General features: G+C 43.3%; 8 protein-coding genes, 1 non-coding gene and 1 pseudogene across 16 annotated transcripts; 3 read left to right on the plus strand and 7 right to left on the minus strand.

Moving 5' to 3' along the window:
- Nucleotides 1-20,324: 20,324 nt before the first annotated feature.
- LOC127224741 (zinc finger protein 334-like) lies at nt 20,325-32,356 on the minus strand (annotated as a pseudogene).
- A 44,601-nt stretch (nt 32,357-76,957) lies between these two features.
- On the plus strand, nt 76,958-88,645 carry Slc31a2 (solute carrier family 31 member 2). 2 transcript variants are annotated; one of them, XM_051187905.1, is made up of 4 exons: nt 76,958-77,112; nt 82,998-83,064; nt 86,232-86,421; nt 87,232-88,645. In XM_051187905.1, the coding sequence occupies exons 1-4, from the start codon at nt 77,107-77,109 to the stop codon at nt 87,398-87,400; spliced, it is 432 nt and encodes a 143-aa protein (XP_051043862.1). In that variant the 5' UTR covers nt 76,958-77,106; the 3' UTR covers nt 87,401-88,645. The 2 variants fall into 2 exon arrangements, with proteins under 2 accessions (XP_051043862.1, XP_051043861.1); XM_051187904.1 differs by lacking the exon at nt 76,958-77,112 and adding an exon at nt 77,257-77,346.
- A 2,150-nt stretch (nt 88,646-90,795) lies between these two features.
- Nucleotides 90,796-149,860, minus strand: Fkbp15 (FKBP prolyl isomerase family member 15). 4 transcript variants are annotated; one of them, XM_051187907.1, is made up of 28 exons: nt 149,724-149,860; nt 143,481-143,596; nt 137,572-137,656; nt 136,994-137,063; nt 132,032-132,106; nt 131,648-131,746; nt 130,008-130,157; nt 128,778-128,846; nt 127,758-127,904; nt 125,419-125,561; nt 124,930-124,987; nt 123,322-123,429; nt 120,567-120,669; nt 119,044-119,150; nt 117,579-117,693; nt 115,651-115,760; nt 114,691-114,798; nt 113,755-113,849; nt 112,316-112,418; nt 105,970-106,141; nt 104,338-104,474; nt 98,579-98,734; nt 97,430-97,582; nt 96,434-96,553; nt 95,783-95,890; nt 94,415-95,124; nt 93,467-93,563; nt 90,796-91,398 (listed from the first exon to the last, which is right to left on the minus strand). In XM_051187907.1, exons 1-28 carry the CDS (start codon nt 149,774-149,776, stop codon nt 91,321-91,323), a joined length of 3,645 nt encoding a protein of 1,214 aa, XP_051043864.1. In that variant the 5' UTR covers nt 149,777-149,860; the 3' UTR covers nt 90,796-91,320. The 4 variants fall into 4 exon arrangements, with proteins under 4 accessions (XP_051043864.1, XP_051043863.1, XP_051043866.1 ...); XM_051187906.1 differs by lacking the exon at nt 90,796-91,398 and having other exon boundaries at nt 91,611-93,563; XM_051187909.1 differs by lacking the exons at nt 90,796-91,398; nt 149,724-149,860 and adding an exon at nt 149,340-149,368 and having other exon boundaries at nt 91,611-93,563; nt 132,032-132,101.
- Nucleotides 149,832-179,759, plus strand: Slc31a1 (solute carrier family 31 member 1). Of its 2 annotated transcripts, none has more exons than XM_051187911.1 (5): nt 149,832-149,952; nt 173,797-173,992; nt 174,427-174,499; nt 175,616-175,784; nt 176,355-179,759. In XM_051187911.1, the coding sequence occupies exons 2-5, from the start codon at nt 173,849-173,851 to the stop codon at nt 176,554-176,556; spliced, it is 588 nt and encodes a 195-aa protein (XP_051043868.1). In that variant the 5' UTR covers nt 149,832-149,952; nt 173,797-173,848; the 3' UTR covers nt 176,557-179,759. The 2 variants fall into 2 exon arrangements, with proteins under 2 accessions (XP_051043868.1, XP_051043867.1); XM_051187910.1 differs by lacking the exon at nt 149,832-149,952 and adding an exon at nt 150,059-150,193.
- Nucleotides 179,760-182,550: 2,791 nt separating this feature from the next.
- Cdc26 (cell division cycle 26) lies at nt 182,551-190,169 on the minus strand. The gene is made up of 2 exons (XM_051187912.1): nt 190,051-190,169; nt 182,551-182,981 (listed from the first exon to the last, which is right to left on the minus strand). The coding sequence occupies exons 1-2, from the start codon at nt 190,129-190,131 to the stop codon at nt 182,805-182,807; spliced, it is 258 nt and encodes an 85-aa protein (XP_051043869.1). The 5' UTR covers nt 190,132-190,169; the 3' UTR covers nt 182,551-182,804.
- Nucleotides 190,170-193,541: 3,372 nt separating this feature from the next.
- Nucleotides 193,542-209,758, plus strand: Prpf4 (pre-mRNA processing factor 4). Its single transcript, XM_051187913.1, has 14 exons — nt 193,542-193,706; nt 194,381-194,558; nt 197,788-197,974; nt 199,996-200,083; nt 200,619-200,698; nt 200,833-200,926; nt 201,603-201,697; nt 202,727-202,785; nt 203,771-203,894; nt 205,217-205,306; nt 207,364-207,486; nt 207,599-207,706; nt 207,785-207,903; nt 208,364-209,758. The coding sequence occupies exons 1-14, from the start codon at nt 193,680-193,682 to the stop codon at nt 208,555-208,557; spliced, it is 1,566 nt and encodes a 521-aa protein (XP_051043870.1). The 5' UTR covers nt 193,542-193,679; the 3' UTR covers nt 208,558-209,758.
- Nucleotides 196,743-197,176, minus strand: LOC127224762 (60S ribosomal protein L27-like). The gene has a single exon (XM_051187915.1). It carries the CDS (start codon nt 197,159-197,161, stop codon nt 196,778-196,780), a length of 384 nt encoding a protein of 127 aa, XP_051043872.1. The 5' UTR covers nt 197,162-197,176; the 3' UTR covers nt 196,743-196,777.
- Nucleotides 209,759-213,357: 3,599 nt separating the features above from the next.
- Rnf183 (ring finger protein 183) lies at nt 213,358-214,219 on the minus strand. The gene has a single exon (XM_051187861.1). The coding sequence runs from the start codon at nt 213,983-213,985 to the stop codon at nt 213,413-213,415; it is 573 nt and encodes a 190-aa protein (XP_051043818.1). The 5' UTR covers nt 213,986-214,219; the 3' UTR covers nt 213,358-213,412.
- A 14,520-nt stretch (nt 214,220-228,739) lies between these two features.
- On the minus strand, nt 228,740-245,624 carry Wdr31 (WD repeat domain 31). Of its 3 annotated transcripts, none has more exons than XM_051187916.1 (11): nt 245,501-245,624; nt 243,250-243,342; nt 239,637-239,780; nt 239,123-239,255; nt 237,750-237,824; nt 236,398-236,542; nt 236,195-236,295; nt 234,912-234,979; nt 233,282-233,423; nt 231,808-231,970; nt 228,740-230,211 (listed from the first exon to the last, which is right to left on the minus strand). In XM_051187916.1, the coding sequence occupies exons 3-11, from the start codon at nt 239,750-239,752 to the stop codon at nt 230,051-230,053; spliced, it is 1,104 nt and encodes a 367-aa protein (XP_051043873.1). In that variant the 5' UTR covers nt 239,753-239,780; nt 243,250-243,342; nt 245,501-245,624; the 3' UTR covers nt 228,740-230,050. The 3 variants fall into 3 exon arrangements, with proteins under 3 accessions (XP_051043873.1, XP_051043875.1, XP_051043874.1); XM_051187918.1 differs by having other exon boundaries at nt 245,483-245,609; XM_051187917.1 differs by lacking the exon at nt 245,501-245,624 and adding an exon at nt 244,548-244,605.
- A 531-nt stretch (nt 245,625-246,155) lies between these two features.
- On the minus strand, nt 246,156-246,257 carry LOC127224778 (U6 spliceosomal RNA). The gene has a single exon (XR_007834738.1). It is a non-coding gene; the product is annotated as a U6 spliceosomal RNA (small nuclear RNA).
- Nucleotides 246,258-251,701: the final 5,444 nt, after the last annotated feature.

Genomic DNA, 251,701 nt, shown 5'->3' on the forward strand with positions numbered 1-251,701 from the left:
TAACATGTTTCTTCAAGGTCCACCTTCCTTTCTGAAGCAGGTGGTGTTGCCAGGAGCAATGGTACCTCACTGTTAAGAAAAACCCTAAACCATTTTAAATGCCATATTTTGTAGGTCTTTGAAAGGTTTGAAGAATGCCTATCCATCTCAAATACATCTTGAAAACCTAGCTAACTTAACTCTAAGTTTTGACTATCATAGGTAACTATCTATAATCTGTACTAATTTATATATTACATTTCTAAATGAGCTATATAAACACAATACCTAAACAAGAGGAGAAATATACACATCACAAAATTGACCTTAAAGTGTATCAATAAATGAAAATCCATTCCAAAACAAAGTATTCATATCTATACCATAATTCCCTTTTTTACCTTTAAAAAGATTGGTTGTGGTCATTAACCATTTATAACCAAGCCCACTTAAATGAAAACAAACATTTATAAACAATATTTGGGAATTTGGGTGTCATTCTTTCCAAACTGCTTCTTGCTGGTAGGGGACGCTGTCATGGGGATCCTAAAAAGATGGAAGAAATCCTGGCTGTAGTGGTCTGAAAAACTGGCTTGTCCCAACTGTTTTGAATGTTGGATCACCTGGGATGCTGTTTCAGGGGGTCTTGCTTGATCTAACCACGTTAGTCTGGAAGGAATCCACAGCTTTTCATTTTCTGTGGAAACAAAACTAGAAATCCTTTCCCCCAGTAACCTATTAATTTTGGAGTCAAAGCATTTTTAAAATATGTAAATTGGATTAATCCAGCAGCATTTGTTTTAACAGTTGTTGCTATTTCCTCAGCAGTCAAATAATTTAAAGATAACAAAACCACATATAGTATCCATACTCTTTTTGTGCTTCCCATCTTTAAATGGCTTTTTTTAATTATTACTCTATTTCTTTTATTTTTATTTTTTGAGACAGAGTTTCTCTGTGTAACTTTTATCTGTCCTGGATTAATTCTGTATACCAGTTTTACTTTGAAATCAGAGAGATCCGCTTGCCTCTGTCTCCTGAGTGCTGGAATTAAAGGCGTGTGCCACCACACTCAGCTACTCTCTGTCTTTTTAAAACCATCTTATTTTTTTTTCTCCCAAGCCTACATATATTTTAACAACACATTGTAAACCTTTAGCGGATTTTCTTAATCCGACTCTGTTTTTACTGTAAATCTTTATCTTTTTCTGGCCACGAGTCTTTTATCTGGTAAACAACAACATTGCTAAAATGAAAGCCACAGCTGTATTAGCTGCAGTCTATCCAAGATAGCAGCATGTACTTTTATCGACAGAACTGAGAGCAGTGTGCACTGCCTTGGTCTAAGCTGCCATCCAGCAGCATGCTGCCGGCTTGGAGACGTGGTCACTGCCATTGCTAGCTCTTGTACCCACCATTCAGTTGTTAGCAGAGCTCTTTAAAAGCAACGTGTTTTTTTGCCGCTTATGCTGAGTCAGGAAACCTCCCTTAAAGTAGCCGTGCAAATCTCTGCTTGTCTCTAGCAAAACAGAGACCAACTGAGAAAAAATGCTGTTCCCAAGGAAGTCTTGTTTGTCTTTGTTCTTTAGTTTCTAAAACCCTTTCTTAAGCTTTTCTTAAGTTTTAAGTGAAAGTTCTTATTAGCCATGTTGAAGGAGCCATGATGTTCTATCCTGTAGGTCCTCCATCTAGAATCTCCCCTTACTACTTCCTCTCTCCTCCTAGTCTCCTAGTCCCACCTATCTTACTTTCCTATTGGCCAACATGCTTTATTCATTAACCAATAAGAGAAACATATTTACAGAATGACATCCCCCCCATCACCACAAAATTCAAAAATTTAAAGGAAATGGACAAATTTTTTGATAGATATCACTTACCAAAATTCAATCAAGAACACATAAGCGCCGGTTGTGGTGGCACACGCCGGTAGGATTTCCTGAAGGAGGCAGAGGCAGGAGGATCACGAGTTCGAGGCCAGCCTGGGCTACACATTTTGAGGGGGGAGGGAGGGAGGGAGAGGGAACTGGAATCGACATGTAAAACAATAAATTAAATTTAAAAAAATGCTTTAACTCCAAAATTTAAGTTGAAGGACAAGTTACTGGGGAAAAGGATTTCTATTTTTATTTCCACAGAAAATGAAAAGATGTGGATTCCTTCCAGACTAATGTGGTTTGATCACGCCAGACCGCCTGAAACAGAGTCAAGCTAATCCTACATTCAAAACAGCTGGACAAAACAGCCCTACAAACTACAGCCAGGATATCTGAATCTTCTTCGAATCCCCCCAAGACAGCGCCCCTTACCAGCAGGAAGTAGCTTGGAAAGAACGATGCCCAAATTCCCAAATATTATGTATAAATGTTTGTTTTCATTTAATTGGACTTTGTTATATAAAATTAAATAAAATAAAAAAAGAACACATAAGCAATTTTAATAGACCTATAACCCCTAATGAAATAGAATCAGTCATCAAAAGTCTCCCAACCAAAAGAAGCCAGATAGTTTCAGTGCAAAATTCTACCAGAAATTCAAAGAAAAGCTAATACCAATACCAATTACAGGGTGCAATTACCTTGGTACTCAAGTCACACAAAGACACAACTAAGAAAGAGAACTACAGACCAATATCCCTCATGAATATTGATGCAAAAATACTCAATAAAATACTAGCAAATTAAATCCAAGAATACATCAGATAAATCATCCATCATAACCAATTATGTTTCATCCCAGGGATGCAGGGATGGTTCAACATAAGAAAATCTATCAATGTAATGAACCATATAAACAAACTGAAAAAGAAAAACCATATGATCATCTCACTAGATGCTGAAAAAGTCTTTGACAAAATCCAACACCCCTTCATGATAAAAGTCTTGGAGAGATTAGAGATAACAGGAACATACCTAAACATAATAAAAGAAGTATAGAGTAAACCAACAGCCAACATCAAACTAAATGTAGAGAAACTCAAGGCCATTCTTCTAAAATCAGGAACAAGACAAGGGTTGTTCACTCTCTCCATATCTCTTCAATATTGTACTTGAGCAATAAGACAATAAAAGGAGACCAAGGGGATACAAATTGGAAAGGAGGAAGTCAAACTTTCACTATTTGCAGATGAGATTATAGTTTACATAAGTGACCCAAAAAACTCTACTAGGGAACTCCTACAGCTGATAAACACCTTCAGCAAAGTGGCAGGATACAAGATTAACTCAAAAAAATCAGTAGCCCTACTATATACAGACGATAAAGGGGCCAAGATGGAAGTCAGAGAAATATCACCCTTTACAATAGCTAACCAATGCTAACCAAACAAGTGAAAGGCCTGTACAGAAAGAACTCTGAGTCTTTAAAGAAAAAAATAAAGAAGATACCAAAAATGGAAAGATCTCCAATGCTCTTGGATAGGTAGGATCAACATAGTAAAAATGGCTACCTTGCCAAAAGCAATCTACAGATTCAATGCAATCCCCATAAAAATCCCAGCACAATTCTTCACAGATTTGAAAGAACAATTCTCAACTTTATATGGAAAAATAAAAGACCAAGGATAGCCAAAACAACCCTGTACGATAAAGGATCCGCTAGAGGCATCACCGTCTCTTACTTCAAGCTCTACTATAGAGCTATTGTCCTGAAATCAGCTTGGTATTGGTGCAAAAATAGACAGGTAGATCAGTGGAATCGAATTGAAAACCCTGATATTAACCCACACACCTATGAACACCTGATTTTGACAAATAAGCTAAAATTATACAATGGAAAAAAGAAAGCATCTTCAACAAATGGTGCTGGCATAACTGCATGCTGGCATGTAGAAGACTGCAGATACATCACCATGCACAAAACTTAAGTTCAAAAAGATCAAAGACCTCAATATAAATCCGGCCACACTGAACCTCTTAGAAGAGAAAGTGGGAGATACCTCTGATTGAATTGGTACAAGAAGTTGCTTCCTAAACATAACACCAGTAGCACAGACACTGAGATTGACAATGAGAAGCTTCTGTAAGGCAAAGGACACAGTCAACAAGGCCAAACTGCAGCCCACAGACTTGGAAAAGATCTCTACCAACCCCACATCTGACAGGGTGCTGATCTCCAAAATATTCAAAGAACTCAGGAAGCTACTCACTAAAACACCAAATAATCCAATTAAAAAGTGGGGTACAGAACTAAATAGAGAATTCTCAATAGAGGAATCTACACTGGCTGAAGACACTTAAGAAAGTGCTCAACACTCTTAGCCATCATGGAAATGCAAATCAAAACAGCTCTGAGATACCATCTTACTCTTGTCAGAATGGCTAAAATCAAAAACACCAATGACAGTTTATGCTGCAGAGGATGTGGAGAAAGGGGCACACTCCTCCACTGTTGGTGAGAGTGCAAACTTGTACAGCCACTTTGGAAATCAGTATGGTGGTTCCTCAGGCAAATGGGAATCAGTCTACCACAAGATTCAACAATTCTACTCTTAGGCATATACCCAAATATACACATTTGTGCAACAAGGCATCTGTTCAACTAGGTTGATAGCAGTATTATTCATAATAGCCAGAACCTGGAAACAACCTAGATGCCCCTCAACTGAAGAATGGATGGAGAAAATGTGGTACATTTACACAATGAGTACTACTCGATGGAAAAAACAATGGAATCTTGAAATTCGAAGGCAAGTGGATCTAACTAGAAGAAACCATCCTGAGTGAGGTAGCCCAGTCACAAAAAGGCAAACATGGCGTGTACTCACTCATATATGGATTTTAGACATAGAGCAAATGATCACCAGCCTACAATCCATACCACCAGAGAAGCTAGGAAACAAGGAGGGCCCTAAGTGAGACACATATGGTCCTCTGGAAAAGGGGAAAGGGACAAGATCTCTAGAGAAAATTGGGAGGTGAGAGGGTGTCAGAAGAAAGAGTAGGGGAGAGGAGGACATGAGGGAGCAGGAAGATTGAGTCAGAGGAAGAATAGAGGAGAACAAGAAGAGAGACACCATAATAGAGGGAGCCATTATAGCTTTAAAGAGAAATCTAGCACTAGGGAAATGTGTAGAGACCTACAAGAATGACCCCAACCAACAATATAAGCATTAGTAAAGAGGCTACCTTAAATGTCCTTCCCTGATAATGAGATTGATATGCCATCCTAGAGCCTTTATCCAGTAGTTAATGGAAGCAGAAGCAGACACTCACAGCTAAACACTAAGTCAAACTCCTGGAATCCAGTTGCAGAGAGGGAGGAGTGATGAGCAAAGGGATCCAGATCAGGCTGGAGAAACCCACAGAAACTGCTGAACTGAACAAGGGGAAGCTCATGGACACCAGACTGATAGCTGGGATACTAGCATAGGACTGACCCAGAACCCCTGAACATGAGTGTCAGTTAGGAGGCCTGAGCAATTTATGAGGCCTCTAGTAGTGAAACAGTATTTACCCCTAGTATATGAATGGACTTTGGGAGCCCATTCCCCATGAAGGGATACTCTCCCAACGTAGACACATGGGGGGGAGGGCCTAGCCCTGCTCCAAATGATAGGACCGATTTTGAAGATTTCCCCCATGGAAGGCCTCACCCTCCCTAGGGATCAGAAAGGGGATGGGATAGATGGGGGGCAGGGAAGGAAGGGAGGGAGAGGAAACTGGGATTGGCATGTAAAACAAAGCTTGTTTCTAATTTAAATTTAAAAAAAGAAAAAGAAAATTCAAAGTTAATATGCAATCTAACTCTGGGGGTCTTGGTTCTCCCTACCTGTTTTAACTTGTACATGCAGGTATATCCATGATGGCCATGACTTCCAATAGGTGTGTAATTACAGAATCAGCCTTCTCAAAACTCAAAGCAGTTTCCCATTGTATGGTGGTACATATTTTAATTTTCAAAATTCTGCAAAATGAAACACATCCATTTCCAAAATTTCATCTCTTAGCATACCTTTAGGGTTACTTCCTACAGGTAAAGGAGTTTGATTATAGAAGGTACACGTAGGACTTTTCTTATGATTTCCATGGCTTGTTACCAAGTGATAGAAAAATCCTTTTATAAACCTTTGCTATTGTCCTGGTGTTCTTTATGAAATTCTGAGACCTCCAGCATGATTCTTATTAATGACTGATCAGTTTCATCATTAACTCATACTAGAGGACCTGGCAGACCCATATGGGAATAAATTCATCAGTCTCAATGTATAAAATAACTCTGTGTATTGAGAGTCGTTAACTATTGAGAGGCTTTATAAAATCCATTAGTACCATGAAAATGGCATACAATTCTGACTTTTACATGAAACTATAAGGGTTTTGAAGCACTTTACATAAATTTCCTGATTTATATTCCAACTTTCCTGATTTATTTGCATCAGTGTAGAATGTAGGGACCCCCCCCCCCCAGAGATCAGTGTTTTCCTAACAATGCTTGGAAGGATCCAAATGGTTTTTTTAATGAATTGAATTCTCTCACTTTTGGGATAATTGTCACTAATCTATCCAAAAAGTTACTGCATGCTCTTTGACAATATTCATATCTTTCAATATAGAATAAATATCCTCATTATCTAACGGTACTATAATTTCTTCTGTGGCCATTCCTGTCAGTTGATTTCTAAAGTCAAATCAGAAATCTTTTCCACATACGTCTTCTATTTCTTACTCTATTTATGTTGTAGAAGTAGCCATTCCAATATAATATCATCCCTCTTTATCAAAATTCCTGAAGGGGATTCCTTAGAGGGTAATATAACCAGAATGCAGTTAGAGCCACATGTGCATCTCATATTTTCCTTTCCACCAAAACCAATTGCCTTTCAGTTTCAGCTGATAATATTCTTGGACTATTGAAGTCCTTGTCCCCTTCTAACATCTTGGCCAAATTATTCAGTTCATGTCTTAGATGGGCCTTAGATGGGAAATGTCTTCTAGCAATCTTTGAAAATCATTAAGAGTCTGCAATCAATCCCTCCTGATCTGTACCTTCTGTGATCTTATTCTTTGCAGACCTATTTTATATTCCAAGTAATAATAGAATCTCTTCCCTGTATTTTTTCAAGAACAATTTGTAATCCCCAGTGAGGCAAAACTTTCTTTGCTTCTTTAGACACTTTTTTTTCTAAAATGTCTACCTTTGGATCAGCCAATAAAATATCATTCATATAATGATAAATTACATATTGCAAAAATTGGACACAAATTATTTCCAATGGTCTTTGCACCATTGCAAATGCACAAATTGTCATAGGGTGGGGCTATTTAACATTCCCTGTGGGAGGACCTTTCATTGATATCTCTTGACCAGCTAAGAGTTGTCATAAGTAGACACCATGATGGCAAATTTTCCGTATCATTTTCTTGTAAAGGTGTAGTGAAAAAACAATCTTTTAAGTCAGTAACTATAATAGGCCATTCTTTAGGTAACAGAGAAGTTAAAGGCATCCCAGACTGTAGAGAGCCCATTAGCTGAATTACTTTATTGATGGCTCTCAGGTCTGTCAGCATTCTCCATTTTACAGGTTTCTTTTTAATACCAAATACAGGAGAATTCCAAGGGCTGGTAGATTCATCAATATGTCTAGCATTTAACTGCTCCAGAACAAGCCATTCTAAAGTCTGTAGCTTCTCTGATGGCACAGGTCATTGCCCAAACAAGACAGGTTTGTCAATTAACCATTTTAAGAGTAGGATCATTAGTACCTTTGAGAGTTTAATAGCTATTGTCCCGTTTTTTTATAGCCTGAATGGTTGGTGACTATTTTTTATAGTGTCTTATAATATCCTTCCCAGAAACATGAGTTGGCTTATGGTCTGTTTCTGAGACTGGAAGAATGTTAATATGGGTATCCCATTACTGCAACAGATCATGACCACATAGATTCACTGCTATATTAGCCACATATGGCTTCAGCCTTCCTCTCTGTCCTTCTGGCCCTATGCATTCAGCCCATCTCATGCTTTGTTTTTCTTGAGATAGGGTTCCAATCCCTAGAAATTGAACATCTACCTCCTGAAGAGGCCATTTGGGATGACAAGATTCTAGAGCAATAATAGTTTCAACCATTCTGTGACCAGTAATAACTAAATTATAATGTTATTTATTCATACTCTTAGCTTTGGCCTTTGGTCATTTATGGAAATCTGCCAAAATATATGTTTTCTGGTTCCTTCTAGAATTCTTTATTCATCCTCTAAAGCTAATCTAGCATTCAGAGCAGTGTGGTTTTTTATAATAGGTACTGCATTTTCTAATTGTTCTGGGGAGGAGTATCCTCTGCAGTGACTGGGAATGACTAGACCATGTCCAGCATGGTGTCCTGCGAGAGATCCCTCAAGGAGTTTCTCAATGGTAAAGTGTTGCCTTGTTTGGTTCTTGTGTATCTACATTCATGGGTCTAATGTCAGCCTTTGCCACATCTTCTGCAAATTCCAAAAGGTTGGAGCCTTCTATTTGGGTCATTCCCAGAAGAAACTTTATTTCTAGGAGTGTCCTGTTTGCAATTTCTTAACAAATGGCCTATTCTGCCACAACTGAAACATTTGTTATTTTGATGTCTCTTCAGGCCTTTGGAAATTGCCTCTCCAACCCAAGCCTCATCACTATCGTTAAGAGACTCAACATTGGCTGTGTACAGGATCTATTCATCTATAGCTTCTCGGGCCCAAGTATCCTTTTGCTTTCTAAATTGACACTTTCAAAGGACAGAGAGATTCAATGAGTATTCATCTAGGTTCTTAATCTGATACCCCTATGTGTACAGCTTTAGTCAATGTTTGCAAAAAAGTCAATAAAGGGTTCTTTTGAGCCTTGTATAACTTTAGTATATGACTCAATTCTTTTCCCTGATTCTTGAATATTGTCCCAAGCATTCAAGGCTGCTGTATAACATAGGGACAAGGTTTGTTTGCTCATCGTATGTAGCCTGACTATTTACATCAGCATAATGGTCCTCACCAAGAATTTGATCTTGGGAAGCCTCAAAACCTCTAATTCTACCTTGATATTTAAAAGCCTTCGCTTCCTCTTTCCAATAGCTCTTCCATTGTAGCTGAAGATCATGTTCTAACACTGCTGAGACTAACTAAAGACAGTCATTTGGAGTAATTCCATTTCCTGAAAACTATACATTTAACAACTGCCTCACATATGGTGAATGAACACCATAAGATGTGGTGATATTTTGGTTATGATCTAATAAAGCTTGCCTGAAGATCAAAATGCAAAGCTAGCCACAGCCATAGGGGCCAGGCAATGATGGTACACATCTTTAATCCCAACAATCACACTAGTTAGCCATACAGGCTGGATGGTGGTGGTGCACACCTTTAATCCCAGCACTAGAGAGGAATAGAAGACAGGAGCTCAGGGTTTCAGTCAGTATTTGGTTGCAGTCACACTAAGAACAGAACTGCCCCCTTCTTGGTAGAGGTAAGAAATCTCTAGTGGTTGGCTGCTTTGCTTTTCTAATCTCCATCTTGAACCCCAGTATCTGTCTCTGGATTTTTATTATTTGTGCTTATTATTTGTGCTACAATAAGAAACTATTGCTTTCTTAATATCTTTTAAATATTTTGTATGTGCAGGTTCCCACCTACAATCTGTACATCCTTCTGGGAATTAATATTTGCTGACTTTTCAGGAACAGTAACAGGATAGATCATAGCAGGTGAAGTTACAACTCTTAGTAAATCATTTCTGACTCTTTAAGTTAAGTGCCCTTTAATCTCTTTTGTCTGTGCCTTAACACTCTTTTTATCAGTTTCGACAAGTCCTTCTAAGATTTGGAATTATTTTTCACTGTTTTCTGTAGACTTTGAACTTTCTAAACTGTGAATGATTCAAATTATTTCTTTAGATCAATCAGCTTCTTGTTTTCATCATTCATGTATGATTTCAAGGATTTTATTTTATCCTTCAATGATACCTTTTCATTCCTAGAGATTATCTGGATGGCATACAATCTGTCTTCTAAAATCAATGCTATCTGCTACGTTATCATAACCCTTTGATGTGGAAATGATTTTTCCTGTTAAGTTTTCATTTCCATGTTCCATGGAGTAAATTTTACCTGTCAAATTATTATCATTTTCAATGGAATGAATCCTTTGAGCTAATCTCACATTTCCACTCTGTAAAGTCTGAATCATTTCCATAAGTTTCTCATTCTTGGCTCTGTTATCAAACCATTTTTTTAAGGATATGATATGAATTACCAAACTAATAGCAAGTATGGCACAGAGCGTATATGCCCCAGGTAGGTCATTTATCTCTTCTAATATTCCATCCATAGTAGAAACAAGAGGGTTTTTAAATTCCTACCATTGGCATGGAAAATTTTATTTGTCTGTTTGTTTATTTATTTATAATTCTAATATTTAGCTATCAAATATTTTACCTCTGTTAAAATCCTCAGAAAATTTTAAGAATAATAATCTTGATTAAAAGGCCGTTGGAGCCTTTTAATTAAGATTATTTAGGTGGCTGCTGAGATTTTGTTATAATAATGATGTTGGCCAGCAGGTGTCGCAGTTGTGGCTCTAAGGCATGTCCTGGAGCAGGACCTGTGAGACCTAGCAGAACTGAAAAGAATTACATCCCACACATTTGGTTAGATTTGGTTAAAACCTGTGGGCGGGGCATGGCAAGCCAAGATGATGGGCGTGCCAAGTAACAGGGGAGTTCCCTCACAAGCAGGCACGCGCTGCTCAAACGCTGGCAGGAAGCACCTGGTCCTCAGAGCCACCTGAGCTGGGGAAGGATTGATTGATTGCACACAGGCAACCGAGAGTAGGTAATTTAAAACCCAGTGCTATACATTGCAGAGCAGGCACGCTTGGCTGAGGGATAGGCTAGCTGCAGGTGCTGCTCATTCCTCGTGGGAAGGTCTGAGGCTGTGGAATACCCTGTGTCGGGAAGTGGGGGGGGGGGGGAGCTAGGTGAAGGGCAGGCAGGACAGCCCGCTGTGACTACTCCCAGGTTGGACCTAGTGCCCTTTAAATGGGGCTAGTGGCGCCTCAGCATGCATAGCAGCCTGACCAAGGCATGGGCTTGGTCAGGCAAAAAGCACAAGGCAGTCCAGAATCAATGAGCTGTACAGCTGAGCTGAGCAGCATTGGGGTGGAGGGGGGAAGTGCTGGGAATAGCTAATGTGCTGGATGTGGCATGCCTTTGGCTCTGTGTGGGGTGGGATCAGCCTTGCCTCTGATTCCAAGCCTTCTCTTGCTCTCCCTAGTCTCCCTCCGTGACAAGCACAAGCCAGGGCAAGAGAATGAGTAGGCTTCCCTCTCACACTTATCAGTCCTTCCTGTAGCACCCCAGGCCATGCCCTACCCAGAGCTACTGGTGGAATGAACTCCCACAACAACATGGGCCATTTGAATTATACTTGCTTCTATAATTTATCCTTTTCAGACAGCAAGGCTAACTGTAGCTTTGTCAGCATGGCAACAGCAGACAACCAGCTCCTTCCCCCGAGGCTGCAACCACTGTGTTAGCTCATCTAGAACTACATAGGTCTCTGGTTGAGAAAAAGCAGACAGCGTTGCCTTGCTAACAGGCCTCATATTAAAGGATAAACAGGTTTCAGGTGTTTCTTTTCACTAAAGGAGCATGCCTGGCAATGGCTGTTTTCAGTAACAACTACTCATCTTTCTAGTAAATGATTAGACGGTCTAAGAATATGTTCTAAGGTATATAAAGGTCTGAGGATGTAAGAGCTTAAATAAGTTCTGAGGGTCTCAGAAAACACAAATACAAGTTGTGAAAATACATAAAAAATTTTAATATATAAATAATGACAGGTATTTTAGATTTCTTTCTTCTTCTATACTATTGTTACACTGAAATTTCAAAGGTTCAGAGTTTTAACATTGATCGTTAGAGTTCTGATAAGTTGACTACTTACTAATCAAAAGCTCGAGATTTTAAATTTTCTTTGGTTGCATTGTAAGTATAAACTTAAAGTGCTTTTATTAATACTCAACTGAATCACCACGGGGTCAAGAAAGAAATAAAGAAATTAAAGACTTCCTAGAATTCAATGAAAATGTATGTACAACATACCCAAACTTATGGGACACTATGAAAGCATTACTAAGAGGAAAGTTCATAGCAATAAATGCCTACATAAAGAATTTGGAGAAATCTCACACTAATGACTTAGTAGCACACCTGAAAGCTTTAGAACAAAAAGAAGCAAACTCACCCAGGAGGAGCAGACACCAGCAAGTAATTAAATTAAGGGCTAAAAACAAAATAAAACCAAAGAAAACAATAAAAAGAGTCAATTAAACAAAGAGTTGGTTCTTTGAGAAAAATCCACAAGATAGACAAATTCTTATCCAAACTAATCAAAAGTCAGAGAGAGAATAAACAAATTAACAAAATCAAAAATGAAAAGGGGATATAACAACAGACACTAAGGAAATCCAGAGAATCATCAGGTCATACTTTGAAAACATGTACTCCACAAAATTGGAAAATTTAAAAGAAATGAACAATTTTCTGGATAGGTACCACATATCAAAATTAATTCAAGACCAGATAAACAAATTAAATAGACTTATAAACCCTAAGGAAATAAAAAACAGTCATCAAAAGTCTCACAACCAAAAGAAAAAGAAAACCAAAACAACAAGAACAAAAATAAATAAATAAATAAATAAATAAATAAATAAATAAATAAATGCCCAGGTGGTTTCAGCACAGAATTCTACCAGAGATCCAAAGAAGATACCAATACTCCTCAAATTGTTTGACACAACAGAAACAGAAGGAACATTGCCAAACTCCTTTTATGGGACTACAGTTACCCTGATAGCCAAACCACACACAGATGCAACAAAGAAAGAGAATTATAGACTAATCTCCCTCATGAACATTGATGCAAAAATAATAAAATACTGACAAGTACTGGCATAAAAACAGACAGATAGAGCAATGGAATCAAAATAAAGACCTTGACATTAATCCACATACCTATGAGCGCCTGATTTTTTTTTTTTTTTAACAAAGAAGCTAAAAATATACAATGAAAAAAGGAAAGCATCGTCACCAAACAGTACTGGCATAACTGGATGTCCACATGTAGAAGAATGCAAATAGATCCATGTCTATAATCATGCACAAAACTCATGTCCAAATTGATAAAAGACCACAACATAAATCCAATCATACTACACCTCTTAGAAGAGAAAGTGGGAACCCACTGAATATTCCTCTTAGATGTGGAACAAAACATTGCATCCTTTGGATCAGTGAGATAACCTACCAGTTAAAGCCACTTGTTGCCATGCCTGATGACCTGAGTTCTATCCCTGGAACCCACATGATAGAAGGAAAGAATGAGCTGACTCCATGTGTGGCATAGCTTGCAATGCACACATGTACAAATTCACGCACAAGTAAAGGTAATAAAACAAACAAAAAGTTGTTGCATCTCTTGCATTTTATTGGAGCTGCATGGTTGAATTCTTACTAGTATGACAAGACAGAAGTCAAGAATCCTGTATTTTAGCTTGATGGCTGTAATGATTTCAATCTGGCAAGTCTCCCAGAGGTTTACATGTTGAATGATCGACTGGTCCCCAGGGGGCTAGACCATAAGAGCTCTTAACTCTTCTAAGTTCATTGCCTGGGGCTAAAAAGGAATGTGACTCAGTTGATAACGTTGTCTAACATGCACACAGTCCTATGCTAGATACCAGAACTTCAAAGAATCAGGCATGGTGATGCACACCTGTATTCCAAACATTCAGAGAATAGAGGCAGAAGGATCAGAAATTCTAGGCTGTCTTACGCTACATGGCTTGTAAGCAGATTTTGCTGTCCTGACAGCAAGCTCCCAAATAACCACACAAAGAATTCTTATTAGTTATAAAAACTCAGCTGATAGCTTTGGTTTGTTGTCGCAGACTGCTAGTGGGCAACAGGTCTGCATGGAGACCAAAACTCGGATGACCAGGTCAGAAGTGGCTTCCAGTGTGACAGACAGACACAAACACACTTGAGGAGGTTTGCAACTGCTGTGATTTTTACTTTAGAGTATTGGGTTTTTATGCAGAAAGTTCAAGGAACAGATCTTTGGCCACAGTTTAAAAATTTACAGACATTCTATAGAAATGTCAGCAATTCCCTTGAAGCATGAGATGATAAAAACATCTAAGTAAGTGTATAACCGGAAACCTCTTTCTATTTTGGCCTGCCTGTGGTCAGCGTACCAGAGATTTGGTTTACTGAGTTCAGAGAAAAGTCATTGTCTCTGATCACTAAACTTTTAACAGCATTGATAAGAACTCTTGTACCGTTTTACTGATTTTAGAGGATAGTCATTGTCTCTGATTAGTAAACTTTTAACAGCATTGTTTTAAGGGCCCTAAGATCCCAAGTTAGAGTTTTGTAGTAAATCCCACAGCAGCTTTGCTGCAGGTGGGCTATTTTCAGGCAGGGTCACATTGCCGGCAAGTTCCTACAGCTTTAACTCTATTAATTTATCAGGCCTTGGGCTGACACCTGGAGTCTCAACTGGCGCCATGGGTTTTGTAATTGAGGGCACAAAGGACAGCATCCATCTGCTGATCGCTAGTCTGTATCTCTTTCAGTTCTTGAAACTATATCTAAGTGTCCTCCAGGCTTCTCTGAACTAACAGTGGAGCTACAGGCCAAAACACCCATGATCAAAAGCATTATTGTTATCATAGCACAAAATACACCCACGCTCGTTCCAATCAGCCAGCCAAGCAAGCACCTGCAGGGACCTGGCCACTTCTTCCCAGGAGACGTAAGCATGTGTGGTGCGAACCTCTGGACAGGTAGCCATTCGAAATTCTTCTCAGCCATTGCTACACTGTCCCCACTGGGGCTGGTGTGGCAGTTTGTCCTATTGGCTCTCATAACGTAACCCATTTATATTTCATTTACATGTTGCCACATGACTCATGGGACTTACCTTTCCTCCTGCTTGCCTTGTTCCCTCTCCAGCTGGCTGGTGACTCTTCTCTACCCTTCTTCCTCCCTGTGTTCTCTCTACCCTGAAAATCCTGGCTAGCTATTAGCCATGGAGTTTCATGCCAAACAAATCAAAGTAAGAGATATTCACGGTGTACAAAAAGATTGTTCCACAACATTGACTTGCATGAAACATTATCTCAAAAAGCCAAAGCCTCCAAATCAATGAGATATTCAGTGATAGAGTGTACTTAGAGAAAGTCTGGGGGAGTAGCTTTGAAAAGTATATTTTGGCCTTGATGCCCTGTCCCCTCTCCTTTCTGGACACCACTGAGACCACTTGAAGTATTTTGCTAGCTGATCTTGGACTGAAACTGTGGCAAAAGTCAACTGTGTTCTCCCTCCATGTGACCCATCTTGGGCATTTTGTCACAGTAACAGAAACCATGAGTCCTGTCCTCATGTTACTTTTATACATCAGTGGCAAAGCTGGAGACCTCATGCTGAACAAGCAGTGCTGGCAAATTTTACTTGTTGAGGAGGACTCAGATGATCTTAAAATTACTACCCAAGTGTATGGCTCAGGAAAAAGACAAGGGCTTGGAACCCTGGGTTGCAGCCTCTGTCTATCAAACCAGAAGTAAACAGAGGTCTCATGTTACTGGCTTTTCTTTCCAGGTCCAGCCTATCTTTAGCCCCAAATAAGCACACAAATGCTTATATTAATTATTAAACTGTTGGCCAATACCTAGGGCTTCTTATTGGCTAGCTCTCTCTTAATTATTAACACATTTCTATTAATCTATATATTTCCACATGATCTTGGCTTACTGGAGAATGCTCGGACCTGTTACTCCTTTGTGATCTACATGGCGTCTCTCATGGCACCCTCTCTGCCTACCTTTCCCAGAATTTTCCTAGTCTCCTAGTCCCACCTATAGTTCTGCCTCCATTTGCCAAACAGTGTTTGCTTCATCAATCAATAAGAGAAACACAGATACAGAAGGACATCCCCCATCAATCTCACGAATGAATTTGGCTCCAGGGATCCAGAAGCCCAGCTAGCAGCCATTGAGAATGTATGTTAAAATAAAGATCTTATGTATTTCTTACCAATGCTAAAGCTTGATTGGCATTTTTTTTTTTTTTTAGTTTAAGTGAGCGAGCTTATTTAAAGACCTTGCAAAGTCTGATGTCAGTCTAGAATGATAGGTGTGCATACTGGCTGCAGAGAACAGTTTTTTTTTTTTTTTTAATCAGCATTTCTTCCTCCATTTCTTCATTGGCTGGTATCTTAATTAGGGTTTCTATTGCTGTAATGAAACACTGTGATCAAATCAACTGGGGAGGAAAGGGTTTATTTGGCTTACACTACCAAAGGGAGATAGGAACTCAAGCAGGGCAGGAATCTGGAGGCAGGAGCTAATGCAGAGGCCATGAAGGGGTGATGCTTACTACTTTGCCTTCCATGGCTTGCTCATCCCGCTTTCTTATAGAACACAGGACCACCAGCCCAGGGATGGCACCACTCACAATAGTCTTGGTCCTCCCCAATCAATCACTAATTAAGAAAATGCCCCACAGCCAGATCTTATAAAGGCATTTTCTCAATTGGGGTTCCCTCCTTTTAAGTTGACATAAGACTAGCCAGCATGACTGGTCCATCAGGGAGTGTCCTAGTTTGGTTTCCTACTACTGTGATAAACAACAATGACCCAAAGCAACTTGGGAGGAAGAGGTTTTGTCATATACATTCTTACCACATTCCTTCATGAGGGAAGCCAAGGAAGGAACTCAAGCAGGAGAGGAACGTGGAAGCATGACCCGAAGCAGAGACCATACAGGAGTGCTTCTAACTGAGCCTCCCCCTCATTAGTGGCTCAACTACTTTTGTTACCCACTCCAGAACCACCTGCCCAGGACAGCATTGTCCATAGTGGGATTGGAGCACATCAATTATCCATCAAGAAAAGGCCCAGAACTGACTTGCCCCCAGGCTGATCTGATTGAGGCAAGTCCTCAACCGAGGCTCCCACTTCCAAGATTTATGAAGTTTACAAAACAAAACCATCTAACTTAGGAGGGTACAATCCTTTTTGTTGATTGGTATTTACTTTTTAATTCTAATAATAGTTATAAAATAATTATCATAACCTAATCATGAGATAGTTTCTTGTTTTTTCCTAAAATTTGTGAAAGTTAATCTGATGTGAATGAATGTGTAGAATGTCCCTCATCATTCATTGGTACAAAGCTATGGTTGCCTTTATTTCAACCTCATTCTTTGAAAGTAAACCCTTTTATTTAAAGCACAACTCCAGGGAAAAGCAGGAAAATCCAGTGTGGTTTCTAGTATGAATTCACATTAGTGAATTTGAATTCTTTACTTTTTTCCCACAACACAAACTTCATATCCCCTTAAACTTTCCCTTTAAGGATACACCACTGAAGACCCAAGACATCACACAAGAAAACCTTAAGTGAATGGTGAGGGCTGGGCTTGCTCTGAGAAGATGCTCTCCTGCAGATGTTCTGCCCTCCTGCAGTTGTACCATGACCACCTGCAAACACAACCTCTTCCCGTAGAGGAATCCAGAGTGTTTCAGGGCTGCCAGGATAGGGTGGCAGTCTGGACCCCAGGGACAACCAGAAACACCACCCAGTGCACCCACTATGACCCAAATTGTCATACCCTGAAAACTAGATCAGTGTGACATCACTCACTCTGATACCACAGGTCTAAGGAATGGTGTGTGCTCTCTCAGTTGCTATGATAGTACTGATCGGACTCAGCCACATGTGTGAAGCACTTGATGCCCCACCAGACAATAAATGGTCTATTTTTCTCTAAGGGCCTTCGCATTTTGTCTTAAAATATGTAAGAAGGTATCATTTTGCCTTTTGTTTTGTCTTAGATAAATAGACTATTCTTTTGAGTTTTTAAGCCATTTTAAATGTATTTATTTCTCTGTGTGTGCATGCCAATCACACTTGTAGAAGCCAGGATAACTTGCAAGATAAGCAGTTCTCTCCTATCATGTGGGGCCTAAAGATTGAACTTTGGTTGTAAGGCCTGCCAGCAAACACCTTTGCTTGCTAGTCAGTAATTTTTAAAACAGATGATAAAAAAGAAACCATCCTGAATGAGGTAACCCAGTCACAAAAAGAGGAACATGGTATGTACTCACTCATATATGGATTTTAGACCGAGAGCAAAGGATCACCAGCCTATAATTCACACCACCAGAGGAACTAGGATACAAGGAGGATTCTAAGAGATTCATATAAAGTCCCTCACAGAAGGGGAAAGGAACAAGATCTCCAGAGCACAGGGGAGTGGGGGGGGGCAGTGAATGGAGAAGGAACTAGGAGATAGAGAAGGGGAAGAGAGGAAAGCATGTGGGACCAGGAAGATTGAGTCAGGGGAGGAATAGAGGAGAGAGAGAGAGAGAGAGAGAGAGAGAGAGAGAGAGAGAGAGAGAGAGAGAGAGAGAACATAAAAGGGGGAGCCATTATAGGACTGAAGAGAAAACTGAACCTAAAGACATGTCCAGAGACCTACAAGACTGACTCCAACTAACAATTTGAGCATCAGTGGAAAGGCTCCCATAAATGCCCTTCCCTGATAATGAGATCAACGACTAACTTATCCACCATCATGGAGCCCTCATCTAGTACCTGTTGGAAACAGAAGCAAACACCCACAACTAAACACTGAGTTGAACTAGAATCCAGATGCAGAGAGGGAGGACAAGATCAGGGTGCAGAAACACATAGAGACAGCTGACCTGAACAAGGAGGAGCTAAGGGGCCCCCAGACTGATAGCTGGGAATCCAGCATGGGACTGACTCAGACCCTCTGAACATGTGTCTCAGCTAGAAGGCCTAGAGTCTAAGGGACCTCATACAGTGGAACCAGGATGTATTCCTGGTGCACAAAAGGACTTTGGGGGCACATCCCTCATAGAGGGATACACTCCCTTAACCTAGAGACAGGAGAGAAGTCCTAGTCCCTACTCCTTGACAGATTTAGATGACCCCTCCTGGAGGGCATCACCCTACATGTGGAGTGGGGGGTGGGGTAGGAAGGGAGGGTGGTTGGGGGTGTATGTGAGGGTTGGAGAGAGGGAAAGAGGGAGGGAGGGAGAGAGAAAGGGAAGAAGGGAGAGGAAACTGCGATCTAAATGTAAAATAAAAATTAAAAAAATATGAAAAAACACAGATGATAAAAATTCCATTTTCAACAACAACCAAATCTTTTAAGTAAAGAAAAAAATTCAGGAAAATATTATTATTGGTATGCCACATATATTCATGTTTCAGTATATATTATATGCATCAAATACATGTACATTCACAAATATGGGTTTACCTTACTGGAGGGTATAAATATAAACTGAATAAGCAGACCACTCTTGTTCACATTGCAATTTCTGAAGGGTCTCAAATAAAAGGCAGCTGTCCCCTATTCGTTTTCCCAGATTCTTATGTATCCATGATAAACAACATTCTGGCTAGATGCATAAATCCACACTATGTGATTGTATTTGGCACCAGAGAGACCTTTTCTCAGAAGCTAATAAGTTGATTGTAAATAGCACCCCTGTGGACATGTTCATTAGAAATTTGAGATTGTTTTAATAACACTGACATAAACCACTAAGGGGACAGAAGCATTTAAATACTAAAGCAGAGATGGCGTTTTGATTCCAACATTCCCCAAATCTCTTCACTATTCAAATGTGCTTACATTTTTGTTATTGTTGTTGTTATGTTACCTGCTGTTTTTCTTAACTTACCTGAAAGCTCCAGGGGGCATTTTCGGGCTACCTCTCATTAGAAAAGCTCAACAACCCTTTAGCAAATGCTCACTCCTGTGAGAGTCACTGCAGGTGGTCAAGGGACCATGGTTAGCCCATCTCCTCACTTCTGCAGATAAGGGGATTGGGACCTGTCACTAGGCAACAGGGGGCACAGAAGGTGAGCAGGTTGTATAGTCTGAGCTGTGAATATTGTAAACTCACAAATAGAAACTATTCAATTATCACAGGAAAACTGGTAGTGACCTGGAATCAAGGCTGGACCCTCATATCTGGCAACACACTCTATGTAAACTGACCTGGAGGGTAACCAAGTAGGGATTAATGTTAGTTTCAGGATTTGAAAGGGAGACAGGCACACCTGGTGTAATGTTTGATGCTGAATGTTTTCACAGTAACACTAAAAGTCTGAAGTTCATAAAATAAACTGTATGTTGCCTATGTGAGCTCTCTGATGTTACAGGGCTGATGTCAGCAGAAAATCTTCCAATAGTCCAGATGCTGACACCGTCTCGCTCCTTTATGCATAATTCAGGATTTGATCATTATGTAAGTTACCTGTTGCCTTATTGGAATTTACTTCTTGTGAGTTTTCTGATGTAAAAGGAAGTTTGATTTCTTACACATGTCACATTCATAGGGTTTCTTCCCTATGTGTATTTTCTGGTGCTCAGTCAGAGTCCAGAGCCAATGGTAGCCTTTGCCACATTCATTATATGAACACAGTTTCCCTCCTGTGTAAATTCTCTTATGCACTGTGAATGCTGACTGATGGTGGAAAGATTTCCCACATTCTTTGCATGTATGCCCCCCCACAACATGAGTCCACTGGTGCTCGGTAAAGGAAACTTTTGGCAGAAGGTTTTCCCACACTCCTTACACTCATCAGACCTCTCTCCTGTGTCTTCTGATGGTATCAGAGAGCTGACTTCGGCAGTAGGTCCTCCCACACTCGGGACATTCATAAGGTCTCCTATATGGTTCTCTCATGTGCAAAGCAGCATGAGCTTTGTAGACTGTGCACTTGTGTGTATCACACTCATAATGACTCTGTCATGTTCACTTTTTTCTGCTCACTGCAGTTGGACTTTGCAGTGGGTGTTCGACTCCTTTTACTAAGCACACCATGCTTCTCTCTGGGGCGAGTTCTCTGATAAGTGTTGTCTTAAAAAGCTTCCTGCATTCATTACCTTTTGGATCTGTAGATTACCTGATGTGCAACAAGGGCAGGTGTAGTACAAAAACTTTGCCACACTGGTGGCATTTATAGGGTTTCTCCCCGATATGACTTCTCAGATGCACACTGAGGACCGACTGGCAAAAGAATGTTTTTTCACACTCACTGCACTCATACAGCTTTTCCCCTGTGTGAATTCTCTGGTGTGCTGTCAGGACTGACGGACAGAAGAAGGTTTTCCCATATTCCTTGCATTTGTTTGGCTTATCGCCTCTGTGAGTTCTTCGGTGTACAATGAGGTAAGGTTTCTTGCCAAAGGCATTCCCATGCTCCTTGCATTTATAAGGCTTCTCCCCTGTGTGCAATCTGAAATGCTCAGCCAGGGCTGGCTTCCAAAAGAAGGTCTTCCCACATTCGTTATACTCATAGGATTTCCCCACTCCATGAATTCTCTGCTGCACTGAGAGGGCAGATTTGTCAATGAAGGCTTTCCCACACTGCATTTATATGGCCTCTCCCCAGAGTGTCAAGTGAAGCTTGTCATTATATGAAAAGTTTTCCTACTATAACTACAAGCATAGGGCCTCTCTCCTGTGTGGATTCTCTAATGTACAATGAGGGTGGACCTCTTAGAAAAGGTTTTCCTGCACTCAGCACCTTCATTTCACTTTCTTTCAGCATGTCCCTCCACTCCTGCAAAAGGGGCTGACTTTTGTAGGATGGGTTTCCCTCCCTTATTATATTCAGAAAGTTGACTGAAAGACTGGATGGTCTAGTCTTGAATAAGATCTTCACCAACCTCATCATCACATTTGCTCTGTTTTGTCCTAGAATGGCTTTTGTCAGGCTTCATGTGGAGCAGTGGCTCCTCACACCCAATAGGATCAGCAATTACCATTGCATTTGCTTTGCTTTGCAACAGTTCCTTCTGAATTTGTTCTCAAGCCATTCCCACTAGATCATATTTATGGAGCATTTTTTCTGAAGAAATAGTATTCATGTCAAGAGCAACTGTTTTTCAAACAGGGTGGCTCTGTCTGGCATTGTTTTGTTACTGAAGGCTACAAATTGCTTCAAAAGTGCGTCTTGTGCCCCTTGTTCTTCTCTAAGATATCATCTTCTGCTCAGTGTTCACACTTCCCTGTGGGGTTTTGACTTGGAAATTCTTCCACTATCCAAGGCTCTTCTCCTTGTTCCAATTTTAAGATCACTTCTGGTTTGCTAACATGAAACCCCACTGAGATGAGGTTCCTGTAGTTTTCCAGCATCATCTCTCTATTTGAGGTACTGTTCAGGGTCTAGGTACTGCCTGCCATTCCTCTCAGGTGAAGACCACAGTCAAATCCTTGAAGGAAACTATCACCAAGAACTGTCCATTTTCGGGTGACTCAAGAAAGGGCCAGGAATGGTGACTGAAGGGTGTGATCCGATTTTTGCATGCACACACCTCTCCTTCCCAAGATGTCCACCCAGAGGCCTGCAGCCCCATTGATGCTGGGCTGCCTCACCCAGCTGCTGAACACCCGAGAGCCTTCACAGGCCCTAGGCCAGTTCCTGTCCTCCGATCCTGCCCTAAGCTCGATATCCAGTCTTCTTTAGACTCTATTTATGATGGGATTATTTGGTATTTTGATGTCTAGTTTCTTGAGTTCTTTTTATATTTTGGAGATCAGGCCTTTGTCAGATATGGGGTTGATGAGGATCTTTTCCCATTCTGTAGGCTACTAGTTTGTTTTATTGACAGTGACCTTTGCTTTTCAGTTTCAGGAGGTCCCAGAATTGTCAACAGAAGAATCTCAAATGGCCAAGATACACTTAAAGAAGTTTTTGACGTCCTTAGTTATCAGGGAAATGCAAATCAAAATGACTCTGAGATACCATCTTACATCTTTCAGAATGGCCAAGACCAAAAATGATAATGACAGCCTGTGTTGGAGAGGATATGGAGTAGGGGGAACACTCCTCCACTACTGGTAGGAGTGCAAACTTGTACAGCCACTTTGGAAATCAGTACAGCAATTTCTCAGAAAATTGGGAATCAACCTACCTCAAGACCCAGCATTACCATCCTTGGGCATATACCCAAAGGATTCACACTCATACTACAAGGACATTTGATCAGCTATGTTCATAGCATCATAATTTACAAAAGCTAGAACCCAGAAACAACCTAGATGCCCTTTCAACAGGAGAATGGATAAAAAAAAATGTAGTATATCTACACAATGGAGTGTTACACAGTAGGAAAAAAAAAAGCAGTGACATCATGAAATTTGCAGGCAAATGGATGGAACCAGAAAAAAAAAATCTCCTGAGTGAGATAACCCAGACTCAGAAAGGCAAACATGGTATGTACTCACTCATGAGTGTATATTAGATGCAAAGCACAGGATAACCAGGCTCCAATCCTCAGACACAGAGAAACCAGGTAACAAGGAGGACCCTAAGAGGGATACATGGGTCTCCCTGGGGAGAAGAAATAGATGAGCTGTACTGAGTAAACTGGGGGTGGGCAAAGTAGAGGGGAGGGAATGGGGGGATGGAAACATCAGGGATCAGAATAGCCGAGTTGGGGGCAAGATGGAGGGGGAGAGTAATGAAAGAGATAGAGGGAGCCATTATGGAGAAACCCAGGGAAATTCCCAGGAATCCACAAGGATGATTCCAGCCAAGACTCCTATCAGTAGTGGAGAAGATGCCTAATCTGGCCTTCCCCTGTAATCAGATTGGTGACCACCCTAATTATCATCACAGAGCTTTCATCCAGTACCTAATGGAAGCAGATGCAAAGCTCCATAGCCAAGCACTGATATGAGCTCTGGGAATCCAGCTAAAGAGAGGGTGGAGGGGTTATATGAGGGGGAGGGGGTCAAGATCATGACACCCACAGAGACAGTTGACCTGAGCTTGTGGAAGCTCACGGACTCTGGAAGGACAGCTAGAGAGCCAGCATGGAACCAACCTAAGCCCTCTGCACCTCTGCAACAGTTGTGTAGCTTGGGCTGCTTGTGGGACTCCTAGCAGTGGGACCAGGACCTGGCCCTGATGCATGAGCTGGATCTTTGGGACCTATTTCATATGGTGGGATGCCTTGTGCAGCCTTGATGTAAGTGGGAGGAGCTTGGTCCTGCCTCAACTTGATATGTCATGCTTTGTTGATTTCCATGGGAGGCCTTACCCCATCTGAAAGGAGAAAGAGGAGGAGTGGATGGGGGGGATAGAACAAAAGGAGAGGGGGAAGGGGAAACTGTGGTTGGTATGTAAAATAATTTTTTATTTTTATGATAATATTTTTATTTAAATTTGAAACAAGCTTGTTTTACATGTCAATCCCAGTTCCTTCACCCTCTTCCCCTGTCCCCCCAAGCCCCTACCCCATCCCCTTTCTGCTCCTTAGGGAGTGTGAGGCCTTTCATGGGGGATCTTCAAAGTCTGTCATATCATTTGGAGCAGGGCCTAGCCCCCCCCCCCATGTGTCTAGGCTGAGAGAGTATCCCTCTATGAGGAATGGGCTCCTGAAATCCTTTTGTATCCTAGGGATAAATACTCCTCCACTACCAGAGGCCCCATAGACTGCCAGTCCTCCTAACTAACACCACATTCAGGGGGTCTCAGTCAGTCCTATACTGGTGTCCCAGCTATCAGACAGGGGTCCATAAGCTCCCCCTTGTTCAAGTCAGCTGTTTCTGTGGGTTTCTCCAACCTGGCCTTGACCCCTTTGCTTATCACTCCTCCCTCTCTGCACCTGGATTCCAGGAGTTTGTCTCAGTGTTTAGCTATGGGTGTCTGCTTCTGCTTCCATCAGCTACTGGATGAGGGCTCTAGGATGGCATATAAGGTAGTCATCAATCTCATTATTGGCAAAGGGCATGTAAAATAAATTTTTAAATGATGAATAATAAAAAAGACTACATATAATAGATTCTAGCAGAAAAATAACTTATCTGTGCCACTGTGTATGGAGGAATTGCCGGAAAACATCACCTGTCCAGATGACTCCTTTCTTTCCAGGTCCTACAGGCACATTGGAGATGAAGATCTGCAGGGAGTCCAAAGCATTAGCTTCAATTCTACCAACATGAGGTGTGGTACAAGATAGAAAGATGACTTGAAAAGGGCTGGGAGAAGAAGGGGGCTCTGCTCCTTGGACCTGGTCTGCTTAAACTGCTCAGAAGGCAGGGGACTTCAGAGACAAGACACATTTGCTGAGGACTAAATGGTTCGATGAGACACACATTCTCTGAGAGGCATCTCACCAAAGACAATAATAAATTACTCTTACTTAGGGTCAGATGAGCATCCCAGTAATGCCACAATCAGTGATGTTCAGGATAGTAATTAGACTGTACATACTTAAGGCTAAAATTATGTATAACCTTTAATTCCCATCACTCCATGTTCCTAGACCTTAATAATTCCCTTCATGGTTTTGTTAGTAGAGAAAATTTGTTTAAGCTTTGGTACATACGGTACACACTTTAAGCAGCCTTGGGAAGAAGGGGTGGTTGTTTCGCAACCTGTACAGATTGACAAGAGCCATCAAGATCTCTTGGTTACCCTTTGTAAAGATGCCTGACTCTCTCCACACTTGTCCTAAGTGGTCCACTTTACTTTTACTGGAGTACTTTTTACAGTTGAAATAAATCCAACTTCATTTCACATTTGATTCCCCTGAAACATTTCTCCATCACAGCCATGAATCTTGTTTTGTCTGAGTGGGAAATCTCCAAAAAGAACTTCTCAGGTGGCTACCAGTGCGGTGTACATGAAATGTCTCTGTTGCCAGTGACACAAAGAAAGAGTGGATTGGGGAAATGGGCTGATGTAAGGAGTAAGGTTTTTCCTGCCGGCCTGGTCTCACCAGGGGCACCAGCCCCAAATAACACACAGAGACACTGTATTAGGTATAATGTTGTTGGCCAGTTACTAGTTTCTTATTGGCTAGCTCTGTCTTAATTATTAACCCATTTCTATTAATCTAAGTATTTCCACATGGTCTCATCTTACCAGAGAGTAGACCCAGACCTCTGTTCTCCAGTCTCTACATGCTGACCCCTCCCTACTACTTTCTCTTTCCTCCTTGTCTCCTAGTCCCTCCTATCTTCCTTTCCTGTTGATCAACAGTGCTTTATTCATTAACCAGTATGAGAAACATATTTACAGAGTGATATCTCCCATCATCTCCTCTTTTCTGTCTAAATAAAAAGAAGGGTTTTAAACTTAACAAAGCAAAACACAACACTTATCAAATAAGAATCACAGTTAACAATATTTAGTCCATTAACATTTAGTAGGACTTAAAGAAAATATTCTATCTATCCTATCTTTGTGAGTCTAAAGTCTTATATGTAATTTATCTGTAATCCTATCTAAGGAAAACTATAACCATAACTATTTGTCTTCAACTCCCTCAAAGACCACAGAAGGATAATATATAAACTCTAGAAATGACAGAGACAATTTGCCTGGTCAGTCACCGGAAGTTCTTCTGTAATCTTCCATCTTCAGCTCATAGGCCATAGTGTGTCTGGCAGACTCCTCAGCAAAGCAGGAAACTTTAAACCATCCATCTGTATTGGCAGTTTGTCAGTCACTTTTCTCTGTGTGCTGCAGAATGTCTGCCAGACTCTTCCATGAAGCAGGAACTCTGTAGCAATGTCCATCTTGAATCAGCAGTCACTTTTCTGTGGGTCCTGCATGTCCAGTTTATACAGCATGGAGTCAAACAGTCCAGACAAGAGCAGTATCTTGTCCAAATGGCTAGTCTTGCAATATTGGAAGTAAACTTCATAACGCGTTTCTTCGATGTCCATCTTCCTTTCTGATGCAGGTGGTGTTGCCAGGAGCAGTTGTGCCTCACTGTTAATAAAGACCCTAAACCATTTTAAATGCCATATTCTGTAGGTCTTTGAAAGGTTTGAAGAATTCCTATCCATCTCAAATACATCTTGAAAACCTAACTTAACTCTAAGTTTTGACTTTTATAGGTAATTATCTATAATCTATACTACATTATTTTTAAATGAGCTATATAAACCCAATACCTAAACAAAAGGAGAAATATACATATCACAAAATTGACTTTAAATTTGTATCAATAAATGAAAATCCATTCCAAAACAAAGTATTCATATCTATACCATAATTCCCTTTTTACCTTTAAAAAGAGATTAGTTGCTGTCATTAACCATTTATAACCAACCCCATTTAAATGAAAACAAACAAATAATATTTGGGAATTTGGGCGTCATTCTTTACAAATTGCTTCCTGCTTGTAGGGGCGCTGTCATGGGGAAGCCTAAGACGACATAGAAATCCTGGCTGTATTCTGCAAGGCTGCCTTGTCCCAACTGTTTTGAATGTTGGATCACCTGCCTGGGACAATATTTCAGGGGGTCTGGCTTGATCAAACCATGTAGTCTGGAAGGAATCCACAGCTTTTGATTTTCTGTGGAAACAGAAATAGAAATCCTTTCCCCCAGTAACCTGTTCTTGGACTTAAATTTTGAAGTCAAAGCATTTTTTAAAATATATAAATTGAATTAATCCAACAGCATTTCCTTTAATAGTTGTTTCCTCAGCAGTCAAACAATACAAAGACAATATAATACTACGCAGTATCCAGATTCTCTCCATCTTTACTGTGGCTTTTTTATTACTCTGTTTCTTTTACTTTTATTTTTATTTTTATTTTATTTTATTTTTTTTTTTTTTTGAGACAGGGTTTCTCTGTGTAACTTTTATCTGTCCTGGAATTCACTCTGCATACCAGGTTTACTTTGCTTGCCTCTATCTCCCGAGTGCTGGGATTAAAGGCGTGTGCCACCACACTCAGCTCCTCACTGTCTTTTTAAAACCATTTTATTCCTTTTCTCTCCCAAGCCTACATATATTTTAGAACACAATGTAAACTTTTAGTGCTTTTTCTTAATGTGAATCTGTCTTTACTGTAAATCTTTATCTTTTTCTGGCCACGAGTCTGTATCTGGTAAACAACAACCTTCCTAAAATGAAAGCCACAACTGTATTAGTCACGGTCTATCCAAGATGGCAGCAGGTACTTTTACCGCCAGAACTGAGAGCTATGCTCACTGCCTTGGTCTACGCTGCACCCAGCAGCATGTTGCCCGCTTGAAGATGTGGTCATTGCCATTGCCGCTCTGGTACACACCATTCAGTTGCTAGTAGAGCTCTTTAAAAGCCTTCCAGTTTTTTGCCACTTATGCTGAGTCAGGAAACCTCCCTTGAAGGAGCTGCGCAAGTCTCTGCTTGTCTCTAGCAAAACAGAGTTCAACTGAGAAACATGCTGCTGTTAAGAAACCTTGCTTGTCTTTGTTCTTTTGTTTCTACAACCATTTCTTTAGCTTTTCTTAGTTTTAAGTGGAAGTTCTTATTAGCCACGTTGTGGCACCATATATTAGGAGTAGGTTTTCCCTGCCGGCCTGGACCCCCACCGCAGTGCCAGCCCCAAATAAAACACAGAGAAGCTGTATTTGATATAATGCTTTTGGCTAGGTACTAGTTTCTTATTGGCTAGCTCTGTCTTAATTATTAACCCATTTCTATTAATCTAAGTATTTCCATGTGGTCTCATCTTAACGGAGAGTGGGCTGGTGTTCTCTCTTCAGTCTCTCCATGTTGACCCCTCCCTACCACTTCCTCTTTCCTCCTTGTCTCCTAGTCCCCCCTCCCTTGCTTTCCTATTGGCCAACAGTGCTTTATTCATTAACCAGTATGAGAAACATATACAGAATGACATCTCCCATCATGCTGGAGAGATGGTTCAGCAGTTAAGAGCACTTGCTTCTCTTGCAGAAGACTTCAGTTTGGTTTCCAACTGTAGGGTAAAAGGGCCAGCCAAAGAAACCCACTCTGACCCTGAAGCTAGAGGCAGTAAAAGAAATACACTTTGGCCTTGAAACCAGAGCTGAAGAAACACTCCAGCCCCTGACCAACAGAGCATGAAACCAGCCAATCCCTCAGCATGAAATCCAGCCAGTTTCTGAGCTTGTCAAGCTCAGGGGATTGAAATCTGACCAATTCCCACCCTGAAAATCTTCTCCCTGGAAAAACTCCAGCCCTAAGAAGCCCTATATAAGCCCTGTGCATGTTCATTTGGTAGCTGCCCTTTCCCACCCTAGAAGAGGCAGCCACTCTCCTGGAATCCTCCTTCCAATAAATCTCTTGAGTTTTGGGTGATGACCTTCTTTAGCGAAGGGGAACAGAATCTCTGCTGGGAAACTCCCTACTGGGGCAGAGCAGAGAAACTACTGACACCTCTGCTGAGAAACATCCCTAGAGGAGCGGAGCAGAAGTAACATTTTACTGGAGCCAGAGTAGACTGCTCCATTTCTGCAGGGGTTTCACCCTTAGCAGAGTGAAGCAGAAAAGTAATAACTTGGGCTGGGGCCGAGAAGGAATGGACACCTCTGCTGGGTGTCCTCCCAATGGGGAGTGCAGCAGAGCTCAGTTGTAAGGGCTCTCTCTTGAGAGGAATAGGATTGCCACATCCTGTGGGGAGATCATCGACCACTGGAACCCAGCTTCAGGTACAGCCTGACTCTAACAGTCAGAATACCCTTTCTCTTCAGAGTTGTAGGTATCCAAGACACCGCTCCTTCACAGCTGTACATATTGCCTGACTTCTGACAGTCAGGGTCGCTTTCCCTCCAGAGCTGTAACACTTGCACCAACACCACCCACATTGACTGACAACTATCTATAAATCCAGTCCCAGGAGACCTGACAAACACTTTTGACCTTGACTAACACCTGCACATACCTATACACACACACACACACACACACACACACACACACACACACACAATTTAAAAATAGATATTCTAAAAAGAAAGTAGCATCAAAGTTTCCCTCTTGACATTCCCTCAGCCTAGACACATGGGGGAGGGTCTGAGCACTGCTCCAAATGATGTGACAGACTTTGAAGATTCTCCCATTGAAGGCCTCATCCTCCCTGGGGAACAGAAAGGGGAATGGGACAGGGGTTGGTAGGGGGAACTGGGTTTGACATGTAAAACAAGTTTGTTTTGAATTTAAATTAAAAAAAATATTTTAAAAAGTTTCCATCTTATTAAAGATTAATCTGTGACACTGTCGCAAAAACCTTCTTATACATTAAGGCCTTTTCTTCTATAAATTGTAATTTTAAAAGGTTTATATTTTGTGTGTATCAGTGTTTCACCTACATGTATCATGTACACCAAATGCCCACAGTAGACAGTTTACCCTCCCCCAGATAGAATTCTCAGGGAGATGTCAAACACAATGTTGATGCCTGTCAACATAGTCTTTGAAACCCGGGGCCATCTGTCCAGCCCCTAATTGTATTTGGTGTATTCTCAGAATGTCTTCTTAGCCAGGCCTGGAAACAGAAAGGAAACTCTTAGTACATTTTCAGAATATGCAGTATTTCTTGTTGATGAAACATGTCCATCTTCATGTGAGACTTTCAATAATCATGTTGGACAATACAAATGTTTATGTTCCTTGATGATGAAGGTAATTTTAATTGTTCAATGACAACTCCTTTGGTAATAATCATTCTCATAGAACACACACAGAGGACACAGAGGAACACACATGCAAACACACACACTGTGTATACACACACATATGTACATACATATATACATATGTATACATATTTGTTAAAAGGACTTGCACATTAAAAAGAAACTCTAGAAGTCCATATTGGTATCAAATTTTATGAATCTACACATCACCATGACAAGTATAAACCCCAAAATCTAGCGGTAACTGTATATTTTTAAAGTATGTTGAATTTTTAAAAGGAGACATGAGTGTGGGACAAATAGAAAACACGTTACAGAAGTATGGATACATAAATCTTAAATTGAAAATGGTGACAAAACACCAGTTTCTAGAACATCTTAAGAAACAAAGAAATGAGGGTTCAAGGGTATCAGATTCAGGCCAAACTCCAAACATACACAACACCCTCACCTGAGAGTATGGAGGAAAGAGAAAATGCCTGGTTTCAGCTCCATTCTGTCCTCTAAAAAAATGGGCCAAAACAAAATTCGCCTGACTACATCCTGGGTTGAGACTGACTGGGCCACTTAGGATCTGTGGGCACTGGCCAAGGCCCAGTCCTACCATGAGCATCCTCTGAACTGAGAGAGAGAAGGCAGAGGGCCAAGGACAGGTAAAGAGCCTGCATACACTGCTGTGTGGAGCTGGGAGGCTATGGTCGACACATCCACACTCACTCACTCATCTGTCCTGTTTCCCAGGCTGCCATGGTAACTGTCCCAGCCCAGGGCCCAAATGCAGAAATGACAGCTCTTGCTGCTCCTCCTGGTTGGACCCAGGCTCAGAATTGGGCTCAGAGTATTGTTGACCTGGCAAGGACACATCCACCACATCCTCTAGTTCCCTCCTCTGTGACACAGGAATGGCACTCACAGTCACCCATAGAGTGACAATGAGTACCAAATGGGCCACAGGAGAGGACAGTGGGATTAGCAACACAATCTTGCTAAAGAGGCTGGGAGCCACAGAAGCAGTCACAATGACTACACAAGGCTCCAAGTCTTTGGAGGACTGGGTTGTGACAAGACCATGACATAGCCCACATTTCTATTGTGACACTCCTGTCCACCAGTTCAAAGACATTCATGATGTATGCCAGTGCATTAGCTATGGAAACATGTATATTCAAACTGGTACTTTAGGACACAAAACAGGTCTGGATGGATGTTGATGCACCTGTGAGATCAGGTGGAATTCAGGGAGAACTATCCTAGAGAGAAGGAGGAGGACCAGTGATGACTGAGCTTAAAGGGACCATAGAGGAATTAAACTGCGAAGGGGGGTGTGTGTGTGTGTGTGTGTGTGTGTGTGTGTGTGTGCGTGCATGCGTGCGTGCGTGCGTGCATGTGCGTGTAAATGTGCGTGACTGCGACATGGGCAGGAGGAGACCTTTGCATCTCAAAACTGGTGTGAGGAGGTTGTGGCCCAGTTGTGGAAACGATGTATTATTGTGGGCTGAGGGCCATGGAATGACTTTCAGTTCACAGGGCATTCTTGTCCCTTCAGGAGTTCTCACCTGTGACTGAACCTCAGGGAGAACACCACGATTTTTGCCATTTCAAGAAGACAAAGACATATGAGACAGGTGGCCGAGGTTGGGGGCTCCAGATGGGGAGGGGGGCCCAAACCGGGGGCTGTGGTCCCACCCCTTACCAGACTGTGTGTGCACTGGCTCACCTGTCCCCGCACAAGTCCCAAAGAGGGCAGCAAAGTCCTCTTGCATCACCCTGCACACTCCATCTGAACCCAGGGTGCACATCTCCACTGGGCTGGAAGCAGGCAAAGCCCAGCCTCTTGCCTCCTGTCCCCTGCAGTTGGGCTTCACAAGTTCACAACAGTGCTTTGCATAGTACATGGGTATGGGGCTCTGAGATGCCGACCTGAGGATAATGGAGCAAGCAGCTTCAACCTCTGAACCAAGTCTCCAGCCCTTCCCCTTGTTTTGCGTTTGCGGGAGGGAGAGGCATCAACTTTCTGCCATGTGACAGGATTCAGTAGCTTCCAAGTGGCCAAGCAGGTTGACAACAAGAACCAGACAGTAAGGGAAGGCAGACACAGGCCAAAGAAGCCAGGGCCACAGTCTCACCGCTTCCTCTCCTCCTCAGAAGGTCTGAAGGACTGCTTGCTGGGACTCAGAGAGGCCAAGCAAATGTCCTCAGAGACACCGATAGTGAAGCAGAGACCACACAAGCAAGCAGGCAAGACAGAGCCCAGGCTCTGCTGTCCAGAGACCTCGGGACTCGGGATCTGGTGGGGAGGGCTCTGCTGCTCCCTGTCCCTGGAACATGGCCTCACCCCTAAGCAGAGCTGCCCAGGAAGGCTTCAGGAGGAACACTGGCAACACTGTCTGAAGAACTCAACAGGCTGGCCCTGAGCTTGAGGGCTCCCTCTCCCTGGCTGCCCCAGAATACCTCTTGCTCCCAGAGATGCCTGGCACCAGGCAAGAACCCACAAGAAAAGACAATGACAGGCGCCTGGGAGGAAGAAGGGAGCATGGGGAGATCTCTGGGCCTGTGGCACGCGGCCCAGCGCACTTAGGAGACTGCCTCTGCCCTGCTCCCATCTACGGGGAGTGACACAGCTTCTTTGGAAAGTGACTTCAGGAGCAGGAATAGATAGACCTAAGAGCTCAGAGGAGTGGCACACCTAGATGCTCTGTCCTGCAGGAGGCAGAGAAGGAGTCTGCCCCTCATGCACTCAGTCAGGGCGCTGGCTTTCAAAGCTAGCCTGCCTGCTCCAGGGCAGGAGCTGAGGCCGCTTGTCACCCCTTCCACATACCTCTGGGTCCTGCCTATCAGTCAGGGACCACCCCTCTTCCCACACATGCCTTCCCCGTGTCCCAAGGCCACAGACAAAATCTGGAGCCTCTTCCTCAGGAACATGCCACTTTCTTTAGGGCATACCATGAGCCGAGAGTTGGTGTCCCTCCAGACTCATAGGTTACAACCTATCTCTGCAGTGAGAAAGGGTCCAGGGTTGGTTAGCGTGTAGCACACACAACAAATCCCTTCATGAAGGTCACTAGTCTCCTCAGGGACGTGGCTGGGGGAGCTCTCTCGACCCTCCGCCTGTGGAACTCAGCTCTGAGGTGCTGTTCAGGAGTTCTGGGCTCACATCAAGCACTCTGTGAGGACCAGGGCCCTGGCCTCCCCAGGCTCAGAGCTATTGTCAGTCAATGTCTGCTCTTTATTGGGGATTAACATATTGTGACAAACCAGTCCTGAGGGTCCACCACCGCCCCACCCAGCAGCACCCACTCTCAGGATCCAACAAGGCACAAATCCTTGCCCACCCCAGGCAACAGAGAGCTAAGAGACAGCTGGACATGTGAGGAGGGCCTTCCTCTCCCGTGGTGCTCAGATGTGCTCACAAGTCCCTCAAGGTGGGAGAAGAGTGACAAAAAAGAAGAATCGATCAGCAAGCCCAGAGAGGACCACCGGAGACGTCACAGAGCCCAAGGGGGGATGAGGCACCCTAACAGGAAAGCGCAAAGTATCCAGGGGGTGAACCCACCGCGACCTTTGCCTCAGCAGCTTCACCGCTGATGAGGAGGAAGGGAAACAGGAGAGCCCGGCCACCAGGCCATTCCAGGACAGAGCTCTGTCTATGGAGGAGTGATGTGACTCAGGAGCGCGGGCCAGTCGCCGAGCACATCACAACTTCTGAGAAGCACAGACAGGGCTTTGCTATGGATAGTAAAAGGAACACAGCTAGTCAATGAGAACTGCAAGACCCAGCCGGGGACCACGGGACCAAGTTCCCATGAGCACAGGGTTATCTGCCCCACAGGAAGGGGGTGAAGTCACATTCTGAAACTCAAGGAGTCCCCAAGAACCAGTGCTGTCACCAGCAAGATGAAGGTCATACCAAGGTCATGAGTTCCAAGATACCAAGGCAATCAGGGCAAAAGGCAAAGTGTGGGAGGCATCGCCGGCCCTGCCACCCACCCTCTCCTCTCCTCTGCTCTGCTCTCCTCTCCTCTCCTCTGCTCTCCTCTCCTCTGCTCTGCCCTCCTCTCCTCTCCTCTGCTCTCCTTTCCTCTCCTCTGCTCTCCTCTCCTCTCCTCTGCTCTCCTCTGCTCTGCTCTCCTCTCCTCTGCTCTCCTCTCCTCTGCTCTCCTCTCCTCTGCTCTCCTCTCCTCTCCTCTGCTCTCTTCACCTCTGCTCTGCTCTGCTCTCCTCTCCTCTCCTCTGCTCTCCTCTCCTCTGTCCCTGGTTTAAGTCTCTTGCCTGAGTTAGCACACAGCAGACTAGGAAAAGAGGCCAGGGTTTGCCTGTGACTCCATCCCAGGAAACAGGAAGAGGCATTGGATTTGAAACCAAAGGGACAATAGTGCTTCAGGCTCTTCACACTGATGGGGAGTGGGGGGGGTGTGTGTCAAAATCAGCCCAACCAGTACTGGCAGCTGGGTGTGGCCCTGCCAGTGTGGTCAAGGGAGCCAGCGCCTGAGGGTCAGCCTCTGGAGTCCCTGGTTGCTTGCAGGGCTGCTCTCCATCAGCATCCCCAAGACTTCTCTCTCCATGACCACCCAGAAGGCAGCTTGTGCAACAGGAGCATGCCACGTCACAGTGCCCCTCCACCTGACTCGGCTTTCCAGGATCCTCAGTAGATCCGGAGCAAGGACAGTGCTCCATGCCATTTGTCATCCCTGTGCTGGCAGAGGTCCCCAGGACTCTCTGGCCTCCAGCACAGCAGCTCCCTGTGCACAGGACCTGGCCTGGCAACTGCCACCTAACAGTGTTGGGGACCGAGGGAGGCTTCCTCACATACCACATTTAATCTACTTCTAGGCTCCTTTGGTGCAGCCCCCAGAGGACCAGTTATTAAAACACGTCCTTCCCCTTTGCTTTCTGGCTCCCAGGAGAACAAAAGAATTACTAAGCAGCACTTAGAAGTTCTATCCTAGGACAATGAACCAAAGACCAGAGACTACGACCTAGACAAAGCAGAAGACGCCTGCTTCCTCAGCACCTCGGGCCCCAGAAGGCAGTGACAGGTGAGCCAGGCCCAGGAGCAGTGAGGGCTGATCTCTTAGGAATTTCCCAGTACCTTCCAGGTGGGGGAAGAGACATGTTCTCTTACCTCCTACATGGGAGGGGCATTTGGGTTTGAGGACCATGCATTCACAGTGACAGGACAAGATGGGCCATTGGTGGCAGACCCTGGAATCCTGGCTGCGGTGACCTTTGGCCATCCTGCCTGGGGCACAACCAACTCCATAGTGTCCCCCCCAGGGCTCAGTTTCCTCTGTGCCTGGTGTCCACCAGGACAGGAGAGAGGAGTTGGCTCTGTGGCGTATGGTGGCCACACGGTAGGCTCCATGGTCCCTTCAATATGCAAGCTCACCCTCTCCAGACCCAAGAGAAGAGAGGGCCTGCCAGGGTGAAGTGAGGGAGAGACACTGGCATGTCTCCCATATGAAGTCTGCCTTCCGTGTGAGGTCAGCCAGCCAAATGCTGTCAAGACAAACAGGAGGAGAGGGGGCGGCCATGGGGCCTTTGTCCTTCTTGCCTTTCCAAAAGGTAGGCCAAGCCAAGGGAGGGCAGCAAGGATGCCAACCACAAACCAGGAGCAGGAGGAGGAGTGATGACATCATAGCTATGAGCAAGGAATCTCAACACAGTCACACGTGGTATGCAGGGACCCTTCTAACCACTGCTGTGGAGACTGCCTTCCTGGCAGGCACACGACACCAGTCCTCTGAGTGGGACTTATGTCCCCGCCAACCCACACCAGGAGAGGGCCTAAGAAGTGCACACATTTCCAGCCTCATGTGGACAAGTGGCCAGCAAGCACAGGGTCCTGGGACGGCAGGGCCCAGGGCGCAGGGCGCAGGTCCAGGAGCACATCGGGCACTAAGGATCTGTCAAGCCTGCAGCGTAGCACCTTATGTGGTGGTGAGGCTTCCTGCTGAGGTTGCCTGCCGACCAAGGGAAGCCAGTTCTCTAGGACCTCCATCGTGGCTGCAATATCGCATTCTAGCCGACCTAAGGCATCAGCCTGTCCTTGCTGTGTACACAACTTGAGGCAGGAAAGGCACCTTGGGTGAGCATGGCTGTAAGGAATGGTCACCTGAAGGGCCCCTCAAGGATCTCTTGGGTCCACAGGGCATGGTTCTTCTCTTCAGGCAGGAAGATGATGATTGAACCAGGGAACCTTTCTTTTGGTCTGCGGCTCAAGTCTTCCTCACCTCCAGTACTCACGAGTCACAGAAACGCTTGTCTTCTGTGCTGATGGCTTTCTTTAAGGTTCCAGGAACCCCTGGACCCTTCTGCTTGGCAGAGTCATGGCAGAGACTCTCCAGGGACAGAGCTCACCAAACACAGGCAGGCCCTGTGTGGACAGAGACACACCACAGACAGACAGACAGACAGACAGACAGACAGACAGACAGACAGACAGAGGACAGGTCAGTATGACCACTTAGATGGTTCTCTCTTACTGGGATTATCCTTCTGCATCACTATCTTTTCTCATGGTCCCGTTTCTCCAAGGGGACATCTTTCTCTAGGGGTTTTGTATGCCCAGCACAAGTTCCCAGCATGTGTGTGTATGATCTGTCTCTACACTACCTCCCAGCTTTCCATTGCACCTGCCCTGCCATGGCCTATCATCTGTCATTCCTCCCTGGAACCTGATTCCCCACCATGGTACGTGGTATTTGACACCAGAATTTCCACAATAATTGCAGTCATTTCTCTGAGAAAATTATCCCTGTTGGGGGGGGGATAAAAAAAAAGAAACAATTCCTCCTCATCTTTGTTTGCTTCAGGTTTGCTTTTGCTTTTGTCTTTTGGTAGGGTCTCATTTGGCCCAGGCTGGCCTTGAACCCTCTGGGGAGCCAAGGGTGACAAGACCCTCCTGGCTCTCACGCCTCCATCTCCTGAATGCTCAGGTTACAGGTGTGTCCCCCACCTCTGCTTCAAAGTGGCTCTGGGATGGAACCCAGGGTTCATGTATGCTAGACAAGCTACAGCTCCTCCCTTCTACCTCAGGACTGCAGGCACTTGACCACAGGCAGTGGCTCTGCAATGCAGAGCTGGCTTGTCTCTACCTCACAGCAGGCACCCTGGATCATGGTCCTGAGAGGTGAGCTAATGGGGCTGAGCCACACTGGAGGACGCAGCCTCCCTGACTTAGACCTCTTTTCACCAGGGAGCCCAGGCTGTCTGTCCTACAGTCCCCAATGCTCTCCTGCCTCAGCCTTTGAGTAGCTGGCAGTACAGTCCTGGGACCCTGGGGCCCTGGGACCCGCCTTTTAAGGCACTGAGGAACAAGTGCCCTAAAACCCAAGACAATTAAGGTAAGCTTGGGTCATAGCTGTTTCACCATTTTAAGACCTGAACCCATGAGTCAGCTGAACCCAAGCTACCTTCTCAAAACTGTTTCCAGGGCAGGATTCAAACACAAGAGTTCTTAGGGGCTTGCCTTAAAAATCATGTGACATTGCCCTTTCCCTACCACAATGTGGACATTCATTACTGAAAAAGGAAGTTAACAGTAACTATGTCAGTGTGAGCAAAACACGCACATTTTCAGGGAAGCCAAAGCCTTACCCAGTCATCACCATACTCTGAAGGGGCAGGGGTCAGCTCGTGGTGGAAGGCAGATTCTGGGAAGTTCCTTCCCTCTGTAAACCTACTATGTAGCAACAGTTAGAATTCCTGCTTGCTAAGTCCCAGACACTTTTTTCTTTTTCTTTTTTCTTTTTTTAGTTTATCGTTTGTTTTTAAATTTTAAAACAATCTTTTCTCATTTTACAAACCAGTCCCTGTTCCCTTCTCCTGCTTTCCCCTCCTCCTCCTACCCCCCTCCTTCTGCACCCCACACTCTTCAAAGAGGGTAAGATTCCCCACATGGCACATCTCTTTGAGGCAGGACTAAGGCCCTCCTCCCTGTATCTAGGCTGAGCAAGGTACCCCCTCCAAAGAGAATGGGTCCCAAAACGCCAGTTCAAGCACGATGGATAAATCTAGCCCCGCTGCCAGGGGCCCCACAGACTGCCCAAGCCACACAACTGTCACCCACATTCAGAGGGCCTACTTTGTCTTATGCAGGTCCCCCTGCTACCCAGATACCTCTTGCACCTTGCCCAGAAGGGGTGGGTCTTTCTCCCTCCTGCCGGTGCTGAGTTTGTACCTCTGCTGCTGCCTTGACACTCAACACTAAGGAGTAGTTTGGGAAGCTTTGTTTGGCCAATGGCAGAGTCGGGGGAAATGGCCTCTTAACAACCGAGTTTGGCGCTGGAGAACAGAGATGGTCTAAAATACCCACTTAGTTTTAAGGCGATTCCTCCAAAGCGATGACGACTGTTGAAGGTCCACAGGAGTCTGGAAGAGGAAGGAGCAGCATCTGCGTTGGTGCTGTCTGTATGTTCTGTGGGACGGAAAGAAAAGTCAGACAGCCACAAACTGAAAACTGTTTTCCCAAGAAGCTCTCAGAATTTTCACTCACTTTTGACAATACCAGAGTCTAGTCTCTGATTGAGACCCTCAGTAAAATCGCTGTATATCCCTGCTTTTCCACAGGAATTGCATTGTTATGACCCAATCCAAAGACATTTTTAGCCTGAATGGGTGCCAAGGTACGTTGAGGCTGGGGAAACGCCCTTTTCTGGCGGTTACGAGTAATTACGTTAGCGTTGTGCTCGCACATGATTGGTTGTCCGCTCTCCATGTCTTAGGGTTACTATTGCTGTGATGAAACACCATGACCAAACTTGCCCTTAGCTTAGACATCTAAGGAACTCAGGACATGATCCTGGCGGCTGGAGCTGATGCCAAGAAGGAGAGCTACTTACTGGCTTGCTCCTCAGGGCTCGCTCAACCTGCTTCCTTACAGAACCTGGGAGCTCAACCCAGAGATGGCAACGCCTATAGTGGGCTGGCCTTCCCATCTTTTTCACTAATGATAAAAATGCTCTACAGGCTTGCTTACATCCTAGTCTTATGGAGGCTTTTTTTTCAATTGAGGTTTCCTTCTCTTTGATGACTCTAATCTGTGTCAGTTGACATAAAGTTAGCCAGGACAGTCGTTACCTTCAGAATTATGGCGACTTTCTCCACACCTGGTTTTTAATGATGGCCAAGTTACAGATGCTCTGCCGCATGCATGCCTGGGACCAGTGGGGTGGTGAAGACGACAGTCTCTTTGGTTTTACCACATCGTGTGTGTCTGGCAAGATATGCTCCAATTTCTCATAGGATACAAGGCATCAAAATGCAGATACCTTGTGATTCTGGTTTTTATTTTTTAAATCCTTGAACAGTTGCACCTGAAGGTCTTAGGATCTTTTGAATATATATATTCTATCGCTTGCCTCTGCTTAGGAGTCATTGCTTAGAGGTTTTTAGAACTGCCCCTTCACATCTAGAGGCAAAGGAATAGAGGCATTGTACCCCAGAGAGGGCCAGAAGTGAGGCTGAAGTATGTTTTGCCCATTTGACATGCTCTTCAGAAAACCATAGGGGACATTTTAAATAGCTGGTTCACTATCAAGACTGCAGCTTGCCTGGCTTTGAAAGTCATCTGGAGGGGCGGTAGGACTCCTCAGTGGTTAGGAGTGGTTAGGAGTGGTTAGGTTACTGTTCTTGCCAAGAACCAGAGTTCAGTTATCATCATCCATATCAGGTGTCTCACGACCATCTGTAATTGTAGTTCCATGGAACCTAATGCACTCACCTGCACCCATGTGGCGGTTATTAACCCATGCATACATACATATATCTTCATATTTTTTTTAAAAAAATCATCTTGACTATTATGGTTCAGAAAGGAAATGTGGGCACACAAATCATCGTTATGTTTTAACAACATCATTTTTTAAAAAAAAGTTTATTTTTATTTTATTTTGAATGCATATATGTATATGTCTGTGTGACGGGTGCATGCATCAGCTGAGGAGGCCAGAAGAGGGCGCCAGATCCCCTGAAACTGGAGTTAACAGATAGTTGTGAGCTCACAAATGAGTATTAGGAAACCACTTGAAAGCAGCAAGCACCCTTACCTGCTGAGTAATCTCTTCAGACCATAACACATTAAATCATATCATATATACATATATGTATTCATTTATACAATATATGCTATAAACGAAACCTAACAACTACTTCTTTGAGCTTAGATATCATTTACTTTTGTCTGAATTTGGCTTTTTGGAACATCTTTTTAAATGGCATTTGTTTAGAGAGAGGTAGCTATTGAAAACAGAAACAGCAATCAACGGCTTCATCATAACAATTTTCTGTTTTTATCCTTTACTAGGTTAGGTTTATCCTTTACTAGGTTAGGACAGGGATTGTTACTAGGTCGAATGTGGGTGTGCCGCCCTTTGGTCTAGAAGGGTGATGATTTGATCTTATTTTGAGGCTTTGGCGAATTTACCATAATAATGTATTTGTGCTATTAGGGACAATTCTGGAACTTTAGAAGGGAGGACAGTTTAGGTAAACAGGTATAAACACGTGTAGGGAACAGTCCTGTTCCAGACTAGCAGGTCAGGAAGTACAAAAGCCTCCAAAAATGTCTTCATTAATGATACATGGGAAGTGAGTATGAGTTAAGACAGAACTAAAATATATGAAAGGGAGGGGGACCAGCCAACTCTTTGGTTTACATAAATTTTATGAACTTGCTTCCCCTTTCGTTGACTTTTGATCACTCCTCCCAAATTAATGTGAACTGAGAAATCTAGGCAAATGGAAGGAATTACAAGAGACCAATCAGGAGAGGTACCTTGTTAATGCTCGCTCACCTGTGTCGTTGCAGCCAAACGGCCAGCAGGAGGCGCGCGTGGCTTTTCACTAACGGTCGCTTCCTAGCCTAGGGACACAAACCAATTAATCTGGGCAGGTCATTTACATTCCTAGCCCAATTCATAGAGAAAACAACAGACCAAGCTACATGGGATGAAGGTCTCAGGTTTGTGCTTATCTCAACCTCAGTTGTGAGTGAAAATTCAGAGAGCTTCACTGGGAAAACAGTTTTCAGTTTGTGGCTGTCTGACTTTTCTTTCCGTCCCACAGAACATACAGACAGCACCAACGCAGATGCTGCTCCTTCCTCTTCCAGACTCCTGTGGACCTTCAACAGTCGTCATCGCTTTGGAGGAATCGCCTTAAAACTAAGTGGGTATTTTAGACCATCTCTGTTCTCCAGCGCCAAACTCGGTTGTTAAGAGGCCATTTCCCCCGACTCTGCCATTGGCCAAACAAAGCTTCCCAAACTACTCCTTAGTGTTGAGTGTCAAGGCAGCAGCAGAGGTACAAACTCAGCACCGGCAGGAGGGAGAAAGACCCACCCCTTCTGGGCAAGGTGCAAGAGGTATCTGGGTAGCAGGGGGACCTGCATAAGACAAAGTAGGCCCTCTGAATGTGGGTGACAGTTGTGTGGCTTGGGCAGTCTGTGGGGCCCCTGGCAGCGGGGCTAGATTTATCCATCGTGCTTGAACTGGCGTTTTGGGACCCATTCTCTTTGGAGGGGTACCTTGCTCAGCCTAGATACAGGGAGGAGGGCCTTAGTCCTGCCTCAAAGAGATGTGCCATGTGGGGAATCTTACCCTCTTTGAAGAGTGTGGGGTGCAGAAGGAGGGGGGTAGGAGGAGGAGGGGAAAGCAGGAGAAGGGAACAGGGACTGGTTTGTAAAATGAGAAAAGATTGTTTTAAAATTTAAAAACAAACGATAAACTAAAAAAAGAAAAAAGTGTCTGGGACTTAGCAAGCAGGAATTCTAACTGTTGCTACATAGTAGGTTTACAGAGGGAAGGAACTTCCCAGAATCTGCCTTCCACCACGAGCTGACCCCTGCCCCTTCAGAGTATGGTGATGACTGGGTAAGGCTTTGGCTTCCCTGAAAATGTGCGTGTTTTGCTCACACTGACATAGTTACTGTTAACTTCCTTTTCAGTAATGAATGTCCACATTGTGGTAGGGAAAGGGCAATGTCACATGATTTTTAAGGCAAGCCCCTAAGAACTCTTGTGTTTGAATCCTGCCCTGGAAACAGTTTTGAGAAGGTAGCTTGGGTTCAGCTGACTCATGGGTTCAGGTCTTAAAATGGTGAAACAGCTATGACCCAAGCTTACCTTAATTGTCTTGGGTTTTAGGGCACTTGTTCCTCAGTGCCTTAAAAGGCGGGTCCCAGGGCCCCAGGGTCCCAGGACTGTACTGCCAGCTACTCAAAGGCTGAGGCAGGAGAGCATTGGGGACTGTAGGACAGACAGCCTGGGCTCCCTGGTGAAAAGAGGTCTAAGTCAGGGAGGCTGCGTCCTCCAGTGTGGCTCAGCCCCATTAGCTCACCTCTCAGGACCATGATCCAGGGTGCCTGCTGTGAGGTAGAGACAAGCCAGCTCTGCATTGCAGAGCCACTGCCTGTGGTCAAGTGCCTGCAGTCCTGAGGTAGAAGGGAGGAGCTGTAGCTTGTCTAGCATACATGAACCCTGGGTTCCATCCCAGAGCCACTTTGAAGCAGAGGTGGGGGACACACCTGTAACCTGAGCATTCAGGAGATGGAGGCGTGAGAGCCAGGAGGGTCTTGTCACCCTTGGCTCCCCAGAGGGTTCAAGGCCAGCCTGGGCCAAATGAGACCCTACCAAAAGACAAAAGCAAAAGCAAACCTGAAGCAAACAAAGATGAGGAGGAATTGTTTCTTTTTTTTTTATCCCCCCCCCCAACAGGGATAATTTTCTCAGAGAAATGACTGCAATTATTGTGGAAATTCTGGTGTCAAATACCACGTACCATGGTGGGGAATCAGGTTCCAGGGAGGAATGACAGATGATAGGCCATGGCAGGGCAGGTGCAATGGAAAGCTGGGAGGTAGTGTAGAGACAGATCATACACACACATGCTGGGAACTAGTGCTGGGCATACAAAACCCCTAGAGAAAGATGTCCCCTTGGAGAAACGGGACCATGAGAAAAGATAGTGATGCAGAAGGATAATCCCAGTAAGAGAGAACCATCTAAGTGGTCATACTGACCTGTCCTCTGTCTGTCTGTCTGTCTGTCTGTCTGTCTGTCTGTCTGTCTGTGGTGTGTCTCTGTCCACACAGGGCCTGCCTGTGTTTGGTGAGCTCTGTCCCTGGAGAGTCTCTGCCATGACTCTGCCAAGCAGAAGGGTCCAGGGGTTCCTGGAACCTTAAAGAAAGCCATCAGCACAGAAGACAAGCGTTTCTGTGACTCGTGAGTACTGGAGGTGAGGAAGACTTGAGCCGCAGACCAAAAGAAAGGTTCCCTGGTTCAATCATCATCTTCCTGCCTGAAGAGAAGAACCATGCCCTGTGGACCCAAGAGATCCTTGAGGGGCCCTTCAGGTGACCATTCCTTACAGCCATGCTCACCCAAGGTGCCTTTCCTGCCTCAAGTTGTGTACACAGCAAGGACAGGCTGATGCCTTAGGTCGGCTAGAATGCGATATTGCAGCCACGATGGAGGTCCTAGAGAACTGGCTTCCCTTGGTCGGCAGGCAACCTCAGCAGGAAGCCTCACCACCACATAAGGTGCTACGCTGCAGGCTTGACAGATCCTTAGTGCCCGATGTGCTCCTGGACCTGCGCCCTGCGCCCTGGGCCCTGCCGTCCCAGGACCCTGTGCTTGCTGGCCACTTGTCCACATGAGGCTGGAAATGTGTGCACTTCTTAGGCCCTCTCCTGGTGTGGGTTGGCGGGGACATAAGTCCCACTCAGAGGACTGGTGTCGTGTGCCTGCCAGGAAGGCAGTCTCCACAGCAGTGGTTAGAAGGGTCCCTGCATACCACGTGTGACTGTGTTGAGATTCCTTGCTCATAGCTATGATGTCATCACTCCTCCTCCTGCTCCTGGTTTGTGGTTGGCATCCTTGCTGCCCTCCCTTGGCTTGGCCTACCTTTTGGAAAGGCAAGAAGGACAAAGGCCCCATGGCCGCCCCCTCTCCTCCTGTTTGTCTTGACAGCATTTGGCTGGCTGACCTCACACGGAAGGCAGACTTCATATGGGAGACATGCCAGTGTCTCTCCCTCACTTCACCCTGGCAGGCCCTCTCTTCTCTTGGGTCTGGAGAGGGTGAGCTTGCATATTGAAGGGACCATGGAGCCTACCGTGTGGCCACCATACGCCACAGAGCCAACTCCTCTCTCCTGTCCTGGTGGACACCAGGCACAGAGGAAACTGAGCCCTGGGGGGGGACACTATGGAGTTGGTTGTGCCCCAGGCAGGATGGCCAAAGGTCACCGCAGCCAGGATTCCAGGGTCTGCCACCAATGGCCCATCTTGTCCTGTCACTGTGAATGCATGGTCCTCAAACCCAAATGCCCCTCCCATGTAGGAGGTAAGAGAACATGTCTCTTCCCCCACCTGGAAGGTACTGGGAAATTCCTAAGAGATCAGCCCTCACTGCTCCTGGGCCTGGCTCACCTGTCACTGCCTTCTGGGGCCCGAGGTGCTGAGGAAGCAGGCGTCTTCTGCTTTGTCTAGGTCGTAGTCTCTGGTCTTTGGTTCATTGTCCTAGGATAGAACTTCTAAGTGCTGCTTAGTAATTCTTTTGTTCTCCTGGGAGCCAGCAAGCAAAGGGGAAGGACGTGTTTTAATAACTGGTCCTCTGGGGGCTGCACCAAAGGAGCCTAGAAGTAGATTAAATGTGGTATGTGAGGAAGCCTCCCTCGGTCCCCAACACTGTCAGGTGGCAGTTGCCAGGCCAGGTCCTGTGCACAGGGAGCTGCTGTGCTGGAGGCCAGAGAGTCCTGGGGACCTCTGCCAGCACAGGGATGACAAATGGCATGGAGCACTGTCCTTGCTCTGGATCTACTGAGGATCCTGGAAAGCCGAGTCAGGTGGAGGGGCACTGTGACGTGGCATGCTCCTGTTGCACAAGCTGCCTTCTGGGTGGTCATGGAGAGAGAAGTCTTGGGGATGCTGATGGAGAGCAGCCCTGCAAGCAACCAGGGACTCCAGAGGCTGACCCTCAGGCGCTGGCTCCCTTGACCACACTGGCAGGGCCACACCCAGCTGCCAGTACTGGTTGGGCTGATTTTGACACACACCCCCCACTCCCCATCAGTGTGAAGAGCCTGAAGCACTATTGTCCCTTTGGTTTCAAATCCAATGCCTCTTCCTGTTTCCTGGGATGGAGTCACAGGCAAACCCTGGCCTCTTTTCCTAGTCTGCTGTGTGCTAACTCAGGCAAGAGACTTAAACCAGGGACAGAGGAGAGGAGAGCAGAGCAGAGCAGAGCAGAGCAGAGCAGAGCAGAGCAGAGCAGAGGGCAGAGAGCAGAGAGAGGAAAGCAGAGGAGAAGAGAGCAGAGGAGAGGAGAGCAGAGGAGAGGAGGAGCAGAGCAGAGGAGAGGAGAGAGAGGAGGGCAGAGGAGAGGAGAGGAGGAGAGGAGAGCAGAGGGAGCAGAGGAGAGGAAAGGAGAGCAGAGGAGAGGAGAGGAGGGCAGAGGAGAGGAAAGGAGAGCAGAGGAGAGGAGAGGAGGGTAGAGGAGAGGAAAGGAGAGCAGAGGAGAGGAGGGCAGAGGAGAGGAAAGGAGAGCAGAGGAGAGGAGAGGAGAGCAGAGCAGAGGAGAGGAGAGGGTGGGTGGCAGGGCCGGCGATGCCTCCCACACTTTGCCTTTTGCCCTGATTGCCTTGGTATCTTGGAACTCATGACCTTGGTATGACCTTCATCTTGCTGGTGACAGCACTGGTTCTTGGGGACTCCTTGAGTTTCAGAATGTGACTTCACCCCCTTCCTGTGGGGCAGATAACCCTGTGCTCATGGGAACTTGGTCCCGTGGTCCCCGGCTGGGTCTTGCAGTTCTCATTGACTAGCTGTGTTCCTTTTACTATCCATAGCAAAGCCCTGTCTGTGCTTCTCAGAAGTTGTGATGTGCTCGGCGACTGGCCCGCGCTCCTGAGTCACATCACTCCTCCATAGACAGAGCTCTGTCCTGGAATGGCCTGGTGGCCGGGCTCTCCTGTTTCCCTTCCTCCTCATCAGCGGTGAAGCTGCTGAGGCAAAGGTCGCGGTGGGTTCACCCCCTGGATACTTTGCGCTTTCCTGTTAGGGTGCCTCATCCCCCCTTGGGCTCTGTGACGTCTCCGGTGGTCCTCTCTGGGCTTGCTGATCGATTCTTCTTTTTTGTCACTCTTCTCCCACCTTGAGGGACTTGTGAGCACATCTGAGCACCACGGGAGAGGAAGGCCCTCCTCACATGTCCAGCTGTCTCTTAGCTCTCTGTTGCCTGGGGTGGGCAAGGATTTGTGCCTTGTTGGATCCTGAGAGTGGGTGCTGCTGGGTGGGGCGGTGGTGGACCCTCAGGACTGGTTTGTCACAATATGTTAATCCCCAATAAAGAGCAGACATTGACTGACAATAGCTCTGAGCCTGGGGAGGCCAGGGCCCTGGTCCTCACAGAGTGCTTGTGGTGAGCCCAGAACTCCTGAACAGCACCTCAGAGCTGAGTTCCACAGGCGGAGGGTCGAGAGAGCTCCCCCAGCCACGTCCCTGAGGAGACTAGTGACCTTCATGAAGGGATTTGTTGTGTGTGCTACACGCTAAACCAACCCTGGTCCCTTTCTCACTGCAGAGATAGGTTGTAACCTATGAGTCTGGAGGGACACCAACTCTCGGCTCATGGTATGCCCTAAAGAAAGTGGCATGTTCCTGAGGAAGAGGCTCCAGATTTTGTCTGTGGCCTTGGGACACGGGGAAGGCATGTGTGGGAAGAGGGGTGGTCCCTGACTGATACGCAGGACCCAGAGGTATGTGGAAGGGGTGACAAGCGGCCTCAGCTCCTGCCCTGGAGCAGGCAGGCTAGCTTTGAAAGCCAGCGCCCTGACTGAGTGCATGAGGGGCAGACTCCTTCTCTGCCTCCTGCAGGACAGAGCATCTAGGTGTGCCACTCCTCTGAGCTCTTAGGTCTATCTATTCCTGCTCCTGAAGTCACTTTCCAAAGAAGCTGTGTCACTCCCCGTAGATGGGAGCAGGGCAGAGGCAGTCTCCTAAGTGCGCTGGGCCGCGTGCCACAGGCCCAGAGATCTCCCCATGCTCCCTTCTTCCTCCCAGGCGCCTGTCATTGTCTTTTCTTGTGGGTTCTTGCCTGGTGCCAGGCTTCTCTGGGAGCAAGAGGTATTCTGGGGCAGCCAGGGAGAGGGAGCCCTCAAGCTCAGGGCCAGCCTGTTGAGTTCTTCAGACAGTGTTGCCAGTGTTCCTCCTGAAGCCTTCCTGGGCAGCTCTGCTCAGGGGTGAGGCCATGTTCCAGGGACAGGGAGCAGCAGAACCCTCCCCACCAGATCCTGAGTCCCGAGGCCTCTGGACAGGAGAGCCCGGGCTCTGTCTTGCCTGCTTGCTTGTGTGGTCTCTGCTTCACTATCGGTGTCTCTGAGGACATTTGCTTGGCCTCTCTGAGTCCCAGCAAGCTGTCCTTCAGACCTTCTGAGGAGGAGAGGAAGCGGTGAGACTGTGGCCCTGGCTTCTTTGGCCTGTGTCTGCCTTCCCTTACTGTCTGGTTCTTGTTGTCAACCTGCTTGGCCACTTGGAAGCTACTGAATCCTGTCACATGGCAGAAAGTTGATGCCTCTCCCTCCCGCAAACGCAAAACAAGGGGAAGGGCTGGAGACTTGGTTCAGAGGTTGAAGCTGCTTGCTCCATTATCCTCAGGTCGGCATCTCAGAGCCCCATACCCATGTACTATGCAAAGCACTGTTGTGAACTTGTGAAGCCCAACTGCAGGGGACAGGAGGCAAGAGGCTGGGCCTTGCCTGCTTCCAGCCCAGTGGAGATGTGCACCCTGGGTTCAGATGGAGTGTGCAGGGTGATGCAAGAGGACTTTGCTGCCCTCTTTGGGACTTGTGCGGGGACAGGTGAGCCCAGTGCACACACAGTCTGGTAAGGGGTGGGACCACAGCCCCCGGTTTGGGCCCCCCTCCCCATCTGGAGCCCCCAACCTCGGCCACCTGTCTCATATGTCTTTGTCTTCTTGAAATGGCAAAAATCGTGGTGTTCTCCCTGAGGTTCAGTCACAGGTGAGAACTCCTGAAGGGACAAGAATGCCCTGTGAACTGAAAGTCATTCCATGGCCCTCAGCCCACAATAATACATCGTTTCCACAACTGGGCCACAACCTCCTCACACCAGTTTTGAGATGCAAAGGTCTCCTCCTGCCCATGTCGCAGTCACGCACATTTACACGCACATGCACGCACGCACGCACGCACGCACGCACACACACACACACACACACACACACACACACACACCCCTTCGCAGTTTAATTCCTCTATGGTCCCTTTAAGCTCAGTCATCACTGGTCCTCCTCCTTCTCTCTAGGATAGTTCTCCCTGAATTCCACCTGATCTCACAGGTGCATCAACATCCATCCAGACCTGTTTTGTGTCCTAAAGTACCAGTTTGAATATACATGTTTCCATAGCTAATGCACTGGCATACATCATGAATGTCTTTGAACTGGTGGACAGGAGTGTCACAATAGAAATGTGGGCTATGTCATGGTCTTGTCACAACCCAGTCCTCCAAAGACTTGGAGCCTTGTGTAGTCATTGTGACTGCTTCTGTGGCTCCCAGCCTCTTTAGCAAGATTGTGTTGCTAATCCCACTGTCCTCTCCTGTGGCCCATTTGGTACTCATTGTCACTCTATGGGTGACTGTGAGTGCCATTCCTGTGTCACAGAGGAGGGAACTAGAGGATGTGGTGGATGTGTCCTTGCCAGGTCAACAATACTCTGAGCCAAATTCTGAGCCTGGATCTAACCAGGAGGAGCAGCAAGAGCTGTCATTTCTGCATTTGGGCCCTGGGCTGGGACAGTTACCATGGCAGCCTGGGAAACAGGACAGATGAGTGAGTGAGTGTGGATGTGTCGACCATAGCCTCCCAGCTCCACACAGCAGTGTATGTAGGCTCTTTACCTGTCCTTGGCCCTCTGCCTTCCCTCTCTCAGTTCAGAGGATGCTCATAGTAGGACTGGGCCTTGGCCAGTGCCCACAGATCCTAAGTGGCCCAGTCAGTCTCAACCCAGGATGTAGTCAGGCGAATTTTTTTTTTTTTTTTTTTTTTATGCATTTGATAGAGGACAGGAGGAAGCTGAAGCCAGGTAAGATTTCATGACTTATAATTTCTCCCCTCCATTAGATGAGGGTTTGGGTTGTTGGGTTAAACACTAATACCATTGAATGTCCCATGTGTATGCTGACTATTGAGATGTGCCTATGGCCCTTGTGCTCTGAGCCCCCCTCCCCCATATCTATAATCAGTCACTGTGACTGGACTCGTGTTTCCCTGGCATCTTCAGCAAGGTTGTGTTGCCAGTGCCACTGCGCCCTCTTGTGGTTACATGTGGTATTTATTGGCACTCTGTGGATGCCCCTGTTGTTCATTTCAGATCCTTGTGACCAATTCTGTCATGTGTTTGTTTTGTTTATCCTCGTCCACATATAGCATATTTACAAAATGGCATGTATGGTAAGAAGGTTCACTGCTAGTCAGTGCTGAAGAGCTACCTGTAACCCTGTCACCTGGGAAGCTGAGGTGCAAGGCTACCTTGTGATACCAGCCTGTGGTATCATTCAATGGTTTTGAGACTCAAAAAACAAAAAGGAAATATTCAATAAACCATGAAAAAAATTAAAGACTAATTTATGTAGCCAATGTCAGAATCTAAAAGTAAGATTTAAAGTATCTAAAGCACAAAACTGAATATTTCTTTAGCAATTAAAATGCTTCAAATGGCTTCCAAAGCTCACCCCCACATCTCACCTAACTAAAACCATAGCCCTTGGATTATTTAATTTGGAAAAAGTCTTAAACACTTATTTTAGGGTCCCTTAAGATGTTTTCTGCTCCTGTGTGTATGAACTTAACCTATGTTCCTTGCTGCATGGTAAGAATCCCCTGGAGTCCTTGTGGAAATAATCAGGTTCATACAGCACTGCACATTTCACCCCAAGGCCTTCGGTGCCCTGAAAGTTACTGTATGGTGTAGCTGCTGCTCTTGAGGCCACACCTCATGGGCTGCTCCCCATCTTAGAATTGAAAATCTAAAGCTCCAGACTCCTGTGTGTCTCAGAAACCTTGCAAGAAGGGAGTCTTCTAGCCATAAGCCAGAGTTTAAATAAGATCAATTGATCTAAAGAGTGGAGTTACCCTGTGTGTCTAATCCAATGAGTCCACAGAAGAACACTGGCTGGCAGAATAAAGGACACCAGACAGAGTCTGTGAGAAACCATATATGTTTGTGCTGCTCTGCAGAGAAGAAAAAACAAGGAAAGAAAGAAAACCATGCTTGGAGGAGTGCAGTTACCAGAGGAGCAAGTATCCCAGCTGGCACCCAGTAGAAGTATAGGTCATTCCCATAGATTATAGGATATATCTGCCTACTGTAGCAAAGGAACAGGGAGCACAATCCAGGTCATGAGGGGTGAGGAGTATTCTCTATACACTGAAGTTTTCTTTTAAAATTACTCCCACATGTATGCATGTGTAGTTATTCATTTAATTCTCACAATAATCCTGTAAGAGAGAAGCTGTCATTGCCATATTGTAGGTGAGGAATAGCTGTGGGATAGATTCTAAGAGACACACACACACACACACACTATTAAATAGCAGGGCTAGGATGCGTCCTCCAGAGTTGGGGCTTGAAGCACAATGCTGTGCGTGAAATACTCTGGCTGTCAGGACCCACAATTTGAGGCAATGCAGTCAGGATTGCTGAAGAACAGCCTCCTGCTCCATGTATGGAGGAGGCCATCTTTTTTTATAGATTTGCACAGATTTCCATTCAGGTCCCCTCCTATCACAGAACACTGTGAAGGCATGAGAGGCTTCAGACAGGCATGGAAGGAGTAGGACCATATTTGAATTCAGGATAGTGTCCACCACATTCTTCATTTTCACAGAGACCACAAGACTACTGAGGCCAGGGTGTGAGCAATAGTAGAGAGAATCTTGTTTCCTTTGGTTTGAGCTGGGTACTCTGCATGTGGTCCGTTTAAAGATTAGCCTGCTGGTTATTCATTCCTTGGCAGTTCTGGCATGTCATGACTTTGAAGCAACCTTTCCCAGATACCTCAAAGGCATGAGGATTCTCTTTTCTCCAAGTCATTGCTCCCAGAAAAGAAATAGGTTCAGGTTCCCTATTAAGGCACAATTGGGGGAAATAAGGAGTCCATGGCTCTTGCACTGCACGTTAATGCCCTGCAGAGGGCGCATCTCACACACTGTTCAAACAGCATCTCACTGGCTAAAAGCCCAGGCATGGTTTGGTTTTGTAAGTCCCGGTCCCAGTGGCTACCGTAGAGACAAGTTCCTTACACATTAAACAAGAAACTACTATTTACTGGATTTTTCCATGAGTTCTTCGGTTCCTTTTTCCTCGTATACTATTTTCACAAACCCAGGTTTAAACAAACATCCATCTATCATTAGGTGTCTGAAGGCTCAAACACACACTATGTTCAGGACAAGTTCTGGGAAGAAAACACCCACTCAAAGTTTCAGCCTTCCTGCTGAAGGGGCCCAGCGGGAAGGCAAAAGAGGTGGGTGGGTATTCGATTGTTATAATGAAATTTGTTGTTTTGTACAAAGAATATATGATTAAGAAGAATGCCATACACAACTAGGCAGTGCTGAATGGGACCCACCTTCTGGTTCGAGGTGAGTAATATGAAGCCAGCTGCAGTAGATCTGCCCAGAAAGGCATGGGCATGGGAGTGCAGACCCAAAAGCACCTATACAGGTCTGGAGTTGGAGTAAGACCAGCAGGATCCAGGCAGGAGCATGATGATCTGAAAAGAAAGAATCCCAGGGTTTCTGAAAGGGTTTGAGTAAGAGATGTTGACTGAGAACTCTGTGTGCTGGAATCAGGGCTGAAGGCCAGGAATACACCACATTCCCTTGAAGGAAACTGAACATTACCATAAAATGTATAAGGTACCTGGAGACCTCGGGAGGGAGGAATAGTGTGCAGAGTGATTGGAGGCAGAGAAGTGAGTGCTGAGATCCAAGGATGCTTCGGCTAAGTCCTACATCATCTGCCCAGTAACCCAAAGAAGTTTGTTAACTTTCAGAGATCCATGGTGCTTGTGGGGCTGTGCTGTGCCCCACAGCAGTTTTCACAGGGACAGTCCTTTGTTGATCACAGTGCTGATGTTTGCACAGAAACTCTCAAGGCCTTCCTATTTCCAGAGGGCCTCAGTCTGACTGTGAGACCATTCCTGCCAGGCCTTCTAGCCAGTCCTGTTTTACATCTGTCCAGGGTGTGGCAGTCAGATTCCCCTGGACAGGGAGCATGGTTGATGGACTTAGTAGGTGCTTCTCAATGTTTGGCAGAATTATGCAAAGTGAAAGAAATCAAGCACAAGAGGTCTTACAGGCATTTACATAAGGTTTAATTGTGAACATTCCCAGAAGTAAGACACGTGTACTCAACTATTGACAAGGGGTTGGAATGTGGCATGTCCAGACCTAATTACAATTAAGTGGGCTCTCTTTATTCCCTTAGTAGCCATTCCTTGCCCACCTCAATGTTGGATCTAGCATCCTTGAGACAGCTTCCCGGATGTGATGTAACTTTATGACACTGTTGCTGCATAAAAGATGAAATTTAGAGACACATGAATCTGTCTTCCCCAGACTATGGCCACTCATATGTGACTCCAGAATAAGCTCTATTTTAGCCATATGAGGAGGGAGCTGTGTTTTTGTATTGACACCACAAAGACAAAAGGCAGAGTAATAGTTGACAAGGGCTCAGGGAAGGAGGAAGTGACTGTTTAATGGGCATCAATTTTCTTTTCAACTGATGAAAAAATGTCTTGGAAATAGAGTGATAGTTGAATATTATGAATATTCCAAATGCCACAGAATAGTCTCCTCGAAAATGGTTAATGGTTAATTTTATGTCATTATCTCTCTAAAAAAGTCAATCATCCACCACCATGCACGGGGAACATGATTTGTGGATATATACATACATTTCACATGCACTTAAATATCTGTTAGCCATGTGAGATCCAGATAGAATAAACTCTGTGGGTCTAAAAGAAAGTTTGGCAAGTATATTCAATCAGTCACTTTTTGTTGCTGTGACAAAATGCCAGAGATGAACCACTGAAGGGGGGATGCTTGTTTTAGCTTGCAGCTTGAGGTTTACTCCACAGTTAACAAATTCCATTGCTTGGGACCCAGGGAAAGGAAGAAGGCCATGCCAGGCAGTTCACAGTGCAGCCAAGCTACTCATTTCCAGGAAGCCAGGAAGTAAAGAATAAGGATGGGGCTTGGCACAGTACATTTCAAAGGCCTCTAACTGCTTCCTCCAACACCCTAAGCGCTACCACCTTCCAATGACACCTTCACATTGCAGCCCATCAGTGGACTGACCTGTTGGTTAGCTGGGAATCTTCATGCTCCTCCCCAGTGGGTCTAAGCCATCAAGGCATGAGCCTCGGGCTGTAGGGGGCTTCAGATGCAAGTCAGAATGCCAGTAGACAGTTAAGGAACCCAAGCAAACCTGCAGCAACAACAAGCTTTGACCTGTGATTCTTGGGTTCTGGGCTTAATGAAAACAGGAGCTACAGAGAGGGACACTCAGACACAGGAACTCTTGATGGAGACGCCTCTCAAATAACCTGTGATCTTTCACTGGAACAGAGGAGGAGGCTATCAGGCATTTCACCTGAAAGTCCTCCCAGGGGGCGGGGGAAGGCAGGAGGAAGAGTGAGCAAGAAAGAGGAAGCCAGATGGCACAGCTATGTAAATGTTCACTTTTAACAAGTTTGAACTTAGCCAGATTCAGCTGGGCTTGGTCCCATAACTCCAGCTTGGCTCTCTTTGGTGTCTGTACTTTCCTCCAAAGAGAAGAAACTAGAGGAGAGTCCGGCTTCCTTTTCTCTAAAAATGTCATCCTTATCCATGACAGCCCCTACACACACAGTTCAGAGCAATCACTGTTGAAGTGGCTGGAGATAGCTCAGTGCTTAAGAACATTGATTCCTTGTCCAGAGGATCCAGGTTTAATTCCCAGCACCGCTATGGCACCTTACTACTATCTGTTTGCAGGAGATCTGACACATCTTCTGTTGTCCAAAGTAACTGGGCATGCACAAGGTGCACAGACATGCAGGTAGGTAAAATGCCCTTACATATAAAATGTAAAAGATAGTAACAAAATAAAAAGATGTGTTTTAATATATGTATATATATATATATATATATATATATATATATATATATATGTCCATCTTGTTTGTTTGGTTTTGTTAGAGACAGAGTCTCACTCTGTAGCCCAGGATGCCCTGGAAGTCACTGTGTTGCCTGGTCACAAACTCACAGCAACCTTCATGCCTCTTCCTCAAAAGTGCATCAGCTACCACCCTTGGCTTAACTATATTTAAAGGGCCTCTTTGAAGGGCATGCTTAGAGAACAGGCCCTGTGTGCCATGTTTTCTCTACTCTTGACAGTTTTAGTCTTTTTAGCATCTGCAGGAGTATGACTGTAGTGATTCGTTATGATGAAAATATCTCATGTTCCAAGAGACTGGAACTTTTGCTGGACCTTACAGCCAGAGTTAATGATGCACCTCGAGGTCACTTAATCACTCCTGCCAACATGGTGAACATTCCTAAGACCTGCTGGATATTCTACAAGAAATGTGGCAAGCAAGCACCAGCCCCATAAAGTGACGCAGTACAAGAAGGACAAAGACTCTTTGTATGCCCAGGGAAAGCGGCGTTATGAGAGGAAACAGAGTGGATGTGGTGGGCAGACTAAGCCTATTTTCCGCAAAAAGGCTAAAACTACAAAGAAGATTGTGCTGAGGCTTGAGTGTGTTGAGCCTAACTGCAGTTCTAAGCAGATGCTGGCTATTAAGAGATGCAAGCATTTTGAACTGGGAGGCAGTAAGAAGAGAAAGGGCCAAGTGATCCAGTTCTAAGCTGATCTTGTTATGAAGACAATAAAATCACAATGAAATAAACTCACCTCATTTGATTGTGGTTGATCTTTTGGGAGGGAATAAAATAAAGCTGTCAAGAAATTCCTTGGCAGTTCCTGCTTGATGGCTGAATACAACTTTAAGATTAAACTTTGTTGAGCCGGTGTGGGGGGAAAAAAAAAGACTTAAGACTGTTACCTTACTGTACTCAGCCTATTTGTTTAACCTTCCTTAAGAGAACCATGAAACAACCAACTTTTATAACCTAAGGTAATAACATAGCTGTAATCTTAAATTATGTACTCTTCTGTGCCCCTAACCCAGAACAATGCATGTGCATCTCAACAGTCACTTGCTGAAGACATCAAATACAGAGGCTAAAAGCAATCTTATAAAATGAATAGACACCATAAACACTGAATACAACGTATGGGTACTGCTTGGTAAACAGTGTTTGTTATCTGGGTCAGTTGGAGTCAATAACGTGAAACTCTGTTAAAGATGTCTGTGAAGTTTCTTTCCCATGTGATGCTTTCTATGCTGTCCTTTGGTTAGGGACAGACATACAGAGACAAACATAGAAGTAGGTACAGATACACAAAACAGGCTTCAGGAAGGCACGGATACATATTCATACAAGAGACAAGCATGGACAATGGAAGACAGGGAGAATGAAGTAGAGGATTCAAATCTAGACTTCTTCTTGGTTAAATGTCACCAAGGGGAAAGGCTTTGATGTCTTTCCTTAATGCAATATTGGCACATTGCAGTGACTGAGTTTACTATTAGTGCATTCAAAATGATGCATGTGGCCAGGAAATTTAAGCCACTCCTAAGCTTGCCATTGCCAACCCTCAACCCTCGGTAGGATAAAACAGAGATGTATTTCTTTCTTTTCTTCTCTTTTTTCTTTTTTGTATGTATACATATGTGTACAGTATATTGCGATGTGCATGTGTGTGTGTGTGTGTGTGCACATGCTCCTGTACTGGCATGCATGTGGAGGCCAGAAGAGGACTTTGGGTGTCTGGCTCTATTACTCTCTGCCTTATTCCTTTGGCACAGGTTTCCCACCGAATCTGGAGCTGGGCTGGTGGTCATTGAGCCACAGCAACCATCTTGAGAAGCCCCTCCCTCCTCATCCCCAATAGCACTGGGCTTCCAGATGCATGTTACTTTTTACCTGGGTTCTGAGGATTTGAATTCAGGTCTTCATGTGTGAGCCACTGTGCTCTCACTCACTAAGCCATCTCCCCAGGCCCTGCAGAACAATGAGTATCCCAACCCAGCTCAAGCAGCAGCTTCATGGCACTTGGTCTAGATAAGCAAAGTACAGATAGGATCTGGACAGGATTTACCTGGGCACTGCCAAGATAATGAAAGGAAAATGAAGTAAACCATTTTGGTGGTGACCGTGCTTAGCACGTATGTCTTGTGAGTCACTGCGTTCCAATCTGAATGATGTTTTTGGTTTTTTGGTGTGTGTGTGTGTGTGTGTGTGTGTGTGTGTGTGTGTGTGTGTGTGTGTTTACTCACACACATAGCATGTATGTGGAGGTCAGAGGACAACTTGTCAAAGTCAGTTCTCTCTTTTTACCATGTGGGACCCAGAGAGTGAACTCAGATCATCAAGCACCTTTACCCACTGAGCCATCTCCAGCCCCTCTTTGTTTGTTTTTTATATCCAAGATGTCCTTTGCTTCTTGTCTTGGTTCCTGTATCTTGAACCCTCCACCCTCCACTGCCATCATTTATTTCCTCTGTTTGTTCAAGTGCATCCTTAAGAGCTTCCAGGGTCTCAGTGCATGGGAAATATCTTGAGGTTTTGTGTTTTATTCTAGCCTTACATTTGATTTTTCTCAAATTTACCTAAACAGAGAAATCTGAGTTACATTCATTTCCCCCTTGGAATCTGAAAGGCACCTCCACAGTCTTTTAGTCCCCATGTTGCTGTAGAGGATTCCAAAGCTGTCCTGATCACAAGGCCTTTTGCTAGCAGGGAACACTGGGGAATTTTTACCTAACACATGACATCTTCCACTGTGCTCTGTGGTCTGTTTCTGCCATTGCGCAGCTCTCTTGATGGCTTCTTTCAGTAACTTGTGCACTTCATTCAACCCTGGAATTCACTTTGTAGACCAGGCTGGGCTCAAATTCACATACAAATAAATAATTTTAAAAAGGATTGCTGTGTCCTTGGGATGGACTCTGCTTTGTGCTGATGGTATACTTAAACTCAGCCTTCCATGGGGGCCAAAGGTTAGTATGAACAAAGACAACTCTCCTGTCAACCAAGAGACGGTTTCCTTCTAGTGCAGGGGTTAGACGTGCCTTAGAGAGCATGTTCCAGCTCCCAGGGCTAGCCAGGCTCTCTTCACAGCACACGTTATGCCTCACAAAGATGCTCAGAGTCACATCTACCCTTTATATTTTTTATTACTTATTTAGTTTTTTATTTGTTTGATTCGCTTCGAGGCCCAGTCTGTCCTGAAGCTCATGGAAATCTCCTTGCTTCTATCTCCCAAGTGCTGGGATCATAGGCATGAGACATCACACAGCTTTATACCCATTGTTTTATTATTCTGGAGGACTTTCATCTTTAGTCTTGGAAACACTGAACATTCCACAGCCTGAATTCACTGCACTGTCCAGTAGCTTCCATGGTATCATTTCAATGTTCTTCTAATAGCCAGTAAGCAACATGGAAAAAAACACTCACAATCAGTAATCATTTTCCCTATCTACTAAGTCATTACTTTAGTTATATTCTTCAAGAATACAAGAAAATGGTTTATAGACGGGAATTATGGAGCTTTTCCTGCTGATCTTCCTAGCCAGGGTTTAGTCACAGAAAGCTTGTCCCCAGTACTGATTCGTGTAGCTTCCCTGAATCTATTCAAACACAATTCTTTGAGCATCTAATGTGTCAGGTGACATCTTACTCAAGGCGGACAGGTGAGCCACTCTGAATGAAGTCTGCAGTATCACAGAAGACAGTGTGGAGAACAAACAGTAAGTTGTAGAAGCTGTAGAGGAATGTGTGTGAGGCATCATGGCAGGGAGCGAGGGCAGAGGACAGTGTCAAGTCCATTGGAGACTGCTTCCAGAACGTTTCCCTGGAAGACATAATGGTTTAAGCTTTGTCTGGAGGAGATCAATATCCCTGATCCACAGTATTTTTCATTGTGTGACACCTAGCAAAAAAACCTCTGATCTGCTACCATATAGCAGAGTGGTAAAGGCCACTTTGGGAACAAATTTACAGTATTGCCAGAACAACAAAGCTGCACCATCCAGAAAAGCCATGCTGCTTCCTAGTGAGCTGCTGAAACCTGCCATGGCTTTTGGAGTTTGTTCCTTTGCCAGAATGAAATGCCTGGCTGGGGATCCGACCATTCTTGTGGAAGTCAGAGACTCCATCCATTATTGGTCCCAGCCTGGCCCTAACACCCAAGTCCACTGCTCACTGGCATTATCTGCCAAGTGTGGTTACATTTCCCTTCCATGATCCTCCAATTTCCACGTGATACATCTGCAGGGGGTGCCCTTCTTCAGCACTACATTTGTGGCCTTGGGCTAGGCATTTGTCCTCTGGCTGGGAAACCATAGAAATAAGGACCATAAATACTTGCTCACTGAGTTGTATTTACTTAGCACCGAACTTGGTATATGAACATACTCCGTAGAGGCGGCATTTGTGTGAAGGATAGTATTGACTGTCATCCTAGGATGGCCTTGTAGACAAACCTCTGGGTGGGTCTGTGAAGGAGTTTCTAGGTAGTGAGACTGTAAGCTTTGCAGCTGGGATGGAAAGGTATCCTGGCAGTCAGGAGCCCAGGAGCACCACAAAGTCATTGTAAGCATAGCAGCTTACATCCCTGCTTCAGAAAAAAGGTTTCCCCAGGGCAAGTGTAACAACTCTTCTCCTGCCTGGAGGGTTTTCCCAGCAAAGTTATAGCTCTGCCCTGCCCTGCTCTGGAGAAGAGTTAGAGCTCTGCTCAGGTCCCTCAGAGTGTAACAACTCTGTTACAGATCTGCTTTGCCCAGCTCCTGCAAGTTTTTACATTTGGGGTCTGCTCAGGTGAAAGTGTCACTCCCAACAACAAACCTCACTCCAGATTTATCCGGAAGGAAAACCCAGGAGGGCTGCTGACTCCGGTGAGAAATAGCAGCGAACTGAGCAGGGTGCAGAGCTTATTTAGGGTTTTTTGTTTGTTTGTTTTGTTTTGTTTTGTTTTGGAGGTGGAGCTTTCCAAGGAAGTTTGGGATTGGTGGATTTTTGTGCTCAGGGAGATCGGGGATTGGTGGGATTCTGTGCTCCGTGATTAGTGGAATTCTGCAGCCTGCTCTGGGGCAAACTCAGGGAGTGGTGAGATTTAAGCCCTGGTCCTGCGGTCAATCAAGTCAGGGCCAGGATGTTTTTTCTTGCCCCAGGTCTCAGGTCTAGTCAGAGGCAGGGTGTTTCTTCCTTGGCCCTTTTCACCCTATGAGACCCACTCTAACAATACATAGCACTGTTCTATGGGCTGCGGTTCCAGGCTGAATAGAAAGGAGAAAGTATGCAGAGTTTCAACATCCATCTTTCTCCGTTTCCCTGACTGTGGTTATGATGTGGACAGCTGCCTCACACCTGACACCACATCTTCCCTGCTGTGATGCCCTGTGCCATCAGAATGTGAACCAGAATAAGCCCTCCCTTCTTTAAGTTGCCTTTGTCAGGTATATTATAACAATAAGAAAAGTAACATACAGTTTGGCAGTTTGGATATGAATTGGGTACTCAGGTGGGGCCTCCTTAGAGGATGCCGGCAGCCAGGAACACGTTCTTGTCAGCTTCATCCTGCTTGCATTACCCCCATCCCTCTCATCTGCATCCCTCCACCTCCATCCTCCACCACATAGCCCCAACACCACTAGATTCTGCCTGAGCCTGTGTTGCCAAGCAACCATGGATTGTCTGAACCCTCTGAGAAGCTGAGCAAATAAATTATTTCTCTCTTTAAGTCATGTCAGGCATTCTGTCACAGTGACACAATGTCTAACTAACACACATTCTTCAAGAATGTGAATATAGTTTGTCTTCTCTAAAATGCTGTTTTGGACATGAAAGACGTATAAAATGGAGTTGACTCAGCATGAATACAATATTGCTCAGTCTTTTTCCCTATTAGGGGCACTCTTGTATATCAAAGGCTATCCAGATGTCTCTTAAATTCTGCAAAGGCTTGCTCAGGTGAGTACTGGGTGTCTTGGTCTGTGTTCTGTTGCTGTGAAGAGACACCATGACTGCAGTAACTATCATAAGAGAAAGCATTTTTAGCTGGGGGCTTGCTTACAGCATCAGAGGTTTAGTCCATTATCATCATGGCAGGGAGCATGGTAGCATGCAGGTGTGTTGCTGGAGAAATAGCTGAAAGTCCTACATTTTGCAAGCAATGGAAGTCAGCTGAGACACTGGGCGGTATCCTGAGCATAGGAAACCTCAAAGCCTGCCTCCACAGAGACACACTTCCTTCAACAAGGTCATACCTGCTCCAACAAAGCCACACCTCCTAATAGTGTCACTCCCTATGGAATTATGGGGAGTGGATTACATTCAAACTACCAGAGTCCATAAGGCCATAATTTTACAAAGAGTGCTTCCTTATTAAAGAACTGCTTTTGGGGTCCACCTGAAGAGTGGCTCAGCCTTATGGAAAGGAACTTTCATGGCCATTAGGCACACATATGGTGCACACATATAAGCAAAACACATAATACATATAAAAATAAGTAAATCTTTAAAAATTATAGTCCGAACCAGATGTGGTGCTCTTGCCATAAGTCCCAGTATTCAGGAGGCAGAGGTAGGGGATCTCTTGAGCCAGAGGCCAGCCAGGTCTATACAGCTTCAGGACCCATGAAAAGGAGTTCATCCCATCTTGCCTCAAGTTCAGAGAGCTCAAATCTGTCTTATTATCTATAAGGCATTAGTTTGGCAGCTACAGGATATCTTGGCCTTGGCAGTGGGTGTCTCTTCTTTAAACAGCAATAGGCTTGGGCCCAGGTGCGGTTATTCTTGACCCTGAAGGCCAAGTGGCAGGTCTGATTAGCAAATACCTGGAGAATTAAGGGAAGTAAGTCTCTTGGCCCCTTACTCGTGATAATAGGAATCATCTGTCATTTTGTCCCCACTATTAGTTGAATACATAAGAACGTGAGAGAATAAACTAAGGGTGCATTCAGTATGGATTGAGTGGCCCTTCTGACAGCTAGCCTGTGTCTCTGTCTTGGATTCTTAACCCCTTTAGCTAGTCTTTCTTTCATCCACTCTCTCCCCTCAGGTATGAATCCCAGGCTGCTTGGCTGGCCCCGACTGCAGTCCTGCAAAGACAGCTTCCCACAGCACAGCAAAGCCCAAGCAATCTAGGGATACATGTTAAGATCCTGTGTTTAAAAATTTTAGATCCTAAATATTTCCTTCTCACCTTCTTGTGAAGCTCATTTTTCCAAAAGGATACTGGTAGAGTGTCACTCTTCTGTGCCGGTGTTTACTAAAGCCATTAATCTAAAACACCAAGATTATTTGTCTCATTTTCACAGAGACTTTGGATGCAGAGATAATTTCCTTCCATCAATTATAGAAACTATAGGTTTATTCTGTAAAGAAACATTCCTGTACACACATATATAACATTTCCTTTATAATATCTGTGGTTATTTGATATCCAGAAATCCATGGACCTGAGGTTTTAACAGCTAGAAAAGAAAAGCAGTGTTTGAACTTTGAGCATCTCAGAGGCCAGTTGATGCTTCTCTCCTATAAGCAGGGATGTTCCGTTCGGCCCTTCTTATCAGAGCTAACTGTTAGACAGAATTCGTGCCTCCCGGCACCTCCCCTACACCCTCATTGCACCTCAACCATTGCAGCTTGTGTTGACCCTGGGCAATGGCCACTGTAAGTGGTAAAATGTGCAACAGAGAGCAGCTGGGGACAGGTGGCCATTTCCTGGTGATACATTGGGGCTGACTTGCAGCTAGCCTCTGCTAACAGGTGCTGCTGGGTCCTTGACAATCTAAGCCTGGTCCCCAGATTGCAGAACAATGCTCCTCCCTCCCTTCTGCTGTGACACAGCAATGGGGGCCACCTGCAGAGCAGACTTCTGCTGGGTTACACTTGAGGAGACAAGCTGGCTCCTGGAGGCTGCCAGCCACTTCAAAGTATCAGGGAAGGCAAGTTGTAGGGACTTACTTGGTGATTTCATTCACATATTGGTGCAGACTTTCTGTTCAGTCCCCATATTGGAAGTGATCCCCATCCTCTTCTGAAAATTGGGACCCAGAATACTAACCCCTAACACTCTGATGTCCCAATAGAGATATGGATCATATACTGGGTCAGAGCCCAGACACTTTAAGGAAGTGCTTCTCAACCTATGGGTCTCAACCCCTTAGTGGCGAACAGCCTTTTCACTGGGGTCGCATATCAGATAGCCTGCATATTAGATATTTACATATTTATGCTTTCTAATATTAGCAAAATTATAGTTATGAAGTAACTACAAAAATAATTTTATGGTTGGGTTGTCACAGCATTAAAAAGGTTGAGAACCACTGCTTTAAGGAGAACAGTTTCAACAGACTGAAATGTAAGTAGCGTCTGGTCTATGTCTTCTAACTATTCCATTCAATTCACCTTTTGTTCTGCTTATGGACTGCTCTGCCATGGGGCAAAACTGAGCATGCCACATTTGGGAACCAAAGATTCTTACATATGCAGTACATTTCATAAGAAAGCAATAAAAAAAAAATTCGATCTAGCTTGCAAGGCTTGCTTGGGCAAGAATGACTGGCAGCTGAAATACCATCTTTTTTTTTTTTTTTTTTTTTTTTTTTTTAAACAAGGAAACGAGTAGGCTTCGTGCTTCCTTTTAAAACCCCCTCCTAAGAAGTGGGTCACGGGTGTACATGCTGTCTTCAAATAAAACCCGACAGTATCGACTGGGCTAGCTAAAGTCCTAAGGACGATTGCACAGAACTTTCCCTCCTGAGAAAGCGCTCTCCGTGACAGTTCAAAGGCAGCTGGTTGGTTCCCGGGGGCATCCCATTCCCTTGTCTGGCTCACAGTGCCCTATTGCCCCAGGTACCCATGTGGATCTGAGAGACCACATATTGTGTCCTAGGAAATTTGTGCAGGAACACACTGAAGTTCTTTGCAACGTGTCCTCTTGGGGAACAGCGGGGTGAGGCAAAAATATCCTGATAAATTACCTTGCTTTGGCCTTCTCCCAGCTGTTTCTCAAGTGCCACTCAGAATGAGCACTGGCTCCACCTAGTGGCCAATTCCCATTTTAAAAAGCAAACAATGGCTTTTCACCAGAAGGGCAAGTGACTACCTACTAAGGTAGTCATTAGCTGCATGTGACTCTCTGTTACCTTAAATGTGGCTAGCCAAAATTGAGTTATGCCATAAAGGTGAAACGTGTTGTATTTTAAAGGCCTATTATTAAGAATAACTATAACTGTCTTTTCTATAACTTTATGTCAATTAAATGACTAATGGTATTTTGGCTACATTAGTTACACAATACATTAATTTCACCTGTCTCCCCTCACGTTGCGCGTGTTTGTGTGTGTGTGTGTGTGTGTACACGCGCGCGCACGCGCGCACTATGCCTATTATATACTAGTGTCCTCACCCTTGTGGGCATGTGTGGGGGTCAGAGGCTGGCATGGAGCTGCCTCCCTCGATCATTTCTCCATCTTATCTTTTGAGATGGGCTTTTTCGTGGAACCCGGAAGCTCCTGGCTGGCTGCTGAGCCCCCAAGGTTCCCCATCTCTGACCCCAGCACTGAGGTCATAGGCACATGATGACACATGCAACTTTTTTGTTTTTTACATGGGTGTTAGAGAGCTGAAGTGAGGTCACCGTGTTTGTATTTTAACCACTGGTCAATTTCTCCAGGTCCCCTCATCTTATTTTTTAAATGTGACTCCTAGAAGACTTAAAATATGTGTGACTCAAATGTGTGGTTCATGCAACTGTTTCTATTGGACAGCACATCTCAGAACAAATGTGATTTTGTGTATTTCTAAATATACACAGTTGGAATCCTCTCTACATCAGGATTGGGGTGAGGAGGTTCAGATTTTGCTTATGCTAGTCCTTCGGGCCCCAGGAATTCTTAGCAAGCCCCACTTCACTCTTAAGCCCTGTAGCTTTACAGCCCTCCCTACACGTGGATGGGCCCTGAAATCTTGCAGTTCAGAGTCTTTAGCCAGGGCTGCACACTGGAGTCCCCTGTAGCATATGCAAAGTCCCCATCCCCCTGTAGCATACCTTTAAATTGCTAGCTGTTACTATGTATTTTAAACATGGTGAGTTATAATTGAAATGCGATACACTGCCAGCATTGGGATACACTGCCAGCATTTAAAGCCTCTAACTTCCTGCATTTGACACACATACACTTCTGTGATTATACATTGCTATACTCAAGAATTGCACCAGAACACCCTATTTTATGGGTCTAGGACTTTAAGATAGAAATCAACGGAGACTTCATGCTTTTTGTTTCCTCTTAATCGCAACTGACACTTAACACAGAGGGTTTTGGTTTTGGTTTTTTTTTTTTTTTTTTTATGCCCACCACTGTTTTATGTGCTTCTTCATATCAAAATTTGCCACACCAGCCCCAGTGGAGACAGTGTAGCAATGGCTGAGAGAAATCTCAATGGCTACCTGTCCAGAGGTTTGCACCACACGTGGTTACGCCTCCTGGGGAAAAGTGGTTCAGGACAGTCTGGAATGGGTGCTAGGTGTATGTTGTGCTATGATAGCTATAATGCTTTTGATCATGGGTGCTTTGGCCTGTAGCTCCACTGTTAATTCAGAGAAGCCCAGAAAACACTTAGATATAATTTCAGGAACTAAAAGAGATACAGACCAGCAATCAACTACAAACCCCGTGACGAAGGTTGAGACTTCAGGTGTCAGCCCAAGGCCTGATAAATTAACATAGCTAAAGCTGTAGGAATTTGCCTGCAAGATGACCCTGCCTAATTAGCCAGCCCTTGGCAAAGCTGTTGTAGGATTTACTACAAAACTCTGAGTTCTTAGGGCCCCTAAATCAATAAAACAGTACAAGAGTTCTTATCAATGCTGTTAAAAGTTTACTGACCAGAGACAATGATTAGTCTCTAAACACAGTAAATCAAATCTCTGGTACGCTGACCACAGGCAGGCCAAAATAAACAGAGGTTCCCGGCTACTCACTTGCTTAGAAGTATTTACGATCTCATGCTCCAAAGTAATTGCTGACATTTCTATAGTATGTCTGTAAATTTTAAACTGTGGCCAAGATCTGTTCCTTGAACTTTCGGCATAAAAACCTGATACTCTGAAGTAAAAATCACAGCAGTTGCAAACCTCCTCGAGTGTGTTTGTGTCTGTCTGTCAAGCCGAAGCCACTCCTGACCTGTTCATCCAAGTCTTGGTCTCCCTGCAGACCCTTTGCCCACTGAGAGGTCTGCGGAAAAAAATTCTACAACATTCCCAGGGAATGTGTGTTCTGTCATCAAACCCATTTTATAGTTGAAATAGAGTTTCAGTGGCTCGTCATAGTTCACATAACCATCAGGTAGATTCAAACCCCAGAAGGGAGTGGTGCCCTCAGAATTATATAGTATTCCCTTCTACACATGGAACCCCTTGATGTCTAGCTTACCATGAGTGAGCCATCTCATAGTGCATCAGGGCCTCAGTCCTTAGCACAATTGACTCCATGATGGAAGTGCCATTCAGGCTGTAAAACACAGCACATAGACAGAACCACCAGCCAAAATGAAAACAAAGACCTGATCCATCAAAGTCTGTGTGGTTATGGGAAAGTCTCTAAATGCACTAAACTTGCTTTTTGACTTCTGTAGTTCCTCTTCTGACTAACTGTCCTTGTTAACTGGAGTATGACAACCCAGAACATGCTTTTGTGCTTAAGCTCACATCAACACAGACCTTGGCTGCATCAGGGCCAAGAACCTAGGCATGAGCCCTAGTAGCAGCCCAGGCAGGCCCAGACATTACCAAGTTGCTGAGTAGCACTCAAGCCACCCACTTCAGCCCACTCCTCACCACTTCTCTTCATATATACCTCTGTCCACATGAACCATTCTGTCTCTCTTCCTCCCACAACACACCATACATTTGCCAATCATAGCAGTGCTCATCTGCCCGGCGCCTTCTGGATGGGTCCATGTTTTCTCCCCGAAGCCTGGGGAGGGCTTGAGTGTGGTCTCTTTGCCCCACTCCATTCATGCACACTGTTTAGAACAAATTACCTTAGATGGACTTACCTTTTGTTTTTTAAATATAAATATTCTCTAAATAACATTTCTGAAAATGATCTTATAGTTTCTTAATTGCTTTAACAGTATACTCATCAGTGGTAGCATGTGCCTATCATCCCAACACTCAGGAAATGAAGGCAGGAGAATCAAAAGTTGAAGGATATCCTTGGCTACTTGGCAATTTCAAGGCTAGCCCAGGCTACACACACATGTATATGTATGTAAACCCTCTTTCATGTACTAAGAACATGAATAAACTATAAATTAGATCAGCTTTAAAAAAATGGTGTTCAGCTCATAGCTTTTTGCACTTAGCATTTAAAGATAAACTCTTGGACTGGAGCGACGATTCAGTGGTTAAGGGCATGTACTGCTCTTCCAGAAGACCCAAGTCTGGTTCCCATTACCAGCATCAGACTGCTCACAATAAATCTAGAAAATAAAAGCTCTCAATAAAGATCAGCCATTGTATGGGTGCTGTCTGCACCCTCCTTTTCTGCCTGTATCAGAAGTAGTCCTGACAGTTTTTGGTAGAACTGTCCCAGATAGCTCGTTCATAAAATATTTCACTGCAGTTATTGGTCAAGAATGGGTTGGCTGCAGGGCATGGTGATATATACCCTTAATCCCAGCACTTGAGAGGCAGAGGCTAGTAGATCTCTGCCTTCAAGGCCACCCTGCAGGGCTAGTTCCAGGACAGCTGGGGCTACACAAAGAAACCCTGTCTTGAAAAAAGAAAACAACAACAACAATTAAAACAAAACAAAAAAACAGAAAGTGGGTTGGCTGGGGATTTGAGAACTGGGTGTGATGCTGTTGTCCTGCAAACCTAACTCTTGGCAAGTGGAGATGGGATTAGGAGTTGAAGACAAGCCAGCTACCTAGTACGTTTGAGGTCAGCTTTTGCTACTTGAAACTCACTCTCAAAACAATGACAGCAGCAACAAAATTATAATGATGGTTAGTGAAAGCTGAAAGTGGTGGCACCCTTTGGCAGGTCAGAGGTAGTTGCTGCACTGAGAATAATTCTTCTAGACGTAGACCAGGGATCCTGACAGTCTCCCCTTGCACTTCTGACTGTAATGGAAAAGGACATCCAGACCCAGCTGGCAGCTCACAAAGAACTATTGTCACCGTGTGTCTGACTCTGCCCTAAGTCCATGAAAAAAAGGAGGCCAAGACACATGGCGATTTTGTCACCGAGCAGAGCACAGAATGAGGCTGTGTCTCCCCCCACCTCTGTGTGCCTCATGATGCACAACACTTGATGCTTTATCAAAGGTGAGATTTACACAGGTTTCTTTGACTTCATCGTCACAGTATCCCCACGCAGGACCAGAGAATGGCTGTCACCATCCCATAAGATTTGCATCTTCATAAGAATTTGAGGACAGTTAACAATACTTGCCATATTCCTCTGATATAGCAACATTTCAAATAAAAATGTTAAAATAGCAGTGTGCCATGCTTGAGGCCCATGTGTGTATGGCCTTCTTCCTTTCCCAGGTGTAAACTTGCCATTTTCTTGGAATTTCAAAAGCAAAAATTTACACTTCATTTATAAGTAAAAACATGTCTCCATTTTCTTATGCAATCCTCATGACTTATGAATTTACCTTACTTTACTGTAATCCTGTCCAGAACAGATGGGTCCCTTAGAGGTCCTTCCAGCACTGTGACTTCAAAACAATTAAAATCATCTTTTTTGTTATTGTTAGCGCCCTTATGCACAACTTTCTTTCGAAGCCCACACTTGGGTGTACACTATCCTTTCCCTAGGTGCTTCTCATGCCAATGGCACCCACATTTAAACTGACTTTAGAATTCCTTCTTAAGGGTCTGGAGAGATGGCTGAGTGGTCAAGAGCAGCGGTTGCTCTTCCAGAAGACCTGGGTTTGATTCCCAGCACCCACTTGGCAGCTTACAACTGTCTATAACTCCTGTTCCAAAGGACCCAATGCTCTCTTCTGGTCCCACAAGCATTGCACGAAAGTGATGCATAGACATGCATGTAAGCAAAACACCCATATATACACAATTGAAATTAATAACTCTTTTTATTTTTATTTATTTATATTTTTATTTATTTATTTATAAACTTCATCTCTGCTTCACACTGGCCCATCCTGAAACGCTTTTCCGAACCAAGGTCCGGAATTCTGACTTTATCTGCACAAAAGCCTTGGAAAAGAACTCTGGCTGTAGCTCCCTCTATAGATGCCACTGAAATGATGGGATACTTGACTGGCCACCTACTCTATTACGTCTGGTAATGCCAAGAGGCAGTATATCTAGGATACATAAATAAATACTACAAAGAATGCAGGGATCAGTGGGCAGTGGTGACCCATGCCTTTGATCCCAGCACTCAGGAGGCAGAGTCAGTCTCTAAGTCCAAGGCCCTGATCTACAGAGTGAGTTGTAGAATATTTATTTTAAGATGTGTCACATTTGCTTATGCTGTGGAACATTTGTTTAATGATGCAAAGATGTGTTGCATTCTTTTATGTTGCATTTGTTTTTAATTCTGTGAAGTTGCGTTGCTTTGCCTGTCTAAAAAACGGATTGGTCTAATAAAGAGCCAATTGCCAGGCAGGAGAAAGGATAGGTGGGGCTGGCAAGCAAAGAGAGTAAATAGAAGGAGAACAAGAGGAAGAGGGAGATCAAAGAGGAGCAAAAGAACAAGGAGGAGGATGTCAGGGGCCAGCCACCCAGTTACACAGCCAGTCACAGAGTAAGAGGGAAAGTAATATATACATACGGAAGAAAAGGAAAAAAGCCCAGAGGCAAAAGGTAGATGGGATAATGTATGTTAAGAAAAGCTGGCTAGCAACAAGCCAAGCTAAGGAAGAAAGAAGAAAAGAGGAGAGATAAGGAAAGAGAAAAGGTATACAATGCACTGTTTACCTTGTGCCCCAGGTTCTGAACAGTTTCTGCAGAGTTGGTGAGCACGCTGACATTTAGGAGTTTGCTGAAAACAGTCATTACATATGACTTCCTATTGGGCCATCATTTAGCAACTGCAGTCCATCTTCTGTATCCAGCAAGAGAACTGTGTACTGTGACTGGAAAGTGGGCTCCTACTTAGCATAATGCTAACCATGGCAGCCTTGACTGAGACTCACTCAAATGCCCACCTGACATCCCAGAGTTGAGGCTCATTCAAGGGCCCACCTGGTGTCCCTCTGAAGAACTCTTGCAGTCAGAGCTGGACCAGTACTGCACCCTGCCCCCACCAGCCTCACCGGGATGATTGCATCAGAGCCAGAGCTTTGTTTTTCATCATCTCCCTTCTTCTCAGACAGGGAAAAGAGGGTCTGTTTTCAATGCAGGAGAGGGAAGGTCTCTCCCTTACAGGTACCTCAACTCATGCTTGAGCTATACGAAACTGTTGTCTTTGAGAGTTAAAGGAATGACCGTCTGTTGGCCATTTCATCTGGCTCAAATGGATACTCCCCACACCGCCAGAGAACAGGTTTGCCCAGTTGCCTTTGTCCTCTAGCATCAAACAATCACTTGCTTCATAACACATTAGGAACCTAATAGAAGCAGCAGATCAACCAAGGGGTGCTAGCAAAACACTTCTATTTGGACTTTTCCAGGGCTCTAGGGGGTGAACATCCATTTTTCTTACCAAGCAGAGAAAAACCTGCTATGGAGCACAATTTCCATTCTCCAGCTGAATCCCGCCTTGACTCATCTTTCCCTGGAGTTGAGAAAGAAAGTCCAGTTGGGCTCAGGTGGAAATAAATACTCAAGGACATTCCCCGGAGGCTGTATGCCTTGGGGACTCTACATAAGGATAGAGTAGGAACTGGCAGTTTCAGGGAAAAAAAAATCAGAATATTTTTCCATAAGAACTGGCAGTGCAGAGTATATTCTTGATAAAGACTTGCCTTTAGGACACTTTAGTTTTACCCACTTACATGCATAGCAACATCATTCACATTAGCCAGAAGGTGGGAGCAACCCAAGTGTGAACGGATGTAGGTAAATGAGTACAGCAATTGTCGTACATACAGTGGAATATTATTCAGCCTCAAAGGGTAAGGAAACTCAGACACCTGCTCCAACCTGGAAAAATCCTGAAGACATTACACTAAGTGAAATAGGTCACAAGTGCTGTGCGGTTCCCTTTATTTGAGTTATAAAAGTTGTGAGATTGCAAAGATGGAACAGAACCACACAGTGTAGTTGCCAGGGACTGGGGAAAGGAAGGAATTATGAGTATAGAACTTCATCTTCACAAGAAAAAGAGTTCTGGGTATTGACTGCACAGCACTATAATTGTATTTAATGCTGCTGAATTCCATACTGTGAAATGGTTAACATGATTAAGTGTGTGTATGTGTGTGTGTGCTTGTGTGATGTTTATGTGTTGTGAATGCATAACTGTGCACACATTTGGATACCACAGGAAGACATCAGATGTCCTGCTCTATCATTCATCACCTTATTCTCTTGAGACAAAGTCTCTTGCTGAATCTGCAACTACCCAGATGGCCAGAGAATTCCAGTTATCCTTCTGTTTCTGCTACTCATTACCCGGTGCTTGGATACAGGCATGTATGACTATGTCCAGTTTTTTTTTTTACATGGTTTCTAGGGATTCTAGGGGTTTTAACTCAGGTCCTCATGCTTGCATAGCAAGCCTCATTATGTGTATTTCGCTATCATTTAACATTTAGTATATTTTTAAAGATTTTAGTTTCATTTTAAATTATGCAAGCATGTGTGGTGATGTGTGGTGGTGTAGGTAGGTATCTGGAAGCTACGAGAGGGTTTTGGCCTATGGATATGGGCCACTTTGAGCATCTGGCCTCAGAGCTTGGTGTGGCTTTGATAAGAATGCATGGAGTCTCCTCCTACAGGAGACGGGCATATGAGTACTTGGTAGCTGCATTGGACAACTTCAGGGTGGGGGTGAAAGGAGTCTGCAAGAACAGGGCAGGCAGGGATGGTGCCCACGAGTGCTATCCTTCCTAACCGTGGCCTCAGCAATGAATGGATCCACAGAACTTACTTTTCCCAGTCACACAAAAGCAAAACATTCTGTCTCTCTGCTGTCTGTAGGCATGATGTTTGCTCTGACTGAACTGAAGATAGTTCAGGCAGGAAATAAGTTACAGATACTGATGTCCTCTATGGTAGGCTGAACAATGGCCCTACAAAAACACCCATGACCTAGTTCCTGGAACCACTACATGCGTGTTAGCTCTCAAGTCAAACGAGGATTTGCACGTGTGCTCCAGTGAAGAATCCTGGGATGGGAAGATGGACTTCGGTTGCCTGGATAGGTCTAGAAATATTCACAAGGGTTGGAAGGAGGCAGAAGGTGGCTCAGGAGAGGTGTTGTGAATTGCCGCCCTCCAAGGCAGTCTAACAGAGCAGCCGAGACTGCTTTCAAGAGAGCTTCAGGACTGGGTCTGTTGAATGTTGATGTTCCCTCAAAAAGGGGGTGGGGTGGAGAGGGTCCCTGAACCTTCATCTGAGATTCTGACCACAATCCCCCCTATACCTCCCAGGCTGCTATATACTGCATGTGACTTTATAGCCCTGGCAGGTGCTAAATAGACTGTGGAAGGTTATATGAATGGGGTGCTTTACATCAAGCTGGAGTGAGACTTCACAGTGATGTTGCTGCTTTGGGGTCCACCACACACACTCCTGTAAGTAACTCCTCACCCACACACCGAAGGAAAGCCCAGTAAGGACATTGGCTCCCTAAGTCGGTAGACTGTTATTGATGTGCTGAAACGTGGGGGGGGGGAGTTCTTTTCTAGCCCTCTGGGGAAAGAGTTCCTGCATCACAAGGCTGTGGCAAAGGTGAAGATGCTGCATTACTGTTAACGTTGAAGACAGAGGAAAGCCCTTGATCCCCAAGCCAAAAATGTAAGGAATGTAGCTTAGCTCCCCTGAGAGCCTCTGGGGGCAGTGCGGTCCCGCTGATGGCTTTATTTCACCCCCAGTGAATCTGCTTTCAGTCTTCAAATCAACAGAACCCTAAGAGGATAAATACATGTTACTGTAAGTCATCAGGAAATTTGTTACAGCATTCAAAGGAAACTAATGCACTCCAGAAGAGAAGATGGCTGGCCCCTGACCTCCCTCGTCCCAGCAGACTTCAGAAACTCCAGTGGAAGATGAGTGGACAGTGCAGACTCCCAGGAACACAGGCACTTAGATGCAATCCAATTCTTTGGGACTCTCTTGAGGCTAGGAGAACAGAGGCCTAGAAGAAGAAACGTGGTGTTTCTCCAACAAGGAAAGGAACATCGGTCTCTGGCTTCTTGTTAACTGGAACATGTGCAATAGGAATCCTGAAGAGCTGCCCTTGGGATGCAACCATTAGGGTGAGCAGGGTCATGTTCAGGAGCAAGAAAACACATCAGGGTCCTGATGGTGGCAAGGCACACAGATTAACCTGGAGCTTAGATCCAGTCAACATTCCAGGCCTCTAGAAAGCAAAGTCTCTAGTTGACTGACTCCAGGTGACTCCGTGTACACTCCCTGATGCTAGAGAGCCTGCACTCTGACAGTCCTCCAACCTAGCTTAGTGCCCACCCCAGCCTGGTCCCCAGCCTAACCCTCTCCCTCCCCTAGCCCATGATAGCTGCCAATTCCTGAGCACCCACCATGTGCACCATGCCCCTCCCATGGGCTCTTCTGAGTAATCCCACTACTTACTTTCCTCCTTTGATCACTGAGACTCATTGCCTTATATATGTTATCATTTTTCTCCTTCCTTGACTCTCTCTGGGCTGCCTGAAAGGCTTTATATGGAGTACCACACTTTTTTTTTTCTCTTTTCTTTTTCAGGATGTTGGAGAATTAGTAATAGATTGACAAGATCCAGGCACAACTGGGAAACCTGGCCCGAAAAAGGGTGCGAATGGAGTTGTGGGAGGTGATGGGGTCTGAGGGGGAACCATGGTGTTTTGGAGTAGGAGGGTCAGCTGTAAACCTCAGTCTGTACTCCCAGGAGTGTCCGGCCAGACCCTAAAGACTGGAGCTTGCAGGACACAGATGCCTTTGTGCTGGTCTAGGACATCTGCAGCCTCCGACAGTTTCGATTATGTGATAGCCCTGAGGCAGCACATAGCAGCAAACAGGTGAGGGAGGGCTTGGCTGGAGATGGTCTGCCTAGGGGAGCAGGTAGTTCTGGTTTGGGCACTTCTGAATTATACTCTGTGTTCACGAGAAGGTCTCAGGGTGTATGAGGTCTTTGGCACACTTGGGGATCTCTGGCAGGAGGGGACCCACCGCATTTGTACACATGGGGAGGGCTCTTCTGGCCATGGAGTCTCCAGCACTGCTGGCCTCTAGGCCAGTGGGCGCGCCAGAGACACCCATCCTTGTAGTAGGCAGCAAGTGGCATCATCAGCATCAGGGTGCGCTTCGGACTGAGGGAGCATGACACTTTTATTAGACAAGACCCCAGACATGCTGGCTAATGCCTGCAATTTCAGTTCTCAGGAAGGTGGGCAGAGGATTGTTGTAAATGCAAGGTCAGCCTGAGCTACACAGCAAGAGCCTATCAACAAAAGGAAGGCTGCTGGAGAGATGACCCAGTGAGTAAAGTGTCAATGCTTGACGGCAATCCTAGTGCAGCTCACAAGAGGAGAAGGGAGACAAAGTTCAAAGGCAATATAGCTTGGAGTATGAGGCAGTGAATGGCAGAGACCCTACCTCAAACAAAATGGAAACAAAGCAGTTGTCCTCTTATCTCTTCTACATGAACACTGTGACACATCTCTCTCTCTCTCTCTCTCTCTCTCTCTCTCTCTCTCTCTCTCTCTCACACACACACACACACACACACACACACACACACACAGAGTTAGCAAGAAGGGCGATCGAAATGAACAAACTTTTCTGCAGGTGGTGTCAGTGGTGCTTGCCTCTAATCCTAGCACTCACAGGAGGATTTCAAGTACATATAAAAGTACACTGAGCTCCATGCCATTGTGGACTTCTGTGCTCTGGGAATGGCATGGCCATTATTATCTTGACATCAGAGGAGCTGTATGGTAAGTCACGAGAGATCGTTACTCTATTGGAACCCCATACCAAGCCCTCCTGAGGGGGAAGGAGGGATCACTCCCTCTTGGGGAGTAAGTCATGAGATAGCACACAGAATTCCACCCCTCACTAAGTATAAATGTGGCGAACTATTGGAGGGGTGCAGAGACTGTTCCTCAGTGATGTAGTTGCCCCTAACACACTTCTGTAAGCCCGGTTAAACTCACTGGACTTTCTTCAAGTTGGACTTGGTTATAGTCATGTTTTTGGCCTGTCATTGGGGCTCTATCAGGGGAACACGTTAGTTCATGGCTCTCCGGGAAAGTCAATACCCAAATGCAGTAGCGTGTGCACATGTGGTCCTTCTGTGAGTCCTCTATTAAACCCCAGACAGAGGAACGGCTAGTCAGAGTTCCCCACTGCCAGCTGACGCTGGACAAGCTCAGTGCCCAGTTGAAGGGCCCTTTGCCACTCTTTGGGTGCTGTCATGTTTCTTGCCGAGGGTTTTGTCTCAGGCTTCTAGTGTGTGCTGTGGAGATAGGGAGAAGAGAGTCCACAGACTGTCCAAAAAGAATCTGGAAAGAACCCTGACATAGATGAAGGTGGGGGCATCTATGCTGTAATCTTAAAGTCCAGGACTCGGTGTCTGAGTCAAGTTCCTTTCCCAGGAGCCAGAGAAGGGGCAGCCTCTGGTGGCTCAAAACAAACCAGCAGCGGTAGGACATAGGGTTAAATGCTGTAGCCATAACACCCTTAGAGGAGCTAGGACTAAGCTAGGACTAAGCATGAAGGTCATCAGATTGTGACAAAGCCAATGAAAACTTTCAAATGAATGAGGCTATGTTGCTAATCTTTCCATGGGCAATGAGGGGGAAGGGGCATGTGTTGGCACAAGAACCTACTTTGCCTGCTTCTGTGTACAGAGGTGTAAAAAAAAAAAAAGACCCAGACTCCCTCCCCTGCTCAGACCTCCCTCATGTGTCCTGCAGGTATGCTTTTCTTGAGGCTCTACAACCCTCCTTAGCTTTGGCCAGAAGCTGTGTGACCCTAAGCAATGGTTTAACCTTTTGCAGATAGCTTTCTCTTACAGGTGGAAATATTTGTTGTTAATAATGATAATGGCTTCCGTTTATCAAGCAAGTTTCCATTGCCAGGTTTAATGCTGAGAATTCAACACATGTTATCATTCAAGCCTTTCAACACCTCTGTGACATAGATTCTATTATTGTTGTTGTTTTTTAATCTTATCAGGAAGCTGAGCCTCATACGTCAAGCTGTTTGAGCTCTCGTGGCTAATACTCTAGAATTCAGGATTTGAGCTGAGAGGGCAGACTGAAGTCTCATGGTCTCAGCTAACCCTTGGTCAGAATTCTTGAAGGAGAATGTATGGGCATATTGGTTGGCAAAGGATTACCAAGTGTATTTAAGAACTTATATAAAAGATTGTTGATGTTTGGAAAAGAAAGTTTTAAATAGTATTAAAAGTTTGATATACATCCCTGATAAAACTAGGTCAATGAGATGAAAAGGCAGCACACTAAAATGGAAATACTAATAAGAGAAAAAAGTTTATTAACCTAGTAATAAAACAAATACAAATTAGGGTTCTGAAGGGAGAATGAGAAGAGAGTGATCTGTACGCATAAAGCAGCCTTGGGGAGACATAGAATCTGTACCCTGATCTTGGACCAGTAACTGTGGGAAATAAACGTCTATGGTTTATAAGCCCTCGGTCCATGATAGTCTGTTAATGATGAAGCCCAAATGAACTAAGATTTTGTATTACCTACAAGGAAGATGAAAAAAAAATGAGCAATATAGAAACATAATCATAGTGTGTACACAAGAAAGAAAATTACAACTGTGCGCTGCTATCTGCTTATCAGATTGGAGAAGATAAAATGGCAGTAGGAAAGTTGGGGGCGTAATTGACTTAATGTACTAATTTGTTGCTATTGTGTTCCTAGGATGAACATCTTAATTTTCCACTCAACATATGTTAAGCTTCGCTAGGTGTCTGATCAAAAGGAAAAAAGCAATAAACATTTTTTTATGGTAATTGCCAAGGCAAAGTCAATAGCAGGCGGCCGGCCTTGCTGGAGATTGGAGAGACCCTGCGCCAGGGTAGCCAGGACCCGGGTGGGCGCGTGGGTCCTCGGCAGGGGGCGTGGCCTTGGTCGTGGGGTGGGGAGCAAATGAGAACCACAACTCCCAGGCGCCCGCGCGCCGCCTCGCCTCTCCCATGGCACGTGATCCGCGCGACCTGGGCGCGGTAGAGCAGCAATCCTACCGAGTCCCGTCCCGAACCGCGAGTGGACTGACGCGACCCGGGCGGCCGCCCAGTGCGCAGCACCATGGCGGTGAGTTCTGGGTTGCGGAGGGGACGGAGGCGGGCGACTGTGCGGACATCCTCGCAGCCTCTGGACCCGGGCTGAAGGGGGGGGGGGGGAGCATACGTCAGCGACGCTGTCACAGCAGGAGTAGGGCTGGGGGGCTCCGCTAGTGAAGCTGGCTGTAGCTCTGGGAGTTTGTTCGCCCCTTCCTGCCGGGAGTCAGTCTCTACAGTCAGGCCAGCCCCAGCTGGGATGCTGCAGGTGGGTGCGGAGAGCGAGGACAGCTGTCCGCGGTCCCTTCCCGGGATCTATCCGGATTTGGGGCTTTACAGAAAGGTTTTCCTCCGAGAGGAGGCCCGGCGGGGTTCAGCGCAGTCCACGCGCGTGCACCCCCGGCTCGGCCTGTCCCGGGCAGGTTACTGGGTCTGTTTCTTTAAAACTAACCCAGTAACTTCCCCATCCTTCTTAACCCCCGAATCTGGAAGTAATGTTTCAACAGATGTCTTTTCCTGGCTAGGTTCCCCCTTGGGTAGAGAATGACAGCTTGCAAGCCTGCCCTTTGAGGAAACCCTATCAGTTATTTCATCTCTCAAAGGGTGTCTCGGGATCTAAGACAGGAAGCCTACACAGGCTGTTGAGTGGAGAGGCACTCCGCCTCCTGCGGATCCTACAATACGGGAAATAGATGGGAACCCCTTGATAAAGGTCCCCAGGCAGTCAACGACAGCCCTTTCTGAAGTGTCTGGTTAAAACAACGAAGGCACTTTCTTTAACACCTATTTGAGGGAAAAGAAAGAAAGAAAGAAAGAAAGAAAGAGAGAGAGAGAGAGAGAGAGAGAGAGAGAGAGAGAGAAAGAAAGAAAGAAAGAAAAGAAAAAGAAAAACAAGTCCTGTGAATGTCTGTCTTTGGCCACAGTCCCCTCCGTGAGTTGCCACTCCTCATAAAGCACAGATAAACTGCCAGAGACACAGATTTATCCCCAGTGGGAACTACTGGGGCCCTGCCCTTAGATATCTCAACACAAAACCTGCCAATTAAAAGTTGCTGTCCCTTCCGTAAGTCTGGGTGTGCTGATTTTGGATCTTTTTTTTTTTTTTTTTTTTTTTTTTTTAATCCAAACTATAGAAAGAGTGAGGAATGCAGGGGCACCAGGGGTTTTGAACTTGGTTGGGAAGTGGCATCGTTCCCTATGGGCACTGCTAGTTGAGGACCTCAGTCTGGCCTCCCAGCTGCCTCATGTGCTCCAACTGTCCTAGCCACTTGTTTGTCCTCCCATAGGTGGCTTTGTCCCCTGCCCAGGTCACCCTGCCTCTCTGCTTTAGTCTGCGGTCTCTGTTTGAGTCTCCCATTCCCCTGCTAAACAGTTCGAATGCTACCAGCCTTCTCTCATTCATCTGCATCCTCGAGGTCTGCACATTCCTAGCACAAGAACAGGAGATATTGTTGAGGACGTTTACTGTCTGTAGGGCTTTCCGTGGGCGGCAAAAGGTGTTGGCTGTTTTTTGCTCCTGAGGTAGCTGGCCTGGACCCAAGGATGATAGAATAAAATGAGTTGTGGAAACTCCCGGGGTGACTAAATTATACTGGAGACATTCCATTCGTGCCTACTGCTTAACTAGTCAGACTGGGTGAAGGAGTGATGGGTACAACCTCCACCTGGCAGGGACGTTCCAGAGGCCCCTCCAGGGGTCCAATGGAAGCAACCTCAGGCTACATGGAATTTTGCCCTATTGTTTGCTTCATCATATTCTTTGTGAGCATTTTTCCTGGTCATCAGCTGTTCATTTTGAAATTCTAACAAGATGTCTCAGGATGGTGGACCTCAAAATGAGTTTCCTCTTTGGTACTGTTTTAGCTTTTTGTTTGCCAACTACCACTTTCATATTAGGAAGATAAAGTGCTCATTATTCAACATGACTTTGAAGTGACTACTTATTTTCCATACTGAAGCCATTATGTAATTTACCTGACCGGCTTGATAGTAGGCAGAGAACATGGCAGTTCAGACTATTTCTCCAGCCATACCCTACAGATACTTGCCCTAGAAATACCCAGTGTTTATCAAACAGGCTGTGATTTGAAGAGTAGCTCATGCTTTCTAGAAAGCTCTATGATTCTGAACGAGTGGGCCTTTGAACAAAGGCTCTGTTAACAGTAGCTGGCAATAGCAGAGATGTTGGGTTGGGGGAAGATACAGGTAGGTAGTGGACACAGTGCAAGCCTGTGCAGGCCCTCAGAAGACAAAGGACTGTAGGGCAGTGTTATTCAGTCAGATGAGAACCGAAAAGTATGTGTGCCCAGTAGGTCTGGTCTACAGGGTGCAAGTCTGAACACGGGGGATAGAACACCCATGGGTGAGGCATTCCTCTTCATGCACAAATAGAGGCATACTCATTTTTTTGTTTCCTCGTGTCCTTTATTTCGTTTCAGTGTAGGAGTGAAGCTCACAATGGGAGCCTGTCTGCACCAAGTTCACTGGGAACTGAGAAAGTGAAGCCAAACCAGGGAAAAAGCTTTCTGGGGTTCAGTCCACGTTTTATAGCTGGGGAGACTAAGCTCCAGCAGGAGCTTGATGCGTGACTTGCTCAAGGTCCTTGCAGCAGCAGGAGGCAGATACAGGATATCCAGCTTCAGAATCTGTGTTCTATCTGCTAGGCTTCCCTGTCTGCCCAAAGTGTACCACATCAAGTGAGCATCAGAACCCTGTTCTCAAATGGGTCTCACTAAGATCATCTGGCTTTGCCCCTGGGTTCTGATTGACAGGAGACCAGGCACCTGCATTTTTAGTAAAGCTCTGGGGTCTTAAGGACATGATGTCCTTCACTAATCTACTTGGGCAGTGTGGGACTTGTTGACAGTCTCTGCACTCAGTGGTTCACCTGTAATTCCCTGTGTATGTGGAACCAGGATTATGCACACCTGTGGTCCGCTCCAGCATCCTTCCTCCTAGCCTCTTCCCATTTGCTTTCTACCCTGTTTTTCAGCTGTAGTGCATTAAACACTGGCTTTTCTTCCCTCCCAATGTGACCTTGTCTCTGCGCTTTTTACATCTTTTTTTTTTTTTTTTTTTTTTTGAACTGTAAGGGAGCATTGTCTTTGTTTTGTTTGTTTAGTTTTTTAAAACAGGGTTTCTCTGTATTGCTTTGGAGCCTGTTCTGGAACTTGCTCTGTAGATCAGGTTGACTTAGAAACTCACAGAGATCTGCCAGCCTCTGCCTCCCAAGTGCTGGGATTAAAGGCAAGTGCCACCACTGCCCGGCTTCTATTTTGAGAATTGTTAAAACTAACATTCAGGGACTCAGTTGGTCGAGTGCTTGTCTAGGACATACAAAGTCACAGATTGGATCCTCAATGCCACAGAAACTAAGTGTGGTGGTGCATTCTTCTGTACCCAGCATTCAGAAGGTAGAATTAAGGGGCTAAGAAGCTCAGAATCATTCTCAAATTCAAGGCCACCCTTGGCTACACAACACCCTGAAGAAATGAATTGGATAAATGGTTCAGCAGTTAAGACCTTGTTCTGCTTTTGCAGAGAATCCAATTTGGTTCCCAGAATATATGTCATCACATAACCGCCTGTTTACTCTCTGGCCTCTGTGGGTACTGCACTTACATGTAAAATCCCATACACAGACACACACCTATACACATAATTAAAAATAAAAATATTTTTTTTTTTTTTTTGCCAGATAAGGAGTTGGATGCCCTTAATCAAAGCAGTTGGGAGGCAGAGGCAGGTGAATCTGATATACATAGAAAACAAAAGGCATGCCCATGGGTTTTTCTCCACAAATTAGTGTTTGTTTACTTCAAATGAGGGTCAGGTACAAAGACATGGGTTCTATTCCAGATGCTGCTACCATCTCACAATATAACCCTAGGCATGCCTTAACTTCCTCTTGGGCTTCCTTAAAGGTTGTGTTGAGAGCACAGATTCTGAAACCAGTTTGCCTGGGCAAAAACCTGCTGGCCAACATGCCAACAGATATGAGAAAAGATTAACAATCTCCCAAGTTATGTTCTGTCCAACAAAAAAAGGAATGGGAAGCAGGCTGTGGACAGGGTTCTAGGGTCCGCCTTTTGGCAGGAAAGAGAGCTGTTAAGCTTTGTTTTGCCCAATCCCAGCTTCTCCAAAATTTGGTTACACAGTCACCTTTCAGAGTATGTCTTAACAGCCTGTGGGTCTCATGGAACACTCTGAGAAATGTTCCTTTAGATTTGACAGATTTAGGAAAGAGGGTCCATTGCCTGTCATCTCATGGGATATCTCATTGACTGTCATCTTCACACTGTCTTCTCCCAGCTTCCTGGGATGATGCTGAGGCTCCAGAAAGCCCTTGTTTTGACTGATCTAGTTTGCTCCCAATCTATTAATTTTTAGGGGTCTTATTTATTTTTGTTTTTATTTATTTTTTTGTTTTTGTTTTGTTTTGAGTTGATGACTCACCTTACACCAGGTTGGCCTGTGTCTTAGTCACTGTTCTACTACTGTGAAGAGACACCATGATCAGGGCAACTCTTATAAAAGAAAGCATTTAACTTGAGGCTTGCTTACAGTTTCAGAGAATTAGTTCATCATCATCATCATCATCATCATGATGGCAGGGTGCATGACACAGAGCAGTAGCTGAGAGCTACATCCTGATTGGTCAGCAGAGAGACAAAGAGACTCTGGGCCTGATATGGGCTTTGAAACACGCATCCTCCAACAAGGTTACACCCACTCAAGCAAGGCCATGCTTCCCAATCTTTCTCAAGTAGCGCCACTCTCAGAAGACAAACATTCAGATATATGAGCCTTTGTGAGCCATTCTTATTTAAGCCACCACATTCTGGAACTTATTGTATAATCAAATAGTCTGGAATTCACAACAGTGTGCCTGCTTCAGCCTTCCAACTGCCGGGATTATAGCTGTGAACTGCCATGACTACTTTCATCCTACTGTTCTGTATTATCTCCTTTGATGATCAATGTTGAGAAGTGGGGAGAAGGAAAAGGTAGATGCGTATGATCTGTGACTTAGGGCTGTTACCTACAAACAAGTTTGTGGCTCTGGTGTCCAAGTGGCCAGAGAATGCCCAATGGCATAGCTGCAGATGAAGTGACAGCTAACCTAATTTTCCTATTCCTTCACTTACCCACTGAATCATGTCTCAGTCCAAACTCCCACAGCTGTTCTGAGAACCCACCCTCTCTCCAGGTCCTCTTCCCTGGAACACTCATTGCGAGCTACCGGGCTTCTCACAAAGCCCACCCAGGGCAAATGCCTTTCCATCTCAGGGCTCCCCTTTCCCACTCTCAGATGAGATGGGGTGGAGGGGGCTGGAGTTGGAATGAATCAGTGTGTTTCTTTTTTATGTTTTTAATGGTACTAAGGGGGTTGAACCTGGGGCCTCACATATTTGAGGCAACTGCTCTATCCTCCCCCTTACCTTCTCAATGCTGGTCACAGACGGGTCAGCAAAGAGGCTGGTGAATGAGTGGATGTGTATGGTATGCAGATGGGAGACATTTGTCCTTAGCCTTGCATGGCAAACTCTGTTGCATCTGTCCAGGTTCACTAGGACAAAGAGGACTATCTGCTGGCTCTGGGAATGTGTTCCAGAACTGAGCAAAGAGGCTGGGCCTAGGGCTCCCTACTGGGAGGGCACAGAGAGGCCATTGTCATGTGACCCAAGGTTACTGTGTTATCCCAAGTCTGGTTGGCCTTGTGAGGGTAGGCACTCCTCATCTTCGTTTCCACACGGAGTCAGTAGCACCTATATCTGAGCAAGCCCCTCCTCTTCCATATGGCTTCTAGCATGTAAGTTCTATAGCCCCAGGAGTTCTCCCAAAGCAGCTGCTGGAGAGCATTAGGAAGCAGGACCTCTGTGTCCACACCTCCTGTGATGCAGATCTCTTCTCTTTCAGATGCATTTCATCTTCTCAGATAAGGCTGTGCTTCTGTTTGATTTCTGGAGAGTCCACAGTCCTACAGGTAAGAACCGGGAAGGTCACCTGTAGTTTGGCAAACCCCATAGTACCAGGCAGTGGAGGACCTGGGTCCTCTATTTTCTGTGGGCAGTTAAGGCACATTGAGCTAGAATTGTGCATTTCTCATTCTAAAGCAGGCTAGAAATAGGTCAGATGCCTGTCATGGCAAATGTGCCCTTCCCTACAACGGATGGCCATTGTCCAGCTACCCATTGCAGACTAAGCAGTGAAGTAGAACACCATTTTGTTAATATCTCACTAAGATTCTGTGGGTTGACTGTGCTAAGTGGTCTGCACTCAAGACCTCTCATGCAGTGGAGGCAACAGTGGCTGGACAGTCTTTCTGAGAAGTGTTTAGTGTCTGGTACTGGTTGTGAACTGCAGCCTCAGCTGGGTCACATTGTCTCCTCCTGTAGCCTGGGCTTCCTCATTAGCAGAGGCTAGGTTTTAAGAGCAGGTGTCCTGAAAGAAAATGGATGAAATGCATGAGGGTTACCTGCCCTGTGAGCTAGTGATAAGCTCAGTTGCTAAAGCCCTAGTTGCTTAGATAGCATGAAGAACTTAATTTGATTCCCAGCACCCATGTAAAAGACAGGCATGGCAGCGTGCACCTGTAATCCCTACACTGGAGAACAGAGAACAGGAGGATTCCTAGGACTTGCTAGCCAGCCAGCCTATCTCTAGCTTCAGCAAAAGATGCAGCCTCAAAAAGAATAAGGTAGAGAGCAATAGAATAAGATACCTAATGTTGACCCCTGGCCTCTATACACATGTGCACCCACACACCCTTGCATGAACATGTACACATGTATACACATATTCATATACGCATACAAAAGTAAAACCTACACTTGGAAGTTGCATAGCATTGTCTTATTGATGGATCCTAAAAGGGAGGAAACACGGCTCTCATCTCCTGTGGGTAGGATGTATGGGAGTGAACATCTTTGAAAGGTACACGCTATCACAGATAGTAGAGGGTGACCTGGAGAACTAAGGTAGATGTGTATGAAAAGAAGGGAGCTCGTGTCCTGCAGGAGTTGGATGATGAAACTGGATGCAGGGATGTATGCAGACAGAATGTGGTCATTTAGACAGAGAAGGCTGGTACAGACATGGAGCAGCAGAGGCTGCTGTGGAGAGGGAGCCGGGTTCTGAGAGTCTGGGAAGACTTGCTGTTATATGTATACACTTCACCATCATTAAACTTTTACCATAGGCATGTAATTGCCTGTGGTTGCCTATTAAAAACAAAAACAAAACACCTGTGGCTTTTGCCTTTGTGAAGGCTAACACAGGCTGTGGGTTTTCCTTTTCTTGCACTCAACACTTCCATGGTCAGATGTGTAGTTCTTCCTCAACTGAGTATCCAACAGTTGAGTTTAATTCTGACACCAGAGTTAGTGCACATGTCACAGACGAAGAGCACAGTCTTCGTCTGTGCCTGTACTTCTAACCAATGAGCTGTAAAATCAAGGCCATGACCCCCTCCTCACTCCCTACCCCTGCCCAAGTGGCAGCACTCTTGCTGGAACAACTTATACAACTCTACATAGGCATAATTAAGCTACTAACCACTGGTGATCAACTCGGCCTGCAGCCCCTGTCTGTTCCCCGGAGCCTGGGGTAAGGCTGAACGTTCCAATCTTCTTATCAAATGTTGGTTTCCCTCCATCCAGAGGCCAGCTACTTAGGGACTCCAGCCACAAGTCAATGTCACATAACCATACTAACAAGTATTTATTGGATATAGGGTTTCTTAGTATATAGTCAAAGCTGGCTGTAAAGTCAGTCCACCTACCTCAGCTTCCTCAGGGTTGAGATCACAAGCACGCACTACCATTCCCAGTTCCAAATATATTCTTATGTCATAAAGCTCATAAAATACTTTGGGTGAACCATTTATTATCTGCTATAAAACATCAGAGTTCATTTTTCCCAGAGGCACTAGCATATACTTACAATATTTAGGAAAATTAGGCAAGAAGAAAATAAACACCCATTGTATTCTAACTTGCTGTTGCTCTCCTGCTGTACCCCGTCCCAGGGTTTTTGGTATGCCTACATGTGAAGAATGTATGCTTCCAGGGTGTACACCACTCTATTTGCAAGAGAGAGATGTGTGCAGAATGTGGGGAGCTAATGGGGACGGTGTTGTGTGGCTTCTTCACCCTCACCCCTAGCTCTGCCAGAATGAGAAGCTACACTCCAGTATGTCAGAACTACTAAGAAATGTCTAGAGAGGCAAAGAGATAACGAAGGTCTGAGCTCAATAATGGTAAGGAGGAAGAGGCTGGTGGCTGGAGTGATGAGTGGAGCCCCCTGGGGAGTGTCTGGGGGAGCAGTGCTTTTCTACCACTTGGTTTTCTTGTTCTGGGGCACTGGGGATCAATCCTTGGGCCTCACTTGTGCTAGGCAAGTATTCTGTCTCTGGGCCTTTTTACTTTTTGAGATATGGTCTCACTAAGTTGTTTAGGTTGGCCTGGAATCCACTCTAGTCCACGCCAGCACTGAGCTGTATTCCACCTCCCTCAGCCATCAGAGTACCTGCAATTACATAGAGGCCTGTGTCCACATCTATCTTGCTTTTTTATTTATATGCATGTATGCTTATGTGTAGACGTGGATGTGGTTGTGTGTGCATGTTCATGGCAGAGGACCTTGGCTGTCATTCATCAGATGACATTCTCCCTTGTTTTCGAGACAGGATTTCTCACTGGCTTGGAACCTGCCTAGTAAACTAGATTGGGCTAGCCAGCAAGCCCAGGGATCTGGCTGTGTTTGCTTTCCCAGTGCTGGGAATACAACAGAGGTGGTGGCTGCTGCTGGTGCCGCCACCTCCTCCTCCCTTTTTCCCTCCTCCTCCCCATCAATCTATCTGCCTTTGCCTTTTTGCATGTCACCACATCTGACCACCTTATTTATTTTTAATTGGCAAAAATTGTCCATCTTATATGGCACTTTGAGATGTTTCAGTACATGTGTAGATTGTATAGCATTTAAGTCAGGGCTAGCCCATCTGTCTCTTCAAGCGTTTATCATTTGTTCATGTTGGAAATATGTAAAACCCTCTCCTATATTTTTTGTAATGTGATACACCATCATTATCTCCCATTACTGTATAGGACATGGCATACTAAAAACCTATTTTTCAACTTGGCCTCTTCACAGGCATGGCCCTCTCAGTGCTAGTAGTCTTGCTCCTGGCTATATTATATGAGGGCATCAAGGTTGGCAAAGTCAAGTTGTTCCACAAGACTCTGGAGAATCTGCCTAATACCAGCAGCCAGCAGCTCATCCTGGGATCAGACCAGGATTCTACAGGCTCTGGATCAACTTCAGCCAATGGTACCCGCCTCAGGTACAAACCATGGGTGGAAGGGTGGCCAGAGCATTTACTCTTACCCTGACAGGTGGTTGGGCCCAAAGAACTTTAGCCCTGTGAACAGAAAAATAATTTGGATCCCAGTAAGTATTTAGTAAGAAGAATTATAGCCTGGGTCTGTGGTGTGTGTGCCAAAGCTACCTATCCAGCATCCTCTTGGACAGATCCCAAGGATTCTCAGGGAACTTCAAACCTGTGCTGCAGGCCTGTCAAGCAGCAGACATGGGCAACTGGCCTTTCTCACCAAGCTCCCAAACACAGGAGATCTGCAGGTGTACCAAAGCAAGAACCGCCATCAGCCTAGTGTCCCACTTGATGGGAGAGGAGCATCCTTTCTTTGATCAGGCTTTATAGGCCCCGGTCTGCCTTTTCTGCAACCTCACCTATGCCTAATGAGCCTGCCTGCTACATCACCAGCCACCACCTTACCTTGGCGTCTCACACCCTCATAACCACCCAGTGTTTTACTGATAAGAAAATCAGCACTCAAAAAGGTTCAGAGATTTAATAGGCACCCAGGTCCACCTCCCATATTCAATTCAGGTGAGAGTCTGGCTTCCTAATTTCTTCTCATCCCTATTAGACAAAATTGACTACATAAACCATAATGGTTTCCCCATTTGCCTAGGATGGCAGGAAGCTCAGAGCTAAATGTGGTGGGAATGTCTCTTTGAAGAGAAATCTCTGTTAGGTAAAATGTCATGCTGAACTCAGAGGCTTTCTGTCCTTAGTAAAACACATCTGCTCATCACTGTTTTAACTAACTTGTTTCTCTTTTATGCCTAGGTGGTTTTTGTGGTACTTGGGCCAGTCCCTAGTCCATGTCATTCAGGTGGTCATTGGCTACTTCGTGATGCTGGCTGTAATGTCCTACAACACCTGGATTTTCCTGGGCGTGGTCTTGGGCTCAGCTGTGGGCTACTACCTAGCCTACCCACTTCTCAACATGACTTAGTGGGCCACAGCTGGAAAGAGCTGGGGCCTATGCTCTGGGCATTGCACTTCCAGCTGCTGTTTCTTACAATGGTCGTTGCTCACCTCTTTCCCAGTTCCTGGCAACTTTGATGAGCTGAAGCCAGGAAATTGTCCTTGGAGCTTAGAGGACATTGGAGCTACCTCCCTTCCCAGCCTGGCCTACATAGGGCCCAGGCCTCCTGTGGTGCCTTAAGCAAATGGCTGTGACTAAAGGGAACATGGAGAGACTGAAACCTGGAGTCAGGGTAGCTAGGCCTGTGACCATACACCTCAGACTGCAAATTAAAAATTTCCAAAGAGCTTCAGTGAGGAAGGCCATGGAACCTGGATACCCTCTTCTGCTTTGTGCCTTAATACCAGGAGCATCTCCAGTCTTGGGGGATGGACCATGCCAGCTCCTTCTCACCTTTTGCCTTAGAACACATAAAGACTGTCATTGACAAACAGGTTTTTCACCTTGAACTCCTGGTTGGCAATTTTGCACATTTATACAAAACAAAGTTTCTAATGAGCTCACTGTGTCTGTTGAGACCCATCTCCCTTATTTAGGGAAGACTGATGCTGCTGACTAAAGGCAGAGAGCCAAGCCTGTTAGCAAGGCTACAGACATGTCCGCTGTGCAGATAAGCCCTTTTCATTTGATAGCACGGCATGAAGCAGCTTAGTCTCATGACCGGGGCCTTACCCTAACCTCTTGTGTGCATCACAGAGAGCAGCATTTCTAACAGAGCTGCCTGCCCCTTGTTTCTTACTTGCTGCTAACTCCTAATGACCTGGTAGGGAGCCGTGAGTCAGTCACTGAAGTACTGATTCAGCGAGGTGTGTGTGTGGGGTATGTCAGAAGGGAAGTGACTGAGGGTGCAATATGCAATCAGACCAAAGCCAGGTCATGTTAAGAGTTAACTGGACTCCTGGTATTTGAGCCCTTTTGATTTTACAGATAAAAGTTAAGAGACTGGAATGGGGACACATACCTGTAATCCCCAGTACTCAGGAGAGTGAACCTGGAGATTATGGGTTCGAGGGCAGCCTGGACTACATACAGAGTTCCAGGCTAGCCTGGGATGCACAGTGAAACACACACACACACACACACACACACAGAGCAGTGATTGCTACACACTAGTGTCTATGTTCAAGTACTGCCTGGACTCAATGAAAAGATGGTTTTAAGCTTTGGGAATTAAAAACATACACTTTAATAAATTTCTATTTTTGAACAGTCTGTGGTTGTTGGCCTATTTCTTTCCTCTTTCCAACAGTACACAACTCTTACATGTTACCACTGCAGGAGCTGGAGGGACACATGAGACCAAGAACTAAGATTGCATTTGTTAAAGACCACTCTGTGTGCAGAGAAACTCCATCTGGAAATGTGCCTGTTGGTAGACACCACAGTGTCAAATGAGTCATGGTAGGTTCATGTAACAAATACCTGCTGTAAGAAGAGTAACTGTCTCACAGACTATAAACACCCATGTTAGCAGGACAGTTAGCACCTTCCTTCCTGGAGACAGATGCAACACCATGGCCGTCTTGCCATTTGAAGTAAGAAGCAACAGTCACGGGAAGTATAGTATAGGGCACCTGTGGGATTGCTTGTTGCATTCCCTCTGTTCACAGTGCAGTCTCCAGTCTCAATGCCAAGCCCTGACCAGTTTCAGCTCCCAGGGCACTGCTGAGACAGACATTTTCATGAGTGACTGGCAGGTTCCTCAACTTGACACTGTTTTACTACAGTCATAATATTTGAGGCTTTTATGGGGTAATGGTCTGTATAAAATTTTTTGCCTATGGTCCATAGAATAAATATATGGTTAGACTTTGATTTTAGCATTCTTCAGAGCCAAGTCACAGAAGGTACTTTCCCTACTTGATTTTCTTAGAAAACAAATACCTGCATAAGTGTTGACTAAGTGCTGGGCAGTTCTAGCCTTTATGTAATTATTAACTCATTCAATCCTCACTACCACACAGGAACTCTCTGCCTTCATCTCAGAGATGAGGAAGCTGAGGTAGGAGACAGACATCTATTGATGAGCAGCAGAGATGGGACTCAACCGTTTCCTCACCAGCTCAGATGAGGGGCACAGGTCACATAATGCCTGTGGTATACAGAAGTGAACAGAAACTGGAGACGATGAGCCTGTGTTGTTTCCACAATGGCTGAAAATTCTCAGATTTGGATGGGGAGCCTGAATTTTTTTTTTTTTCTTTAGTACTAGAGTCAAATCTAGAGCTTGTACATGCTAGGCAAGTGCTCCATCACTGAGCTACACAGCCCTGGGACCCATATTCCTAGCAAGTAGCATTAGCTCCTTTTCTCTACCCAAGGACGGTAGACAAGAGTCCAGCTCTTGATCAGCTAGACAGGACCAGAACTCTGTCCTGCTTGCTAGCTATGTAACTGTGGACAGCTTACTCTGCTCCTCTAAGCCTGGGGATAACAGGACCAGTGACTCAGCAGTTAATAACACTGCTCTTGTAGAGGACCTGGGTTTGGCTTTCAGCACCACAAGTAGCTCATAACTGTCTGGAATACCCAGTTTCAGAGACTCTGCTGCTTTCTTCTGCCCTCTGCATGCACATGGTACAGAGACACATGCAAGCCAAACATCCATACACCCCAAATAAGAGCGAATCTCGTTAACAATGGTGATAACCACGTCTTCTTCAATGACTGGCACTGCACAGACTGTCTCATTGCTATCAGTCACTTTAGAAGACAATGTTATCCACATTTACAGAGAAAAGTGAGACTTAGAGGTTGAAGTAACTTGTTTAAGTAACTGTTTTAATAGTCTTTCTAGATGCTTCCTAGATGCAAATGTGGGAGACAGGCACAAAGCCTGAAAGGGTAATGGCCGATGCAGTGGAAGTCAGGATAGTCTTGCAAACATTTAAAATCATGGAATGTTTTTGTTATAATTATTCTGTTTGAAGACTAGCTGCATGATTTTTGGAAGATACTAGAATAAGTAAAAGTCCACATGTATTTCCTCACTGCTCTTCTCTGCAGCAGTGTTGGCCCCTGGGGCTCATAGGCAATGGAAGGACCCCCCACCCCCACCCCAGATATCACAAACAGTGGATATTACAGACCCCTGCTTCCCTTCCCTGCATGGCTCCTTGGCCTGCAGTGTAGACCACAGAAATCAGTACACGGTGGGACTGGTCCTTCGATAACTGTGATGTCCTGGGCCCTATGCAGCTGTGGTGAGCTACAACTTCAAGTTCAAGGTCAGGTGCCAACAGGAATACATCACAGTGCTTTTGCACACATTAACTGACAAGTTACAACTCCCACCCTTAGAATTCCAAGAAGAAGCAGGACAGCCCTGGAAACCAAACTCAGTTTCTCCTCAAGGGCCCAAGTCAAGTTTTCTTGTAGTCATTTATTTTAGTCTTGTTAATTCCAAATACTTATTGACCTCTTTTATAAAATTTAAGGCAGAGATAGAAGATACATGTCCCAGAGCCACAGGCTAGGACAGCATGATCTCTCAGTTCTCCATGAAGACCCTTCCCCAGGATACAGGGCCTGTTGCTACAGCTCTGGTGAGCCCTGGGAGAGCAGGAGGGCTCATAGGTCAACTTGAGAATTAATGAAAAGAAAAGGCTTGGGAGAAATGGCAGGATGCTTGTGGCTGGCTACAGGTGACCCTTCCAGCCCTTCCTCCATGGTAGGGCCACTCACTGAGGGCTCTTATACCACCAGTTCTGCAGAGAGACTCATGATCCTCTTCACCAGGTCAGGCAGCGCTCAGATGTCTGAACCACTGTCCTCAGAATGTCCACCAGGACCTCACCCTGTGGTTCACCTAGACCTGAGGCCGGCTGTGCAAAATCATGCTTAGGGAAGGGCTGGAAGAGAAACCTGTGTGCCTGTTTCCTAGGTCTTCACCCCAGCCAATCAATGTCATCGTCATCATCATCATCTCCAAAAAGGGGTGTTGGGGGCGGGCGTCCCTTCATGCTCTGACAAAACAGGAAAGAGAGGTCAGTCCTCACATATCCCAGCCCAGGTGATTTCCTGCCTATGAGGGGAAGTGACCAATGGCTGCCCTGCCTTTTGTTGAAAAGAACATGAACTGGAAGGGCAGGTTTTGTGGCCAGAGAATTGATCCAGATGAAGCTGGGACAAGCAGGCATGGAGGGAAGCCATCTTTCAACAGAGACAAAAGACCAACTTTGCTTGACTGATTTTGTAATTTATTTGTGAAGCAAGTATTGATTGGGCAGATATGCCAACTTACATGCTTTGTATGGAAAAAGTAGGTTCATTAAGGAGACACTGGAAAAGAGAAAGAAACAGAAGCAAAGCAGCTTGGGACAGGAGAATAAGAGAAGATGACAGAAGCTCAGAAAAGTACAATCACATTCGAAAGCCAGCTGTGGCCTGGGGTGGCAGGACAAACTCAGAAAGATGTGCATGTAGAGGTATGTACAAACTCTAACGTGGAGAATCCCAAGAGATAAAGAAAGCCCACAAAGGCAGGACCCATGCTGTCTTTAATGGGAGCGTGGAATAAAGGGGCTAAAGAGTTCTAGGACCCCTCAGAGGGTCCCAACCAAAGGACACTGCTACAGATTCAAGTCCTGGGCTTGTTACTGTCAGAGGAGGTGGAAACCTTTTTTGATGGGCCCAGTAAGAGGCCTCAGGGGACTAGAGGTCGCCCTCAAAGGTGACAGTAGGACTGTGGCCCCTCCTTCATCACTCTTTCCCTTCCCGACCTTCAAGAGAATGCTTTTTCTCTACTCACGTCTTTGCCACAGGACTCAAAGCAGTGGAGTGTACTTGTGGACTAAAACCTCTGAAATGTTGAGCCAAAATATACAGTTTCTCTTTATACACTTCCTACATCCATCATTTTGTGCCAGTATTAATGTGGGCTAACACAAGGAGCCACGTAGGAGGTCCTACTCTTCTCAGGATTTAAGTTCTGGCCTTCATCGACTTTAGTTGGGTGACAGCAGGGCTTGAGACTACAGACACGCATAATACATAACTACAGGACATATCAGTAGAAGGCTAAATGAGAATGTGTATTTATTTTTCTGAATACCTAAGAAACAGATAATTAACTTAATGGAACTGGCAGTAATACCATCAACATATTGCTCATCATTTGGGATACTAATCTTATTTCCTCCTTCATTTTCTATGCAGAACTTGTAGTCGGTATTCTTAAATGCAAACTGAATTTCTCAGGAAGGTAGGCTAATGGGAAGAATAGGTACACCTTTTCTGAAGGCAGGCAGGCAAGGGGGAAGGGCTCTGGTTTACCTGAGCTGGATTCCTGATGTTACTGCCTTCTGGCCAAAAGCAAAATTCACTGCAGGTGGATGGTAGAGAGGGGCAATAGGCTTTGCCCTTGTTCAGCCTCATGGTTCTTTCCTGGACTGACCCCAACACTCCTGTCTCTTCCACACACATTTCATGACAGTGAAATTCCCATCACAGTCAAAATGGCCAAATGTCAGATCACAAGCCAGGGCTCGAAACCCGGCTCTGTCTGCAGCTTCCTTTGTGGTCCCTGACTCTCCTGTCCCCTAACTTGAAGCTACACTGTCAACACTGAACCCATCTGCTGCTCAGGGTGTTAAGAGGACAAAACAAGCAGCAGCTTGGAAGCGGGCTGGGTGAGCAAAAGTTCTAAGAAACAAGTGACCCCAAAGAAGCCTGGGCTCGGTCCTATCTACCATCAGCCCCCTGCAAGTGACTTTCTAACCTTTCTTTGTCTAGGGAGGAGGAGAGCCAACAAGCTCATCTTCAGAGTCCTTCCCACCTTCCCTCACTCCAAACAGGACTCATTCCCCAGGGGACAGAGGCGATGGTGCTCTTTTAAGAGTACAGTGGCAGCTGCCCATCCCTACTCTGCTTACAGAGCTGCCCACTCTGGGTCCCAAGCTCACTCCCACAGGGTCCTGTACACAGAGTCCAGGAAGTAGGCCACCAACAGACTCCTTTCCTCTTCTCTGAGCCTGCAGGGAAGAGCCCCCACGTGGTGGTATGAGGACTCAGCAGAGCCTGAGATTTCCTTACCACCTCGTCTTCATCCTCTTCCTCTGGCTGTACTTTGGGCTTTGGACCTTTCAGAGTTGCCCCTTTAAACAGTTCGTCCTCTTCATCTCCAGAGAGACTAAAGGAAAATCAAGCCACAGATATGTTGCTGTTTCTACCCAGGTCACAGTGCCAACCAGCTACAAGGGTTATGGGCCCTTAAGTGAGACCCACTCATCCAATTCAAATATCTCTTCCTATACTGTGCATCCGTCCCTCCAAAGACCACACCCTGTGTAATCCCCTCCACAGCCTATACCCTGTATTAGCCCCTCCAGTCTACACCCTGTACCAGCCTCCATCCAGTCTACAGCTAGCACAATCCCTAAAGTTAACAAACCAGACTCCACTACTCTTCTGCTTAAATTCTTTTACTGGCTTCTCACTGTACTTACATAAAATTCAAGCTTTAACAGTGACATGAAATAATCACATATCTTGGCCCCTTCTTTCTTTTCCAACTTTCAGCTTTACCCTACTTGTCCCCTTTTAGTTCCTTATGGTGTGTCCATCCCACCCGAGCACTTTGTGAGTGCTCCTCTCTCTGCAATCTCTTCCTACTGTGAGTCTGGATGATTCAGTACTTTTTGAATCACAGTTTAAATGCTACCTTCCAGATGCAATCCCCTAACCACCTATTTTAACAGACAGAATTCTCACTCCTTATTCTCAATACTAGCACAGTTTCTTTTTGTTAGCATGTACTTCACTGTTATAATATGTAAGTATGTATTTGTCTCCACCACTAGACTATAAATTCCTCAGACTCATAAGCCACACCTGCCTTGCCCGCTACACTATCATGGGTCCTGCCCCAGAGCCCTGTATGTAGAGCTGTTGATAAGGAAATGAATGAGTACAATAGCCAGTATCATCTGTCAATGCTGAAAAGGAGACTCCTCCCACAGACAGCCTGCTCAGAGTACACACCTGTTGTGCTGGGAGTCCTGGTTGTGTCTGAGGGTTGTTCCTGCAGCAGCGGAAGCAAGCTCTGTGTCCAGCAATGCCTCAGGGGGACCAGAGCTACTGACATCCTCAATTTCTTTGAGCTCAGAAGGCTGAGGCTCTCCTGGGCTTGCAGGGTCTAAGGCTGGTGGCTCCCCCTTCTCAGGGTCTGGTGTCAGTGACAATCTCCTGGAGCTTCCTTGTAGCAGATCATCTGGGGCTACTTCCCTGGCACATTCCCCCAATACGTTGTCGGGCTGCACTGCTCTCTGACCACCAGCAAGTGGTTCCTCGCTCTCAGAGTCTATAGTTACAGGTCCTGGAGGTTTAGGTGGGATTGAAGTTGGGGGACCCAGGACTCTGGGGGATGGGATGCCGGCTGGCTCAGGTGGGAGGGAACTGTCCTTCATTTCTGAGGGTATCTCCACTTCTGAGGACTCCTCTTTCCTTGTCTGTGTACCGTTCTGTGGCATGGGGAGAGCCTGTGGAGGCAGTGGGGTGGTCTCCCCTACTTCCTGTTCAGACAGCACCTTGGGAGCCTCTTGCGTCTCCTCACTTGGGGGTGCTGGAGATAGCCCAGGCGCGGTGCGCCCTGGCTGCTCCATGGAAGGTCTCAAAGGCTTGTCTTCTTCCTCCTCACTGCTGCCCTTTCCTTGCTCTTCCTCCTCCTGGTCCAACAGCTGCAGAGTCACCATCTATTCAAAAGCCAAGGAGGAGATGTGGACGGAAGTTTCTGTCCCACCCAGTCCCACAGCTGTTTAGTCCCAAATAAACACACAGAGGCTTATATTAATTATAAACTGTTTGGCCTATTGGTCAGGCTTCATATTAACTAGTTACCTCTTATTTATTAACCCATTTCTATTCATCTGATTATATTTACATGGTCTTGGCTTACTGGTGATGCCTGCATCTCTTGCTTCCTCGGCAGCTACATGGCATTTCCCTTGCGATGCACCCTCTGTGTTCTTCCCACAATTCTCCTAGTCTGGTAGTCCTGCCTATACTTCCTGCCTGACTACATCCTGCCTGCCCATTGGCCCGAAACAGCTTTACTCATCATTTAATAAGAGACACATATATTCACAGCCTACAGAAGGACCTCCCCCATCATGGAGATGAGCACTGAAAAGACGACCGTGTGCACTGACAGGTGGCACAACTAACCCCTAATTCAAATAACTATGTTGCTCACTGTCAGAAGAGGCTGGCCACATCCATCCAAGGATATGTCATCTCAGAGATTCCCATCACTGATGGATGGTCTTGAGTAACTTTTAAAGTATGAGTGCTTAGATGGCAATTAAACAAAATGCCCATTCCAGTGAACCAACTGAAGCTTTCTGACTGTACCTTGATTGTATGCATGATGGTCCTGAGAATGGTCCTGCCATCATAAGATTCCTCCAGCTCAAACTCTCCCCTCAATGACTGGAACACTTGGTTCATGATCTTCTTAACCTGTGCCAATATCAAAAAGACATGCTACCAAAATCAAGTCACTAAGTGATGCATTAAAATTACAGAGTTGGAACTCTACAGAGGGACCCAGATGGTCAAGAATAGCTGGTGACACTAAGAACTGCCACGGTGAAAAGAACAGTTTCAAAGAAGAATTTCCTGCCAAGGGCACAAAGTGAAGATAAGAGTACAAGACTGTCCAAAGATCATTTGTCAATATGATGTACTCCAACTGTAAGTACAACACCCAGCTTGACCACAGGGACTAGGGGATGCTGGATGCAGCACCATCCTCCAGCTCTTCTCTATGATTTAAGGGTATTTCCCATATCTGTCAAAGCTTCAGAGGAATAGAGTCTCTGGATTTGCTATCAGAGTGGTAGATTTTTATCTAAAGAGTTAGTTTCTATGTCAGACAAATGACGATGAATAAAGCCAGAAAAACACTGTCAGTATCGCAAACAGGCCATGTTTTCTGAATATTTGATATGCATACACACTGCCTTGATATGATAGGTTTTGCCACTTTGAATGTCAGCTCACCTTCTCTGATGGGTCAGCAGCAGCTCTAACTGCAGGTGCCTGGGACTTACTCTTCTCCAGTTGCTGGATGTGCTCATTCTCCGCAGTGAAGGCTGCAACCTGTGCCTGGAGAGCTAAGCACTGCAAATGAACAGACTACGCTGTGGCCCTGGGAACCTGGGTGACTGTCATAGTCAAGAAACACACAAGAACCATTCTGGGCACAAGTCCTGACTTCACCTAGGTCTGCTGGGCCTAGCCTCAGTCCTCAACCCAGACCAGCTGAAGAAGTCACTCTACTTCCTCAACAATCAGTTCACACTTCCTTCCTATCAAGGATACTTGACTTGTTCTCAATGAGGTGAAGAATATAATGAAAACAAGGGGTATGAGTAAGGGTAGTCAAAACATACAAATACTCAGCAACTTATCACCTCCAAGTCAAAGGGGTTTAACTGGATAATGCAAAGAACTGCCCTTTGGACAAGGGACATCATAACATGTCCCTAAGTCACCTTCTAGCTCTCTTTCACATATAAGTATGCCACCATATCCCACACTCTACCCTTCTACCTTACCATGGTTACCTGTCCTTGGCTCTGCTCAAAGATCACCTCCTTTGGACCTCCTTCCCAACAACTTTAGGCACTTCCTCTTCTAGGCCTCTCCAGACCACTTATCTGTTTCTTTTCTGTGATTATCTGATTCTTGAAAGCAGAGTTCTTTGCATGCCCTTTCTCTAACACAGTGACTGGAGCCAAATTAATAGTTGGTAAATATTTGCTTAATAAATAAAGGATCAAATAGGAAACAAGTCCTAGAAGACTTGTTTTGTCTTTTTACAGGTCCCTGACCTGCCATACTACATAAACATGTGAAAGATAACTAACTGAAAATTACACAAGCCTGGCTGTGTTTTCTAACAGTTAATATTGTCTGAGCTCAAGAGGTTGGCTGGACAAGTCTCCCACAGCCTGGAGGCCTTATGTTGCTAAGCTGACTCAGGGAAAGAACTACCTCATCCTGAAGGCGGGATAGCTTCTGCTGGTAGGCATCCCTCTGCGCACAAACTTCCTGGTATTGCTGCAGGTGCTCCTCCTTTGCAGAGGCCAAGAGATGCTCACACTTTGCTTCCCATTGGCTCTGCAGCTCAGCCTGTGCGAGAGATAGCTGCCAAGGGAAACAAGAGCTGTGTGTAGAGATAGGTGTTGGGGGTTACAACAAAAGAAGCCCAACCTCCATAGAATTTAAAGATCCTTGCCCATGTAGGTGGAAAACAACTGTTGAAAAGATCTTAATTACTTTGAAAGTATCCTTTTATTCCTTCTTGGTCTCTATGTGAGTCCTGAATGCACATGTATGTGTATGTATGTTCACACTCATGTCCACACAGAGAGATTAGAGGATATCAGTTGTCTTTCACTCTCTGTGTTATTCCCTTGAGACAGGGTCTCTCACTGAACCTGGAGCTTGGCTGGCAGCCAGCAAGCCCCAAGGATCCTGTCTCCACTGTGCACATGCAGCATACCCAACATTTTACTTGGGTACAGGAGATTCAAACTCAGGTCCTCATGCTTACCCAGTATCAGGTCCAAAGTAGCTCCCCAAAATGGCAGTGCTGGTGTCAAAGGCCTAAACAGGGCTCTGGCTGAGTAAACAGACCCCCTCTTTAGGCTTTCTTTTTAGGGTTTCTGTTTATTAGGAACCTCCCTTAATCCAAACCAAAAGTCAACCACCCCAAAGGTAATCTAGTTCCCACCAATCCGAACAGCCTGTATTGGCTCAAGGTCCCCCAACCTGCTGACTGTCAAATAAAATTTGCTTGCTTTTCCACCATCTTGCTTCTCCCTCTCCATGTCCCAGAGATAGGTGTGATGATCTGAGCCCAAATAAACCTTTCTTTCTAGTCATGGAGTGGTCCAGATTGGTGGTTTCACTGAATCCTCACTTACATACAGCAAGCACTCCTATCTGCTCAGTCATATCTCAGTGCCAAAGTAAATATAGCTGTTCAACATTGGGAGGGAGATGGCACTGGTTGCCAGGCTGTCCATTATTCTCCCAGGTGTATGTAAGCCTTAAGAAACCTCTTCCTAAAGGTAACTGGAAGCTACATGTTCTCTCTGTGTCCTTCACAGCTTCCTTTTATCTCCAAGTGCCCATTACCTGATCTGCAGCCACTTGGTCTGTGGACACTCGAGCCTTTTTCAAGAGCTGTCGAAGTCTGTCCAGTTCCTCCTGGTGTGACTTGCGAATCTCATCCATCTCCTCCTCTGCCTGGCAGCGTTCTTGAGCCGATTTCTTTTTCCTCTCTGAAAGGTTCTTAGGAACAAGAGAACCACCCTCAGCATCAGCTGAACAGTGTGGATGGGGTGATGGTCAATGACCTCAGTGGGTCATTTCTAAGAATGGTTCCTTGTTGTGGGATACTTTTACACTGTGTGAAGATGTATTGCTATGATTGGTACAGTAAAAAGATGGATGGCCAAAAATTAGGTAGAAGAGTATGGGTGGGACTTCCTGGCTGAGAGAACCCTGGGAAGAAGAAAGGCAGGGTTGCCAGCCAGATGCAGAAGTAACAGGATAGGCAATACAGAGATGAAGTAATGAACCTCATGGAAGAATGCAGCTTTTAAAACATGGGCTAATTATAAGAGCTATTTAGGAAAAAGCCTAAGCTAAGATTAAGCTTTTATAATTAATAATAAGTCTTGGTGTCATTATTTGCAGGCTGGCAGTCCCAATGAGAAAGTACAACTTCAAATGTCACTTAATATGAGGCATGTGAATCCACATAGGGCCTGAAAAAGCTGGAGGGGGGGGGGGAGTTCCAAGTAGGCTCAATGCTTTTGGCATGCAGAGCCCAGCTCTTTTAAGAGACCCTGCTGTGCAACTGAGCAGCCAGCACTAGGTACAAACACCTGCCACATCTAGACACAACAAATTCCCAGAGCTGGGGCAGGTAAATGTGGCTCTGGGCTGGCATCTGCCAACATGAGGCCAGGCTCTCACAGAACTGAGGAGGATGAAGCCAGCCACCAGTACCAGTCCAAGCTTTGGTTCACTCAATCAAAAAATACTGCAGATGCACAGAAAGCCAGGTGCACACACACACATACTCTCTCCCTCTCCCTCTTTCTCTCTTGGTATAGTATGGTTAAAAAGGTGCTCGGGTACTGAAGGCAAAAAAGAAAATGGGTATATAAGCAATTTAAAAATAATAAAGTCTTTAAAAAGAGAGTAAAGCAATACAAAAAACTAACCCAAGTAAGGATGAAAGATATTATAACACAGAGAGTTTGGACCTTATTAAGTGCTTTGTTAATTTTAAATTTTGAATGCTAATGAAAAGACAACACCTGCTGAGAGACATTGGATTATGGAAGGGACTGCTGAATTAGACCAGCCTATATACTTTAAGGATGTCTTGGCTTCTGAATGGAAGTTGGGAAATATATTGCATTAGGGGAGAGGAAACGAAAAGCTATGGATTCCTTAAAAATTAGTAAAGATCAAATTTGGTGGGGAAGACCGCCTGAAAATCATGGTTACAGACATGAAGAAAGAAAAAAAAAAAAAACAGGAAAAACTATAAGACAGATGATATATATGCTGATCACTCTACAAAGGATAGCTCCCAGAATATTACATGCTATCCTTTCATATGCCATGAATAGAGGTTTGGTTATACAGTCCAAACAGAATTATATGGTTAACAGATACCCTTTACCTGCTCAAACATAGCCCCCCCGCCAAATCATCTCTAGCTGATTTGTGCACAGTGCACATTCCATACTTGTGTTTCTGCAGGTGTGTGTGTGTGTGTCCTTTAAAAGTTTGTGTTTCTTAGAAAAATTGGACCAGAAACCAATAAAGACAAGTAGCCCAGGTGATCCAGCCTCTCAAATTGCCTCGGTTGCCATTTCCTAAAGATTCTGCATCTAGAACAACTTCAAAGCTGCTAGTTGAGATAGTCCAGCCTCAACTCTAGCCAAGAATTTTCAGATAAGCTCTACACTTTCCCACTGCACAGAGACTGGACAACAAACGATAGAGCTCACACTCCCAGGACTTGACCATTATTTCAATTTTTTCAGGGTGTCCTAAAGATGTCACTGCCCCCAGACATCAGGAAGTAATTTTAAGAACATGACGCCCACTCCCAAGAGGTAGGGTGGGTGGTTTTTAATTGTTCAGTGGGTTATGGATGTTCATCATCATTTGGGGGGTTGGTTGCAAATTATTAACAGTTATGGTCATGGAGGAAACTAAACAAAGGATCTCATTCTGAAAACAAATGGGAGATATAGCAATGATAGGAGAAAAGGATAGATTATTAAATCTACTTTTCAACTAATCTTAAAAAAAAAGCAACCACTAATCTTAAAGAATTTATGTTGATAAGGATTTTTGTATATTGATACATATTTAAGGTTGAGAGACATAAAAGCTTAAGTTGGTTATCTAAAAATAAGTTTTGAGGTCTAAAAATTTATTTTGAGGATGGTAATACAAGTTTGAAAATGGTTTAGGTATAAAACTTTAAATTCATCAAGATAGGATAGATAATAGAGTATTTTCTAAATATGCCAAATACAAATGGATTAGATATTGTGAATATAATTCTTACTTGATAATTGTTCTTATTGTAATGGATTAGATATTGTGAATATAATTCTTACTTGATAATTGTTCTTATTGTATATAGTTTTACTATGCTAGAGTTAAATCCTTTTCTTTTTATTTAGACAAAAGTGAGAAATGTAGGATATTTGTACACTACGAGAAGATGTATTGCTGTGATTGGTGTAATAAAAAACTGAATGGCAAACAGCTGGGCAGGAGAGTATAGGTGGGACTTCTGGGCAGAGAGAACTCTGTGAAGAAGAAAGGCAGGGTCACCAGCCAGATGCAAAAGAAGCAGGATGAGCAGTATGGAGATGAGGTAGTGAGCCTTGTGGAAGAATGTAAATTAAAAATTATGGGTAATTTAAGTTATACAAGATCTACTTAAGTAAACTCCTAAGCTAAAGCCAAGCTTTTATCATTGATAATAAGTCTCCATGTCATTATTTGCAAGCTGGCTGTTTCAACAAGAAAGTACTATTATAGTTCCTTTTTAAGCATCCCCCATTTTATATTTTGTATCCCTGCTATTGGGTAAGATAAACTGTAACGAGGAAAAAGCAGGCAACAGATTTACTTCTGTTCTCTTAAAAGATGGGGACAGCATAACTTTAGTGTAGATACAAAAGGGCAGACATTTATATCTGCCTGGCTGATGAGAAAAATCAATGGACATAGTCTCTTTGGATGTTAATACCTTAAAATGCCTCTTAAAATGCATACATCCAGAAATGCTACAAATTATAAATTTGTAAATTCTAGTCAAAGGAAGGACAGTCAATGTGATAGTATCTGCCCAAGATCAGAAGGAATTGCTTTAAAAAGCACAACAAAATGAAAAGGGCCTGGGAAGATGACTAAGTGGGAAACCACTTGCCACCTAAGTGTGAGGTCCTTAGTTCAGGGCCTCAGACCCATATAACAGCAGACTTCATCTCATCACTCCTATGGCAAGAGGGGAAGTAGAAACAGGAGCATCTTTGGAAGCCCACAGGCCAGCTAGGGAACAAGAGACTCTCAAACAAGATGGAAGGCAAAGGCTGACACTAAGCTTGTCCTTTGACTTCCAATCATGTGTGTGCATGCTTCTGCTCTCATGATCTCTCCCTGCCTACTTTCACATCACACACACACACGTTTTAAAGTGATAAAAACAAAGAAGAGAAAAAACATTTTATATGTTTACACATAAAATCCATGTAAACACAGATCCAGATTGACCCCAAAAAAGGTAGTAGTCAAGAATAAATTTAGAGGTTCACTAAAATCTCTGTAAGTTTCTTTTCATATTAAATACTCTAAAAGTAAGAAAAAGATAGCAATGTTCCTGCTTTGTCCAATGGGGTGATTACCCTGATATAAAAACTTTAATCATTAAAATTTAAAATACCATGTAATGCAAAAATAGTAGGCAGGGTAAGTGGGTTGAAGAGACAGCTCAGCAGTTAAGAAAGCTTCCGAAGGACCTGTTTTTGGGCCCAGGCCCCACACTGGGTGGCTTATGACAACTTGTAACCATAGCTCCACAGGATCTGACACTCTCTTTTGGTTTTCTAGTGTACCCACACATCCACACATCCACACAAAAAATAATAATAACAAAGAGGGTTTGTTACTGGTGGTCGATTTGGGGGGAAACAGGGTTTTACTATATATCCTTAGCTGATCATTATGTAGACCAGTCTAGCTTTGAACTCACACAGATCCACCAGTGTCTGCCTCCTGAGTGGTGTGATTAAAAGCACATACTATTACATCCAGCTGTTTTTTGGGGGGTTGGCAAGGTCTCATTATGTAGCCTTGGTTGGTCTAGAATTCATTATGTAAGACCACCTTAAATTCACAGAGATCCACTTGCCTCTGCCTGGTTCCAGAGTCCTGGGATTAAAGGATCATGCCTGGTATGTCTTCAAAAAATAAGAATAAATTTTAAAAAGTATCAAGAAGGAAAAATATTAGTAATGTTTATGGCTAACAAAGGATTAATACTCTTAATAGTCTAATAGGAAAGAAGATATAGGACTCCAAAAGAGAATTCACAGGAAAAATATAAATAGGTATGAAATACGTGAAAACTTTATTACTAATAAAAATTCATAGCTGCTAGGCATGGTAGCACACACCTTTAATCCCAGGACTCAAGAGGCAGGGACAGCAGTTGGAGGCTAGCCTGGTCTACATAACTTCAGGACTAAATAGAAAGACCCTGTCTAAAAAAAAAAAAACAAATGAACAAAAACCTATTCAGTCTGTGGAGGTCCACAGCAGTTTGAAATGAGAAACTAGAAACATAAATATCCATTGATCCAGCACAGGACAGCTGCACAGTGGGCTAACAGTAGGCTGCTGTGCAGTAGTGAGTATGGTGCCCTCAGCACTCTTAAAAACATTAAAAACAACCCCAGTATTGTTTAGAAATGTTATCAGAACATGTTTGTATAAGGGGATATGCAATATTTTATGCATACAGAGAGTAACCTGGAAAATGCATGTAATGTTTACGGTTCTTATTTATAACCTTTACAATGAGAGAAGGAATTAAAAACTACATTTTAATTTCATACTTTTCTGTATTGTTTGCACTTTCCCTAATACATTCATACTATAAAAAATTTAAGGGGTGCAGGTCAAGGTTAGGAGATGCAGGCATGCTGCATCCCAAGGCTTTGGTGCTGGTGCTAAGCCAAGCCAACACCCGAGGAGTCCAAAGCACCCTCTGAGTACACAACTGGGTGGTGAGCACTGGAGTGGGGTGGTGAGAGCAGCTGCCTGCAGTAGGGGCTGCTGAATAAAGAGGAATTGTGTTGGCCTACTCGGGCTATGGGGGCCCAGATGCCTGGGTCATCCCGACTATCACCAGTAGCCTCTAGGCTGAGTATAATCAGAACAGGAACCGGCGTTTAATCAAGATCTCTCAAATTTATCCTCATGGACTTACATGGAGGGCCATGTAGTCGTTACCTGTGTGGCCAGTCTTTTGATTTGTATGTATGCCAAAGAGACTATAGGCTTTGGAGTGCTCAAGACCCAGGCCCAGACAATTGGTACAGTGCCTGGAGGACCCCCTCATCCAAGTGGAAGCTTCATAATAGAGTGATGGAAGCTGATGTCAGGAAAGGGATGGTGGGTGGGAGGGACAGGGCCCTGGAAATACCTTACTAAGCTGAGTATAGGACGGTGAGACTTTTGCTTTTCTCTGAATAAATTTCAACTCTTAAAAATAATGAAAAAGAAATCTGTGTATTAATCAGCTATGCCTGGCCACTGGCTCCAAGAGGAACTTGGCTTTTGGAACTTACCTTTTCCAGGGACTCCTTCTCAGCTCGGAGGTCAGTCAACTCTTCCTCCAGGGATGTCACCTTGAGCTCCAGCTGTCTCCGGCTTTGCTTTTCATTTTTGAATTTGGACTGTGATTGCTCAGAGGCTTCTCGGAGCTCTAGGACAGAGGAGCAGGGAGACATGACTGTAGAACCAGAGATGCAGTGGACACCACAGCATTCCAGAAGCTCTTTCAAAGTTGCATGCTGTGATCTCTCAAGTGTACCATTTGAGCCCTCAAGACCTGAAATAAGGGTTAGCAAGCCTTACCCTGACTCTACCACCAATCCATGCTTACCCTGAAAAGGGTAACTTGTGTATGTATATACCTCCTTGCATACATGCAAAGTGTGAGAGAATGTTCTCTGGATAGTCAGAGACCAGCTTTAACACTGGTCACTCATGCAGTTCTATTTCCACTACCCTATGACTACATGGGGTGCCTTTGTTGAGCAGAGCTCAGGTCCCTTCTCACTGCCTGGATAAGAGCCTCAACTTTCTTGGTAACTAAGACATTTGGATGAGAATTTGCTTTTAGAATATCCCTTCTCAAATAAGGTTGGAGGTGGGAGTTATCTTCTAATTTAGTATACTAAAACTTGTTTGAAAACTGGCTCTTGAAGTAACTGTCACAAAGAACTATTAGAGGGAACCACAAAATCCTAAGTGAGATAGCTACATGACATTCAAATAAAAAACTATCCAGTATGTTTGTTTGAGGTGGGTCATCTACTGCTCTGTAAGAAAAAGAAAAATTGTATATTCAAGGAATCCCCTTCCCGATGCTATCAATAATTCTGAGCTTTCTCTTAGACAGGGAACTGTGCCTCCATCCACTTAGCTGCTACTGCCTCTGTCCCTGCCCACTGGTCCCAGCTGCCTCCCACACAGGTTTCTCTACACCAAGACAACATGAGCCAACATGTTGGCATTCACAAGCTTCTACCTAATCAGCATGCCTTAGCCACTCCCCTCATGCCAAGTACTGAAGTAACCCTCATTCGGAAGAAGGGATTTTACAAAGACTTGTACTCTAGAGGGAAGAAGAAACTTATAATGATGCATGGAAGGCTAATGGTCAGAATAATGCATGAAGAGAAGAGATAAAGGGCTTTAAAGGAGAAATCAGATGGTCTAGAAAAGCTGTGCAAGAGGCAGACTTTTAGAGAGGACTGGAGACTCCTGATGGTGAGTACACAAAAGGATGGCTACACCAATCTAAACACAGTGATTCCAAGAAAAAGAGCACAATGAAAAGTAAAACAGGAAGAAGCCAGCAGGACTGCTCTTACGGCAGAGTTCTGGGCAATAGAGCAGGAGATGAGCAGAGGACAGGGGCCTTGAGTCCAAGCTGGACTAAGTAACAAAGATATTGAAGCAACATTTCCCCAAACAGAAACGGTGTGACTTGTCAACTACAACTGAACTGGGGGAGAGGGTGTCTTCCTGTTCTTTATGTAAAACAATCAATAGTTTTTCTACCAGTCCTCCTTGGTGCTCAGTCCTTCAAGAGAATCATGAACATTAAGCCGAAGGAACTGACAGGAAGGAAGCCATTTAACTCCTTAAGCTTAAATGGCAGTCATGCCGAACATTCTCCTCTGAGAACTTACCTGAGAGGTCGGCCTGGAGTCTGGTGACCTGGCCCCTGAGAAGATCTGTCTCCTTCAAGCTCTCTGTCAGCTGCACCTGCAGCTCTGTCTCCTTCTTCTGGTGAGCTGTCATTTTCAACTGCAGGTGAGAGACCTGTGCAGTGGCTGCTGCTAACTCTTCTGTCACCTTGGCCTGAATAGTGACAAAGGGTGACATCAGTTAGACACAAACAATCCAAGTGCTAATTTAACCTCATGTTACTCTAAGCTGATGGCTATCAGTAGACAGGAAGGCAGAAAAGGACACCATCTACCTGCACTGAGCTAAAATCAAGCCTTGAAAATGTACAAGGGTTCAGGATTGAATTCTGTTGCAGAAACATGTTCTTAGGAACTACTACAGAAGCCAGGTGTGGTAGTACACACCTGTAATCCCATCGCTTGGGAGGATGAGGCAGGAGGGTAAGGAGTTCCAGACAAGCCTTGGTTATATAACAAGACTATTTCAAAAGTGAATGAACAGAGGAACTAGTACTATAGGAGATGATAAAAAGTTTGTTACAAGCCCGTTCGATGCAGCATTAAGTTGCAACAGAAGACAAAACTAATATAAAACACTGAAAATATTTAAGCAAGCAAAATAGGAAATACTAATACTGTGTGCCACCAAAATTATATTTGAAAAAGAATACTCAATAGCATGGAATACAGCTAAAACCTATTTCTAGATGAAGAATATAAGTAGATTATCAGTAGCACATTAAATATTATTTGGTTTTTATAAAATGACCCTCAAGTGAGGGAAAGAGCTTGCATTTTTCATCAATGGCTAAATCTAGATAGAAACTGAATATTTCCTACTTTCTTCTTGCTGACTGGTACCACAGTTTAATAAGGATCAGGATAAACAATTAGGCCGAACAGATGTTTATTCAGGGAGAAATAACTCACAACATAGACAGGTGAACACCAACAGGTTCTTGCTTCCAAGAATTCCTCTGGATGTCCTGTCCCCATGTGGCTGGGAAGAGAGTGCTCTCTCATGCCTCCTTCCACCTAGTTCCCCCCCCCTTCCACCCCTGGCTCCACCCCCCAATAGGTGTGGTCAGTGCCACAGAAGGAGACAAAGTGAATATCCCACTATAGACTGGATTATACTTTACATGAGTCTTTGAAAAAGATGTTTCATGAATTATTCTTTAAAAAGATAATGTTCCGTAGCTCAAAAGAATAAGTATTTTAAAAGTAAACAGTGTGAATCTTTCATGCTATACAGTTCTGCCTTGCCTTATATTGGTTATCACATAGAAATATATTTTTTTCAGGAGCTAGCAAGATGGCTCAGTGGGTAAGATTGCCAGAGTTTGATTTCCAGGACTCACAGAGTGGAAAGAGAGAATCGATACTGGAAAGTTGACCTCCATGTGTGTACTGCGGCAAATGCATACCCACACACATATAAGACAAAATAAACAAAAATGTAACTAAAGCCACATTCAACTTCCCAGTTATATAAAGGGACTATATACATACTGCGTCTTCACCCTTCCAGATAAAGCAGCAGATAAGCTATATATTCTTCAGTAGTATAATGGTTCTTCTCCCCTCCCTCTTTATTTTTTTTTTTTCAATCTACATCATATTCTACCATGTGGAGATGACATAGTTTATTCTGTATTGCAGCAGACATGGATTGTTTCTGACCTTTCTCATTATACCAAGGAGCATCTTAGATAGATTGTGTGCAATGATCCCCTTTATATGCAAGAGCCATTTAGAATATTTTTAAATTAGTCTTTTATTTAAGTTAAATACAATCTTATTTTAGATACCAATCCCTCCCACCCTCATCCTCCCATTTAGAATAGTCTTAGGTCCAGAACTGCTGTATCAAGGAAATCCATGTGCAGTTTCATATATCATTGGTTCCCCTCCATCAGCTATCCTACATATTTCATCACCCATTGCCAGAATCCAATCAAGCCGATGAGAAGTGGGACTTGTACCACTTTCTAACATCTCTGTGGTAGACCAAGACCAACTTTAAAGGTGAAATGACTGAAAACTATCAGGTGGTATCCTAAACACTAATGATGATGACAACAATGATTATAAGGATGGTCAAGAAAAGGCCAGCTACTGCATCCATTTCCTTGAACTGCCATGCTTCCCATAAAACCAAAGTCAGACATCAGGAAAGGCAGTGTGGGGTTGCTCTGTTGGTGACCGGGACTGTGCTTGGGGTTGGGCTGACTCCCTCATGCTATGATAATGCTACCATGATTCCCTCTCCACTGTTAATACTTTATGCACATTTTACAGTTGCCTACTTTTATTATGTGTAGCTTCTTATGGTACTCACTGTGCAGGCCTGTTTTTACAGTATTTATTCCTAGGGTTGGGGATATATCTCAGTAGTGGAACCCTTGCCAAGTATGTACTAGGCCCTAGTGTCACATATTCCTTGCCTTATCCCCAAGCATTTATCAACTTTCTAGCTTCCATTTAAAGGCTGGCATTTTGGCTCTCCTAACAGTGAGGGCAATGAGACAAACGTGTATATGAACTAAAAATAAATAGATCATGAATCTGAGAGTACATGTGACCTTTACAGTAGGTGATAAGTCGACAGTGGTGCATGCCTTCAATTCCAGCACTCAGGAGGCAGAGGCAGGAGGATCTCTGAGTTTGGGGCCAGCCTGGTCTACAGAGCAAGTTCCAGAACAGGCTCCAAAGCAATACAGAGAAAACAAAATATAGATAATTTTTATCTAGAACCTCCAGAGTGGGCTTCATCTTCCTTCCATGGAATAAAAAATAATGTTTCCTTGCTGTTCTGCTTCACACAGCCCATGAAAACTGAAGTAGATAGTTCAGCACCTCCATGGAACCTTGAGAGCCCCTCACAAGAACTGAAGACCCCTTCCTCCAAAAGGACAGAGTAGGGAACCCTCAAAAGTTCTTCCTGACACTTTCTTTTAAAGTGATATTTCACAATTTAGCCCAAACTGTCCTCAAATTAATGATCCTCTTACCCAAGTGCTAAGATTATAGGCATGTGCTACCATGACCAGCTTCAAAGTTGTTTTTGTATCAGATCCTTACCTAGAAAGGCCTACTACAGAAGCATAAAAATAGTCTCACTCAAACACATGTACATACTTAAAGACAACACAAATATATTAACCATGTTATCTTTGAGTGGAAGGGTTACTGGTGACTTATGTGTTACGGGTTTCTTTGTTAATTTATTGGAATAAATAAATCAAACTTTTATAAGTTGGAAAAAACTATACATGACTGTGTGTGCATGTAGATATTTACAGATAAGAGAAGACAGTGCTAGAAATGAACCCGTGAGCAAGTCTTATCTGCCTTCTAGGGCTTGATTTGTTCTTTTAAAAATAAGTTCATTGAGCTCAACTCCTCTAACAGCTCTTCCATTTTGAATTGTTACTTCTTAAGAAAACAGATTCTTATGAACCAGTTCTGTCACAGAGAAAAGGTTCAACTTACCAAATATTCATTGAATACCTAACCATATTTTTTTCTGAGAAATGCTTGGAGGCAGAAATCTGCCTCCTAAAAGAACTGATGGTCTCCCTTTACAAGAGATCACAGGGAGACTGCTAAAGTAGATGAAAGATGGTCTACATAGCTAGCTTCAGACCAGCCAGCACTACATGGTGATACCCTGTCTCAAATAGCAAATTTAAAAAAGAAGTAGCTCATCCAGGGATAGTGATACACAACTGTAATTCTAACACCTGGAAGGCTGAGCAGGAGGTTGAAGAGTCTGCAGCACCTTGGGTTATATATCAAAACCCTGTTTGAGCAAACCTGAGCTACATAGCAAGAACCTATATGAACAAACAAAGAAGAAAAGCCACCTACCAGGAGACAGTTAAAGCTTAAAATGTCTCACTGAAATAATGGTGATCAGTGGAATCATGTCCAGGCCCTGGCCATCAGCTAGGAGGTGGCCTAGAGCAAATCTAGGCTCTAGAGTATACCAGGCAGGCTGCTATTGTTGTTCTACTTCTGCTGTTTGGCTATTACACATAGGACACCTGGAAGGCTCAGTGCCCAGCACCTGCAAGTTTTAGAATGCAAAAACACAAGAGGATTAGCAAGCTAAGTAAGAGTTTGATAGACTATGACTGGTTCATGGGCCAAATTGGACCACTACATGTTGAACCTATGTAAAAGCAAAAGTATCCAAATGTCACATTCAGAGACTATGACAAAAGAAATGACTTTTATACCTGGGTAGGCACTGGAATAGAGAAGAGCTCTAGAAAAGTTAACTTGGCTGCCTATACTAAATTAGAAACCCAGGAGGTGAGACTTGAAAATAAGTAGTTTTGATCAAGTTTCCCAAGTAATTCTGAGGTAGCTAAACCACTGTTTGGGCACCACTGGTCTATAGAATAAGTTGTAGTCATCATTTACCCCTGAATATTAGCAGTGAGGATAAACAGTATATTTGGATGCCCCAGTAGGCCTGGGGTTGGAGAGATAAAGGATAAAACTGTGCAGACTAAGGCATAGGTCATCTGAGGTTAAACAGCTGTCTTAGTTACTGTTGACCAAATCAACATAGAGAGAGAAGCATTTAATTGAGAGCTTGCTTACAGTTTAGAGGGCTGAAACATGATCATCACGGTAGGAAGCATGAAAGCAGGCAGGCATGGCATGATACTGGAGCAATTGCTAGGAGCTCACATCTGATCCACAAGATACAGACAGAGAGAGAGAGATGGGCCTGCTGTGGGCTATTGAAACCTTCAAAGCCACCCCCAGGCGCACAACTCCTCCAACAAGACCACACCCCCTATCCTTCCTAAACAGTCCACCAACTGGGAAATGAATATTAAAATATATGAGCCTCTGGGAGCCATTCAAACTACCACACTGGCCAAAGGCATTAATTACTTACTGGATAGTATGGCTAAGCAAGCACAAAAGTTAGCTTAAAACATAAGAAGGAACCCTTATTATCAGAGTACAAGAAATCAAGTCAAAATCACAAGTTATAATGCTCTTTCTGTTCAATTTTGCATGTTTCTAAGGAAGAGTAAATTATAAAATATGAACTGCTTAGAATTTAATGAAAAAAATACTAGATAAAGACCAAAGGTTTCCCAGCTGAAGAGTGATGACCTAAAAAAGAAGGACTCTCTTCTGGATAGCGTTCCATAGGCAAGAGGAAAACTGGGCTCCAGATCAGTTGACCCCAACCTGAGACTCATTAGCATCTTTTTCACTCCTACTCAGAGCAGATCAAAATTCCTACATCTGAAGGACTAAACTCATAGTAATTCATGCCCCCCTCTTTCCTTATTTGTTTGTTTATTTACTTATCTATGTATCTATCTGTCTATTTGCTGTGGCAGGGTCTCATGTAGCTCAAACTTTGGCTTCAAAATTTCCACCTAGCAGAGAATGACCTTGAACTCCTGATACTCCTGCTTCTACCCCAACATTCTGGGACTATACACACATGTCACAGTGTCCAATTCTATTATTTTCCTTTTGTTTTGTTTCTTGAGACAAAATCTCACTATGTAGCCCTGATTGGCCTGGAATTTTCTATGTAGACCAGGCTGGCCTGAAATTCACAGAGGTGAGTTTGCCTCTGCCTCCCAAGTAACAGGATTAAAGGTGTGTGCCATCTCACCTGGCATTTTATTCTTTAAGACAAGGTCTCACTATGTAGCCCAGACTGGCCTGCTACTCGCTATGTACCTCAGGTGGACTTGAATACAGTAATCCTTTTGCCTTGACCCTCCCAAGTCCTGGGATTACACACATATGCCACCTATCTGGCTCCAAAATAGTAGTTTAAAATGATTTTGTCAGACTCAAATGAATAACCAAACACAGAAGGAAGATCAAATTAAACAATCCTAAATTCCACTAACAACAACATATAAATTTAATTCATGGCATAATAGAAATTTTCTTTTGATTCTATCAAAAGAATAAATTTAGCTTCCTGTAAACTGTGATATTCTTACCATTGTCAAATTATTAAGATGAGTGATTGGATTTTTTTTTTCTTTCTTTTTTGAGAGAGGATGTCATTATTCAGTTCAGCTTGTCCTTGAACTATAGATTCTCCTGCCTCTGCCTGTCAGAAGCTGGGGTTACAGGCATAAAACAGCACCCTTAGTTCAAAATTGTTTTGAGTCAACTTGCTGCAAAACAGATCTAGAAATGATTAATACATGAAAATCTGTTGGAAGACTTCTAGGTCTCTCTCTAGAGATGACAAATATCCTGAATAGAAACTTGGAAGTTCATTTGTAGGACTATTTCTCAGATCTACATATCCTGATCTGACCTTCCTGTCCGGCTACTTTACCTTCTCTTGTTCAGCATGCAATACTCTTGCCTGTGTGTTTTCTGTGGCTGTTTGAAGTGAGTTGTTCCTCTTCTCCATCATCATATTACTCTGCTCAACATACCTGACACAGAAATAAAGACAAAGAAAATTCTTACTAAGTACTGAATATTTGAAAGGCATGAGTGAACCCACTCAGTTCTTGCAACATTGCTCTACACCTTCATCAGAAACAATCTGAGGGGAGCCAGAGATAGGGAACATAGGTTAGGAGCCTTTGATGTTCTTGTAGAACTCCTGGGTTCAGTCCCCAGCACCCACATCATGGCTTACAACCATCTGTAACTCCAGTTCCAAAGGATCCAGTTCTGTCTTCTCTCTCAGGGCACTGCACACACACACACACACACACACACACACACACACACACACACACACACACAATGCACAGATATGCAAGCAAAACATCCATATGCATATTTTTTTAATCTTAAAAAAATATGAAAGCACTTTGCTCTCCTGCTGTAATTAAACAAGCTAACTGCAGTAACCAAGGAGGTGGCAACCTGGGTCACAGATAAACCACAGATAAAGGGAGCCATTCACAGGGTATGAGCTAATGGAAGATGGGGAGGAAAGAAAAGGGGGTAAGAGGACTGGAAGCCTTCTTCCAAGCCTGCCCTGTGAGAGCCAAAAAAACACTAGACAAAAAAAAAAAAAAAGAGAAGAAGAAGGAGGAGGAGGAGGAGAAGAAGAAGAAAGAAGAAGGAGAAAGAAGAAGGAGAAGAAGAAGGAGAAGAAGGAAGGAGAAGAAGAAGGAGGAGAAGAAGGAGAAGAAGAAGGAGAAGAAGGAGAAGGAGGAGAAGAAGAAAATTACAGGAAAAAATGACCTTTCAAGTGAAACGTTGCATTGAGACTAGTTCTGTTTACCTTTCCACCCCTCACAAAGTTCAGAAGCTACAAAGCTACAAAATGATTGTGCTTTACGAAATCAATAAGGCTCTGGTTGAATTCTAGTTGATAAAATAGCCCACACAGAAAAGAGAAGAGTGGACACTATCGGACATGATTTTCTATGTAACAGCATTTTCAGAAATGAGGAAGCTAGGCTTGAAGACAAAAACAAAATACCCAAAACCACACAATAAATGAAGGGCAGAGCTGAGTGTCAAACACATGTAGGTCTTATACCAACCACACCCACCTCAGAGTTTTCCCCTGAAGTAGTAAACAGGTAATTCACACAATAGACAGAAACAGAAATGGCTGAAATACATGGGTTGCAGCTCAGAGGAATTGGGTACTTAGTATGTTCAAGGTCCTCGGGTTCAAAAATCAAAACAAAACAAATGTAGAGAAGAGGACTGTGATTAATGCTGCCCTCAACAAATGTGTGCTATAGTGGACAAATTACATTAAACCCTTTGCCCACCCTACCCTGGCCTTGTCCCTGTCATTACCTCTGATTTCGCTCAATGAGTTCACTAATCTTGTCATTCTGCTCTTCTATCCGACTGCTTTTCTCAAGGAGCTCCTGCTTCAGTCTCTCATTTTCCTGAATCCAGACACACAGTAAGCAACATAAGTGTCTTAAAAGTTCCTAGTGTATTGAAAGGCCCACTTCCTATCCTTTGTGAACACGGTTTGAAAAAACACTAAAACTTATTTCCCCACAGTTGGAACTGATAAATAAAGTAACAAATTGAATTAGACCTGACGGATTCTAATCACTAGGCTAGATAGGCTGAAGATTGAAATAGTCAGAAAATGACGTGAGAGTTTAAGGCTGGGCCAAAAAGCAAGTTTCTTTTTGAGTATAAATCATATGGATATGTAGCACATGCGGTACAGAATACTAAAAGCTTGGTATAACAGAATATAGTAAATAGTATATAGATGGCTGTGTTCGGATGTGAAGTACCACCTACCCACATGCTCCTGTGTTTGGATACTTAATCTCTAGCTTGGGGTGAACTGGAGGGGGGTTCCAGTTAAAGGGAGTGGGTCATGGAGGGTGGTCCTTATGGGTTGCTAGCTCGACCCCACTTCTCCTTGGCGCTCTGCTCAATGGGACCAGTTGCCTCACCCTCTGCTACCACTCCTACCTGCCATGAGGGGCTTCTATGCTCTCAAACTAGGAGGCAAAATAAACCCTGCTTCCTTAAGCTGTTTGTGGTCTTGTGGTCAGGTATTTAGTCACAGCAATGAGAAAAATAATTAATACAACAATGCAAGTCATAGGACTAAATTAAGCTATAATGGCTTTTTCAACTGCAGTATTCAGCACAAGCTATTTCTGGGGGTGGGGGACAGATTTTCAAAGAGCAGCACATCTGATCTGAAGAGGGAGCACGGGCAAGCCCTCCAGCCTGTGCTGTGGGCTCTACTGCCCTCACCTGAATGATTCGCTGGATATTGCTCATAATCATGCTTGTTTCCATTGTGACTGACATGTTAGGAAGAAGCATAGAATTGCCAGAACTATGCTTCTGTAACTCTTCAACCTGCAAAAGAGAAGCCAGGAAGACCTGTGAACATGTTGAAATGTAATTAATTCACCCAGGACCAATCACTCTTTTGAGAGAGTTAATAAATTCCTGAGACAATATCTAAATGTAAGCCTGCTTTCTCCTGCTAACTTGACCTCAAAGTAAAGATAACCACACTTCTAGGTAAATGACTAAAACTGTGAATATGGGAAACCAAGGAAGAGTTTTGTTACAGCTGTGGCTTCTTCTATTTACAACCTATTTATTGTCTACTTGTGTCCCCTATCCCCCCTTTTTACACTTTTATTTGTTATCTCCTTTTAAAATTAAACTATATATCTACATATATATTAAATTTATTTATTTTATGTGTCTTGAGTGTTTTGCCAACAAGGATGTATGTGCACCACGTGTGTGCCTGGCACATCAGAGATGAGAAGAGGGCATCAGATCTCCTAGAAGTGTGGGTGCTGGGAACTGAACCTTGGTCTGCAAAAGTACTCTTAATCATTGAACTGTCTCTCTAGTCCTCTGTTTATTATTTCTTTATTATAATTTCATACATTTAAACAATGTGTCTTTATCATACCCACTCTCTTTTATTAAAATTAGTATTATTTATTCAAAATATTCTATACATTATCATGTGTACATATGATATATGTGAGTATGAACATGTACACCTGTGTCCCTGCACATGTGCCAAAGTCAGAGCATAATTTGCAGGAGTCAGTTCTCTCTTTCCATGACGAATCTCAGGAATAAAACTTAGGTTGTTAGATGTGCTCAGCAAATGCTTTTACCTGCTGAGCCATCCCTGGCTCAACAGCTGCATTTTCAACAGAGCCTCAGCTCTGACTCAGTCACCTTAGTCATGAGATGATCCATTTTATCAGCCACTTTGCTGACTGCCATTCGAATTTCAGTGTTGTGTTGCCGGGCTTCAGTCATGAGAAAGGACATCACGTCACCTGATCCTAAGCAGACATGAAAAAGAACTTTTTGGAAAGAGGAAACTACGGATAGGAAAGTCAAGGGTGGTTTTAGCAGAGAAAAGAAAGAACCCCTTCCATGTAGTATGAAATAGAGTAAATGATTTCACGCTGTCAGGAGAAGCCACAGAAGAGGGAATAGAGACAAAAGGGTTCCTAAGCTACTAATAACTAGGTTATGTTTCTGCAAAATCATGCCCAAGTGTGTACTTTGAACGACTGTTGTCCTGGAGTTTACATTGCCTCTCTTTTCACCCAACAGCATGCCAGGATTGCACAGGCACCAGGAATACAGCCATAAATAAAACATCATTCCTGATCTTAGTGGGCTTCAACTGGGAAACTGACCTATAAATAAATTATTACAACAGAGTACTTTATATGCAAGATGGTACAGCAGCACATGACTGTAACTCAAAAGGCACAGAAAAGATTCAGAGTTCAAGATCAGTCTGGGCTTCATGAGATACTATCTCAAAAACAATTTTTTAAGGGGGTAATTTCAGGTGCAAAAAACAGGCTATGTATAAAGTATATATATGAAAGCAGCGCCTTAAAAATAGTATTAAGCTTTTGGTGGCACTCATATGTAGTTGTGTCTATGGGAGCAGTGGATGGAGAGGTGGTGAGACAGAGGAAATGTCAGGTTGGAGGGATGCAAAAGTTTCATAGATGGAGAAGGGACAGGGCACCAGACAAAGGCTGCATTTAGGAAGCCCTTCCCACTTCAGAACTGCAAGTTAGGCTGTTGGATATAATTGTTTCCTCTTGCCAAAGCGATTACCAAGCAAAAGACAGGTTCTACACCATGGCAGAAAGCCAACACATCAGTCAGCATTTCATCTGCTTTGTTTACAAGACACACCTATGCTTGCACAACTGCATAAAATACACACAAAGTTGCCCAAGCAGCTATGAGAGATGCTGTCCTATGGGCAGAAGTTTAATGACAGAGAGGACAGCTACCTTTACTTTATCCCATTTCGTACTGCTTGCCATTTTTATTAAAGTTACTCTCGTAATTTACAATTTTTAACAAAACAGTTCTCACCGGAGGCACTCAGCACCCACAGCAGCCCTCGTTTTCCTCTCAGTCCCCTCTGGCGTTTGCTCTTTCACGACCTGGTATACACACTAGTCACTCTGACACAATCAAAAGGGCTGCCGGGAGAGCACGGAGGGAAAAGACCCAGAATGTGGGTACAAAGGGACTTTGGGAAAGATGCAAATGTTCTAAAAATGGATTGTTGTGATAAATGCACAACTCTGAACTTTTCCTAAAATAAATAAAAAATCCTGGGGTATGGGGAGATGATCAGTTGGTAAAAGTGTTTGCTCCACAAGTTCAAGGCCCTGAATTTTAATCCCCAGCATCCACCAAAAGTAGTAACAATAAATAAATAAATAAATTGAGCATAATTGTGCATACCTGTAACCCCAGCTCTGACGGCTAGCCAGTCTGCCCAAAATGGCAGCTTTCCAGTTCACTGAGAGACCTAGTCTTATAATAATAAGCTTCAGACCAATAGAGGAAGTCATTCAATGTCCTGCTCTGGCCTACACATACATGTACACAGGTGCACATACATGCACACTCATTTGCATGCACATACATGTACATACACAACATGTACTATACATAATATATTTAAACATACATTTAAATGAATCATACGGTATATAAATTACATCTCAACCAAGCTGCTAAAACAATGAAAAGAAAGAAAGGGTAGAGAGCTGTTGGAGGAAAAATGAAACAGAATGGGAGGGAGGAGAGACTGGGAGGAGGAAGTTATTCCCTACCTTGAAAGTGGGGAGCCTGGGACAGTGGTGCTGGGTATAAGGGCCGAACAGGCTGTAGCTGGGAGGTAACTGAGCATGCCTGGGGATATGTGTAGGCCTGCACACCTGCACAGGGCTGAGAAAGTGACAAGTTACTTATTTACTTTCCTATGATAGAACAAAGCAGATAAACAGAGAGGAGGCTTGAAGTTATTAAAGCTGGAAATGATAAGACCAGGGTGAGGCAGTTGTCTATGGGACTTGATGGTACCTGGTCACTCCAGTAACCCAGAACCTGAGGAACAGTTATCTCGGGTCACTACCCAGTCCTCTGGCAATATGATTTTATGAAGTGTGAATTTATTCCCTACTATCAGGCCTATTTTTAAGGAACTTGAAACTAAGTTGGCTTGCAAAATTTCAGACTAAGTCAGCCAATTTCCTGGATGCCTCAGGATGCCTCTCCATTGCTAGAGTCTCTTTAAAATCTGTATACCATCCCAGTGTCTCTGCACAAATGTGGGGGGAGGGGCAGGGGAGGGGGAGGTCCTTAACAGCTGAGCCTGAGACTGTTTTATCTGTGTGTTTTCAGGCTAGGTTTCATGTAGCTCAAAATCACTATGCAGCTGAGGATACCCTTGCATTCTCGATGTCCCCGCCTCCAGCTCCTTAGTGCTGGGATTACAGATGTCTGCCACCATGTCCAGTCCCCTTGATAGATCGGATGCTTATCTGGGTAACCAGAAGCTCCCATTTTCATTGAGATCTCAACTGTAAAAGGAAGATGTTACTGTTTTATGGGGATTTGCTACATGGGCTAAATGGGCAAAGCCTGTAACAACTGGCAAATTAAGTGCCTAGCAAAAGGCAAATGCTCAATGAACATCAGCTATCATTTTCCCACAGGAAAACTAGCTTATTTCCAAGGACAATATAACAATAAAACAATTAAAACAAAAATCCATAGTCTGTGGTAGAGGGATTTCCCATTGTGGCAGACTTTCTTCAGTTTTGATTCTCTGTTCAGAATCACCATAGAGGGTGGGGGCTGGGAAGATAGCTCTTGCTATATCATGTGCACCGACAGGACCTTGGCTATGTGCCAGGCCTTTAATAGGTACTTTGCTTATTTTTGCACTTAATTTTCACAGAAACGTGTAAACAGAAAACCTTGTGTGGTTTTAGCAATAAGAAAGTAATAATTTAGGGAAAGGGAATTGAGTTGGGGAACTGCTACTGTGTAAAAAGGAGAGAAAGATCTTCTGTGTTCAGACAAGAAAGACCAACAGAAATTATATCTCAAGACTAAAACAGTTTTAACATTGTTACCTGAGGGCTGGATGTGGTGGTGCATACCATATGTCTCAGCTCTCAGGAGGCAGGAGGCAAGCAGATCTCTCAGTTTGAGACCCACCAAGACTACACAATGAGACCCTGTCCCAAATAGCAAATAAAGAAATTAATTAATTTTTTAAAAAGTAGTTACCTGGAAGGTCTGAGTACTTCCAGATACAGCTGAGTGGGAGTCAAGAGGTGCAACTTGCATCAAGGCAGCAGAGGGTGACTGGAACCCAGGAACAGACGGTTGAGGTGCTAAAATAAATCAAGATATATTTATGCAGCCTTGTTTCTTGTGTTAACACAAAAGCACACTCTCACCTTAATGGGCAAAAGAGATAATTTATTTTGGAACTAAATATGCATAACCATGGCCCAGGAAGATGGGTATGTGTTACTCCAAATTCCATGTTCCTATGTAGTTAACAGTTTCATGAAGTTTTCACAAATCTGAACACTTTTTAAATAGTGGTGGAAACATCAGAGAGGTTTGTTCAGGAATGGCATGAGATCTCAGTTTCAGGTCTCAGATGCTATCTGACACATTCTTAGCTTTTGGTTGATGGAGGTTACATTCCAAAGGATTTACCTAATAGTGACAGAGATGTTAGGTCATATACACAGAAGGGCAATAAATGGCTATTAAGTATGGGCTGGAGGCAGCATAGGAGAGCTCTCCCCATTTCACATCTGGCAGATCCACCCTACAGTTGCCCAGGCCCAGACCCAAGGTTATGACTTGGTTCATCCCATAATCTACCCCATCTGTGATCATGTAAAGGGGCCTAACCTGCAGACCCAAAGCTTCAGGATCTCCACAAAACAGGGCAACAACAGTATATCTAGGAGTCCTAGTGAGGGCCCAGCATCAATAGGGTAGTAGAAAACCAGAGGCCTCGAACCAGACAATGACTCTTTGTAATGAACTTGCAAGTAAAGATATGTGGACAAAGGAGTTCATGGTGTGATTCATGGTGTCACACTGTAGCTTCCATGAGAGATTTTTAACTTTTTCCCTTTTAATATTTTTTTTTGTTTTCTTTTAAAGTTTGTTTTATTTAGGGACTGTGTAAGGGCAGAGGGTGGATGCAAAGGGACGGGGAAATGAATGAGATTCAAGATACATAATGTAAAAGACATATAGAATAAATAAATAAATTACAGCTTGTTTCTGGACCTGCTGAATCCCTGCCTCTCCACAACCACTGGCCTCTAGTAAATTAGTCAGCTTGGCAGAAGATTAGGTGTCAGGTGGGGCGCTTTCCAGGAACTTTCCTCCACACTCATAAGTCTGCACTAGCACCTGACATTCCCATGCTTTAAACTGGACCACTTTCACAACTTAATCTCCCAAAGCAGCTCCACTGGCATCCCTGAAACTGACTGAAACAGTGTTTCTTCTGTATCTGACTCAGATTCCATCTGCTGACACAGAGGAGATGCCTCAACAGCTGAGCACAGATTTCCAAAGAGGACAATGCAACACAGCAGAAATCACAACAAACAGACTGACTCCATCCCAGTCAGAAAGTGTCTTACTAGGACAAACTGACAAGTGTTAGTCCCTAATCCAGGCCCTAGCACTAACAATGCAAGCTAATAATCTAAGGAACACTGAAGAAAACTTGGATCCAATTCAAAGTCTAAGCCTTAGAGAGGTTTCTTTCTTACCCTGTGAGGCCATCTGTGGTAACACTGGATGGGCTGGCTGAAGGGAAGGCTGGATGGATGGTGTCACCAGGGATGGCCCAGCTCCTCGTAGAGCAGTAGCATCCTGAAAGAGGCACAAGGGTTGGTCTCTATGTGTGGGCCTTTGGATGAAGACTGAGGCTGCCTGTCTCTAACTCTGCTCACAATACAGGATTTCCAAGCAAGAAAGAGGAAGGAAAGGCAGGCAGAAAGCCAATAGTAAAGGATATGAGTTGTACAAAGCATTCAATTATGCAAGAGAGGAAGAAGAGCCTTTCTTCCTATAAATCGTATCAAATAATTAAATACCGTTCATTTCTGCAGATGTTCTAAGCTGTCAGTGTTTCATTATTTCAAGCCTATGAACCGACAGATCTATAGAATGCACCATCAGCTACCTGACTGGTCTAACCTGTTCCCACAAGAAGGGCCTCCTACAAGGAAAGCCAGCAACAACCCAGCCTCATTCTTCTGCAAGATCATTTCCCAAAGCTCAGAACAGACAGAAAACTGGACAGAATGGGATTCTCTGTACCTCACTGACATGCTGGCTTTGATGCTGGCAGTCTAGAATGTTTGCCCAAATTCTTTTGTTGTTGTTTTGGGTTTTGTTTTGTTTTGCAGCCATGGCTGTCCAGGGACTTGATATGTGGACCAAATTGGTCTCAAACTCAGAGATATTCCTGTCTCTGCCTTCCAACTGCTGAGATTAAGGGTGTGTATCACCACATCCAGCTGTTTGCTCTCATTCTTTCTTTATTTTTTAAAAAATCATAAAAGCAAAGCTGTAACTCTAAGTAAAGCTGCCCATCTTCCCATTTCATGCAAGGACAGGAAGTCATGACACACAATTCATGTGACTATAATTCATGTGCTATGCATGATTCAAGACTATCACTTCTTGGTCATCCTTATACTTTAGAGCTCTCCTAGCCCCCAATATTCTCTTCTGGGAAAATCAGCCCACTCTTAGATTATTACCAATTTCTAAGTCAACTCAAATGTCTACCAGCATAGTAAAGAGAATTATGATAAATAGAAGGCCACTGAATTGCCAATACTTTATGTATATTACTGACATTAACACAGGCATTTATGACATAACATTAAGTTTAAAAGTTAGTTTATAAAGCAATATATAAAGAAAATACCCTTACTATTACACATATTCTTTCTTTATAATTTTTAATGATTATTCAATAAAGTAACTTAGTTTTAATATGTTTACATTTTAATTAATTATATATAAAAAGTAACTTTAAATGAATTATATTATTCAAATTTCATTTCTAGAAACCAGGAAAACAACAAGTTCCATTTAAAATGTTAGAACTTCCCAGAAAACAAAACAATACTATAAAAAAATCTACTTCAGAGCACATTATATATCTTTTCATTTTACACCAAATGAAAAACAGTTTCAAAAATCAATCTATCATTTATTTCAGTTCATTTGAGAAAGGGTTATTTTATCAGAAACAAACTAACCATTGAAAAAAGGCTTAAGTTACTTTATATCTTGTAGATTCCAAATTTAGATATTAGAAAATATAATTATATTTCTGATATGCCATATTTCTAAAATCTAAAGATGGGGGTGCTTTCTCTTGTATGTATGTGTTTATATATGTTCATGCGTGCATATAGGAGGGCATATGCACATCTGTGCACTTGTGTGGATATGGAGGTCAGAGGTCAACCCTGGATATTTTGCATGATCATAATTCTGAGTCAGGGTCTCTCACCAAACCTAGAGCTCGCTGACTGACTCGACTGACTGACTCTCAGGCCCAGGGCTCCCTCTGTTAGCACCTCTCCTCAGAGCTGGGATTACAGGCATGAGCCATTGCACCTGGCTTTTAAGAGGGTGCTAGAGAACTACTTAGGTCTGCATAGCACGAACTTTACCCACTGAACTATCTCCCCAGCCCTGGGGATGCTTTCTAAGCACACTGTCAAGAGCAAAAAACAAGGGGGATTAGTAGATATGATTCCAACAAAATTCTTGAACTTCTAAATAACATTTTTAAAACACAGGAAAAAGCATCATATATAAAATCATAAATGTAACATTTTGGCATTTAAACAATAGGTATCATTGGTGAGAAGATCAGTATTCCCCAAACTAAGCCAAACATTCAATCAACAAACATGGATGGAAGCCAGAAGCAGTGGCATGTGCCTATGGTCCTATACACTGGAGGCAGAGGTAGTAAGTCACTTGAACCCAGGAAGTTAAGAGTCTAGGCAACATGGTGAAGCTCAGTCTCAAAAGGAAAGAAAGGGAAGTAGAATTGAACACCTGTAGACATGCAGACATGCATGCAGGCAAAGCACCCATATGCATAAAAAAAAATTTAAGAGTAAAAGAAACTTTTAAGACATAGAATAGAGAGACTGCTGTCGGCTGTGCATCTTGTCCAAAGATTGATCCTTTTTTCTCAACATGAAGCTGATTTAATAATTCCAGACAAGCAGCTGAAGATTCTAAGCAATACAGATTCCAGATCCTGGCACACGAACACTAACCAAACCTCTCTAAATGGTCTAGTTCTTGTGTCTGATGTGCAGGATTTACCTCCATTTGCGGAAGGCCTAATCACGGTAGAAAGACATGTACCCACACTGCTGTCACAGTGACTCTGGACTAGAAGCAGGGAAGGAACTTATTTCAGCCAAAGAAACAGAAGATGGCAGCACTTGTACTATGCATTTTAGTACAGTTACAGGAACATACTTCCATTTCTGAGTCATTGGAATCCAGCTGTGGTGGGAGGATGGGCAGCATGGGCTGACCCATTTTAGCCATCCGAGAGATCAGCTTGGCCTTGACAGTATCAGGACTCTAAAAAGAAAGCACAAACACCACTGTGACTGAGGTTTCAAACAGGTCTACTTCTTTGCCTTGTGTCGAGACCTTTAGCTCTACTACTCCCTATTTGAAGCCATTCTTACAGAAAGCAAGAATTATTTATGATATCAAATACAATGCAAATGTGATATAAATAAAGAATTGAAATGATGACAAGAAAGATGTCTGTCTGGGAACATCAGCTTGAACGCAATCCCTATAGTTCCCCAAAAGAAAGTAAGAATTAAAGATGTCATGCATAGAAGCATATGGTTAATAACAACAGTAAAAATAAGCCCCTATTGATCTTGAATGGACTGCTTTCATATGCATCATCTCTTTAAAACCACGTGTCCCCACTGTAAAATAAGAGTGCTAATGCACTCTTGGTTTAGACAGTTTTTTCTCCATCAGACTAATTACTTGTGGAGTATGTCCTGTTATGGCTGAATGTGCACAGGGCTGGAGGAAGGACCTCGCTTTATCCATCATCTACTGTCCCCAGTGGCAGGGAAAAGCCTAGCTTCAACTTGAAGCTCTTTGTCTACCATCTGGTCCCCTGCAGGATGCTAAGAGTCTGCATGGACCAAGCAGGGCAGCAGAAAACTACCTTTTCATCCCCCCTAAAGGCATTCAAATCCAAATTTTACTGAAATAGCAGTTGGTCCTCTCCTCTGACCATTGGGGAAACAGCACATCAGTGACCAGCTCAAAGTCAATCAGTGGATGAAGAAGCCTCAATTCCTCTGAGAGAATTAAAGCACAAGATGTCTACTCTTTCAGGTAAACGAGTGCTGTCCAATCACACACACACACACACACACACACACACACACACTTTTTTTGTGGTGGTGGCAGTTGCAGAATTTTGTTCTTTTTGAGATAAAATACACATAACATAAAATTATATTAGTGCCAGTTATAATGTGAACAATGCTTATTAAGCACTTATATCAGATATAATGCTGAAAAGTCAGTAATTGTTTACTTCCTTATGTCAAGTTACATATGAAGAAATAAACCTGTTTAGAGATGAGTTCTTCAAGGTCACACAGAATAAGCAACAGAGAAAGTCAAGGGTTAACCACTAATCCATCCCTGCTGGAATAAATGGCATCTCTAAGATGGGAATGCACTTTACTGCAGGGTTCCCTCCCAACCTCACACCACTCTCCTAGTAATACTACAGCTTCTGCTCATTAAAAATAACAACACAGGTTCTGCACTCAAGGCCTTAGGAGCATCTTTAATCCTCACAAGAACTGTAAATGGGGGCTGAAAATTATTCCCACTGCATCAATGAGAAACTGAGGATCTGAAAAGTTAGGTCATTTTCTCAGGGCCATATGCCTTTAATTCAGAACTACTGATGTAAAAGCACAAGGCAATTTCTACTGACTGATTTCCAAATAGGATAAAATGAATATACTAATAATTTCCATCCTATGTCAGTGGCTCTCAACCAAGGGCTTAGGGGTACAGAATCATACTTACTGTACTTACAGTAAGCTGTTCACTGAGAGAGTTAGATTTGGAACGAAGAGGCAGCTCCCTGAAATCAAATAAAACATCCTGAGATAATACAAAACCTATAGTCACCAACCCAAACTAAGCTGGCTTTAAAACGTTGTCTCTGAAATGCTCAACTGAGTAACTAAAACAGAATTTTAACTCTTCCTTGTCATTTGTATAGTCTTTGAGGGCCACCAAAGCTGAACAATCCTTTATTCAAATTCATGCCACTTTCTCATGGGCCCTCATTCTGTATTCATGCTCTTTGCTCAGCTTCCTTCTAGAGTTTTGCAGATAATCTTACTAGCACTTTTACAGACTATTAATCCATTTTCAGAAGAATCTACTGCAGCATTTTCCCTGTTCCTGTTTACTTTTTTCCCAATTACTTAAAATTGACTGCAGTTTTAATCTTTATCTCAGGAACCATGTTGAAGAATACTAGAGCTTGCCATGGCCCTAATGTCTTACCCAGATTTGAGAGGCAGTGATGTAGGTGGTGTCACCACAGGATCACCTGAAAGGCTGTCAGCAGCAGGTACAGGAGAGGGGGCTGCAGAGTCCCGGGAGCTTACACTATGGCCATCAGAGCCAGAATCTCTAGCAAATTTCACCTGGGGTGGAAAAGAATGTACATGCTTACCCTTCAATACTCTCTTTTATTTATTCTTTAGCATACAAGTTATTGCCTATTCAGTAGAGGTAAATCAAAAGAATGCAGAAGACAAAGGAAATGGTTAGTTACAATTCAGCTACCATTACATCATCTGTGTGTATGAATGAATACATGTGTGCTTTTACAAATGGGGCTACAGTTTCATAGTTGTTCTGTTTACTTGCTTATACATTAATGTATTTCCATGTCACTAAATATTTATCTTCATTGTTTTCAGCTACTGAAGAGTATGCCTAACTTCTAGGTCATGTTCCTTCCTGATAAAATCTACACAGTCAAGTCTCCAAAGGATTTTTGAACAGTAGTCATATATATGCTATTACAAAAATCTATTTCATACTAATTAGATGATTGTTTCTACCCCAATAATGCTTTAATGTCTAGGTCTATGTCTAGATCTTTGCATATAATCTTACATGGTTCCTGAGTACAAATTCCTATTAGTTAAATTATTGGATAAAAGATGTACTCCTAGGCCAGGAATAATACTAAGTGGGAAAAAGCACTACCCACCAAGCATGACAACCTGAATTTGATTCTCAGAACCCACAGGTTGTCCTCTGATCTTCACACATGCATTGTAGCAAATGCACACACACACACACACACACACACACACACACACACACACAGTAAATGTTTTTATAAGTGTGTTCATATTTTAAACTTTTATGTAAATCATTAAATTCCATTTATAAAATATAAACTAGTCCATAAGCCATAGCACTGTATAAACCTTTCTCTATATCCTTGACATGCCAGATAAGGGTTATCATTACCAGCTTTGTTGATTTAATATGCATATCCAGCTCTAATTGCTTTTTTAAAGATTAAGTTCTTACTTTTAAATTATGCATAGATGAGTGCGCCTACATGACTTTATGTGCAGTACTTGCATTCAGTTACCTGCTGAGGCCAGCAGAGGGCACTGGGTCCTCTGGAATTAGAGTTAGGCTGTTTAGAGCTGCTTAATGTGAGTGCTGAGAACTAAACCCTGGTCCTCTGCAAGAGCAGTAAGTGCTCTTAACTACTGAGCCATCTTTCCAGCCCTCCTTTTTCTTTTTTCAAACTCAAGATCCTCTTGGCTTTTGTTTAATCAGCATATAAAATATTAGATATGACAAGACATTTTCAAACAAAGTATATTTTAGTAGATACTCTTGTTATCATCTCCCTCATCTCTATCCCATTCCCCTTCATTTTCCAGTCGTTTCCTCTCTCACATATGCTTTTTCTAATTTCTCTTTCATCCTCCTCCTCTCTCTCTCTCTCTCTCTCTCTCTCACACACACACAGAGTCTCACTATGTAGCTCTGGCTGTCATGAACTCACTATGCTCACTATGTAGACCACACTGACCTCAAACTCACAGAGATCCACCTGCCTCTGCCTCTCAATAAAATAAAAAAGGCAACTGCAGACATGTAACTGTAAGATTAGATTGGGCCAGCAGAGAGAAGGCATAGCTACTACATAGAGGTGGCCGTAATATCCATTATTTTATTTTACAGTTTATAGTCACCAGCACCATACAATTTCAACCTAGTAATAACAAGATCATTTGGGAGAAGGGATACTATAAAGTAACTAAAATGTGTTGCTATTTTAGTATAGAAATTATAGGCATTCAAAGACAGATTCTCACTGTGACACCCTGGCTGGTCTGAAACTCATTAGTAGATCAGTTTGGCCACAAACTCACTAAGAGTTGACTGCTTCTGCCTCCCAAATGCTGGAATTAAAGATATGCACCACCACACCTGGCTGACGACATTTTTATACACTGAAAAAAAACAAGACGATGAACTCCAAGTCCATTCTCAGTGAAAACCACTCATCATTTCTTCTACAGCTTTCAGAAATTCCTATGAGTGCATGAACATATATATTCTTTTATGTATGTATGCATATACATATATGTAAATATAACTACATATATAAATGTGGATGGTCATTACAAACATGTGTCACCGTACTAGCATGTTTATGTAGGTCCTGGGAACTGAACTCAGACCTCATGCCTGAAGGTAAAGACTTTACCAACCTTCTCCCTACCCTGTCATTTCTATTTTTAAAAGCAATTTATATCTTCAGAGTCTAGTTTACAAGCACCACACAGGTCAATGCAACTTACCCGCCTAACTTCTACCTCAAACACCAGGATTGAGTCTGTTGGCTGGGTCCAGCCTATTACTCCTTCAGAGGCAGCAGCACAGGCTGAAGGAATGATAATTAACCGTTTTCCTCCTTTCTTCATGCCCAGTAGTCCATCCTCTAAGCCCTATAGAAACCAGGAGTGGGGAAAGCCCATCAGACAAAAAGAACACTTACATGCTCACAAACACATACACGTACATACAACACATAGACACACGCAAAGCAAACAAATGAAAACAAAAGAATGAAAGCTGGCATATCTGGAGATGGGCAAGACATTTATTTGGTTATTTTTTTTTTAATTAATCATATTTTTCCAGGTACTATGGGTAATAATCCCACATTTGTGTTTAATTCCATGATTGCTAGCAATGCCTTCACTTCTTAAGTGAGAAAAGCCTTTTGGAGTCCAATAGCCAGCTTGAAGATCATACAGTCAGTAGGTGTTATGCTTATGTTGGACATGAGACCAGTCTAACTTCAAGGAGCATACCTTAACTATTTAACAGAAAAAGTCTCCAAAGAATTTGGGGGAAACAGCCATAGGCAAAGCAGTGAAAAAAACACTTTGCACATGGATGAAATGAATAGACCCAGCACAATGCCCTAACATGCCCAACACCATGACACCAAACATATGTATGTTAAAATGTTCACTGATAAGCAAAATTCACAACTCTAACCTAGAGCAGTGCTCAAACAGATGAGAACTGAACACTATGGAAGCTGCTGGAAGAAACAGTGCCACCTCTCCATTAGGCTATGGGAACAAAGGAATAATTTCCTCAGAGTCACAAAGGAAAAAGAAAGGGAGGGTCTAAGAAAACAGATGCATTGCTCTTCAGTAGAGCTCCTCACAGGTAAACACCTCCCAATATCGACAATGTAAAACACCTTTCCCTTCCTACATTTCAACCAACTATTTCCAGACTCTAGAAGATAAGGACAGGCTAGGGATGCCACAACATATAAGCTAAATTCCAAAACAGGCTTTTACCTTGACAACTTTTCCTGACCCTAATTTCAGGCGAAGTGGTTTATCTTTGTTAGCAGTAGAGTCAAAAACCTGCCATTTGATAAAGAAAGTCAGTCAGTTTCAAAAACAATAATCAACATGACGATAATCAATTAACAGGGTCAGTACTTCCAAACAGGTATAATAGGCACATAGCTCCTGAAGAAACTAAAAAGATGGGATTACATCATGGTGGGAGGTTATCACACAAATACCCCTGGGAGTATTTTTTCATCTATAACATATATCCAGTAACTGTAATATTCTGGTGCTGATACAATCCTTCCAGGAAAGCAGGATGAGAATTACTAACCTCCATGCACAAAAGGGGAAAACCAAAGGTTTAACAAATTTGATCCAGGTCAAACTGGGATACAACTGAGCCTTATTAATCTATCCGCCTCTCCACTGCTGTTTTTTGTTTGATTAGTTGGTTGGTTGGTTGGTTGGTTGGTTGGTTGGTTAGTTGGTTGGTTTTTGATACAGGCTTTCACTATGTAGCCCTGGCTGGTTATGAATTCACTATGTAGACTTGGCAAGCCCTGAACTCATTATGATCTGTCTGCACATGCCTTCCACGTGCTGGAACTAAAATCCTGTGCCACCAAGGCCCACACATTCATACTTTCTAAGTCATACAGCTCTTTCTGTCATATCACAAAGCTTTTGAAAACTTCACAGTATTAAAAACACAACAATTCCAACATATTTATAGTGTCTCTTAAAAGAAAAATGGTAGCCAGACACAGTGGCATTTGATTTTAATCCCAGCACTCTGGAGAAAGGGCAGAGTCAGATGCAGGCAGATCTCTATGATCTCCAGTCAAGCCTGGTCTACACAGGAAGTTCCAGGCTAGCCAAGGCTATGTAGTGAGCCCCTGTCTCAAAAAGAAAAGAAAGATGGTGAGAAGGTCTAAAAATAAGGTCTATTTCTTAAAGATGTATTCAAATTTAAAACTGACAGTGAGGACAAGACATGCACATCAATTATCCTTGAGAAAATGTATCCATCTAGATATGATATCAGATGTGGGGGCACTGAGTCTATTTGCTCAGCAACATTTCATGAATGTGACCCAAAAGCAGTTGTGGAGACTGATTCAGCCTTCATAAACGTGTCTACTGACCAATAGCCACAGTTCACTTTCCATGTGCACATGAAAGGCCGCATGCCATTTACATAGAAAGAACTTGGAGAGCACATTGTCTTACCTGGCCCAGCATCTGATTCTGAAGGAGCCAACCCGTATAGGTTACTTCCAAAGAATCTCCAGTGTCTACAGCAGGACCCTCTGCTGCAACCAGGTCCTGGCACAGTACTGTATCCAAGGAAGAACTGCTATTGCACTTGGCCACACACACCTGCAAGGTCCAAATCAGAGCACCATAAGCTTGGTTTAAGCTTCATACATACCCATCACTGCTAATATTCTTTTTCAAAAAGCTGCATCTACTAACAAACAGATTACAAGTTGCAAGTAAGCCATTCCAAAGTCAGTAATCTGGCCAGGAATCAAGGTGCCTAACAAGACAACATTGGAGTCAGAATGTCTGGGTACAGATCCAGGTATTGCCAGTTCTTAACTCTGACCTTCAGCAAATAACTTAATCTCCACATCTCTACCCATCCCCACTTGCAAAATGAAGAAGAGCTTTGCAATCTTACAGAGTAGCTATGAAAATCAGACAGGCCAATGCAAACAGAGTGCTTAGCAATGAGCCTAGGAAATAACAGTAAGTAAACAGGGGCTCTGACCTCATGATCTAATAATCACCTCCCAATAATCACCTTAGTGATTAGACTTCAATAATGTGACCTCTGAGGGAAAGGGACATTCAAACCACAGCAGACAATATCCATATCACAAACTTCTAAATAATTTTTCATGGGGTAGAAAGATAAAATACAGAAAATATAGGACTCTTGAAGGAATACACATACTTAACTTATATACATAAAAGTAATATAATATGTTAATATGTGTTACTCTAGGTAGTAAAGTTATGAATGTGTGCATGTGTTATATGCTTGTGTGTGGGTGCATAAGTGTGTTCAGGTACATGTGCATGTGTACAGCCATGTAGAGGCCAAAGGATAAAGTTCTGGGGTTACAAGTACACTTTCTCTTTATCACCCATTTCTGGGAATCGAACTCAAATTCTCATGTTTACATGACATTACCAACTAGCCTTTAAATGATTTTTTTTTCAGATGTTTTTCTGCAATGAGTTCATAGAATTTTAAGTCTTTTGAAATGCTACTTTTATAGGTCTCATGTACCTTTAAGAAAACTGTAGCAAAAAAAGGTAGGGATTTTTGCATGTATATGTGTATGTGTGGTATATGTATACGTGTGTTCACATGTGTGGGCACATGGCTGAAGCTGCACATGTCTGGAGGCTCAAGGTTAACATCAGGTGTCTCCCTTGACTGTTGTATTTACTGAGACAGGGTGTCTGGCTGAACCCAGAGTCCTGATTCTGTTAGTCTAATCAGCCAGTTTGTCCCAGGAATCCATCTCTGCCATACCCATCTAGCACTTATTTGAGGCCTGGGGATGTGAACTCTGGTCCTTACACTTGCATAGCAACAAGTGTTTTAACACTGGACCATCTCTCCTGCCCAGCAGAAAAGTATTAATCAAATACTCTCATATTTCCCCATTTTTCCCTTTAAACACTTCCTCAGGCAATTTCAGTAAGAACTTCTTTTCCTGAAACACAGCAAGTTTCATGGGTTCTTTACCTTGTCATTAATAACACAGAGCAGTTATGGTTTTGCCATAACTTAAATAAAGAAGACTCCAAACAAGTGCTCTGGCTTTGCACAGGAAAGAGTAAGAAGACTTCACCTGTTTATTGAACGCCACAGCAGCCTTCTCTGACTCAAACATGATAGACCAGTTTTGTCTCTGGTCATCATAAAAGGTGCTGTAGTTATTGGACCGAACCTGGGAAAAGAAAAAGAAAGTTTGGATAGTCCAAGCAAAGCAGCACATGGGTAAATCTGACTGTCTTAGCTCACAGAGGAAGATGGATTCAGGGAACTCGGTGGCAAACAGGAGCCTCCCTACCCGCGCTGTTAGTCCACATTCCCAAATGGCGCTAGGAGACCTTTGAAAGGCTGCTTACTGGTGTCCATGCCTGAGCCGGGATCTTTTTCTATCAGGAATGTTCAGGTCCATCTTTCCCACAAACCTAAAGGGGCTAGTGATTCCAGTACGAGGGACTCTTACCATTAGCTCAAAGTTCAGATGAACTGTGGCAACAGTCACTGGCTGCTGCTGACTGATGTAAAGAAGAATCCTATACTGTAGTCAAACACAATGGACAGAAAAAGAAAACAGGTTAACAGCAACACAGGATCTCCAGTAAGACATGAGGCTACACATGCAGCTATAAATCTCAAAACTGTTCAGTCTGTGAAATAAGATTTTCTCATTGCCCATTTAACCTCTTTTCACTCTGGCCTCACTCTTTAACCATAATTAACAATAGCTTATTTTGTTGATATTTCCATTCATGGAGGGTTAACTAAGAGATGGTAACTGGATGCTTTACTGAAAATGCAAGCCAGATTTGGTGGTGCATGCCTGTAACCCCAGCACTTGGGAGGCCGAGACAGGAGGATTACCATGAGTTTGAGTTCAATATGAGCTATAGAATGAAACCCTGTCTCAAAAACACAGAAAAAACACCAACCAACCAATCAACCACCAATAACAAAAATCTTTTAAATTTGAGGGGGAAAAATCACATAAATCATATGTGTACAGCTCAGTGAATATTCATTCACTTGTATATGTGCCCATGTGGCAACCAGCTAGATTGAGAAAAAGCCAGTGTTTCCTACATCCTAATAGATCCCTCTGCCCCTGCCTATCAATAATCTCTCTCTACCCCAGAGAACCATGACTGTGGCTCAGTCATGGGTCAATTTCACTATAGTTAAGTAACTATAAATGGCTTATAGATCTTGATTTTTGTCCTGCTTTTTCATGTAACATAGACTAAGCTTTGTTACTTAATTTACCAGTACTTGGTTCTCTACTGTCCGTTACCATCATTCTATATGAATATATAACAATCTATTTACTCACTCTCGTAGTCATGGCTATTCAAGTTGTGCCCAGTCTGAAACCATTATGGATAGTGTATCTATGAACTTGCTCTATGTCTCCTAGAGGACATGGCCATGTACCTCCTTCTACCTAATGAACTTCCTTCCATAGTAACAACCTACTGACAATGGATTCTCCCATTTTTGTCTGTAAATTTATTTTGTATTGTTTCTTATGGGTATTTTTCTTGGTATAGAATTACATACAGGGGGTCAGAATTATAGCACAGGGCTACAGCATGGACTTCGAAAAGTCATGGGTAAGAAAAACCTTGGATGACCTTTGAGCGTACTGAGCTAATAAAGCAAGTCAATCACAAAAAGATGAATGTCATATGACTTCACTTACATGAGGTATCTAGAACAGGCAAATTCACAGAGACAGAAGATTAGAGGTTATGGAGGAGTAGGAGTAGGGAGATGGAGGGTTACCACTTAATGGGTCATTTCTATTTGAGGTTACAGGAACAAATGGGAATAGTGATAAAGAGTACTTAGTACTGTATATGTATTTAAAGACACTGACTTGGGACTGGAGAGACTTGGGACTGCAGCTAAGAGCACTGGTTGTTCTTACAGAGGACCTGAGTTCAATTCCCAGCACTCACATGGCAGCTCACAACCACCAGTAACTCCAGTCCCAGGAGATCCTACACCCTCTTCTGGACTCTTCTGGCACACAGTACACAAGTAGTACACAGATAGACATGTAGGCAAACCACCCACATACATGCAATAAATAAATATAAAATAAGCAAAATAGCCACTGGACTATGTACTAAAAATGTTAAACTTCAAAATTTTACATATAAAAACTATGTGTCACCGTCAGCCTCCATGTGCATGGATTCCAGGCCTGTAGATTTAAACATATCCTTTTTTCTTATATGCCTTAAATAATCTAGTAACCATTCATGGAGCATTTGCATCTATTAGATGGTACAAATAGCCTAGAGATGACTTAAGGTATATAGAAGGATGTACAAGTACAGCCCTCTGCCATTTTACAAAAGGATCTTGAGCATCACAGATTTTCTTATAGGTGGGGAGGGAGAACCCAGGAACCAGTCTCCTAGATTATACATGTGTACTACATATCAATTAAACAAACACAAACATGCAAATAATTAAAATTCACCCCTTGGTCTGGAGACATAATGGTTAAGATCATTTGCTGCTCTTCTAGAGGAGCTGAGTCCCCCAAATCCATGAAAGGAGGCTCAAAACGATCTGTAACTGTAGCTCCAGGGGAACAGATGCCTTTGACCTCCTCAGGTACCTGCATTCATATGCACGTCCCCACATGCAGACACAATTACTTACACATAACTAATCTTTAAAAAATAAATATTTTTAAAAATAAAAATTTTCCTCAGAAATATGGGGGGGGGGGGCTATGAGGGCTGATATGTGGTTTTATGTAAAATCTTATTTTATTTTTCAAAGTGAAGGGCTGATCACCACAATTCAGTGGTAGACTGAAGTGGTTATATGAGGATTAGACATTTATTAAGAGTCAGTATATCATGGCTACAGGGTTGGCTCAGTAGTTAATGGCTGTTGTTCGTGCACTGGACTCAGGCCTGATTCCTAGTACCCACATGTGGCTCACAACTCTCCTAACTTCAGTTCCAGAGGGATCCAATGCTCTCTTCTCACCTCTCTGGGCACCATGCACTCACTTGGAGCACAGAAAAACAATGCAGGCAGGACATTCATATACATAAAATAAATAAATAAATCTTTAAAACTTTTTACCAATCAGTCTACTTCTGAGTTGTCATGATTCTCAGGCAGGACCTTTCCAAGCTTTTGGCTGGAAGCCTAGACAGTCTCTAACTCCTTGGTCCTTAAAGTTCCACTCAACAGAGGTTTTTAGCTGAGTTCTTTAGCTACTTCACCATGAAGTTCAAAATCAAGCAAATACAAGGAGGAAGAGAGTTGCTACTTGTGCAGGTTCTCTCCCTGTAGAAGTGTTCCTCTTATGTACCACAGATGTGCAGAAATTGTTCTGACTCTGGCACAGTGCCTGGACTTCTATACCACCCCTGAATTCAACAAAGTTGCACAGGGAAACCGATGTAGAACTGCCTGACTCTCCAGTCCTGTCAGCGTCTCTTTTCTTGAGCAATCTCTCTGCTCATGTCATACTTGCTGCCTAGACTACACCTAAAGTCAGCAATTGGTGGTGTTTTCCCTTTAAGATTTTAATTTATCTTCCCTTCATCATTTCTATAGCTCTCCAGTGAGGTGGTTTAGGGTTTTTGTTTTGTTTTGTTTTTTTCAGAGAACTTTAAAATATAACTGTTGTAATTTTTCTTTTTTAAGACAGGGTCTCATTGTGTAGCCCTGGCCGGCCTTGATCTCCTATGTAAATTGTATCTCCCTTGAGCCCACAGAGATCCTCCTGCCTCTGCCTCTCAAGTTGTGGGATTAAAGTGTGTGCTACTACCCTGCTATGAGTTTTTTTTAATATGAATGGGTGTTTTGTCTGTATTTTTATATGTGTACTATGTCTGTACTTTGTGCCTGGTGTCTGTTGAGGTCAGAAAAGAGCACTGGATCCCCTACAACTGGAGTTACAGACAATTGTAAGCAGCAATGTTGATGCTGGGAATTGAATCTGGGTCCTCTGAAAGAGCAACCAGGGCTCTTAATCACTGAGCCATCTCTCCAATCCTCAAAATGTATTTATGTTATGTGTATGGGTGTTTTACATGTATCAATGCATGCAGAGGCCAGAAGATTCCCTGAACTGGAATTACAGATAGTTGTGAGCCAATATGTGAGCACTGAGAACCAAACTCAGGACCTCTGGAAGAGAAGGTGGTGCTCTTAGCCACTAAGCCACACTTCCAGTCCCTTATCTGCTTCTTTTTAATTGCGTCTCCAACCTACTACCTCTTTCTGGCTCTCAAGTATAGCGATGTCTTACAATTAGAAGTCTAAGATCCAAATTGTAACTTCCAATGAGTAGGTCCAGATAACAGCAGCAGCTGCTAAAACACCAAACAAGACACAGCCAGACATCATTTGATTCCTGATGGGAGGATGGAAGATTTAAGGGTCACAGGAACCAACTGCAATGGGTAACCTCACTAGATGTTGACTCAAATGGATGTACATGAAAAAAACAATAAAGAAGTTTGAATACTTCCTGGTAATGACTGAGATTAAGATGTACTGTTTACTTTTTAGGCGTGATAATGACGTGATAGTTTTGAGTATCTCATCTCCTAGAATTATATACTAACGCATTCACCACTGAAATTGTATATCGAGATCTGTTCAAAATAACCTGAATGGGAAAAGAAAGAGGTGAGGGTGCGATCACAGATGAAAAACTAATAACTGCTAGCAAGAGCTTAGTACTAATTCTTGTGGCTTAATATTTAAGTCCACTGATTTGTGTTTCAAATTTCCTATATCTGTTTTTGTGTGTCTTACAGTGTTGTCCATTGTATCAGTCACCATGGGCAACTAATCTTAGCTTTGTGCCGAGAGTGGCAGAGCAGCAGGAACCTCATGTTCTCTGGGCCTCTGAAATGTGAGAATTTCTTATGTTTAGCTCAATAATGTCTAACTCAATGTTCTGAAGTAGTATTTGAGCAGGATGTACCAACTCAAAGAAGTCAGGCCTAGGGGCATTTAGTGACATCCACTATACCTCACCCTGACTAATCTACAGTGATCAACTGCTCAACCTAGTTTTCAGACTTGCAAAGGATAAATATTAGTCATTAACGTAGGCATAAAGATGGAATGTGCTAATGGTACGATGAATGATCATTACCCAACAAAGAGTGCCCCTGACGTTTTACTCCAAAGCTTTCCAGTTCTGACACTAGAGCCATCACAAAGGAAACATCTAAAACAAACGTTCTGAGCAGCTGCACTTGTTTTAACACACAACAGTAAGCAAACTGAGTCCGTCCACTGAATCCTACACATTCAGAGTCATCATTAGTAGCCACTTTTTTCCTCTGACACATGAGCCAGATCAGGCAGATTAAAAACCAGACCCTTGGTACTGACAATATTTGGGATGTGGAGTATGAATCAATGTGGGGCTTCTCACCTCTCTGGTTGTGTGGTTTCCCAGGACGGCAGCTCCAAATTTGCCTTGCTTTGCATATTGACCATTAATGCTAGTGAAGCAAGAAAACAACAGATATCAGGACCCCTTTAAGCCATGAGGAGTCAGCACTCTGTTTTGATACAACTAGGCATTTGGCCTTTAAAGGAGGTCAGAGGCAGGCAGTTTTTTAATCTAAAGCTCTTCTGAAACTTCATTTTCTTTCTTTGAGACAGAATCTCATTGGTATAACTCTGTCTGGTCTGGAACTCACAGAGATCCTGAAGTCTCTGCCTCTCAAGTGCTGGGATTATAGATGAGTGACACCAGCCCCAGCCCCAACTTCTTTATTCTTCAAATCATCTATTACCCACAGTACCCCCAAGAACTTAAGAAGCTACTGTGGAGGGCCCAAACACTAACAACACAGACAAAATAATGCTGAGTTATCTAAGACTCTGTCTAGGCAAGGGCCGAGGAACTAGGCTGCAAAGAGCATGGGTTCTGAGGAAGGGCAGGAACTGCATCCTACACTTCCCTGCCCTCCACCAGCTCAGCCGCTTTCTCTCCCAACTACTTACTATCGGTATGCATGCACTGCAGTTGCAAACAGCACAGATGAAGTGCCTGGGGTAGCTGTTGCTGGTTTTGGTGCTGTCTGATTTCCTGAAGATGAAGAAAACAAAGGTGTCATTCATTTTTTGATTTTTAGCCTCAAAATTCCACTCCAAACTTTCTGGTTATTGTAACAATGATTTCATTACCACTATCCTTATTGGATCCAGAAAGAACCCATGGCCTTCTCTGGTGGTGAGGAAACAGGCTTTAAGTGAGAGCTTTACACAACAACTGTAAACGACGCTAGACTCACTCCAGCCCCAACACCATACACCACAGACAAATTTCTAGGCAAGAAGTATTGCCTAGAAATCAGGGCCATACTGCAGCATTCTTTTTTCTTTTCAATGCTCTGACAACTAGGGTATAGAAAAATAAAGCTATTTCCCTCTTAAAGAACTTAGGGTGATAGTGGAGATGAAAGTTCCTGGAAGGAACCCCACCTGACTAATCAACTGACTAGAAGGCCAGTGATTCAGCTAGATAAGAATATTTGCAGGTTCGGAGCCTAATTACAACCTATCCTGGGCGGTCTTCGGCCCCCTTAATAGTCCTCCCTTGACCACTCATGTGTTTAATCTAACATCTTGCTGACTAACAGGTAGGACCTTTTGGAATGTATTAACTTAAAAGAACACTAGCTTCTACCAACCAAAAGGCTAAGAATGTCATCAGATAGCATCTGAGGCCTAAGAAGATGTTTTCTCATTTTGTTTTAACCTCATGGCTCCACCAATGCATGTGAAAAGTACCCAGAGTTTTGACTTTCTTTGTTCCTTTCTCATAAACTTCACCAAACATTGCAACATGAGATTTGGGAAGAATTGAATCTGTGTTCCTGGGCCACAATGTTCCCTTTGAAGTGATGGCTGTATTTTTACATCAATGCTTAAATCACACCCAAAATCTGCCAAGGGCTATACAATAACTTTAAAAAAAAAATGATTTATTTAACTTTTATTTTAGGTGCATTAGCATCAGATCCCCTGGAACAGGAGTTATAGACAGTTGTGAGCTGTCATGTGGGTGCTAGGAATTGAACCTGGGTCCCTCTGGAAGAGCAGTGCTCTTAATCACTAAGATATCTCTCTAGCCCAACACTAATGTTTAAAAATGGCATATTAAGGTTAAGGGTAAATTGCATTCTGTTATTGTCTTGATTTTTGTCTATCTGTCTGTATACTGGACACAGAGTCTCCCTTGTATAGTCCAACCTGACCTGGAACCCATGATCCCCCTGCCTCACCCTCCTGAGTGCTAGGACCACAGGTATTCACCTTTACACCCAGTGGCAAACTACAAGCTAAGCTCACTAAATGAATGTCTCACAGAAAAGTAATAAGAAAACATTAAAAATCAAATGAATTTACTTTCACAAACCTTGTTCTCTCTCATTTTTCTGTATGAACACCTCTCCTCAATTTTAGAGTACAAGGACAATGTACAAAAGTCAGATAAATATAAAAAAAAGCACAATAAAAATATAAATCACTTATAACTTCATCACTCAAAATTAAATACCAGTGAACTGAAGTATTTATTCTGAGTCCTTTCTTTGTACACATAAGTTCTGCAGTAGCGTTTTTAGTATTTTAGTATAAAATGAAGATTCAACCTGGCCTCTTCCATTTCTCATTAACTATAAGTCTTCTCTATATCCTCCAAAAGAAGCCTAAGTGGATGGCTCATGGTTACTGCCCAAACTGCTTCTTTATAACTACACAAAATACTATGACCAATTCTAAGGACTTACCCAATTCCTTTAAAAAAATAATAATTATTATTATTATTTATATATTTATTTAATATGCATTGGTGTTTTGCCTGCACGTTTGTCTGTATGAGGGTGTCAGATCCTCTGGGACTGGAGTTATAGATAGTTGTGAACTGCCATGTGGGTACAGGGAATTGAATCCGGGCCCTTTAACTGCTGAACCATCTCTCCAGCCCCAAGAATTTACCAAATTTCTTACTGTGCTACATTTCTTTGAGCAGTTATCAAATTGTCTGTTAAACATAATGTTATAGTGAACATTCCTCACACACATTTTGTGTGTGATCTCTGACCCTTTTCTTAGACTACATTCCTGAAAATAGAATTCTGAGGTGAAGTGGTATAGAGAATTTGGTTTGTTTCTGCCCTGCTGCAGTATCCTTGGGAAATACTATGGCAATTTACACTCCCATCAGGGGTACAGCTGTGACTGTTTCATATTGTTGCCCATGGGAAGCTGTCTAATTAAATCTTCACCAAGTGAAGGAACAGGAAAGGAGGAGTACCCTCTCATGGCTGTTATCTGAATTTACTGATTATAGGGGAGAGAAAACTAAACATTTCCCTCGGGCTCAGGGTCCAGAAGCAGGGTGCTAGCCCAAAATGAATGGCAACAGCTGTGAAAATAAAGTGTTCATTGTGTTATTTGCTTATTTTCTTAGTGGTATGTTCTATGTCTTCCTTACTATGTTTAGAAAGTTACTTACAGTTTAGTTTAATCTGAACTTTCTAGTTGTATGTAGTGTACCAAGATAAATCTTTTCTCCTGTGAAGCAATCTATAGGAGTCGGGGTGGGGATCTCACTGGCACCCTCCTCCAGGTTAAGGCAACCTCTTTTATCACTCTTGGGCTATCATCACCCCAGCTCACACTCTGAAGAGGCAATGTTTCTGCATCTGCCAGGGGTATAAGCAGAGTGTGGCCATCACCGAGAGAGAGTCTTATTGCTCGGCATTCCTCCTTCTCTGAAATCAACATTATTCAGACTTTTGGACTTGGAACTCAAGAGGTAATCTTGCAACATATAGTCCGGTAAAAAAAAATTATTTTGAGCAAAATTTCCTTAATTTAGTTCCCTTGTTCAGTAGATGATTGAATAATTTTGTTTTCTTCACTAATTGTTAATGAATTTCTCTTGAGTCCCTTTTAATCTCTTCTTTAAAAAAAAAAAAAAAAAAAAAAGGCTTTCTTTTAACCTACTACCTTTTAACCTCTTTAAAGGCAAAATCTGTATTTATTCAATCCTGTGTGCCTTCTAGGTTCTCCTTCACCTGAAAAATATTTTTTCACAGGAAAAAATAAATTTCCCTACCTTTATGGGAGAAAAAAAAAAAAAAAAAACACACAGCTAGGGAGATAGGTCAGTCACTAAATGCTAGCTAAAAAGCCTGGTGGCCTGAGTTTGATCCTGGAACCCAGATGGTGAAAGGAGAAAACAGATTCCTAAACGTTGTCCTCTGACCCCCAAATGTGGGTCATGGCATACTCATGCCTCTATACCTACACACAAGCAAGCAATCCATTTTTGAAATGAAAGAAAACAGCTATTTCATCAGATAAGCCAGAGACAGTTTGTTTTCCTTCACACCTATATGCTCAAGGGCTTTAAACCGAATCAGAAGCACACAGCTTATGAAGAAACCAGGGGAATGCACAATAACACCTCAGCTTGATGGGCTCTGGCAGCATACAATTCACTCTTGTTCCCACTTCTTAAACTTCTTAAATATAGTTTACTTAGTGATAAGAGCAGTATGAGTATCTTTTAAGAAATACATTTGGAGTCAGGTGGTAGTGGCGCACACCTTTAATCCCAGCACTCTGGAGGCAGAGGCAGGCAGATCTCTGTGAGTTTGAGGCCAGCCTGGTCTACACAAAACTACACAGAGAAACCATGTCTGGAAAAACCAAAGTGTGTGAGTGTGTGTGTGAGTGAGTGTGTGTGTGTGTAAGTGTATTTGGCTCTTGCATAATTCTCCTTGGAATTTCCTGGAATCGTTTGTGTTTAGTCCCTTTAGTCATAATTGAGTTTATGCATTGTCAGGTGTAACGACATATGCCTGTAATCCCAGCCTCTGGAAGGCAGACACAGGAGGATCTCAAGCTGGAGGCTAGCCCGTTCTACATGATGAATGCACTTGTTTGAACTCAGCATCTGCATGGGGCCCAACAGAAGAAACCAAAATAGAGTTACTTGTTTTAGAATTCCATATCATAAAACAAAAAAAAACAAAATCCACCCAAGATTTTTAAAGTGATCTTTTAAATCAAGAGAGATGAGTAATACCCAAATCCCCACATTTGCACAGGGCTGTGTCATGTCAGAAGCCTCTCTCGAATAGACCAGTTTTCATTGCCTATTTTCCTCTTTTACAAAGAAAGGAACTTGAAAATGGCTAATCTACTTTTTAGGATTCTAGCTTCTTCTACTCTTTTTTGCCTATATAAAGCCAAGGTCCTAATCTCAACTCATCAGGATGTCTCATTTTATACAATGGGATTTCAAATAAAAGAACTGCAAATAAAAGCCAATTTAAAAATGTTGTAAAGGCCAGAGAGATGGCTCAGTGGTTAAGAGCACTGACTGCTCTTCCAGAAGACCCAGGTTCAATTCCCAGCACCCACATGGCAGTTCACAACTGTCTGTAATTCTAGTTCCAGGAGACCTGATATCCATGGCAAAACACCAATGCACATAAAAACAAATTTTAAAAAAAGGTCTTGAAACTTTGCTAAAATTTTGATTTTGACATTGTGTCAGAGGTGACTCAAAGTGGGGCTCCTCAAGATAGGGCCAGCCACCAGGAAAACAAAGTAAATAACCTTCAGCTCCACTCACCAACATTCAGGAAAGATGGGCTAAAGCAAGCTGTATAAAAACTCTTGAACCACAAAATTCGAAGAGCTTCCAGGTTGTAAAAGGACGTAGGATGGTAGTACACCCAGAGAGGGAAGGAGGGACACCCGGAGATACTACACAACACTAGGATCACAGAAGCACGCCAGGAAAAGTCCAAAGGAATAGACAGGAGTGTTTGTGTCTTCCTCTTACCTGGCCATACATGAGTTATCTGCTTCAGCTACTCTCTCAGGGTCCTGCCACAGATCCTCACACTAGTCAGCATAATGCCTGGCATATAAAAGGCTCTCCACACTTCGATCCTCAAGTATTTAATTTAATGCCATCACTACCTGCTCTCCTTGGGTCTCTTATATCACCAGTCCCTCATGCTCTTCGGATTCTTGCCTCAAAATACCAAAGTGTAGAGGAAAGAATGCTGTAGAGTCGATCAATTCAGAGTTCACATTTCAACTCTGCCACTAAGGGTGACTGATCAAATTAACAAATTTGGTCATGTCACCTACTTTACAAAATTAATAGAGAATAAAATATGACGATCCACTGAAAGCACCTAAGACAACTGCAGACACTTGAGAGTATTAGCCTCTCCCTCTCCCTCTTTTCCTCAGATATCGTTAACAAACGACTCTTGTGTGATGCAGGATGAATGGACCAGGATGTAACAATGAATGCTTTGGGCGGTTTTGGAGACAAGGGGCAGAAGAATTTGTCCCCATCAGTTCCCAACAAAGGCCACCATCTAGCTGCTGGAACCCAAGACCTGAGAGCCTCAAGCCTGAGTTGACGGATGGAGGACAGACGACTTGGTGTGTGTACTGGTAACTTCATGTGTTGTTATAACAAAATAACTGATGGACAGCTTAAGAGAGACAGGGTTTGTTCTGGTTCAGTTCGAGAACATGGCGCATTGTGAGGGAGAAGCAAGTGCATGAGATGGCTGGTCATTTGTACCACAGTCAAGAAGCAGAGAGAAATGAATGCTGCTATTCTACTCACTTTCCCCTTTCCAGTGAGCTGGACCCCTGCCTGTGGGATGATGCCACCCACATTTAGAGTGGATTTCCTCATCCACTTAATTCCACATAGGAATTCTTCAGATATGCCCAGAGTTGATCCCTTAAGTGAGTCTAGATCCTATCAAGTCCACAACCAATATTAACCATCATAGCATGTCACTTCCAGTCAGCCATCCAACCAACCCATTAAGACACGACACTAATGCCCCTTAACTTACCTGTTGCTGCTATTCCCTGGCCTTTCTTAGGCTGCTTTGGGGCTGTGTACTGGAAGAATTCATTTCCATGGCCTGTAGTTGCTTGATCCAGCCCAAAAAGAGAAGCCAGCCTGGCACTGTTAATGGAAAATGAAAATAAAATTTCATCTGACATATCCCAAACTTTTTTTTTTAATTCTGTTAAACTGAGAACATAGCCCAAACTTTTAACCACTTTAAATGCCGCTGCCTGTAATCTTAAATCTCTCTGATGGTGTATACCTCAGCACTCAGTAACAGATAGCATCTGAGGCTCTCTGAAATTAAGACTGTATTTGTGATTTGAAATCAACAGCTGATCCAAGTTCCATCTGATTATACTTCCTAAAGATTTCTCAAATGCATTCCCCACTTCCCTACCTCACTGCCACTTCCACAGATCACTGCCACATCCTCCGTTTATACTGCCATCACCTCTGTATATTTTTAATTAATGCAATAATCTCAGCCACTGCCTACATCCCCACCCAGACACACTCCAGTACTGGGGATTGAACATGGCAGGCAAGCTATATCCATCACCATCACCCCTTTTATGTTATGTTATGGAGTCTTACTAGGTGACCAGGCTGGCCTTGACCTTTCAACTCTCCTGTGCAGAGGGGATTACAGGCCTGTGCCACCAGACCCAACTCTTATCTACTTCTTATACATTCTATACACTGCATCTACACAATTATTCTTGATGAGTCTTTAATATTAGTAAGATAAAGACGTGGAACTTGGGCCACTAAGATGCTCAGTAGGTAAAGGGCTTGTCGCCAATCCTGATGACATGAGTTCAATCTGCAGAAACCGTGTGGTGAAAGGAGAGAAACAATTCCTACAAGTTACCCCTGACCTCCATACTCATGCCATGACATACATGTGTGGCTGTGCCCATGTGTCTATACATAGACACATTCACATGTACACATACAAACATGTATACATTCATATGTACACAAACACACACTATAAATAAGTAAACAAATAAATGTAAAAACTACTTTTTAATCCAAACTCTACAAGATGAAGATGGCTTTAGTAAATAAACCCTACATGATATCATCTACTTATTTCCAAAGTAGCCATTTCTTATTTCCAACTGTGTGCTATAGCTACTATAAGGAACTTACGGTTTCTTTTTAAAGATTTTAAATATCATTGTTGTTGTGATTGTGTGTGTGTGTGTGTGTGTGTGTGTGTGTGTGTGTCTGTGTGTTTCCTCCTTTCTTCCGCCCTCCTTTCTTTCTTTTTTTTGAGATAGGTTCTCACTGTTTCACTATATAGCCCTGGCTGTCCTGGAAATCATGATTTTGCCTACTTTATGTGTCTGTGCTTCACATGCATGCAGTGCCCACAGTGGCCAGAAGAGGGCATTAGATTCCATGCAACTTGTGTTAAAGAGGGCTGTGAGGGGCCATGTGAGTTAGAAATTGAACCCAGTTCTTCTGGAAGAGTAACCAGTGCTCTTAACTGGTGAGCCATTTCTAAATCCCTTCAGTTTTTTATATATAAGGCCAGAGGGTTTTTTGGGGAGAGGGGGGTGGGGGGGGGACACAGATGCTGGAGATTAAACTAAAGATCCTCATGCAGGATGGGTAACGACTTTAACCACATCCCCAGGCCAAGGTGAGATCTTTTAAAACTCCAGGCTTTACACATGCTATTCTTTCTGAGCCTGGTCTCCCAGGAAGTTACCCTAATCTAAGTTAGATGTTTTCCTAGGGCTTAAGAGATGTTAAACACTATACTAAATGCTAGGTAAACACAGGTGAGCAAAACTGGATTCTTTTTCCAGACGTTTGTGGTCATGAGGAGATTAGATATCACAAATTGTGAGTGATCCAAAGGAACAACCATTATACAGTGTAGTACTCCACCAACTAAGTCCTAAATTTCTTTCTTTAATTACCAGTTTGTTATATTCTGTTACAGCAACACAAATCAACTGAGAAAGTAACTCTCCAATCCACTCTAATCCTGAACTCTTCTCCAAAGCTGCTCTTAGTTGGGTGTACAAACTCTGAAGCTTCTCAACAACTCAATTCTTCTGGCTTTTTAGAAGTATAATTCATACGTGTGCATAAACATATATCAGTATTTCACAAAATAAATACTATTTCCTTTTCTTAAAGAATCTAGAATGCTTCCTTTAAGAGTCCTGTAAATGGGGCCACAAATGTTTAAAGACAAACAGGTTTAGATGAAAATGCAAATGTAATATTTGAGTGAGAGTAATGCTGACTTAAGTAAGATATCAACAAACGCTAAAAGAACCTTTTAGCCAAGGTGACCTAAAGACTCGCTCCCCTTTCTTTCTTTTTTAAGACAGTGTTTGACTATGAGGCCCTGGCTGCCCCAGAACACCCTATGTAGATCAGGCTGTATTTGAACTCATAGAAATATACCTTCCTCTGTCTCTGAGTGCTGAGATTAAAGGCAAGCGCACTATGCCTGGCTGAGTTTCCTCAAAGGAGTAAAATTCTGGGAGAATTGAGCAATAGTGTTTAACAACAGTGAAAGTTTAACAATAGTGAAAAACAATCGAATCTTATATGTATTTTAAAATTTTAAAAACATATTTATCACTACTGTATATGTATGATGTTTGTGTGTTTGTCTGTGTAGAAGTGTATTGCCACAGTGTGCATGCAGGACTAGAGGCAACTTCGTGGAATTGGTTCTCTTCGTCTATCTTTAGGTGGTTTATGGGGACTGAACTTAGGCTGGCAAGGCTTTATCCACTGAGCCATTTTGCTGTCCGAAAGCTCAAATCTAGATAAGGCATAATTGCTTACACACAAATAATTGACAATAAAAGGAAGGTCACATGGGAATGCTGCTCAGAAGCTCATATTTGGAATATTTAAGCCCAGGATTTAAGAATTTATAGGGCAATATAGTGAGATGTAATCTCAAAAAAAGCTTTGTGGGCACTGGAGAGAAGGCTCAGATGTTAAGAGCACTTGTTGCTATTGCAGGAGACTTGGGTTCAGTTCTCAGAACTCAGGTGGTGGTTCACCACAATCTGTAAGCCCAGCTCCAGGGATCCTGACACCATGTACACATAGTCTTACACATTAACATTAAATAAATAAACCTAAAAATTTTACAAAGCTCTGTGATTATGTTTATTATTGCTGGGTTGATTTTATTCTACTGCCTAAGTGGTAGGGACTATGCCTTATTCCTCTCTGAATCAGTGGAAGTTAAATATGATATACTTAGCAGACATTAGCCTATTTGTTCATTTCAAAATCATAATAGTGGGGAAAGGAGAATGTTGAGATTTTTCTCCATTTAGTCTCAGTCCCACTGGACCAGTTTCTCTCCACCCAATCAGGTCCCCTCTGAGACTTAATGTCTATGTATAATTGTTTGGCCTTTGGCTTAGGCTTCTTACTGGCTAGCTGTCTCCTAATTATTAATCCATAACTATTAATCTGTGTATCGCCACATGGCCTTATCTTACTGGAGAATGCCCAGGTGTCCAACCTTCCCAGAAACTACATGCCATCACCCTGACTCTCTCTTCCCTCTCTCTCTTCGAATTTCCTACCTGGCTAAATCCTGCCTGTCTATTGGCCAAAACGGCTTTATTCATCAATCAATAAGAGAAACACATATTGACAGCATACATAAGGACATTCCCCATTAGGAGAAGACATGCCTTTTGATTACCACTTTTAAGTTAACTCTTAAGTTTGGGGAACTTGTCCAGGCTTGGTCAGTCTGGTTAATCCCAGCACTCAGGAGGCAGAATCAGGAGGATCTCTTGAGGTGGAGGCCAGTCTGGCATAAATTGTGATTACCAGGTCAACCAGAGACACACAATAAGATGTTTGAAAAACAAACAAAAAAACAAGCAAACAAACAAAAAAGAGGGCCAGGAATGTGAAAAGCAGACTATCAGTCACTTAAACAACCACCCTAGACATTAGTACTCCTGCTCTGGCCAGCCTTCAATATCCTAGACAGGATCAAGAAAGTCATAAAGTCAGGTCAAACTTTGGGAAGCATTTTAAAAGTAAACTGCAGTTGTAAAAGAGGAACTGAAAAGCACTGTCAGTATTCATTGTCAGATGTTCTATTTCCTTAACAAAACCAATGTGAAACAGCCAAACCAGAGACTGCTCAGGAAACTTTCTCTAGTCTTCCCCCCCCCCCCCATTTTGTCTGCATGTCCTATTCACCATGCGCATGCCTGGTGTCCAAGGAGGCCAGAAGATAGGACTGGAGTTGTGGATGGTTGTGAGCCACCATGTGGGAATCAATCCAGGCCCTCTGGAAGAGAAGCCAGTGCTCGTAACCACTGAGCTGTCTGCCCAGCTCACTTTTCCTATTCTTAATCTTAAGTCTGATTTTGATTTTATAGTTACTACTGGGGACAAAAAATGATCTGTATAGCTTTTGTTGTTGTTGTTGAGTCTTTTATCATCAAACTGTCTGTTGCTATGCCTAGGGCCCACAGTTATATACATAGTAAATCTCAAATCCTTAGTTAAGCCTGCTCAGGGAAACAGACTAGTGGAGTCAGGAAGAACTTATCTTGGGGTCAGGAATCAGGAGAAGAGCACATGACTGTCATTGTCTGCCTAGTCAGCAGCAGATTCCTTGATGTGTGAAAGCTGAGAGTCTTAAAAATTCCTTTATAGACTTTCATCAAATACTCTCACATAGTGAAGATTATTAAATTAAAATGTACCTCAAAGTTGGGTGTCATGGTACATGCCTTTAATCCCAGAACTCAGGAGGCAGATAGTTCCTTGTGAGTTCAAGGCCAGCTTGGTCTGTATAAAGAATTCTAGGCCAGCTAGGACTCAAATAAACAAACAAACCTTGAAGATATTCAAAAGGCCCCATATACAGACACACAAAAAACAGGTTTTGCCTGAAAATCCAGCCAACAGCAGCAGAGGCTGAAAATGTTTGGGGTAAAATAGGAAAGAATGGAAACATTTTGTCTAGTCAAAATGGTAAACTCAGATTCCGTTAGAGAACCTGTCTCAAAAATAAAGTGGAAGGCTACCGAGAAAGACACCTGATACTGAACCTCTGTCCTCTACAAAGATGTTCACAGCCTGCATACCACACACACACACACACACACACACACACACACACACACACACGTGCGCAAATAAATAAGACCAAAAGTGCAAATAAATAAGACCAAAAGTGCAAATAAATAAGACCAAAAGAAAGCCAGTCATTTTATAGTCATTTCCTATTGAATTCCTAATATACTGGAAGATTAATCGCTGTTGTTACTTCTTGGCATCTGATAGAAGGATGGGCATGTTGATGTGTTTGCCATTTCTTAAGTAGGTTCATCACTATACACAAAGCTTGTAAAGCAGATGTTCAAAGAAGGGCTCTGCAAAGATGTGAGCTTTGCAGTTAACAAGTCTGAAGGGAGTGAAGAGCTTCACTGAGACAGTGGAAGGGAAACTAAGCTAATTGTTAAACGAGGTGGGGGGGGGGTCTTGCCTCCCTTTAAAGACTTCTGGCCCTAGAGATTATCTATGATGATTGACAGCAGGGGGAAAAGGATGCTGCAGTCTCTCCCATTGGCTTTAAGCCTTAGGCCTTACAAAGTGTGATTTCGCAGGCACTTCCTGGACAATTTGTATGCTCCAGGAGTTCCCGTTCTGAGTGCTAGACAGAAATGAGCAGCATAAGCAGTTCTGTCAAGACTTAGATTTCAGTGGCTTCCATGTGTAAAGTCTCGTGGGAATAAGGAAGATAAAGCAGTCTATTCTGCCTGGGACTCTGAATGCAGAGAATTACGGAAAAGGTAACATCCGAGGTAGGCTTTAAAGGAAGCTAATCCACCTCCTGGTTCAAGGTGTCACCACCTGGTTCACGGGGAAAGAGAAAGTCTCTTGACTTTACAGCTCATTATTTATAGGCGCTGACTCCTTTAAAAACCCCGAGGCAGGCAGTCTCCTCAGCAATCATCTCCATTTCACTGGAGACACTGTGATTCATAAAGCAGAAGGGTGTCCAAGGGAGATGCGAGGTCCTGAGTCCAAATCGACCGATCTCACACCGGGCGAGCTGTGCTCAGACTGCCAAGCCTGAGCCGCCGGTGGAGGAGTGCTGCAAGGGTCTGGACCCGGAAGTTGAGACGAGGCCTGAGAAGGGACCGTACCCTGCACCCACCCACCCACCGCTCTCTCGACCCTGCGCTCCGGCTCCGACTTGTCCATCACTCACCCGCCGCTCGGCGAGAGGAAGTCGGTGTCATCCTCGTCTCCGGCCCCGAACATCACGTCGGCTTTAGCTCGGCTGAGGAATGCAAGTCGGATGATCCCCGGGCCTGTCACAACCGATGTCGTAAAATGCCGCGGCGGCGAGCTGCTTTCCGGCAGGAAAACTCTCTCAGGGTAGTGGGGCCCAGAGGAGACCCGGCGGTGGAGAAGGTGGAGCAAAGGCAAATGAGAAGGTGAGCTCCTAATGACGCCAGGCCTCGCCAGCCCCCCGAGGGGGTGGAGTCCCTGGGCTCTGAGGGACGATTGGTCAGGTCGCTTAGGGGGCGGGCCCAGGGCGGGAATCGCTGGCCTCAGCCCCGGTCGTGGGACACGTCGAGTCGGGCAATAGTGGAGGGGGCTTGGGAGCAGTCCAGAACGGGTGAGGGGATCCAGTTCCGAGAGGAAGGCACGGGCGGCGGAGCTCGACCTAAGAAGGTAAGGCCTCTCCCCTTCCTTTCCCAGTCCCAGCTTGTTCGCTGTCCTTTGCCCTCCCGAACCAGGACCCCCCCGCAGCTCGTCTTGGCTGGGTGGAAGGAGAAAGAGCCCGCGACTAGTAGTCTGGGGATCCGAGCCTTGCGGTGGCCTGGCCCCTGCAGAGTTATCGCTATTATGACCGTAGACTCGATGCCTCAGTTTCCCCATCCACGCAAAGGACCGTGTGTCCAGTGTCTCCGTGTAGGGCTTACCAAGGTCTTAAATCTCAGCGGTCGAGTCCGATCCGGGTCTCTTCGTAATCAACGAATTTGCAGACAAGAAAACAGAACTAACCACTTGGGTGACTAGTCCGAGGTCACGCAGAGTAAAGGGCAGATCTGGTTCTTTGTATCAGGGTTTAGGGAGCTGCTGAGTGAAGGAGAACCTTGGCCCTTAACCAGACTATGTGGCATACGGCTTGGGAAAGGACCCCGTTTCTAAAATCCAGACAGGAGAGGTCCAGAAGAGCTGGGATATTCGGGGGGTGGGGAGTTGGATGATGGAGGGGACTTTGAAGGTAAAAATCCTCAGCCTACTCTTGCTGGACTGAGTTTTGCTGCCAATGTTTTAAGTCAACATTAGTTGTCGCTGACTTCTCTGCCTCCAGATTTCACCCTTTGTGTGTATGTGTCTTCCTTCTGTATTTCTTTGGTTAACTTGATGTCATTTTTGAACGATCATGAACCAGACGTATAGTCACGCTGTGGATAAGCAGATAGTGTGTCTCAGCGTAGCGTCCATTTCCACAGATGTCACTGGAGTTCTTTCTCCCGGTTTTTCTTCTCGGTCAAGTTGGTCCTATAAGTGCCCCTTGCCGGAATGCTCTAGTCTCTTAGGATGATATTGAAGGGACGGGTAGCTCCCAGAGAACTTTGTACCTCTTGACACTTCCCCTGTGGGGCTCTTTATTATAGTTTTTGAACTACTAAGTTGTTAGTGTTCTTGCCCACAGTGTGTTCTCATTAATTTTTTTATTAGATTGAATAATAGAATTTATCCTTGTTCCCTTGTTCCTTAATTTACCCTCATTTTTTTTTTTCTCCCGTGTGACCCAAAGAGCCAGCAGGGCTCTTGTCTTTTTATAGGTAGCTTCCAGAAAGATAAAAATGCTGTACTGGCTGTGAGCTGCCTGTGTTGCTTGGTCTCTTTTGTTCATTGAAGGTGACTGTACTATTGTCTAAAACTCCAGGGGAGGGGAAAGGGGAAATAGTGTAGCTAGAAATATTATACATTGCTTATAACTTTTATAAGTAAATTATTCCTGTTTATCTGCAGATAAGGCTGTTGGTCTGCTTCCTGTGTTTATTTTACAGATTAAGATGGTTAAAGCAGTGAAGTCTGACTGTTGTGCAGCAGGACTAGAGTCTGGAGTAATAGCTCTGTTTAAATTGTGAACTTGAGTGGGTGGGTAGGTCAGGGAAGTAAATGGTTATAGTTCTAGCCCTGCCCTAGCAGGCACTAAAACATTTCATTAATGCTTTCTTTCTTTTTTAGTTTAGTTTTTTGTTTGTTTGTTTTGTTTTTTGTTTTTGTTGTTTTGGGTCATTTTGTTATTGTTTGGTGTTTTGTTCTGTTTGAGATGGGGTTTCTCTATGTAGTCCTTGATGTCCTGGATGTCATTTTGTAGACCAGGCTGGCCTTGAACTCAGAGATCTACCTGCCTCTAAGTGCTAGGTATGGGCCACTACTGCCCAGCATGGGTTTTTTGTTGTTATGTGTTGGTGGTAGTTGTTTTTTTATTTTTTGTTTTTTGAGATGGTCTATTTATGTAGCCCTGGCTGTCCTAGAACTCAGGTAGACCAGGCTGGCCTCAAACTTTCACTGCGATCCACCTGCCTCTGCCTTTCAAGTGCTGGGATTGAAGACTATGTCACTATACTGGGCTAGTAAAACAAAAACCTAAGGGAATATCTGAGCTATTTTCTTGCATTCTTGGGTGGAGATGTTTTTCTTGTGGGTGTTTTGAATGTCCTTTGGTGATCAGGACACTGTAGGCAAGCATAATATCTGATGTTGAATTTCATTTGCAACATGAGGAAGAGAAAGGTGGAAAGGGTTCTTCCTCAGTCTTTTAGGCTTAAGCAGGGCTGCTGCTTCTGAAAATCCAGTCTTCCTGGATTAGGGTATCCAGTTTGGTACTATTAGAGTTGGAATTAGGAAACCTGAATTCGTGCCCCAGCCTTTATAATGTATTCAGAGTTTGGGCCAGGTTCCCTAAACACATTGAAAAAGGGATAGATCAGATTGTAGACATACTGCTGAGAACTGGGAGGGTGAAGATAAGTAATGAATACAACCCTGAGCTCAAGTTCCAGTTCAGTATGTTTGTTCATTTTCTTAACCATATAGCTCTGAAATGTGTAGAAAATGTATTGATCATCAAGTGTGGTGGCACACCTCTTTAAACCTAACACTTGGAAAGCAGAGGTAGGTGGATCTTGAGAATTAGAGGCCCGACTGGTCCACATAATGAGTTCCAGGCCATCTAGGGCTACATAGTGAGAACTGTCTTAAAAAAAAATTATACTTACATACATACATACTTAGATTCCCTGAAGATTACCCTGGAAGCAGCAAGTTTAATAATTTTTTTTCAAATTGAATTTGTAAAAAGATGGCAACTCTTATTCAGGCAAATCCATATTAATATCCTCCAGTAGTATAGAGATATGGATTGAATGTCAATTAAAAATATGTCAATAGTATGCTATTCATTCAAGTCAATAAAAGCAGAAGAATATTATAATACAATTTGAGAAATATTGCCTCAGAGTCTCTTGTGTATAATGTTAGACTTTGTGTAAATTGGATGGAAATGAAGCCTCTAGGAAATAATCGTAGAATATCAAAGTAGGAAGAGATAATATCTTTTCGTCATAACCTCAATCATTATTATCCAGAGGGAAACTGGTTTGAAGATTTTAAGATTAATACCAATGCCCTAAACAGTGTTTTTAGTATGCCTTACCTCAGCCAGTCTGTATAACCCCACGTTCTAGGGATTAACCTATTCATTTTTAGACTATGAAACTACTGAAATTGTAGGGTTACATAGAGGGCTTTAAAGATGAGGAGGGTTCCAAAAGAACTCAGGAAGGTAAGTTTTTTTCTGGATTGAAGGAACAGCTTTGGCAAACACAGGCAGATGTATGTTTCCATGGCACAGAGGGATTAAAGCCAGGGTTTTATACAAGCTGGGCAAGCATTCTACCACTAAGCTATGTATCACCAGCCTAAAGGGAGTTTTGCAAAATTTTCCAAGACAAGAGTTCACCTTTTACCTGCTGTGCTTAGGACTATGGCTTGTATAACTAAAGTATGTTAAAGTAGGAAATCATACACATTTTACACAGTTTATTACAGCTTAAAACACAAATATCCTCCATATTATTGTTATAAACTAAAGCCTCAACTTTTTCTTAGAGTATGATTCTCAGAGATCAACAGACTACAGGCAAATCTTATCTCAGCTGCCTGTTCTACAGTTTTATTGGAATACGGCCATGCTCATTTATTTACATATTATCTATGGCTACTTTCATCCTACAAGTATTGAGTATCTGCAGCAGTAGCGTCATGGTCCACAGTGCCTAAATGTTTAGTAATTGGTCCTTTTATAGAATGCTTATCAACCCTGACCTGAATCATGTATGGTTGCTTTCTTCAATATACAAAAACTACTTAAAAGTCACTCACAAAGCAGCCTGACTACAAACTTTTTCTAGATGTTTATGACATTTTCTGCCAGCATTTAGAGTTGATTTCTGCATCCAACAGCAGCTTGTGGGCATCTGTGTGACTTCCTCTTACCTATTCTAGCCAAACCATTCAACTTGATTTTCATAGATACAACTACTAAAATGGCTACGTAGAACAAAAGTCATATACGTAAGTTTGGGGGTCAAATATCTTTTCTACTTATTGTAGAAACCTGGCCCCGCCTCTCACCCACCTGTGAGTGGCAGGTGTATGTATCCTGGTCCTATAAGGGGAAAACTCCACCCACTCTTTAATCTCCACTTTTCTGCCATCTCCCTGAGGAAGCAGACAGATCCCTGTTTGTTCTGTTTCTCCCCTCCCCCTTTTCTCTCTCTTCTTCTTTCTCTCTCCCCCTTCTTCCCCTCCCCGATTTCCCTTTCTAATAAAACTTTTAACTTAAACTCTTTCTACCTGGCGTGTTTGTCCCCTGCCGAGGTCAGCCTCATGAAATATTATAACATTGGCCTTGGGCAAGTTGCTAGTTTTTCCTTTTTTTTCTTTGTAAAATTGGGGTAACAATGGTACCCATTTTCTGGAGGTCAAATGAGTTAATTCACATAAAGCATAAAGTGCAGTTAGTAAGCACTGAATTAGTGTTAGTATATCTGACCTAGCAGAGATGATACCTGTGTCCCACAGTTTGGCTTCTGGACTATTGAAGCGATGGTCCCTAGATCTCATGCTACAAGGAAAAAAGTCTAAAGCCTGGGCCACTCAGAGAAGAACCCTTTCTCTTGGAAAGAGATTTAAACTTGTTTGACTGCCTTAGAGAAGACTCAGTGATGGTTGGAACCACACCTTGACTGAGACTGTTAGATACACCATCTCCTGAAACTGCACCTTCACTTCAGCACCCTGAAGGTAAACTGTGGAGGAAGGGCCACTGCATTTTTTTTCCCTCTTCCCAATATGGCCACATTGGATAAATCTCTTCTTTGTCAGTTAAATTGTTTGGGAGTTCTTTAGGATTCTTTCCTGAAACTTCAACATAATAATATACATAGAAAATTGAAAATAATGTGTAAAAGAAGCCCAAAGCCATATTTATTAGAGTCCAACATGATGTTTATTAATAGAGACCAACATAAGTTTCCAGTTAGATCAGCATGAAATGATTTATACTCTAAATGACATGGTTAGTATTCTTGGTTGGTTTATTTGATTTTTAGATGGGATCTCACTGTGTATCCGCAGCTATTCTGGAACTGTACAGACCAGGCAGGCCTCCAAGTCATAGAGATCCACCTGCCTCTGTCTCTGCCAAGCTGGGATTATCTGCATGTACCACCATGGCATGACATGGTCAACATTTTAAAAGTCCAGTTCAGGAGTCTAAAAAGGAAAAGGTTAACACCTAGAACAGGCAGTTATACAGATTGGCTGAGTTAAAGCATGGTAAATACTACTAAGGGCACTGGTATTAACCTTAAAAACTTGAATCCAGTTTCACTTTGGATTATAATCTAAATTGCAAGTTGAAAACAAAGGTTCCAGGCTGTGGATAAAATGAAATGACATTGGTGGCACCTGTCTTTAGTCCCAGCGCTTAGGAGGCAGAGGCAGGCAGATCTCTCTGAGTTCGAGACCAGCCTGGTCTACAGAGCTAGTTCCAGGACAGGTTCCAAAACAATACAGAGAAACCCTGTCTCAAACAAACAAATGAAATAACTGTTGTGAAGGTAATAATTAAATACTAGAAGTCTCTGTTACTTACACTCCTTAGCTGGAATGGTGGCCTCTAATCCCAGCACTGGGAGGTGGAGGTGAGAGGGATAGTTCAAGATCAGAGGGGGCAAATAGATAACAAGCTTTAGGTAGGTGTGTGTGTTTGTGTGTGTGTGTGTGTGTGTGTGTGTGTGTGTGTGTTTGTATGTATGTGTAAAATGTTTCTTCTCTTTAGGTTATTCCTCCCTTATTGTTTCTAACTTGGCTCTATTATTGAGTCTTTGTCCCAGTGCCACAAGAGAGAAAAGACACAATTATCACAGAAAAATGAAATGTTTATAATGACAAGAGTTCAACTGATGTCAGATAAATCACTCAGAAAATACTGCCTTTTAAAGTTTGCCAGGCAAGCATGACTGGGGGCAGGGAGTAGAGGCGGTAGGAAGTTGCTCATGCCTGTACTCCCACATTCAGCTCTTAGCACAACAAAGCCATTTTTAAAACAGGTCTCCTGTCCATTGTAGCTAGGTATGTAACAAGTTATCAAAAGTCTTATACTTAATACATTACAATGTGCTGTTTATCACACACACACACACACACATCTTACAGTAGGTAGAGGGAAGAAAATGCTTTTGAAGTTCCATGGCTTTGAGTTGTATCATTTTATGATTTAGGTAACATCCCCAAGCAGAGGAGGGGCCCATCCTTAGGAATGCAAACCCTGTGGAGAAGGAAGGGGATGAGAAGGGTCCACCCTACCTCTTTTCCTTTACACAATGACCCTAGGGGTTTGTATACAACCTGCTTTTGTAGGCTGAGGACATTATGCAATACTCAAAAGTAAATTCAGAAAAATAGTTTGTCAGTCCTTCCCTAAATAGACAGTACATATGTTAAGGAACTACAATGAGTATCAATATAATTTTCAAGCAGTTCAGAGTAGGGAGTGTAGTTATTTGGTTTATAAAATGAGAGGTGAATGCTATTAACTATGGACCCATAGTCTATTCCATTGTCACTTAGCTTTTTCTTTTCTTTTATAAAACAGTCTCACCATGTAGACCAGGCTGGCCTGGAGCTCAGAGAAGAGTCCACTTCTACATCCCAAGTAGGATTAAAGTTGTGTGTTACTACTATGCCCAGCCTTTGTTAGCTTTTTATCAGCTCCCATACAATCTTTATCTGTAACTCATACATCTCAAATTGCACTGTGGTTAATTACATGTTTCTTCCACCATCTTTGGCTTCATCACAGTACCTTCATTCAGTGCATGAGCAAGAAGGATTGAGTGGGGTCTGGAGAGGTGGCTCAGTGGTTAAAAGTACTGGTGTCTCTTACAGAGAATCCAAGTTCAATTTCCAGCATCCACATGGAGGCTCACAGCCATCTGTAACTCCAGTTCCAGGGATCTGATGCCTTCTCTGACTTACATGGGCATCAGGTAGGCACATGGTACCTACACATACATAATACATTCTTACCCATAAAATAAAAGCTAGAAGTTCTGTGGCTGGAGAGATGACTCCATGATTAAGAGCACTGGCTGCTCTTGGGGAGACCTGGGTTTCCTTCCCTGTATCACACAGGAACTCACAACTGTCTATAACTCTAGTTCTAGGGCAGTGGCTCTCACCTTTCCTAATGCTGGGACCCTTTAATACAGTTCCTCATGTTGTGGTGACCCCCAACCATAAAATTATTTTAATTGCTACTTCATAACTGTAATTTTGCTACTGTTATGTATCATAATGTAAATATCTGATATGTAGGATATTTGGTAAGCAACCTCTGTAAACTCCCCTCCCAGGAGTCTTGAGAACCACTGTTCCAGGGAATCTGATGCCCTATTCTGACCTCTGCACACTATATGCACATGGTTCGTTTACATACACACAGGCAAAACACTCACATATATAAAATACACATAAGTCTTTTTAGAAATAGTGAATGAATGAACAAGTTCCTCAGGTTCACACAACTAACAAGTGCCTGGGGTCAAGTCTAGATTACCAGTCTTCCTGGTCCTAGCTCAGTACTTGTTGCACTAGACCATGAAGCCTCTATCTGGGTTTCAGACAACTTAGTTTTTTGAGGGTTTGTTTGTTCATTAGTTTTGAGATAGCCCCTTACTGTATAGACCAGGCTGATCTTGAACTCACAGAGATCCACCTGCCTTTGCCTCCCAAGTGTTAGGATTAATGGTCTGAACCATCACACCCAGGAGCAATTTTCTTATTTTCAGTTGTACTCTCTTTCTATACTTTGTTAAAGTAATCTTTTGTAAATTAGTGGTTTAATGGGACATAAGTTCCTATTACATGATTTGTTTAATTGCTGTTTCTATTGAATAAAAAGAACAACTCAACTGTTTTGTAATTTCTGTTTCATATCATACACTGGGCACATCAACTTTATAGCCTGGACAATTGAAATACTCTGTAAATAAAGAGAAATTTAAACAATAGAAGACCTTGGATTGTAGCAAATGCAGTCTGTCTTTGACTACAGCAAGCAAATTGCCACCGAAATGTTTTCCCTGTGTGTGTCTGAGTAGCTAGGATTCTTTAAATCAAATGAATATATATATATATATATATATATATATATATATATATGGGAAGATCAAGAAGTCAGGGTTGATGAACTGTTTGTTTATTTTTGTATACAGGTGTGTGTATCTTTATTCACAGAGTCAATTCTTCCCACCTTTCCTAAGGTTCTGGGAATTGAACTCATGTCGCCAGCAAGTGCCTTTACCCATTGAGCCACCTCACTGATGATTTTATTTATTTGTTTGTTTGTTTGTTTGTTTGTTTCAGAGAGGGTTTCTCAGTAGCTATGAAGCTAATCCGGAACTCACTCTGTAGACCAGGCTGGCCTTGAACTCATAGAGATTTGCCTGCCTCTGCCTCCCTAGTGCTGGGATTAAAGGCGTGTGCCACCACCTCCCAGCTCACTGGTGATTTTCTCAATGTTGCTTAGGTAATGTGACAAACTTCACAATCTGTGAAGAATAATGCAGTACTTGGCTCCACTCTGAATACTGTACATAAGGCATTCTGAAATCTTTACATAAATTATATTTGAAATAGTTCTGTACCCAGACTACAATGGAGCAGTAAGAGAAGAAAGAAAAAGTGCATCTCATGCTTTCTTGATTCTAGGATGTGGCTTAGCCAGCAATGAAGAGTAGCAGAGAAGTGGAGTACAGTGTCCAGAAAATCCACTCCTCAGTGGACTTGGGCCTTTCTGCCATTGCATAACTAAAGGACCTTTTCAGTTTGTTTGTCATATCAAATTTGAGTTGTGCTGTGGGGAACAAGCAAATAAAAGCTTTCTAAAGGCCTTTGTGAAGAATGTACCTTTACACTTGATCTTCTTTGTATGGAAAGGTGAGAGTATACTAAAGAAAAGAGCTTCTGTACTGTTTCCTGCCAAACTAGGATATGTGGGGCTCAGAAACCCCTCCTCCTTACACTTCCCAGCAAACCATCTAGAGAAATGGGAGGGCTAAGTCTTACAGAATCCCTTTACAAAAGCAAATGTAAAGGTGGCCAGGAAGTTAATGTCATTCTCCAATAACATGTGCATTGGTTTCCCCACTGTAAAAAATAAAGGGACTGGACCTGATCATTTAATTTTTAAAATTGTAAGCTATGTGTATATACTTTTGCTCGTTTAGTTTTTTTATAAATTATATCATACAGTGTACTCTGCTCCCCACACCAACTTCATAATATATCTGTCAGATTATCCTGTAAAAGTGGAAAGATATTTCTCATTCTTAAATGGCTAGAAAGTGTCCTGTGTTCTGGAAATATGATAACAAATTTAATCAGTGAATACGTGGGTTGTATTTTCAGTGTTTTGATGTTACAGATAGTCCTGTAGTGCATAGCTTTGCTCATATAACAGTTCATATATTTGATCTTAGGCTAAATACTTTGAAGCTGTTTCAAGGTGGTAGGGGATATATATGCATCAGACTGATAACTGAAGACTGGCCTATGATTTGTAGGGTGGTAATTGTCAATGCAAAAGGAAAAATAGTTTTGAAGCATCTTAACTTCTGTTATTTAGAGACAAAATCTTCAGTGGAGACCTTGTATAGGTAACTGTCATGTGTGAGGGGATCTAATGAGTGGCCTGAGGAATTCTCCAAAACTTTTAGGAACATTAAGTATATTTTAATATAGGCTCAAGTTTGAAGATTAAGAGAAAGAAGCACTCAGAAGACAGACAGATGTACGTAAGCTTCCCAAAAGAAGGGAGAGGAAGTAGGATGGATCCAAGTACTGGCATGGGCTTCTACAAGAGAGTATGTAACTAATTGTCTAGATTAGCCATATCTCATTTTGGTGACATCTTTAAGTAGTTGCTAAGGACCATTTCTCTTTAACTCATTTGGTAAGTGTGGTGGCTCTAGAGATGCCTAGGATAGAATTATGAGCTGATAAGGTAAAACTAGGAACCACTAGTATTGCACAAGGGGGTTGTTTAGCTAGCACATGTCCTTTTCCTGTAAATGGGGTTTCTGCTGGGAATTTCACACTTCACTGAGGTTACCTGTATCACACAATCTTAGACATTTCCTAATGCTTTTCAGTGTGCCATTACTTAAGAGCTGATTTACAAGGTGAATATATTTTAAACTTAGAAAAGGGGACCATTTCCCAGTCATACTTGCTTTACTTACACATAGGAGTCAAGAGAGTCCCTTTTTATAGCAATCCACAGAGGGGTTGAGATTAAAAAGAGTATTGTGTCTTACCCTCCTCTCAGATGTTATAATAATTATGGGGCATGCATAGTAACTTTCTGAAGTGTGGGGCACCTTCACAGATGTGTCTTTTTGAGGTCAGAGACTATAAAGCAGGACAAAATTGCCAGCTGCTAACTTTTTTTTTTTTTTTTTTTTTTTTTTTGAGTCAGTGTCCCTTGTGGCCAGCTACTGTGTAACTGAAGAACTTTGAACTTTTGACCCCCCTGCTTCTATCTCTGAAGTCTCAGAAGCATGTATGTCATCACATCCAGTTTTTTCCTTCATATTTAAGCATAAACTATAACTTTCTCTTCCTTCTTTCCTCCCACCCTCATTCTGCTTTTAGCTGCCCAGGGCACTTCTGGAATTTGCTGTGTGTTCTTACAGCTTTAAGCCAGAGCCCCTATCCTTTTGTGTGGATTTCTTGCAGCCCCTGGGGCAGTTAATCTAGCCTCTGCTACCCTTGCAGGCTCCTGCCATCCTTTTTCTCTGCACAACTTAGTCACACTTTTCAATGCCTCATCGTTTCGTATATTTGAGAAGTGACCAAAGTTTTCTCTGCCTACTAAGCCATCTCACTGGCCCTTCCAAGGAGTATCTTAATCTTAATGTATTATACTTATGTTGCAGACCACAGGACACAGACTGAATGGGGGGGTGTGTAATATTTTATTTCTTTTTCATTTTTTAAAAATTTCATATGTATGAATGTTTTGCCTGCTTGAATGTTAATGTATCATGTGGGTACCTGGTACCCATGGAGGCTCAAAGAGGATGTGGAATTCCCCTGGGACTAGAGTTATAGATGGCTGTGAGCTACCATGTGGGTGCTAGAAAGAGTAGCTCTTAACTATTAAACCATCTCTTAATCTCTGTTTCTTTTTTCTTTTCTTTCTTTTTTTTTATTTATTTTTTTATTTAATTTTATATAACAAAGTCCAATTAAATGAAAACAAACATTTATACACAATATTTGGGAATTTGGGCGTCGTTCTTTCCAAACTACTTCCTGCTGGTAAGGGGCGCTGTCTTGGGGGATTCGAAGAAGATTCAGATATCCTAGCTGTAGTCTGTAGGGCTGTTTTGTCCAGCTGTTTGGAATGTAGGATCAGCTTGTACTCTGTTTCAGGCGGTCTGGTGTGATCAAACCACATTAGTCTGGAAGGAATCCACATCTTTTCATTTTCTGTGGAAACAAAAATAGAAATACTTTTCCCCAGTAACTTGTTCTTCAACTTAAATTTTGGAGTCAAAGCATTTTTTTTTTTTAATTTATTATTTTACATGTCGATCCCAGTTCCCTCTCCCTCCCTCCCTCCCCTCCAGCCCCTCCCTCCCTCCTTCCCTCCCTTTTGCCCTCTCTGCCCTCTCCCATGCACTCTAAACACCCTCCCCTCCCAACCCCCCACCACAATACCATATGTAGGGGAATGCCATCCAGTTGGGGTCATGTAGATCTGACAGGTCCTGTGAAGTAGGGACTAGGGCTTCTCTCCTATCTCTAGAATAAGGCAGTTATCCCTCCATGGGGGATATGTTTGCAAAGTCCTTTTGTGCACCAGGGATACATCCTGGCTCCCCTGTCTGAGGTCTCTTAGACTGCTCAGACCTTCTGGCTGAGACCCATATTCAGGGGGGTCCGAGTCAGTCCCCTGTTGGCTTCCCAGCTATCAGTCTAGTGGCCCTTAGCTCCTCCTTGTTCAGGTAAGCTGTCTCTATGTACTTCTACCGCATGGTCTTGTCCTCTCCATCTGCTTCTGGGTTCTAGTTCGACTCAGTGTTTATGTATGGGTGTTTGCTCCTGTTTTCAACAGGCATTAGTTGAGGACTCCATGGAGAAGTTAGTTGTTGATCTCACTCTCCGGGAAGGGCATTTATGATAGCCTTTCCACGGAAGCTGAGATTGTTAGTTGGGAGCAGTCTTGTAGTTCCCTCGACCTTTCTTTGTGTTCAACTTTATCTTCAAACCAATATTGGCTCCCTCTTTTATGTTCTCTCTCTGTGTCTCTGTCTCTGTCTCTGTCTGTCTCTCTCTCTCTCTCTCTCTCTCTTTCCTATTTTCCATTCCTAACCAGGCTCAATCCTCCTGGTCGCACATGCCTTCCTCTCCTCCCTCTCATTTTCTCCTACTTCTCTCTCCATTAGCTGTCCTCCTCCACTTTACCTGAGGTCTGGGGGACTTGTCCCTTCCCAGTTCTGTGAGGGACTTTATATGAATCTCTTAGAATACAACTTGTATCCTAGTTCCTCTGGTGATGTGAATTATAGGCTGGTGATCATTTGATCTAGTTCTAAAATCCATATATGAGTGAGTACATACTGTGTTTCTCTTTTTGTGACTGGGTTACCTCATTCAGGATGGTTTCTTCAAGTGCCACTTGCCTGCGAATTTCAAGATACCATTATTTTTTTCTGCAGAGTAGTATTCCATTGTGTAGATGTGCCACATCTTCATTAACCATTCTTCAATTGAAGGGCATCTAGGTTGCTTCCAGGTTCTTGCTATTACAAATAGTGCTGCTATGAACATAGTTGAACAGATGTCTTTGTTGCATTGATGTGAATCCTTTGGGTATATGCCTAAGAGGGGGATTGCCGGGTCCTGTGGTAAACTAATTCCCATTTTCCTGAGGAACCGCCATACTGATCTCCAAAATGGCTGTATGAGTTTGCACTCCCACCAGCAGTGGAGGAGAGTTCCACTTTCTCCACATCCTCTCCAACATAAGTCATCACTGGTGTTTCTAATTTTAGCCATTCTGGCAGGGGTAAGATGGTATCTCAAAGTTGTTTTGATTTGCATTTCCCTGATAGCTAAGGATGTGGAGCATTTTCTTAAGTGTCTTTCAGCCTTTTTGATTTCCTCCATTGAGAATTCTTTCTTCAGTTCTGTACCCCATTTTTAATAGGGTTATTTGGTGTTTTGTTGACTAGTTTCTTGAGTTCTCACTTGGTAGACCAGGCTGGTTTGAACTTAATCATGTAGCGCAAGCTGGCCTGAACCTCATAATCCTGTCTTCTTAGCTTCCTGGGTTTATTTTCAGCAGTCTTTGTGAAGCACCTAAGTTAGGAAGAAAGTAATTAGCATTTATTATTTACTGTGTGTGTTATTAGGTAGTAGTTGCTTATATACATTTGCATTTTATTTTTATAATGTTATGATGTTATTATCCCAGTTTTATGTGTTCATATTTTTCTCACAAAGTTTTAATAACTTGGTCTGAGTTCCAGTGATGACAGAGCTGTACACCAGTCAGTGGTCCGACTCCAGAAGCCACAAAGGCTCTCACTGTCTCTACTTTGGCAAAATACCTCTCAGAGAAGCTAATTATTTAAAGGAGTGCACTGGAAAGTGCTAGGTAATCTAAATGCATTTGATAAGTAAATGTTAAAGACCCTGAGAAGTGAGAATGTCTGAAGCATATCAACTATTACTCTGAGTGCATTTAGAAGACAAGTATGTGTTTGCTTTATTGAAACTGCTGTCCACAAAAGGTAAATTATTACATCCCTTGACTAAGGCACTATGACCAGAGAGGTTAAATTGCCTAATGTATAAGAAAAGTAATCAGGGCTAGAACTAAAATTTCTAATTGTAATTACCATAAAGGGTCGGTGGCCTTGAACTCATGGTGCCTGGGAATTATGTAGAGAAGGGTGGTCTGTGCTTCTGTTTCTACTTGCCTTCAAGGAACTTACCAAGTATATGTGATATTTTTCCATCTTGTATATTAAGAACTGTCAGTTCAAATTTCCCTAAGTAGGAAAGTCCAAAAAGAAGTCAAAAAGATTTTATTTGTTAGAAATACAAGAAAAACTTCATAGAAGTGACATCCTAGTTCTACAGAATGAATTAGACTGTGGTGTTTTGAATAGGTATGGCTCCATAGATTCATGGATTTGAATGCGTGGCCTTTAGGGAGTGGCACTATTAGGAGATGTGGCCTTGTTAGAGTAGGTGTAGTAGGAGGAAGTGTGTCACTGTAGAGGTGGGCCTTGAGGTCATATATGCTCAAGCTACACCCAGTGTGGCACTAAGTCTCTTTCTGCTGCATGCAGATCAAGATGTAGAACTCTCAGCTCCTTCTCCAGCACCATGTCTGCCTGCACACTGCCATGTTTCCCACCATGAGAATAATGGACTAAATCTCTGAGACTGTGAGCCAGCTCCAGTTAAATGTTTTTCTTTGTAAAAGTCACCATGGTGTCTCTTCACAGCAATAGAGACACTAAGTAAGACACAGAGTATACACTCACAAGAGTTACAGGCTTTGATATATCCTTAGTTTGGGTGCTATATGCATACTGCATAATGAATGTAAATAGTGACAGGATTTAGACCTATGCAGATAATGGGAGAAAGAGTTCCAAGAGGCCATAGTAAAAAATAAAATAAAATAAAACAGTAAATTTCAAAGTGCTAAATTCATTCAGAAACGCTAAGATCTGTCTTAGTAAAATACACCCATGTGAAGAGAATTAAAATAAGAGGAGAGAGGCAGACAGACATAAAAGTCAGGTAATAAATCAGTGTGCCAGTTGAGGAGAAAATAGTTCCTCCTATTTCATCCTGAAAAGCAAATTACACCTTGAGAAGCAGTAAACAACTGGAGTAGAGATACTAGTCTAACCTGGACTGCTGGTTCTTAGACCAACACCATCACCATCAAGTAGCATGATTCAGATCGTGGTGGAGCTTCTGCATTTGGCTTAGCTGGAAGAGTTCACTTATACTTCTGGAATAGAGCAGTACACTTCCTGACATGTCCCCACAGGTGTTGGAACAGTTATTAAAAATACCTATATTTACAAAAGCATCCATACTGCAACTTCTGTGGTTTCTCCAGTTCATTTGTTTTGGGGGGCCCTGATTACTCAAAAACAGACTTCTTTCCTTAGCATGTCAAAAATAATAAGTCTATAGAAGAGGTTTGAAATGAGAAGGAATTTTGAAGAAATGCTTCCAGTCCACACTACTGTGTTAGCATGTTGACAGAGATAAGCACAGATTGAAAAGGTTATGAAAACAGTTTAAAGATTTGTTGCCACCTGGTCCCAGTTAGACTACTGGAAAAGGTAAATTTTTACAGATGTGTAGCAGTCTTAGAAGTAGACCCTGGGAGCTGGGGAGGACATGTTGCCCAAGAGATTGGAAAGGTAGACTTTTGATGCTGAAGAAATGATTGTCTGGAGCACAAGAGTACTGCAGACACAAAGGTGAAACCTGAGGCCCACCAGAACGTCTTCTAATGCTTACAGAGAATGGGCTAGTTGTAAAGATATGCAGGTTCTAGCAAAGGGACCTCAACTTTCTAGTATAGCATTGAACAAACCTGAAAGGCTCTCAGTGCCTTGGTTCCTCCATCTTGAAAAGATACTGTTGAATTTTCAGAAGGAATTTTTTTTTTTTAATGTGCATTGGTGTTTTACCTGCATGTATGTCTGTGCTGGGGTGTCAGATCTTGAGACTTGAACCTGGGTCCTCTGGAAGAGCTCTTAGCCTCTGAGCCATCTTTCCAGCCCCCAAAAAAAGGATTTTTAAAAAAACATTTGTCCAGGCACTATGCAATTATTTATTTAATAAATGTACTGAGTAAATGTACTTTAAGTTGCTATAATCTGATAGTTCTTTCATTTCCTCTATTGTATGATTATATGTTGCTTGTCAAGCTATAGAGTGTGGGTTCAGTTATACCACCACATAATGATGATGATGAAGAAGAAGAAGAAGAAAATGAATAGTCCTACCTGCAAGGTCCCTTTCCTAGATTTTACATAGGTCTGAAGTAAGGCTAACAAACTTGCCAGTGTTACTTCTATATCAATTACAGTTTGCTACGTCTTAGGATAAAACTATTGAATAGTTTTGAAGCATATCAGATACTATATAGCATGTCAGACTCATTAAGATAGTTAAAAGGAAATTAAGAGTGTACTAGTGTACCCTTAAATATTAAGGAGGCCATGTGTGGTGTCGCACACCTTTAGTCTCAGCGCATGGGTGCATGGGAGGCAGACGCAGGTTGATCTCTGAGTTCAAGGCCAGCCAGAGTTGCCTGTGAGACTGTCTCAAAAAAGCAATTTACTTATGCAGATTTTTATTATAATTTATTACTGTATTCAATATGTTAAAATATAGACAGCCCAAAGGTAAATAAGGCAGGGTGCTCCCTGAAATTACAGTCCAGTAGTAAGGACATTAGAGGCATTCTGTTTTACTAGATACAAGTGGAAATGTAGAATGAGGCTTTGGCTTTGGGTAGGGCTCCACTAATAATATACTGTCTTGTTTTTACAGTTAAGGAAAATGAAGCTCTAAAGTACAAAACAATTTTCAGAGTAAACTAATTACTGTGTCTCATGTTTAAACTAGTTTTTTTGTTTGTTTGTTTTTCCTTCTCCTATGTTTTGTTGCTTATGTGGTATTTGTATTGTCCATTCATGTTGTCCAGAAGACATAAGTGATGTAGGGACTGGACAAGAAGGATTTTAAACACTGATATTAGCATGAGTTCTCTTAAAAGTGATGACCCTCGGTGGCTATGTAATTCCTCACGAAGTCTGTTCCCCAGCATCTGTCTTGCCCCAACAGGTTTCCTATCTGGCGTGTTCAGTCTGAACAGGTTAATACGATGGGTTGATGTGGGCTGATGAAATTTATGACACGAGGTGACCTTCGTCTAATAGCTGGAAACATGGTATTTTTTGTCTCTTTCTGGTTAGAGTCATATCACAGGTTTGCTCCACAGGCAAAATTAGATAGTCTCAGGGCAGCCGAATTACTGTCCTTGCTGAATAGATATTCCTAGCCAGGAGCCTCCAGGTCAGAGAGCCACTAATTGATAGCTGCTGTTTTATGATTTTAAAAACTTGTCAATCCATGCAGCATTTCTTGTTTGTCTAGATTATTGGCCACTTTTATAAAGGAAAGCTCTTGAGTCTAATTGTTTGAAGTAGTTTTCCCCTTTATGTGTCTGGTGGTTGGTTGCTTTTGATGCACCCTGGGAGTCTAATGTATGAGTAATGCAGCCACATGTGTTCTACTGTTGCCTGAATGTGAATAATGACAGCCTGGTTTCCCTCCATGAAAAGTGCTTTCAGGGATGCCACAGGTGACCTGAAGTAATAATGCTTCCTGTGATATGTAGTGAAGAAAGAAAATAACACAGTGATGGTGTTCATTGAAAGTCTGTAAAGAATCACTACATTAATCCTTAACCTATTCTGGCATCTTTTTCAGCCCAGCCAGTGCTGTAGAGAAGCAGACGAGGATTTACAAGTGGTCCCTTGGCCTTGTTTTCATTACCAACTGGCAAAAAGAGTGAAACGGAAGCATTGTTTCACTTGACTTTTCGGTTTTTATGTTTTGCAACAGGGTCTCACTGTATAGCTCTGGCTAGCATGGAATTCACTGTAGACCAGGCTAGCCTCCAATTTACAAAATCTGTCTACCCCTGCCTCCCAAGTGCTGGGATTAAAGGCATAAACCACCAGGACTGGCTCATTGGGTGACTTTTTAAAATATGAAAGACTAAGAGAGAAGTGTGTGTGTGTGTGTGTATGTGTTGAATTTCATAAAGCCATCAAGAGAGTTTAAAGTTTAGCTATCTGAAAGTTCCCCTATAGTATGTCCTCAAAGATAAACTATAGAAGAGTAGATCGACCCTTCATACATGGAAGTTTTTGAAAGGCACTTGAAACAAAGTCAGGCCAATTCTCAGGATATATACTATCCCTGTACAGGTCATCAAAAGATAGTATTCATGCAGCTAAACTGGTTACTTGATCATGTGGTCATAGTCCATGAACATGAATCCCTATTTATTATGGTTTAATGTGTTTGACCTTGAGTTTCTCATATCTTTTTTTGCCAAAAACAGGAAAGCTGAGTGTGTCAGCTTTGTTTGTACCAGTCTAAAAGGAAACATAAACCTAATCGTTTTAAGAATAAAACCCTTCTTTATCCTTCTTAACATGCAATTCGGGAAAGGCCTAGGCAGTCTCCAGAAGAACTGTCCAAAACTCTAGATTACATCTGCCTTGGGAAGAAAGATGGCCTGTATGCCATGTATAAGCACTTCCTTATTGCCTTTTGTGGGTCTACTCCATAGTCCAAGGGAATGTTTCTCCTCCATCATGTAATGCCAGAACAATAAAGGAATGTGAAGTTTAAAGCTCACCTATTAGAAATACAGTGAGTGTGGAAGCTCAGAATGCCAGCAGGATTTAGCTTTCTTGTTACACTCTAGCTTCTGTCCACAAATTCATTTTTATTTTGCTATAGATTCTAGGATTTGCAGTTTAGCATTTTAAGCATTTTGTTTTACTTAGCTTGGTTTGGCTTTTTGAGACTGGGTCTCCTTATGTAGCTCAGGCTGACCTGAAACTTTCGATCTGCTTCCCAAATGCTGGGATTACAGGTCTGTGCTATGACCTGCCTCAAGTTAATCTTTTAGGTGAGTCTTTGTTAGAGAAGATGGGGAAATTGCCTTTTCTTACAGTTCCCAGGGGTACATGACTGAATTGTAATAGAAAGAAAGCTATTTGTATAAGCACCTGTATCGAGTCTTTCTCTGTCCTGCCAGCTAAATATTCCACCACAAACATCTGTGCTTAGAAGCAGGCAAGGAGGACACAGAAGAACAGCAGGGCTACCCAGGGTGCCCACAGACTCTACAGGTAGCATTTATTCACCACCAGGGCAGCAGGACCAAGTTCAAATACCTCTAAAGATAGAAGCCCAGTAACATAACAATATTCCAAGTAGATTTTATCAGTTAAGAATCAGGGATTTTTTTAATTTTGTTTTGTTTTTTCTGTTCTTTCCATGTTTTGTTATTTCTTCCTAACTAATGCTGATGAAATGAGAAAGGAGGGTAAGAAACAAAGAGAAAGTTGTTTTTTAGCATGGAATTACCATATGACCATAGTGTGTCCAAACAGAAACCCATTGAATCAATGCTTTATCGCAGAGATTTTAAGTTCCACCTCGTACTGCCTTGCCCTCACTCAGGTTGCACTAATTGCTTTATAATGGAAAACTTGATTCTATAAAATGTACACCAGTTGCTTTGTGAACCTTGAACCCGGTTCTTAGAAAGAGGTGGTAAGGGTGGAGCTAAATTACAGAAAACAGTTCTTAGAGAGCAAGTTGCTGTGGAGTTCGGGAAACATGAATAAGTCAAACAACAGCCAGCTCCAGATTACATGAGGTTAGGCCACTCAGATTGTGAACTAAGGCAGACAGCCTTGTGTGTCTTTCGGTTCTGATGGACTCTTCCATCAGTATCCACTTTTGTTCTAGAATAAACTGAGCTTGGATCAACTTAAAGCTATCAAAGGAAAACCAACAAATACCATTTTGCTGCCTATGAATAGAGTTTCTGTTCCAGAGGGAATGGGTAAAGTGTGTTTAGTTTTTTTTATGTATATAATTGGTTATCCAGACACATGGTATATCACTGAAAACCTAAGTTGACAGAAAAAAATATAGACTGGCATTTGCTTATTATGATTTAAAGTTTCAGGGGACTAGAAAGATGGCTTCCTTAAAAGCGCTGATTGCTCTGATAGAGGACCCAAGTTCAGGTCCCAGCACCCTCACAGTGGTTCACAGCCACCTGTATGTCCTGTTCCAGGGGATCTAATGCCCTCTTATGACCTCCACAGGGACCAGGCACGCATGTGGTGAACATATATACATGCAGCAAAATATGCATACAGTAAAAGTAAATAAAAATACAAATTTTTTAAAAAATAAATAAAATAGAACATTTGTTTTTGCCATGCTGGTGACTGATGCTAGGACCTCAGTTGTGCCTACACAAGTGCTCTGCCACAGAGCTATTAATGCAAGCCCATATTTATTATGTTTTCATAAATAAATGGTAAGTTCTTCCTGATACATATTATAATAATATTTTATAAATAAATAATACATATATATTTATATACATATATGTATGTAAATTTGGTTTGACATAGTCCTGTGGTATTTTTCCTAATCTCAACCCTTCACAGTTAGGGACAAACCCAGACCCCTCACACATGCTAAGCAAGTTCTGGCTCCCTGAGTTACAGTAATCTGAAGTCTGGTGAACCCAAGGGTGCACCAGGCTGGAGTTTGAGCCACACTGTTTGTATGGTGGTTTCCTCCCTGTCTGGACCCCACTGGGTAAGCTTTACAGAAGGTTTCCATTACAGAAGTCCATTGTGCATTACAAGAAAAACAAGCTGGTTCTCTTCCTGCTCTCTTCCCTGGTGTGGTTGAATGTGGAATGCAGCCTACACACATGACATTGCACAGTGGCTGCATAGGTTAGAGCTGTTCTTGAGCTTTGAGCGGATGAATCACTGGGTCGTTGAGCTGTCTCAAGGGTTTTTGATAATATTTACCATTACACAGATTTCTCTAATTGGTACATAGGGCTTTAACAAAAAGAAACTGCCAGGTCTTCAAATATTGTGACTGAAAACAGTGTTATCAGAGTTCAAAGAAATCAAGGGTGTGGGGCTCAAGTAGTTTGTGGTACTGTGTTCCTGCTTTTTTTAAAGAGTGTATGTCATGAAGAGTGACTGCTTAACTTCCCTTTTCCCTCTATAGTGTCAAAGGAAAGATTGTGTCTGGTTCATTCCTTTATCTCCCTCTACCTCTTAGAAATGAAGGCCAATAAAATGTTTACTGCCTCTCCATGGCCTGGATTCCTGTCAATATACAGAATGAAATTATCTCTTATGCTTTTCTAATGTTATCATTTTCCAGCCTCGCACTGGAAGAAAATAAAATTGATAATTTCTTGTTACCTAGCTTCTCTGGAGCTGTGGATTGTAGTCTTTGTAGTCTGGTTATCCTTTGCTTTACATCTAATATCTAATTATGAGTGAGTACATTCTGTGTTTGTCTTTCTGAGTCTGGGTTATCTCACTCAGGATAGTTTCTTCTAGTTCCATCCATTTGCCTGCAAATTTCATGATTACATTGTTTTGTTTTGTTTAACAGCTGAATAACACTCCATTGTGTAAATGTACCATATTTTCCTTATCATTCTTCAGTTGAGGGAAATCTAAGTTGTTTCCAGGTTCTGGCTGTTAAGAATAATGCTGCTATGAAGGGGCTTGGTCCTGCCCCAACTTAATGTGCCAGACTTTGTCGATGCCCCATGGGAGGGAGCCCTTACCTGTTGGGAGGAGTGAATGGGGGTGGGGTGGGGGGGAAAACTTTGGTTGGAATGTAAAATAAAATTTAGAACAAAAATAAATTTAATAAAAAATAATAATGCAAAATGCTAGATTTGATAGTTGTTTAAACATTATCCACATCATTAATCAGATTCAGTTCAGTTAATGGAAAAGTAAAACACATAAAAGGCTCCAAAAAAATGGATAACTTCTGTTTGTGTGTCTTTGTTAGCCATTCTGGCTCCTTTTATTCTGATGCCATTTTATTTGTTTGGTTCAGAATCATAAGTTATAAACAATAATCCCACCATTACATCATAATTTACTTTTTTAAAGGAAAACTGCTAACTGCTGGCCAATTGTCTCATCATTGATGCTTGCGGGCTTACTATTTTACATATCCTGTTAATTGGTATTTATTGTAAAATTTTCATGAGCAAAACCTCTGCTCAACATCTTAATACCATAACAATGGTGTTGGGGACTGGGTAGACTCTCAACTCTATAATGATAATGTAGGGTCCAAAATGGCAGTCACTGAAGTTGAAAGTGCAAATTTAATTATGCCTGTGTGGTGGAATTATGTAAACCTTCTGTCATAGAGTTAGGAGTTAGGGTAGGAGTTGAGGGAAGGCTGGCTGCAAAATTTGTGTTATTGAGTTAGACATGTACTTCCTGGCTGTAAACTTGCTAGTTGAGGTGCATCTTCTCCACATCTTAGCGATGTCATGCTACCCTGTTTATTTCGTCCATAATGCTAATTACATCATGAAATTATTCTGCTTACTTCTGTGCTTTGCTCCTTATCAAGTACTTCCCTTTATTTGATGTTGAAGTACTAATACTTAGCTCCAAGTTTGGCCCCTGATAAGGAGCTTGAGTAAGTAGAAGCATACTCAGACTCAAGTCCATGGGATACCTAATTGCAATTTCTTTTGCCTTTTTTGAGACAGGGTCTCACTATGTGGCCCAGGCTTGCCTCATACTGAATATTTCTCACCACCATGCCCTGCTCCTACTTTTAATTTCATCTACATACTGGAATTAAGGGACAGAAAGAGATTTCAGGAGCTAGACAGGTGGCTCAGAGGCTAAGCAAACTTGCTGTTCTCGAATAAGGCCCAGATTCCATTCCCAGCACCCACATGATAGCTCACGCCCCTCTGTAACTCCAGTTCCAGGGGATCCAACATCTTCAGGCTACCTCAGGCAGTGCACACAAGTGATACACATTCATAGATGCAGGCAAAACACTCATACAAATAAAAATACACCTTAGAAAAAAGGCAGGTTTTTCCAGGAAGAGGTGGTGCATGCCTTTAATCCCAGCACTCAGGAGGTGATCTCTGAGTTCAGAGCCAGCCTAGTCTACATAGTCAGTTCCAGGAGAGCCAGAACTACACAGACAGGCTAAACCCTGTCTCCAAACAACAACAAACAGGTTTAATGAACATCTCCCCCTGCACATTATATCCCAACTTCCCAGTCCCCTGCCCACACAGCAGCTATGGGAGTTACTGCTCCTTGAGTCATGTTGACTTCTGCAGTAAAGCATTAACATGGTAGAAAGATATAAGGCTAAATGTGCAGTGTCTAACGTTTAATTTAATATAGACTATCCAATTTATACCTGGTTTTTCATGTTCTTAACTCTCATGTCCTAGTGGGACTGAAATTGTGTCTGAAGGCTGAGCACACTCCTTGCCTGAGGCTGCAACAGACCTTTCTTCAGATTTAAAGGAGCTCAAAGCTGATTGTCCTCTAAATGGAGTCTGAACATCCTGGTTAAGCACAGGCCATCCCAATTAGGAGAATTATCTGAAGTCCTGGCTTTTTATCTACCAATGATTGTTTGGAGAGCCTAAGAGCAATTACATTTTGTTAATGTTAAGAGATAATTATTTCAAATATCTATTTCCTGAAATCTGAAGAGGCTTCTTTCCTCCATTTATTTATATTTATTTTGAACACGTATTAAACCCGTTTCTTAGAGGAGTGGTTCGGCAGAGTAAGGAATGGGTGTCTCAAGCCTTCAATACTAGCCCTTTGTCCTTTGTCTCAAAGGTGATCAGTAGTCCAAGTTACTTCTGTATCTAGGAAAGTGTTTGTTCATTGGGCAAAGTTCTGTACAGACAAAGTATTTATCAAGAAAATATTTTTATGTCCTTAATAATATATAATTGTTTTTCTTGAAAGACTTTTCTGCTGACTCTCACCTTTTTCTGGAAAACTGGATACTTCCAACCATATGGGGATGAACCATATGGGCATGAACCATATGGGGATGAACCACATGGACCACATGGACAACAATAGTACCATGCCACCTCACCATCACCCAACCACCACGGCCTCACACTCCCATGGTGGAGGAGACAGCATGATGATGATGGTATGTGTCCCAGAGGATGGCACAGGCCCTTGCCCACACACTTGGACAATAGAAACATGGAGTTTTAGCACTGGAAGGTCAAAGAGGGAAACCAAAGCAGACTGCCCCCCACCACCACACACAAGTCAAGTGACCTTCCTGTCTTCATGTAGCAACATACAGAGTGACACCAGAAACAAGACACTCTAGAATTCTTTCTTTAATACTTCCTTTTGGAATTTACCCTTTCCTGAATTAAGTCCTGTTTCATGTAGAAAAGATACAAGGACATAAGATGGGGTGGGATGGGGGAGACTCTTAGTGCCCAAGGTAGTAAAGCCTCCCCTGCTTCAAGTATTCTTCTTGTCTAGATGTGTTACTGTGAGCCTCTTTGCCTAAGACTCCCACTAGGGTCTTCAGTCTTCTCTGACTGACTTGTTTTGGTTTTCCGGCAGCCTATGACCTTCTACTTTGGCTTTAAGAATGTGGAACTATTGTTTTCTGGTTTGGTAATCAACACACCTGGAGGTGAGTAACCCTCAGATAATCTTTGAAGATGACAGTCACATGAGAGATGGTGACATAGATTTGGAAATCCAGCATCTCTTTCTGTGGTATAACCAGATCAGTTTGGTTATGCTACATAACCATCACAATTCCTATTCCCCAATCAGAAGATAGAATGCATAATTTTTGTGATCCTCCAGTGCTCATCCTTTAATTGATGTGTATGTTTTGTTGGAGTACTGTAAAATAAGTAAAATGCCAGATTAAGATCTTTTGTAATCCTTTGCTTGTTTGTTCAGTTGTTACTGGTCCTAGGCCTAAGACTACATAGCATATTCAAATACCACAGCATAACCCTGCGTTAAAAACTGTTGATCTTGGCATGTATGGTACTGAATACCTTTAATCTCAGCACTTGAGACTTCAAGGCCTGGTCGACATAGAGAGTTTGAGGATAGCCAGACTACATAAACATTGCCTCCAAAAAAAATAAGTATTCATCTCATAACTGCCTGTTTACAGATAAATAAGCCTCATATAGTGAAAGGGCTTACCCTGAATCTCAGTTTTACATTTAATTTTATATTTAATTTATATTTAAATTGCAATTGCATGAGTGTAATGGTTACTTAAACTGCTTTAAATACCAAGCTTATTTATGAAATAAACAAATTTGATTTTGGAAAAGGAGGTAGAAACAAAAAATCTCTTTAAATGCCTATCAAAATATATAGTTGACAGTTTTAAAAACAGTTTGCTTTAGCTGGATGTGGTAGTGCACACCTGTAATCCCAGTGCTCAGGATATTGAGGCAGGAGAATCTCCAGGAGGTCAAGATCAACCTGAGCTACACAACAAAACCATGTTAAGTAACTAAACAACAATTTGCTATTCCTTTTTTTTTTTAAGTATTCTATATGTGTTTGGATGTAATCAGAAAGTAAATATGTTCTTGAGCAAAGGCAGTAATTTTCAATAACTTCTTATCTCTACTGGATGGGTAAAGAGACAACCATCCAATTATTCATAAACCTACTAACATTTTTTAGTCTCCTGAGCACTGGGGTCACAGGCGGTACCACTGAGGCTGGCAGCACACTGGTTGATGATTCTGATTGTCATTCCTTCCTCCCTTAGAGATGGCTGGAGCTTTCGTAGCAGTGTTTTTACTAGCAATGTTTTATGAAGGACTCAAGATAGCCCGAGAAGGTCTGCTGCGCAAGTCTCAAGTTAGCATTCGCTATAATTCCATGCCTGTCCCAGGACCAAATGGAACCATCCTTATGGAGACACACAAAACTGTTGGGTAAGATGAAATAGTTCCAAAGGAAGGTTCTAGGGAGCTGTCTTAATAATGTAACAAAGCAGGTATTTTTTTTTTTCTGCCTGAGTTTATGATTCTATGTAACTTTAGAAGTTACTAGTAGTGGGTTGTAGGACTCGGGATCTGCAAAGGCACATACATGTTGTAAGTTGCAAGTATTTGCCACTTTGAAAGAAACTGAAAGGAATCCAATTTTTTTAAATATTTGCTAAATAGTAATGGGCATTTTAAGAATGTATAGTCAAGATATAAAAGAATGGCAGAATACAATTGATTCCTTTCTGTCAAAAGTTAGAGCTAGTCATGATGTATAACTATATCCCAACACTTGGTGAAAGCTGGAGGATCAGAATTCAAGGCCATCCTTGGCTACATAGTGAGTTTGAGACCAGCTCAAGGAAAATCAAAGGTTCTATCTTGCCAAACACACACATGCACACAGTTTCCAGCATAGCTATGATTCAATCCAGTTGAAGGCTGTGCTGACCGATGCAGCTGTTCTCCAGACCTGCAGGCTCCGGAGTCTGACGTTCCTGTCTGTTTACTCCCCAGGCAGCAGATGCTGAGCTTCCCCCACCTCCTGCAGACAGTGCTGCACATTATCCAGGTGGTCATCAGCTACTTCCTCATGCTCATCTTCATGACCTACAATGGGTACCTATGCATCGCAGTAGCAGCAGGGGCTGGGACAGGATACTTTCTCTTCAGCTGGAAGAAGGCAGTGGTAGTGGACATCACAGAGCATTGCCATTAACGTCAGACCCCACATGTGGCCTTATCATTTGCTGCAGGAAGCATCTTGGGACCGGAAGATATGATTCCCTCTCCAATCATCCTTCCTCTCTCCTGTCTCTTTATGCACACACACCTATACTGCATAGAGGCTTAGTTGACAGTCTCTGAGTAGTGATTTTTCTAATAAGATGAAATTGACATTTTTCTTGAGAAGCCACCGTAAGATGTCTTCTTCCTCATAATCCTGAGCCTTGTCTAATCCAGGTAGCTTCCTAGTTAATGACTTGGTTATCTGCTTCTCTTTATTTTTCTTGTTCTTTTGTATGTGTGGGGGGGTGCATTTTTGTTTTAAATGGATAATATGTGTATTTTGTAGGAGGGATTCTGGGTCAGTGATAGAGATTTTAACTTCAAACAGGATTGATGGTAATTCACCTAACCTGGAACTTAAATTTCACACTAGAAAGTAAGCTCCAGTCTTAACTCAGTGAGTGGGAAACATATTGTGCCTTTCTCTAGGTGTGATGTGTTATGCCAAAATACTAGTAGTTTGTGGAGAGTGTTTAGGGACTAACTACAGGCCTTGAGTTTGTGGAGTATGTATTCTTGTTCTCTCATCAACTTGTGTTCCCACTTAACACTTTGATTATAAATGAACTTATCAATCAAAACAAAAACAGGACAATCAATTTGAGACAATAGAAATAGGGATTGTTAAATAAAACCATTGGCGTTTTACTTTGATTCAGTACTTTGGTTTGTTCCAATTGAACAAAACAAGAGTTTGTAATTTTTTTTCTACATTTGTTTTTGTGTGTATTCCTCAAAACCAATGATTTTCAAACTTTAGAGTGTTTCAGAGTCACTCAGAGGGCTTGTTAAGGCACTACTTGGTAGACCTCAACTATAGAGCCACTAAATCTGGCATTTCTAAATTCCTAGGTGATGTTTCTGTTGATAAGTCTAGATGATTACCCTGAGTCAACATTAAAATAACAAAGCTGCACCTGGAAGGGACAGAGGATGGGGCTACATGGTATCAGGCCTGAGATTCTGAATTGCTGGTTGGTATATGGTAAGTCTTAGGCACATGTCACATCTAAATGCTGCTGATCAATACTTATTCATTCCACAAACATTTATTTAGCTCCAAATATGCTTTTTGTATACACACACACACACACACTTGTGTGGGACTATAGCCAAAGTACACTTATCAGCATATATAAATTCTCTAGTCCTGTCTTTTAAAGACCTGGGGTTCTTTGGAAGTAGTTTGAAGGCCAAGAGACCTTAGATCTACAGTGCAGATCAGCCAGTCAAAGGCCAGAAGGGCAAAAACCCAACTTTCTGTTTGGAGAGATGTGGGGCATGGTTTGCTAACAGCCAGATTTTTCTCAGTGTGTACTATGTAGGTTCCCATCCTCTGCTTGACCACCTTTATTATTTATAGGGATTTACATAGATTATAGTGGCCAAAACCCCTTTTCTCAATGAAGAATCCTGATGAGAGATGTCATTCTGTAAATATGTTTCTCTTATTGGTTAATGAATAAAGCACTGTTGGCAGATAGGAAGGCAAGATAGGCGGGACTAGGAGACAAGGAGAATTCCGGGAGATGTAAAGGAGAGTCAAGATGTAGGGACTTGAGAGAAGAGATCCAGACTCTCTCTCTGGTAAGATAAAACCAGGCTGGCAGGAAAACTGCTTGAAACAAAATCCCATTGAATGTTCTGTCAATCATTAGTCCATATACAGACTTGTTTCCAAACTACCTCTTTAAAGTGATTCTTCCTATGCTGATCTGTTAAACCCTACCCTCTTTGGTGCTAGATCCAGTTGTGCCTGAGAACAGAAGAAACAAACCTGCCATCTTGTTGGCCCCATATTGTAGTTCTGAAGTTTGTACTTTCTCTCTATGGGTGCCAATTAAACAATGGAGAACAAGGAATGTGTACTTCAGTGGCTTTGAATCAAGAAAAGGTTTTAAGCCTACAGGACAGAGGCTAAAAAAATAAAAAAAAAAAATCTAAGAAATTAACTTTAGAGTTTTGCTTTTTCTCTTAATTCAATCTCATTCTGCTGGTTTTTAGCACTACACAGTGAATAACAGGTACTGACAGAGCGGAACATTACGGTGCAAATAGCCTGTCCTGTCGTTATCTCAGAAGCCAAGGAATAATAAACCCAGGGGAATACAGAAACCACATTTAGTGGTGACCCTGGTGCTTTCTAGAGATCTCCAGATGAGCTGCCATAAAACACCTTCCAGGGGCTGAGATGCAGCTCAGATGTAGATCACTTATCTAACATATGCCACGCCTTGTTTAACCCCCAAAACCAGAAACAAAGCATAACTATCAGAAACAGAAACAGGTGAGAAGAACCAAGGCCAATTAGGACAAGGTGCTGTGAATCTGAAACCAAGAGAAACCTCATGGTTCTTCAGGGTAGTGTCAAGTTAGAAGCAGTCTACTGCAAAACCTGCACTTGAGATCCCTTAGCTTTCTAGAGGGTATAGTTAGTGCGGGTCTGAGGTAAGCTTAAGACCTATGCTCTTGAACTTTTATACCCAGCTTTTTCGTTTATCAAAACTCCTTTCCTCTGTGGAAAGGCTATGTCTGAATTTCTTTAGCCCTGACTACTTCTCCCTTTCTGTCTTTTATCCCAAGCAGCTTAGTTTTTAAAATCTCTCAGCTTTCTGATACAGTAGACATTACAATGTTGTGGCTATAATTATCTTACCAACTTGGTATTTACAAACCAGGTGAAGTCTTAAGTTTGTTTCAAGAAGCAGTCACCCCATTAGAATTTCTGGGAAGCTGGTTAAAGGATTACTTCCCCCTGAGTTACAGATCCTAGGTACTAACTGCAGTCCAAGACGGAAGAACACTCAATAGCCCATTGCCACATTCAGAACCTCCTCAGCATCCATCAAAATTTCTTCACTACTACGGTAGGGTTGTCCCAAATTCCCTTTCAGATCGTGGGCTCTGATTCCTTACTAAAATCAGGAGACTCCGGCAGGGTGTACATTATATCATTTAATCTTGAGCCTACCTTTCCAGCCACTTCAGATTAATAATCTAAATGGCAAGTGTGCATTTGATGTAATGCCTTTGATTGTTTAAGACTGTAAGCTCCTAGAGAGCAGAATGCTGTAATGGGACTGTTTAAAGTGTTGTGTGCAAGAGAACAAAATAAATATCTTGATTTTGTGATTCTATGCATGTATATCTACACAAAGTAGTCTCCAAATAAGCTGATCTCTTTGCAGTCTCTGGAGAGTGACCATTATCATGGGCTCTACAATGTCACTCTCTTAGATGACATGCCCTTCTTGCTTTCATCTCACTCTACTTAAAAAGCTGGGCCAGTGCCTGCCAGATCAGCATGACCTTATGCATAGGACATAGTCTTCATTGTTGAGTTCAAAAGCTAACTTTTGCCTCCTTTCTTTCATCCATAATTCATAATCTCTATATTCAATCCACTAGGCAAGAGCGTTGGGTTTCTAGGAAGTTCATTGCTGGACTCTGCCTATCATTGTGGTAATGGCAAAGTATTGCTATTATTTGTCTCCCTGCTGGACCCATAGAGCATGTAGTCATTCATCACCACTCCTGCAGTCTTTCAGTATGCTGTGATAAACATGGCCTTTTGGGACAGTGGGCTCAAATCTAGGAAAAACTATTCTAACCATTTCTAAACTTTAGTTTTCTCATTTATAAAAAGGCAGTTGATAGTCAAGTGTGGTAACACATGCCTGTCATTCCAGTACTTGACAGGCTGAGGCAGGAAGGTCATGAGGAAAGACCTGGAATACCTAGTGAAAGGTCTTCAGTTGGGGTACAGGGGAACAAAGGTGGATTTTCCTTTTGGGCAAGAATTTTATTAAGTTATTAACACCATGAAAATACAGTCAGAAGTCTGACAGGGTCTGAGTTCAGGCCTCAGCAGGCTGTCTGATTCTTGATAACAGGGAGCCGGGAGGGAATTCCAAAGGAATGTACCACTCTGGATATAGGGGAGGTGAGGAGGGGCACACACAGATGGCAGCTGTGCCCCCACCAGAAGCCCTTTAATGGCCTGGAGTCTAACAACCTGGTCTGTAAGTCTCCTAGGGAAACAGAATGGAATCACAGCACCTGAGTATTGTATTTACTGATGTTCCACAGCATGTCTATCTCCCGTAGCAGCAGGGATCTCAGAACCAGCTATGAAGATGAAGACAGAGAGGGCTGCACATGGGCATAACTTGAGCAGTGTCTAGCCTGGACTTCAAACACAGTGAGAGACTCTGTTGCAAAAACAAATGGCTATAGGTATAGTTCAGTGGTTGAAAGCTTGCCTAGTGTGCCTTTCTAAGGCTCTAGGTTCAATCCCTAGCATGCCTAGGGTGTGCACTCACACACAAAGGAGTAATAGCATCTATTTAAATTCAGAACAAAATGGGTAAGGTGCCCCTCACAAGACAGGCACATTCAAACCATGGTATGTTTTTACTATCTACTAGTTACTCTGTCCCTGAACACTTCAAGAAAATGAAAAGTCACTCTTCTGAATAAGGTCAGTAGCTTTACAAGCGCCTGACTAACCTCCTGGGTATGGGTAATCTGGAAATGAATGGGTCCCAAGGAATATGAATCGAAACATAACGATGCTGGCCCAAAATAAAGATTAGCAGTTGCAGTAAGTCCTAGTCTACTGATGAATAAGTGTCTCATTCTGTTAATAAGACAGCATGGAAATTCTAGGAAACCTAAAAATAGAAACTTCTCCCCCCCCCCCCCACACACACACTGTTTTCAGCCAAGAACACCAAAAGAGCAACTTAGTAAGGACCACTTAGTAGCATGGGCTTGGAAAGAAGACTGCCCGGGTTCAAATCTCCTACCTACCAGTCCATAGTTGAGCTCTGGTTCACTTCTGGAACTCAGAAAGGTGTGCCCTCTCAGGAATTAAGGATGCCTGCATGAATCACTCAGCACTGTCTTACACAGCCCTCTGCATGCCAGCTATTAGTACAAAAGGCAAGACATCCAAGAGGCATGAAAACTGTGGGAACTCCTACTGGGAAATTGCAGTGGAGAAGGACTGACACAGGCAGAATCTTATCTTTCTCTCTTTGCCCTTTAAGACCTTTGCAGGCGCAATAACATAAGTCCCCTATTTACAGCATGTGTCTGGATTTTATTGTGGTTTTTGTTTTTGTTTTTTAAGACAGTAAGATAACAGAGCTTAGGGATCATCAATAAAACTGTAAAAAAGCTTGGAGCAAAAAAAAGGAAACTACACATCTCCCTCTATTTCTACCATTCCATATACATCAAACTATCCAAAAGCCTGGGTAAAATCCAGCTAAGGAGTCTCTTTGAAACTTGATTCCAGATGTTCTGACTTCCACAGCTGGTGGTTCTGTCCCTGGATTTTTATGGTAAAATGGAGCACGGTGCAAAAGTATCCAGAGTTCAGATGGGTTCCTGCTGCAAGAATTCTTAGACAAGTCCCAAGGGAAGAACAGTAAGAGTGCCTCATGCTGTTAGAAATTCTTGTGTTTCCCTCATTGGAAAAAGCCTTCCTGTAAGTGGATTTGACTGACAGTTTGTTCATTAGAATCCAATCTCCATGAGGGTAGGAGTTTTGTTTTGTTTGATTTGTTTTTTGTTTTGGGGTTTTTGTTTGCTTATTTGTTTGTTTTTGACATTTTGAGACAAGATTTCACTCTGTAGCCCAGACTAGCCTCCAATTCATAAGACTCAGCCTTCCAAATGCTGTGTTACAGCCATGAGCACATTCATCTGGGATCTCTGTTGCTTCCAGGATGGTCAGCAGTCACCAAATACTGAATAAACAAGTGAAGGGAAAGTCCAGGGCATCAACTCCAAGTGTCCGGGTTTGGGATCATTTTGTAAAGACAAGGACAATGGCACCATCAACTCTGGTGGCATTTACCTCTCAGAGCTGGGGACTTCATTGCTACTACCTTTAGGGATGTCTCACATTCTTCCAAAAAATATATTTATTTTTAAAAACAAAAATCAGGTAAGCTTTCCACAGTCCAATTTTCCAGAAACAAGCCAGAATTTGGCTTCTATCTTACCAGAAAAGTTGAACAGCAGTAATTTCATGCAGACATTATTTCTCCCTGCAGGAGACAGAAAACATTCTGCTTCGTTGTACACACTTAATTCTCTAAATCTGTTCTGTATTTCTGCCATCATTTTATTCCATTCCAGAGGTCTGGCATGCGAGAGAATCCATCTCTAAAACTCTAAGTTTCCAAACTGAGATGAGCGGTTGTTTGGCTTAGGTTGAGGTTTATAACCAATGCGATCATTAATCATTTGTTCACGGCTCTTGGGGTCACTGCTGAGCCCAGCAGCCCCTTCTCCATCACTGGTTCCTGCACCTTCCACATCTTCCTTCTGTTTCTTACGGGTCTGAAAGTATATATATATATAAAAAAAAAAATTAGGAAAAACATTCTTTCAATTAATAAATGTTTAGCTAGCATTTACCATGTGATAGGTATTGGGTAAGGGGCAGAGGTAGGGGCTAATAAAAAACAAATTGATATCCCAAGTTTAGAATAGTTACAAAAAGGATACAGGCATGCAACCTTAGAAAATGTAACTGTCTTCCAGGATAATCACTGTCTAGAAGGCAATGGGCATGGAGACTATTAATTATATACATGGCAAGTTCAAGGCTATAATGGGGAAGTCCACAATGCCAAAGAGACACAAAAAGAGGGGTGAGGAATTTAGGGTACAATACAAAGGCCCAGCAGGAAGCTAGAGTTGGAGATAGTGGATACAGTGCAACAAGAGGTGTTTCAAGCAAACTATTTTTAATGAGAACAAGTGAAAAATGACATAACTAGTAGTCACCAAAACCCACAGTCTTGATGGACATGGTGGCGCATGCCTTTAGTCCCAGCACTATGGGAGACAGGCAAGTGAATCTCTGGAATTCTAAAGAGTGAGTTCCAGGAAAGCCAGGGTGGTTACACAGAGAAACCCTGTCTCATAAAATAAAAAAATAAACCTACAGTCTGTCTGGCTCCAGACAACTATGGTAACACAAGATGAGATGGTGCTACCTGAGGTAGGTCTCAGTTTGGGAGTTTCCTTCTGGCTTTTAAATTTTGTAAATTAATTACCTGTTTATTGATGATGCTAGGGACTGAACCCAAGGCCTCATGCATGGTAGACAAGCAATCTACCACCAAACAATATCCCAGCCCCTGTTTTGTTTTTCTTTTGTTTTGAATTTTTTGGAAAACTTCCTGTGTTCTTGATACCACTACTGCAACTCACAAGCAATAGACCTAATGCAATGAAAAGAAAATCTATCACAGATAGATGGCTTTGGGTGTCAATGTAGCTGCCCCACATTGCATCAACAGTTGCTACACTTGTGTCCTCCTGAACGAGAAGGGTTTCCTACTTCCACTGCAGAAAACTTTCTGATATGGATGTTACTCCCTCTGTGGCTACTTTCCTAAAGTTTCTTTAAGGCATTGGCTGGACTATCCCTAAGTAACCTATAGCTTTCCTGACAACTCTTTCCTAAGAAGGGAAGCCCTTCTCTGCTGTGTTTAGAACACTGCTGCTGGGCTATTGCGAGTTCAAAGCCAGCCTGGCCTACATGGTGAAACAAGAATTATGTTATAGTTCCACCACCGCAAGTGCCTGAGTTTCCTACACTAAAACCACTTACTTCATGGGTGTAGATTTGACTGACTTCCAAAGCCATGATAGTTCTCACCACCACTGTAATCCTTTATACCATTGCCGAATTCCCTTCACTGTAGCCACCATCTATTCAGCCACTGCCATATCTACCTGAGGGTCCACAGCCTGAGCCTGTTTACAGATCTATGCAGCTACCACAGCCTGCTTCATAACAACCTGTGCTGCTACCACCCCATCACTGTAGCTTTGCCTTCTACCTACATTGCCACCATGACTAAAGCTATTTCCAGCATTTCCAAAGTTTTCTTCACACACTAAAAAAAGTCACCAGATCCACCCCTGCCCCTGGCCTCCTTGTTAGCCAGTAGATACCCTCTTGTTAAAAAAGGGCCTTTTCCATGTCAAAATGATACCAATGAATACTGTTATATCTGAATCAACTGTATGATAATTGGCACAAGTTACAAGGACAAATCCTCTCTATTCCACTGTTTTTACAACTACTTTCAATCTTGCTGAAGAGTTCAAAGCAGTCTCTTAAAGTATATACTTCTGAATATTTTTTTACTATCACCAATAAAAATCTTCTTCAAGCTGATGTGCACAACGTGTCCTCTCCAGAAAGGGCTCTTTGGTTCCACTCTGCCTGTCAACCTTGTGCAGATGAGCAAACACTGATCTATCTGACAATACCATGGTCCATGAACACTTTGTTTAGGGCTTTCTTGAGACCGGACAATTTGTGAGTAAGCCCCACTTTCCAAACATTCTCTTATACTCTTATCTGTACCTTCAATGCTTAGGTCAATACAGTTTAACCAATCAAGACTTTGGTCCCTCTGATTCACAGCCTCCTGTGGTGGCAACAAAGGCTGCAGTCAGGCCATAGGAGACCAGACTGACTTTACAGCCATTTGGAGACTGGACTAAGGACTTTCATAAAAGAGGTCCTGTTCTAAGTCACAATTGACTACAGATTCCCAAAGCCACCACTCCCTGACTATAAAAATGGCATTAGATGATAATAAGTCTAAAAATGATAGATGTTCTATCTACAGTTTTTTTCTGAAGGCACAGCTCAGCTACTCTGATCACTGAAATTATGATGGTAATTCTACCACCTACTGGTGAACTGTGACTCCTCAAATCCCAGCACCAATGAATTATAGTCTATCAAATAAGGCTGGGATGAGGATCCCTTTTCCAAAATGCTTGGGACCCAAAGTATTTAAGGTTAATTCCCCCCCCCCAGACTTTGGAAAGTTATGCCTTGGCTGTAGAGATCCAGCATTGCTAAGCTAAAAATCCAAAACCTAAAATGCCCCAAACATGAAATTTCCTATTGTTACCTTTTACATAACAATATAAAGAATTTGGCCAGTAAAATGGCTACACAAGCCTAACAATCTGAGTTCAATCCCCAGAACCCATGATGTTTAAAAACTAAATAATAAAACAAAACGGGATGTGGTGGTGGACAGTGTAACCCCAGCACTCCTCACAGCAAGCTAGGGGGCAGGGACAGTCTAGAAGCTCACAGGCAAGCTAGCCGGAAGTATACAACAGAAACAGGAAGGGGAAGGAAGGCAGAAAAAGAAGTGACATTAAGAAATTCACCCCCCAGATATCTTTATAAAAACTACCTCTAAGAAGCAAAGGAATCCCTGAGAATACTCAACTGGAATGAAGTCATTTTAAAATTTTCATGTTATGAACAACTACAGGCTGTTCCAGAGGTGTAAATAACTTTAGTAAAAACTGGAATAGCAAGGAGTAGAGACGGAAAGATGACTCAGCACTTAAGACCTGGGTTCAGTTCCCAGCACCCACAGGGCAGGTCACAACCACCTGTAACTCCAGTTCCAGGGGCTCTGGTGCCCCCTTCTGGCCTCCACTGCACACATACGAGGACATAAGTTGTCAAAACATTCATAAAGATTTTTTTTTTTTAAATAAAGACCAGGGCTAGGCATGACGGCACAAGCCTTTAATTCCAGCACTCAGAAGACAAAAGCGGGGAATCTTTGTAAGTTCAAGGCCAGCCTGGTCTACAGAGGGAGTTTTAGGTTAGCCAGGGCTACACAAACCCTGTCTTGAAAAACCAAACAAACAAAAACAGATAGACAGACCAGAGCCAGGCATAGGAAGAAATGCACAATTACAATGTTAATACTTGAGAGGCAGGGGCAGGAGAAGTTGGGACAGCCTGAGCTATTTATTTGAACCAGAGAAGGAGGAAAAGAGGAAAACCCACTGTTTCTGTTTTCATTTTAACTCATTCTAAGAGTGTCCCCCCTTTCAAAGCTGCTTGAAAGGACACCAAACTACTTCCTTTAGTGGGAAGGCTCACTTAACAATGAGCTGATACTGCCAGCATTGTGATTCATTACAACTGAATTTAAACAATTCTTGAAACTCATCCTTTGCAGAACTGAAGATGAATGCCTATAATCCCAGCACTCAGGAGTCTAAGGCACAAGATCACAATGAGTTCCAGGCCAACCTGGGTTACACAAGGAGACCCTGCCTCAAAAACACAAAAGAGAGTAAAACCTCATCCTTACCAATATTAATTCACCCCCGACCCCCCAGACAGGATTTCTCATTGTAGCTTTGTAGACCAGGCTGGCCTCGAACTTACAGAGACCCACCCATCTCTGCCTCCCAAGTACTGGGACTAAAGGCATGTGCTGCTGCCACCACCACCTGGCTTCCGATATGAATTCTTAAACAGCAAAAAAGAATGGGACTGGCAAGACAGCTCTGTGAGTAAAGATACTTGCTTGCCAAGCTCTGAATTAAATCCTAGGAATAATCATGGTGAAAGAGGGGAAATAACTCCTGCATGTAATGCTCTAGCCACATGGAGCCACAGCATGCTCCATGGCATGAGGACACTCTCATACACACATGCTGTGGAATACTCCCTTTGTACACTGTAAAGATTTGTCACTCAAACTGGTTTAATAACATCCTGATTAGCTGGTGGCCAGGCAAAAAGTATAGGTGGGTCAGTCAGCCAAACTGAGAATGCTGGGAGGAAAAAGGGTGGAGTCAGGCAGCCCCCAAGAAAGCAGGACATGCAGAAAATGAGGTAACAACCCATGAGCCACATGGCAAAGCATAAATATGAAATATGAGTTAATTTAAATGTAAGTTAGGTAGTAACAAGCCTGAGCTATACTGGCCATACATTTATAATTAATATTAAACCTCTGTATCAGTTACTGGGGAACTGGTAGGCAGGACAGACACTTCCACCAACATACACACACAAACACAGAGAGGAAAGAGACAGAGACAGAGAGCAAAAACTGATGATACTTTATAAGTATTACAGTTACTGGAATGAAGAGCAAGAGAAACCTAAGTTGTCCGTCTTCATATGAATGATGTAAAGCCAATAATGCAGGGTACATGCAAGATGTAATGTCCTCTGCCATGTAAAGTACCTCCTAGAGCAGCAAATGCAAATAGGCTTGTAGGGAGCCCTTGTCTGGTCTGGGAAGAGTCCAGAGTTTAATATACTAATCCTTGCCTTCAAGGAGCTTCTGGCCCAGCTGAAGAAAACAGACCATCAGAGAGTTAAAACAGAGAGTGGTGGCACCTACAAGAGGTAGACATGGGGTGGTGAGTGAACTTAATCCAGCTGGGGGCTGGAAGGGGCCAAGTCAAGATGAGGAATTGGCCTGATGAAGTGGCAAGGCACATTAAGCACTGAGATTAAAGACAACTTGGCAGATAAGGTAGGGAAATGAGCAAGGACCAGGTCATATACCATAATTAGGAAGCTTCTGTTGTGCCTGGTCCCGCCACCACCCTTCAGCCCCAAATAAACACATTGATGCTTATATTAAGTATAAACTGCTTGGCCGATGGCTCAGGCTTCTAATTGGCTATCTTTCTCTCTCTCTCCTTCTCTCTCTCTCTCTCTCTCTCTCTCTCAGTTATTAGCCCATATCTATTAATCTATGTATTGCCACAAGGCTGTGGCTTGCCCGTAATCTGGCATGTTACTCCTTCAGCCACTACATGGTGTGTGTCTCTCTCTCAAGGTTTCTTTCTGCATCCTCTCCCAGAATTCTCCTTGTCTGGTAGCCCCGCCTATACTTCCTGCCTGGCTACTGGCCAATCAGTGTTTTATTCATCAACCAATGAGAAACACATATATTCAGAAGGACATTACCCCATCACTTAGGAATTTGAACTTCATCCTAAAGGCATGGAAGAATTTATTCTTATTAATGGATATCTAATAGTGTATGGCAAAGCCAGATTTACAAATATACAGCTGCCAGGTGTGGTAGTGTTTACCTTTAACCCCAGTACTCAGGGGTCAGAGGCAAATGTTCAAGTTCAGGTCCAGCCTGGTCTGCCATGGCTACACGATAAAATCCTGTCTCAGACAAAAACAAAAAACATAAGCAGTACTCCACTGCAGATTAGATTCTAGAAATTCAGTGGTGAAGAAAATGAGTATGAAGTCTTTAATCAAAATTCCTAATGTGAAAGACTTTACAATAAACAAGCAGATGATTGCAAGGAGCAGGTGAATGTTCAGTGTGAGTATTTGTTTAATATGCACAAGGCCCTTGGTTAATCTCTAGCACTGAGAGGAGAAATAATGGTTAACTCCAAGCTATAACAAATGCTAATGGCTATGATGTTGCTCATTTGGTAAAGTGTTTGCCTAGCATGCACAAACCTGAGACCTAAGGGGAAACATAATACTATTCTGCTAAAGGAAAACAGCCATAAAATGATTCCTAATAACACACTGTTATACCCACAGATCAGTGTCTCGCTCAGCCCCATTAGAGAAGTTTCTTCTTGCACTAGATAGGAATTACCACAGAGACCCACAACTGGACAATGTGTAGAAAGTGGAAGACTTTGGAGCACTCAGTCCTAAACGAAATGTCTTCCTCAAACCCTTCCCCTCAAGGCTCAGGGATCTATATGGAAGAGGAGGAAGAACTAGAGGTGAAGAAGGTTGACTCCAAGGAAACATTATCATCAGACACAACTGAACTGATGCATGTATACACTCACAGAGACTGTGGCAGCACGCATAGGTTCAAGCCAGACAGGGTCTCAGCACTAAGGGAGTAGACAGACACAGGGCCCCACCCCTAACCAAGAAGCTATCTGCAATTGGCACTACTGCCAAGGGGAGAATCAGGTTTCTCCAATGTCTCTAGCGTCACTAGATATTTCACACACTCCTGAGAAGATGCCATACCTACGAGGACTTGGCCAACACAAAATGAACTCAGTGGTATTTTTGTGGACTATTTGTTTCTTGTTTGGGGGATTTGCTCTGTTGTTGAGAAAAGAACATAAAGATAGGCAAGTAAGGAGGTAGGAAGTATACAGGAGGAATTGGGGCTGGGGAAAACATGATCAAAATATATAAAAAAGGTTAATAAATAAAATAGTAACGTGCTGTCTGGGCGGTGGTGGTGCATATCATTAGTCCCAGCACTCAGGAGGCAGAGGCAGGCAGATCTCAGTGAGTTCAAAGCCAGCCTGGTCTACAGAGTGAGTTCCAGGACAGCTCCATAGCTCCATACCAAGAAACTCTGTCTCGAAAAACAAAAAAAAAAAAAAAAAAAAAAAAACTGTAAAAGGATCATTTTCTATTGTTTCGGGCCACCAAGTTCTTTGCTGTGATAGTAACAGAAAATTCATTTTTGTTTTGACATGCCTGTAAAGCATCCAAATAGATTTTAAATAAGCTGCTGGTAGAGTCTGAGATTCTGAAAGTAATTACTGTCTGAAATATCCCCTAAGAATGAAAGTGAATTCCTACTTCCAAGTCCTTTCGAATGCTCTCAAACTCTTCGATGTCATCGAGCTTGAGCTCCAGGCGTGTTGGTTTTCGTCGCAGCATACTGAAATCCACAGTAGGAGTCAGACCCAGTGAACTCGGTCTATCAAAAAACGGCAAGAAAGGAAAAACACTTCGGGTACCAAGTCTTAGCTACAAACATAAATTCGTAAACACAAACAATAAAATAAATGGAACATTAACTCATTTAGATTTCATGCACACTTCAAACCTTTAAGCATCTTTATTGCTGGGGGCTAAAGAAATGGTTCTATGGTTAAGAGCACAGTTTCAGCTCTCTGCTTATGACTGCCTGTAACTCCAGCTTCAGGGGATCAGATGCCTATGCCCACCTTGGATACCTGCAAGCATGTGCATCTACCTACATACACAAAATTAAAAATAAAATAAAATCTTTAAAAAACAAAACTCAGCAAACAGCCAGTAGAGAGTCTAAACAGCAATCTCTTCCTTCTTGCTTTCTTCCTTTCTTTCTTTCTTAAACTTTTTGAGATGCTTTATTAAAACCTGGGGAACACCACAGATAACAACAGCACAGAACCTATTCTCTGTCCAGTTATAGGTCAGAAACCAGGCCCCAGACTCAGGTCTCAAGACCCTTCCAGCTGTGAGCTCCCAATCGTGACCCCCAAAAATCACCCTAATCTCATGCTCTAATCACCTACAAAAAAATATACTAGCTAAAAGAAGTTAGCTGAGTGAAATGGCACGTAACTACAGTCCTAACTACTTGGAGAGCAGCATAGAAACATAGGGAGACCCTGCATGGGAAAAAAAAAAAAAAATAGACAAGAGACAAAAGGAAGAAAGTTGGGGAGAAGACTGGGCAAAAAAGAGCACTTCTTGCCCAAGCATGTAGATCTGAATTCAAAGCCCAACATCCACATAAGCAGCCAGGCACAGCCAGGCAATGGTAGCACACCCCTTTCATCCCATCACTTGTGAGACAGAGGAAGACAAATCTCTTAGTTTGAGGCCAGGCTGGTCTACACGGCAAGTTCTGGAACAGCCAAGGATACACAAAAACCGTCTCAAGGAAAAAAAAAAGCTAGGCATGATGTCATAGGGGCGTGTGACCTGAGCTATGGAAGCTGGGGTCTGCTGACTCTGGGGAAGCCTGGCTCTGGATTCAGTGGTGAGATCCTGTCTCAAGGAATAAGGCAGAGTGGGAAAAGCAGGACACCCAGCAAACATCCTCAGGCCTCAAAGTGTATATACCACACTCATAGTCACATACACACAAAGGAAAAGGGGAAATGGCTAACTATCTCATCTTAATTCAGCATAGTTAGGGAAAGTAGACAAGCCATACATTCAATCTGCTTTCTATAACCATTAACAGAGACCGTGACCATGCCTGGATCTTAAAACCATGGCTTAAATCTCATGAAAACCAAATTTACCAATTCACAGGATTATCCACACGATCTAATGAGGTCCTAGATGGGTAAACCATTCATTAATCAAATGCTTCTTGTGCTGACGTTTAAAGTCAGTCAGTCACTGTCGAAACCTGTGGGGAAAACAGACAACAGGCTATGCCAATGTAGTAAAAAAACAGAACTCTGAGCAGAGTCCTTCAACAGCACTACAAGAACGCTTAGCCCAGGCTGGGCTGAACGGGAGTGGCTAGGGATGTGTTTGTGAATTTGAAGGGTAGGCAGATAGAGAGAGACCAATAAGGCCACAGAAATTCAAATCATTTCATATGGCAAATGAATGTGTTACCAAAGCCCATGTTTGTTTCAAAACAAAAAACTAAATGGAGCTTAGTACCCATGGAAGGTATCATCTTTATGTCCTCCACAGTACCCATAAGAAGCAAACAACAAGTTCTGGGATAAACTGCGCTATCCAAATAGAGAAAAATGAAATGAACTTTTCCTGAGTCATAGACACTGCTATTATTTTTTCTCTTTAAAAACGTTTGCTTTTTGAAAAAAAAAAAATATAATTGTTTATTGGGTGTTGGTAGGAGCACACAGCTCCCTGAATAAAGGTCAGAGGACAACCTTTGGGAGCAAATTCTCTCTTTCTACCATCAAATTTGGTACAGGCTCCTTTAGCCACTGAACCATGACACATTCCCATCCTTTGTGTTATTTTACTACAGAAGCCTTATAAAATTTGAAAAACTATTCCACTTTTGTAAAATTGAAGTAAACAGTTTAGTTAACAATATCAGCCTCCTATAAAAGTTACACATTAAATGATAACAATCTAAGTGAAAGTGCTGCTATAGTATACATACATATAAATTACTATTGTATGCAACTAGAATAAAACAAAAGAGTATGATGTATACAAATGAAGAAACATTTACCTTTCTCTCGGGAGGCTTAACACAGCCAGGGATAGATATAATCAGCACAAAACACTGACTCATGACATTTCAAATCACTTTACTCTAAATCAGCTACTACCTTCTGAAACTACAGCCCTAAGTAGAGAGATGAAAGAGGAATCTAGCTCCAAAGAAAAAGGAAGAAATTCTATTTGTGTATACACAGAAAGCCTCGCCACTAGAGGGCGATAATGAGTGCGGGTTAAAATAACTGCTCTCAACCCGCCACTTTAATAATCTCAACTACAGTATAGCTCCAGAACGACGGATTAGCTTCATTTCTCACAATTTATTTTATGTACTCTGCTGTCACATAACTTGAGTGACTAAAATAGAATAAACTCCTTGCTCATAATTTGGCATTTAGTAAGCACTCGAAGAGGAAATGTCCCCATCATTGCATTTGTTTGGGGAAGAGGCTTTTAAGAGTGGAAGTGAGTCTGTGCAATCCCCATAATCTTCATGTAAGGATAAAAAGAAAACCTTATATCGGATGGCCTAGCAATCAGTCGAACGAGAGTTGCTGGTATGCACTCTCCCTGACGCCTCCCTGGACCCTTTATCTCAAAGAACACAGACAAAGAATACGTTGTAGACAAATAAGCCAAAAACAAACTAGACCGCAGTTCCCCCGCCATGTCTTTATTTTAGTCCTAGAAGACTCTTCGAGTTTGATGTCTTCTTGAAGCCCAAAGTAACTGCGAAGCCACCCTGTTAGGAGGGGCCCCCGGGAAGACTTCCGTGCCGTCGTGGACAACAATCCGCTTTCCTAGCTCCAAGGCTGCACTAGTCTAGGGAGAGATTTCCATGGCAAAACAGCCCTCCGCTCCGCGATGACGGAAGGCCTCCCGAAGGAGAGCAGAGACCCTCGGTTCGCTCCTGATTACAATCGAGATCCACGAACCTACCTCTTTCAGGCCTCTGCAGCTTCCCAGAACCTCAACTCCCACCAAGAAGCCATTGCTGCGCCGCCAGAACTACACTTCCCAGGCTGCTCTGCGCCTCTCTTCCCACACGCCTCTTCTCCCGCGAGTTTGTGGCGAACGCTCTAAGAGGCCACGCCCCTCAACGCCAGCCGATGCTCGACAACTACGACGCCCAAGATACTTCGCGACTCCCAGAGCACGGAATACGCTCCTGATACGTTTCCGGCCAGTGACGCACTTCCACTTTGCTGGGCGCGCGGTGGACGGTCTGAAAAGCTGAGCGCGGATTTGGCTAGGGCCTCGAGGCTCCAGAGCCCGGCATGGCCTCCTCACGAGCCTCCTCCACGGTACGGGGCTCCGGATCAGCTCAGGCCGGTCCTCTCCCAGAGAGGGCGGGGTCCCCGCGGGAAGGGGCCGTTACCTCGCGGGTCAGGGCGGAGGAGGAAGGCTGAGGGACCGTAGAGTGGAGCAGCCTTTTCCTGAATCCTAAACGCTTTCGTGTGCTGCAGCTCTTTTTGCACCGCTCTCACTTCAGCCCCGAGCAGTGAACACTTTCCCTGACTGCTCCAAAACACAGTGCTTAGAAGTGGAGACTTGTCTTGACTTAAACTGTATGACTTGGGACTTAGGATGAGGTCTCCCAACTTCTAATCGGCTCTGGAAGTATTGGAAATGTGTATTCCAGTAACATTGTGACTTGGTGCGCCGAATACCACCCTGATTGTTTAGGTTATTCTTGGAATTTGTCCAGTGATGAACAGTTATTTTTGTAAAACCGGAGATTGCATTTCCAATAAAATAAACGGGCCCCGAAGCAAACCATATACTTCAAACAGAAATTGATTCGTTTTATTTGTCCGCCAAACTTAACGAGAGACTAAACTCGTATAAAGTCAATCTTGACGGATACCCACCTTGCCCTTTAGTTTTTGGAGGAAATAAAAGGAAAGCATTAGCCTCATTCATTTGGGAAGCATGGTTTACTAGGATTAAGCCTTAACCGGGGTCTTTGATTTAACAGGCAACTAAAACTAAAGCACCTGATGATTTAGTTGCTCCTGTTGTGAAGAAACCACACATCTATTATGGAAGCTTGGAAGAGAAAGAGAGGGAACGTCTGGCCAAAGGAGAGTCTGGGATTTTGGGAAAAGAAGGACTGAAAGCAGGCATTGAAGCTGGAAATATTAATATAACCTCCGGTAAGACGCAATTGTGAATTATCTTTCCTCTTTTTTTTTTTTTTTTTTTTTTTTTTTTTTTTTTTAAACTTCCAAGGACTCCAACCCATGCTAGGCAGGTAGGTGTTCCATCACTGAACCGCACATTCCCATCCTTTGGCTAGTCAGTTGCCTTTGAACTGCCTTTTGTCTCCTCCCGGGTACTAGAACCAGGTGTACACTACACTGCCTACACCTTTGATGATCCAGTTTTCTGAAGAACACCTTCCCAGACCAAGTAACATTAAGATTTATTGGGTCAAAACCTATTCTTGTCCTGGGGGGGCTAGTTCAGGTGACAAAAGGTTTGCTCTGCGACCATTGGGACTTGAGACTGATTTCTCAGAACCCATGTTTCATTTTTTTGTTTTGTTTTAGGGGACAGGGCTGAGGAGTTAGAGGTTTAGCTCAGTGGTAGAGCATTTGCCTAGCAAGCACAAGACCCTGGGCTCAGTCCTCATCTCTAGAAGAAAAAAAAAAAAAAAAAAGAATAACAAAAAGGGGCTGGAGAGATGGCTCAATGGTTAAGAGCATTGGCTGCTCTTCCAGAGGTCCTGAGTTGAATTCCCAGCCACTACATGGCAGCTCATAACCATCTAAAATGGGTTCTGATGCCTTCTGGCATGCAGGCATACATGCAGATAGAGCACTCATATATAAAATACATACATAATTAGATTTTTAAAGCTAACATGGTGGTACCTAATTGTAATCCCGATGTTGAGGAAACAGATTGACTTCCACATGTGTGTACTCACTCCCTTACTCTTTTGTTCTTACCATTGCATCTTCGACTTTGCTTTCTTGGCATTATCCAATGAGTGTTTTTCTTATATTTCATATAGTTCCTTACACAAATTACTGGCAGTCTTTGAAAACTTAAGTGGGTGTTTGGATTTATCGGTTGTATTTGTCTTTGGGAGATGTAACCAACTTCTGGCATTGATACATTACTGTAGCTATTTATAGTATTCTCTCCTTTACTTTTCTAGTTTGTTTCTTTGTGTCTTTACATTTCAAGACAAGGTTTCTCTGTATAGCCCTGGACTGCTCCAGAACACTGGGATTAAAGGCGTGTACCACCACTGCTGAGCTTTCTAGTTATTTTTTTTTTCAACCTAGATTAAAATAATCTTTTTGGTATAAAGGAAAAGTTAATTTAAAAAGATTTTTTAAAACTCAATGAGTGTCTCTATGAACTAGAAAATCCTGTATTGTGAATTGGATTTATTTCTTCTGTAAATGATACCATGATGTGTAATTATAGCCTGCATTTTCCCCCTTGTATATGTTGAGGTTTGTCTCTTTATTTTACTGTCAAGAAATGTATTGATTAATTTCAGTTTTTGAGACAGGATCTCCACATAGCTCAAGCTGGCCTAGAAGTTGTAGCAGTCTTCCTACCATGCCCTCCTTATACTGGATAATAGATGGGAGCCACCATGTCTAGCTTAACCGTTTTATATTTTTTTTAAAAAGTTACGCATATTTGCCATAAGAAATTAGCACAGAAAGGTAAAGTTTAGTGATAAGTGCTTGCCTGGCATGAAGGCACACACCTGTCTTCCTATCAACTCATATCCTGGAGGCAGGAAAGGTACAAGGACAGAAGCATCCTAGACTGCATAGCTTGAGGATCAGGTCCTGTCTACACACCGCTCAGGAGGTGGAGACAGGCAGGAAGCAACTCAGGGCTGCTCCTGGTTCTCTGATCTTCCAGGTTTTACCGGCTCCTGGGTTTTATTGATTAAGATTAGTTAGATTTATGCTTCAGACATTTTATTAATAAATAATTAAATCTTACCTGAATATTTATATTGCAAGACATGGAGCATTTTAAATGTTTTTCATGTTACTTTGTCTTTTGTTTTTTAATTTAAATCAGCAACTCAAGATAGTGGATTTTTGTTGTTGGCCCTTCCTTTCTGACAAGGTCTGTATGGCCCATGTTGTCCTGAAAGTCACTGTGTAGCCAAGTATGACATTGATTTCCTGGTCTTCTTGCCTCCTTGCTGAGATTATAGGCATGCATTGATCTCTTTTCTATTTTGGCCAAACAACAATTTTAAATAATCAAACATTTTAACACAGTATAATCGAGAGATAAAATTATTTGATACTTGATGCTGAGGAATTTTTTTTTTTAACTTTTAATGATGGAAACAAAAATATACCTAAAAGTGAAGCTTCTGGAAAAACCATTAGTTCTTCCCTGTCTTGTATCGTTCCTCAAACTTGACCTTGGCTTCCCTCCTTGCCTTGTGTTTCAGGGCTGGGTCTCTAAAGACATCCTTGTTGACAACAGTTTTGTCCAAGGGGATGTCCACAGAGTACCTTGTGGGCATGAGGTGGTTGTAGTTATAAACTTTCACAAAAGACTTGATCTTTGATCGCTTGGAGATTTTCTTCTTGCCCATGGCAGCTGTCACTTTTCGGGGATAGCGGTCAATTCCAGCCACCAGGGCATGGCTGTAAGGGCGGTCTGAGATGCCATCGTCAATGTTCTTCACGATGACGGCTTTGCATCCGGAGTAGCTTCCTGCCAGGACCAGCACCACTTTCCCGGGTTTCACGAACTTGCCCATTTCGACAGCAAGTAGCCGGTTCCCAGCAGTAAGGAAAGAAGGCCACTTCCGCTAACCTCAGCAGATGCTGAGGAAATTTAAAAAATTTTTCCCCATAACAATCATTATGTCTCTATAAAAACAAAAAACTTTTTGTAAAGATATAAAAATTTGGCCAGGCTCACACCTTTAATCCCAGAAGAACTCAAGAGGCAGAGGCAGGCAGATCTCTGTCAGTGTGTGGCCAGGCTGGGCTACAGAATGAGTTCCACAACAGCCAGAGAAACTCTGTTTCAAAAAGGCCAAAAAAAGAAAATATAGACATCACAATTCATAACAGGATTTTGAGGCAGTGTTCCTTACTGTTGCATGGCGTGACAGTAAGTGCATTGCAGAGTTGCACGGGCTCAGAACCAAGGCTGCAGCAAAGATTCATGATGCAACCTGCAGGTATTGCCAAAAGCAACCATTATTTGTTTTGAATTTGATTTTGGACTAATTGTTTGTCACTGCATCTTTAGAAACCCTTCAGTATTGCTGAATTCTTTGTCAGCCCCACAGTTAAATACCTTATGGCACCTCTATCCAGTATAAGACACACAGACTCTGATTGTTTCTTTCCCCCATGTTGCCTGTTCTTTGCATAGGGGAGGTATTTGAAATTGAGGAGCACATCAGTGAGCGGCAGGCAGAAGTCTTGGCAGAGTTTGAAAGAAGAAAGAGAGCCCGGCAAATCAATGTTTCCACAGATGACTCAGAGGTCAAGGCTTGCCTTCGAGCCTTGGGAGAACCTATCACACTTTTTGGAGAAGGTCCTGCTGAACGAAGAGAAAGGTGTCCTTTATAGTTTTTTCAATTAATGGCAAGGTTCTGGTTTGTGTTCTGTCAAACCCTTTCCTGCTCTCATGTGAAGTTGTTTGTTTGAAATGCGGCTGTTTTGTTATTTGTTGTTTTCTAAGATGTATTTTTAATCATGTAAGTCTGTGTGTAGGAATGTGCACATGAGTTCTGGTACCCTGGTAGTCCAGAAGAGGGTGTCATGCCCTGGAGCTAGAGTTAGAGGCACTTGTGAGATGCCTGATGTGGGTTCTGGGAACTAAACTTGGGTGCCCTGGAAGAGCAGGAAGCACTCTTTTAAAGGATACTTTTTAAAGTCCTGTTTATTTGTGTATGTAGACATGTATGTGCCTTCAGGCGTGGAGGTCATGGAACAACTTGTGAGTTTGTGCTCTCTTGCCATGTGTCCCAGTGTGTGGCCCTGTCAGCAGGCTTGGCAGTAGGCACCTTACACACCGAGCCACCTCCCCAGTCTGACTCAGGGTATAATTGTTTCTTTCACCTGCCATGTCTATTGTCCTTTATCATTGTGCCCCTTAGATGAATGTTTTGAGTCCCATCTGTCATTACTTTAACTTGGGTCCACCACAGTGGCTGGGCTTGCTGTGACACTAACATCTGCTTTTCTACCTCTTCGTCTCCCACCATGTCACTCTCATTGCAGATTCTCCTGTGTATAGCGTGAATAGCTCTGGTGACTGGACCCCCACTTGAATTTCCAGCTTTGGGTGGCAGTCACCAAGCTCCTCCTGTAACCCATATTCCAGCTCTACTGAACCATTTGCAGGTCTAAGCGAAGCCTGTTTTCTTGACTTTACATTCGTTAACCCTCCACCTCAACTGTCATTTTTCTGTTTTGACCATTTGGCCTGAATGAGCACTTGACACCTTTTCTGTGAAGCCTTCCCTGATACTTGCTTCACACTCCTCCCAAGCCTAGATTCCATACTTCTTCCGTATTCCTTTCACATTCTGCTCATTGCTGTCTAATGTTGATTTTATTGAAACAGGATCTCAGTGTGTTGCCCTGACTATCCTAGAACTCTAGGCTAGCCTGGAACTCAGAACAATCCTCCTACCTCCACCTCTAAGTGCCAGGGTTAAAGGTGTGTGCCATCAGACCTAATTCCTTTAAACTATCCCCCCTATACTGTCTTCAAGACAAGATTTCTCTCTCTAGCCCTAGCTGTCCTAGAACTCACTCTATAGACCACATTGGCCTTGAACTCAGACCCACCTGCCTCTACCTCTGGAGTGCTAGAATTAAAGGTATGCGCCACCATGCACAGCTTGGAACTATTCTTAATTATTAAATATATGTAGCTCCTGAATCATGGCACTAAGTAGGTTTCAGCTGTCCTTGAAGACTAAGTGGCAGCCATGTATGTAGGTCAGTTGACTCTAAATGGAAGAGAATAATTGCTGATAGCTGCATTTAGAAAGCCTTCAAATAGACCAGAGTGGAGTGGGGTCTGAGAGGGAAGAATAAAGGATGCACAGCCTTCCCCTTTGCTTGTGGTCTTGCGTTTCTTCTTGGCTTCTGCCCTTCATAATCAGTGAGGCCTAAAATGCTGATTGGGAAAATGCCAGAAGTAAACACTTTATAAATTTTAAATTGCACACCATTCTGAATGATGCGCTGAAATCCCACACTGTCCAGTTCTGTCCCTTTGTCTTCTGTATCCTTGTTGTCTATGCTGCCTTCCTATTAATATGCAGAAGAATAAGATATTTTGAGAAGGAAAAAGAAAACAGGTCCTGTTTACCTAATTTTAAAAATCTGGGTTTTTGTTATTGGCATTTTACCTGTCCTAGTTTATGAATTAAACTTTATCATAAGAATATGTGAGCTGGGGATGAAACACAGTGTAGGTAAGGTTCATTGTTCCCTGCGGTTGTTGGCATTCTTGTGTGGGGATCTTGACACATCTCTCTCTCAAGTGATAATGGGGTGGGTCCTACTGGACCTTTGACAATCTTATTTCATCTATATTGATTTCTGACCTTTTTTGTTATAGGTTAAGAAATATTCTCTCAGTGGTTGGAACTGATGCCTTAAAAAAGACAAAAAAAGATGATGAGAAATCTAAGAAGTCAAAAGAAGAGGTAAAATGTGAAGAAATTGGAGACTAGGTCTTTCCAGTGCCGCTTTGCTAGGATGAGGAGAGCTGTCTACAGGTTCTGCCATTTGGGAATGGTTGATGGCAGGAATCAGTAATTCTTATACGATTGTGAATGGTGCTGTACATTCTCCATTCTGGAAGGTACTCGATGTGACTCAGTAAGAAACCAGAATCTAGTAAGACATCAAAGAAAAAAGTAGAGACTGGAGAGATTCTCTGCCCTTAAGAGTGTGCACTGCCCCTCAGGAGTCCAGCAGCCCACAACTGCTATGCAGTCTGATGCCATCTTCTGGCCTCCATGGTGTCTGCATGCACAAGCACCCCACACACACAGACACATAACACATAGTTAAGTAAATGTTTTTAAGGAAAATGAAAGGTAATTATTAGTAAGGACATGTGCCAGCTTCATTCTGTTACTGAGCCAATTCACTTTGTGAGCAGTTACAATTAAGAACAGCTGTGGGGAGAGCCAGTGTGCTTCAGACCTAACATTTCTGCTGTTATTTCCTTTTCAGTATCAGCAAACCTGGTACCATGAAGGGCCAAATAGCCTAAAGGTGGCCAGACTATGGATTGCTAATTATTCACTTCCCAGGTAAGCGGAGGTCCAGAAGAAGTGTCATTTCAGAGACTGGGTTGTCTATGATGGTGGCATTATTGTATGTGATTTAGAAGAAATGTACAGATCTTGTTTGTAGCTTCTTTAGTGATGATGTTTATGTGTCACAGGGCAATGAAACGCTTGGAGGAGGCCCGTTTGCATAAGGAGATTCCCGAGACAACCAGAACATCCCAGATGCAAGAGCTGCACAAATCTCTGCGGGTAAGATGCTCTTCACTGTTGTCCAGTCTCTTACATTATTAGAGATTCTGTTTTGGCCCCACCCACAGGAAGGTAAAGGCAGTTACCTACGTGCCACCCAGTGTGTCGGTGATGCGGGAAGCACTGTCAGCTGTGGTGACAGGAACATTCTGTGCTTTGTGCTCACAGAGACCAGTGTTTCTGCTCTTGACTGCTCCCTTCTAGAAGGTCAAGCTGTGCTTTGCTTTTCTCTGGTTTTTGTTTGTGTTTAGCTGACATAAAAGCTAATGAGGTACACTGGCAATGATGGTGCACACCTTTAATCCCAACATTTGGGAGGCAGAGGTAGGTTGATCTCTGTGAGATTGAGTCCAGTGTGGTTTACAAAGTGAGTTCCCCGACAACCAGGGCTACACAGAAACTCTGGACATGGAGGGAAAGGGGAGTAATGAGACTATGATAAACAAGTAGCTTTCCAGATAAGCCTTGATTCCATTCTTCAATAACATTAATGTTGACTAACAACAGCAAAGCATAAAGAAGTCTTGAGATGAATTAAACTGACAGGTGTAACTGCTGCCCCCTCCTCCTCCCATCCCCCCCCCAGCCCCCATTTTTTCCCAAAAGTGGAAAAGCCAAAGAACTCTTAGATTTAGCCTTTTAAATGATCACCTTTTCTGGTGTTTTTGTTTTTTAGTCTTTGAATAATTTCTGCAGTCAAATTGGAGATGATCGGCCAATCTCCTACTGTCACTTTAGTCCCAATTCTAAAATGCTAGCAACAGCATGTTGGTAAGTTTCATTTTATAGTAACATTTTCATAAATTGTGCATGGGTTCAGGAAGAAAAGTTGCCTTTGTCTCAGAGATCTTTTCCTCTGTCCTCTGCCTCTGCTCATGAGGCAGGTGTCATGGCTCTACCTGCTTGTACACTTCGACAAAGCTGTTTGGCAGTTCTTACTACTCACAGAGATCCCCAGAGATCCATGATATGTAATGTCTATCATGTTCTTCCACTGGAGTTTTGGGGTAGTTCGTATGGGAATTTTATAAACCAAGTATATATTTTCATTTCTTAATCCAGCTTTGCTTTCTTACTTCTGTGGTCTCACTGAGGTAGGCAACCCTTAGAAGCCTTGGTGCCTTTATCTGTACCGTTGGAACCGTAGCTAACATTTGCCACGCATTTGGTGAGATCTTGGTAAATGTTAATTATTAATCTCATCTGTTTTGTACGCATCCCACATATGGGAAACTCAGGATGTACTGGGGTTATGGATTATATGTACTGAACTTTTACATGAGTGCTGGGAACCTGGACTCAATCCGCATGTTTACATAGCAAGCACTTTATTGAGTATGTGAGCCAATTCCTGAACCCTGTTTCATTTTATTTTTACTTTTTTCTGAATTGTGCCTATCTAAGAAAGATGAAACTTAATATTGACTACAGGGGAATTGCTTTAGTAGGCAGAAAGTGAAGCTGTGGTTCAAGAGAAAGCTGAAGGCTAAAGTGTTGGTAGGTGGCAAAATACTGCTTGTATTTCAGGTCCTGCCATTATTGACCCAGTTTAATTTTTTTCCCTTCCCTTGCAAGTTGACCTGTACTTTAAGAATAGCAGCTTGTATTCCATGATAGTCTAGAGGAGGCAACTGGTGGCCTAAGAGCTGCTGTAGCTCTTTTCAACGAGCCTTTGCTTTTTCTGTTGGCCACTGTCAAGTGTATAGGAGCAAGACAAAATTGTCCTTCAGTAATGTTATGAAGGTGCCTTTTCCTCCCCAGACCAACCCTGGCTGAGATGCTTTCCTTTGTGTTTGATAGGAGTGGGCTTTGCAAGCTCTGGTCTGTCCCTGACTGCAGCCTCCTTCACACTCTTCGAGGTGAGTTACAGGTGTCATCTCATTCTTTTCTCAGCAAACTGTTAAAGAGTACCACTCCAGCTGATGCTCAGATACAACACAGCTTTGTTTCTGTGTATGTGCACATGTGTGTACTCTTGAGTACATACATAAGTACCAGCAAAGACCAGGTGAAGGTGTCTGGTCCCTGGACCTGGAGTTACAATGCGTTAACTGGTGAGCTGTCTTTCCAGCCCACGGGTTGCACTTTTATTTGAGTGAATGTGGTTTTCTCTCCCCCAATACCAGAATATTATGACTATACTTGCATGCAGTCTGTCCTCCTTTCCAGCCACACTGGCCATTCTAAGATTTTGTGTTTTACTTTTTGATTTGGTTTAGTCTTTTGAGAATGGAGTCTTACTCTGTTTCCCAAGCTGGCTTCAATTCCGTATCTTTTTGCCTCGGCCTTCGAAGTGCTGGGTTACAGAGTCACTTAGTTACTATGCCTTTTTTTTTTTTTTTTTTTTTTTTTAAATATAAATTGAAGGAAAAAATGCAATTTGGGTGTTTGTTAAAACAGTTCTTTTGGGAGCTGGAACAGCTAAAAACATAAATTGCCTTTACAGAGAACCTGAGTTAGGTTCTCAGAACCCATAACAGGTGGCTTGCAGTGGCTTGTAATTCTGGCTCCAGTGACCTCCATAGCACCTGTGCTCGTGTGCACATTCTCACACACATATACATAATTTTAAAAATAAATCTTTAAAATAAATAAATAACTGAACATGGTGGCATTCAGGAGGCAGAAGTAAGTGGATCTGTAAGTTCAAGGTCAGCCTGGTCTTCGTAGCAAGTTTCAGGCCAGCCAGAACTTCACAGACACCCTGTCTCAAAAATAAATAAATGTTCTGTCTGTTCACATTCCCTTGTGTGTACTTTACCATGTTCTTCGTATAGTCTCTGTTTGCTCATAGAGTATGAAGAGGTAAGAGCCCTCTAACTTTGCTCTCCCTTAACTCTTTAGGCCATAACACAAATGTAGGAGCAATTGTGTTCCATCCTAAATCCACTGTCTCACTGGACCAAAAGGATGTCAACTTGGCCTCTTGTGCTGCTGATGGCTCTGTGAAGCTTTGGAGTCTGGACAGGTGATTATTACCCTCCTACAGTTCACATTGCCATCCCTAAAGAGAGTGGTTGGCTAGCCCTTTAGGTTTAAAAATGGAACATTTAACCCCAGGCATGCTTCAAGAGTCCAGGGAACTCACTGAAAATAGAAGATGTCTTTCTTAGACCTTTTTTTGTTCACAGAAGGTATGCTGGAATTTACTGTCTTTAATGACTTTAGGCCTCAGTTTTTGCCTTTAGCACAGTAGTCACTGACTCCCAGCTCCCATTCTAGAACAAACCAGTTTAACCTACATAGTAGGTTAGCATTGGCAAATGCAGTTTTGTAGGTAGGCTAAACATAATCATCTTGGCAGCCTCTTGGATCTATGCGCACAGCCATAGAGGAGAAGGGAAGTGAGGTTTGATCTGGCAGTACATGCCACTGGTGTCATCCTCTACCCTAGGATGTATTTTCCAACCACAGCACATATTCTTTCTTCATGTGGATGTTTTTACTAGTCCACTCAATTTTAAAAACATACTGTGATCTGAAAGACATTTGAATGTTCATTTTTCTTTCCTAGAGAAAGCATAGCAAGGTTTATTACAAAATTCTCCAAAGCACTAATTAGCATCTGCAGTCTTTGCCAGATAGAGTCTCAGCAACTATCGTGGCAAGTTTTAATTGGCTTCCATAATATTTAGCAGTACTTATCCCCATAGGGCCCTGGTTCAGTCTGTGAGTACTCATTGACAGCACTCCCTTCTAATTGCCCTCTTTAGGCTCATGTTTATTTCCTCTCTCTTGTGTTTGAGCCTTTCTGTTGTTGCTAGGTAGCAGAAATTTGTGGCCATCCAGAGGACACTGAGTCACTCTAGCTTAGGAGTTCTTTTTTTATTTGGATCTTTGAACAGGATAAGGGTTAAGTAAAATTATCTGGAACCCATTGGACCATAACTGATTTCAGTATCTACACCTCTACCACCATACACTACATGCAGTGGGACTATTTGCTTATCATGAAGAATTTATTGACACATTGAATTGAACTGAGATAGTGATCACTTTGCACTGTGGTCAAAGAAATAATCCTCCTTAGAATGTAGCTTAAATGATTGTTATCAATCAAATGATTGTTATCCCTAAGATTGTAACACATTGCAGGTACAGTAACAGTTAGCACAGAGCCTTGTACAGGGTGCAGTCAGCCCCTTGTGCTGCTCAGTGTAGAAAGTACACGGTGATACCTGTGTACAAACGACAGAGTGGGCATATCTGCACAGCAGCAAATAAACTGAGTGGGTTGTTATTCATGGCTGTCAAGGTGTTTAACCCCTGAATGTATTTGGTTCCTTTCAGCGATGAACCAGTGGCAGATATTGAAGGTCATACAGTACGTGTGGCTCGGGTAATGTGGCATCCATCAGGGCGTTTCCTGGGCACGACCTGGTAAGCCATCTGTTAGTGTCTAGTTTGTACAAGCCTGCTGGTTTTGATAATCCTTTTCAGTTATCTGCAAGGTAAATATTTAGAGCAAGGATCTTCAATTAGAACTTTCTCAAACTTAAGTAATAGAATCAGAATAAAAGTTAAAAAAAAAAAATAGTCAGGGCAGAATATATATTTTCTTTTAATTCTTACTGAGTGTGCTACACATCTTACCACTCAGCAGGCTAAAGCAAGAGGATCATAAGCTTAGGGCCAGCCTAGGCTACATAGCAAGACTTTAAAAAAAATAAAATGGAGCTGGGCAGTGGTGGCAGATGCTTTTTATCCCAGCACTCAGGGCAGAGACAGGTGGATCTCTTTAAGTTCAAGGCCAGCCTGATTAACTGGCAGGTTCAGGACAGCCAGGGCTACATAGAGACCATGTCTTGAAAAATAAATAAAATAGAAACACTAATAAATAAAAATCCTCTGTACCAACATATTACTTCCTTTTCTGGTTCTGTAAGTTTAGTGAGGCTTAGTTCTACTAAAAATCTTTTTCTGTGAGGTTTCAGTAACATTCAGTAGAATGGGATTGTTTTATTGTACAAGTCAGCCTTGACAAGTGCATACTGCTTATAACCCACACCCTTACCAATCGTTTCTATCACCCCACAGAGTTGTCTTAGGCCCTCTCTCTCTCCCCTTCCAAAGCAGCCTCTGACTTGATTTGTTTGTTCTACCTGTTTATACCCATTTGTGGTACTAAGCTGAGGGGCAGTCTATTGTATCTGTTCCCGTCCATGTGTTCTCCTGTTGATAGACATCTGAACATGTTTCTAGGTTGTGGCTAGTCTGTGGCTGGTCAAGATATAGCCACTATAAATTTTTTTTTTCTTTTAATGTATGCCTGTGTGCTTCATGCCCAGAAGCCAGAAAGGGGCATTGGATCCCCTAGAATTGTAGTTACACAGGTTGTGAGCTGTCATGTCAGTACTGGGACCCAGACGTGGGTCCTTTGGAAGAGCAGCCCATGCTCTTAACCACTAAGCCATCTCTTTATCCCTGGCTATAAATATTCTTATTGGAGCTTTTTATATTGTTTAGGGGTTTTGGTTTTATTTTGTTTTTCCCTTTCTCTTGGGTAAATACAGAGGAGTAAAAATGCTAGTTTATAGAGTAGATGTATATTTAGCTTTTTAAAAACATTCAGGCAGCCAGGTGTTGGTGGCACACACCTTTAATCCCAGCACGCAAGAGGCAGAGGCAGGTGGATCTCTGAGTTCGAGGCTGTTCTTTTTCATACCTCTGTCATGTTTGCTGTTGTGCTCTTTTCATCTCACCCATTGTAGTTAGTGTTACTGCCCTGACAGCTATTGCTGTTGAGTATTTTGCCATGTGCTTATTCATTATCTGCATATCTTCTTTGGTACAGGGTCCAGTTGCTTTGCCCTTCTTGAGTTTAATCTTTTCTATATTTGTACCACTATAGCCTGTTTGTTGCCATCATTGAAGATTTCTATTAAAATTGTTTTAGCACCCTAGTGAAAGTTGATCATTTGTATTTGGGTCTATTTCTGTATCTGCTCTATTTGTCCATCTGAGTTTTTTGTTTTGTTTTGTTTTTGTCTTTTTCTATGCTAACATCCAGTTGAGACTCTAGTAAATTAAAAAATGCTTGCTTGATGATTGAAGGGATATAGCAGTGGAATGAGGAGAGAAAGGGGGAAAAAATGCAGTCTTTGCTGGACTGTTCAAGAATTTTGTTTTTGTTTGTGCTGGTGGCTGAACCCAGGGCCCTGCACATACGAGGCAAGCCCTGCCCCCAAAGTATTGAGCCCCAACCACAAACCAGGGAAATCTTTTTAAAAATATAGCTGCTAAAGCAAATTACAGAACGTTCTTGGTCTCCCAGTTGTCACTAAGACAAGCAAGCTTGAATGGTGAGGCATTGTTTATGCCAGAAAGGAATTTCTTGTTAGTACGATTAAATGATATTTATAGTACCTTGTATATAGTAGACGCTGACTCGGTCTTCTGGTTGATTGTTGGTATAGTTTATTTTATTTGTTTTTAAGTTATGACCGTTCATGGCGCTTATGGGATTTAGAGGCTCAAGAGGAGATCCTGCATCAGGAAGGCCACAGCATGGGTGTGTATGACATTGCCTTCCATCAAGATGGCTCTTTGGCTGGCACTGGGTAAGCTTCCTCCACAAAGCAAGGGGTGGGCAGGTCAGTAGTCTCACCTTAGGACTCCCTGCTTTCCTGTGGAACTGGGTCTGGAGTACTCATATACATGTTGTTTCTCCAGGGGACTGGATGCATTTGGTCGAGTCTGGGACCTACGCACAGGACGTTGCATTATGTTCCTAGAAGGCCACCTGAAGGAAATCTATGGGATAAATTTCTCCCCAAATGGGTAAAGCACATTCAGTGAATGGGAAGGGTTCTGGTCAGATAGTTCTTTGTTTCTAATTATGATACTTCTGATCCACAGCTACCACATTGCAACAGGCAGTGGTGACAACACCTGCAAAGTGTGGGACCTTCGACAACGACGCTGTGTCTACACCATTCCTGCCCATCAGAACTTAGTGACCGGGGTCAAGTTTGAGCGTAAGCTTTGCTCTTGTTCTCAGCATTAACATCAGACCCCTTTGCTTCATGGACTACATGTCAGGCATTAGACTTAGACATGGAACCCTGTTAAAGAAGCACACTTTTATGTCCTTCCCTCTACCATACTTATAGACAAAGCTATGGCAAAGCATGCTTCTTGGAGCTAAGACTTCTGTGAAGACTGTTCCATTTTGTTCTCCATGGAAGGTCAGGCACTAGATGCTTGATGGTACTGTCCACCAGGGAAAGAGCACATAGACTTCATACCGTTACTTAGGTGTCCTCAATCTGCTCATGACTGTCTCTTCTCTTGTAGGCCTCCTAGAAATGTAGACTCTGTGTTACATTTGTCTGAGTGCAAAAGTAACCTTTCCTTGAGAATAATATGTTTTAGCAGATCTTTGTGCTTATTTTTTTCAGCTTGCTTTAAATTCTTCATGCTTTATTTTTCCTGCAGCTATCCATGGAGACTTCTTGCTCACAGGTGCCTACGATAACACAGCCAAGATATGGACCCACCCAGGCTGGTCCCCATTGAAGACTTTGGCTGGCCATGAGGGCAAAGTAATGGGCCTAGACATTTCTTCAGATGGGCAGCTCATAGCTACTTGCTCATATGACAGGACCTTCAAGCTCTGGATGGCAGAGTAGGCAAGACCATGGAAGGACTTGGACCTTGTGCTCTCACCGAGGAGCCATTTTCCTCAGAGGAAAAGAATTGTATTGTGTTCTATCATGTTTTCTGCCAAATACCATGTGTAGGATTGGATTTTCACATCGACCCCTTCTGAGTAATCCAGTCTCTAGGTGATGGCAAACCCTTCATGGTTAGAATGCAATTCTCATCTCAGGTTCTGCCATAAACTATGTAGACACTGTTTAGACTCATCACTTTTGAATGCCCTCCCATCTCTGTCAGTACTCGGGATTGTGACTATTCTTTCATTTTTAAACTTTTATTTGGCATTTTGAGATAGGGTATGTCTATTTAGCCCTGACTGCCTGGAACTGCCCTGTCTGTGTCAGGAGGCCTCACATCTTAAGAGACCCTCCAGCTTCTGCCTTCCAAGTGATAGCATTACAGAAGTGTGCTGCTGGGCCTTACAGTTGCATTTGTAATGCTTGAAATGTGGCTGTCTATGACATGGTATGTGCTCCATACTACATGTGATCCAGCAGGCAGATAGCAGACTGCATTTGAAACTCCCCAAGTTAAGAGGGCATGTGGGAAGGCAGAAACAGGTGGTCCGGGTGGTCTCTGAGTTTGAGGCCAGCCAGGTCTACAGAGCGAGTTCCAGGACAGGCTCCAAAGCTACAGAGAAACCCTGTCTCAAAAAAAAAAAAAAAAAAACAAAAACAAAACAAAAAAGGGGGTGGGGTGGCATTCCATTCTGTGTATTAGTTCAGTGAGTGGGGCCTGAGGGCAAGCTCCTCTCCTGCCCCTGAGAATGTGATGCCAAGCAGTAGGCTGCAGCTGCATGATGATTCAGAAGCGAAGATTTGGCCTCTTCCTATGGAGTCTACAGATATGTTAACTGCATCAGGGAACTCAGAACCGAACATGTCTGCCTTGTTGGGAAAAACCTTCCATTTTGCTTTGAAGTTTGGCATCTTTTGAGATAAAACAAGGCCATTGTATCCAGATTCAAAGGAGTTTTTAGAAAACAAACATGATGTCTGGTACAACCTCCTTCCTGTTGATATTTAAAGGATGTACTTTATGTATTAAAGGATACTTCGTATCAAAGTAAATGGGGAAAATCCCTAATTTATATTTGGGTGTTCCCAAACATAAGCATTTTTTTTCTTTATTATATACTTGCTGAGAGTAAAATTCTACCATAAAACTGTCTTTCAAAGAGTTCCTCTTTTAGTTTTGAGATCAATGTACTTCCAGATGTGAATTGTCCAATTTCTATCACTGTTTACAGATGTTTATAGTGGGATTTTTCCGGGGGGGGGGGGGGTAGGTTTGAGACAGGGTCTTGCTGTATAGCTCAGATTGGCGTCAGACTCTCAATGTTCCTGCCTCTGCATCTCAAGGTGTTAGTAGGAAGTGGTATTAACAGCTTTTTTAATACAGTTGTTGGCCTAGGGGATTACAGTGAGCTGTGTCTGGGCTCCCTAATTCATCAGTCTTAATTCTCTTTACCTTCCCACTGTGGGTATATATCCTCAAGAATTGCACAGTAAATCCACACAAGACAGTAATGCAAGAAGATTGTGTATAAAGTAAAATTAGCATGGACTTATGGTGGCATCCTCTCCTGGATTCAAAACTACACTCCACCAGCTTCCTGTTCTGTCCTGCTCTTCTGTAGGTTATAGATATGTGGTATAGGGCAAAACATGGTTTGGGGGTTTTGTTTTGTTTTTTAAGATAGGGTCTTAATATGTAGCTCTGGCTGGCCTAGAACTTGATGTATTAGACCAGGTTAGTCTCAAATTAAGTGATCCACCTGCATCTGACTCCCAAGCACTAGGACTAAAGAGGCGTGCCCACCACACCCAGCTAAACATATTTTAATCTGATTCCAGTTATAGCTAAACATATTTCCTCTGTAGTTGTAAGCTTCTCAGGTCTATCCTTCATTTGGAACTTACTACCCTTAACCTATTCTATTCCCATAATAATGTGCCATGAAAAGTACCGTTTTCTTGGTTTTCTTGGTCATATTTGTATAGTGATGAGACTGCTGTGCTACCCTGCAATCAGAATCTAGCACTTTCAAGTTTTGGTTACTCTGGTTTTAACTTTACTAGGATTTAACAATTTTTGTTGTTCCAAGAGAGTATTTAAGTTGGAGATGTGTAAGCCTTAGGCACAGCGAGTGTCTGGAAGAATATCCATTTCTTCATTGTAAGAGCGAAGCCTGAGCCAGTCAGTAGTGGTGGCACATGCCTTTGATCCCAGCCTTTGAAAGGCAAAGACAGACGAGCCTGATTTACAACAGTTCCATGACAGCCAGAGCTGTAACACAGAAACACTGTAACACAGAAACCACCCCCCCCCCAAAAAAAAAAAAAAAGTGAATCCTGAATGGCAAAGCTACTGTGTATCACTTAACCATGTCTAGGTGGTCTATCAGGCACACTAAGCTCATTCTCTTAAAATCGTTAAGGTGGAGCAGGTTAGAGGTGATGTACACATTTAATGCCAGCATTCAAGAGGCAGGTGGATCTCTTAAGTTCAAGGCCAGTCTGCTCTACAGAGTGAGTTCCAGGACAGCCAGTGCTACACAGAGAAATCCTGTCTCAAAAAAAGTTAAATAAAAGATTGCTGAGATGTACTCCCTTTTTATGGGCAAACCAGACTCAAGTGACCTGCTAAATTACCAACTAGTGAGTGGTAGAACCATTTGAGACTGTGAAGTGTTTTCACGGAGCTTTGTGGAGAATGTTGGCCGTGTGACGGCCAGGACAGCACATGTGGCCTGGCTGCTGAATTGTCAGTCTTCATCTTTCTGCCTTATAGATGCCATTGACAAATCACTCTGACTTTGTGAAAAATGGAGTTTGTTTTCCCACTCCTGTGTGGACTTGGAGCTTGTTGCTGCTGCTTAGCAGATTTCTATCTGGATAGGCAATGCTATCATGTAGGACAAGCAGCTGCAGGACTATGTCCCTAACCTGGACACACCTGAACATGTCTCATGTATTTGTAGATGTAAGTGGGTGAGACTGCTTCTTAGGATTTGATTCATAAATGTCCCCAGCACCTTCAGGACATAGGACCTGGCTGGTGCAAAAATGTCACTAGTGAGGGGTCATTGTAAATTATTAGCCCAGCTTCTGTTTCCACTTTCTCTGCCTCCTGGTATACTGTGATGTAGCAAGCTATGTCCAAATCGACCTCCCCTCAAGTTGTTTCTATCACAGTGACATAGAAGTGACTTAACACTGCCTCAAGGTTAAAACTAACAAAAGCAAAATAGAAGCTAACATCCTAAAAATACTTCTATCAGATGTAACAAACTGTCCAGTGTAACAAATTACTAGTTTTGGTATATCCACCATCCTAAGTTGTATTCTTACAGAAGACTCTAACACTTAGTGGCTGGGTAACCCTGGCCTGGGCCTGACTTCCAATACAATGAAGCTTCCTTGGACCAGGGGCTCTGGAGGAGGGAAATGCTCCTTCTTGGGCTTGTGCCAGCTCCTCTCTGTCTGCACCTGTCCCAATTAGCTCAGAGAATATGGTGAGATAGTTGCCTAACTTACTTGACACAGAGTTACGAAGTGAAAGTACATAGAGAAATTAAGTCAGTGGGGAATGTGTCTCAGCATCAGTAGTTACCTGATGGGGTCAATGGAGACGTAGGCACTAGTCTCAGGAGGAGCACAGAGGAACCTTTCCAGTTTCATAATGGAGAATTTTCCTCCACACTGGAGCTTAAAACTATCTTGACCATTTCATAATATCTTGTACCTTTGAATTTATAAATAGATGATACTTATGAGAAAATACTGTTTAGAGCAAATAAAACTGACTGGAGTTCTGACCTCTAACAGAATATAAATCAAAAAGAAAAAAAATTAAAATCTTTTTCTGATTGTGTGTTAAGACACTGGGATTGCTTCAAAGTCTGGAACCCAAACATGTTCAAACCAGAGGAGTGCTTATATGGCATGGTGGCAGTTTGTACAGCTGAAGCTGGCATGGCTAAATTCTAGAATCTTGGTTCCTGGGTTCTGTCATATGAAGAGGAAATCAGGGTCACCCCTGTGCCCCAGGCTACTCAAGCCTGAGATGCAGCTGAAGCATTTCCTCTGCCCAGAGATCTGCCTTACCTCGGAGGCCAGAGTTAGGGTGCTGACCTCAGCTCCATCTGCCCTGTGGGCACTGACCAGGAGAACAGAGAGGGTTTGTCTCAAACCCCCAGCTCTCTCCAGTCATCCTGGTTTCCTTCGCCTTTGGATCCATTTCTTCATGCTGCATGCTAAACAATTCATTCTGCATGTCCTCCCTTCCACTGAGGGCTACCTGCCACCCCAGGGCCTGTTATCTTCCCTTTCAGTCTCTGCCCAATAAATGGTTGTGGAAGAAAGAAACTAATGAATTAAAGAATGCATGCTAGTTTTACTGGGAATGGTGATAAGAATCAGAGAAAATGCTGAAAAGGGAGACAAATACATTAGCCCACAAATTGAAACACTCCAGAATTCAGTAATACATGAACAGCTCAACACAGCTCCAGTGAAAGATGCCACAAGCTATCTCAACTAGTCAGATATCTGGACAGTGCTGTCCAGCCCTTTGGCACAACTTGCTGTGTAGCCATAGAACCACAGAACTGCTTCTCTAGACACTGTGACCCCACAGTTCACTTTCAGGTCTCAGCTCTTCGTGTTGAGCCATCTGTTCTCCAAAGCTGACACATGATCTAACCTGTCTCTGGACTGTCAAATGAGCAATACTACAAGGAAGACATCAAAGGAGACTCGGTCCCCATTCCAGCAACCACAGAGAAAGGCTCAGTTCCTTGTGCTGGAACAAAGAGAGTACTCACCCCGCTCCCCAAAAGAACTGCTTAGTCCAAAAGATGGAGAAGATGAGCAGTAGGGTAACACTGAGGATAACAGCCATCAGGTAGGCAAAGATCCGGAAGTGAGGGTTGCGGATAAACTCTCTGAGAGAGTAGTGGCTGGGGATGGGCATGGGCCTGCTGTCAGGGACTGTGTCCTGAGAGGGTCCAGTCTGGCTCCCAGGCTCTGTGCCAAGGTCTAGGGTATAGACCCGAGGCTGACGCAGTAAGTAACGGCTCTTGGGTTGGTCCTTGAGACAGAGCTGGTGGCCCTCAAGGATGACATGGTGGGGTTCTAGGCGGAGCAGGGTCAATACTTCAGTGTTTGTAGGCAAGTCAGTAACTGGTTGTCCTGAAGCCAGCACGGTGGGCTGACGACAGAGCGGGCAGAGCAAACGGCGCCTGGCTGGGGTTACCAGGCTGAGGTGAGCCAGGCATTCCACACAGAAGGAGTGACAGCAGTCTAGTACTTTGGGGGTGTGAAATGTATTGTTGAAGGGGTTCCAGCAGACGGGGCACTCAGCTGTGAGCTCCTGGCCCTGTGGCTCCGCCATCCTCGGGTCACATACAGGAAGCTTCACAGGAGATGTCCTGGTAGAGGGAAGAAAGAGTAAAGCACACCCATGGGGCTCTGTCCCTGGGCTTGGTCTGCAGCCCTCAGCTCCGAGAGATTAAACGCTGTCCATCCACATTTTACAGGTGGTAGAATGCATGTCTAAAAGCGTTTTTCCCAAGAACACCCAGTCCTAGTCACAGACTTAAGTCTGAAGCTACACAGTTGCCTGTCACCCAGGATGAACCACCTATATGAGTCACTCACCTACCGGCAGCACCAGAATGAGCTGGCAGTGGAGGGGACAGCACTGGGGCTTTGGAGATGGCTAAAAAATTCAGTCTTTGCTCCCTGCATGTGCTCTAGGCTGCCTTGGCTCTATGGAGCAAGAGAGCACCACACATTCGGTGAGTTTCCTTCCCTGCAAACTCATATCCCTGCCTAGGGCAGAGATGGGCTGTGTGAATTCCCTAGTCTGGTCTTCCACTAGGGACAAATGCCAGCCCCCTTTCTGCTCCTTCCTTTGGGCCAAAGGCCAACTCATCAAAGTAGACTGACCCGTCCTGGTCCTGGTGAACAACTCTTAAGTAGACTCCCTTACTAGGGCCCCCAGGTCAGCTCTGTATGTTTCTTCCCAGTTCTCACCTTCCCTGGTTCCTCCTCCCTCTTTTTCCCAGCACCCACCTGGGCTTCCTTAGACTGTAGAGGGTGGATTACAGAGACCACTCTGAAGAGTAGAGTTTCCGGTCTTTCCCTCTCCTGAATCCGCCTAGCTTTGGTAAACTGCTGCCTCACCACCAACCCCAGGGCCGTTTCCATGACAGCATGCTCACAGCACCTGGAGCTGCCAGGTGGCCCTGGCTGCAACCTCAGCACGCACACACCTGCCTGGAGTCAAGGCCAGAGACCTGGCAGAGTGGTGCCTGGGAGATCCAACACACACACACACACACACACACACACACACACACACTGGGTGTGGCAACCAATTGAATGATGAGCAGATACAGGTCAGAGGGTGGTTCTTTTCATACCTGAAATCCCTAGACTGGAAAGGAAAGGGTGGTGACAGTTTCCTCTTTCTAGATCACCATGAGGGCAAGTCTTCCGGTTTCCTCTCTCTTAGGCTCTCATTTCTTTTCTAAAACGCTGGGGCCTCCTCCTAGCACAAAGGAGTTGCCTGCCATGTGTTTGCTGCACAAACCTATACAATCTATCAAATTCCCCAAAGCCTGGTCCTCTCATCTCTTAACTACTCATCTAGATAGCTACAATCAAAGCAGGCAAACCCTCAGGACAGGATCAGCCTCAGGCCCAGAGCCAGCCTTGGAGAGGAGCATTCTAGCCCTGCTTCCCCATTTCAAGTGGAAACATTTGACTTTTATCTCTTGCTTATGTTGGCCATTTAAATGATTTGAAGAGTTGAATTGCTGCAGGGGAGGTGTTTAAAGAAAACTACTTGGTTGAAACCACTCACTTTACACATGGAAACGAGTAGTGATTCTGGCTAGTTACAATGACACTGGGACACGTGTGTTTGGATTTCCAGTCCACCATATGCTGCAGACACAAAGGCAGATGCTGCATCCATTCAGTCTATCTGTGGGATATGTGGTAAAGAGCTAAATAGGAAGCACTCCTGTTTCCTCTAAGAGTCCTGTGTCAGTTAGGATTCTCTGGGTAGGAGCCCAGGAGCTGTGCAAAGGGAGATTTCCTTGGAGAGTTGATATGATGTTCTATATCCTGAGTAACTGGACACCTGAAGCAAAACCTGTGTCCACCTTTACCCTGGGCTTCCTAGTTTTGTCTAGACCTCAGTTGTTGCTCAAACGTGGAGTAAACAGATGAAGGCATTGAGGGGGAGATGCCATAGCCATAACCAAAGCTGGGAGAGCTGCTAGTATGTGTACCAATGCCTCATGCAGAGAGCCAGTCATTCCTGCCCAATCACTGAGTGCTTACCACATGCCAGGTGCTATGCGACGTACTCAGATCAGCCTTGTCTTTGATTTCATGACATTCATAGGCTGCAAAGAAAGAAGAAGAAGAAAATATATATATATAATCACTATGTAGCCCTGGATGTCCTAGAACTCACTATATAGACCAGGTTGACCTCAAACCCACAAGAGATCCACATGCCTCCACTTCCCGAATGCTTCGAATAAAGGCATGTGCCACCACATGTACTGAAACTCATGATTTTAAGGAATGCTACGAAGAACAAAAAAATGGAATGAAAGGTTTCTCCAAAGAGGTGATGTGAGTGCTAACTCAAGGTTGAAAAGAATCCAGCCAGGCAGAGCGGAGGGAGAGCATGCCGAGCCGCCCAAGGGACAGCACATCTGGAAGCCCAGAAGTGAACTCTGCCAGGACGGCTGAGAGGCTGGGGTAATCAAGAGTTCAAAGAGCTCAGTGTGAAGGCAGGAAGTAGGATCTGTAAGTTCCAAAACTCATTCAAGTTTTATTGATGGGGTATGCCCAGTCCTTGACTTACTTTTCATTTTCATTAGTTTGGAGGTTTTTGTTTGAGATAGAATCTTATGCTACAGCTCAGGCTGCCTTGACCTTGCTATTTGTCCAGACTGGCCTTGAACCCATGGTCCTCTTGCCCTCTGAATCCCAAGTGCTGAGATTTCAGGTGTGAGCCACCATGGGGTTCCTAAATCCATTTTGTTTTCATTTTAAAATCTTTGATATTGAATGTATGTCTGCATACCAAGCAAATGCCTGGTGCTCATGGAGGCCAGCAGAGGGTGTTGGAGTCCCCAGGTATTGGAGTAACAAATAGTTATGAGCTGGCATGCAGGTGCTAGGAATTGCATCTGGCTGCTCTTCAGAGCAGCCAGTGCTCCCAACTGCTGAGCCATCTCTCCAGTCTCCCATTTCCAGTTATCACACAGAGGATAGACTGGAAAGGCCAAGAGTGGAAACAAAAGGTCAGCTATCAAAGTCTCACTTATAGCTACAGCAGTTAGTTCAAGTGTGTGACAATGATGTCTGATGTAGGTCAGGTTGAGGGTGTAGCTGAAAGAATATAGCACATAAATGTTTGGAAAATGTTGAGCACCTTTAACCACCAGGAAAATGTAAATTAATTCTGTTTTGAGATTGCACCTCACCTAGTCTGATTGGCAGTCAAGAACAAAGACCAAGTGGTGGCGAATCTTGGGGGTCAGTGAGGAAACTTGCCATCAAGCCCGATGACCTGGGTTCCAGCCCCTGGGCCCACACACTAGAAGGAATGGACCAACTTCCACTAGTTGTCCTCTGACTTCCATGTGTGCACCGTGGTGCATGCTCCTCCAAAGCAAATGAAGTTTAAAAAGTAAATAAAAGTGAAAATAAGTGTCGGTGAGGACTTGGAGAAGGAGGGATCTTTGTACACTGCTGGTGGGAGTGCAAACTGGGGAAGCCACTAAGAAAACTGGTATGGGGCTCCTCGAACAACTGGGACTACCCTGTGACCCTGACATATCCCTCCTGTGTGTGAACCTGAGGGAGTCTAAATCAGCAGCATGGGTATATATGCCACAGAGACATCTGTTCATTACTGCACTGTGAATGACAACCAAGACGTGGAACCAGCCATCAACCCATCAACAGATTAGTGGGTTTTTAGAATAACTTATATAACCACAATGGCGTTTTATTCCATCATAAAGGGTGAAATTACATCATATGCAGGAAAGTAGAGAGAACTGAAGTTACTTTGAAAGATATGTGCACCATAGAAAAATATCTCCCAAAAAATAACCTACCAAGTGTTTGTTGTTGTTGTTGTTTGATTGTTTGATGCAGGATTTCATTTTGTACCCCTGGCTAGCCTGGAACTCTCTACATAGACCAGGCTGGCCTCAAACTCACGTTGATCTGCTGTCCTCTGCTTCCCAAAATCTAGGCTTAATAGTGTGTACCACCACTCCCAGAAACAACTAAATGTCAATAGTGGTCTTCAGTGTGGACAAAACCATCAATCTGGTTTATTGCTAGAGCTTTTGTTCTTAATTCTATTACTTGAAAATGTTAACTTTGGGGCTTGAGAGACAGCTCAGCAGTTAAGAGCACTGGCTACTCTTCCAAACCTAGGTTCAGTTCCCAGCACTCACATGTCTGCTCACATCCGTCTGTAACTCCAACTCTAGGGGATTCAACACCCTCACACAGATGTACATGCAGGCAAACACCAATACACATAAAGTAAAAACAAGTAAACATTAAAAAAGAAAGAACATGTTAACTTTATTCTGGCAAGCTTCTCTTCCCATCGCTGAAGATCTCCCCCTGCCATCCTAGATTAGACTTATGCTTTCTGAAGTCAATGGCCACAGCTATAAATGGATGGTCAGTAATGAGATGAGACTGTTGTCTGGGTCCTTACCAGAGATACTTCTCTCTGACACTGCACAGAGCTCAGTGTCTCTAGGAGACACTCAGCGACTTAGGGGCCCCAGCTTCCCACCTGGACAGCTCAGCAACAGTAAATTCAAAATACCACCCACAGTCATTATTAGCAGTAATTTGTCTGGAGCACCCCTGCACCGGCATGATGTCAACATCCTGCCAGCAGGCATAGAGAACGGGCATTCTGATGGCACTTGATGGTTTTCTAAGGGGGCTGGTCCTTGCTAGAAGCTGAATGTGGTAACACATCTAGAAAACCTAATTGCCTTTTACAACTGTTTCCACTTTTATGAGGCCATTTGATTCTCTAAACCCAGCCTAGAAACAAGATAGATTGAGGAGTAAAAAGTCTTCACGATTTGAAACAAGACTCTTGCTGAACTGAACAGATGACTTCGCTTCTCTGAACTCCACTCTCCTCTGTTGAAGAAGCTCATGAGCCCTCCTTACAGGCTGCTGTGAGGATGAAGTTGCCCTCAACATGACACAGTGGGTGGTCAGTACAGGAGTTAGCATGATTTTGTTAATTGCCATCTAATAGATGACAGGAAATTAGGGCTCGGGATGTAAAGTGACTTGGCCAGGGCTTCAGAGCCAGGGTTGCAGAGCTTGAAAACTGACCCAGGAGCCTGCCTTCCAGGTCAGAGTTCATGCCAAGAATGACACCTGCTCCACCCACTCCCACCCCTTACCTGGTAGACCCTCTCCTACTCCTTACCCGCTTGGGCAAGCCTCCTCTCTCAGCACAGTCTCCAGGCAGGAGCTTCAGTTTCTCACTTCTGCAGGTCGCTGGGGGACAGCCTCATTTGCATGGGTCTCCCAGCTCTTGATCCACTCTCTGGCTGGTTTCCTCCTCCGGTGAGTTTGGACCTCTGCACATACAAGAGAGCTGGTCATTTGCTTCTGTGAGTCACCCTTGCTTTCTCTGCAGGTAGAAGGAAGTCCACTCACTCATCCTTGCAAGCTTCTGTTCTGGAATGGGAGGGGCTCTAGCCTTCCTCTTTCTCTGGGCTGACCTGTTTTGACTTGCCCTCAGCTTGACTTCAGGGAAGCCTGGGGATCCCTAAAGCCAGATACATGGCTTCTCTGAGGTCCTGCAATGAAAGCACACCAAGAGCTCTTGCAAAATACAAGCTGGAGAGATGGTTCAGCCGGTAAAGGCTAGGCTCACAACCAAAATACAAGATAACTCAGCAGGAAAACAAAATAAACAAGTGACAGTTCAGTAAGCATGAGTAGGAAGTACCCAAATTCTTCAACAAGCCAGACATCAGACCCACTAGGAATCCAGAACCAGTGGCTTCTGAATACATACAGCAATGAGGACAGGATTTACTTCCCCTATCCTTGGGTTCCTCACCTGAAATTGGGGGGGGGGGGAATCCACCTACAGGGGCGGGGCTAAGAGTACTTGCTATGCAAGTACAAGAACCTAAATTCAAATCCCAAACACTTGTGTAAAAACCTGAGCATGCCTGTAAACTCAGCATTGGAGAGGGTGAAGAATGGAGATTGGCTGGTCCTGGGAATCAGCTGACCAGCCTCCCAAAACAGCAAGCTTCCAGTTTGATGGAAGACTCTGCCTCAAAAGAATAGAGCAGACATCCTCCCCTGAAGGTTACATCCAACACACACACACACACACACACACACACACACACACACACACACCTACCTACCGGGCCTGCAGATTAAATGAGATAATACACAGATATGTTGCTATACAGTAAGTGGCACACAGAAGCACAATTACAACTATTATTATTGTCGCTGTAACATGATCAGGTAAATAATAAAATGCAAATGGAGCACACACACAGAGGTTCAAGTGGGACTGGAAGTCTGGCCCTGTAATCTGTCCTATGGCCTCACCACCTTACAAAATTAAAATGTACTCTGCATGGCTCACTTTTGCTCACTTTTTTTTTTTTTTTTTTTTTTTTTTTTTGGTTTTGTTCTTTTTTGTTTTCTGGTTTTTGGTTTTTTGAGACAGCATTTCTCTGTGTAACAGTCCTGGCTTTGTAGACCATGCTGGCCTCAAACTCACAGGCTCTGCCTCCTCAGTGCTGGGATTTAAGGCACTTACCAACACCATGCAGCTAACATAATTTTTGAACAGGGACATTCATGTGTTTCAGTATATGAAAGGGTTGATTTTGTAGCAACTTTTGTAGCTATCTTTCCCCAGGCATTTAGTTGCACTCAAAATTGAAGTATTTATTACACTACATGCTTTTTGTGTCTCTTTTCAAAGATGTCTTGTGTGTGCACAAGCAAAATGGCTGGGTTCCTTGTTCCCTATCATCCTTTTCTCCCAATGTGTATTCTCCAAGCTGCTCTGCCCCTTGCTGCAAATGCCCTTACTCACTGGTCCTCATCAGACCAACTGTTCTTGTTTTTGTAATGGCTGTGTTGTTTCTTGATGGCTGTGCCATCAATTACTTAACTAATCACCCAATAATCCAATCCTTAATTTAACTGAAGTTTCGTTGCTGTTGCTTTGTTTTGAAACAGGATGTCCTGCCAACCCAGGCTAGTCTCAAACTCACTACGTTGCCAAGGCTAGCCCTCCACCTGGTCATCCTCTTGTCGCCACCTCCCAAGAGCTAGAACTAAGGACATGTGCCATCCACCATGCCTGGCAGGACCCTTCAATTTAAATATGCAAATACTATATGGAAAAATAGATGCAGTAGTAATTATAGATTTTAGGTTAGCCTGGAGTTGTATGAAATGAAACTGTGGAATTTGGGAGTGTTTTCTCTCTAAAGACTTTAAGCATCAGGGCTGGAGAGATTGCTCAGTGGTTAAGAGCACTGATTGCTCCTCCCAAAGGTTCCATAAACCAGTACCCAGTACCTACATGGTGACTCACAAATGTCTGTCAGGGGATCCAACAGCTTCTTCTGGCCTCTGCAGGCAAACACTTGGTGCACAGAGATACATGCAAGTGAAATACCCATAAATTTAAAATTAAATGATTTTTTAAAAAAAGACTAAGGCAAAGCAAGTAGTGTAAATAAGAAATCAGGCCATTGCAAGAAGTGAAGAAAACATAAAATATGCCCTGGCCCTTCTCTGGGTCACTAACTGTACTGTGAGGAAGGAGGTCATCATCTTGATGTCTGTGGGTGGCCAGGTTAAGAAGTCCTTTGTAAACAATGGAATTTTTTTTTTTTAACTGAGAGATACCCAGAAGAGAAGGTGAGGCATCTCAGGAATTTCAGAGTTAAATTAATTTAGTTCATGCTTGGGGGGGGCCAGGCCAGCCAGCTGGAAAAGTACCTGCCCTAAGCAGTATCTCGGAACCTGTGAGCCAAGAATCATAAGACTCGGTGGATCACAGCCAAGATGGGGGACCGGCGCAAAGGAGAGATTGGCTATCTCAGAAGGAATGTTGTTATTGTAGATGAATTGTTCTGTATAATTTTGTTAAAAAGAATCAACCTAGCCAGGTAATGGTGTCACACACCTTTAATCCCAGCACTTGGGAGGCAAAGGCAGGTGGATCTCTGTGAGTTCAAGGCCAACCTGGTCTACAAAGCAAGTTCCAGGACAGGCTCCAAAGCTACACAGAGAAACCCCTGCCTCAAAAAAATAAATAAATAAATAAATAAATAAAACAAAAGAATCAACCCAAAATCTTCAAGTATCATACTAGCAGGAGTAGATGGAGTCACAGTTACTCTAAGGCAAGCAAGAAGTCTATAAGTAACCTCAGTAAATTCACAGGTTCACCAAGATAGACTTGAGTGGAACCATTTCTTTCTAGTCAGTCATTGGTGTCTTATCTGGGGTGTCCTAATTAGGGTTACTATAACTGTGATGAAACACCATGTCCAAAAGCATCTTGGGGAGGACAGGGTTACTGTCCATTACTGAAGGAAGTCAGGACAGGAACTCATACAGGGCAGGAACCTGGAGGCAGGAGCTGAGGCAGAGGCCACGGAGGGGAGCTGCTTACTGGCTTGCTTCCTCTGGCTGCTCAGCCTGCTTTATTATAGAACCTAGGACCACCAGACCAGAGATGGTCCCACCCACAATGGGCTGGGCCCTCCCACATCGATCACTAATTAAGAAAATACCTTACAGGCTTGCCTGCAGCCTGATCTCATAGAGGCATTTTTCTCTAGATTTTGACTCCCTGCTCTTCAGTGATCCTAGCTTGAGTAATGTTGCACAAAACTAGCTTGAACACTGGAGTGAATAGACATTTGTTCATGTCTCCCCAGGAAAAGTCATAGAACATGAAGAAATGACAGGAGGGAAAGGCTGAATGTTAGCAATCAAATAGTGTGACCAAATACTCTGTAAACAAACAATGCTCTGAAATAAAGGCAGGAACATTGACCAGCTCAGAATGAAACAATAGACCAGTGACTGAAAAAAAAGGCCCAGCCTTATACAACATGGACCGTTCAGCATGAATAGTCCATAATAGAGCTTGACATTGATCTTGGTGACTGTTCTAGAGGAAGGGGTCATCCCTGGCATTAAAACCTCTTGACACAAAGCACAGCATTGATGGGAGATGTTATTCTGTAATTATGTTTCTCGTATTGGTTAGTGAATAAAGCACTGTTGGCCAATAGGAAAGTAAGATAGGTGGGACTAGGAGACAAGGAGGATTGGAGGAAGTAGTAGGGAGGAGATTGAAGATGGAGGATGGAGAGAGAATGCCAGCCCCTCTCTCCAGTAAGATAACACCACGTGGAAGTACTTAGATTAATAGACATGGGTTAATATTTAAGACAGAGCTAGCCGATAAGAAACTAGTAACTGGCCAACAGCTTTATATCAAATACAGAGTCTCAGTGTGTTATTTGGGGCTGGCATGGTGGTGGGACCAGTAGGCAAGGGAAAAACCTACTCATAACAGAGCATCACCTTGAAAGTGTAAGAGATAGTTTACTCTGAGCCAACTAAGAGTGATCACAGCTCAGGAACACAGACTTGGGTTGTCTTGATGACATGTTCTGCCATGGAAGTGATTACATAGGTTTCTTTTTATGAGTGTATGCGTTTGCCTGTGTGAGTTTAGCATGTACATGCAGGAAACCATGGGACCCAGAAGAGGTCTATCCAATCCCTCGAAATCAGAGTTACAGGTGGTTATGAGCCACCATGCAGGTACAGAGAACAGAATTCAGGTCCTCTTAGGCTTTGAGCTCTCTCTCCATCCCCGACATGAGTTTTTATCAGCCACAGAACAGAAGAAAGTCATAAACCAACACATTTTCTAAATACATTGATGAGGGCCATGTGTAGGCGGGTTAAACAGAGCAGAGGGAAAAAAATCTGCTATAGGTTTCAGATGTTATCTGATGACATTCTCAGGCTTTGGATTGGTAGCAGTTAGTGGTCTCCTAAAGACAAATTTTAACATGTACTGTTGGCTCAGACACACAGATGGACAATGAATTACTAATACGAAGACTAAAGATAACTCAAGATAATTTGACTCCGGATCAGCAAATTTAAACTTCTCACCAGGAAGTTCTGATTGGTCAGTCATCCTTGTAGGCACTTTAACCTAGGTGGGGCTTCTTCCTGTTCTGCATGGTCCAAATTCTGGCCATTAGACAAAAGCCAGCATTCCTCAGGAACTGGTGAAGCAGGTTCCCCTCTACCAAAGCATCCAGTTCCCTTCTTGTTGGTAAAAGGGACAAATGGCTAGCTGAGGTGTCTATTAACATACCAAAGTACATGCTGACCTCCAGGTTCCCTCAGTATCACAAGAACCTAGTTCTTCTTACCTCTACTGTGAACTTCATCCATCCTGCCCCAGCTTCTCAATGTCCAATAACCCTGTTATTTCTGCTATACTCTTCTTTTTTTGGCCCTTTCTCTTGGATCTCCTCTCTTTGTCTTCCTCTCTGACTCTGCCCTTCGCTCTGTTCTCCTTTCCCAATCTATCTTCTGGCCATGCTCAGTCTACTACTCTCTCTCCCTGCTCTGGACTCTTCCAGGTGCCTCTGGCTGTTCTCTCCCTGGTACTACAATAAAAACCTCCCACTTAACCACAGCATAACTAGTCATGTCATCAGTTTATGCACTGCCCCCCCCAAGCCTTGGGCAATATTCTACAGTTTATTATAAATACTGATACCAGAAGAATAAACAACATAACAGTATATGAAATTTTGGCATAAATTTAATGAAAAAAAATCTTGATTTTCAGAGCAGGGGATTTGGGGGTTAAGGATAATAGGGTTTTAAGCTGCCAATCTCATTATTATATTTTACATGTAGACTATGTCAGTTGAATGAAATTGGAAACAGCGGTGCAGCTCTATCATCTAGCCCTTCCTGACCTCAGGCTGACCCAGATTATCAAGCCCCTTAGCCCAGCTAATACAGATGCAAATTGTCAGAACTGAGGCTGGAACCCATGGTCTCAAATTTCCCTCCCTTCTCTGAGGATGGGGGATCTAAACTCTTGAGCACACCCTGTGTACTCCGGGGTCTCATGGTGTGATCCTACACTGACACATCTGCACATGTGTACCCCTCTGTCTCTTTTCTTTGTATTTTAAATATAGAAATTTATTTCATAAATTGTGCTTTTTTTTTCACTTTGTCATTTTTCTATATTATAAAATCATGCAGGCTGGAAAGTCCTTACTTCAAAAACAAAGGTTCTGAAGGGGTTGGAGAGATAGCTTATCAGTTAAAAGCACTGACTGCTCTTCCAGAAGACTGGGGTTCCCAGCACCCACACAGCAGCTCACAACTATGAGTAACCTCATCCCCCTTCTGGCCTCCGTGGGTACTGCATGAACACAGTGCCCTTAAATACAAATGAACAAAATGTTCATACACTATATTCCCATTCAGGCAGTCTTTCCACTGTAAAAGCTATTTTTTTTTTTATTTTTCTGGTTCTGTACATAAACTAGGATGCAGGAAATGTGTCCATACTGGTTACTTCTGGGGGGAGCCAGATGGATGGCAGACATCAAGGAGAGGGAGAACTTTCATGGTACAACTCTCCACACTCTTTCTTATAAATACCTGAATGTATGTCCCATTTCAGAAGTAAGTTTACAAAAGAAAGATGATATATTCCAATCGCAAAACTAGTCAAGGCAGAAGAGAGCATATGGTTCAGATTACGCTCAATTCCCAGATAAACCAGGACCAAGATATCTTAAAGATTTTATTTTAGCTTTTTGAGACAGAGTCTATCTACATAGTCCTAGCTGTCCTGGAACTCACCATGTAGACCAGGCTGTCCTTGAACTCACAGAGATCTGCCTGCCTCTGCCTCCTGAGTGCTGGGATTAAAAGCATGTGCCACCACAGCCTGGTGACAGTGTATTTTCCAATTGTCTGTGTGCCTCCTGACTTAGAATGGACAGGTTGCTGTGTTCCATATCTGGAGAAGACAACGTTGGGAATGAACTGGATGTTTTCTGTGTGATGTTTAAACATAATGTCACTTATCCCCAGCCCCTTCAGCCTTCAGGCAGACCACCACCATAAAACTACTAAAAGCAGAGGGTCTTACCAGGAAGAACCAGCCTGTGTGTCCTAGACCTAGCTGGTGTCTATGCCTACCACATGCTGTTGGAACTTGGAGATACTAATTCCCATGCCATCTATTGGAGTTATTTTCTTGGAAGGTGCAAAGGGCGTTGTAACTGTGAGAGTGAAAAATACTGGGCACTGTCGGGTTTTTGTTTGAAATTTTGACCTCTTAACAGGAAGTGTTAGGGACAAGAGTAGATGGCCAAGCTGGTTGGCCAGCCTCTTTCTATTTTTGGCCCCTGGAACTCACTCCTGTGGTGCATTCTTATTTTTATAATGGAAGGTTGTAAAGTTCAAAGGCAGCAAGGGTGGGCAAAGGCGAAGAGCTGGAACTCTGACTCTTCTACTCCAGAGCCAAGCAGTACAAATTCTTTGTGAAAAAGTCTGGCCATTTCAACTAAAGCTGGCTGCATGGATTACAATAGCCCAGCAAGTTCTGTGCTTGCTCTAGAGTGGGCACAAATACATGCATCTGTTCTAGGGCCAATGGCACGTTGAGTCCCGAAGTAGAAACCACCCATACACAGACCAGTGTCTTCATACAATGGACTCCTTCCCAATAGTGAGGATGGTGTCCAAGTACATGTAAGTAAGCCCTATGTCCATGTCATGATCATGCTTAAGTCCATGCTTGTTTAAGTCTCTCGAAGCATCACAAACCACCCACAATATAGTCTTAAAGAAAAAGTGACTTACTATTTCTCATGAATCCTGGGCTGGCTGCTGAGTTCATGTACCAGGCTGTGTTGAGCTGAGATTGGCTGGGCTTGGAGGCTCATGGTGACATTATTCATAAGATGTCGTTCCTGCAGTGTAGCTTCTCCTCCTTGAAGCCTAGCCCACCCTCTTTACATGTCAATGCAGGGATCCTTGAGGATGAAAATTGGTGCTGCATAGCTGGATCCATATTCCTGCTAAAACGCCACAGGATGTTCCATTTCACAGATGAGAAAGTGGAGGCCCAGAGTCATGCAGCACTTTGCCCAGGGTTACAGACATAGGAAAGGGAAGAGCTAAGTTTTGATTCTGAGCCTGCCTGACTTGATCTGGAGCACAGCAGCCTACAGGCTGCATATATCTGCAGCCAGGTCTTGGTTTCTAGAGTTTTTTAATTTATGAAAAAAGTCAGAGCTTTAAGCTCAGACATTTGAAAATTCCCTAATGATTGCTAAACCTAGTAAAATGATTACATAGTAGATTAAAGAGGTTCATTTCTCTTCCAGCAACAGTGTGGCCAGGCAGGCTGACAGAGTAGCTCAACTCAAGGTGACTCAGAGCCTTGGCTTCTTTCTGTCTTGCAATCCCATCATCCTGACCTCACCTGGGCCACTGAAGCAGTTACCAAGTGCCAGAAGTCCTCTAGTGGGGGTGGGCCTGAAGGGTCATCCTGGGCACACTCATATTCCTTTCAAGCTAGCTGGGTGAGTGTGATGGACATCATTTCCATGCTATTCCCATGGCATACCTGGCTGGAATGGATAATTGGCTGGCCAACCCGTGCCAAAATGTGTCAACTTTGGGGAAACAACTAACAATCTTTGTAATTTGGGGGGGGAGGGGCAGGTGGTAAGCATGGAAGCCTCCTTGGCCTGAACTCACTGTATAGGAGAGGTAGGTAAGGATGACCTTGAGCTCCTGACCTGCTGCTCTACCTCCCACGTGCTGGGACAAGGGCATGTACCACCACAGCCAGCTCTTGTGCTTAATAATGAAACTGCTCTTTAATAATTGCCTTCAAAAGGCCACTCAGAAATAGCCAAGGTCATGTTAATAAATGTTTAAAATTTAAATATATAATTGTCAAGATTCCAATGGCTTACACACTTTCCTGGAAGGAAAAACAAATAACTGTCTGGAACATTTCTTTACATGAATGTAGAGGGCAGCCTCTAAAATGAAGAATTCATGACTTCAGCACCCAGAATCTTGGACACCAACAGTATCCTAATTAGGGCCTGAAATAACTTTTTTTTTTTTTTTTTTTTTTTTTTTTGAGACAGGGTTTTTCTGTGTAGCCCTGGTTGCCCTGCAATTCACTCTATAGACCAGGCTGGCCTCAAACTCAAGAAATGCACCAGCCTCTGCCTCTTGAGGGCTGGGATCAAAGGCATGCACCACCACACCACTGCCTGGGGTGGGCATTGGTGCAGGATCCTACAACTCACAGAGGGAGCCTCCCTACCTGTTCCTTTATTTACCTGTCTCCTTCTAGAAACTGTCAGTGGCATCACTAGGCACCCAGCCCATACTAGGGATTTCCCTGTCCTAAGAGGAGACCTGTCTACAGCCCCCAAGTACCCAACAAAGGGACTTCCCTAGAGCCTAAAGTTAACTCAGGGCTAGGGGATATCTCAGTGGCAGAGCTTGTGGCCTGCACAAATGACATCCTGGGTTTAATCTCCAGAGATAGATTAATATCTAGTCTCAAAAACAAAAAGGCAATGTCATGGTCTATGATTATCTAAAACAGCAAAGGCAAAAGGCATCAGAGGGCTCCCCAGCTTCAAGTGGAGGCAGACCCAGATACAAATCTGCCCTTTCCCTTACTATGCTTGTAACTGTGGGCAAAGGGCTGCATGTCTCCAGGCCTTGGCTTTCCCATCTGTGAAATGGGAACATCTTTGGGAGTTTCAGTGAGAATCTAATTAGCTTACTATAGGTGTTCAATGAATTAATTTCCTATCACACTACTCTCTTGTCATTCCAGAGCTCAAAGATCCATACATTAGGAAGTTGAAAGGCTAAAAGTTTAGTAAGTAAGTCCTGACAACAGATGAAGGAATGGTAAATGTTTATTATGAGAGAGCATTCAGTCCAGACAGGACACTGAGTGACTGACTCCCTTGCAGCTTGCCCCCAGGATCCACCCCATGACAGAGGTATGGCCCTGAGCACCATATTACATGTGAGGAACCCGAGATTTCATAGCTTTTGCAAGGTGAGCTCCATGGAACTTCACTCAGGTCAGACTGCATGCCTTCAAGAACATACTCTCCCTGTGACCCTGACAGCCAGAGGGAGAGAGGAAATGGTGGCCAGCAGCTATGAAGGCAGTCATTCTCTGGCCAGATCTCAGCTGCCTTATTTTAGGATGCATCTAAAACTAAAAAGCCTCCACTTTCTCTCAAGGGAAATGGGCTTCTGAGCTCCAGACTGAGGACTGATTTGTGGGAGCCACATAGTGACATAAGTACCTTGACCCTCACTGAAGGGTGCACAGTGGCCAGGCTCAGTTGATTCCATCCCTCTGTGCTCCTCCTGCAATGTTTCAGAGATGACTTCTTGCCTCTGGCCATCCCCAGGAGTGGGAGGTATGGAGGATGTGGATGTGTAATGATTTTTATGTAAATAAAAATATTCAAATTATAAATGCATTATCTCTTGGCCATAGTCTCCCATCCCCTCTGCTTTTTGGTACATGCGGCAGGCCTAATAGCTCCTGTAAAATGGGGCAGTGTCCTTGTTTGCATGCCCCCTGGGCAACACTGGCCCAGAAAGGTAGGTGGTAGGAGTTCCTGCCTCCTGATCTGCTACCCATGACAAAGCCAGGGCTTTTGCTTTCTTGCACTAAGTGGCTTTGAGGTGACTGTGTTTAATCTCACTGTCCACCATGCACTTCCTCTATGAGACAACACTATTACCAGTTTGATCTGTCTTGAAAGGTTTTTCCTTCATGGAGACATGGAGAACGTCATGACCCAGCCCATGTTTTCATTCTCACAGAGGCCTCCAACTCTCTCTCTCTCTCTCTCTCTCTCTCTCTCTCTCTCTCTCTCTCTCTCTCTCTCAAGCCTCCAACTTATCATCTTGAGCAATAAGTACATTTCTTTTGAAGAGTAAGTCACAAAAGCTCACTAAAAACTCCATTTGGATTTACCTGAGATCAAGGACTTTATACTGAGTCCATGTTTCTAACCCTGAATTTTCTTGGGCATGCTGGCTTACACCTTATAAAACAAACAAAATAAACACCCTGGATTTGAACCAACATCTAACCCTAATACACCTTCTAACTGACCCTAAGAAAAGAACACCAGCTCTGTACCCCGCTCCCCAAGATCACGTGGAAAAACACAGAGCCAGACAGAAAGGAGGGGCTGTGGTTTGATATTGTGCAGTCAATGTCTTGGCTTCAGAAGGCTGCCACTTCCTGAAGTTCCAGCCCTCGGCTGTGGTCCACTCTGAGTAAGTGAACTCCTCTGTAGAAACTGGCACATAACAAGGAGGTGATGTCACCAACAGCCAGGGAGGTCAAGGGTCCTGATCCATCCAGAGACAAGGTGAAAAGGCAGGCTGGAGAAGGAGGAGAACCAGTCATATGCTTAATGATAGAAACATCTGTAAGAAATGCATCATTAGGCAGTGTTGTCACTCTATAACATCATGGAGTACACTTACGCACATGTAGATAGTACACACAACTACCACACATCTATACTACTGGGTGTGGTCTGTTATTCACAGCAACATTACACAGTATGGGACTGTATCGTGATCTTAAGAAACAGAGCATGCCCTGTACCATCCAAGCCATGAGACGATTCTGCCTGTCAACAAGGTACAGTATACCTGAGTGGTAAGACTGGGTCACCTCCATGACCTCAACTGGAGAGAACGGTACCCAGGCCCAACAGAATGTAGGCTACCAAGCAATATATCAGACAACTAGAGCCATACTGAAAAGGGGTAGAGAACAAGACAAGCAAAGTCAGGGGAAACAGACAGGGGCACTGGTCTGGGCTGCCACCTGTCTTCATGATAAGGAGATGGTCGGGCTTCACTTTTAACTGGGCCATCCCTTCATCTGCATCTCTGAGGCAACTTTTGTAGGAATGCCAAGAGCACATGCAGGGCAGCGGTGCCATCTGATCAGGCCAATGTCCCACACTTACTCTCTGCCCTGACACCTGTGGTCAGTACATCTGAACATCCACTTCCTCTCACCCACAAAGTTACATCTAGGCAGGCCAGGGGATAGCAGGCAGGCAGGCAGGCCAGTCTTCACTGCTGAAGTTTGGTTTATGGCCACAGCTGCTTACAGAATGACACTAGACACACCCATCTCTTTTTCTCTGGCAGGTGGTTCTCACTCCCTGAGGGGAACTGAGTTTCTGTGAGTGACTATGGGAAGACTTTGAAGTTCTCTAAATTAACACCTTCCTGTCTCTAGCTCAATCCTATGTCCAGGGTGGAACCAGACTCCAGAAGAAAACCCAACACTTACTCACAGCACTTGGAAATCTCCACAGATACACGCCCTGCCAAGACTGAATTCAGGTCAGAGGCACTAGGCATTAGACCACGGCTCACAAAACTCCCAGGTACCCACCATTTGACTTGTATGACTCTGCACATAGAGGACTCTGGGAAGCCACAAGTCAGGGATTAGGGATTTTCTGTGGTGCTGAGGAGCCTTGACATTACTGTGACCTCAAACACAGCTCCAGAGTCCCAACAGGCAGAGCCTTTCTGAGTCTGGTCTCGTTTCACTAAAGTCCCAACAAGAAAGAGCTGAGGTTCTAACTGTACCCTTGAAATAAGAATTCAAAAGTAGCATCTTTTCCCTGGCTTTCCAGACATTGCTAGCATCACAACGTTAAAATCTGATGAGGATTTTCAGACAATGAATGTAAGAGCCAAACGTGCTCTCCTTGAAGCTTGAAGTCTTAAGAAGAACTCTGTACATTACAGCACGTGGGAAGCACAGTGCTGGCTTAGAGCCGGAGGCTCAACACAAACATGTGGGTACTTTGGTGTCTCACCTCTTAACCACAAGGGGACTGACTATACAGCGGCAGGACACGGGGGCAGTGTTTGAATACGGCAAGCAATGGGAAAAGTCTCCAGGCTGCATCAGCTTTTGAGAAGTATGGAGAGCACACTGCTTACCTCCAGTATCTTGGTTCCAGATCTTCACCGTAGAGTCATGTGCTGAGGTAGCAATCATAGGCATCAAGGCCATGGATTTTGGTAGAAAGACACAGGATGCAACTGTCTGGAAATGCCCCTTATACTCACACATTCTGTCTCTTGTCTGCCTTAGGTCCCACAACTGCAAAGTAATGACACGAGCCAGCTCATACATACAGACAGATGTTCATGTGTCACTAATATTCATCCTCCCATTCCTCATGACCCACTGGTCCCTTCCACTCATGGATTCAGAAAGGCAGTTGAAGCCCTCATCTCATCCATTATATTTATATCCAACCACCCATCCATCCAGTGACAATTGTAGCATCCACTATGTCTCAAATACTGGCTCCGGCTGTGGAGGAAGGGTGCTGCCTTTTCCATGACTAGGGAAGAGAGAGCTCACAGTGCTGTGGGATGATGGAACAGTATGGGGTGCCTTGTTCTCTATGCCTCCTGGCATCTATGGGTCCCATGGGGGCCATACATTAAGGAACACTTCTCAAGTGTGCACACAGGTGCAGATATTCTGAGGTGATGCTTAGTACCCCTGACAAAGGAGGTGACAGCCCTGTCAATCCCAGTTGTACTGACACAGATCAGACCATACCTAGAAGGTACCATTCAGAGATGAGAGAAAACTGCATAGTGTCAAAAAAAAAAAAAAAAAAAAAAAAAAAAAAAAACAGTGGGTTCCCAGGAGACCCTGTTATCCATCAGCTTGGACAAGAGATGCTTGTAACATGCTAACCTACCCCTCCTAAGAGTATGTACCGAGTAAGAGATTCCAACTTGCCATGACTCCATTCCCTCAACTATAAAATAGACATTGAAACAGCACCTAACTCACAAGCTTATCTTAGGGAGTAAATGAAATGAAACCACGCACACTTAGTTCAATACTTACTGTGGCATACATACCTGGTAACTCAGAAATACAACTTTTTCATTTGGAAACTAGATAATTCTTTGTACTGATAAACTGCAATTGTGAATCCAGGAACTTTGGAGGGGCCTAAAGAGTGTATCCTTCAATTACTGCAAGGAAGGTGTAGAGCTGGATAAGGGGCAGGGTGGGCCCTGGACCAGTTGTGGAGCTCCACAGTTCCTCTAATGAGCTGAGCTTCCTCTAGCATGGCTACACATACGAAGAGCACATATCTGGCTCCTCAGGCAGTCCCTACCTGTCTAGGCTCCACTAAGAGCAAAGGCATCAGCAGGCTGCACTGTCTGGCCCCTCTCTACTTGGTTCCCATCCTGTTCCTCTTGTCTATTATCGATTCAGACAGACCCACCCACACTAACAGATGTTTCTTAAAGGAAGCCCCTGGAATACATGGGGTGATGGACAGTTTGCACTTGAAGCAGGCCAGCGCTGCTGCAGAGCCTGTCTGTACAGCTAGGTGAGGAGAGAGACCAGGGCAGCCTGCTCATCAATATGGGTTCTTACTGTGGCTTCACAGCCTTCACCCCCAAAGCCACTGCTGCAGGAGATACATGTATGTCCATCCATGCTGACGTCACAGTGGGTCTGGATCTGCTGCTTTGTGGGAAACACATGAGCCATCTGAAGCCCCCGACTATCCCATAATCTGAAAGAAATTGGAAATAGAAATTAGCTTTGTAGTAAATGGGACAAAAACACCTGTAAGGTCACTAACAGGAAGAGTTTGACTCTTTGCTGCCAGTCAGAAGAGAATGTCACACTCTGACAAACTCTAAAGCTGACAGGAAGTTACCAAATCAATGCCATCTTGATTCTGTTTTGAAATCAAGTCATATGAACTTTTTAAAAAATTACACTTATTTATTTGGGGTGAGGGGCTGCACATACCACAGCATGTCTGTGGGTCCCAGGGACTGAACTAAGACTGTCAGGCTTAGCAGTAGGTGCCTTTAACTGCTAAGCCATCGCCACCTTTTCATGGAGACTCTAGAACACACATCTTTTGATTGTTTTCAGAGACAGGGTTTACCTTTGTAACCATGGTTGTCCTGGACTCAATGTGTAGACTGCCTGGAACTCAAGAGATTTGCCTGTCTCTGCCTCCCAAGTGCTGAGTTAATTAAAAGTATGTGCCAACACCACCTGGCTAGAACACACTGGTTGGTTGGTTGGTTGGTCGGTTGGTTGGTCGGTTGGTTGGTTGGTTGGCTGGTTTTGGTTTTTTCAGACAGTTTCTCTGTGTAACTACCCTGGTTGTCCTGGAACTCATTCTGTAGACCAGGCTGCCCTCGAGCTCATAGAGATCTGCCTTCTTCTGCCTCCTGAGTGCTGAGATTAAAGGTATGCATCACCACTGCCCAGCTAGAACACACATCTTAATTGTTCAAGCTAACTTGATCCTGTAGGACACTGCCATCTATTTTTGCGTCTGTAAGTGACAGTTTTAGAAAAATCCTGTGTTGCTGTTTTGAAGCAGGTCTTGCTCTATAGTCCAGGCTGCCATATCCCTCAGCCTCCTGGGTGCTCAGACTGCAGTCCAGACCCACTGTATGGAGAAAGCATCCTCACTAGAGTGTCACCACTCAGAACAGACCCAGGCTGAGGCTGCCGTGCCAGCCTTGGCCTTGGCGTCCAGTCGAGAGCTTTGTGTAGCTTATCTCATTGCTTCCCCCCGTTTTATACTAAGCGTCCTTTTGGAGAGCCAGAATCTTGAAGCATGCTCCCCAGTTGGTGAACTCCTGACCTTATCTGAACCCCTCAATGTAGATTCTGACCCCTCTTTCCCAGGGAAAGAAGGCTGAGGGCTAGGTGCCAGGAAACCCCAAGAATGATGCAGGGCACGGCAGCAGGGCCAGGCTGCCTGGCGGGGTGGGTGAGCAGGTGAGGCTGAGGCGGATCTGGACAGTCACACACTGGAAGTAGTGAGGTCAGCTGCTTCACACCATTCAGAGCAGGACCTGACGGCCCCGATCTTGTTCCCACAGGCTCCAGGTTCCCATGGCAGCTAGGAGTGAAGGGGAAGAGAGCCCTAGGAAGGGCACAGCAGCATGGAGAAGCAGAATGGAGAGTCACCATAAGCAGGGGAGCCACAGACCTTCACCAGAAACACCTCCACTGTGGCTCAGTAGCCCACCTGATGGTCTTATCCTCAGAGGACTGGAGTACATACGGCTCTCTGGGGACCCAGCACAGGTGAGTGACCTGGAGAAAACAATGGTAAGTCTCCACATCGGGTCATTCCTCTGCTGCACTCCATTAGTTGGCTAACTCATCCCTCATCCTTCTCAAGGATTCTGACCAGTGAGCTTGGGTTAGCACGGTCACTGTCCCGCAGCTCCCAAGCAGTCCTCCTCCACCTGCATCTCCTCCCTGCTTGGGGCTAAGGTTAGCCTTGGCAACCTGAACTCCAGTTGCAAAAGATGAGCAGGTGGCAACCAGAAGAGCCTCTGTGCTTAGTGGGGCCCACTGAACCCTGCTGTGACACCTCAAGGGCTCCTAAGAGTAACAGTAATCCTGGCCTTGCAGCCCTGGCTGGACGGGCATGAAACAGGCCCCAGGGTGGGAGAGTTGTCCTTGCCTCAGCACTGTCCTCACAACAGGGAGGCCATCAGGCAGGCACATCCTACCATCTGCAGCTGACTTCAAACTAGAATAGGAGGTGACTACACTCTGAGGAACATCTGCCACATGTCAAGCACCACCACATGTGTTTTATGTTACATTTTATCTCATCCAGTCACCCAAGAATCTTGCCTGGTGACATGGCTCCCATTTTATAAATGGAGCTATTTAGGATCTAAGCTTAAATAGCACAATATAGCAATCACACTAATAAGTGACAGATCTGTGATTTGAAGGCAGGGCTGGGAATGGAGGCTAGAGGCAGAGTGTTTGCTTAGCATGCACAAGTCTTAGGTTCAACCCCCAAGATGGGAAAAAGCAAAAGAAAAAACCCACACACAAACGCAAGTGTGGAAGCCAGGTGTGACAGGGCCCAAAGGCTGTGCAAAGTTTACAGCAGTCAGCTGTCACACAGAGAATTCTATCAGGCAAAGGACACACTTTTCTCTGCATGATGCTACATACTCAAAGGGGCAACCAGCCATCTTGTATCACATTCTATACACACAGAGCTCCTGCAAGACAGGACACCATGTCCCTTGTTATATTTGTATTAATAGTGCCTAACCCAGCCAAATTATGCTAACAGTATGTTCTTAAGAAAACAATGAGGGTACCACTCTCTTTTCCTTCCTCCCCTCTCTTTACTCCCAGAAGCCACCCCTCAAGTGAACCCAAGCCACTGCCCCATGCTAAACACACAATCTTATCTACTATGAGCCATGCCCCCAGCATGCTTCCCTTAGTCCATGCTCCTTTCCACCATCCTGTTCTACACCAAGTCTGAGTACGTACCAGGTTCCTGGAGACAGACGCTCTCTCCACACACTGTCCAGTCCCCAGATCCCACAGAAGCAAACTGTTGTCCCGAGAGCCGGTGCACAGCTGTGATGAGTCTTCAAAAACAATGGTGAGAAGACACAATAGCCATGAGTGGGGATGTGGACAAGCGTTCTGGGAATGCACCCAGGTGCTGCCAGGAGATCTGCTTCACTTACCTGGACTCACAGCCAAGCCAGTGACCACCATGGCATGGCCAGACAGCTGCTGTTGGGGCTGGGAGGAGCCCTGCAGGTCCCACATCATGACTGTCTTGTCTCGAGAGGCGCTGAAAAACTGGTTTGATTTGGGAACACAGGCTATCTGCGCACAAAACAGATAGAAACAGAAATAGCTCAGGTGCACATGCTAGATAGGACTACAAAATAGCAGATGGCTTTGTATACTCCTCCCCACACACACTCTTAATTTCTCTTTCTTTCTCTCCCCCCCCACTTTCTTTTTCCCACAAAATAGGGTTTTTTCTGTGTAGCTGTCCTGGAATTCACTATATACACCAGGCTAATTTGCTTTGCTTTAAAAAAGATTTACTTTTAGTTCTCGCTTTATCTGTTACAGAAATGACCGCTTTAACCATTTTAAGTATACAGCTCAGTGGTAGCAAGTACATTTGCATTGTTGTACAATTTGAACACTCTCCAACAGTGAAACTTTCATTACCCCAAAGTGCAACCCCACCATTGTCTCCTCTCTGACCCCTGCTCACCACGGTCTCACTGTCATGTCTCACTGTCCTTTTGTCTAGCTTCTTTCACTAAACATGCTTCCAACATCCGCCGCTGTTGTAAGTACCGCCTATCAGAGTCTCACCTTTTCTTTTCAGTACTGGGATCCAATCCAGGGCTTCACCATGCTAGGCTTTACTCAGCTATACACCCAACCCACACTTTCATTCCTCCATTAAATTATTGTTACTATTTATATGTATGGGTGTCTTTGCTTCGTGTATGTCTGTGTACCACTTTTGTGCCTAGTGCCCGTGGAAGCCAAAAGAGGATGTTGTATTCTCTGGAACTGGAGTTACAGATGGTTGTAAGCACCCTGTGGGTGCTCAGTATCGAACCTAGTTCTGGAACAGCAGCCAGCGCTCTTAACTGCTGAGCTGTCTCTCCAGCTCCTTTTGTTCCTTTTGGAGACTGAATACACTGGGTGTTGGTGGCACACACCTTTAATACCAGCACTCAGCAGGTAGAGGCAGGTGGGTTTCTGTGAGTTTGAGTCCAGCCTGGTCTACAGATCAAGTTCCAGGACAGCCAGGGTTATACAGAGAGACCCTGTCTTGAAAAAAAGACTGAAAAATATTCTACTGTCTGTATACTGTGGCATGTTTTCACCCACACCTCTGCCAGGTATTTGATTAATTCCATGTTTGAAAGTATTTGCTCTGGCATCAAAGGAAGCCTTTGCATTTTTTCTTCAGCCTAAATATACAAGCTCTCTAACAGCCACAGCTATTGATATTTCTTGATTCACTCCTCAATTCCCCTCAGAATAAGCATTTGACAGTTACCTTAGTGATTTCCCGCTCATGTCCTCTGAACCTTTTCACCATGTGTCCAGTTTTCCAATTATAGGCCACAGCGGTCTGCAGAGAAATGGAATTACATGTGTCACCACCATGCTGGCTCCTGAGCAGGACATCAAAGCATGTTCTGGCTGAGTGTCAGGTCATTGCTACAAAGGAGCAACAACTGCATGGCCCCAGATGCTGTAGCACTTGACCTGTCACTTCCCCACAGTCTTCACAACAGAACAGAGAGATAGTCCTGCTTAATCCTCACAGGCAAGAGAAAGGCCACATAAGTCGATAACATTTCTTAGGTCTAAAATAACATAGACATTAAGACAAGACAATGCTGCTGGGTGGTGACGCACACCCTTAATCCCAGCAGAGTCAGAGTCTGACTGGTCTACAGAGCTAATTCCAAGACAGCTAGGAATATACAAAGAGAAACTCTGTCTCAAAAAAAAAAAAAAAAAAAAAAAAAAAAAAAACCAAAGAGAGAGAGAGGAAGAGATATTACATTACTAAAGTAAGTATTGATACTCAAGTATATTCTGATTTGAAGCAATCACATTCAAAGTAAATGCATCTTACAAATAAATGGTGAAGGGGGCTGGAGAGGTGGCTCAGAGGTTAAGAGCACTGATTGCTTTTCCAGAGGTCCCAAGTTCAACTCCCAGCAACCACATGGTGGTTCACAACCATCAATAATGATATCTGGTGCCCTCATACATGCTGGCAGAACACTGTATGCATAATAAGTAAATAAATCTTTAAAAAAAAACAAAAAACAAATAAATGGTGAAATACAGTTTGCAAATGAAATGGAATGATTGTGAAAGTCTATTGGAAATAAGGAACATTACTAGTATTATTCCCTTCAGAAAGAAGCAGTAGTGTATTGCTGCTGCAGTTGCCAGCAGTGACTGGCAAGATAGCTCTTAATGTAAGGACAGAAAGCAGTTAAGTCCAGGGTGACGGTAAGAGGAAAGACCGAAATATAAAAGGTCAGTGCATGCCAGTGTGAATTTTAGGAAACAAAACATAAAGCAACCAGGAAATTCTTTCTGCTGATTTTACTGTAAAGAATAAGGTGGGTGGAATGGTAATGACCCCATTTACAATAGCATTCAGGTGGCTTGGCATTGGGTGAGGTTCTCATTGAATCCTCATGACTCTTTTAGAACACAGGAGTTAGTGTTTACGAATGTAACAGACTAAGAAACCAAAGCTCAAAAATGTAGACTTGCCTACAGTGATAGGAAGTGGCAGAGCCTGGGCTTAAACTCCAGCCTTCAAACTTTGAGCCCTGTAGAAATGCAGTGTTAGACTCTCTCTCAGCAGTGAACTGCTTTCTTGGGAAGAAAGGGAAACCTCACCTTGTCTTTTCCTCCAGAGACACAAAGGTCTGAGTTCAGAGTAGCAACCACAGAGACGGCATCCACGTGAGCGAGGCTGTACTCTTGGGACACTTTAGTCTGGGCTCTCTCTTCTGTATGTCCATCAGGTCTGCTACAGAGAGGATGGAAAATGAGGGGAGCAGGGGGTAGAACAAAGTGGGCAATGATAGCAATTCAGGCCAGGCTGAGACAGAAAAGAGACCCACTGTTTGTTTGGGAAATACCCAGAAATAAAATGGTGCTGTTTATTTGGGTTATTGAAATCTGATGAAGGGGAATCCTGAGGCAAGGAGTCTTTGCTCTCATTAGAGATGATTCCCAATGATACAGGGCCCTAGAGTGTGCAGTACAGGTACTAGCTGGTGAGGTGACCATTTCTTACCTAAGACAGAACACCAAACCCAGTGGAAGGGAACTGCACAGGTACTCACCTTTCCTTGGTAGAGAGCTATAAAGGAACGTATAAAAGTCGGGGCCCCAGGACTCAATCTACCTGTATTTGTAAGTGCTGTGCCTGAGTTTGCTCTGCAGTTTCCCCATCACAGCCCAGGGCCTACAGAAAACTTTCTGAGGAAGAGCTGGTTTCAGTTGGCAGTTGAGTAACAGCATCCCTTGCAGTCACTGGGAGGTGTGTTCCCTGTGGAGTGGAGAGAATGCATAGGCTGAATTTCATTAGGCACAACACTAGTAGTGTGATTAGAATCCAGGTGTATGTGACTGCTCACTAAAGACAGTTTCCTTTGGGAGGGATAAAAGTGTCATGCAACTAGATAGTACTCTATCATAATTAATTAAATACTACGAACATATAATTGAAAATATAATATAATCTATATTAGCAAAGCTTCTTCTTTGACAATTAAAGTCATTCTCTCTCTGTCTCTCTTTTGCTCTGTGTAAGTATGTGTGTGTGCGCGCACACACATACCTCATGGTGCAAGTATAGAGGTCAGAGTATAACTTTGTGGAATCACTTCTTTCCCTCCCTCCACCCTCTCGTGGGTTCTGGGATTGAACTCAGGTCACCAGGCTTACAGAGCAGTGTCCTTAACCTGCTGAGCCATCACACCAGCCCTGGAAAACTTCTTAAAACTGAAGAGCCCAGCCACTCTAAGAGCTATCACCTTTCTTACTTTAGTCATTTCTTTGCATCGCTTCTCTAATGCTGCACACCAACATCATGAGGCTATTATGCAACAAAAATAGATTCCAGAGAGACAAGACTAATGAGATCATAGAGCTAACTACCTAGACCAGCAGTTCTCAAAGCCAGGATGCTGGAGGCATTTCTGAGTCTCTCACAGAGCCCCAAGATCTTCCTTCACCTTAATCTCAGTGCAAGGCCTGCTTTTCTTTCTATATATTTATTGCAACATACCATGAGAGACAGGATGAAGAAATAGGTATGAGAATCCGATTGTTTTCTCTTTAAATATCACACTTAAGAGACTTTTAAAAAACTCAATACTAGCTATCGGTGGTGGCACACGCCTTTAATCCCAGCACTTGGGAGGCAGAGGCAGGCACATCTCTGTGAGTTCGAGACAACCTAGTCTACAAGAGCTAGTTCCAGCACAGACTCCAAAGCCACAGAGAAACCCTGTCTCAAAAAACAAAACAAAACAACAACAACCCTTAATACTACTTTTTCCAACTAAAATTTTTTGGAAAGTTTATTTTTTAACAAATCATGCCATTTATGTAGCCATGGCTGGGCTAGAACTCACAGGATTAAGGCCAAGTACCACCACATCTGGCCCACAATAGGCTTTTGCTTGTTTTTTAGAGACAGTCTCACAGCCTGGCCTGGAGCTTTCAGGTTGGCCTTGAATTTGCAATCTCCCTGCCTCTGATTCCCAAGAACTGTTAGTTCAGTCATCCACTACCACACTGCATGTGCGAGACCTTTATTAGTTTTAAGTAGGAAATATTTTTTAAATGTCTCAGCTTTACTGTCATACAGAAAATAGTGAGTAGGAATCTAAACACAATAAATTACATAAATAAAAGGTCTTGGGGATCCTCAGTAATTTTTAAGCATCAAAAAAAAAAAAAAATCCTGAGATCTTGCGGCCAAAGTGTTTGAGAACAACGGCCCTAGAAATTACATCATGTTAGTACTGAATGTTATATTAGGATAAGAAGAATAGAAGAATTTTTGGGGGATTTACTTATATTTGTGATGGGAGATGTCATTTTGTAAATATGTTTTTCTTATTGGTTAATGAATAAAGGCCTGTTGTCCAATAGGAAAGCAAAATAAGTGGGACTAGGAGAGAAGGAGGCTTCTGGAAGATGTAGTAGAGAGGAGTCAAGATGTAGGACATGAGAGAAGTATGATCCTCTCTCTGGTAAGGTAAAACCATGTGGAAACACTTAGATTGATAGAAATGAGTTAATACTTAAGACAGAGAGAGCTAGCCAATAAGAAGCTCTAGCCACTGGCCAACAACTTTGTAACAATAGAGTCTCTGTGTGTAATTTCCCACTGAGGAGGCTGTAGGACCAAGCTGACATTAAAGTAACAACACAGTTTGAACTCCCACACTCTGTGCTGCATCCTGGCCACATGCAATGCAGATAGCTATGACGATGTTGGTTGCAGGGGCATTGTAGTCTCCTATGCTCTCAGCCATGGCTGTCTTCATCAGCTCATAAGGCTAGAGCTAAAAAGTAAGGGTGAATTATGACTTCAGAGATGCCCATGTTAGGGGATGCAGGTGTAGCAGCAGAAGTGGCTGTAGGAGGCAGAATGCTTGCCTGGTATGAAAAAAGACAAAGAAAAAAGAAAAAGAAATAAAAGGAAGCCAAGGATGTTCATCTTCACTCACTCAGGGAACAGGGCCTGAGCACGTGATGTTCCTGCATGAGTTGCTGGTGCCACAAAGAACAGGAGAGAAATCTGAAGAGGTGGACAGCACCAACATTTGTAGGAATTCGACAGGAGCCCATCTCAGCTACCCCCAGGTCCTGTGTCCTTCCAATTAGCTATTCACTGGGATGCTGAAGAGCCAAGGGAAATAAAGGGGCAATGAGAGGGGCCAGTCCTAATTTCTTCCAGGTTTCTACTTAAAGAAGTTATGAAGAGTCTATGTGTCACAGAGACAAGGAGCCCAGCTCCAGGAAGAACTGTGCATAGAGAGCAAACCAACTAAGAGCTGACAGATACATACTCTTTTTTTAAAAAAAGATTTATTTTGTATGTATGTATGGGTCCAGACCTTTTCTCTAAAGTCTCTACATCCTGAATCTCCCTACTACATGTATGTAGTGTTCTGTCTGCATGTTTGCCTGCAGGCCAGGAGAGGGTGCCAGATCTCATTAAGATGGTTGTGAGCCACCATGTGGTTGCTGGGAATTGAACTCAGAACCTCTGGAAGAACAGCCAGTGCTCTTAACCCCTGAGCCATCTTTCCAACCCCCCAGATATACACTCTTATTCACACCACCACTACTAAAAATGGACGTACCCAGGAGAATTCCATCCTACTGTTTGAGGAAATGCATGAGCCAGCATGCTAGAAAGAAGAGACAAACAGCTCATATGCACAATACAGCACCCAGAATGCAGTGTGTGCCACTAGAGGTCTGGGATCTGGCCCCAGCTCTGCCTCATCTCACTCACAGCTCACTGTGTCCACGAGTGACACCAGTCCCCACTCCTGCACCAGCCCTCATATCTAAAGCAGCAGCACACTACTGAATGACTGTGTTCCATAAGGATTCTTTTTTGTTCCCCAAATGGCTTGCACAGTATGACACAGGTATTTGTTGCAGACTATTCTATCTGCAGTCTCTTCCAATTCAAACATTCTAGGATGTTCTGTGACAGGCCACAAGATGTATTTATTAAAAGGGAAGATTCTAGGAAGGTGTCCAGGACACTTGTAATAGCTACTGTTTATAGATACATAGACTTGCAGGATTTCCTATCTGCCAGCCTAATCCATGTCCAACACTGTCATCAAAGTGCTGATAGGTGCTGCCTGTAGATCTAGGTCACTGGAAGCCACAGAGGCTATACAAGTATTTAAAACCAACTGCATTTTTATTGGGTATCTCCACTGAGGAGACAGTCTAACAAAGGGTAATTTGGCATTACTTACCTCCAAAACAACAGGTCTTCTTTGAGAGCTGCTGTATTTGATCTGTAGTTCATTCAGACTCTGGAAACTAGTCAGACAGCTACTTCCTAATCTCTGTAATTAATGAAAGGACGCTCAAGTTAATCTCTCCTCTGTCTAAGCATATGTGTGCACCAAAGAGATTTACAACACAAGTGTAAATAGGGAACTTGTTAATTGAAAATATTATTAGTGTAGTTTTTCCTCATTAATAAATAGCTCACAAATTTCCAAGAGTATATAAACCTCAAATTTCCATTAATGAGGCAGAGTATAGCATGATGTTAACTATACACTTACTTGATTTTTGTTTATTTGTTTTGAAATAGGGTCTCATGTAGCCCAGCCTGGCCTCAAACTCACAATGTAGCCAAGGATGACCTTGAACTTGTGGTTCTACTGCCTCTACCTCCTGAGCACTAAGATTAAAGGAACTTGCCCCTGTGCATGGTTTATCAATGCTGGGACAGCATAGAGAGATGGATTTATGAGTCTGGAGGGTGTTAAGCCAAGACATTTATGTCATTTAACCAGAGTGACAGATCACAATCAGGCTAAAAATTATGTTAGACATTAAGGAAAATTTAGAGAACAAAAAAAATAAATGTACTTGGTGGACAATATTCACCATATAAAGATTAACCTATTGTTTATATCATAACCTGTGACAGACTTTCTGCATCTGTGCTTCCAGCCTAGTATGGGAGAATGAATCTGAGGCATTTATTTGCTGAATAAGGAAATGTCATACTAAAATGAAGGGTCAGATTAACTGGAAGCTTTTTTTTTTTTAAGTGCACAACATAACACCCTGTGGTGTTTTTACTGTTTTTGTTTTTTTGTTTGTTTTTGTTAGTTTTTTGTTTTGGTTTGTTTATGAGATATAATCTTGCTGTATTGTCCAAGCTGGCTTCCAACATCAAATCCTCCTGCCTCACAGGTATGTGTGACCAGACCTCAAAATAGTGGTCTTTTAAAACTAACAAGGACTGTTTAACAGATTTCTGAAGGCACATTGACCTGCTCCAACACTCAAAGGCTGGAAGGACTTGGGAAGGCTTTTAAAAGACATTATGGCTCTGGATGTCCCTCTTGGTTTAGTTTCTGGTGGAAACCAAGATGTAGGTCTACATTTGAACCCTGGAACTATCTCTGCCCAAATCTGCTTTCAAAAGGCCCAGAGGTCATATTAAATAGAGCACAGAGTATCCTCTTTCAGTTATATAGTGCAAAATTCTTTTATAACCTTTAATACAACTGGGCTCCACAGGGTTGCTTACTGTCACAGGGGCAGAGCTGAGTGAGCTGAATACTATTTCCTTGAACTTTCCTGATTCTGTTTGTAGAGACAAAAACACAAAAAAGATTCAAAACAAAACAAACTCTCATATATTAACATTGGATCCTGACTACCTCGAGCCTGGTCCTAGTGACTTGAGATGTCTTATACATTTAGTCTGATTCCTAGTTACTACCCAAATAGCCAAGACCCGTGGTGCTGTAAAATTTACTGCTTGACAAGGTAATGAGATGTTCTCCTACCTCTTTGTCCAAACAAGTTCCCTATAACTGTTACATAAAAGAACTATTCCCTCTCAGGGAATCTGCCCACTAGTGCCCACTAGGCCTGTCTCTTCTTGCAACATATTATTTTCAATAAATCATCTCTGTGTTTATGCTGGTCTATCACCAAGAGTTCAGCTTGTCATCATAGTTCCCATCATGGCACTATTCGTGTAAATGATTATTTTATCCTCTGCTCTCTTCCCAAATCTCTTTCATTTGTGTATCTAATCTAGACTCTCTGTGACTACACCAGTGTTCAAAGAGTAACAAAACTACAGGCAGAAGCTTGTAGGAGATGGTCTGGGTCTGACCCTCTAATGATAACAAAAAGGAAAGGGTTCTGACAGTAAGAGGATTTGCAAACACTCAGTGCTAGGTCAGTACTCCTAAGGCTGAAGACAAATCAATATACAGTTCTTTCAGCTTTGTTTTCTTTCTGGCCCTTCAAATTATAAATGTTCCTACCTCTGTCCATTATCCGAACAACTAAAGATTATTTTTGACGTACACGTGCCCTGGGAGGATTCTGCCAAGATGGAAGCAGGGTGACATTCGGTCCGAGACAGAACCTCCCCGACCCTCTCCTAGCTTTGGGCTGCCGCCGGGGACAGCACAAGGACTCCACCCCCCAGACACTCTCCTATCCCACCTCAGGCTCCATACCCACCGGCGGGCTGGCACCAAGGCCCGCAGGCACGAGAAGCTGGCATCTGCCGCTTCCACCCGGCTCCTGCGCCTCTGCCCCTAGCAACTAAGCGCGCGTCGCTAAGGCGGGAGTCCCAGTTAAAGGTTTCCGGCGCTCACCGCAGTCTCGGAACTCAGGTTCCACCTGCCGGAAGTCTCCAAGGGGCCGAGTCAAGAGCGCCTATTTCACTTTCCTAATTTAACTGTTTATAGATGTTCTGCGCAGAGGGGGCTTGTGAAGAATCTATACCATCCAAGAAAAACGATGATATCTCTGTCATAGCCACAAAGGCAATTTGTAAGTGTCATCTTCGTAATTACTATTTGCCCAGGTAATTTATTTGAAGTTTCCCTGAATACAGACAGAGTTTTTCCCTTTTGGACATTTCCCCCAACACTCTACTCTGTTCCTTTCATTTGACGTGTATTTATTTTGATTAATTTTCCTAATATATAAAGTAACGAGTTTCAAAAATATTGAAACTTAGCCGGGCAGTGGTGGTGCACGCCTTTAATCCCAGCATTCTGATGGAGGCAGGCTGATCTCTGAGTTCAGGACCACCCTGATCTACAAAGTGAGTTCCAGGACAGCCAGAGCAGTTACGGAGAGAAAAACAGAACAAAACACAAACAAACAGAAAAACCACACATATTTATTGATTTCCTCTGTTGTCCTTGTGTAGGAACCATGTTATTTTCTTTGTATCATTCCAATTAAAACAAAAACAGTTTGAGAATACGTTGTTTTATGTGTTTGAGTGCTTCGCCTGCATGTATCTATGTGCATCACTTGTGTGCTTGATGTGAGCTGAGGTCTGACCCTACAAAACTGAAGTTAACAGTTGGTTGTGAGCTACCTTGTGGGTGATGGGAATTGAACCTGCCTGGGTCTTCTGCAGGAGCAACAGTGCTCTTAACCACTGAGTCTTCTCTCTAGTCCCTGTATTGTTTCAATTTTAACGTATGTGCTGCCAAACTAAGTACTTTTCACTTTGTCTTTCATCAAACCGAAATAGGCCAGCATCTATTACAAAAAGACCTGTCAGTACCTTCTTGAGATCTAAATGGGAAGGTACAGCTATTGGCTGCTACAAAACAGTTTCAAGTCCCAAATCAACATGCTGTATTCCTAGAATAAATGAATGACTAAATGAATGAGTGGATGAGATCCTAACCAAGGTATCTTTTATATGCTAGTGAGTGCTCCTTGTGAGGAGCAGGTATCCCAGCAGAATTACCATTCCATGGGGGGATTTGTGGATATTCTCAAAGTTGAGTGTCTCTGGATGTAACCAGAGAAGTTTGCCCTCAAAGAATCAGCTTTGGCCACTAGGTTTAATCTTCCAATCTAAGGAGAGAATTTCTTCTGCAGCATTCCTGAGTGGGGCTCTTCCAGCTCATAATGTTCCTTCTGTTGATAATGCACTAATTTCTCTCAGAGTTAATGGGCTGTTGTTGGGAGATAATTTTCTGGCAGGTGCTAAGCTCTATCTCTATGTCAGTTACAAGTCTTATTTTAAAATTGATGAGTTACCAGGTGATGGTGGCACATGCCTTTAATCCCAGCACTCTTGAGGCAGAGGCAGGTGGATCTCTGTGAGTTCAAGGCCAGGCTGGTCTACAGAGCAAGTTCAAGGACAGCCAGAGCTGTTACACAAAGAAACCCTGTCTTGAAAAACTAAAACCAAATAAACAAACAAACAAAAACAACTGAGGACTCTTCATGTATATTTATTTTTTCCATCTTCTCATTTTACAGCAGAGCAATACTCCCACCTAACTAAGTGGCAAAATACGTGACTTCAATAAATAGCAAAGTGAAATAAATTTTGGAGTTTGCATGCTTTTCATATTGCTGTGACAATATACTTGACAGAAGATAGACATCCTGATTTGTGTTGGAGACTCCAGTAGGCTTAAGTACATATAAAAACTGAGCTATTATTAGAGTCCTACCCCTAAAACACTCTGCTCTGGGATACAGCCTCTTTGAGAAATGCCTTAGGCTTCTGGCAGCTGATACTTCCAAACTGATATCTGTTGTCAGACCTGTCCCTAAGCCTCATCTGTAATCCACCTACTTCCTGCTCATCTCCACCTGGCTATCCAAAAGACACCTCTTCCTTTCCATGACTCAGAGACATCATCTTCTATCTAAACCTGTTCTTCTTTTCTTCCTGTAAATGCTGGGCAATACCACCCATTAATCACCCAAGCCACAGACCTAGGAGTCATTTGTAACTTCTCCCCAAGAACAGTACTCCCACCAAGATTTTCCAGTTCTGCTTTCTAAATTTCTCACTTCTCTCTAACCTTTTGGGTTCAGGCTGACATCCAGGGTGTGATAGGTTAAAAATAACCATAACTGACAGGCAGTGGTGGCTCATGCCTTTAATCCCAGCATTTGGGAGGAAGAGGCAGGCGGATCTCTGTGAGTTTGAGACAAGTCTGGTCTACAGAGCTAATTCCAGGACAGCCTCTAAAGCCACAAAGAAACCCTGTCTCAAAAAACAAAACAAAACAAAACAAAACAAAAAACCTATACATTCATTGTTGGTTCTTTCATTATGGTTAGCCTTATAAATTATTTTGTCCATTTGAATGAAGCATAAGTAACATTTTAGAACTTCTGATTTAAATTAAAAAAGACACAATTTCTCTTTTCATCTTTTGAACCATTGCTATTACAGGAAGAAATCCTAGCCAGTTCACCTGAAAGACAGAGCACGTCCAACAGCTAGCACCAAATGGTAAGCTCCTGATAATTGCGAGATATTTGATCACACTGTGTGAAGATGTGTCTGTCCCACCTCACCTACCTAAAGCACCTTCTGATTGGTTTAATAAAGAGCTGAACTGCCAATAGCTAGGCAGGAGAGGCTAGGTGGACTTCTGGGCAGATATAGGAACTCTGAGAAAGAATCTAAGGTGGGAGGACTCACCAGCCAGACATAGAGGAAGTCAGACATAAAGTACTTAGGAGATGAAAAGAGCCATGTGACAGAACATACATTAATATAAACAGTTAATTTAAGTTTTAAGAGCTAGCTGAGAACAAGCCTAAACTAAGCTTTCATAATTAATAAATTATCTGTCTTTATTCAGGAGCTAGTCCATAGAAAGTCCAACTACATGAATGAGTCTGTTTTATACTCTCTAGACATCAATAAGCCATCACATGGTGGAAACCACAAGAAGAGTCATTAGAAAAGTGGTCCCAGTGAGCCAAACCAATTTCTAATCTTCAGAATCATCAGCAAATAAACAACAGTCATTTCATGCCATTAAGCTTTTAAGGTTAGTTATGCTCATTAAACAATGAATATCCAAGGTGAAGTTCAAATTCTTCATCCAGTCTCATCCAAAGAGAATATATATATCTCATCTATGCTATGAGATTTAACACTTAGCTTATTGTTACCTTAGAGTCTTGGTTAGTATTGTAGTTGGTATTGTCACTGGACAGGATCTAGAATCATAAAAAACAAAAAAACCTCTGGGCACATGAGAAAGTTTCAACCAAGATGGGTTTATAGATCTATCAAATCAGTCTGGGGTCCTGGAGTGGATAAAAGGAGAAAGTAAGTTGATGTCAGTATCAATCATTCTTTCTTTATTGACTATGAATGCAGTGTGGCTAGCTGCCTCCTACTTCTGCAGCCATGGCATCCCTACCATGATAAACTGTATTAGTTAACTTCATGTTGTTGTGATAAAAACACCACGACTAAAAGCAACTTGGGGAAGAAAGAGTTTATTTCCCCTTGCACTTGTAGTCCATCATGAAGGGAAGTCAGGGTGCAGAAACTCAAGGAGGGAATCTGAAGGCAGGAACTGAAGCAGGAGCCATGAAGAAATGCTGCTTCCTGGCTTGCTCAGTTTGCTTTCTTATAGATGTAGCACCATCCACAGTGGGTTGGGCCCTTCCACATCAATCATTAATTAAAAAAAAAAAAAGCCCCACAGGCTTGCTGGCAGTCCAACAAGGACACTTTCTCAATTGAGGTTTCCTCTTCCTGGATGACCCTAGTTTATGTCAAGCTGACAAAAAACTTGCCCGCATATAGACTATATCCCTCAAAGTGTGAGCCAAAATAATCCGTTTCTCAAGTTGATTCCGTCAGGTATTTTGTCCCAGCAATATATAAAGTAACTAATCCACATCCCTTTACCCACTTTGGCTATGTATCCTCAGCTTATAGACCACCTTCCTGTCTACCCACTAAGTCTTTTCATCCATCCTCCTCTTCCAGACCAGCTTAGTGGTCCTACTTCTGTGCTTTCAAAGCTCTTGCACTTTCCCTATAATGGAGTTTTATTATCTCTCCTTTCTTTTTGTTTGTTTGAGACAGGGTCTCACTATGTAGCCATGGCTAGCCTGGAACTTGCTGTGTAGACCAGGCTAGCTTTGAACTCACAGAGATCTGCCTATATCTGCCTCCTGAGTGCTGAGGTTAAGGATCTGCATCACCATATACTGCTTTAAAAAAGGGGGGGGAGATCTCATTTATCTGAGGTTGGCCTTGACCCTTTGACCCTCCTTCCTCTACCTACTCAGTGCTGAGATTATAGAAACGCACTATTACACCTGGTTTTATATGGTGTTGGGGAACCGAGGACTTGGAGACACACTAGGCAACAACCTGAGCTATGTTTCCAGACCCTTGGTGAGTATTTACATTTTGTTTTGATTGTTAGATTTATTTTACTTTACCCGTATGAATGTGTAGCCTGCATGCATGTATGTGCACCATGTAGGTACCTATTGAATCTCCTGGAACTGGGGTTATGGTTGCTTATGAGCCACCATACAGATGCTGGGAATTGAACCAGAATCTTCTGCTAGAACAAGCACTCTATTTATGTATGTATGTATTTATTATTTTATATGCCAGCCACAGTTTCACTTCCCTCCTTTCATCCAATTCTCTTTCCTTAATCCCCCCATACTCTCCCCACCTGCAATAAGTACTCTTAACTTCTTAGCTATCTCTGCATCCTTACTTGCTGAGCTCTGTTGACAAAAGAATGAAAGGTGAAGAGCCTTGGAGAGAATTAAATATATGCAAAATGCTACAAGTGTAGTAAGCAACATGATCTCATGCACACGCTTCCAGGGCCCTCATCTCCTATCCCCTCCACCTACGCTGCTAGTGCCTGTGACGCCACCTTTACACTTTACATAAATACAACCCTGGCTCTTGGTTCTTTATTGCCTGAGTTGTTTGGTTCTCTCCTGGCCCATCCAGCTTGGTCATGCCCCTCCTATGAAGTGAACTGGTCATAAAGCCCTCTAGGGAGGAGCTCTGGGCTCATCTGGCGTGCCTCAAGTGGAGAGGAGGCCTCTTTCCCCAGGGCCCTGACCTTGTCACCAGGGACCTAGATGTCTGAGTTTGTTGTCACTGGCAGGCTGCCAAGCCCTCTTAAAGGTGACAGTTAAAGCTGGCTGTTCTGTAAAAACATCGCAGGAGGAAATGAAGCCATAATGTTGATAGCCTTGTTGTTACTCCTAGAATGTGAGCATACTGAAATTGGTTGACTTCCAGCCAACACACCAGCAACTCTGAACCAGGGTGTGAACATTGAGGAGGAATGGGTGCAGAGCCTTGCCAGTCAGATCGTGAAGGCTCTCCTGCCATTGAGGAGCACTGCAGCTGCTGGGGAAGGAGAATTCTCCCTAAATTACTTTCTAAAACATTTACTAAGAATAAGCTTAGGGGCGTGGGGAAAGCTCAGTGGCAGAATGAGCCTGACATGCTCAAGACCCCTGAATTCAGTCTTCTTTTTTTTAATTTTTAAAATTTAGATTTGAAACAAACTTGTTTTACATGTCAGTCCCAGTTCCCTCATCCTCCCCTCCTTCTCTGTCCCCCCATTACCCCCATCCTCTGAGTTCAGTCTTTAGCACTGAAAACAAAAGTCATGAACAGAGTGAAGAGTGGGTTACAGAGCAGGATGTACAAAAACTAATCCCAGTTTTGTACAAGCATGATGCTTCCTGTATCATGTGGAATGGGCTAAGAATTCCTTATCTATCACACTGTAAATACACTTTTGTAGGATTTTGCATTTGTAAATCGCATGAAATTCATTGCTAAGGGGATGTAGGTGTCATAAGAAGAAATTTTGCACTGGACATGATGCTACATACCTGTAATCCCAGATTCTCAGAGGCTGAGGCAGG

Source organism: Phodopus roborovskii, unplaced genomic scaffold, assembly GCF_943737965.1.
Source record: "Phodopus roborovskii unplaced genomic scaffold, PHOROB, whole genome shotgun sequence".
Taxonomy (NCBI): Eukaryota; Metazoa; Chordata; class Mammalia; order Rodentia; family Cricetidae; genus Phodopus; species Phodopus roborovskii.

Excerpts from the sequence above, each read along its gene's own strand:
- Cdc26 (XM_051187912.1), bottom strand. The coding sequence starts at position 190,131 with ATGCTGCGACGAAAACCAACACGCCTGGAGCTCAAGCTCGATGACATC. Across the intron at positions 182,982-190,050 it reads GCATTCGAAAGGACTTGGAA|ACCCGTAAGAAACAGAAGGA; the intron begins GTAGGAATTCAC and ends ATATACTTTCAG.
- Wdr31 (XM_051187916.1), bottom strand. The coding sequence starts at position 239,752 with ATGCTGTTACTCAACTGCCAACTGAAACCAGCTCTTCCTCAGAAAGTT. Across the intron at positions 237,825-239,122 it reads TCTCTGGAGGAAAAGACAAG|ACCGCTGTGGCCTATAATTG; the intron begins GTGAGGTTTCCC and ends ATTTCTCTGCAG. Across the intron at positions 234,980-236,194 it reads CGTCTGTCTCCAGGAACCTG|GTCACTCACCTGTGCTGGGT; the intron begins GTACGTACTCAG and ends TGTTTTCTCCAG.
- LOC127224762 (XM_051187915.1), bottom strand. The coding sequence starts at position 197,161 with ATGGGCAAGTTCGTGAAACCCGGGAAAGTGGTGCTGGTCCTGGCAGGA.
- Prpf4 (XM_051187913.1), top strand. The coding sequence starts at position 193,680 with ATGGCCTCCTCACGAGCCTCCTCCACG. Across the intron at positions 200,927-201,602 it reads AGCTGCACAAATCTCTGCGG|TCTTTGAATAATTTCTGCAG; the intron begins GTAAGATGCTCT and ends TTTGTTTTTTAG. Across the intron at positions 205,307-207,363 it reads CGTTTCCTGGGCACGACCTG|TTATGACCGTTCATGGCGCT; the intron begins GTAAGCCATCTG and ends TTTGTTTTTAAG.
- Slc31a2 (XM_051187904.1), top strand. Across the intron at positions 83,065-86,231 it reads GAGAGTCCACAGTCCTACAG|GCATGGCCCTCTCAGTGCTA; the intron begins GTAAGAACCGGG and ends GCCTCTTCACAG. Across the intron at positions 86,422-87,231 it reads GCCAATGGTACCCGCCTCAG|GTGGTTTTTGTGGTACTTGG; the intron begins GTACAAACCATG and ends TTTTATGCCTAG.
- Slc31a1 (XM_051187911.1), top strand. The coding sequence starts at position 173,849 with ATGGGGATGAACCATATGGGCATGAACCATATGGGGATGAACCACATG. Across the intron at positions 173,993-174,426 it reads GAGACAGCATGATGATGATG|CCTATGACCTTCTACTTTGG; the intron begins GTATGTGTCCCA and ends GTTTTCCGGCAG. Across the intron at positions 175,785-176,354 it reads GAGACACACAAAACTGTTGG|GCAGCAGATGCTGAGCTTCC; the intron begins GTAAGATGAAAT and ends TTTACTCCCCAG.
- Fkbp15 (XM_051187906.1), bottom strand. The coding sequence starts at position 149,776 with ATGTTCGGGGCCGGAGACGAGGATGACACCGACTTCCTCTCGCCGAGC. Across the intron at positions 124,988-125,418 it reads TCACTGCCTCTCAAATCTGG|GGAGCTGCCTCTTCGTTCCA; the intron begins GTAAGACATTAG and ends ATTTGATTTCAG. Across the intron at positions 114,799-115,650 it reads TGGATCATCTCATGACTAAG|GTTGAAGAGTTACAGAAGCA; the intron begins GTGACTGAGTCA and ends TCTCTTTTGCAG.
- Rnf183 (XM_051187861.1), bottom strand. The coding sequence starts at position 213,985 with ATGGCGGAGCCACAGGGCCAGGAGCTCACAGCTGAGTGCCCCGTCTGC.